The sequence below is a fragment of the Leuresthes tenuis genome, unplaced genomic scaffold, assembly GCF_036924035.1.
Source record: "Leuresthes tenuis unplaced genomic scaffold, fLeuTen1.0.hap1 SCAF_9, whole genome shotgun sequence".
Classification (NCBI taxonomy): Eukaryota; Metazoa; Chordata; class Actinopteri; order Atheriniformes; family Atherinopsidae; genus Leuresthes; species Leuresthes tenuis.
The window spans coordinates 393,354-676,614 of record NW_027325363.1 but is presented as its reverse complement, the minus strand read 5'-3'; the positions used below and the strand labels follow the sequence as shown (position 1 = coordinate 676,614).

The window sequence follows — 283,261 nt, the reverse complement described above, 5'->3', positions numbered from 1 at the left end:
TCAGCTTCGGGGGGTCAGGATAGTTTTCCTGGGGGAGGAAACTTCAGGTGTTTGTGTAACTGGTTCCATTTGTTTCAGATGATCGACCCAAAAACCATCTCAACCCAAATTAAACCCAAATAACATTTCTGTAATGTTCACAGACAGCTCTGAAGTCGGAGTGTCCCTGAACACACCACATTACGATCAATGGCAGAATTTGTCTGTGAAAGAAAATCTGTGTAAAACTGATTGATGATGATTTGTAAACTGATCATTGGGGATGAGATGTATTGATTAGGATAAAAACCATTAAAAAGTCCCTGCTGTGGTCCTTTAATGATGTCATCAGGAGACCTGAGGAGATGAAGAGAGAAACTCATGAACTTTAAAGTCGGGTGTCGTTGGAGGAAAGCTGTGCAGCTCTGAAACAAACCAGGAAGTTCTTCTCTGTGCTGTTTGCAGGATAAAGAAGAAACTTACACACGACTTTAGTTCTACCTTCATTCCAATTGTGTTTAATTCTGACAGAGCCAGAAGGAAACTTGTGTATTTCTCTTCATCTTTAATAAAAGGACATTTGTGGCTTTTTGTGTATTTTCTGTGTTCTGCTGCTGCAGTTTTTGATGTTTTGCTCATAAACTGTTTGATTTATCAGCTCAGAAACCTCCTTCATGCATTCAGCTCTTAAACAACAGACGGGGGGGAAACTGATCGCTGCCCTGCTGCAGGTTTGGATTCGCACCAGCAACCTTCCTGCTGCCAGCGGCGTTTTTAACTCAACAGGAAGCAGAAATGCACAGTTTTGGGTAATCTCAGGTTTATTGGAGTCCAGCTGCGTCTTCCAGCTGTAACTGAGTGATTAAACTGCTGAAAACGATGCTATGCTAACAGCTAATACGTTAACACCGGCGCCACACATGGCGTGGAAGTAGTTCCCAGCCAAATGAACCGTAAAAAGGCCTCATTTCAGCATTAATTCCCCTTTCTCTGGAGTCAGAGTGCAAGTCAGAGACATTAAAGCTCACCTCTTATGATAATAACTCAGTGTTTTTCAGCAGTTGCATGTTTCTGATCTTGGGTTAGAGTTTAACCTTCAGGTTCTCTCTTTTAAAGTCATATAAACCGTAGATTAATCGTTTTATGGTCAGGATCAGAGGCATCAGGCAGCGTCTGACCACCAAACAGCCCTGAAACAGCCCTTTAACGGACCTTCTCACACCTAATGTCAGCGTCACTGACTTTTAAACTAAAGACTTTACAAAGGTCACGTCCCAGAAAGAAGGTTTGTGTTGCATCCAGTCAGAAAGGATTCAAACTGGATCCAGTTGCATGAAGCACCTGAAGTTAAGATTTTCCCAACTTAGTAAAGTAAGTGGTCTAATTTTATTTCTATAGCACCTTTAAAGAAACATTTTACAAAGTGCTTCACAACAAAGTCAAAGAACATAGAAACAAGAGTTTAAAAGATGCCAGAGTTCCAGTTATTTATACCTGATGGAATACATGCAGGAAGAGGAGTTTCCAGAGTTTCCCTGAGTTTCTGCCTCATCGCCATGGTTACCGTCGCCATGGTTACCGTCAGCCATGGTTACCGTCAGCCACGGCTGCCCTGCTTCCTGTGTGGAAGTGACCACAGCGCACGTGTTGGTTGAAAACGCAGAATCTCTCCTGAGATTCCTCCTGGTTTCATTCTGACCCTGAAAAACTGTTTCTAGCTTTGGAAACCGTGTGATATGGAGTAGAATCTGCCTTAAGACGGTTCGTATGCTCTGAGAAACACGTGGAGTCTGGTCTGTAACCCGTGGGCCGATTCCTGCTCATCAGCTCAAAGGTCTCTGTTTGGAGCTGCTTCATAAAGATCTTTGAGCAGCACCAAGTCACGTCTGTGCTTTTCCAGCCGGGGAAACCTTCAGAGACATCATTCTCTCTGCTCTGGGCCTGAAAACCCTCCAAAGGCCGTTCCTGATGTCTTTGGTTCGGGCGCCGTAGATGACGGGGTTAACGGTGGCTGGGAGCAGAATGTACAGGACGCCCATGAAGGTGTTGATGTCCGTGGGGATGGGGATGCTCAGGTTGTGAGAGAGGAAGGTGACGCTGCCCACCAGGTAGAAGCACATGATCACCATCAGGTGAGTGCTGCAGGTGTGAAGCGCCTTCAGCCGCTCCTCGCTGGCGGCGGCTGACCGCAGCACCACGCTCAGGATCTTCATGTAGGAGAAGAAGATGATGGGTATGTCCGCTCCCACAAAGCAGATGATCACAGCCAGGCCCGCGGCGCGGTTCTTCTCCGTGCTGTCGCACGCCAGGCTGACCAGCGCCATGTGGTCACAGTAAGCGTGTCCGATGATGTTGGAGCTGCAGAAGCGCAGAGAACCTGCCAACGCCACCAGTGTGGCCATGATGGAGCCGCTGCGCAGCAGCGTGAAGAGCAGCAGCTTCAGCAGCACGGAGCAGCCCATGATGTCGCTGTAGCGCAGCGGCTGGCAGATGGCCACGTAGCGGTCCAGCGCCATCGCCAGCAGCAGCGTGGACTCCACCGAGGACAGGAAGTGAGTGAAGAACATCTGGATCAAGCAGCCCGCCAACGAGATGCGGTTCCAGTCGAGCAGCAGGCCCAGCAGCATGTTGGGGAGGATGGCGGTCACCACGAGGACGTCCACGACGCAGAGCATGCAGATGAGAAGGTACATGGGGCTGTGCAGACGCTCCACGCTGCGGATCACCAGCACCAGCACCGAGTTCCCCAGCAGCGCCAGCAGGTAGGCGGCGGAGAGCGGCAGCGCCAGCAGCCGGCGGTGCTGCTGCAGCTCGGGGAAGCCTCTGAACACGAAGCTGCTGTGGGAGAAGTTCCTGCCGGGAGGAGCCTCCGCCATGGCCCCGCCTGGAGAGGAAAACGCCTCGAACAAAAACCGTTTCTGGGCCCCGAGCAAAAGGTTCACTTTCCAGGCGACTCGCTGCAAAAAAAGACCAATATCTGATCAATACTTTAAGCCTTCAGGTTCAGGAACTGGTGACAAACTGCAGCAGATTCAACTTGTTTCTATTCTTTAAATACAAAGAAGTCGGACTCTGAAGATCTTTTTGTTTCCGTTAAATCAAGGTTCAAACTGATCTAAATCCTGTTGAGTTTCTTTAAAATGATCTGTGCACTGGAGCTCAGTGACTGTGTTGTTCGAATCATTTCATTAACTTTTTAACTTTCATATGAAAACATTCAGTGAAGACACAATCTGACAGAAACAGAAACATCATAATAATCATCACATCATGTGTTTCAGTCTAATTTAAATAGTCCTAATATTACTATAAATAACATTTTTACTAGTTTGACAAACTTTCATGATGATCTGTTCCAGTTGTTGTTCGAATCATTTCATTAACTTTTACATGTCTTTAGAAAATCTTTATTGAAGAGTTTTTCCTTTATGAAAACTTTTTAATTCCACATTTGGTAATTAAATAGTTTCAATTAATTTAAATAGTCCTAATATTACTATAAATAACAGAATATTTTTACTAGTTTGACAAACTTTCACAATGATTTAATGTTGAGGGAATAAATGAACAGGTTCTATTCAGCCTTCCAGGTGCTTTTTGTGCTGAGAAAACAGGTTTTTGTGGTTTTTCTTACTGAATATTAAACTTTTATGGCATCAAAACGTAAAAACATCCAATAATACACGATGAGTTATTTTGAAAGTAGAGTAAGAAAAGCTTGAATCCACAAACACTCGCCTTCTGTGGTTTAATAACTGATACTAACTGATACTAACTGATAATAACTGATAATAACTGATAATAACTGATAATAACTGATACTAACTGATACTAACTGATACTAACTGATCATAACTGATAATAACTGATAATAACTGATAATAAAAGTCATCTGTTCTGATCAGATCTGAATCACTTGTTGTTGTGGAACGATGTTTATTCCTTTCATTCCATCGTTGGTTTATTCTGCCTTTTACAGCCTGAAAGGATCCTGAACTGTTCCACAGACTGTGGTTAATCACCAGGTAGCTGCCGGTAAACTAAGCAACGACTCCACAGATATTTGAACCCTCACAGGTGGAACTTGTTCCTGCAGCGAGTCGCAGGAGAAACCAGTGAAGCAGAGACTGTTTTACAGCAGTTCCACACAGAAAGGTTTCTGCTGATGGAGCTGAAATCTCCTGACAGCACTGAATACATCCACAATTCAGCTAAATCAGAAGAGTTTCTGCTCAGAAACACAGCACCACACACTTCTGCTGGGTCAGGACGAGTTTCTGCGGATTGTTTTTCTTGAACTCTGACAGATATGAAAATGTGAGTTAAATTAAATCCTGAGTTCCCTGCAGGGATCACTAATAAACTGAGATTTAAATCCTGAGGTCAGGTGAGAGTTCAGTTAATAATCAGGAGTCACAGTTTCTATCCCCCTAAAAACTTCAGTTCAGATTTAGACTGATTAAAAACAATCTTTTAAAGGAAAAGAGAACGTTCTTACCTGCAGCCGCCTGTTTCCATCGTCTGCTCAACAGGAAAAGCTGCGTTTTACACATCTTATAGCCGATGTCCAGATGTCCCACAGGACCAGTGACCTCAAACGCAGCAGCACTGTGATTGGCTCACAGATGTTTAACAACAGATTCTTCAGAATTAAATCATCATTTGTTCAGTTCGTATTGTTTTATCTTTCCTTCTCTTTCTAAATGTTCTGCATCTGTGAATCTGAGTATCTGAGCTTTGATTATCTGTTATTTTAATAAAAGGTTAATCGTCGTCACCAAAAATACAAAAATCAGTTTGACAGTGAATTTTTGGGGTTTTCACTGTTTTTTTTACATTTTATTTGTAAATATGTGATTTTGGACATTTTTTAAAAACAATAAAAACAATCTGATAGTTTTATAGTAAGTAAATCTCTGAGGCCGAACCAGTTCATTTTCCTGTAAATATATCTAATGAATGCTTGTTGGACACTTTCCATCCCATTTGTTACCGTGGCAACAGACTCCTTAATGGAGCAAAGAAACAGTAAATCAGATGATGGAAGGAGTTCCCTCTGAGGTCTAAACTCTGAAATCTAATTTGTCTGCTGCTCGTTTGTTGTCATCTTTCCTGAAGCTAATTGGCCCCGAGGTCACAGTTCAGTTTCCTCTGAGACGAATGTTCATTATCGGGTCTGCTTAATGAGTCTTTTCTGTCAGACTGTCGGGACTCTAAGAACTGCTGCTGTAATGAGATTTCTGTTCTGCTCTCTAAATGAACACCGAACAGCTTCCCTGAAACCTTAAAACCACACAGAAACCTGACAGAAACCTGACAGAAGAGAGCTGTAAGGTTTCTTTATTAGCTTCAATCAGCTGGAGGCTTTTCAGAGGAAGTACTCTGAGATGTTCCTGGTTTTATTACGCAGGTGAAAGAAGGCTCAGATCTGCTCTCCCACAGCAACAGAAGTCCTAAAAGCACGATGCTGCTCTTCTTCAACAGTAAACTTTCCCGACCAATCCCCCTAAAGTTGGACACTTTCCCTGGTCCCCGATCTTAAAAAGGGGAACCTCCATGTCAGGCTGCTGCTTTACAGATGTTTTCCACGACCTCCAAGCAACATTTAAGAGGAACGTCCAAAGCCTTCAGCATCGAGGAGCAAATCTGGTCCATTTCTGGTCCATCTCTGGTCCATCTCTGGTCCATTTCTGGTCCGTCTCTGGTCCATCTCTGGTCCATCTCTGGTCCATCTCTGGTCCATTTCTGGTCCGTCTCTGGTCCATCTCTGGTCCATCTCTGGTCCATCTCTGGTCCATTTCTGGTCCGTCTCTGGTCCATCTCTGGTCCATCTCTGGTCCATCTCTGGTCCATCTCTGGTTCCCTGCCATCATTTGGGCTTCCAGGTCTGTCCAGCATTCTTCGCAGCCAACAGATCCAACTTATTATCAGATGATAATCAGTTCTGCCCCCCCCCCCGTCACATGGCTGTAGGTCTAAAATGATACAACCACAAACTGAATCCTCTACCTTTGGCCCAAGATGACCTGGTACACTTATGAACCACTTCATGCTTGAACATGCAACCCATTGTCCTGTCTTCCTCACCAGAACACCTCCCAGGACTCCAAGAAGACCGGGCAGTCTGAGCTGCTGTTTGCTGCTGAAGGCGCAAACCAAAGCCCACAGTGAGGCAACCAGCCAGAACTCCAACACAGAGGCACTCAGCCGGGGCGGAGTATCACCACACCCGCCAGACACCTCTGAGGGTGAGTCCAGCTGCTCTCCAGGAGTTTGGTTCCAGAGGCCATGCTGTGGGTGGAGTAATGGCCGCTGAATCACTCCACTTCACCCACCAGCTCAGGCTCTTTCCCAATCAGCAGAATGGACTTCCACAGCCTCAGAGCCAGTTTGCAACCCTGGAAATCAGCACGCACAGGCCTCCATTTCCACCCACCGCCCAGCTCACACTGCACCTAGCCTCAAAGGTCCTCCCTGTAGTGGTTAAGCAGACATGAGAGTGGCCCCCTGTGGCTCCTCTGGGCCAAGGCCGGGGCCAGCCGGGACCACCTGGGGCCCAGCGACAAGGCGGTGCCCCATGATCCCGTTTCCTTGAAAGGTGACATTAATTATCTGCTGCAGCTCTGTCCAGACTCTGAGTCGCTCTTAGGGCCGTCCACACGAGTCCACACCCAAAACGCTGTCCTTTTTAAAAAAGTCTCCGTAAACACAGAAATATCCGCCTCCACACGGATTCTCTGACCCAAAGCGCTGTAGTACACATGCCAGGCCTGCGTGTGGCGCTGTGACGCCGCCACACCAATACACTAAAACCGGAAGAGAAGCCATGGAGCATCTTTATCATCTTTATCATGTCTGTGTATAAAGGTATAAAGGTAGCCTGTAGTTGTTGTTCTGACCAATAAAGTTTGGAAAAATACAAGTACAAAGGACTAAAGTTTTATTCTTTATATGTCTGTGGTTATGACGCGGCTGAGGTTAATGGTTAGAGAGGCGGGGCTTATACGTTTCTGAAAAAATCCGCATTCTCGGTCCATGCGACTCCGGGCTATCCGGCGTTTTAGGATTCTCTCACTCTGGCTGAAACGATGACAACAACGGTCTCGTGTGGACGGGACTTAGTCTGATCCCACCCGAAGACCTTGATGCCCCCAACAGCTCTCAGGATCACGGGGGTAATCAGACCCGTCTAACCAGGGGCACCGAAAGCGTTGTGAGCGGCCAGCTGCCGTTCATTTTCAATGTGAGCTTCAAGAGCTTCAAGAGCTTCATGAGTTGAGAAAGGCTCAACTTTATGCAAATGAGCAGTGATGCGACGCGACGACAGCCAATTAGGGCCGATCTGGATTCCGAAGGTGGAAAAAAGCGGAAAAAAGCGGAAAAGGGCAGAGCGCAAACACAAAGAAACACAAAGAAACACAAAGAAACACAAAGAAACACAAAGAAACACAAAGAAGGCCCAGAGTACGCTCCGTGGTGAAAGAGGGAACCGATGCATGGATGGATTATTATCTGCTAGTTGCTATACATATAAGCCCCGCCCCTTTGGACGCTTCCGGCGGCAGAAGAAGTAGAAGCGGCGGGTTGGTGTGGGCCCCGGTAACGCTGTCATGGTTTAGGTTTTAATGTTCTTGTCTTCAGGCTCTTGTTAGTTTGACCTGTCGCCTGTTTTCCTACACATCATCACCTCTTCCCCAGCATTTAGTTTCCAGGTTCAGTCTTTGCAGAACTTTAGTTAAGTCTGTTTATGCCTCAGAGTCACAGTTAATCTTAGTCTTGTCTTTTCTCACAGTGCCACAGTCTTGTTAGGTTGCTATAGTTACGTGCATCGGATATCCGGCCCTCTGTTTTTGTTTGTTTTGGAACAAAGCTTTTTGATTTTGGAGGTCCTTCAGCACCGTTCCTGACAAACACACGATGTGTAGCTTGAATATGAACGTCTTTATTAGTTTAAAGCTTAGCTTCATTCCTCCTTAAAGTAGATCCTTAATGACTTCTGTCTTTACCAAAGTTAAGGAATCAGCAGCAGCAAAGCAACACCTCAGATTGTTTCTTACATTCACGAGACTGCCCCCAGTGGCAGAGAAACAGCTGTAAGAAGTTGGGATTTACAGATAATTACCTGCAGATCTTTGCCTTATTTATGATAATTAAATGGAAACTATCAGAAGTGTTTTCAGGTAATCGTTATTCCCTCTGTTTGACTTAATGTAATATAACCAATCAGAAGGGAACAGGTTCTTCTCCCTTTGGACTGCTGGTACTACATGGAAAGTACTGCAAATGTTTCCAGGTAATCATTGTAAATCCTGATGTTTGGTTAAATGTAATATTACTATGAACTGATATAAAAGAAAGTACTTAATCAATCAATTATCAGGCATTATTACCTTAAAATGAAGCAGGTATTTTATCACATTGCAGCCCTGTTTTATGGTTATTGCACAGAAGCTACAACATGTTTCCTGGTTGTATCAATAAAAATACCTTAATATACCTTATTAATTACCAGTTTTTACTTCTTTCATGTCATGTTGAAGGCAGGTTGGTTCTAACTTAATACTGTGGAAACATCATATTTCTTTATTGTTACCTCCTCACATTTATCTTACTATATTCTCATTTTCCTTTTCAGAATCATGTGTCACCCTTTTGTTTTTATTGCTCTTGGTTTCAGATCCTTTATTACGATGGCATTTATCACCATGATGTTATTACCTGGTTATTACCTGGTTATTACCTGGTTATTACCCGGTTATTACCTGGTTATTACCTGGCTATTACTTTGGTAATTAAATGATCAAATGACATATTATTACTTCTTTGTAAACAATCTGTTAGCAGATCATCACCATTTTATTATTGCACTTTGTTTGAAAATGTGCCACTACGCATGAGGAAGGTCCAGAAGCATCGAGAGGAATATAAAGAGGAGAAAATAAGCTTTGAACAGCTGTTAGGGTTAGGGTTACAGAATGGGTGAAAGGCTTCACTGAGCTGCTCACCATCCTGTGGAAAACCTGTTGTGCTCAAACATTCACATTAAACAGATCAACAGTCGAACCTGACGAGTCGTCCCAGGGGAGGTCTCCAGATGTGATGACGGCACACAGCTGTTTATTAGGGTTAGGGTCAGAAAGGGTTGGGGTCAGAAAGGGTTGGGGTCAGAAAGGGTTGGGGTCAGAAAGGGTTGGGGTCAGAAAGGGTTAGGGTCAGAAAGGGTTAGGGTCAGAAAGGGTTGGGGTCAGAAAGGGTTAGGGTCAGAAAGGGTTAGGGTCAGAAAGGGTTGGGGTCAGAAAGGGTTAGGGTCAGAAAGGGTTAAGGTCAGAAAGGATTAGGGTCAGAAAGGGTTAGGGTCAGAAAGGATTAGGGTCAGAAAGGATTAGGGTCAGAAAGGGTTAGGGTCAGAAAGGGTTAGGGTCAGAAAGGATTAGGGTCAGAAAGGATTAGGGTCAGAAAGGGTTAGGGTCAGAAAGGATTAGGGTCAGAAAGGATTAGGGTCAGAAAGGGTTAGGGTCAGAAAGGGTTAAGGTCAGAAAGGGTTGGGGTCAGAAAGGGTTAGGGTCAGAAAGGGTTGGGGTCAGAAAGGGTTAAGGTCAGAAAGGGTTGGGGTCAGAAAGGGTTAGGGTCAGAAAGGGTTAGGGTCAGAAAGGGTTAGGGTCAGAAAGGATTAGGGTCAGAAAGGGTTGGGGTCAGAAAGGGTTGGGGTCAGAAAGGGTTAGGGTCAGAAAGGATTAGGGTCAGAAAGAGTTAGGGTCAGAAAGGGTTAGGGTCAGAAAGGGTTAGGGTCAGAAAGGGTTAGGGTCAGAAAGGGTTGGGGTCAGAAAGGATTAGGGTCAGAAAGGTTTAGGGTCAGAAAGGATTAGGGTCAGAAAGGGTTAGGGTCAGAAAGGATTAGGGTCAGAAAGGGTTAGGGTCAGAAAGGATTAGGGTCAGAAAGGATTAGGGTCAGAAAGGGTTAGGGTCAGAAAGGGTTAGGGTCAGAAAGGATTAGGGTCAGAAAGGATTAGGGTCAGAAAGGGTTAGGGTCAGAAAGGGTTAGGGTCAGAAAGGGTTAGGGTCAGAAAGGGTTAGGGTCAGAAAGGGTTAAGGTCAGAAAGGGTTAGGGTCAGAAAGGGTTAGGGTCAGAAAGGATTAGGGTCAGAAAGGTTTAGGGTCAGAAAGGGTTAGGGTCAGAAAGGGTTAGGGTCATAAAGGATTAGGGTCATAAAGGATTAGGGTCAGAAAGGGTTAGGGTCAGAAAGGGTTAGGGTCAGAAAGGATTAGGGTCAGGGTCAGAAAAGGTTAGGGTCAGAAAGGGTTAGGGTCAGAAAGGATTAGGGTCAGAAAGGGTTAGGGTCAGAAAGGGTTAAGGTCAGAAAGGTTTAGGGTCAGAAAGGGTTAGGGTCAGAAAGGGTTAGGGTCAGAAAGGGTTAGGGTCAGAAAGGATTAGGGTCAGAAAGGGTTAGGGTCAGAAAGGGTTAGGGTCAGAAAGGATTAGGGTCAGAAAGGGTTAGGGTCAGAAAGGGTTAGGGTCAGAAAGGATTAGGGTCAGAAAGGGTTAGGGTCAGAAAGGGTTAGGGTCAGAAAGGATTAGGGTCAGAAAGGGTTAGGGTCAGAAAGGGTTAGGGTCATAAAGGATTAGGGTCATAAAGGATTAGGGTCAGAAAGGGTTAGGGTCAGAAAGGGTTAGGGTCAGGGTCAGAAAAGGTTAGGGTCAGAAAGGGTTAGGGTCAGAAAGGATTAGGGTCAGAAAGGGTTAGGGTCAGAAAGGGTTAGGGTCAGAAAGGGTTAGGGTCAGAAAGGATTAGGGTCAGGGTCAGAAAAGGTTAGGGTCAGAAAGGGTTAGGGTCAGAGAAGGATTAGGGTCAGAAAGGGTTAGGGTCAGAAAGGGTTAGGGTCAGAAAGGATTAGGGTCAGAAAGGGTTAGGGTCAGAAAGGGTTAGGGTCAGAAAGGATTAGGGTCAGAAAGGGTTAGGGTCAGAAAGGGTTAGGGTCATAAAGGATTAGGGTCATAAAGGATTAGGGTCAGAAAGGGTTAGGGTCAGAAAGGGTTAGGGTCAGGGTCAGAAAAGGTTAGGGTCAGAAAGGGTTAGGGTCAGAAAGGATTAGGGTCAGAAAGGATTAGGGTCAGAAAGGATTAGGGTCAGAAAGGTCATCGTACCGAACAGGTTTTAAAACAACCGATGAAACCACAGACTTTCACACGTGATGATCGGTGGATATTTGCAGAATCGTTCTGCTGATTCCACACAGCCCGGTTTCTGCTTCACATCCTTCATAAATATGTTCAAGCGAAACTGTTTAAATTATGAATCCTTTTCAGCTCAAACTACAGCTTTTTCATGGGGTTGATTCACAGTTTGGACCAGGCTGAAAGCATCTTCAGGATGCGCTGCCTTATCTCAGTGGTTCTGACGCCGTAGATGATCGGGTTGAAGCAGCTGGGAACGAACAGGTAAACGATGCTGACAAAAACCCGGCTGGTTGCTGAACTGGTCCTGATCCGATATGACAGGAAAGCTGTGAGTACGAAGGTCAGACTGACCACCAGCACCATGATGTGGGTGACGCAGGTGTGAAGAGCTTTGGCCCCGGATTTACCTGAATGCAGCACGGAGTGGAATATGACCACGTAGGAGGCGGCGATGAGGAGGAAGTCGAGCACAGTGACGAAGAACACTGTCATCAAGCCCACCAGACTGTTGATGGCGGTGCTTCCACAGGCCTGCTCCACCAGGGCCATGTGCTCACAGAGGCAGTGGTTGATCTCGTTCCTGAAGCAGTAGGACAGCGAGCCGGCCAGACCCACCACCAGCGACACCATGACCACGTTTCTGATCAGAAGTGGGAGGGCAAACTTCAGGAATCTCAGAGAAGACATGTTCTCGTGGTAGTGGAGTGGCAAGCAGATGGCAAAGTATCGGTCCAGGGCCATCCAGAGCAGCAGCGTGGACTGACAAGTTCCTAAGAAGTGAATAAAATACATCTGAACCAGGCAGCCACTCAGAGAGATCCCACTCCAGTCCAACAGGAGGCTCAGCAGCATGCTGGGAGCAAAGCAGAGCGGGAGGCTCAGGTCGATGCAGGCCATGCAGGCGATGAGGAGGCACATGGGCGAGTGGAGGTTCCTATGGGAGACGATGACATACAGCAGCAGGGAGTTCGTAATCAGCGACACAGCGAACATGAGCAGAAGCAGGATGACGACGACGGGCCTCAGGGCTCCCATCTCACTGAAGCCAGAGAGGACGAAGTACTGATGTGAGGAGATGTTGTTCTTCAGTGGCTCCATTCTCACCTCCTCCTGAACCGGAGCAGCCCGATGGAAACAAGCAAAAGAAAGGAGTGATCAGTTCAGGGTGGCTGAAAATCATCTCATCCAGTCAGTATTCATGTAAGTAAGGGAGAGCAGATGGGTAGAAACCCACAGTTCCTGAAGAAGGCAAAGAAATACAAATGCTGTCGATGTTCTGAGGCTTTAATTTAATTCACTTTCTGTGAGATCATAGAGAGAGAATATCTTTGGGATCATAGAGAGAGAATATCTTTGGGATCATAGAGAGAGAATATCTTTGGGATCATAGAGAGAGAATATCTTTGGGATCATAGAGAATATCTTTGGGATCATATGTCCCCATCACTCCCCACAGCGTAGATTCTGTAGGCGTTCGCTGAGGAAATGATGTGAAAAGAAAAAAAAAGCATCAGTAACACAGTGTTGGTGACCTCACACCTCAAGGAAGTTTCATATCAGGCAAACTTGCATTTTTATACCCAGTTAATCCAGCTCTGGATTCGCCGAGAGGCAAGATACGCCTGGACCAGTCCAACAATTAACTGTCCACATTCAGTTTAGAGACAGTTAACCTCACAGCATGTTTCTGGGTGGATGGAGGAAGCCGGAGAACCCGGAGAACCCGGAGAGAACCTGGAGAGAACCCACGCATACACAGGGAGAACATGCAGCCTCCACACAGACAGAACCAGCTGGGAATAGAACCAGGAACCCCCTGCTGAGCAGCACCCTGCAGCCCGGCAGCCAAAGTTAACAGGAATATATAAAACACACGACACATCTGTTGGAGGTGGAATTCTCCTGTTTACATGTAAACCAAAGAGTCCAATAAAAAACAACAATATGCACCTTTTAAACATTCATTTTCCAAAGATTTTATTACTTTAATACATTTTATCGCTCTGGGCCTCCTGCCTTTGAACAGGTTCAGCTCCTAATGCTGACAGAAGGATCTCTGACTGCACTGAAGCTGCTTTGAATCAATGTATCTGATAAATGAATAAATATCAATTCAAATGAAACGATCTGTCCTTTTCCAGCTTTCAGATCGAAACCTTCGCTGTTTGTCAAGTGAAGAGTGAGATTTACGATGTTTCAGTGCGTCTGATTCAGTCATTAAAGCTTAAAATGAAGAGAAATGGAACATGAATCTGAAAAGAAAAGATTTAAAAAATGATGCCAAACAACTTCTGCTGTTTTCATATTTAAATGAAGAACCAGAAGTGACAGAAACTGATTAAAGAGGAAGTTTAGATCATAATGTAGCTTCAACATTTAGTGATATTACACACTTAATATTTCATACAGGGAAAGCCCACAAAGAGCAGAAGAGGCAGAGATGGAAATGCTGCAGAACACAAGAAATCAAACATTAAATCATATGCAGAGGAACAAAGGAGCTGTTCCCAGATCAGGGTGTAAGAAATGAAACAAAGTCAGAGCTGAGCCAGTTGGTTAAAGTCGAACATGGAGCCGTTCACCTGTTGCTGTCTGCAGTTTGTTACTGAATGTGTCGGCAGCTTGAAGATGTCTTCTCCATCTGTAAATGTCAACCACTGACTCAGCCCTTTAATGGTCTCTGTCTGACGCTGCCATTGGCTGAAAGGTTCAGGAATACATCCAGACATGTCTGTGCAGACACTCCCACAAACAAGAGAAGAAGAAACTGCTCTGATTCCTACACCGACTTTAATCTATTTCACACCTTATGAACCTGAGATATTTCATATTTAGTCTCATCAGCATTGCTTCTCCCAACGCTTAAAGACGTTCTGACTCTGAGGGACCAAGTGATGAAGAGTTTCAGCTGTTATATTGTCCCATTCTGTCTTAAAGGGACAGTTTGGGCTTTTTGAGCTGGGTTTGTGTGACGTACTAATGAGTAGTTAGAAGCTAACCTGCAGCAGGCAGCGGTCGGAGCGTTGCTGTTTGGGGAAGCAGGGAGGAACTCTGCAGCTGCCATGCTAACAGCTGCTATGCTAACAGCTGCCAAGCTAACAGCTGCCATGCTAACAGCTTCCAAGCTAACAGCTGCCAAGCTAACAGCTGCCAAACTAACAGCTGCCAAGCTAACAGCTGGCGAGCTAACAGCTGCCATGCTAACAGCTTCCAAGCTAACAGCTGCCAAGCTAACAGCTGCCAAACTAACAGCTGCCAAGCTAACAGCTGCCATGCTAACAGCTTCCAAGCTAACAGCTGCCATGCTAACAGCTTCCAAGCTAACAGCTGCCAAGCTAACAGCTGCCGAGCTAACAGCTGCCGAGCTAACAGCTGCCGAGCTAACAGCTGCCGAGCTAACAGCTGAAAAGTTTTTGAGAAAGTTGTATTTAACCAGCTCAATGACTTTCTGAATGAAAGTGGAAGTCTTGATAACTTTCAGTCAGGCTTCTGATGTCATCACAGCACTGAAACAGCTCTGATCAAAGTGTTAAACGACATCAGGTTGAATACTGATTCTGGTTACGTTTCAGTCCTGGTTCTGTTGGATCTCAGCGCTGCGTTTGATACCGTAGATCACAGAATCCTGTAGATCACAGAATCCTGTTGCACAGGCTGGAAAACTGGGCTGGACTTTCTGGAGCGGTCCTTAACTGGTTCAGGTCCTATTTAGAAGGCTGGAGTTATTTTGTTACAATTGGCAGCTATGAATCTGAGCGAGTGGCCAGGGGTCAATCCTTGGACCTCTTCTGTTTGTTTTGTATATGCTCCCTTTGGGTCAGATATTGCAGAACTTTAACATCAATTATCACAGTTATGCAGACGATACACAGCTTTATGTGTCTCTTTATGTGTCGACTGCAGCCCAGCAGATATACTGTGTCAGTGTCTGGAGGAAATAAACTCCTGGATGAGAGAGAATTTTCTACAATTAAATAATTATAAAACTGAGATCATTCTGTTTGGTAGCAGAGAGAAGAGAGTCAGCATTGGTAAATACCTTGAGACTCGGGCCTTACAATCACTGACCAAGTTAACCTTGGAGTGTTGATAGACTCAGATCTGACTTTCAGCTTTTTACCAACTCAGAAACATCAACAGAATTAAAGGTTTTCTCTCCAGGAGACTCCATTACTGTAATGGTCTTTTAACTGGACTCCCCAAACAGAGAATTAAACATCTGCAGCTCATCCAGAACGCTGCTGCTAGAGTTTTAACCAGGACTCAGAGATCTGAACACATCACATCAGCTTTAAAGTCTTTACTCTGGCTTCCAGTCAGTCACAGAATATATTTTAAAAGCCTGCTGATGGTTTATAAATCCCAGAATCTGTGATATGTTCAGAGAATATAAACCCAGCAGAGCTCTTAGATCCAAGGACTCAGATCAGCTGGTCCAGTCCAGAGTCCAGACTAAACCTGGAGAAGCAGCATTTAGCTGCTATGCTGCAAACAAGTGGAAAAAACTGCCAGAGATAGGGTTAGGGTTTGGTGACAGTTTAATCTCTGGGTTAGGGTTAATCTAACCCTAACCCAGAGATTAAACTGTCACCAAATGTTTTTAAATCCAGGTTAAAAACAGTTCTTTTCTCATGTGTCTATGCATGAAATCTGCAGGATATCTGTTAACTTATCCAGACTGTTGCTTGTTTTTATTCATTTTAATTATCTTATTTCTTTCTCTTTATATTCTTTTACATATTTTAATGCTTTGTTCGCTCCCTTCTTCTTCTTCTTCTTCTGCTTTTATTTCATGTAAAGCACTTTGAATGGTTTTGTGCATGAAACCTGGCCTGATATGAGGCTTAATGTGACATTTGGTGGCTCAGGGTGTAGTTCATGGAGGAGTAATGCTGCTGTATAACCTGCTGTAACAGGTGGTGCCCGAGCACCGGCTCATTCATGCTTTCCAGCCTCCATCCTGCAGTAAAAAGCCATGAAGCCTGTAAAAGGTGGAGCTCATGTGGAACAGAAAGTATCTAAAGGTTAATATACGCTGCACAGTATCTGGAGTCCATCTGCAGATCAGCTTTGAAAGGTTGGATCACTGAAAAACTGCCAAAGTGGAGCCTTCAGGAGATGAACCGGTTAAAAAAAAGCCCGAAGAGGACTCTGAATGTGCTCATGGATCAGGTAAGGCTCCGTGTCTCCGGTGCTTTATCATGACTCGGCCTGAGAGCCAGAGTCAGAGCCACCTCTGAGCATCTAAAACGTTCTCTTTCATGGCTTCTGGCCTGTTTCCCAGAGGAAACGTCCCTGAAACACAGCGTTTTAAGTCTGAGGCGCGGTTCGGACAAACATCTTCAGCATCTGTTCTCTGATCTCAGAGGTTCTGACGCCATAGATGATCGGGTTGAAGCAGCTCGGGAACAGCAGGTACATGGTGCTGACGAACACCCGAACGGCTGCAGGGAGACTGTTTTTGACCCGATACGACAGGAAAGCGATGAGCGCCACCGTCAGGCTGAGCGTGATGACGATGATGTGCGTGACGCAGGTGTGAAGAGCTCTGGTGCCGGACCGGCCGGACCTCAGCACGCAGCTGAAGATCACCACATAAGAGGCAGCGATAACCAAGAAGTCGAAAACAGGGATGAAGAAGACGGCAGCCAGCCCTGCCAGGTTGTTGATGGCGGTGCTTCCGCAGGCCAGCTCCACCAGCGCCATGTGCTCGCAGAAGCAGTGGTTTATCACGCCGCTGCAGAACGACAGACTTCCTGCCAGACCCACAAACAGCGTGATTATGAGCACGTTTCTGACCACCAGGGGGATGATAAACTTCAGGAATCTCTGCGGCGCCATGCGTTCATGGTAGTAAAGAGGCGTGCAGATGGCAAAGTAGCGGTCCAGAGCCATCCATACCAGCAGTGTTGACTGGAAAGTGCCAAAAAAGTGAATAAAGTGCATCTGAACAAGACAACCAATCAGGGAGATCCCCCTCCAGTCAAACAGGAAACTCAGCAGCATGTTTGGGACGAAGAACACCGGCAGACACAGGTCAACGCAGGCCATGCTGGCGATCAGGACGCTCATCGGCTGATGGAGGCTTCTCCGTGAAACCACAACATACAGCAGCAGGGAGTTGGCCAGCAGGGCCACGGCAAACATGAGGAAGAACGGGACGAAGACCACGGGTCTCAGCTCTCCGAGCTCAGCGAAGCCGTTGAGGATGAAGTGTTTGTGTGAAGAGACGTTCTCCATCCTGTCCTCCTCCTAAAAACTGCACAGTTTTAACTCAGGCAGCCTGAAATCAGAGAGGGTGAAGTCAGCGTTTCCACTCATTCACAGACTGCTACACACCAGCGAAATATCACCTTAACTCCAGAACTTTCTGCGTCTGTTTCCACATGAAGAAGAACCACCAGAAGAAAAGACGAATCTGAAAAACGTCGTTACAGATACAGAAAAAGCATTCAGGCAGATCAGTGAGCACCTATAAATCCCAGCAGCAGCAGTCAGGAGCTGCAGAACAAAGCTGTTCCAGCTGAGTCTGCATGCAAGAAAACCATGAATACACTGTAACTCTGAGGAAAACTGTGTGCAAAAGGCTGTGATCAGAAATTAAAACGACTTCTCAAGGTTTCCGTAGAATAAAAGCAAGAGTGAGGACAACGGAAGATAAATATTCATTACGTCATAATTAAGTAGGATTTTACATGCATTCACCTCCTGATTGGGCCAACAAGTGATGAGGTGACGTCTGTCTGGAGTTTGGACAAATTCTGAAAATGTTCATCAGAAAGAAAACCCTGAAACTTTAAACCAAACAAGTGAAGAACGCAAAACATTTTCAGCAAAAGGCAAACACAGAACTGTGAGTTAACCGTTAAAAACCTGCTGAAGAGGAAACAAAACTCAGCTCAATCAAAGATTCTCATCAACACAGAGATGGAAACATGCAGAAGTTCAGCAGGAAGAGTCACAGCTGAGCAGAAAGCTGCATGCTGGGAAACTTCAGCCGATCTGTCCCTGATGAACCTCTGACTCACACCTTTATACTCTGCCTGATCCTGCCATTGGCTGAAAACCTCTCAGAGCAACACAATGACTGGATTATTATGACTGTATCTCAGTTTGTTTCCATTGACTGCACACTGGCCTCCTCCGACCTGGGACTGCTGTTAGTGTGTTTGTCCATTATCCCTTTAAAGGTTAAAGTTCTGACGCTGGTCTATAAAGCTCTGAGTGGACCAAAATGCATCAGTGACCTCCTGACCCAGTATGAACCTCCCAGACCCCTCAGGTCTATGTGTTTAATCTGTGTTTGGGTGGTCCTAAAAGATACTCTGTGGTCCTAAAAGATACTCTGTGGTCCTAAAAGATACTCTGTGGTCCTAAAATATACTCTGTGGGCCTAAAACATACTCTGTGGTCCTAAAAGATACTCTGTGGTCCTAAAAGATACTCTGTGGTCCTAAAATATACTCTGTGGTCCTTAAAGATACTCTGTGGTCCTTAAAGATACTCTGTGGTCCTTAAAGATACTCTGTGGGCCTAAAAGATACTCTGTGGTCCTTAAAGATACTCTGTGGTCCTAAAACATACTCTGTGGTCCTAAAGGATACTCTGTGGTCCTTAAAGATACTCTGTGGTCCTTAAAGATACTCTGTGGGCCTAAAAGATACTCTGTGGTCCTTAAAGATACTCTGTGGGCCTAAAAGATACTCTGTGGGCCTAAAAGATACTCTGTGGTCCTAAAAGATACTCTGTGGGCCTAAAAGATACTCTGTGGGCCTTAAAGATACTCTGTGGGCCTAAAAGATGCTCTGTGGCCCTAAAAGATACTCTGTGGGCCTAAAAGATACTCTGTGGGCCTAAAAGATACTCTGTGGTCCTAAAAGATACTCTGTGGCCCTTAAAGATACTCTGTGGTCCTAAAAGATACTCTGTGGGCCTAAAAGATACTCTGTGGGCCTAAAAGATACTCTGTGGCCCTAAAAGATACTCTGTGGCCCTAAAAGACACTCTGTGGCCCTAAAAGATACTCTGTGGTCCCTAAAGATACTCTGTGGTCCTTAAACATACTCTGTGGCCCTAAAACATACTCTGTGGTCCTAAAACATACTCTGTGGTCTTAAAACATACTCTGTGGTCTTAAAAGATACTCTGTGGTCCTTAAAGATACTCTGTGGTCCTTAAAGATACTCTGTGGGCCTAAAAGATACTCTGTGGCCCTAAAAGATACTCTGTGGCCCTAAAAGATACTCTGTTGTCCTTAAAGATACTCTGTGGTCCTTAAAGATACTCTGTGGTCCTTAAAGATACTCTGTGGTCCTTAAAGATACTCTGTGGTCCTAAAAGATACTCTGTGGTCCTTAAAGATACTCTGTGGTCCTTAAAGATACTCTGTGGTCCTTAAAGATACTCTGTGGTCCTTAAAGATATTCTGTGGTCCTTAAAGATACTCTGTGGTCCTAAAAGATACTCTGTGGCCCTAAAAGATACTCTGTGGTCCTTAAAGATACTCTGTGGCCCTAAAAGATACTCTGTGGTCCTTAAAGATACTCTGTGGTCCTAAAAGATACTCTGTGGTCCTTAAAGATACTCTGTGGGCCTAAAACATACTCTGTGGTCCTTAAAGATACTCTGTGGTCCTTAAAGATACTCTGTGGCCCTAAAACATACTCTGTGGTCCTAAAACATACTCTGTGGTCCTAAAAGATACTCTGTGGGCCTAAAAGGTACTCTGTGGCCCTAAAAGGTACTCTGTGGCCCTAAAAGATACTCTGTGGTCCTAAAAGATACTCTGTGGGCCTAAAAGATACTCTGTGGTCCTTAAAGATACTCTGTGGTCCTAAAATATACTCTGTGGTCCTTAAAGATACTCTGTGGCCCTAAAACATACTCTGTGGTCCTAAAACATACTCTGTGGTCCTAAAAGATACTCTGTGGGCCTAAAAGGTACTCTGTGGCCCTAAAAGGTACTCTGTGGCCCTAAAAGATACTCTGTGGTCCTAAAAAATACTCTGTGGTCCTTAAAGATACTCTGTGGGCCTAAAAGATACTCTGTGGCCCTAAAAGATACTCTGTGGTCCTTAAAGATACTCTGTTGTCCTTAAAGATACTCTGTGGTCCTTAAAGATACTCTGTGGTCCTTAAAGATACTCTGTGGTCCTTAAAGATATTCTGTGGTCCTTAAAGATACTCTGTGGTCCTTAAAGATACTCTGTGGTCCTAAAAGATACTCTGTGGTCCTAAAAGATACTCTGTGGCCCTAAAACATACTCTGTGGTCCTAAAACATACTCTGTGGTCCTAAAAGATACTCTGTGGGCCTAAAAGGTACTCTGTGGCCCTAAAAGGTACTCTGTGGCCCTAAAAGATACTCTGTGGTCCTAAAAGATACTCTGTGGTCCTTAAAGATACTCTGTGGGCCTAAAACATACTCTGTGGTCCTAAAACATACTCTGTGGTCCTAAAAGATACTCTGTGGCCCTAAAAGATACTCTGTGGTCCTTAAAGATACTCTGTGGTCCTAAAAGATACTCTGTGGTCCTTAAAGATACTCTGTGGGCCTAAAACATACTCTGTGGTCCTTAAAGATACTCTGTGGTCCTTAAAGATACTCTGTGGCCCTAAAACATACTCTGTGGTCCTAAAACATACTCTGTGGTCCTAAAAGATACTCTGTGGTCCTAAAAGATACTCTGTGGGCCTAAAAGGTACTCTGTGGCCCTAAAAGGTACTCTGTAGCCCTAAAAGATACTCTGTGGTCCTAGAAGATACTCTGTGGGCCTAAAAGATACTCTGTGGTCCTTAAAGATACTCTGTGGGCCTAAAAGATACTCTGTGGCCCTAAAAGATACTCTGTGGTCCTTAAAGATACTCTGTTGTCCTTAAAGATACTCTGTGGTCCTTAAAGATACTCTGTGGTCCTTAAAGATACTCTGTGGTCCTTAAAGATATTCTGTGGTCCTTAAAGATACTCTGTGGTCCTTAAAGATACTCTGTGGTCCTAAAAGATACTCTGTGGCCCTAAAAGATACTCTGTGGTCCTTAAAGATACTCTGTGGCCCTAAAAGATACTCTGTGGTCCTTAAAGATACTCTGTGGTCCTAAAAGATACTCTGTGGTCCTTAAACATACTCTGTTGTCCTTAAAGATACTCTGTGGTCCTAAAAGATACTCTGTGGTCCTAAAAGATACTCTGTGGCCCTAAAAGATACTCTGTGGTCCTTAAAGATACTCTGTGGCCCTAAAAGATACTCTGTGGTCCTTAAAGATACTATGTGGTCCTAAAAGATACTCTGTGGTCCTTAAACATACTCTGTGGTCCTTAAAGATATTCTGTGGTCCTTAAAGATACTCTGTGGTCCTTAAAGATACTCTGTGGCCCTAAAAGATACTCTGTGGCCCTAAAAGATACTCTGTGGTCCTTAAAGATACTCTGTGGCCCTAAAAGATACTCTGTGGTCCTTAAAGATACTCTGTGGGCCTAAAAGATACTCTGTGGCCCTAAAAGATACTCTGTGGTCCTTAAAGATACTCTGTTGTCCTTAAAGATACTCTGTGGTCCTTAAAGATACTCTGTGGTCCTTAAAGATACTCTGTGGTCCTTAAAGATACTCTGTGGTCCTAAAAGATACTCTGTGGGCCTAAAAGATACTCTGTGGCCCTAAAAGATACTCTGTGGTCCTTAAAGATACTCTGTTGTCCTTAAAGATACTCTGTGGTCCTTAAAGATACTCTGTGGTCCTTAAAGATACTCTGTGGCCCTAAAAGATACTCTGTGGTCCTTAAAGATACTCTGTTGTCCTTAAAGATACTCTGTGGTCCTTAAAGATACTCTGTGGTCCTTAAAGATACTCTGTGGTCCTTAAAGATACTCTGTGGTCCTTAAAGATACTCTGTGGTCCTAAAAGATACTCTGTGGTCCTTAAAGATACTCTGTGGTCCTAAAAGATACTCTGTGGTCCTTAAACATACTCTGTGGTCCTTAAAGATATTCTGTGGTCCTTAAAGATACTCTGTGGTCCTTAAAGATACTCTGTGGCCCTAAAAGATACTCTGTGGCCCTAAAAGATACTCTGTGGTCCTTAAAGATACTCTGTGGCCCTAAAAGATACTCTGTGGTCCTTAAAGATACTCTGTGGGCCTAAAAGATACTCTGTGGCCCTAAAAGATACTCTGTGGTCCTTAAAGATACTCTGTTGTCCTTAAAGATACTCTGTGGTCCTTAAAGATACTCTGTTGTCCTTAAAGATACTCTGTGGTCCTTAAAGATACTCTGTGGCCCTAAAAGATACTCTGTGGTCCTTAAAGATACTCTGTGGTCCTAAAAGATACTCTGTGGCCCTAAAAGATACTCTGTGGTCCTTAAAGATACTCTGTGGTCCTTAAAGATACTCTGTGGTCCTAAAATATACTCTGTGGTCCTTAAACATACTCTGTGGTCCTTAAAGATATTCTGTGGTCCTTAAAGATACTCTGTGGTCCTTAAAGATACTCTGTGGTCCTTAAAGATACCCTGTGGCCCTAAAAGATACTCTGTGGTCCTTAAAGATACTCTGTGGTCCTAAAAGATACTCTGTGGTCCTTAAACATACTCTATGCACCTTTCCTGCCGCTGTCCCAGCCAAAAACTGTGGGCAAAACTAAGAAACAGCTGCAGCTGTGTGGTTATGTCACTGATATAAAAGATTTGATTGTTCAAGGGGGAGAAGCTTTGAAGATTAGAAACAGGCAGAGGTTTCACAGTGAGTTTGAAGAAGAGGATTAGCCCAACAACAACACCGTGATCGGTCATAAAGTGCAGAAAGATGGCTGTAAAACAGAATCACCGTGGGCCAGTTACACATTTCTTACTTATTGCTTTATTTTAGCTGCTTTTATTCTCCTTTGTTTGGTTTCTGCTTGTGACCAAAGCTGAGGGCTGAATTTAGAATAAATCAGCTGCTTTTCCTTCCAACTCACCTCTTAACCATGACTAAGCAGCACAGTATCAGTGCAGACATGCCCTAAAACGCCTGTTAATCCCCCCCCATCCTGCCCCAACTCCTGAGCAGGAGCCCGAGATGATTTCACTCTTTTCTGACCCTCATTTAAAGGTGTTGCTTCTCATCCCACCCGCTTTAAACTGAGCTGCAAACATTTCAGAGGCTGCAGGAACACAACCATCTGACCGCTGTTTTACACTCAGCTGGACTTTAACTGCCTTGAATTGGACTGTATCTGAGAGGATGTCTGCTGTGATTTGGCGCTTTATGAATAAACTGAACTGAATTGAACTGAATTAAGGCCCGACTGTGTGGAGATGTCTGTGACTCCCTTCTTTGGCAGTCATTTAGCAGCTACAGCACCTTAAAACGTGTCTAATGTTGCCTCTTGGAGTGGTTCCAGGGTCACAGTGGAGGGCAGCGGTGTGATTGCATCATGTTTACTGTGTCGGCTCACGCTAATGAGCCCTGGTGGAGCTCCTCTCTGTATCAGCCTCATCATCTGCAGCACAACACGGACCTCAGAGGATGTCTGTGTGGACGCTCGGCACTAACAGGCCAATTAGGGAACTCTGCAGCTCAGGGCCGAAGGGAGGAGGCTCCGCTGGCCTCATGCTAACCGCTGGACTTTGTGTTTACGCTCCGGTGAAGCATCCAGAGGGAGAAGAAGGATGAGTTCACTGCAACAGTTTGGCAAGACAAACAAACTTTAATCAAGCTCAGAAGATTAATGTGAAAAACTAAAGAGCAAAGTTCATAAAGAAAGCCCAAAATGTCCTGTTCATCCCTGTAAATCCTCCGTAACCTTGATGAAGGTCACAAAGAGGCTTTTCAGTTTACTGAATTCAGATGATAAAATCTTAGCTTTCTGCCATGAAAGTCTTTTATTCCCCCCTCTCAGCACCTGGTGATGGAACTTATATTGTATATAATATCTGTCTGTAAAGCCCTCTCTATGATGACTGTTTTACAGCTGAGCAGCAGGTTTCCGGCTCTTACTATATAATGATAATCTGTTAAAGGCCGGCAGCTGCTCAGTATCTCAGCTGTTCCTGAGTAAAGTTCGACTCATATGTAAAAATCTCTGGTGGAACTAACCATGAACACAGCTGGTTAATCTCCACAGCTCCACCATAAAGGACCGATGTGCAGAACCACAGCATCTGAACCGTGTTTCTGTGAAGAAACGTAGAAACAAAGCTTGTGGAGAATATCTGAAAGTGTTGATTAACCGATGATGATGAAAGATTTATTTCACAGCTTAGATGTTAAATTCCAGGTCGAAATGTTTCTCACACGAGTAAAACTGCTGAAATTTAAAAGCAAACTCAGTGAAAAAGTTTGGACCTGAAGGTGTGACCCGAAATCTGCTAAAAACTGTTGTTTCTCAACCTCTGAGGGGACAAAAAGCAGCATGAAAAACACCTGAACTTTCACCTTATAAACCATCCTACTCAGTGTCCCCAGTAGGAGGCAGTGTGGCGCTCTGCTTCTCCTCTGGGACGGTTGACTTCGATCAGCCGCAACAGTCTGTGATATAAGGCGGGTCCCCTTTTTCCACCAAAACACCTGCACCCCCCACTGGAGCCTGGAGGTCTGCTGGACTTCCTGCCACCACACCGTGAGCCGCAGATTTCTCTGGAAGTTGTGAGACGGACCTTTGTTGAATTTGTTTGCTCAGAACATCGTATAAATGCTGAGTCAACACTCTGAACTCATTGTTTTCTTCCTCGTTACACTTCTTATGAAGGAGTTTTTCCTGATTAGCAGCATTGTTTTGGCAGACTGCTCGCATCAAACTGACATTAAAACTATGCTTTTATCAAAGGCTGGAGACAAGCGGGGGGGGGGGGGGGGGGGGGTAAAAACAAACAAATAAAAGAAAAGCACTAAACAATAACAATGATGCCTGTGCCTGGGGGGGCTGGGACACGCCACAGTATGGGTGGGTTGGTGCAGTTCCTGAGCTGGTTGCTCTGGGTCCTCCGATGTGTCCGCAGGCGGTTGCTTTTTTTTTAGGGTGTTGGGGCGTGCGGTGGGGGGGTGCTTTTCCCCTGTTGGGGGGGCCTGATTGGTGGTGGGTCTCAGGCCCGGGGCTGCTGTGACTGGTGTGACTGCGTGGTTTGTTTGTTTGTTTGTTTGTTTGTTTGTTTTTTGTTGTTGTTTGTTTGTTTTTTGTAGAGGTCCTCCGGGGCGGGGTGGGTAACTTCTGGGGGTACAGGGGCTCCCTGAATACGCTGCAGGCCCCGAGCCTGGTGGACATCAGGCCCTCCTGCCCTGGGTTGGCTCCCAGGTAGCGGGGGTGCCTATTGCAGCCAGTCCCTGGCTGCCCTCTCCCCCTATATATCCCCAGACCCCCCCCCCCTTCTGGCTCCTGTACACAGCACACACTCACACATGAAGGGTTCGGTGGGGTGTAGTGGATGGGGCCACGGAGGTGGTCCCCTTGGCTGCACTCTGCAGTTCCCCCTGTTTTAATTACACCTTAGACATCACTACTTATCAAACACACACATTAGGTCTTGGGGGGTGGTTGCACTGAGTGGCATCTGGTGGGCGGGGCTCTTTGGGTCTGTAGGCTGCCCACAGGGGATTGTTGCCCCCCCCTGGTGTGCGCCACACCCCAGAGTTGGGGGAGGGAGGACATGTGTGGATGTATGGGTAAGTGTGTGACTGGGCCTGGGCTGTCATCTGGCCTGCTTGTGCTGCTCCAGATGGGGGGGGGGGGGGGGGCTCTCCCCGCTGCTCGCAACTTCCATGTAATGTTTCCATGTAATGATCATGAATCTGTCCCACTAAAGCAATGGATGGACGGTCATTCCTGGCAGTTTTTGTCATTACGACATCTGTGACTTTATTTTTGTCAAGACAGCGTCTCACAAAATATCATCAAGGAAAACCAGCTTTATTAACCAGTTCCTGGCTTTATAAAGCAGTTCCTGGCTTTATAAAGCAGTTCCTGGCTTTATAAACCAGTTCCTGGCTTTATTAACCAGTTCCTGGCTTTATAAAACCAGTTCCTGGCTTTATAAACCAGTTCCTGGCTTTATAAACCAGTTCCTGGCTTTAGAAACCAGTTCCTGGCTTTATAAAACAGTTCCTGGCTTTATAAACCAGTTCCTGGCTTTATAAACCAGTTCCTGGCTTTAGAAACCAGTTCCTGGCTTTATAAACCAGTTCCTGGCTTTATAAAACAGTTCCTGGCTTTATAAACCAGTTCCTGGCTTTATAAAACCAGTTCCTGGCTTTATAAACCAGTTCCTGGCTTTATTAACCAGTTCCTGGCTTTATAAACCGATTCCTGGCTTTATAAACCAGTTCCTGGCTTTATAAAACAGTTCCTGGCTTTATAAACCAGTTCCTGGCTTTAGAAACCAGTTCCTGGCTTTAGAAACCAGTTCCTGGCTTTATAAACCGGTTCCTGGCTTTATAAACCAGTTCCTGGCTTTATAAACCGGTTCCTGGCTTTATAATGAAATCTACATTATGAAAAGGCAGAAACCCAAAGGGTCCCTGACTATCTGAGGATCAGTTTCACATGTGAAAGTGACTTTAATCATAGAACAGAGGACACAGTTTGTGTTTATTACACAGATATAACTGCACAACTAACAGAATCAAACTGAGAAAACTCCTTTCTGTGCTTCATCCTTTTGATCCTCTTCATTGATTAAGCTTTAAAAATGATGCCAGACCTTCTGTTTTCAGCAGACTTTTACATAAAGTGCGTATTTTAGACATGTTCAGTCCGTAAAGCAGCGGGTTAAAGAGCGGCTGGCAGGTCAGATAATACACCGATAGAACAATGCGCAGCACGCTGGGAACGCTGCTCAAATCGAACCTGCTCTGTAATATTTCAAAGCAGCAACCGAAGGAGAAGTTGAGCAGAGAAGCCAGGTGAGGAGTGCAGGTTCTGACAGCTTTCTGTCGGGTCTGTTTGGATCCACAGTAGCACACTTTGAGGATCCTCGTGTAACTGTAAACGATCAGAACTGCAGGAAAAATCACTAAAATGCACATGATGATAAGCCCGTAGATGTTGATGACGGTGAAATCCGAGCAGGCCAGCTTCACGATGGAGTAGTTGTCACAGAAAACTCTGTTAATGATGTTTCCACACAGCTGCAAAGCCGCAGTCATCGATACCAGCACCACGATAGCAAGAAAAGGGTAAAACCACATGATGAAAACCAGCCTGGCAGTCTTCCCAGAAGTCATCAGAGTGTTATACTGAAGAGGAAAGCAGATGGCCAGATATCTGTCATAAGACATGATGGATAGATTACTGAGCTGCACACTTGCATAAGAATACAAACAGAAGACCTGCAGGAAGCAGAGAGGAGCAGAAACAGTGTGAAGGTCAGAGAGGATCTGAATCAGCAGGAATGGAAACAGCCCTGAACTACCATACAGCTCATTTACAAACAGGCTGCACAGAAACAGGTACATAGGTTCATGGAGGCTCCGGTTCACACTGATAACCACGATGAGCACAACGTTAGCACAGATGATGAAGACGTATAAGAACATGACAACAAAGAAAAGTAAATATCTGAAGCCTCTGGTGTCAAAGTAAGCAGCGAGTGTGAAATATGCAGCCGTGGTGTCATTCAGCATTATTCTGAGTCGCTTCAGGTCAGCTCACAAAGGACTGTCTGTGGGAATGACCTGAAACAGCAGCTGTAAGGAACAAAGTGTTGATTATTATTATCGTACAAATGCAGCAAAGCTCCAGCTGAACGTCTTTATAGCAACAGCTGACTCTGCTGGAGGTGAATCATTTCCTCCCAGCCACAGTGCAGCTCTGCCTCTTTTAAGCTCCTCACAGAAGGAATATGATGCAATCATCACAGGACTGACCGAGTCTTTCCTGGTTCCACTGTCTCCTGCAGTAAACTGACATCAGAAAGACATGAATATGCAAGTCAGCGTGAAATACAAACGTTTACTGTGACTATTCAAAGTCAGTTTATACTTAGAAACACTCAGATCTGCAAGGTGCCGTCATGAAAAGAGGTTTCTGGGCTTATCATAAAGGACAACAAACAGATGGAAGAACACGTGATGAGTTTAAGCCTTTATGAGCCTGCGATAAATCTAATAAAGGAGAGACTTGTGAAATGCAGGAACAGATGCATGAGAGCCTGAAATAAGGTTTAGGGGCTGAAAACTGCGTGAAAGGGAAGACAAAAGGCAAGAAGAGAGGGATGAGATTCTGTGGCAAGAATGATGAGCCTGCAGAAGGCTTAAAGGAATAGAAAGGAAGATAAGGAAGATAAGATGAGCGACACAAGGCATAAACAGGAAGAAAATAGGCTGCCATAAGGCTTCAGGGGCCAAAGGGAAGAAAAGTGAGAGGAGTCAGAGGTTAATGAGCGCCATCGGGTCGGATTAAAGGCTGAATTACAATAAAACTGAGTTATTCAGCTCATGTAACAAGCTTAATCTGACTATAAACGGGTCGGATTAAGACCCCGAGATAACTCGATCCAAACGTGCACTGAACGTGCACGTAGGCGACAGCGGATCGGATCGAGCGTTCTGAGCATGCTCCAGATTTTTTCACCCGGAAGGAGACGATATTCCTGTTGTTGTCAGAAAGAAAGAAACAAGGCGATGGAGAACGTTGTGCATCTCTGTTCCATAACCAGCTCATCACAGATGGAGAGGGACGCAGCTTCATCTCGCTCTGCGTTCGCCATCTTTCTGAATGCCTGAGTTTGTTGCTGTTGGCGGTGAAGACGTCAACAGGAAGTGGCTCTATTAGCGATAGCTGAAATGGGGACAGCGCCACCTATGGTACCGGGGTATGACCTGCTTTGGGCCAGTGATTCCATTCATTCAGCGCCATATATCCAAGGATAATTACCCTCAGATAAGGACCCAACTGTAGCTATAATCCAGTTAATCTCATCATGTGGACCCACTGACTGAGAGCCTGAGGTTAGGCTTGAAGTTATCAAAGGCTTTAGGAAAGATTGAGGAGCCTGCAGAAGGGTCTGCTGATAAGTTTTGGGTATCAGTTTATGGTTGTCTCCTGCAGCCTCCTGTGTTAGCTTGGCGCTGTACGCTAAGTTGTCTCCTGCAGCCTCCCGTGTTAGCTTGGCGCTGTACGCTAAGTTGTCTCCTGTAGCCTCCCGTGTTAGCTTGGCACTGTACACTAAGTTGTCTCCTGCAGCCTCCCGTGTTAGCTTGGTGCTGTACGCTAAGTTGTCTCCTGCAGCCTCCCGTGTTAGCTTGGCGCTGTACGCTAAGTTGCCTCCTGTAGCCTCCCGTGTTAGCTTGGCGCTGTACGCTAAGTTGTCTCCTGCAGCCTCCTGTGTTAGCTTGGCGCTGTACGCTAAGTTGTCTCCTGCAGCCTCCCGTGTTAGCTTGGCGCTGTACACTAAGTTGTCTCCTGCAGCCTCCTGTGTTAGCTTGGTGCTGTACACTAAGTTGTCTCCTGCAGCCTCCCGTGTTAGCTTGGCGCTGTACGCTAAGTTGTCTCCTGCAGCCTCCCGTGTTAGCTTGGCGCTGTACGCTAAGTTGTCTCCTGCAGCCTCCCGTGTTAGCTTGGCGTTGTACGCTAAGTTGTCTCCTGCAGCCTCCCGTGTTAGCTTGGCGCTGTACGCTAAGTTGTCTCCTGTAGCCTCCCGTGTTAGCTTGGCGCTGTACGCTAAGTTGTCTCCTGCCGCCTCCCGTGTTAGCTTGGCGCTGTACACTAAGTTGTCTCCTGCAGCCTCCCGTGTTAGCTTGGCGCTGTACGCTAAGTTGTCTCCTGCCGCCTCCCGTGTTAGCTTGGCGCTGTACGCTAAGTTGTCTCCTGCAGCCTCCCGTGTTAGCTTGGCGCTGTACACTAAGTGTTCTCCTGCAGCCTCCCGTGTTAGCTTGGCGCTGTACACTAAGTTGTCTCCTGCAGCCTCCCGTGTTAGCTTGGTGCTGTACACTAAGTGTTCTCCTGCAGCCTCCTGTGTTAGCTTGGCGCTGTACACTAAGTTGTCTCCTGCAGCCTCCCGTGTTAGCTTGGCGCTGTACACTAAGTTGTCTCCTGCAGCCTCCCGTGTTAGCTTGGCGCTGTGCGCTAAGTTGTCTCCTGCAGCCTCCCGTGTTAGCTTGGCGCTGTACACTAAGTTGTCTCCTGCAGCCTCCCGTGTTAGCTTGGCGCTGTACGCTAAGTTGTCTCCTGCAGCCTCCCGTGTTAGCTTGGCGCTGTACACTAAGTTGTCTCCTGCAGCCTCCCGTGTTAGCTTGGCGCTGTACGCTAAGTTGTCTCCTGCAGCCTCCCGTGTTAGCTTGGCGCTGTACACTAAGTTGTCTCCTGCAGCCTCCCGTGTTAGCTTGGCGCTGTACGCTAAGTTGTCTCCTGCAGCCTCCCGTGTTAGCTTGGCGCTGTACGCTAAGTTGTCTCCTGCAGCCTCCCGTGTTAGCTTGGCGCTGTACACTAAGTTGTCTCCTGCAGCCTCCCGTGTTAGCTTGGCGCTGTACACTAAGTTGTCTCCTGCAGCCTCCCGTGTTAGCTTGGCGCTGTACGCTAAGTGTTCTCCTGCAGCCTCCCGTGTTAGCTTGGCACTGTACACTAAGTTGTCTCCTGCAGCCTCCCGTGTTAGCTTGGCGCTGTTCGCTAAGTTGTCTCCTGCAGCCTCCCGTGTTAGCTTGGCGCTGTACACTAAGTTGTCTCCTGCAGCCTCCCGTGTTAGCTTGGCGCTGTACGCTAAGTGTTCTCCTGCAGCCTCCCGTGTTAGCTTGGCGCTGTACACTAAGTGTTCTCCTGCAGCCTCCCGTGTTAGCTTGGCGCTGTACACTAAGTTGTCTCCTGCAGCCTCCCGTGTTAGCTTGGCGCTGTACACTAAGTTGTCTCCTGCAGCCTCCCGTGTTAGCTTGGCGCTGTACACTAAGTGTTCTCCTGCAGCCTCCCGTGTTAGCTTGGCGCTGTTCAGGGAAGACCTCTCCTTCTTGAATTTGGATTTTAAAAAATGGCCTTCATTCATTTTTAGTAGGGCCGGGACTCAATTAAAAAAAAATTATCCAATTAATTAGAGGCTTTGTAATTAATCTAAATTAATCGCATTTTTAATCGCATATAAATATCTGACCTGAAAACAGTTTTTTTAACATATATTTTAGTATACCACAGAATAATGACTGAATACATGAGCTTAAGCAATAAAAAACATAGTTTATTTTTTTCACGGTGGTACTTAACCAATAGTGCTGTTATGCTTCCATCCATCCTCTGTTTAAAAAAAAAAAAAGAATGCCTTTAAAGGACGAGACAGACAGCTGAGAGAGGGAATGACGCGCAGGGAAAGACCGTCTGATGCAGGAGTCGAACCGGCAGCCTCTGCGCACGGGGCGCCTGCACGGCCCACATCTGCGGGGCTGTTTTCATAAATGATCTCCATCCACAGGGCCAAACAAAGCGCTCTCATCAGCTTCTTCTTCATGTTTGACTTTTGTTCCCTGTGGTTTGTTGGTGTCTGAAGTCAGTGGCGGCGCCAGAATATTTTTTCTGGTTCAACTGCGGTGCGGCTCAAATCCATCCATCCATCCATTTTCTATACCGTCGATCCGTTAATCGGGTAGCGGGTGGGCTGGAGCCTATCCCGCGGCTCAAATCATTTCCATGATTTGAATGTGAATATATATTCAATAAAATAACACCCTCCCACAGCTAGAAACACACAGAGAGAGAGACTGTGTGCTTCATAGTTCATTTGTCCAAAAGCCACAAAGTCCACCACACAACAGCCAAGAGTGAAACCACAGCCCGGACCAATTAAGTATGTTAGTCTGGCAACAAGACCGCAACAGGAACAGCACGAAGCCGGCAGCACGCGACAATCCGCCGGGTTTTGTGCCGAGCACTCAAAGCGCGCTCACATGAGCCATGTGAGTGACAGCTGTCATCGCAGCTGCCTGATGTGGAGGCGCTGTTGGACTCATTGGTTTGATCAGAGCCCCCCCCCCATTCCTGCGACCCGGGGGGTTGGACGGGTCTGTCATTGATAATATTATTAGTGTCACTTGTTGCTCTGCTCAGACTGATGTGAGACGTGCTTTTTTTCCTGCCGTTTCCATAGCGATAGCTGCGTGCCAGAGAAATTTATGACACTTTTTTTTCAGTGTGAGATCTTGTTGAAAAGACTTGCAGCCCAGGTTTTATGGTTACCTTGTGGTTACCAGGGCAACACAAGCCCTGCCCTGGCGCCGCCCATGGCTGAAGTCATGAACGTTAGTTGGTGCTCCAGTATAATCGGTGTGCCTGAAACACATCCAGTGAGAAAGATTCCGCGGTGCAAAAATAAGTGCGATTAAAATGGTTCATTTTTTAACGCATGTGTGTAATTAATTAATCTTAATTAACGCGTTAAAGTCCCGGCCCTAATTTTTAGGTGACAATTTCTGTCTCTCGGCCTAACACACTATAACCAACTTTCCTTTTCTCATCATCCTCAGTGAAGAACTCTAATATTATTATAACACAGAGCCTGCACGACTCGGTCAAACCACAGCAAGCTTACAGCAGAGATTCTTCAGAGAGAGCTCGAGTTGCAGAGGGAGTAACATTTCAAACATTCTAAACAAATCACACAAGAACAGTTCTGTTAACCAGAACTGGACTCACAGACTTAAACATCCCACTCTGAATAGGTTTTCCTTGTCACGTGAAGCTTGCACTTGGTGGCGCCCGAACCCTGACAACATGTGGACAACATGTCCGCCATTGTTGTTTTCTTTGGGTACGGATGCCATTTTGTGACGTTGCAGACCAAATGGTCATGACAGACATTTTGTGACTTCACCGATCACATAGTCATTGTCTCCATTTTGTTTTGTGGTACTTCACTCTTCTCCAACACACAAACACACGTGCACACGTGCACACGTGCACACAGATAGTCTGTCTTTAGTGTCGAAATGAGAATCTATAGAAGATGTGCAGCACTTGTGGACATAAAATAACTGACTGGAAAGATACGACAGCATCTGACCGTTTCGTGCACATCTGTTGTTTCAACGTTTTTCTGCCACATTGTGACAATCGAAGCTCCGACATTAATGCATTTTAAGGGAGACAGTTCAAAACAAAGTGGCCATATTCTGGATATCTTCAGTAAAATATGAACACAGTGGAAATATTTTCCGATGGAAAAAAAGGCAACTTGTTTCAGGACTTTATGTTCAGAATCAGGCTCTTACATATATTCCGGATCTTGGACATGTTCAGACCATACATCACAGGATTAAAAAGAGGCTGAACCGTGAAGAAATATAAGGACAGAAAAATGCGCAACACCTTCGGTACATGACTCATGTTAAATCTGCTCTGTGATATTTCAAAGCTGCCAGCAAAGGAAAAGTTCAAGACCGAAGCCAGGTGAGGCGTGCAGGTGCTGACTGCTTTCTGTCGGGTCTGTTTGGATCCTGAGAAACATACAAGAAAAATCTTAATGTAAGTGTAAAGAATTAAGAATAAAGCAACAATGATTGTGCCAAAAGTAGCAATGAGCCCATATGCATTGATTAGAGTTGTGTCAGAGCATGCCAGCTTAACCACAGAGTGCATATCACAGTAAACTTTGTTAATCTGGTTCCCACAAAGCTGCAAAGGTGTAATCAGAGATAAAGAGACAACCAAACCCAAAAGAGGATATATCCACGTCACAGAGATGAGAACGGCAATCTTTTTAGGTGTCATACGTGAGTTGTACTGCAGAGGATAACAGATGGCAAGATATCTGTCATAAGACATGACAGCTAGGTTCAAAAACTCTACGGCTCCGTAAGAATGGACAATAAAAAGCTGCAGGAAGCAGAGAGGAGCAGAAACAGTGTGAAGGTCAGAGAGGATCTGAATCAGCAGGAATGGAAACAGCCCTGAACTACCATACAGTTCATTTACAAACAGGCTGCACAGAAACAGGTACATAGGTTCATGGAGGCTCCGGTTCACACTGATAACCACGATGAGCACAACGTTAGAACCAACTATCAGAAGATATAACGACAGGATGAATATGAAATAAAAGTACTTCAAAAGTCCAGCATCAAAGTAAGCACCAAGTGTGAAATATGGAGCCTGTGAGGTGTTCATCATGATGAATAATTCTACACATCAGACAAAGAATTAGTTCATGTTCTGTGGAACAAAGTTGTTGCATTCTGCTGCTTTAAATCTGCCTTTTTGAGCCACCTCCTGCTGAAAGATAAAACAAACCCCCCACTGAGAGGACCATCCATGTTTCAGACCTGCTGTCCTGCTCCAGTCTCTGCCAACTGAAACACTTCAACTTCCTCAGCAACTTTTAACTTTCAGCAGACGCTGACGGCAGCTGCTGAGTTTCCTCATTATGAAAGTTCCCACCGGTGTTTCTGTTTTCCACCATCTCTGACCCCCCCACTGAACACTTCTGTCCCTTTAGTCCACCCACTTTTGTGTCAGCTTTGTTTTCCTGCTGATCATCACAGACCTTTAATCCCAATAACATGTTCAAGTCTCTGTAACAGAATGCTGTGATCGATCGTATCAAATGCAGCTCTGAGATCCAACAGGACAAGAAACAAGTCCGCTATCAGAGGCTAAGAGGAGATCATTGGGAACTTTCACCAGTGCTGTTTCTGTGCTATGATGCACTCTGAATCCTGACTGAAACTCTTCAAACAGATATTTGTTGTGTAAATTATTGTGATAAACTCACAAAAAGCTACAAAAAAATCAGTTAATTTCCTATAGACTGGTTCAAGGTGAATAAACAAGGCGGCAAAGTGTCACCAAAGGTATAAGTTATGTTGCCAGAGGTTGAAAAGCATCCAGTGGAGGAAAATGGAAGGAGCTGTTCTTCAGGAATATCTTTATATTAAGTGATGAACGAGATTGGCATCAACTTTTCATCAACAACAATGATCAAACTTGTGAATAAACAATAATAATTACAGTTTAAAAGGAAGACACAAGGAAAGGCCGAAAAAGCTATGAGGGTGAACAAGAGACCGTTAAGATAAAGGAAGAGAAGACTCATAAGAGGAGAGAATATACTGTCACGTCTTTGGGTTTTGTTGTATTTTTGTTTCTTGATTTCTTTTCTGGCTGAGGCTAAGAGGTAAAGATAAAATATGTCTGCGATAAGGCCAAGAACACTGCAATAAGGCTAAGATAAGGCTGCAATAAGCCTGAGAGGAGAGAAGCAGCCTGGATTTAAGGCTGAGAGGAGAGAAGCAGCCTGCAATAAGGCTAAGATAAGGCTGCAATAAGCCTGAGAGGAGAGAGGCAGCCTGGATTAAGGCTGAGAGGAGAGAGGCAGCCTGAAATAAGGCTGAGAGGAGAGAAGCAGCCTGGATTTAAGGCTAAGATAAGGCTGCAATAAGCCTGAGAGGAGAGAGGCAGCCTGCAATAAGGCTAAGATAAGGCTGCAATAAGCCTGAGAGGAGAGAGGCAGCCTGCAATAAGGCTAAGATAAGGCTGCAATAAGCCTGAGAGGAGAGAAGCAGCCTGGATTAAGGCTGAGAGGAGAGAAGCAGCCTGGATTTAAGGCTGAGAGGAGAGAAGCAGCCTGGATTAAGGCTGAGAGGAGAGAGGCAGCCTGAAATAAGCCTGAGAGGAGAGAAGCAGCCTGCAATAAGGCTAAGATAAGGCTGCAATAAGCCTGAGAGGAGAGAGGCAGCCTGCAATAAGGCTAAGATAAGGCTGCAATAAGCCTGAGAGGAGAGAAGCAGCCTGGATTTAAGGCTGAGAGGAGAGAAGCAGCCTGGATTAAGGCTGAGAGGAGAGAGGCAGCCTGAAATAAGCCTGAGAGGAGAGAAGCAGCCTGCAATAAGGCTTAGATAAGGCTGCAATAAGCCTGAGAGGAGAGAGGCAGCCTGCAATAAGGCTAAGATAAGGCTGCAATAAGCCTGAGAGGAGAGAAGCAGCCTGGATTAAGGCTGAGAGGAGAGAAGCAGCCTGGAATAAGCCTGAGAGGAGAGAGGAACACTGCAATAAGGCTAAGATAAGGCTGCAATAAGCCTGAGAGGAGAGAAGCAGCCTTTTAAATTATGTCAATTTAAAAGGCGTAGATCACCATCTCACATCCTGGATTGTAGATTAACCAACTGACCACCGTATGTGAGGACAAAGGACTGTCCATTAATCTTTTAATCATTAATCTTCTCTCTGATAGAAACAATTTTACTGATAAAGAATCTCATGAAATCATCACTGCTGAGAGTTAAAGGAATACATGGCTCAACAGAGCTTGGACTCTTTGTCAAGGTGAGAGTACAGAAACATCTGAGTACGTGACACACATGGACAGAGTATGTGGCCACAAATTACACCAAACAGCTTCGTGTCACTCTGTGGCGCAATGGTAGCGCGTCTGACTCCAAAGCAGAAGGTTGGGAGTTCAAATCAGATTGGCTCCTTGATTATTTCCTGAGACCCGCAGCTAAAAAAATATTACTGTAATCTGATTACTTTTTAAAAGATTACTGTAATCTGATTACTTTAAAAAAAGATTACTGTAATCTGATTACTTTGAGAAAGATTACTGTAATCTGATTACTTTTAAAAAAATTACTGTAATCTGATTACTTTAAAAAAAAGAGTATTGTAATCTGATTACTTTAATAAGATTACTGTAATCTGATTACTTTTAAAAAGAGTATTGTAATCTGATTACTTTAATAAGATTACTGTAATCTGATTACTTTTAAAAATATTACTGTAATCTGATTACTTTTTTAAGATTACTGTAATATGATTATTTTAATAAGATTACTGTAATCTGATTACTTCCTGCATGAAAATGTTTCATATTTTCAACGTTATTTTTAACACTGGGATTTCTGTTGTGTTAAAATGTAGTTGGAATTTTTCCTTACTGACCGAGTTAAGAAGTGTCAGCTAAGATTTATCTGTGAGCCAGATACAGTCATGAGAAGAGCTGCATCTGGCAGGCCAACGCCTGGATTAGGATATGGAAACATCTGAGTACATGACACACATGGACAGAGTATGTGGCCACAAATTAGACTTGTTGAGCTTTTTTCAGTAGTTATTTCTAAGTCATCACTGATATGTTTTCAGCCCAGTAACTCCGCTGGGTTTCCTGACAACAGTCGCTGCGTTGGCCGGGAATCGAACTCCGGTCAACTGCTTGGAAGGCAGCTAAGCTCACCACTATACCACCAACGCTGTGGTGCAACACATCTGGCCCATCTGGAGTGAGTCCGAAAGCCAAGTGCTTCATGGTCAGCTGCGGTCACATCATACTTCACACCAGAGGTCCACCAAACAGCTTCGTGTGACTCTGTGGCGCAATGGTAGCGTGTCTGACTCCAGATCAGAAGGTTGGGAGTTCAAATCAGATTGGCTCCTTGATTATTTCCTGAGACCCGCAGCTGATTCTGTGACGCAGTGGTTCAATAACACTTCCTTGTATGGAAACACACTTCTGTGTGTGAGAAGTTTTGTAGCTAAGCAGGAAGATGTTGCATGGGTGGCTGCGCTAAATATTCTTTCAGCAGATGTTCATCAGCAGACAGATGTTAACCTACGCAACATCAGCCACTATCAAGTGTTTCATAGACTTATTACAGTAATAAGGTGAGAGTGATCAGATTACAGTAATCTGATTACTTTAAAAATATTACTGTAATCTGATTAATTTAAAAAGATTACTGTAATCTGATTACTTAAAAAATTACTGTAATCTGATTACTTTTTAAAATTACTGTAATCTGATTACTTTAAACAAGAATACTGTAATCTGATTACTTTAAAAATATTACTGTAATCTGATTACTTTTAGAAAGATTACTGTAATCTGATTACTTTTCAAAAATATTACTGTAATCTGATTACTTTTAAAAAGAGTACTGTAATCTGATTACTTTAATAAGATTACTGTAATCTGATTACTTTAAAAAATATTACTGTAATCTGATTACTTTTTAAAATATTACTGTAATCTGATTACTTTTTTAAGATTACTGTAATATGATTATTTTAATAAGATTACTGTAATCTGATTACTTTTTAAAAGATTACTGTAATCTCATTACTTTAAGAATATTACTGTAATCTGATTACTTTAAAAAAGATTACTGTAATCTGATTACTTTAAAAATATTACTGTAATCTGATTACTCTTTAAGATTACTGTAATCTGATTACTATAAAAAAGAATACTGTAATCTGATTACTTAAAAAATTACTGTAATCTGATTACTTTTAGAAAGATTACTGTAATCTGATTACTTTAATAAGATTACTGTAATCTGATTACTATAAAAAAGAATACTGTAATCTGATTACTTAAAAAATTACTGTAATCTGATTACTTTTAGAAAGATTACTGTAATCTGATTACTTTTTAAAAATTACTGTAATCTGATTACTTTTAAAAAGAGTACTGTAATCTGATTACTTTAATAAGATTACTGTAATCTGATTACTTCAAAAAAGAGTATTGTAATCTGATTACTTTAATAAGATTACTGTAATCTGATTACTTTTTAAAATATTACTGTAATCTGATTACTTTTTTAAGATTACTGTAATCTGATTATTTTAATAAGATTACTGTAATCTGATTACTTCCTGCATGAAAATGTTTCATATTTTCAACGTTATTTTTAACACTGGGATTTCTGTTGTGTTAAAATGTAGTTGGAATTTTTCCTTACTGACCGAGTTAAGAAGTGTCAGCTAAGATTTATCTGCGAGCCAGATACAGTCATGAGAAGAGCTGCATCTGGCAGGCCAACGCCTGGATTAGGATATGGAAACATCTGAGTACATGACACACATGGACAGAGTATGCGGCCACAAATTAGACTTGTTGAGCTTTTTTCAGTAGTTGTTTCTAAGTCATCACTGATATGTTTTCAGCCCAGTAACTCTGCTGGGTGTCCTCACAACAGTTGCTGCGTTGGCCGGGAATCGAACTCCGGTCAACTGCTTGGAAGGCAGCTAAGCTCACCACTATACCACCAACGCTGTGGTGCAACACATCTGGCCCATCTGGAGTGAGACCGAAAGCCAAGTGCTTCAGGGTCAGCTGCGGTCACATCATACTTCACACCAGAGGTCCACCAAACAGCTTCGTGTGACTCTGTGGCGCAATGGTAGCGTGTCTGACTCCAGATCAGAAGGTTGGGAGTTCAAATCAGATTGGCTCCTTGATTATTTCCTGAGACCCGCAGCTGATTCTGTGACGCAATGGCAGTGGTTCAATAACACTTCTTTGTAGGGAAACACACTTCTGTGTGAGAGAAGTTTTGTGGCTAAGCAGGAAGATGTTGCATGGGTGGCTGCGCTAAATATTCTTTCACCAGATGTTCATCAGCAGACAGATGTTAACCTACGCAACAACAGCCACTATCAAGTGTTTCATAGACTGTTTCACAGACTTATTACAGTAATAAGGTGAGAGTGATCAGATTACAGTAAACTGATTACTTTAAGAATATTACTGTAATCTGATTACTTTAAAAATATTACTGTAATCTGATTATTTAAAAATATCACTGTAATCTGATTACTTTAAAAAATATTACTGTAATCTGATTACTTTTAAAAGATTACTGTAATCTGATTACTTTAAAAATATTACTGTAATCTGATTACTTTTTAAGATTACTGTAATCTGATTACTCTAAAAAAGAATACTGTAATCTGATTACTTTAAAAATGACTGTAATCTGATTACTTTTTCTAAGATTACTGTAATCTCATTACTTTAAGAATATTACTGTAATCTGATTACTTTTAAAAAGACTACTGTAATCTGATTACTTTTTAAGATTACTGTAATCTGATTAATTAAAAAAATTACTGTAATCTGATTACTTTTAGAAAGATTACTGTAATCTGATTACTTTTTTTAAAAAATTACTGTAATCTGATTACTTTTAGAAAGATTACTGTAATCTGATTACTTTTAAAAAGAGTACTGTAATCTGATTACTTTAATAAGATTACTGTAATCTGATTACTTATAAAAAGAGTATTGTAATCTGATTACTTGAATAAGATTACTGTAATCTGATTACTTCCTGCATGAAAATGTTTCATATTTTCAACGTTATTTTTAACACTGGGATTTCTGTTGTGTTTAAATGTAGTTGGAATTTTTCCTTACTGACCGAGTTAAGAAGTGTCAGCTAAGATTTATCTGCGAGCCGGATACAGTCATGAGAAGAGCTGCATCTGGCAGGCCAACGCCTGGATTAGGATATGGAAACATCTGAGTACATGACACACATGGACAGAGTATGTGGCCACAAATTAGACCTGTTGAGCTTTTTTCAGTAGTTATTTCTAAGTCATCACTGATATGTTTTCAGCCCAGTAACTCCGCTGGGTTTCCTGACAACAGTCGCTGCGTTGGCCGGGAATCGAACTCCGGTCAACTGCTTGGAAGGCAGCTATGCCCACCACTATACCACCAACGCTGTGGTGCAACACATCTGGCCCATCTGGAGTGAGACCGACAGCTAAGTGCTTCAGGGTCAGCTGCGGTCACATCATACTTCACACCAGAGGTCCACCAAACAGCTTCGTGTGACTCTGTGGCGCAATGGTAGCGCGTCTGACTCCAGATCAGAAGGTGGGGAGTTCAAATCAGATTGGCTCCTTGATTATTTCCTGAGACCTGCAGCTGATTCTGTGACGCAGTGGTTCAATAACACTTCTTTGTATGGAAACACACTTCTGTGTGAGAGAAGTTTTGTGGCTAAGCAGGAAGATGTTGCATGGGTGGCTGCGCTAAATATTCTTTCACCAGATGTTCATCAGCAGACAGATGTTAACCTACGCAACATCAGCCACTATCAAGTGTTTCATAGACTGTTTCACAGACTTATTACAGTAATAAGGTGAGAGTGATCAGATTACAGTAAACTGATTACTTTAAGAATATTACTGTAATCTGATTACTTTAAAAATATTACTGTAATCTGATTATTTAAAAATATCACTGTAATCTGATTACTTTAAAAAATATTACTGTAATCTGATTACTTTTAAAAGATTACTGTAATCTGATTACTTTAAAAATATTACTGTAATCTGATTACTTTTTAAGATTACTGTAATCTGATTACTCTAAAAAAGAATACTGTAATCTGATTACTTTAAAAATGACTGTAATCTGATTACTTTTTCTAAGATTACTGTAATCTCATTACTTTAAGAATATTACTGTAATCTGATTACTTTTAAAAAGATTACTGTAATCTGATTACTTTTTAAGATTACTGTAATCTGATTAATTAAAAAAATTACTGTAATCTGATTACTTTTAGAAAGATTACTGTAATCTGATTACTTTTTTAAAAAATTACTGTAATCTGATTACTTTTAAAAAGAGTACTGTAATCTGATTACTTTAATAAGATTACTGTAATCTGATTACTTATAAAAAGAGTATTGTAATCTGATTACTTGAATAAGATTACTGTAATCTGATTACTTCCTGCATGAAAATGTTTCATATTTTCAACGTTATTTTTAACACTGGGATTTCTGTTGTGTTTAAATGTAGTTGGAATTTTTCCTTACTGACCGAGTTAAGAAGTGTCAGCTAAGATTTATCTGCGAGCCAGATACAGTCATGAGAAGAGCTGCATCTGGCAGGCCAACGCCTGGATTAGGATATGGAAACATCTGAGTACATGACACACATGGACAGAGTATGTGGCCACAAATTAGACTTGTTGAGCTTTTTTCAGTAGTTATTTCTAAGTCATCACTGATATGTTTTCAGCCCAGTAACTCTGCTGGGTTTCCTAACAACAGTCGCTGCGTTGGCCGGGAATCGAACTCCGGTCAACTGCTTGGAAGGCAGCTAAGCTCACCACTATACCACCAACGCTGTGGTGCAACACATCTGGCCCATCTGGAGTGAGACCGACAGCTAAGTGCTTCAGGGTCAGCTGCGGTCACATCATACTTCACACCAGAGGTCCACCGGACAGCTTCGTGTGACTCTGTGGCGCAATGGTAGCGCGTCTGACTCCAGATCAGAAGGTTGGGAGTTCAAATCAGATTGGCTCCTTGATTAATTCCTGAGACCCGCAGCTGATTCTGTGACGCAGTGGTTCAATAACACTTCTTTGTATGGAAACACACTTCTGTGTGAGAGAATTTTTGTGGCTAAGCAGGAAGATGTTGCATGGGTGGCTGCGCTAAATATTCTTTCACCAGATGTTCATCAGCAGACAGATGTTAACCTACGCAACATCAGCCACTATCAAGTGTTTCATAGACTTATTACAGTAATAAGGTGAGAGTGATCAGATTACAGTAATCTGATTACTTTAAAATATTACTGTAATCTGATTACTTTAAAAATATTACTGTAATCTGATTACTTTTAAAAAGATTACTGTAATCTGATTACTTTAAAAATATTACTGTAATCTGATTACTTTAAAAATATTACTGTAATCTGATTACTTTTAGAAAGAGTACTGTAATCTGATTACTTTTAAAATATTACTGTAATCTGATTACTTTTAAAAAGAATACTGTAATCTGATTACTTTTAAAAATATTACTGTAATCTGATTACTTTAATAAGATTACTGTAATCTGATTACTTTTAAAAATATTACTGTAATCTGATTACTTTTTTAAGATTACTGTAATATGATTACTTTTTAAGATTACTCTAATCTGATTACTTTAATAAGATTACTGTAATCTGATTACTTCCTGCATGAAAAGGTTTCATATTTTCAACGTTATTTTTAACACTGGGATTTCTGTTGTGTTTAAATGTAGTTGGAATTTTTCCTTACTGACCGAGTTAAGAAGTGTCAGCTAAGATTTATCTGCGAGCCAGATACAGTCATGAGAAGAGCTGCATCTGGCAGGCCAACGCCTGGATTAGGATATGGAAACATCTGAATAAATGACACACATTGACAGAGTATGTGGCCACAAATTAGACCTGTTGAGCTTTTTTCAGTAGTTATTTCTAAGTCATCACTGATATGTTTTCAGCCCAGTAACTCTGCTGGGTTTCCTGACAACAGTCGCTGCGTTGGCCGGGAATCGAACTCCGGTCAACTGCTTGGAAGGCAGCTAAGCTCACCACTATACCACCAACGCTGTGGTGCAACACATCTGGCCCATCTGGAGTGAGACCGAAAGCCAAGTGCTTCAGGGTCAGCTGCGGTCACATCATACTTCACACCAGAGGTCCACCAAACAGCTTCGTGTGACTCTGTGGCGCAATGGTAGCGCGTCTGACTCCAGATCAGAAGGTGGGGAGTTCAAATCAGATTGGCTCCTTGATTATTTCCTGAGACCCGCAGCTGATTCTGTGACGCAGTTGTTCAGTAATACTTCTTTGTATGGAAACACATTTCTGTGTGAGAGAAGTTTTGTAGCTAAGCAGGAAGATGTTGCATGGGTGGCTGCGCTAAATATTCTTTCACCAGATGTTCATCAGCAGACAGATGTTAACCTACGCAACAACAGCCACTATCAAGTGTTTCATAGACTGTTTCACAGACTTATTACAGTAATAAGGTGAGAGTGATCAGATTACAGTAAACTGATTACTTTAAGAATATTACTGTAATCTGATTACTTTAAAAATATTATTGTAATCTGATTACTTTAAAAATATCACTGTAATCTGATTACTTTAAAAAATATTACTGTAATCTGATTACTTTTAAAAGATTACTGTAATCTGATTACTTTAAAAATATTACTGTAATCTGATTACTTTAAAAATATCACTGTAATCTGATTACTTTAATAAGATTACTGTAATCTGATTACTTTTTAAAATATTACTGTAATCTGATTACTTTTTTAAGATTACTGTAATCTGATTATTTTAATAAGATTACTGTAATCTGATTACTTCCTGCATGAAAATGTTTCATATTTTCAACGTTATTTTTAACACTGGGATTTCTGTTGTGTTTAAATGTAGTTGGAATTTTTCCTTACTGACCGAGTTAAGAAGTGTCAGCTAAGATTTATCTGCGAGCCAGATACAGTCATGAGAAGAGCTGCATCTGGCAGGCCAACGCCTGGATTAGGATATGGAAACATCTGAGTACATGACACACATGGACAGAGTATGCGGCCACAAATTAGACTTGTTGAGCTTTTTTCAGTAGTTGTTTCTAAGTCATCACTGATATGTTTTCAGCCCAGTAACTCTGCTGGGTGTCCTCACAACAGTTGCTGCGTTGGCCGGGAATCGAACTCCGGTCAACTGCTTGGAAGGCAGCTAAGCTCACCACTATACCACCAACGCTGTGGTGCAACACATCTGGCCCATCTGGAGTGAGACCGAAAGCCAAGTGCTTCAGGGTCAGCTGCGGTCACATCATACTTCACACCAGAGGTCCACCAAACAGCTTCGTGTGACTCTGTGGCGCAATGGTAGCGTGTCTGACTCCAGATCAGAAGGTTGGGAGTTCAAATCAGATTGGCTCCTTGATTATTTCCTGAGACCCGCAGCTGATTCTGTGACGCAGTGGTTCAATAACACTTCTTTGTAGGGAAACACACTTCTGTGTGAGAGAAGTTTTGTGGCTAAGCAGGAAGATGTTGCATGGGTGGCTGCGCTAAATATTCTTTCACCAGATGTTCATCAGCAGACAGATGTTAACCTACGCAACAACAGCCACTATCAAGTGTTTCATAGACTGTTTCACAGACTTATTACAGTAATAAGGTGAGAGTGATCAGATTACAGTAAACTGATTACTTTAAGAATATTACTGTAATCTGATTACTTTAAAAATATTACTGTAATCTGATTATTTAAAAATATCACTGTAATCTGATTACTTTAAAAAATATTACTGTAATCTGATTACTTTTAAAAGATTACTGTAATCTGATTACTTTAAAAATATTACTGTAATCTGATTACTTTTTAAGATTACTGTAATCTGATTACTCTAAAAAAGAATACTGTAATCTGATTACTTTAAAAATGACTGTAATCTGATTACTTTTTCTAAGATTACTGTAATCTCATTACTTTAAGAATATTACTGTAATCTGATTACTTTTAAAAAGACTACTGTAATCTGATTACTTTTTAAGATTACTGTAATCTGATTAATTAAAAAAATTACTGTAATCTGATTACTTTTAGAAAGATTACTGTAATCTGATTACTTTTTTTAAAAAATTACTGTAATCTGATTACTTTTAGAAAGATTACTGTAATCTGATTACTTTTAAAAAGAGTACTGTAATCTGATTACTTTAATAAGATTACTGTAATCTGATTACTTATAAAAAGAGTATTGTAATCTGATTACTTGAATAAGATTACTGTAATCTGATTACTTCCTGCATGAAAATGTTTCATATTTTCAACGTTATTTTTAACACTGGGATTTCTGTTGTGTTTAAATGTAGTTGGAATTTTTCCTTACTGACCGAGTTAAGAAGTGTCAGCTAAGATTTATCTGCGAGCCGGATACAGTCATGAGAAGAGCTGCATCTGGCAGGCCAACGCCTGGATTAGGATATGGAAACATCTGAGTACATGACACACATGGACAGAGTATGTGGCCACAAATTAGACCTGTTGAGCTTTTTTCAGTAGTTATTTCTAAGTCATCACTGATATGTTTTCAGCCCAGTAACTCCGCTGGGTTTCCTGACAACAGTCGCTGCGTTGGCCGGGAATCGAACTCCGGTCAACTGCTTGGAAGGCAGCTATGCCCACCACTATACCACCAACGCTGTGGTGCAACACATCTGGCCCATCTGGAGTGAGACCGACAGCTAAGTGCTTCAGGGTCAGCTGCGGTCACATCATACTTCACACCAGAGGTCCACCAAACAGCTTCGTGTGACTCTGTGGCGCAATGGTAGCGCGTCTGACTCCAGATCAGAAGGTGGGGAGTTCAAATCAGATTGGCTCCTTGATTATTTCCTGAGACCTGCAGCTGATTCTGTGACGCAGTGGTTCAATAACACTTCTTTGTATGGAAACACACTTCTGTGTGAGAGAAGTTTTGTGGCTAAGCAGGAAGATGTTGCATGGGTGGCTGCGCTAAATATTCTTTCACCAGATGTTCATCAGCAGACAGATGTTAACCTACGCAACATCAGCCACTATCAAGTGTTTCATAGACTGTTTCACAGACTTATTACAGTAATAAGGTGAGAGTGATCAGATTACAGTAAACTGATTACTTTAAGAATATTACTGTAATCTGATTACTTTAAAAATATTACTGTAATCTGATTATTTAAAAATATCACTGTAATCTGATTACTTTAAAAAATATTACTGTAATCTGATTACTTTTAAAAGATTACTGTAATCTGATTACTTTAAAAATATTACTGTAATCTGATTACTTTTTAAGATTACTGTAATCTGATTACTCTAAAAAAGAATACTGTAATCTGATTACTTTAAAAATGACTGTAATCTGATTACTTTTTCTAAGATTACTGTAATCTCATTACTTTAAGAATATTACTGTAATCTGATTACTTTTAAAAAGATTACTGTAATCTGATTACTTTTTAAGATTACTGTAATCTGATTAATTAAAAAAATTACTGTAATCTGATTACTTTTAGAAAGATTACTGTAATCTGATTACTTTTTTAAAAAATTACTGTAATCTGATTACTTTTAAAAAGAGTACTGTAATCTGATTACTTTAATAAGATTACTGTAATCTGATTACTTATAAAAAGAGTATTGTAATCTGATTACTTGAATAAGATTACTGTAATCTGATTACTTCCTGCATGAAAATGTTTCATATTTTCAACGTTATTTTTAACACTGGGATTTCTGTTGTGTTTAAATGTAGTTGGAATTTTTCCTTACTGACCGAGTTAAGAAGTGTCAGCTAAGATTTATCTGCGAGCCAGATACAGTCATGAGAAGAGCTGCATCTGGCAGGCCAACGCCTGGATTAGGATATGGAAACATCTGAGTACATGACACACATGGACAGAGTATGTGGCCACAAATTAGACTTGTTGAGCTTTTTTCAGTAGTTATTTCTAAGTCATCACTGATATGTTTTCAGCCCAGTAACTCTGCTGGGTTTCCTAACAACAGTCGCTGCGTTGGCCGGGAATCGAACTCCGGTCAACTGCTTGGAAGGCAGCTAAGCTCACCACTATACCACCAACGCTGTGGTGCAACACATCTGGCCCATCTGGAGTGAGACCGACAGCTAAGTGCTTCAGGGTCAGCTGCGGTCACATCATACTTCACACCAGAGGTCCACCGGACAGCTTCGTGTGACTCTGTGGCGCAATGGTAGCGCGTCTGACTCCAGATCAGAAGGTTGGGAGTTCAAATCAGATTGGCTCCTTGATTAATTCCTGAGACCCGCAGCTGATTCTGTGACGCAGTGGTTCAATAACACTTCTTTGTATGGAAACACACTTCTGTGTGAGAGAATTTTTGTGGCTAAGCAGGAAGATGTTGCATGGGTGGCTGCGCTAAATATTCTTTCACCAGATGTTCATCAGCAGACAGATGTTAACCTACGCAACATCAGCCACTATCAAGTGTTTCATAGACTTATTACAGTAATAAGGTGAGAGTGATCAGATTACAGTAATCTGATTACTTTAAAATATTACTGTAATCTGATTACTTTAAAAATATTACTGTAATCTGATTACTTTAAAAAAGATTACTGTAATCTGATTACTTTAAAAATATTACTGTAATCTGATTACTTTAAAAATATTACTGTAATCTGATTACTTTTAGAAAGAGTACTGTAATCTGATTACTTTTAAAATATTACTGTAATCTGATTACTTTTAAAAAGAATACTGTAATCTGATTACTTTTAAAAATATTACTGTAATCTGATTACTTTAATAAGATTACTGTAATCTGATTACTTTTAAAAATATTACTGTAATCTGATTACTTTTTTAAGATTACTGTAATATGATTACTTTTTAAGATTACTCTAATCTGATTACTTTAATAAGATTACTGTAATCTGATTACTTCCTGCATGAAAAGGTTTCATATTTTCAACGTTATTTTTAACACTGGGATTTCTGTTGTGTTTAAATGTAGTTGGAATTTTTCCTTACTGACCGAGTTAAGAAGTGTCAGCTAAGATTTATCTGCGAGCCAGATACAGTCATGAGAAGAGCTGCATCTGGCAGGCCAACGCCTGGATTAGGATATGGAAACATCTGAATAAATGACACACATTGACAGAGTATGTGGCCACAAATTAGACCTGTTGAGCTTTTTTCAGTAGTTATTTCTAAGTCATCACTGATATGTTTTCAGCCCAGTAACTCTGCTGGGTTTCCTGACAACAGTCGCTGCGTTGGCCGGGAATCGAACTCCGGTCAACTGCTTGGAAGGCAGCTAAGCTCACCACTATACCACCAACGCTGTGGTGCAACACATCTGGCCCATCTGGAGTGAGACCGAAAGCCAAGTGCTTCAGGGTCAGCTGCGGTCACATCATACTTCACACCAGAGGTCCACCAAACAGCTTCGTGTGACTCTGTGGCGCAATGGTAGCGCGTCTGACTCCAGATCAGAAGGTGGGGAGTTCAAATCAGATTGGCTCCTTGATTATTTCCTGAGACCCGCAGCTGATTCTGTGACGCAGTTGTTCAGTAATACTTCTTTGTATGGAAACACATTTCTGTGTGAGAGAAGTTTTGTAGCTAAGCAGGAAGATGTTGCATGGGTGGCTGCGCTAAATATTCTTTCACCAGATGTTCATCAGCAGACAGATGTTAACCTACGCAACAACAGCCACTATCAAGTGTTTCATAGACTGTTTCACAGACTTATTACAGTAATAAGGTGAGAGTGATCAGATTACAGTAAACTGATTACTTTAAGAATATTACTGTAATCTGATTACTTTAAAAATATTATTGTAATCTGATTACTTTAAAAATATCACTGTAATCTGATTACTTTAAAAAATATTACTGTAATCTGATTACTTTTAAAAGATTACTGTAATCTGATTACTTTAAAAATATTACTGTAATCTGATTACTTTAAAAATATCACTGTAATCTGATTACTTTTAAAAGATTACTGTAATCTGATTACTTTTAAAAGATTACTGTAATCTGATTACTTTTTCTAAGATTACTGTAATCTCATTACTTTAAGAATATTACTGTAATCTGATTACTTTTAAAAAGATTACTGTAATCTGATTACTTTTTAAGATTACTGTAATCTGATTAATTTAAAAAATTACTGTAATCTGATTACTTTTAGAAAGATTACTGTAATCTGATTACTTTTTTAAAAATTACTGTAATCTGATTACTTTTAAAAAGAGTACTGTAATCTGATTACTTTAATAAGATTACTGTAATCTGATTACTTATAAAAAGAGTATTGTAATCTGATTACTCTAAAAATATTACTGTAATCTGATTACTTTAAAAATATTACTGTAATCTGATTACTTTTAAAAAGATTACTGTAATCTGATTACTTTTAAAAAGATTACTGTAATCTGATTACTTTAAAAATATTACTGTAATCTGATTACTTTTAGAAAGAGTACTGTAATCTGATTACTTTTAAAATATTACTGTAATCTGATTACTTTTAAAAAGAGTACTGTAATCTGATTACTTTAAAAAATATTACTGTAATCTGATTACTTTAATAAGATTACTGTAATCTGATTACTTTTAAAAATATTACTGTAATCTTTAATATCTTTTTTAAGATTACTGTAATATGATTACTTTTAGAAAGAGTACTGTAATCTGATTACTTTTAAAATATTACTGTAATCTGATTACTTTTAAAAAGAGTACTGTAATCTGATTACTTTTAAAAATATTACTGTAATCTGATTACTTTAATAAGATTACTGTAATCTGATTACTTTTTAAAATATTACTGTAATCTGATTACTTTTTTAAGATTACTGTAATATGATTACTTTTTAAGATTACTCTAATCTGATTACTTTAATAAGATTACTGTAATCTGATTACTTCCTGCATGAAAGGGTTTCATATTTTCAACGTTATTTTTAACACTGGGATTTCTGTTGTGTTTAAATGTAGTTGGAATTTTTCCTTACTGACCGAGTTAAGAAGTGTCAGCTAAGATTTATCTGCGAGCCAGATACAGTCATGAGAAGAGCTGCATCTGGCAGGCCAACGCCTGGATTAGGATATGGAAACATCTGAATAAATGACACACATTGACAGAGTATGTGGCCACAAATTAGACCTGTTGAGCTTTTTTCAGTAGTTATTTCTAAGTCATCACTGATATGTTTTCAGCCCAGTAACTCTGCTGGGTTTCCTGACAACAGTCGCTGCGTTGGCCGGGAATCGAACTCCGGTCAACTGCTTGGAAGGCAGCTAAGCTCACCACTATACCACCAACGCTGTGGTGCAACACATCTGGCCCATCTGGAGTGAGACCGAAAGCCAAGTGCTTCAGGGTCAGCTGCGGTCACATCATACTTCACACCAGAGGTCCACCAAACAGCTTAGTGTGACTCTGTGGCGCAATGGTAGCGCGTCTGACTCCAGATCAGAAGGTGGGGAGTTCAAATCAGATTGGCTCCTTGATTATTTCCTGAGACCCGCAGCTGATTCTGTGACGCAGTGGTTCAATAATACTTCTTTGTATGGAAACACATTTCTGTGTGAGAGAAGTTTTGTAGCTAAGCAGGAAGATGTTGCATGGGTGGCTGCGCTAAATATTCTTTCACCAGATGTTCATCAGCAGACAGATGTTAACCTACGCAACAACAGCCACTATCAAGTGTTTCATAGACTGTTTCACAGACTTATTACAGTAATAAGGTGAGAGTGATCAGATTACAGTAAACTGATTACTTTAAGAATATTACTGTAATCTGATTACTTTAAAAATATTACTGTAATCTGATTACTTTAAAAATATCACTGTAATCTGATTACTTTAAAAAATATTACTGTAATCTGATTACTTTTAAAAGATTACTGTAATCTGATTACTTTAAAAATATTACTGTAATCTGATTACTTTAAAATATTACTGTAATCTGATTACTTTTTAAGATTACTGTAATCTGATTACTTTAAAAAAGAATACTGTAATCTGATTACTTTAAAAATTACTGTAATCTGATTACTTTTTCTAAGATTACTGTAATCTCATTACTTTAAGAATATTACTGTAATCTGATTACTTTTTAAGATATTACTGTAATCTGATTAATTAAAAAAATTACTGTAATCTGATTACTTTTAGAAAGATTACTGTAATCTGATTACTTTTTTAAAAAATTACTGTAATCTGATTACTTTTAAAAAGAGTACTGTAATCTGATTACTTTAATAAGATTACTGTAATCTGATTACTTATAAAAAGAGTATTGTAATCTGATTACTTGAATAAGATTACTGTAATCTGATTACTTCCTGCATGAAAATGTTTCATATTTTCAACGTTATTTTTAACACTGGGATTTCTGTTGTGTTTAAATGTAGTTGGAATTTTTCCTTACTGACCGAGTTAAGAAGTGTCAGCTAAGATTTATCTGCGAGCCGGATACAGTCATGAGAAGAGCTGCATCTGGCAGGCCAACGCCTGGATTAGGATATGGAAACATCTGAGTACATGACACACATGGACAGAGTATGTGGCCACAAATTAGACTTGTTGAGCTTTTTTCAGTAGTTGTTTCTAAGTCATCACTGATATGTTTTCAGCCCAGTAACTCCGCTGGGCTTCCTGACAACAGTCGCTGCGTTGGCCGGGAATCGAACTCTGGTCAACTGCTTGGAAGGCAGCTAAGCTCACCACTATACCACCAACGCTGTGGTGCACCACATCTGGCCCATCTGGAGTGAGTCCGAAAGCCAAGTGCTTCATGGTCAGCTGCGGTCACATCATACTTCACACCAGAGGTCCACCAAACAGCTTCGTGTGACTCTGTGGCGCAATGGTAGCGTGTCTGACTCCAGATCAGAAGGTTGGGAGTTCAAATCAGATTGGCTCCTTGATTATTTCCTGAGACCTGCAGCTGATTCTGTGACGCAGTGGTTCAATAACACTTCTTTGTAGGGAAACACACTTCTGTGTGTGAGAAGTTTTGTAGCTAAGCAGGAAGATGTTGCATGGGTGGCTGCGCTAAATATTCTTTCAGCAGATGTTCATCAGCAGACAGATGTTAACCTACGCAACAACAGCCACTATCAAGTGTTTCATAGACTGTTTCACAGACTTATTAAAGTAATAAGGTGAGAGTGATCAGATTACAGTAATGTGATTACTTCAAAAAAGATTACTGTAATCTGATTACTTAAAAAAATATTACTGTAATCTGATTACTTTTTAAAAGATTACTGTAATCTCATTACTTTAAGAATATTACTGTAATCTGATTACTTTTAAAAGATTACTGTAATCTGATTACTTTAAAAATATTACTGTAATCTGATTACTTTTTAAGATTACTGTAATCTGATTACTCTAAAAAAGAATACTGTAATCTGATTACTTTAAAAATGACTGTAATCTGATTACTTTTTCTAAGATTACTGTAATCTCATTACTTTAAGAATATTACTGTAATCTGATTACTTTTAAAAAGATTACTGTAATCTGATTACTTTTTAAGATTACTGTAATCTGATTAATTAAAAAAATTACTGTAATCTGATTACTTTTAGAAAGATTACTGTAATCTGATTACTTTTTTTAAAAAATTACTGTAATCTGATTACTTTTAGAAAGATTACTGTAATCTGATTACTTTTAAAAAGAGTACTGTAATCTGATTACTTTAATAAGATTACTGTAATCTGATTACTTATAAAAAGAGTATTGTAATCTGATTACTTGAATAAGATTACTGTAATCTGATTACTTCCTGCATGAAAATGTTTCATATTTTCAACGTTATTTTTAACACTGGGATTTCTGTTGTGTTTAAATGTAGTTGGAATTTTTCCTTACTGACCGAGTTAAGAAGTGTCAGCTAAGATTTATCTGCGAGCCGGATACAGTCATGAGAAGAGCTGCATCTGGCAGGCCAACGCCTGGATTAGGATATGGAAACATCTGAGTACATGACACACATGGACAGAGTATGTGGCCACAAATTAGACCTGTTGAGCTTTTTTCAGTAGTTATTTCTAAGTCATCACTGATATGTTTTCAGCCCAGTAACTCCGCTGGGTTTCCTGACAACAGTCGCTGCGTTGGCCGGGAATCGAACTCCGGTCAACTGCTTGGAAGGCAGCTATGCCCACCACTATACCACCAACGCTGTGGTGCAACACATCTGGCCCATCTGGAGTGAGTCCGACAGCTAAGTGCTTCAGGGTCAGCTGCGGTCACATCATACTTCACACCAGAGGTCCACCAAACAGCTTCGTGTGACTCTGTGGCGCAATGGTAGCGCGTCTGACTCCAGATCAGAAGGTTGGGAGTTCAAATCAGATTGGCTCCTTGATTATTTCCTGAGACCCGCAGCTGATTCTGTGACGCAGTGGTTCAATAACACTTCTTTGTATGGAAACACACTTCTGTGTGAGAGAAGTTTTATGGCTAAGCAGGAAGATGTTGCATGGGTGGCTGCGCTAAATATTCTTTCACCAGATGTTCATCAGCAGACAGATGTTAACCTACGCAACATCAGCCACTATCAAGTGTTTCATAGACTGTTTCACAGACTTATTACAGTAATAAGGTGAGAGTGATCAGATTACAGTAAACTGATTACTTTAAGAATATTACTGTAATCTGATTACTTTTAAAAAGATTACTGTAATCTGATTACTTTAAAAAGATTACTGTAATCTGATTACTTTAAAAATATTACTGTAATCTGATTACTTTTTAAGATTACTGTAATCTGATTACTTTTAGAAAGATTACTGTAATCTGATTACTTTTTAAAATATTACTGTAATCTGATTACTTTTAAAAATATTACTGTAATCTGATTACTTTTAGAAAGATTTCTGTAATCTGATTACTTTAAAAAATATTACTGTAATCTGATTACTTTTAAAAAGAGTACTGTAATCTGATTACTTTAATAAGATTACTGTAATCTGATTACTTTTAAAAAGAGTATTGTAATCTGATTACTTTAATAAGATTACTGTAATCTGATTACTTTTTAAAATATTACTGTAATCTGATTACTTTTTTAAGATTACTGTAATATGATTATTTTAATAAGATTACTGTAATCTGATTACTTCCTGCATGAAAATGTTTCATATTTTCAACGTTATTTTTAACACTGGGATTTCTGTTGTGTTAAAATGTAGTTGGAATTTTTCCTTACTGACCGAGTTAAGAAGTGTCAGCTAAGATTTATCTGCGAGCCAGATACAGTCATGAGAAGAGCTGCATCTGGCAGGCCAACGCCTGGATTAGGATATGGAAACATCTGAATAAATGACACACATTGACAGAGTATGTGGCCACAAATTAGACCTGTTGAGCTTTTTTCAGTAGTTATTTCTAAGTCATCACTGATATGTTTTCAGCCCAGTAACTCTGCTGGGTTTCCTGACAACAGTCGCTGCGTTGGCCGGGAATCGAACTCCGGTCAACTGCTTGGAAGGCAGCTAAGCTCACCACTATACCACCAACGCTGTGGTGCAACACATCTGGCCCATCTGGAGTGAGACCGAAAGCCAAGTGCTTCAGGGTCAGCTGCGGTCACATCATACTTCACACCAGAGGTCCGCCAAACAGCTTCGTGTGACTCTGTGGCGCAATGGTAGCGCGTCTGACTGCAGATCAGAAGGTTGGGAGTTCAAATCAGATTGGCGCCTTGATTATTTCCTGAGACCTGCAGCTGATTCTGTGACGCAGTGGTTCAATAATACTTCCTTGTATGGAAACACACTTCTGTGTGTGAGAAGTTTTGTAGCTAAGCAGGAAGATGTTGCATGGGTGGCTGCGCTAAATATTCTTTCACCAGATGTTCATCAGCAGACAGATGTTAACCTACGCAACAACAGCCACTATCAAGTGTTTCATAGACTGTTTCACAGACTTATTACAGTAATAAGGTGAGAGTGATCAGATTACAGTAATCTGATTACTTTAAGAATATTACTGTAATCTGATTACTTTAAAAAGATTACTGTAATCTGATTACTTTTAAAAAGATTACTGTAATCTGATTACTTTAAAAATATTACTGTAATCTGATTACTTTTGAGATTACTGTAATCTGATTACTTTAAAAAAGAATACTGTAATCTGATTACTTTAAAAAAATTACTGTAATCTGATTACTTTAAAAAATATTACTGTAATCTGATTACTTTAAAAATATTACTCTAATCTGATTACCTTTTAAAATATTACTGTAATCTGATTACTTTAAAAAGATTACTGTAATCTGATTACTTTTTAAGATTACTGTAATCTGATTACAGCCTGGAATAAGACTGAGAGGAGAGAGGCAGCCTGCGATAAGGCCAAGAAGAGAAAGAGCCCTCTGTCTTTTGTGTGTGTTATGTCAATTTAAAAGGCGTAGATCACCATCTCACATTCTGGATTATAGATTAACCAATTTAACTGGAGCACTGGGGCTCCACAGGGAACAGTCTTGGCTCCCTTCCTGGTCACTCTGTACAATCTAGACTTCAGACACTGTACTGCACACTGTCACCTTCAAAAGTCCATTAATCTTTTAATCATTAATATTCTCTCTGATAGAAACAATTTTACTGATAAAGAATCTCATGAAATCATCACTGCTGAGAGTTCAAGGAATTCATGGCTCAACAGAGCTCGGACTCTTTGTCAGCCTGGCTGCAGCGCTGAAGAGAAACCTGGGAAAGTTCTTATTCTCTTCTATCATTGATATTCATTTTCATTGTCATCAAAGTTTTAAAAACCCGAACATGCATGTATTAGTGTTTTCCTGTTTTACTCTTTAGTCTCGAACTTTCACTCAAGACTTTTTTCTACAAACTTTTCACTCGAGAGTCGCAGTGAATGAAAGGACAGGATTGGTGGAATCCTCGAGGCAGTGAGGGCTCATGGGAGTAAGAGAACATCATCCACCGTTCGCATTTCAACTGTTTGTTTGTTTTTCAAGTGCATTTCAAGATTCCTGAGCTAATTTGTCAAAGGTTCAGTTTGGATATCCACAGACTGAAGTCCCTGCATGTGTTTGTGGGCCTTTGGTTTTCCCTCGGCCCGTTCTGATGATACTCAGTTTCTGTTCCAGTGGGCGGCTCGAGTCAAAAAGCAGACATTGGTTCATGTGAACGTTCCAGGTAAACCTCAGAGTTGAGACCCCCCTCCTCCTTAATGTGCTCAGTCAGTTAAAAAAGGCAGCAGCTCGTCTCTTGCTTCCTCTCAGGTGAACTTCATCTCATTTCACGGATTTTGACCTGTTTTTGTCCAGAAAGGTAAAGAAAAGTTGTTGGACAGATAGTTAACGTAGTTTAACCCCGAATGTCACAGCTGCAGAACAGAAAGACTGACAACAAACGTTGGTTCTGATTTTAATATGTAATTACATCACAGGAAGTTTCCTCTGCAGCAACAATACTGTTAAAAAAACTTTAACATTTAGAAAATTGTTACATTTTCACTCAAAAGTGATCAAATGCTTAAATTCTTGCATTTGCTCCACAAATAAAAGATTTCATATTTACATCTGAGCGAATCTGATTATTGGATTTTTGGTTCTGATTATTTTTACTGTCAGAATTTTTCAATTCTGAGTTTTCATTTGTGACTGAATGTGGAAGTGAACTCACCCAAGCACAGCAACAGAACACAAAGAACCATAAAGAACCATAAAGAACCATAAAGAACCATAAAGAACCATGAAGAACCATGAAGAACAAATGATGAACGTCGGTGAAACATGACCCTAACCCCCAGAACCACAGAACCCCAGAACCCCAGAGACAGTGGAGTCCTGAGTTTATGGAACCGATATGTGAGGAATTACATTTTAAATCGTGTTCCTCTCTGTGGTAACAACCCAAACCAGTTCATCATGTGACTCAATGAGATTGTTCCCAAAGGTGGATCAGAACCAACTGTCTGTTGTCCATCTGCAGACCAGGAAGTATCTGAGAATGAAACTCAGATTGGTGTGTTTTACGCTTCCAAACAGACAGAAAACTGGCTTTGCTGACACCTGCTGGACTGACTGCGTTTCACAGGAAACTGGAATTAATGTTAATTAATGTAATAATTAATTGATATTAATGTTCCATTTACTGAAAGTAGATAAATATGCAAATGATTGTCTTGTAATGCCTTAAATTAAGATTGTGGAAGTCTGGAATCAGCATCTGCTCCACATTTAAACAGGATTTCCACAGACTGAGACATGGTCAGTAATTATATTTATATTATTATTATAATATATTATATTTCAGTTCACATTAATCATTTGGCCGAAAGCTTTAAAAGTCAGAGAGAAATCGAATCGTCCTGCAGGAAACTTCTGTCCAAGTGGAAGTTGACTGTACAGTAAAGGAGTTTCACACGTTTAAGCATCAGCCTCCTGCTTTGTGCTTCTCCTTCACATCATCATTTATTCATCATTCATGTCAGGCTGAGCAGCAGAGTATCGAATATCTCCGTCTTCATGTCAAAATCTTCTTCTGCAGGAAATCTTTCCATGAATTACGAATCTTGGACATTTGCAGTCCATACACGATTGGATTTAACAGCGGTTGGAGTATCAGAAAATACAAAGACAAAGTGAGTCTCAGCACACGGGACCAGCTGCTCAGATCAAATCTACTCTGAAGGATTTCAAATAAGCATCCAAAAGAGAAATTTACCAGAGAAATGAGGTGAGGCGTGCAGGTGCTGACCGCTTTCTGTCGGGTCTGTTTGGATCCAGAGAAGCAAATTTTCAGAATCCTCATGTAAGAGAAAATAATCGCCATCATAGGGAAAATCACAGAAAAGAACAGACCAATGAGTCCAAAAATGTTGTTCACCTGAGCGTCAGAACAGGCCAACTTAATTATCAAGTAGCTCTGACAGTACAAGCTGTCCATGCTGTTCCCACACAGCGTCAGACGGATGTTCAGGTTTAAAGTGATGATGCATCGGATGAAACAGTAGAACCACGACAAAACAATGAGGACAGTCACCTTGTTCGGTGTCATGCGTGAGTTGTACTGCAGAGGATGACAGATGGCCACATATCTGTCATAAGACATGACGGCTAAACTCGTAAATTCTATATTTCCATAAGTATAAATACAGAAAACCTGCAGGAAGCAGAGAGGAGCAGAAACAGTGTGAAGGTCAGAGAGGATCTGAATCAGCAGGAATGGAAACAGCCCTGAACTACCATACAGTTCATTTACAAACAGGCTGCACAGAAACAGGTACATAGGCTCATGGAGGCTCCGGTTCACACTGATAACCACGATGAGCACAACGTTGGAAACAATGATGCTGCCATACAACAGCAGAGTCACCACAAAGTAAAAGTATCTCAGAGCTCCCACATTTACGTAAGCTTCAAGGATAAAGTACGACAAAGCGGATAAAGTTGAATTTAACATGATTTCTTCTGTATTAGTTAACATTTGCTTAGATAATAATTACTGAGCTTCAGTCTGACACGTTTATGTTTCTCTGGCTTAAAAAGAAGAAAGTTACCTTTTGCTCATGAGAACATTAATGTTTCATCATGATGAGCTCAGAGCTTCTGTGATTTCCAGCTCATCTATAGACTCATTTAAGACCAAAGAGGCCCTGAGAGAGACACCCTCCTTATTCCCAGTGATGACGCCTGTTTACCATCAGCTGAATGATGGAGAAACACATTTCATGCTATAATACAGCTGGGAAACTGACCCTTTTAGCACTTTTTAATTCCTGGAATAACCCAGCAGACCATCATGTTTCTGCTCATTGGTCCCACAGATGATGCTTTCTCTCTTCAAAAGAAACATTTAATATGACGTAACGCCGTAACAGTCGATGTGTCGTGGTGAGAGAACTGTTCTGGTAGCAAGACAGTGAGCATGTCGGTTCTGATCCACAGGATACAGCTGAGCCGACCCAGATGAAAAACAGGGTTCTGGAACCAGAAGAGTGGGTGAGAGTTTCCCTGCGCCTTCGAATGAGGGAAAGGGCTCTGACTGAGGGTCATTTAGGCTGCCAGTCGGAGCCTGAGTCATGATGTTGGACTTTTGAAAGATTTGTTCATTAACCCTCTAAGCGCCAACGCAGCGACTGTTGTCAGGAAACCCAGCGGAGTAACTGGGCTGAAAACATATCAGTGATGACTTAGAAATAACTACTGAAAAAAGCTCAACAAGTCTAATTAAAGTAATCAGATTACAGTAATCTTAAAAAGTAATCATATTACGGTAATCTTAAAAAAGTAATCAGATTACAGTAATCTTAAAAAGTAATCATATTACGGTAATCTTAAAAAAGTAATCAGATTACAGTAATATTTTAAAAAGTAATCAGATTACAGTAATATTTTTAAAGTAATCAGATTACAGTAATATTTTAAAGTAATCAGATTACAGTAATATTTTTTAAAGTAATCAGATTACAGTAATATTTTTAAAGTAATCACATTACAGTAATATTTTTAAAGTAATCACATTACAGTAATCTTAAAAAGTTACCATATTACAGTATGAGTCATGATGTTGGACTTTTGACAGATTTGTTCATTAACCCTCTAAGCACCAACGCAGCGACTGTTGTCAGGAAACCCAGCGGAGTTACTGGGTTGAAAACATATCAGTGATGACTTAGAAATAACTACTGAAAAAAGCTCAACAGGTCTAATTTGTGGCCACATACTCTGTCCATGTGTGTCACGTACTCAGATGTTTCCATATCCTAATCCAGGCGTTGGCCTGCCAGATGCAGCTCTTCTCATGACTGTATCTGGCTCGCAGATAAATCTTAGCTGACACTTCTTAACTCGGTCAGTAAGGAAAAATTCCAACTACATTTTAACCCTCTAAGCACCATGGTCGACTGAAGTCGACAAGATGGCGCCTTGAATAAAACGTCTCATTGTGGCAAAAATAACGTCATATTTTGTTCCTACTCTCCACTTCTGGTTGGCAGACATGTCTCACTTCACCTCTGACGCAAAAAACGTCATCCTTCAATGTAATTTTTTTGAGCTACAGCAAGTTGAATCAATGTGAGTTCTTCACCGAGCGAGTATTCATTGAGATACAGCAGCAGAGCGATATAAGCAGCATTAGCGAGTATTTTTTCCAATAATCGCACAATGTCCACTAAAAAGTTTACCTGCAAAGAAGCACTGGGTCTTCTATTCGATAATCCTTATTCTGAAGGGGAAAATCTACCTTCAGAAGATGACGGTCAGCTGTTAGCTGGTCCCGGGGCTCGTGGCCTAACCCTAACACTTGGACAAAGTGTTTCCCTGCACCAAACACCAACTTCAGATCCTTTGCCCACTAATGTTGGTGGTGAGGAAAATGTTTCAGGGGTCGAAGTTTGGAGTTAGTACTGGTGGGAACGAGGCTGGGAGTAATTGCGTGTTCTGTGTTTTTATGGAGCTCGCCAAGTGAACGCTGTGCTTTCTGACACGGTGCCTTCACAAAGTGTCCGCGATCGCAAAGCCAGTAGCTTGACAAATCTGATGGACATGTCAGACGTGGCCGAAGTGTCAGTGGGAGAGCTGTGGGGAAAACGTAGCGGCGCAGTTCATGCAGACGCAGCCATGCTGTCTGTTCCCTGACCGGAGCGCGTTGGCGCACTTGGTGGAGGACAGGAGCGCATTTAGAGGCAGACCCTAACCCACAGAGCAAAGTCAGCCAACATGCGTCTCACTAAGCCAGGTTATGGACATGCAGGCTTTGAGTATTTGACTGATGAGGTGGGGTACCAAAATTAGATAAATTCATTTGATGAAACAGTTGGATATCAGGGGGACAGAGAACTATCCGATGCTGATTCGACCCAAGATTTTTCGTCACTTTTTCTCAATGATGATTTCTGGAATTTATTGACTGTAGAAACAACTCGTTATGCCCATCAGTTTTTAGCCTCCCATGAAATCAAGCCACATTCAAGATTTCACCAGTGGTCTGATGTAACTGTCAGTGAAATCGAAAAAACGCATCAGGACAAAAGACACTACCAGTGGGTACAGATGAATAAATACACCTGTGTGTGTTGATGATTATAATTCATTCATGGGGTGCGTTGACACTGCAGATCAAAGAATGAAGACCTAACTCTTTCCCCACAGATCAAGAAAGTGGAATTTTCCATGCTATTCTTAGCATAAGTTTGGTGAATGCTCACATAATTTACTGAAGCTGTATTCCAGCTCCTCATAGGTTCCTGAAGGTCTTTGTGCACGACGTGGTAACTGGTTCACTGGAAGGCTACTCCAGGAAAGAGCCATAAAGGGAGGAAGAAGTCATCGGGGGAAATGCCAGAGACTCACAGAAAGTCACTTTCTGTATAAGGCTGATGACCACCTAGATTGTGTCGTATATGTTCTGATCGAACAGACAAAATACAGGTGTAGGCAGTGTGGGGGGGTCTTTGTGTGGTACCATGCAATGAAAGGTATCACACCATAAAAAACTACAAACAGTGTCACCTGGATGGATAGGCATGGGCCTCTGTTGACCTCTGCAGGCAAACGGGAGGTTATCGCTCATGTGCATTTTTTCAGCTATTTACTAGAAATAATTCACAGAGTTGGTTTACTCTTTGCTATTTCCCTGAACATTTTGCATTGTCTAGCACATTGAATATAGAATATTGAATATAGCACAGACATTCATAGGGACATATTTGGGGAAAAAGGCTGTATTTCATCATTGAAACATGAAAATTTCATAAAAAATTCTATAATCCAAGATGGCCGCCACGCCATGACGTCATAATATGCAAATTAGGTGTGTCAATTTGCTTCCTCCATAAACTTTGGGTCATCCTTAACATTTTTCTAATTTACAGAAACTCTCTATCTCCTATCAGTTTTAAGATATAGCCTTTTGAAATTTATTTGTCAAAATCAAGGATTTTCAAAAAAACCTCGCCTAAAGGGTTAAAAGAAACAGAAAAACAACCAACTAAAACTGGAAAAACACACAAAAACATTCTCTGAACTGACCCTTCCCTCAGCAGACAACCACCAACCAAAGCTAACCAAGTTAGCTGTGTTCAGTCTGAATTAGCACATTATGGAGAGATGGTTTGTCAGTTAAGCTTTGGTTACACTTTAACTCTTGAGTCTATAATATGTTCCTTAGTGATATATCTGCTTATGATCACCTTTTAAGTCACTTCATATAACCTGATACAAAATGTGCAGAATGATCTCAGCTAAGCAGGAGCAGGACTAAGATGTCGGGAAAGAGGAGAAATGGTAACATTTGATGTCCCTAAAGCCTGATCCAGCATCTGAAAAGGCCTCAGCCTTCCTTGAGAATCCAGAATCCACCGGACTCTCAGCTGGAGGACAGTCCCCTGAACTTCTTTTTGATTTAACTCCAGATTTAACTCCTCTCCAGCAGACGCTCACTGATGATGACGTCCTCTCCTCTTTCTATCCAAAGCAGTAATGTCACATCAGAGTTGGGCCCCATCTGAATGACTCGCCCCACGCCTTCGTTTAGCATGTCAGCGGCTAACAGTACCAGAGGCCCCTGAGCTCCGGCTGAAGCTGAAACCCTCAGGCTAATCTCAGTCTTAATGCATTTATCTACACACACTTTGTTTTAATTCACCACATTAACATTTATTACGACACGTTCTTAATCTTCTGTTAATAACAAACTATGACGCAGTATTTTTCTGCTGATATATAAACTTAAAACAGAGCACATCTCTGTATATTTTCCTGATCTTTGACATTTGCAGGCCATACATGATGGGATTAAGAAGCGGTTGAATGATGAGGAAATACAGGGAGAGAATAAGCTTCAGCTCAGCGGGGACGCCGGTCATATCAAATCTGCTCTGAAGTATTTCAAAGCAGCAGCCAAAGGAAAAGTTCATGAGAGACACGAGGTGAGGCGAGCAGGTGCTGACGGCTCGCCGTCTCATCTGCCGGGAACCGACAGAACAAACTCGCAGGATTTTCATGTAGGAGAAAATTATTGGCAGCAGAGGAGCAACAACAGAGAGAAAAATGCCAAAAATACCATAAATATTGTTTACCTGAGTGTCGGAACAGGCTAGTTTAACGATTCCATAGTTCTGGCAATACAAGCTGTTTAAGACGCTTCCACGGGATGTTTAAGGTGTATCGAGGTGTTTAAGGGGTATCGGGGTGTTTAAGGTGTATCGGGATGTTTAAGGTGTATCGAGGTGTTTAAGGGGTATCGAGGTGTTTAAGGTGTATCGAGGTGTTTAAGGTTTATCGGGGTGTTTAAGGGGTATCGGATGTTTAAGGGGTATCGGGGTGTTTAAGGGGTATCGAGGTGTTTAAGGGGTATCGAGGTGTTTAAGGGGTATCGGGGTGTTTAAGGTGTATCGGGGTGTTTAAGGTGTATCGGGATGTTTAAGGGGTATCGGATGTTTAAGGGGTATCGGGGTGTTTAAGGGGTATCGAGGTGTTTAAGGGGTATCGAGGTGTTTAAGGGGTATCGGGGTGTTTAAGGTGTATCGGGATGTTTAAGGTGTATCGAGGTGTTTAAGGGGTATCGGGGTGTTTAAGGTGTATCGGGATGTTTAAGGTGTATCGAGGTGTTTAAGGGGTATCGAGGTGTTTAAGGTGTATCGAGGTGTTTAAGGTTTATCGGGGTGTTTAAGGGGTATCGGGATGTTTAAGGGGTATCGGATGTTTAAGGGGTATCGGGGTGTTTAAGGGGTATCGAGGTGTTTAAGGGGTATCGAGGTGTTTAAGGGGTATCGGGGTGTTTAAGGTGTATCGGGGTGTTTAAGGTGTATCGGGATGTTTAAGGTGTATCGAGGTGTTTAAGGGGTATCGGGGTGTTTAAGGGGTATCGGGGTGTTTAAGGGGTATCGGAGTGTTTAAGGGGTATCGGGGTGTTTAAGGGGTATCGAGGTGTTTAAGGTTTATCGGGGTGTTTAAGGGGTATCGGGATGTTTAAGGGGTATCGGATGTTTAAGGGGTATCGGGGTGTTTAAGGTGTATCGAGGTGTTTAAGGTTTATCGGGGTGTTTAAGGGGTATCGGGATGTTTAAGGGGTATCGGATGTTTAAGGGGTATCGGGGTGTTTAAGAGGTATCGGAGTGTTTAAGGGGTATCGGATGTTTAAGGGGTATCGAGGTGTTTAAGGGGTATCGGGGTGTTTAAGGTGTATCGGGATGTTTAAGGGGTATCGGATGTTTAAGGGGTATCGGGGTGTTTAAGGGGTATCGGGGTGTTTAAGGGGTATCGGGATGTTTAAGGGGTATCGGATGTTTAAGGGGTATCGAGGTGTTTAAGGGGTATCGGGGTGTTTAAGGTGTATCGGGATGTTTAAGGGGTATCGGATGTTTAAGGGGTATCGGGGTGTTTAAGGGGTATCGGAGTGTTTAAGGGGTATCGGCGTGTTTAAGGGGTATCGGAGTGTTTAAGGGGTATCGGGGTGTTTGAGGTGTATCGGAGTGTTTAAGGGGTATCGGGGTGTTTAAGGGGTATCGGAGTGTTTAAGGGGTATCGGGGTGTTTAAGGGGTATCGGAGTGTTTAAGGGGTATCGGAGTGTTTAAGGGGTATCGGCGTGTTTAAGGGGTATCGGAGTGTTTAAGGGGTATCGGGGTGTTTGAGGTGTATCGGAGTGTTTAAGGGGTATCGGGGTGTTTAAGGGGTATCGGGGTGTTTGAGGTGTATCGAGGTGTATCAGTAGCTCCAGGCCTCCCTCCCTGTGCAGCATACAGTCTCAGGGTTTTCTTGGTTAGAATGGTTATTGAGTGGTTATTTTACTCGTGGGGTATCTGACGATAGGCCTGCATGTTGATGGCTTGGTTTGTTCTTCAGCAGCTGATGTTAAGCTCCTCTGCTGTTACTCCCAGTACCCTTTTGGCCGGTCACATGTATTAAGTTATCTGCCTCATCTTATCTGCTATGATCAGAGAGATTATTGGCCAGTATATGCTGGTTATCTTCTGTTTGTGCCGATCTGAATTTGCAGGGTTGTTGACACTAAAACCGGCAGCATGGAAGGTGTTGAAATGCTGCCCTATATTATCCACTTTGCAGACAGCTGTGGTCTGAGAGCAAATCAAGCAGCTGGGTTTCGCATTTGTATGATCCGGCAAAATAAAACAAACAAATCCGTCCGATCTGCCTTGAACAACTTTCATGGTCGACTTTGTGCTTTTTCCTGCTGACTATTATGTTTACTGGAAAGAAAAGTGAAAATCAGACTTACTGGTAGATACACATGGAGATGAAGGCGGCTGGCAGAGCAGACAGCAGGCAGGACATCTATGCACGCTTTAGGGCGTAGGTTAGAGGTCAAGTGTATGATGGGTGGTGAGGGTTATACATAAGTCAGTGTGGAAGAGTTCACGCCTTTCTGTAGATGGATTTTCAGGGGCCAAACATTTGGGGCTCCCTGATTTACAGACTGTTGGTTCATTTCAAAGAGTTACTGACATTTGAAGGTTCTACAGATTCAGTAAAGGTGAGAGCTTTTGTGCGTAACTGACACAATAATAACTTAAATAAACTTCACACAGGAGCATTGTATTGTACAAAACTGTCCCAAAAGAAGCAATTACCAGTTTTTAAGGTTTTAAATTCTATGTCAGGAGGCTGGAGATGTTTAACAGAGTAAAAATGGTTTTAGATCAAATCCTGCTCAGCTGTGCTGGTATCTGAACCTACATCGGATAATATGGGCAAAGGCTTATGGGTAATCCTCAGTCATGTTTCTAAGAATCCCTCTTTTATTTTCAGCTGTTTAGTTAGTTTTATATTTAGGAAAACACTTCCTAAAATCCTCTTACAAATTTCCAAAATACTAAAACCTGGTGGAGATGTGAAAGAAAATCTTTCAGGAATATAAAGATTTTAGTTCAGTTTCTGTCTGCATTTCACCAGAATCCTGTGTTGAGAAACCAGAACAGATGATGCTGTTTTTAGGCTTTTGAGAGGAATCAATCTGTCCCAAAAAATAATGATCGTAAAACGGAGTCTCATGAATGAAAGCCGGGTTTGGTTCTTATAAATGGACCTCGGAGTCGGCTGCTGGACCGGATCTGGGTCAAACATGGAAGAAGTGCGATGCTCTGTTTCTGCATCCCGAGTTGGTGAACGGCTTCAGGTCGATGGCGAGCTGAGGATGGGATAAAGATCCAACAGCTGCTTTCAGTCATAGATGTTTGAGATCAGAGAAGAAGAAATAACTTTTTATCGCTGTACTGTAACTCCAGAGATATGATAAAAGATAAAAGTGTTTCCAAACTTCAGTTAATTTCTCATCTAATTCTAATGACTCATACAACTGAAGTTTGTTGTGGGTCCGACTCACCTGTGGGTCCGACTCACCTGTGGGTCCGACTCACCTGTGGGTCCGACTCACCTGTGGGTCCGACTCTCCGTTTCGCCCCTCCTGAGGCGTGTTGCTGCAGCGCGGTCTGAGGGGAGGTCATTAGCGTCCTCGGCCCTCTGTGGACCGCCGGACGCCTGCTGCGCCTGATTGGTCTCTCTGGGTCAGAGGAGATGAAACTGTGGCTACAGCTGAAGACGCCTCAGGGACAAACATGTTGACTCGCTGTGGTGACCTCTGACCTCAGGGACTTCAGTAATGAGCTGCGGTGATGCAACTTCAGCTGCCATCAGAAGTGCAAACAAAGTCTATCTGAGAAAAGTTTCATCATTTATTCTGACTTCAGACACATAATCAACAACTTTTCCAGAAAAGCTGAGAAGCTTAAACAAAAAATGCTCTCATTATTGATCCTGAAGAAATCAAGAAGGAATCAGAAACTTTCTAGATTCTGACGAGAACATTTCCACTCAGAATATAAAGCATTAAATAAGTTCTGGTAAATATCTAATTTCTTTCTAAGCGAGCGAAGGAACTGCTGAGAACTTCCAAAGAAAAGTTGTGACGTGAAGACTCCAACAGTCCAATGAAAGCACCAGAATAAAGCCGGACTGAGGATGAATTCTGGTGAGTCTGGGAAACTGAGAATAAATAAATATATGAATATATGAGTAAAGTAGAAACTGAACTAAGATCAGAACTGAGGCAGAACCAGACTGAGACTACATCAGATAAATGTAAAACTAAAGAGGAAAACCATGAAAGAGAAATAAATCAGCATCATCAGCTGATTCGATACATTTATTCTTCTGTTTTATTTGTGTTGTTCTTGTTCCTGTCGGACCTCAGCTGAGAGGAAACATCTGAAACTTAAACAGTTCTGCTTCTTCACATTTTTTAAGAGTTAAACATCTGAGAAGCTGACCCTGACCCTGATTCTGACCCTGATCCTGATCCTGATCCTGATTCTGACCCTGATCCTGATCCTGATTCTGACCCTGATCCTGATCCTGATCCTGATCCTGATCCTGATCCTGATCCTGATCCTGATCCTGACCCTGATTCTGACCCTGATCCTGACCCTGATTCTGACCCTGACCCTGATCCTGATCCTGACCCTGATTCTGATCCTGATCCTGATCCGATGATCCTGATCCGATGATCCTGATCCTGATCCTGATCCTGATCCTGACCCTGACCCTGACGCTGATCCTGATCCTGATCCGATGATCCTGATCCTGATCCTGACCCTGACCCTGACCCTGATCCTGATCCTGATTCTGACCCTGACCCTGATCCTGATCCTGATCCTGACCCTGATCCTGATCCTGATCCTGATCCTGATCCTGATCCTGACCCTGATCCTGATCCTGATCCTGATCCTGATCCTGATCCTGATTCTGATCCTGATCCTGATCCTGATCCTGATCATGATCCTGATCCTGATCCTGATCCTGACCCTGATCCTGACCCTGATCCTGATTCTGACCCTTATGCCCTGATCCTCTGAAGCTCACTTCTGGAATAACACTAACTCTGTACGGAGGACTCAATCTCCCAAAATCCAAAATAAATAAAAACAAAAGATTTATTTTTGGCTAAATAAAGTTCATATGATGATAAATGATACTAAAATTAAATAAAACATTAAATGATGCAAAAATGATCATATAAAATGTGAAAAAGAGATTCTTCTGCTTTAATTTGAACTTAATTATCATATATTTATATTTTCTGTATTTATTTCTGTTTTGTTTTTCTTTACACTTTACTGATCTATTTATTCCCTCCTATATTTTTATTTTGTTCTTTATTTGTAGATTTATTTACTTCTCTGTTATTTAACCTCAGCATTTTCTCCCTTTATTAATTTCCATGTTTTATGAGGTTTTTTTTTGTTTCATTTTACTCACTTTTATCATCATATAAACTTACTTCTTCGGCCATCTACACATTTTTTAACTTATTATGGCAGTTTGAGTCTCCCGTACAGTTGAGTTGAACCTCAGGGAGCGAAGAACCAAAGATCAGCACCAACAGCCGCTGTGAGGCCCAAACAGGAAGGCTGAGTGTGGATGAGGTATCAGCTCTGCTGGATGATGTCAGAATGATTTCAGATTCATCCCATCTGAAGCTGAAACTCTTCCAGATCACATCGGTGTGTGTTGGTTTTCTCTGTTTCCTAACCCTAACTCTTTTGGTAACCCTTCATTCCACCAAACTGGTCCACCACAGGATATTGCCGATTCCAAAGCTGCCTTTGTCTCAGCAACAGGTTGGCCATTTTGGTCCAGGTCGGCCATTTTGGTCCAGTTCGGCCATTTTGGTCCAGGTCGGCCATTTTGGTCCAGTTCGGCCATTTTGGTCCAGGTCGGCCATTTTGGTCCAGTTCCACCGCCATCTTGAACAAAGGCAACCCTTTGTTTCCAAACAACAAAGGCACAGCAGTGACAGTAACCATAGGTTACCCCTAACCCACGCGGTTTTAAACAGAAACTGAACAGAACAAAACCGACTTCAGGGAAAGATAGAAGATAAAACCTTTTTAATCACCTAATCACCAAAACATTGGACACTGGTCTAAACCCTAGATTTGATCACCCAGGGGGCCCCCATAAATGAGAACATATGGTGATAAGCAGCTGAAACGCTCGCAGACCTTGTGGTACACCACTGATGAATTAGTCCTGAAACTGTGTAAAGAAACGAGCTTAGCTACCTGATAGTGTGGAAGACTAACAGTGTTAGAAAACCTTAAACCTAGGACCACAATATAGAGTAACAAAGCTATGAAGAGGGATAAATCACTTACAGAACGATCAGTTTTATATGTTCATAGTGTTCTTTATGGTACTTTTGCTCTGTTCTACATCTTTATGGTACAGGATGGTTCCGGGAGGACAAAAATGCCTTCAAACTACGGGTCTTCTACAGTATAATGTGAATAAAGGTAATGTTTGACTGAATAAAGGATAAAAACCATAATAAAATCACTCTGTGACTGGGAACACTAGAGGATCAACTGGGTCATTACAGCATACAGCAGCAAGAATCTGTACAATGACTTACTCAGCTTTTTATTATCTTACCCACCATAAGTGAACAACTCTGTACCCTAGGGTTAGGGTTAGGGTAGGTTTGAGAGTTTTTACTCAGTGGTCTCCCTCCTACGCAACCAGCTGGTTACCATGGAGTTTGGTGTAGAAACCAAGGGGGTGCACGCTCAACTCGTGATCTGGCTGGGAGCTGCTGCGTGTAGTGCCATGGAGTAACTCAGGAGACCCTGGGAAACTCCGTGCAATTTGAGCTGTGTAGCAATGCGGGTGCAACAGACTCAGGGTCCTTATGGTGTGTGTTATGTGCTGCTAGGGGGGGGGGGAGTAGAGAGAGAGCGAGAGGATGGGTTATGTTTTTGAGTTGTGGTGTGCTGCGGGTGCGATAGGAAATTGAATTTCCCTTGAGGTGAGTGGTGCAAGTGTTTGAGTGTGTCCTGTATGCAGTGGGCTCGAAGCCCTTGGTTTGTGTATGTGGAGGAAGTGGGGGGGTTAGAGGAGGAGAGAGAGGATGGACAGAAAAGAGTTAGGCAGTGTAAAATAAATAATTCTGGGAGACTTAGGTGTTAGGGCTGTAGTCCTGTGACCTTAGGGTAAGGGTAGATGGCAGGGGAGGGCATAGAGATGCCCAAATGATCAATTTTAGGATCAAAAAGGTTTATTTTTGGGAAAATTATGAAACTTATGAAAATTAATTTTCCCGTGGTGGTGCCATGGGAAGGACTTATGGTTAGGGCTATGGTCCTGTGACCTTAGGGTAAGGGTAAATGGGAGGGGAAGGGCATACAAGTGGGGAGTCGATGGTTAAATTTGGGGTAAGAAATAATCAATATGAGGGAAGTTAATAATCTAGAGCAGAGTTGATTTGTCAAACATTTTTTATTAATGTCATGTTGATAACAATGGGTGAATTTCAAAAAGTTATACATACAGAGTGTAGAATATCATGAGAAACTTAGTATCAGAGATACTAATAAGCAAATATGGAATATCATACAAAGTGTAGTATAAGATGCAGAAGATATATAATGTCCCACACAGGATAATACAAAAACATCAAGCGTCCCTTGAAGAATCTTGAGCTCCCCTCCAGTCCTGTGGTTTGTTTTGGTTTCTGGGCAATATTTGTCTTCCAAGTTGTGTTTGTTTCTTTCGGGTGTTCCTGGTTGCGTTTGTTCCTGTGGTGTTTGGGATGTTTCTTCTAGGCTTCCATCCTTATATTCATTCCATCTGGGAATTTGCATTGCATGCGGTGGATCCATTTGTGTTCCTGTTTTCTCCTCTCTGTTTGTGTCCATGTGGGGTTGTGCTGTATGGGTTTGGCCCTTAGGTTTTCGATCCCATGTTGTTGGAAGTGTTGTACGATGGGTGTTTCTGATTTCCTGTTTTTTCGGATGTTGTGTTTGTGTGCATGTAGACGGGTGGTCAGGGAGTTCCCTGTTTCGCCTATGTATTGTTTCCGGCAGATGGTACACCAGATCAGATAGATCGCGTTTTTAGTTCCGTGTGTGATGTTGGGTTGAATTGGCCATCTCTTGTTGGTTCTGGTGCTTCTGACGGGGGTTAGGGGTTAGGGTGAATAAAGGTAATGTTTGACTGAATAAAGGATAAAAACCATAATAAAATCACTCTGTGACTGGGAACACTAGAGGATCAACTGGGTCATTACAGCATACAGAAGAAAGAATCTGTACAATGACTTACTCAGCTTTTTATTATCTTACCCACCATAAGTGAACAACTCTGTACCCTAGGGTTAGGGTTAGGGTTAACTAACAGAATAGGGTTAACCCTAACTTACATTCTGTGGCCTGTGGATGAATAAAGTATTTTTCTATTCTGTTAGGAATCTGAGCAGTTATTAAATCACCTGATTTATCCGGAGCAAACGGTATTAATCATTAACGGGTATATAGCCCAGCTCAAATTAGACTCTTTACAGCATAGCAACCATTTCAGGGGACACTCTGACCTTATGGGGACGTTACATTAATTATGGTCCCAGGTTTCACATAATTTTGCGTAGTCATATATTTCAGTATTTTCTACAATTGGGGATTATGCTCTATGAACATTAATAGCACTATACTATTACTTCATTTGCTCCACAGGTTGTAATAATCTTCCGAGTCAGCATGAATTTTCCCTGATATCACTATTTAAGCAGGTTCATTTTGGGCCACTTTTCGAGTATGAAGCTCTCTGAACAACCTGGGAACCTCTCTTAATATCTAGAATACACTCCCTGATTACTGCCAGTGTAATTTTAGTTTGGATAATTGACTTTTACAAGATAATTATGACTTTTTACACTCATGGATCAACCGAGTTAGAGCAGTGAGAAGCCAAACATTTCTTTATGTGAATTCACAGCCCAACACTTTTTGGATAACGAGGCTCTAATTTAACAATTAGGAAAGCCTTGATAATGGTGAATTGGTTTTCTGTCTGTAAATTACCTTTGAATACATCATTTAATCCCAAACAGAAACACCTCTTCCCTTATGCCAAAACTTAAGGTCACAGGACCATAGCCCTAACCAGAAGTGTCCCCCCCCCCCCCCCCCCCCCCCCAATCACCACTGGAAAAATGTATTTGAATAATTCCAATAATTTTTCACCCTTTCACCCTTCTGAAGTCCTGTTTTGGATGAAGATCACTTCACTGACAGCCAGCAGAGGGAGTAAAAGTTACTAAAATAACACCTGCTGGTGAACAGCTCCACCTGCTGGTAAACAGCGCCACCTGCTGGTAAACAGCTCCACCTGCTGGTAAACAGCGCCACCTGCTGGTAAACAGCTCCACCTGCTGGTAACAGCGCCACCTGCTGGTAAACAGCGCCACCTGCTGGTAAACAGCGCCACCTGCTGGTAAACAGCTCCACCTGCTGGTAAATAGCGCCACCTGCTGGTAAACAGCGCCACCTGCTGGTAAACAGCTCCACCTGCTGGTAAACAGCTCCACCTGCTAGTAAACAGCTCCACCTGCTGGTAAATAGCGCCACCTGCTGGTAAACAGCTCCACCTGCTGGTAAACAGCTCCACCTGCTGGTAAACAGCTCCACCTGCTAGTAAACAGCTCCACCTGCTGGTAAACAGCTCCACCTGGGGGTAAACAGCTCCACCTGCTAGTAAACAGCTCCATCTGCTGGTAAACAGCTCCACCTGCTGGTAAACAGCGCCACCTGCTAGTAAACAGCTCCACCTGCTGGTAACAGCGCCACCTGCTGGTAAACAGCGCCACCTGCTGGTAAACAGCGCCACCTGCTGGTAAACAGCTCCACCTGCTGGTAAACAGCTCCACCTGCTGGTAAATAGCGCCACCTGCTGGTAAACAGCGCCACCTGCTGGTAAACAGCTCCACCTGCTGGTAAACAGCGCCACCTACTGGTAAATAGCTCCACCTGCTGGTAAACAGCGCCACCTGCTGGTAAACAGCGCCACCTGCTGGTAAACAGCTCCACCTGCTGGTAAACAGCTCCACCTGGGGGTAAACAGCGCCACCTGCTGGTAAACAGCGCCACCTGCTGGTAAACAGCGCCACCTGCTGGTAAACAGCGCCACCTGCTGGTAAACAGCGCCACCTGGGGGTAAACAGCGCCACCTGCTGGTAAACAGCGCCACCTGCTGGTAAACAGCGCCACCTGCTGGTAAACAGCGCCACCTGGGGGTCACCGGTACACACCTAACCTTCTTGTCTTCTGACAGCAGCCGAGCCTCCTGTGAATCCATGTTTCCTTCAGTCAGTTTTCAGCCTCTGTGACCAATCAGAGCCTCAGCTCTACTGGAGCTAACTCATTTCAAATCTTTCAGATCTCAAATCGTCACGTTTCTCTGTCTGAGTTGATGACTCGGGTGATGAAGAACGCAAAGAGAAAGAAATAAAGACAGGAGGGATGAGCAGCATCTGTCAGATCATCCTTTCATGTTAAAACATTACTGACTGCTGGTTTATCTGAGATTAGGCTGATTTTTTAAATGAAAAAGAGAATCCTTCTATTGGATGTAAAGTTCATACAAACACCAGTGAAAGACGAGTCATTGACATGATTTACAGACTTTTAAACATCAAATCTGTATTTTATGGGGACTTTCAGTGTCACTGGAGACACTAAATGCAGGAAAATGAGCATCAATCACCCGAGTTAAGAGGTTTGACCTGTAAAGGACCCATAAAGAAGATACTGAACACAGGACAGAGGAAGTGAACTGTTTTTATTCATGAACAGAGTCTGTGGGTCACCTTTAAACTCATCAATAATTCACTAAAGTAGTCCTGAGACAGTTTTCCTGCAGACTTTCAGGTTGTGGCACAAAGAAACTTTCAGGAACCAGGAGACCAGCTCCAGATCCTTTGAAACCTGAATGAGACAAAACCAGATCTACGTCTACAGGCATCACATCTCTTCTTCGTGTGTTTATGAACAGCGAGCCAAAGCAGCGTCAGTGTTCCCATGGAGACAGACAACATGGCTGCATGCTAACTTTGGCCTAAAAGCAGTGCGACTCCTCCTCCTGCTCTACCTCTCGGAGCTGATCTTGTACCGGAGGACGAAGTAAGCAATGAGCCTCAGAGAGAAGAAGAAGATGGCGAGGATGATGAAGTCCAGGTAGAGTTTGGCGTCCAGCATGTCCAGTTCCTTCAGGATGGCCTCCGACTTCTGGAAGTGACACGTTTCATCTTTGTCGCAGTGCAGGTCCTCTCGGTCCAGGCCGTAGATGGACAGGATGACGCCCTCAAACCCGTATCTGAAACACAGCAGCAGCTCATCTCAGACTGCCTGAGCAGCAGCGCCCCCTGCTGCATCGGATCTGACTAATATGTGCAGCGCCCCCACCTGACATAAGAGATGTAGGACATCCACTGCAGGTACCAGGGGATGGTGTCAAAGCTGACAAAGAACCCAGAGAACAACAGAACCGGGATCGCCGTCACCGGACCCACAAACGTGGCCACCTGTGGGATGAAACACACCTGAGACTCGTCTGCATCACCTGTGAGCTGATGCAGGTGAGGAGGGAGTACCGACCTGGAGCGAGGTGGAGGCGGCGCCGATCAGCAGACCCAAACTCTGAGCCACCAGAGAGGTCAGAACCCCCAGAGACAGGAAGAGGAAGAAGCGCCCGGCGTCTGGAGGCTGCGCCGTCATCCAGTACACGATGCTGCAGTACACCACCGGGAACACCACCTGGACCGGGGACAAATAACCACACGCCTGCTCTGAAGCTCTAAAGATCACAAACTGATCTGGGAACAGTTCTCAGAGTCTCTGGATGCTCAGGAGGAACAAACCAGATCAAAGGTCTCAGATGTATTTAAGACCTTAAAGCTGAGCATTAACACATTAAGTCGTGATGCGTTCATGTCTTTTTGTCCCGTAATGAGTCCTGGCTGATACCTCAGTTATCAGCCTGGCTGATATCTGACAGAACCAGAACCATCAGAACCAACTGGACTGTTGGACCCAAACAGAACTATCTGTGGAGTTTAGGGACATGAAGGCAAGAAAAGATTGTCTCAAGATGGAAAATAACAAGACTGAACAACATGTTTGACCTGAGGCTGGAATCAAATGTTTACTCCCAGATTCCAGCAGCCTGGCTGATATCAAACAGAACCAGAACCAACTGGACTGTTGGACCCAAACAGAACTAACTGTGAAGAAGGTGGCCAAGAGGCAGCATGTAAACAGCAGGGGACAGAGAACTGAACCCTGTGGGACACCACAGGTCATCTTTAATTATTCTTGTCTTTAACTGTGTTACTCAGACAGAACCAAAGGTAATTACACCTCCTCTACAACTGTGGTGTACCGCAGGGCTCTATTCTAGGTCTCATTTTATTCTTACATTTCTTACATTCTGATTTATTACATTTGAGTGGAGGACAGAAGAAGTGTCGGGCCTAACACACTGAGAGCTCTGATTGTTACCTGGAAGGGGACATCGGCCATGGTCTTAGCCAGGTAATACGCCTTCAGGCTGTACCAGTAGTTCAGATGTTCCCTGAGAAAAACCGCCATCTCCAGAGGAACTGAACACAAAGGAAGAAGTCATCTCTGATCTCAGCTCTGAGCTCAGATGAGCTCGCTGAATCACATGATCAGCAGGTGACTCACAGGTGAGCACGGTGGGCATCAGAGCAGCGAACATGAGGAACAACATGGAGAAGAACAGGAAGCCTGAGTTACTCAGAACCTTCTTCGCCTCGTTGCCGATGCCCAGGTACAACAGACCAATCAGAACGCCGATCCCGATGTGAGATGAGATCCTCAGGTGAGTCAGGACCTGTTCGACCAATCACAGCGTTACTCACTCCAACGCTGCCAGGCAGTTACAGTCCTACAGATTATTTCCTGGAAATTTCCTCATCGTTGCCTGAAACTCAGCTGCTGTTTACTATGAGTTACAGAATGTTTCTGTTAATTATTTCGGGACATTAATGTTTAAGATTTTTTTTTTTCATTTATTAAACGCCTGCTAACCGCCCTGCAGCACGTAATCATCTCAAAGGGGAAGGGTTGACACCTTGTTTAGGTTCTACAAACATATTTTTCTCTGCAGTCATTCACCAGTCTTTAGCTAACTTTGGCTTTAGCTAACTTTAGCTTTAGCTAACTTTAGCTAACTCTGCTGGAACATTAGCCTCAGATATAGTTTATCCACTGGGCTCTTATATCCTCTGAGGCTGCTGCTGGATGGAAGATGCATGCTCCTCAGTGCAGCTGACAGCAGAACATTTCCACCAGAAGCTGGCTTCATCCGTCCAGCAGGGTGGAGGTGAGTGGGCGGGGCTTAGCAGAGGAGGCGGAGCCAACTTAAGGAGTGACTTTAGAAATGAAGGGGAACTAAATAAATACCAGGGTTGTGTTTTTGGGGACCAAAACACCTGCTGGGGACTTCAGACGCCCTGATATATGCTCCCAGGATAAGGAAGAAGGGATTTTTACACAATATGGAAGCTGTAATCTGAAGGACTATTGAATGTTGTGCTGTAACACTGATCTGTGAGGAGGAAGACCCTGATGCACCTCCTAAAACAGAGCAATAGGGGAGCTAAACCGTAGAGTCAGTGGAAACAGATGTTCTCCTTTAATAACAGCAGCAGAACTGCTTTCAGTGAACTCTGAGGAAGTTTTCTGGAAAAAACAGGTCATCAAACTGAGAGATGAGTTTTTCACCGAGTCTCTGAGGATGCTGAGGAAGGTCCTTCTGAACAGGATGCAGAACTGAGTCATACAGCTGGCTGAGAAACTGTGGCAGCCTTCAGACGGAGAGTTCTCCTGACGACCAGAGACAAAACTCATCATCCGAGTTTTTTCAGGTCAGAAATGCTTTTATTACATTCAAATCATCATCAGAACCGTAACCACCATCATCTCATTCTGTCTTCTTCTATTTTTCTGTGTTGTTCTAAAGTTTAAAACCAGACGTTTAATCTTTCCTGTAACCAACAACCATCAGAGAAAAGGTGAGAAATAAATAAATGTCTGATTATCTTTAACTGCTGTTTGTTGCTTCTCCTCTTCGGGTGCGTTTGTTTTCTACCTCCTCTGTGCGCTGCCACAGGAGCGGGTGGAGCTTAGTGTCTCCGTTCAGCTCCGTCTGATCCTCCTTCTCACACTTCCTGTCCTGAACCGCCTTCACCAGCCTCACCATCTGGTCCCCGTACTCCCCGGACGCCACCTCCATGACTGCAGAACAGAAGTTTTTGGTTTCACTGGGTGTCGCCTCTGACCCGGAGCTCGGTTCTGAGCAGCATGTCAGAACTGGGTTTTATCCCCTTCAGAATATCACCAGAATACAACAGTTTCTCTCCCAAAGCGATGCAGACACACTATTGCATGCTTTTATTTCCCCCTGTGATGCTCTCCCCCCACAGCTGCTGCAGAACTCGGCTGGTTCTGGTTCTGACCCACATATAACAGCAGCTCTGCGCCGGCTTCCTGTCGGTTTCAGGAGGTTTTAAGGCTGTTTCTTAAAGGTTTCAGTCCTGCCTGTTGATCAGAGCTGCTTTTATATTCTGAGCCTGTCAGAACCTTCAGGTTCTTCTGGGTCAGAACTCAATCCCCCGCTGAGACGGCTTCCTGTTACCGTGGCTAGAGTGATTAGAGACAGACGGTGAGGCGTGGGGCTTACCGAAGTCGGCGGGGTTGTGGTAGGTGGGGCAGTTGAGTCCGAGTTCTCGCAGGTACGGAACCAGACTGGACACCCTCCCTCTGTAGATGCACTGACCCTGACTGAGAACGTACAGCTGGAACACACACACACAAACCTGCGTCGGAGCGCCTCTTTGATTCATCCTGACACTCATTTCAGGTGCTTTTGGACCTTCCTTTGAACAGCTTTTATTCTGAAGGTCACAGGGACAGCAGCTGGCCCGGTGTTACGGTGCCTGTTGCCCCCTCTCTGCTGTCCTCTCATTAGGTTTGAACTGGACTGTTAGCATCTGCTTTGTGCTTAACGACACGTTCTTTACTCTTGGTTCATTTCCTGAAAACATGATTATTTTGCTATGAATTACAGGAACATCCTGTTTGGTTCTCATAAATGAAGGAACTTTCTCATTCCATCAGCACCAATCTGCTGGTTTCTCTGCTGCTCATGTTCAGGAGGAAAGTTTGCGGTGAATCTGCTGGGAACTCATCGGCTGCAGTTTGGCTGCAGGAAGTCGGCAGGTCGCAGAGCTTGAATCAGATGTGAACTTTGTGAGTTTGTTGGGCTCGGCTCACCTTGTCGAAGAGCTCGAAGAGTTTGGCGCTGGGTTGGTGGATGGTGCAGATGACGGTCCGCCCTCCTTGAGCGAGAGCTTTGAGCAGAGACACCACCTGGAAGCAGGACGAGCTGTCCAGGCCGCTGCACACAGACACACAACGTCACACAGAAGATGCTCAGACCAGAGAACCAGCATCCGAGCTCAGAGGACTTCAGGACTTCTGTGGGCCAAAGTCCAAAAGCAAACAGTGTGGCTGCAGCAGCAGCTGCATGGATAAACTCTGTGAGAGCGTCTGAGAGCAGTCAGTCGGTCCTGTGCTGCTGGGTTTCAGGTGGAAACTCCAAGCTGGATCTAACTGACTGTTAGCAGCATTCATATGGGCTCATTTTCCAGATCAAGAGCTATGATCTTATCACTTTCCTGCCCTATAAATATCCAAATCCTCAGTTGGTTCCCTCTGGTCACTCTGACTCATGTGATCAAATCGCTGTGACTGAGTTTTACAGGCCAGAGTCAGAGAGCTTTTGAATCAATAATGAGTTTGATGAAGGGACATCGGACCTGGAGCTGTGAGGAACCTCTGACATCACACATGTGCACAATTCATCTCAAATTCAATAATATCAGTCGTGTGTGAATTTTCATGGATAACCAAGATACCAAGGGGAGCTTTATTCATTTATCATATCACAAAACTGACCTCAGTAATCACAATATAAATATTTCCCCGTATGTTGTGGCCCAGAGAGAAACAAACTGATAGATAGATAGATAGATAGATAGATAGATAGATAGATAGATAGATAGATAGATAGATAGATAGATAGATAGATAGATAGATAGATAGATAGATAGATAGATAGATAGATAGATAGATAGATAGATAGATAGATAGATAGATAGATAGATAGATAGATAGAAAAAAAGAAAGAAAGAAAGAAAGTTCATCCATTTAAATGAAGAAAACCGTCCATAAAACTTCCAGGACAAGAGGACTGAATCCTTTCAGCTGGATGTCACTGAGGTCAGGAAGAGGTAACCCACATTATCTGACCTCCGACACCATCAGATTAAACCTTCAGTGAACAGATTAAAGCGGTGAGGAATGGACTTCTGCAGCAGAACCAGAACTTGAATCTAAACCCAGTTTCACAGCTACATAAAGGTTTTTCTCACCTCGTGGGCTCATCGAAGAACATGACCGGAGGATTATTGACGAGCTCCAGAGCGATGGCCAGCCGCTTTCTCTGACCCCCCGACAGGTGGGACGTCCTGGTTTTAGCACAGTCCAGCAAACCTAGAGCCGTCAGGATCTCTAGGACCTGATGGAGGAGAAACCAGAACCTGACCTGCAGCTCAGACTCTGAGATCGGGAACAGGACCGAGAACCAGTGAGGGGTCAGAACTCACCATCTCCCTGCGAGCCTCCACCTTCTCCTGCAGCTTCAGGTTGGCTGAAACCTGCAGAAACACCGAGACTCAGAACTCACTGATACAACAGCCCGGTAGAGACCAGATGTTCTAAATGTGGGGATGGTACCGACATGTCCTCACCAAATGTTCAGCCCCTGCTGAGCTTCGGCTGGCTGTAAGTTTGATGAAAAACATAAAGGATGCTCAGCTGCCCTGTCTGACCCGCTCTGATCATAAAGGGATCAGCGGGTCACTGACCACCTGAGCACTACAGTCACCTGGAAAAGTATTCAAACACATTCTTCTTTCTGGCAACCTGGAATTAACGTGGACTTTTGGAGGTTTTTATCATACCAACCACTTTAAAGGTGGAGGATTTACACTGACTCTGATTTACACTTTGACTATGATTTACACTGACTCTGATTTACACTTTGACTATGATTTACACTGACTCTGCTTTACACCATGACTCTGATTTACACTTTGACTATGATTTACACTGACTCTGATTTACACTGACTCTGATTTACACTGACTCTGATTTACACTGACTCTGATTTACACTGACTCTGATTTACACTTTGACTATGATTTACACTGACTCTGATTTACACTGTCTCTGCTTTACACTGACTCTGATTTACACCATGACTCTGATTTACACTTTGACTATGATTTACACTGACTCTGATTTACACCATGACTCTGATTTACACCATGACTCTGATTTACACCATGACTCTGATTTACACTTTGACTCTGATTTACACCATGACTCTGATTTACACCATGACTCTGATTTACACTGACTCTGATTTAGACCATGACTCTGATTTACACCATGACTCTGATTTACACCATGACTCTGATTTACAATGACTCTGATTTAGACCATGACTCTGATTTACACCATGACTCTGATTTACACTTTGACTCTGATTTACACTGACTCTGATTTAGACCATGACTCTGATTTACACCATGACTCTGATTTACACTTTGACTCTGATTTACACTGTCTCTGCTTTACACTGACTCTGATTTACACTTTGACTCTGATTTACACTGACTCTGATTTACACTGACTCTGATTTACACCCTGACTCTGATTTACACTTTGACTCTGATTTGCACTGACTCTGATTTACACTGACTCTGATTTACACAATGATTCTGATTTACACCATAACTCTGATTTACACTTTGACTCTTTACACTTTGACTCTGATTTACACCATGACTCTGATTTACACTTTGACTCTTTACACCATGACTCTGATTTACACCATGACTCTGATTTACACTTTGACTCTGATTTAGACCATGACTCTGATTTACACTTTGACTCTGATTTACACTGACTCTGATTTACACTTTGACTCTGATTTACACAATGATTCTGATTTACACTGACTCTGATTTACACCATGACTCTGATTTACACCATGACTCTGATTTACACCATGACTCTGATTTACACTTTGACTCTTTACACCATGACTCTGCTTTACACCATGACTCTGATTTACACCATGACTCTGATTTACACTTTGACTCTGATTTACACCATGACTCTGATTTACACTTTGACTCTGATTTAGACCATGACTCTGATTTACACTTTGACTCTGATTTACACTTTGACTCTTTACACCATGACTCTGATTTACACCATGACTCTGATTTACACTTTGACTCTGATTTAGACCATGACTCTGATTTACACTTTGACTCTGATTTACACTGACTCTGATTTACACTTTGACTCTGATTTAGACCATGACTCTGATTTACACTTTGACTCTGATTTACACTGACTCTGATTTACACTTTGACTCTGATTTACACAATGATTCTGATTTACACTGACTCTGATTTACACCATGACTCTGATTTACACCATGACTCTGATTTACACTTTGACTCTTTACACCATGACTCTGCTTTACACCATGACTCTGATTTACACCATGACTCTGATTTACACTTTGACTCTGATTTACACCATGACTCTGATTTACACTTTGACTCTTTACACCATGACTCTGATTTACACTTTGACTCTTTACACCATGACTCTGATTTACACTTTGACTCTGATTTACACCATGACTCTGATTTACACTGACTCTGATTTACACTGACTCTGATTTACACTTTGACTATGATTTACACTGACTCTGATTTACACTGACTCTGATTTACACTTTGACTATGATTTACACTGACTCTGATTTACACCATGACTCTGATTTACACCATGACTCTGATTTACACCATGACTCTGATTTACACTTTGACTCTGATTTACACCATGACTCTGATTTACACCATGACTCTGATTTACACTGACTCTGATTTAGACCATGACTCTGATTTACACCATGACTCTGATTTACACCATGACTCTGATTTACAATGACTCTGATTTAGACCATGACTCTGATTTACACCATGACTCTGATTTACACTTTGACTCTGATTTACACTGACTTTGATTTACACTGACTCTGATTTACACTTTGACTCTGATTTACACTGACTCTGATTTAGACCATGACTCTGATTTACACTTTGACTCTGATTTACACTGACTCTGATTTACACTTTGACTCTGATTTACACAATGATTCTGATTTACACTGACTCTGATTTACACCATGACTCTGATTTACACCATGACTCTGATTTACACCATGACTCTGATTTACACTTTGACTCTTTACACCATGACTCTGCTTTACACCATGACTCTGATTTACACCATGACTCTGATTTACACTTTGACTCTGATTTACACCATGACTCTGATTTACACTTTGACTCTGATTTAGACCATGACTCTGATTTACACTTTGACTCTGATTTACACTTTGACTCTTTACACCATGACTCTGATTTACACCATGACTCTGATTTACACTTTGACTCTGATTTAGACCATGACTCTGATTTACACTTTGACTCTGATTTACACTGACTCTGATTTACACTTTGACTCTGATTTAGACCATGACTCTGATTTACACTTTGACTCTGATTTACACTGACTCTGATTTACACTTTGACTCTGATTTACACAATGATTCTGATTTACACTGACTCTGATTTACACCATGACTCTGATTTACACCATGACTCTGATTTACACTTTGACTCTTTACACCATGACTCTGCTTTACACCATGACTCTGATTTACACCATGACTCTGATTTACACTTTGACTCTGATTTACACCATGACTCTGATTTACACTTTGACTCTTTACACCATGACTCTGATTTACACTTTGACTCTTTACACCATGACTCTGATTTACACTTTGACTCTGATTTACACCATGACTCTGATTTACACTGACTCTGATTTACACTGACTCTGATTTACACTTTGACTATGATTTACACTGACTCTGATTTACACTGACTCTGATTTACACTTTGACTATGATTTACACTGACTCTGATTTACACCATGACTCTGATTTACACCATGACTCTGATTTACACCATGACTCTGATTTACACTTTGACTCTGATTTACACCATGACTCTGATTTACACCATGACTCTGATTTACACTGACTCTGATTTAGACCATGACTCTGATTTACACCATGACTCTGATTTACACCATGACTCTGATTTACAATGACTCTGATTTAGACCATGACTCTGATTTACACCATGACTCTGATTTACACTTTGACTCTGATTTACACTGACTTTGATTTACACTGACTCTGATTTACACTTTGACTCTGATTTACACTGACTCTGATTTAGACCATGACTCTGATTTTCACCATGACTCTGATTTACACTTTGACTCTGATTTACACTGTCTCTGCTTTACACTGACTCTGATTTACACTTTGACTCTGATTTACACTGACTCTGATTTACACTGACTCTGATTTACACCCTGACTCTGATTTACACTTTGACTCTGATTTGCACTGACTCTGATTTACACTGACTCTGATTTACACAATGATTCTGATTTACACTGACTCTGATTTACACCATAACTCTGATTTACACTTTGACTCTGATTTACACTTTGACTCTGATTTACACCATGACTCTGATTTACACTTTGACTCTTTACACCATGACTCTGATTTACACCATGACTCTGATTTACACTTTGACTCTGATTTAGACCATGACTCTGATTTACACTTTGACTCTGATTTACACTGACTCTGATTTACACTTTGACTCTGATTTACACAATGATTCTGATTTACACTGACTCTGATTTACACCATGACTCTGATTTACACCATGACTCTGATTTAAACTTTGACTCTTATTTACACCACGACTCTGATTTACACTTTGACTCTGATTTACACTTTGACTCTTTACACCATGACTCTGATTTACACCATGACTCTGATTTACACCATGACTCTGATTTACACCATGACTCTGATTTACACTTTGACTCTTTACACCATGACTCTGATTTACACTTTGACTCTTTACACCATGACTCTGATTTACACCATGACTCTGATTTACACCATGACTCTGATTTACACCATGACTCTGATTTACACTTTGACTCTTTACACCATGACTCTGATTTACACTTTGACTCTGATTTACACCATGACTCTGATTTACACTTTGACTCTTTACACCATGACTCTGATTTACACTTTGACTCTTTACACCATGACTCTGATTTACACTTTGACTCTGATTTACACCATGACTCTGATTTACACTGACTCTGATTTACACTGACTCTGATTTACACTTTGACTATGATTTACACTGACTCTGATTTACACTGACTCTGATTTACACTGACTCTGATTTACACTTTGACTATGATTTACACTGACTCTGATTTACACCATGGCTCTGATTTACACCATGACTCTGATTTACACTTTGACTCTGATTTACACCATGACTCTGATTTACACCATGACTCTGATTTACACTGACTCTGATTTAGACCATGACTCTGATTTACACCATGACTCTGATTTACACCATGACTCTGATTTACAATGACTCTGATTTAGACCATGACTCTGATTTACACCATGACTCTGATTTACACTTTGACTCTGATTTACACTGACTTTGATTTACACTGACTCTGATTTACACTTTGACTCTGATTTACACTGACTCTGATTTAGACCATGACTCTGATTTACACCATGACTCTGATTTACACTTTGACTCTGATTTACACTCTCTCTGCTTTACACTGACTCTGATTTACACTTTGACTCTGATTTACACTGACTCTGATTTACACTGACTCTGATTTACACCCTGACTCTGATTTACACTTTGACTCTGATTTGCACTGACTCTGATTTACACTGACTCTGATTTACACAATGATTCTGATTTACACTGACTCTGATTTACACCATAACTCTGATTTACACTTTGACTCTTTACACTTTGACTCTGATTTACACTTTGACTCTGATTTACACCATGACTCTGATTTACACTTTGACTCTTTACACCATGACTCTGACTTACACCATGACTCTGATTTACACTTTGACTCTGATTTAGACCATGACTCTGATTTACACTTTGACTCTGATTTACACTGACTCTGATTTACACTTTGACTCTGATTTACACAATGATTCTGATTTACACTGACTCTGATTTACACCATGACTCTGATTTACACCATGACTCTGATTTAAACTTTGACTCTTATTTACACCACGACTCTGATTTACACTTTGACTCTGATTTACACTTTGACTCTGATTTACACTTTGACTCTTTACACCATGACTCTGATTTACACCATGACTCTGATTTACACCATGACTCTGATTTACACTTTGACTCTTTACACCATGACTCTGATTTACACCATGACTCTGATTTACACCATGACTCTGCTTTACACCATGACTCTGATTTACACCATGACTCTGATTTACACTTTGACTCTGATTTACACTTTGACTCTGATTTACACCATGACTCTGATTTACACTTTGACTCTTTACACCATGACTCTGATTTACACTTTGACTCTTTACACCATGACTCTGATTTACACCATGACTCTGATTTACACCATGACTCTGATTTACACTTTGACTCTTTACACCATGACTCTGATTTACACCATGACTCTGATTTACACTTTGACTCTGATTTGCACTGACTCTGATTTACACTGACTCTGATTTACACAATGATTCTGATTTACACTGACTCTGATTTACACCATAACTCTGATTTACACTTTGACTATGATTTACACTGACTCTGATTTACACTTTGACTATGATTTACACTGACTCTGATTTACACTGACTCTGATTTACACTGACTCTGATTTACACTGACTCTGATTTACACTTTGACTATGATTTACACTGACTCTGATTTACACTGTCTCTGCTTTACACTGACTCTGATTTACACCATGACTCTGATTTACACTTTGACTATGATTTACACTGACTCTGATTTACACCATGACTCTGATTTACACCATGACTCTGATTTACACCATGACTCTGATTTACACTTTGACTCTGATTTACACCATGACTCTGATTTACACCATGACTCTGATTTACACTGACTCTGATTTAGACCATGACTCTGATTTACACCATGACTCTGATTTACACCATGACTCTGATTTACAATGACTCTGATTTAGACCATGACTCTGATTTACACCATGACTCTGATTTACACTTTGACTCTGATTTACACTGACTCTGATTTAGACCATGACTCTGATTTACACCATGACTCTGATTTACACTTTGACTCTGATTTACACTGTCTCTGCTTTACACTGACTCTGATTTACACTTTGACTCTGATTTACACTGACTCTGATTTACACTGACTCTGATTTACACCCTGACTCTGATTTACACTTTGACTCTGATTTGCACTGACTCTGATTTACACTGACTCTGATTTACACAATGATTCTGATTTACACCATAACTCTGATTTACACTTTGACTCTTTACACTTTGACTCTGATTTACACCATGACTCTGATTTACACTTTGACTCTTTACACCATGACTCTGATTTACACCATGACTCTGATTTACACTTTGACTCTGATTTAGACCATGACTCTGATTTACACTTTGACTCTGATTTACACTGACTCTGATTTACACTTTGACTCTGATTTACACAATGATTCTGATTTACACTGACTCTGATTTACACCATGACTCTGATTTACACCATGACTCTGATTTACACCATGACTCTGATTTACACTTTGACTCTTTACACCATGACTCTGCTTTACACCATGACTCTGATTTACACCATGACTCTGATTTACACTTTGACTCTGATTTACACCATGACTCTGATTTACACTTTGACTCTGATTTAGACCATGACTCTGATTTACACTTTGACTCTGATTTACACTTTGACTCTTTACACCATGACTCTGATTTACACCATGACTCTGATTTACACTTTGACTCTGATTTAGACCATGACTCTGATTTACACTTTGACTCTGATTTACACTGACTCTGATTTACACTTTGACTCTGATTTAGACCATGACTCTGATTTACACTTTGACTCTGATTTACACTGACTCTGATTTACACTTTGACTCTGATTTACACAATGATTCTGATTTACACTGACTCTGATTTACACCATGACTCTGATTTACACCATGACTCTGATTTACACTTTGACTCTTTACACCATGACTCTGCTTTACACCATGACTCTGATTTACACCATGACTCTGATTTACACTTTGACTCTGATTTACACCATGACTCTGATTTACACTTTGACTCTTTACACCATGACTCTGATTTACACTTTGACTCTTTACACCATGACTCTGATTTACACTTTGACTCTGATTTACACCATGACTCTGATTTACACTGACTCTGATTTACACTGACTCTGATTTACACTTTGACTATGATTTACACTGACTCTGATTTACACTGACTCTGATTTACACTTTGACTATGATTTACACTGACTCTGATTTACACCATGACTCTGATTTACACCATGACTCTGATTTACACCATGACTCTGATTTACACTTTGACTCTGATTTACACCATGACTCTGATTTACACCATGACTCTGATTTACACTGACTCTGATTTAGACCATGACTCTGATTTACACCATGACTCTGATTTACACCATGACTCTGATTTACAATGACTCTGATTTAGACCATGACTCTGATTTACACCATGACTCTGATTTACACTTTGACTCTGATTTACACTGACTTTGATTTACACTGACTCTGATTTACACTTTGACTCTGATTTACACTGACTCTGATTTAGACCATGACTCTGATTTTCACCATGACTCTGATTTACACTTTGACTCTGATTTACACTGTCTCTGCTTTACACTGACTCTGATTTACACTTTGACTCTGATTTACACTGACTCTGATTTACACTGACTCTGATTTACACCCTGACTCTGATTTACACTTTGACTCTGATTTGCACTGACTCTGATTTACACTGACTCTGATTTACACAATGATTCTGATTTACACTGACTCTGATTTACACCATAACTCTGATTTACACTTTGACTCTGATTTACACTTTGACTCTGATTTACACCATGACTCTGATTTACACTTTGACTCTTTACACCATGACTCTGATTTACACCATGACTCTGATTTACACTTTGACTCTGATTTAGACCATGACTCTGATTTACACTTTGACTCTGATTTACACTGACTCTGATTTACACTTTGACTCTGATTTACACAATGATTCTGATTTACACTGACTCTGATTTACACCATGACTCTGATTTACACCATGACTCTGATTTAAACTTTGACTCTTATTTACACCACGACTCTGATTTACACTTTGACTCTGATTTACACTTTGACTCTTTACACCATGACTCTGATTTACACCATGACTCTGATTTACACCATGACTCTGATTTACACCATGACTCTGATTTACACTTTGACTCTTTACACCATGACTCTGATTTACACTTTGACTCTGATTTACACCATGACTCTGATTTACACTTTGACTCTTTACACCATGACTCTGATTTACACTTTGACTCTTTACACCATGACTCTGATTTACACTTTGACTCTGATTTACACCATGACTCTGATTTACACTGACTCTGATTTACACTGACTCTGATTTACACTTTGACTATGATTTACACTGACTCTGATTTACACTGACTCTGATTTACACTGACTCTGATTTACACTTTGACTATGATTTACACTGACTCTGATTTACACCATGGCTCTGATTTACACCATGACTCTGATTTACACTTTGACTCTGATTTACACCATGACTCTGATTTACACCATGACTCTGATTTACACTGACTCTGATTTAGACCATGACTCTGATTTACACCATGACTCTGATTTACACCATGACTCTGATTTACAATGACTCTGATTTAGACCATGACTCTGATTTACACCATGACTCTGATTTACACTTTGACTCTGATTTACACTGACTTTGATTTACACTGACTCTGATTTACACTTTGACTCTGATTTACACTGACTCTGATTTAGACCATGACTCTGATTTACACCATGACTCTGATTTACACTTTGACTCTGATTTACACTCTCTCTGCTTTACACTGACTCTGATTTACACTTTGACTCTGATTTACACTGACTCTGATTTACACTGACTCTGATTTACACCCTGACTCTGATTTACACTTTGACTCTGATTTGCACTGACTCTGATTTACACTGACTCTGATTTACACAATGATTCTGATTTACACTGACTCTGATTTACACCATAACTCTGATTTACACTTTGACTCTTTACACTTTGACTCTGATTTACACTTTGACTCTGATTTACACCATGACTCTGATTTACACTTTGACTCTTTACACCATGACTCTGACTTACACCATGACTCTGATTTACACTTTGACTCTGATTTAGACCATGACTCTGATTTACACTTTGACTCTGATTTACACTGACTCTGATTTACACTTTGACTCTGATTTACACAATGATTCTGATTTACACTGACTCTGATTTACACCATGACTCTGATTTACACCATGACTCTGATTTAAACTTTGACTCTTATTTACACCACGACTCTGATTTACACTTTGACTCTGATTTACACTTTGACTCTGATTTACACTTTGACTCTTTACACCATGACTCTGATTTACACCATGACTCTGATTTACACCATGACTCTGATTTACACTTTGACTCTTTACACCATGACTCTGATTTACACCATGACTCTGATTTACACCATGACTCTGCTTTACACCATGACTCTGATTTACACCATGACTCTGATTTACACTTTGACTCTGATTTACACTTTGACTCTGATTTACACCATGACTCTGATTTACACTTTGACTCTTTACACCATGACTCTGATTTACACTTTGACTCTTTACACCATGACTCTGATTTACACCATGACTCTGATTTACACTTTGACTCTTTACACCATGACTCTGATTTACACCATGACTCTGATTTACACTTTGACTCTGATTTGCACTGACTCTGATTTACACTGACTCTGATTTACACAATGATTCTGATTTACACTGACTCTGATTTACACCATAACTCTGATTTACACTTTGACTCTTTACACTTTGACTCTGATTTACACCATGACTCTGATTTACACTTTGACTCTTTACACCATGACTCTGATTTACACCATGACTCTGATTTACACCATGACTCTGATTTACACTTTGACTCTTTACACCATGACTCTGACTTACACCATGACTCTGATTTACACTTTGACTCTGATTTAGACCATGACTCTGATTTACACTTTGACTCTGATTTACACTGACTCTGATTTACACTTTGACTCTGATTTACACAATGATTCTGATTTACACTGACTCTGATTTACACCATGACTCTGATTTACACCATGACTCTGATTTAAACTTTGACTCTTATTTACACCACGACTCTGATTTACACTTTGACTCTGATTTACACTTTGACTCTGATTTACACTTTGACTCTTTACACCATGACTCTGATTTACACCATGACTCTGATTTACACCATGACTCTGATTTACACTTTGACTCTTTACACCATGACTCTGATTTACACCATGACTCTGATTTACACCATGACTCTGCTTTACACCATGACTCTGATTTACACCATGACTCTGATTTACACTTTGACTCTGATTTACACTTTGACTCTGATTTACACCATGACTCTGATTTACACTTTGACTCTTTACACCATGACTCTGATTTACACTTTGACTCTTTACACCATGACTCTGATTTACACTGACTCTGATTTACACCATGACTCTGATTTCCACCATGACTCTGATTTAAACTTAGACTCTTATTTACACTTTGACTCTTTACACTTTGACTCTGATTTACACTTTGACTCTTTACACCATGACTCTGATTTACACCATGACTCTGATTTACACCATGACTCTACTTTACACCATGACTCTGATTTACACTTTGACTCTGATTTACACTGACTCTGATTTACACCACGACTCTACTTTACACCATGACTCTGATTTACACTTTGACTCTTTACACCATGACTCTGATTTACACTTTGAGTCTTTACACCATGACTCTACTTTACACCATGACTCTGATCTGTCTGCCAGCCTCCTGTTGTGTGAACATGTCAAAGATCAGCCCATAAATGTTTGTGGCCCTGCAGGATCCTCAAAGAGCCTTAAAACAGTGCAGCAGACACTCGACTGTGGTTCAGAGCAGGGACGGATGGTATGAATGTGCCGACAGGGCTGGACCCCTCCTTATTTTAGAAAATAAACGTGACAAAAATTGATGAATTTGAATAGATTATTTTAAATTCATCTGAAACCTCGAGTAGAAACTTAGAATCCTTCTAAATGAGCTCATTTTTTACCCGCCCCCTTCATCTGCTGCTCTGTTGGGATAAATGTGCTCAGACCACAGACTTTGGGAAATGACAGTAAAGAGAAGGGGACACATGAACCAAAAGATGTTCCAGTAACACAGACGAGGTCTGCGCTGTAATGGCTTTCATACAGCTTTCCTGGCTGTGCTCTCTGCTGAGCAGGATTTCATCCAGAAACACCTGACTTCACTGAAATGATGATTAACCTCACAGAAAGGTTGTTGGTGTGACCAGGCCCAGGCCTGATGCTTTCCCTGAGCTTTACCCGCCAGCTGTTCTTACTGTGGTTACTGGTTGTTCTGACCGGGACCCTGACTGGGACCCTGACTGGGACCCTGACTGGGACTCTGACTGGGACCCTGACTGGGACCCTGACTGGGACCCTGACTGGGACTCTGACTGGGACCCTGACTGGGACCCTGACTGGGACCCTGACTGGGACTCTGACTGGGACTCTGACTGGGACTCTGACTGGGACCCTGACTGGGACCCTGACTGGGACTCTGACTGGGACCCTGACTGGGACCCTGACTGGGACCCTGACTGGGACCCTGACTGGGACCCTGACTGGGACTCTGACTGGGACTCTGACTGGGACTCTGACTGGTTGTTCTGACTGGGACCCTGAGTTCTGGTGGATAATAATGTTGTGGTAAAAGGGAAAATAACTGAAAGCTGTTGTGTTGTGGTGCTTCTGTTGTTGAAACACTACTTTATTCAGTAGTTCTGTACCATCATGGCCTCCTGCACGGTGAGGTGAGGCAGCAGCATGTCGTCCTGCATGATGTAACAGGAAACCTTCCTGAAGGAGCGCAGGTCTCTGGGCTGGCCGTTGATCAGGATCTCTCCCTTCATCCCCGTCTCCCTGCATGAAAGCACAAAGTCAGATGGGGAAGTGTGAGGCTTCCCTGTCGGAGGCCCTGACAGACCCTGAAGTCATCTGAAAGCAGTCACTCTCAACCAGACGGACACAACCCACCTGTACCCGGCCAGGATATTCATCAGGGTGGACTTTCCGGCTCCTGAGGGCCCCATGATGGCCACCAGGTTCCCACTTGTGAATTTCCCAGAGATCCCTTTGAGCAGAGTTTTGTAACCTGAAACAGAGCAGAAACAATCAGCCTGCAGGTTCCCAGCCGCACTCACAGCAGCTCTTTGTGCTCCAGTCCACGGATCTGGTTTCAGAGCGGTTTGGAGGTTGTATTCAGAGCAGTTTCCCGTTCATCTGCACAGATTCTCACACGGCCGACCGACCGCCTCCAACACGTTGGAGCGGATCCTGCACGGCCATGGAAGGCATCTGGAAATGAATCAGTCATTTGAATGACTGTGGAGGTGCTAAACAGCTGAATTTCATGTTGTTCACCGTGGAAATGGAACAAGGAGGAGGATGGCCTGCAGTGTTTATCTGCTGATGGAGGCTGAATGCTCTTTAATGAGATTATCAGATGTAATCTGGTAGAATTGGATTTAATCCTCTGACCGATAGTAACCGCAGTGCAGTGTTGTGCTGAGACTTACATAATGAAGCTTTTTGATTTTTCAGGCTGAGTTCACACAGCACTGTCTGTAACTGAAGAACCTGAATGTTGCAGCGATACCTGATGATGTTTTAAATGATTCAACTTCATTTAGCTTCATTTAACATGCTTTACTCGACATGTTTTCACAAAGGTCAGCAGAGGTTAGAAGAGATGAACAAAACCCAGCTGCTGACATTTATTCAGGCCCAACTGTAGAAGAAAGATTTTCTGACACCATCGAGACTCTAAACTGACAAAGTCCAAACCTTCCCCCATCTTGTCTATGTTCCTCCCCCCTTGGACTCCAACATGCAGGGTCGGGGAGGCGCTCACTGTCCAACAAGCCAGTCAATGTGCTTAAAATATGACCCATGGGGTCATCTTCTGCTTGGGTTTGGGTGGTGACATCACCTGGTTACAGAGGTTAATGCCCTCAGCAGCACGGGTCACTTCTTCTTTGGTCGTAATTGAAGGTCGTTGGCATGAACGTCTCACTCTCTGATCGTCAGACCTTTGCCATACTGGGAACTCCTTTTTGAATCATATGAGCTCCTGAGACTCTGTGTTTTCAACAGTTATTATTAACAGTCTGTATTTTCTGGTTATAATATAGTGGAATTACATGAAACAACATATGGTTTGAACTTTTTCATGAATTATTATCCATGTGTCCTGAGAACAGCGCCCAACAGGAAGCAGCCGTCCCCTAATTTACTAACAAGTATCGCACAACTGGACTAAGGTACCTGGAAGAGACCCTGGAGAGTTACAGCCATGCATTTTACACCATCTGTTCAGTCTTGTTTATTCCACAGAACCATCAAAGAACTGACAGACACTCATTCTGGTTCCCTGTCTCCTGCTCAGTGTTGGGGCTGCTGTCTGCAGCATGAAGGCTCCACACCTGAGGAGTAAAGTCCCTCACAGTATGTTTAACCTGCATTCTGTCCATCAGCAGCAGTTTAACCTGCATTCTGTCCATCAGCAGCAGCAGTTTAACCTGCATTCTGTCCATCAGCAGCAGTTTAACCTGCATTCTGTCCATCAGCAGCAGTTTAACCTGCATTCTGTCCATCAGCAGCAGTTTAACCTGCATTCTGTCCATCAGCAGCAGCAGTTTAACCTGCATTCTGTCCATCAGCAGCAGTTTAACCTGCATTCTGTCCATCAGCAGCAGCAGTTTAACCTGCATTCTGTCCATCAGCAGCAGTTTAACCTGCATTCTGTCCATCAGCAGCAGTTTAACCTGCATTCTGTCCATCAGCAGCAGCAGTTTAACCTGCATTCTGTCCATCAGCAGCAGTTTAACCTGCATTCTGTCCATCAGCAGCAGTTTAACCTGCATTCTGTCCATCAGCAGCAGCAGTTTAACCTGCATTCTGTCCATCAGCAGCAGCAGTTTAACCTGCATTCTGTCCATCAGCAGCAGTTTAACCTGCATTCTGTCCATCAGCAGCAGTTTAACCTGCATTCTGTCCATCAGCAGCAGTTTAACCTGCATTCTGTCCATCAGCAGCAGTTTAACCTGCATTCTGTCCATCAGCAGCAGTTTAACCTGCATTCTGTCCATCAGCAGCAGTTTAACCTGCATTCTGTCCATCAGCAGCAGTTTAACCTGCATTCTGTCCATCAGCAGCAGTTTAACCTGCATTCTGTCCATCAGCAGCAGTTTAACCTGCATTCTGTCCATCAGCAGCAGTTTAACCTGCATTCTGTCCATCAGCAGCAGTTTAACCTGCATTCTGTCCATCAGCAGCAGCAGTTTAACCTGCATTCTGTCCATCAGCAGCAGTTTAACCTGCATTCTGTCCATCAGCAGCAGTTTAACCTGCATTCTGTCCATCAGCAGCAGTTTAACCTGCATTCTGTCAAGAGGCTCACATACAGTGAACTTAGCACAAATGCAGCTTCTCAGTAACTGAAAGTGCACGGCCTCAAAGAACAAAACGCCCAAATTTAAACTTGAGGATCAGCTGGAAAATCGGTGGTTTTCCAGCCCAAAGGTCTTTAACATTCAGAGCTGCAACAGCTCTGTGACATCCTGTTTTATCCTGCAACAGGATAAAAGCGTAAACATGCTGCTTCAAAACCAGCAGCGGAATCATGCAGGTCAGCAGATTTAAAGAAGGCTTTAATGACACCTGATCAGGTGAGGAATGTTCCCAGTGAAACTCTGCTGGTTTCATCCAGAGAACAAAGAGTTTAACTGCTGCTTCTGGGGAAACTGGATCCATCAGACTCCGACAGCCTCTTCTTACACAGTGAAAGCACTCAGAGGGAAACTCAGACAGGACTTCAGCTCAGAACCTGCTTCCAGTCCAAATGCCTCACACAGGAGCACATGAAGTGAAGGAGTGGGTTTCTGTGACGTTTCACAGATTCGTGTTAGCATGAAATCATGATGACGCAGCATCATGTACCGGCCTTCCTGTTGGTCAGAATAAAGGTGACCTGAATGCAGCTCTGCACTCTCCTTCCTTCCCTCAGTCTTTGTTTTGAGCTGAAAAGCTGAAACATGATTCATCTGTTTGATAAAGGACCAGAACAAAGCTTTTGTGATCGCTCCCTCCTCTTCTGTGGATCTGTTACTGTTAAAGTTCTGCTAATGAAACTAATAGCTGCAGCCCAGACGTGGTGTGAGTCGACACTTTTCAGCCTCATCAGGTTCTGTTCCCTCAGCTGTGGCTGACAGAGCTTCTTCTAATCTGACCTGCAGCTATTTACAGCAGGAGACACTGACTGAGATTAACAGATTACAGCCTGATAATCCAACAGGACACTCACAGCATCCACTGTCAGACAATAAGGAACTCTTGTTTTACTTTAGATTCTCAGTTATCCGGGTCATGGCAATCCCATGAATTTGAATATGTGTGTGTCGATGGAGGGGGGGTTAGCATTAGCACTGTCCCCTCACAGCAGAGGGTTCCTGGTTCTAATCCCGGCTGGTTCTTTCTGTGTCTGAGTGGGTTCTCTCCGGGTTCTCCGGGTTCCTCCTACCGTCCAGAAACATGCTGTCAGGTTAACTGGTGACTCTAAACTGTCCCGAGGAGTGAGTGTGAGCTTGGATGGTTGTTTGTCTCTGTGATGGATTGGTTACCTGTTCATGAGTACCTCTGACCCCATGGCAGCTGGGACAGGATGGATGGATGGATGGATGGATGATGGATGGATGGATGGATGATGGATGGATGGATGGATGATGGATGGATGATGGATGGATGGATGGATGATGGATGGATGATGGATGGATGATGGATGGATGGATGGATGATGGATGGATGATGGATGGATGATGGATGGATGGATGATGGATGGATGATGGATGGACGGATGGATGGATGGATGGATGGATGGAGGGATGGAGGGATGGATGATGGATGGATGATGGATGGATGATGGATGGATGATGGATGGATGATGGATGGATGGATGGATGGATGGATGGATGATGGATGGATGATGGATGGATGATGGATGGATGATGGATGGATGATGGATGGGTTTAGGTGCATCCTGTGGACTGTAAAAACTTTCTAAATTCTAAAAATAAACCTGAAACATGGTTCATTGCTTTAAAATCTCTTTGGAACTAGAAAATCTTAAATTTAGGAATTCAGATTTCATCTTTTTTTCTTTAAACAACAAACACATCAGAGCTCCACATCTTACAGACAGTAAGATCTGTTACTCGGGTCCTCAGTCTACTGGAAGCCGCCCCTAAAGCCCATAAACTGCCACAAGAGAAAAAGCAGAGATGTCAGACGGAGAGTATCTGAGAATCCAAACCCTGCACCTTAAAGGACAACAATGACGTCACGGCTTTCAATATGAGGCCTTTAGGCTCCCCAACCACCAAGGTGGACATGACACCCCCTCGTCATTCTGTTCGTGATATCTGAAATCCAGGAAATGTTTCTTCTTTGTTTCAGAGAAACGGGCCGTTCTGATTTTCATTCCTAAAGTACGTCACTCCTTAAGTTGGCTCCGCCTCCTCTGCTAAGCCCCGCCCCCTCACCTCCACCCTGCTGGACGGATGAAGCCAGCTTCTGGTGGAAATGTTCTGCTGTCAGCTGCACTGAGGAGCATGCATCTTCCATCCAGCAGCAGCCTCAGAGGATATAAGAGCCCAGTGGATAAACTATATCTGAGGCTAATGTTCCAGCAGAGTTAGCTAAAGACTGTGAATGTGCAGCAAACACTTTTCATCCCACTGTTTTAACAACTTGGTCCAGTTCAACGCTGGACTGAAGGAACTGAGCCACAAAGAGGATCAGTTCCAACTCTCAGAGCCTGAACTTCAGAGCAGGGAAATGGAAGCATCTGAGAAATAACTCCTCATGGTTTATTTACTGATTTATTTCCTCCTTTAGCAGCAGCTAACGCTAACAGCTTAGCTAATGAAATAACTCCTCATGGTTTATTTACTGATTTATTTCTTCCTTTAGCAGCAGCTAACGCTAACAGCTTAGCTAATGAAATAACTCCTCATGGTTTATTTACTGATTTATTTCTTCCTTTAGCAGCAGCTAACGCTAACAGCTTAGCTAATGAAGATGACGTACACCAACTTCTAAGGAGTTCCTGCTGTTCCTTTCTGAAAGATGAACATTATTGTTCCCACATTACTTTGTTAGCTGAAGCTTTCTAGCTGAACGGTTCCGTTCTGTAACTCAGACAACCTGCAGCTGTGTTTAAGGTGTGTTTCCAACACAACACCGGTCCTCTCCTCACTCTCGCTGTGCTAACGTTACATTATCGGCATGTTTCTGATAAAGATGGAGGTCTCCAGGTACAACTGTTTAATGAGGTTAATATATCCAACATGTTTAAACGCAGTAATTAACGGTTCACATGCATTACTACGAGTTACGCTGTGCACATCTCCGGCTTGGTCCATTACTGCTGATGAGAAAGCATTGTTTGCTAGCATCTGCTGCTAACTTACAGCTAACTGCTAACTTACAACTAACTGCTAATTTACAGCTAACTGCTAACTTATAGCTAACTGCTAATTTACAGCTAACTGCTAACTTACAGCTAACTGCTAACTTACAGCTAACTACTAATTTACAGCTAACTGCTAACTTACAGCTAACTGCTAATTTACAGCTAACTGCTAACTTACAGCTAACTGCTAATTTACAGCTAACTGCTAACTTATAGCTAACTGCTAATCTACAGCTAACTGCTAACTTACAGCTAACTGCTAACTTATAGCTAACTGCTAACTTATAGCTAACTGCTAACTCACAGCTAACTGCTAACTTATAGCTAACTGCTAATCTACAGCTAACTGCTAACTTACAGCTAACTGCTAACTTATAGCTAACTGCTAACTTATAGCTAACTGCTAACTCACAGCTAACTGCTAACTTACAGCTAACTGCTAATTTACAGCTAACTGCTGACTTACAGCTAACTGCTAACTTATAGCTAACTGCTAACTCACAGCTAACTGCTAACCTGTTTCCTATATATAGAGCTGGAGTCTTTCTGCTCTGACTGGAGCTTCATTATCTCTGTGTTGCTGCATTAAATCAGATTTCCAGCTGTTGATGACAGCTACTAACAAGGCCGTCTCAGTCCAGACTCTCTCTTTGGTGATTACATGACGGTGGAACCAGCAACCAGATGCTCTCAGAGGAGAGACTCATCTCTTCAGAGAACCCCTCCTCTAACACACCGAACTCGCTCTAACTTTGGACTTCTGGACCGGTTCTACTGGGACTCTGAACTCTGAACAGATTCAGTTCTTAATGAATCAACTCCCTCTGACTATTTAAATGTTCCTCCAACCACAGGCAGAGGAGGAGGAGTGGCAGCTATCTTCAGATCAGGGTTACTAATCAGTCCTAGACCCAAGATTAGTTTTAGCTCTTTTGAATCTCTGATTCTCAGTTTTTCCCAAAGTGGAAATCACAAAAACCTCTTGTGTTTGTTGTTGTGTATCGTCCACCTGGCCCTTATTCTGAGTTTCTGTCTGAATTCTCAGTTTTTATCCCAGTTAGTGCTGAGTACAGATAAAGTCATTGTAGTGGGTGACTTTAATATTCATGTAGATGTTGAAAATGACAGCCTAAATATTAACTTTAATTCTATATTAGACTCTATGGGATTTTCTCAAAGTGTTCACAGACCTACTCACTACCTTAATCATACCCTTGACCTTTGACCTATATCATCATCCTTTTCTTCACTGCCATGTGCTGATATGACAGAGGACGGCTACCTAAACTTTACTCCAGTAGAACTTGACTCTCTTGTTGACAGCACTACAGCTTCAATGCGTACAACACTGGACAATGTTGCCCCCCTGAAAAGGAAGGTAATCAGTCAGAAGAGGTTGGCTCCTTGGTATAATTCACAGCTGCTTTAAAGCAGACTGAAGAAAGCTGGAGAGACAGTGGCGTTCCTCTAATTTATAAAAGTCTCAATTAGTCTGGAAAGATAGTTTAATAACGTATAAGAAAGCCCTTCGTAAAGCTAGAACTGCTTATTATTCATTATTGATAGAAGAGAATAAGAACAATCCCAGGTTTGTTTTCAGCACTGCTGCCAGGCTGACAAAGAGTCCGAGCTCTGTTGAGCCATGTATTCCTTTAACTCTCAGCAGGGATGATTTCATGAGATTCTTCATCAATAAAATTGTTTCTATCAGAGAGAAGATTAATGGAATCCTTCCCATTATTATCACTGATGTATCATCAAGTAGAGCAGCTTTAGAAGTATGTTTCGAACCTGATTTGTATTTAGACAGCTTCTGTCCAGTTGATCTCTCTGAGCTAACAACAGCAATAGTCTCTTCTAAACCATCAACTCGTATTTTAGACCCAATCCCAACCAGACTGTTCAAGGAGGTTTTCCCCTTAATCAATACTTCCATATTGGATCTGATCAATTGGTTTTTGTTGACAGGATATGTTCCTCAGACTTTTAAGGTTGCAGTAATTAAACCTTTACTTAAAAAACCTACTCTTGATTCAGAAGTGTTGGCTAATTATCGACCTATATCCAATCTCCCTTTTTTGTCCAAAGTTCTTGAAAAAATAGTTTCAGCTCAACTTTGTGATCATTTACATAGAAATAATCTGTTTGGAGAGTTTCAGTCAGGATTCAGAGTGCATCATAGCACAGAAACAGCACTGGTGAAAGTTACCAATGATCTCCTCTTAGCCTCTGATAGCGGACTTGTTTCTTGTCCTGTTGGATCTCAGAGCTGCATTTGATACGATCGATCACAGCATTCTGTTACAGAGACTTGAACATGTTATTGGGATTAAAGGAACTGCATTAGGCTGGTTTAAGTCATATTTATCTGATAGATTCCAGTTTGTTCTTGTAAATGAGGAATCTTCCTCACACGTTGGAGTAAGTCATGGAGTTCCTCAGGGTTCTGTGCTTGGACCGATTCTTTTTACTTTGTACAGGCTTCTATTAGGTAACATTATCAGACAGCATGGCATAAAGTTCCATTGCTATGCTGATGATACTCAGCTGTATTTATCTATGAAACCAGATGAAACCAACAGGTTGGTCAGACTACAAGCCTGTCTTAAAGACATAAAGACCTGGATGACTCAGAACTTTCTGCTTCTAAACTCAGACAAACTGAAGTTGTTCTCTTTGGACCTAAACTGTCTAGTTATATAGTTACTCTGGATGGTATTTCCTTGGCTTCTAGTTCTACAGTGAGGAACCTTGGAGTTATTTTTGACCAGAATTTATCATTTGACGCACATATAAAACTGGTTTCTGCCTTCTTTCACCTTCGTAATAAATCAGGACCATCCTGTCTCCGGGTGATGCAGAGAAACTGCTCCATGCATCTGTTCCTTCAGGACTGAACTACTGTAATTCCTTATTATTGTTCTGTCCCACAGATTCTCTGAAAAGCCTCCAGCTGATCCAAAACCCTGCAGCCAGAGTTCTGATGAGATCTAACAGCAGAGATCATGTTTCTCCAGTTTTAGCTTCTCTTCATTGGCTCCCTGTTAAATTCAGAATAGAATTTAAGATTCTTCTCCTCACATATAAAGCTCTTAATGACCGAGCTCCATCATATCTTAAAGATCTCATTGTAAGATATTTTCCTAACAGAGCACTTCGCTCCCAAACTGCAGGTTTACTTGTTGTTCCCAGAGTTTCTAAAAGTAGAATGGGAGGTAGAGCCTTCAGTTATCAGGCCCCTCTCTTGTGGAATAAGCTGCCAGTAAATGTCCAGGAAGCAGACACCCTTTCCACTTTTAAGATTAGGCTTAAAACTTTTCTTTTCGATAAAGCTTATAGTTAGGGATGGCTCAGGTAATCCTGAAACATCCCATAGTTAAGCTGCTATAGGCTTAGACTGCTGGGGGACCTCATCTGTCACACCTTTCCTCACTTTGCTCTCTTTTTCCTCCTGTTTAATTTCAAAATTGATTTTATGTACATGTGACATTATTGTGGTTATTAACTTGTGTTTCCCTGTTCCAGCAGGTATCCTTTGAATGGCGTTATGGTGTTTTTCCCCCCTCTTTTCCCTCTTTTCTGTCTTCTCAAACCCCAGCTGGTCCAGGCGGATGGCCACCCTTCCTGGTTCTGGTTCTGCCAGAGGTTTCTTCCTGTTAAAGGGAGTCGTTCCTTTCCACAGTCCCACAGGCTCAGGACGGGAGATTGGACTGAAGACACATTTCGGTGCAATCTGTTGGTTTCCTTAGCTCTGATATTATTTTTTTTAATTAGCTCTATATGAATTAATTGGATTATGATTACAATGAATTGAATTCCAATTGGCTTGAATTGGACTATATTACTTAAGTGCCTTGAGATGACATTTGTTGTAATCTGGCGCTATATAAATAAAATTGAATTGAATTGAATTGAATGCTGACACCAGAGTTTATGACTGAACTGAAGCTTCAAAGGTCATCAGAAGTTGAAGGTAACTTGGATAAAAGCATCTAATAGACGATTAGGTCACTGGGACTCGTATAACTCACCATCTTCAGGGAAAAAACACTCAAACCCAACTAATGTTCTGGTGTCACTCGTGTGTTCATGTGTAGCTGTTTAAACCTGCAGCTGGGCCTTCAGGCGTGTCTTCCTACCTTTCCTCCTCCACCGCGGTCCCTCTCTGACTGAGTAGGAGACGTTCTTGAACTCAATGTTCACCGCCGGCCTTCGTGGTAATGAGGAGAACCTCTGAGCCTCCGTCAGGTTGTTGTCCACCTTCCTCAGGTGTCCATCCGCCCTCCTCAGGTGTCCCTGGAGCAGCGGCCTCTGCTGGGGGCCCGTCTGACGCTTGTTGACCATCTCATCCATGGAAACGCACACCATCCGAGGGTCCAGCATCAGGTCTGGGGGCCCGTTGGTATTCTGGAAGTTGGATTAGAGACTGGAGTGAGAACACTCTGATTATGACTCAACCGACTTGTTTCCAGGTTTCTTTTTGTCTCAGAGCACAGAACATTCTTAAGAGAGTCAATCATTCATCTTGCAAATGCCCCCCTGCGGGGGCCCCAGGAGCCCCAGACCTCCCCATGATCTTTCAGTCACTACAGCAGCTCGTGTTGGGCTGATGACTGTGTGACTGGTACCGATGTTCTGTCCGACCTCCACCTGTGAACCAGACAGATCCACCTGAGACAGAAACCCAACAATAATGCACCAAAGGAACAGAGCATCCCAGCTACCTGCTGCAGGTCTGTGCTCCATGAAGCCAACAGAACCACAACATCTGCACAAAGAACCACTTTCAGGGTCTGGAGCAGAATCATTATTAACAGTGAACTGATCATTTATAAATATGTTTTAAATTTGGAGCCATAAAGTAGCAAATTTTAATAGTATAAATATATAAATTAAATATTGCTTTGGTATTACTGGAACTTCTAAAATTAACATGTTAATATAAAGTAAGTGAACTTTATTTTACTGATCAAACATGGAAATGAGCTCCTACACAGCCAGTAAACTTTGAGATGTTAATAAACTCACTTTAACTCTGCTTTTCTACGCTTTAAACACTTTAATTCCACTTTTCCAGACTTTAATTCCGCTTTTCTACACTTTAATTCCGCTTTTCTACACTTTAATTCCGCTTTTCTACGCTTTAATTCTACTTTTCCACACTTTAATTCCGCTTTTCTACACTTTAAACACTTTAATTCTGATTTGCAGCACACTTGGTGGAATAAAAACGACTCTCTGAAGTATTTCTGCCACAATTTTTGTCTGTGACAGTAAAGAAAAGTCTTTCTCGGTGTAATTTCTGATCCATCTGTGGTACGGTGATAATGTTGGAGGTATTTCTAGCAGCATTGGGTATCACCTCAGCCTCTCTGCTCAGAGCTCACATTCAGACATGAAGAATCAACAGCTGGTTTTTATCCGTGCAGCTGTCCCAGAGCTGAAACTTTCTCTAATCCTGGCTGGACATCAGAGCTTTACACAGAACCTGGTGCTTGGTCATGTTTTGCAGCAGATAACCCGGCAGAGGAAGCAGGTTTTCAGCCGTCAGGACAGGAGCAGCGAGTGTGGTCAGATTAGACCGACCTGCTTCCTCATTAATCTGCTTCAGATGTCGGGCAAACGGAGCTCAGCCTGACCATCTGCTGTGAGTCAGCACCGCCTCCAGCACCAGCTCCACCCAGGTTCTGCCCAGCATCCAGCTCCTGATCGGAGGATTATTCAGGCCTCCCCCACACCTCAGGAGTTTACAATCTGAATGTGAAGCTCATCTGCTGACAGATTCCATGACCCAAAATTAAACAGAACCAGAAACAAACAACCAGCTCCTTTGGACCAGCTTGAACAAAGTTCTGGTTCTAGTTTCCCAGCTTTAAAAGCTCCACAGATCATTCTCTCATTTTCCTGCTAAATTAGATCTGAATACCACAGAAAGAGGTTGTAACTGACAGCTGAGAAACTTATCAGTCAAACTGTTCTTCTTTTGTCCTCCACTTGTCCAGTTTCCTCAAATGTTTTAAGGACACACTGCACACCATGCTGAGATATGCCAAGTTTTCAGCTAATAGCTCTTTGGGAATCACCTTGTTGCTGCAGAAATCCTATTTTCTGTCTGTCAAACTGTGTTTTCTTTGCTGTTTTTCATAGATGCAGCTAAAGAAATGGGAACAAATGATGTGTCTTTGTGACAGGCTGCTGGTAACAAAGAGCCTAAAGATCCAGTTTAAAATGGCTTCTTTCTAAGTTGTCTGTTCTGTGTCGACACAACACTGGTTCATCCCTTGAGTTAGGAGCCTTTTTTCTGCCTGAATGGGTCAAAGGTCAGAGTTAAGTGGCTGAACAAAGAAAAAACACTGAAAATGCTCAGGAACAAGGACTGAAGATGAGGGGAAAAGCTGAAAATGTCCAAAGAAAAACTGTGAAAGAGCTTCAGAAAGCTGCAGAACTGTTGATCAGGACACTTTAAAGGTTTCAGAAAGCTGCAGAACTATTGATCAGGACACTTTAAAGGTTTCAGAAAGCTGCAGAACTGTTGATCAGGACACTTTAAAGGTTACAGAAAGCTGCAGAACTGTTGATCAGGACACTTTAAAGGTTACAGAAAGCTGCAGAACTGTTGATCAGGACACTTTAAAGGTTTCAGAAAGCTGCAGAACTGTTGATCAGGACACTTTAAAGGTTACAGAAAGCTGCAGAACTATTGATCAGGACACTTTAAAGGTTACAGAAAGCTGCAGAACTGTTGATCAGGACACTTTAAAGGTTTCAGAAAGCTGCAGAACTGTTGATCAGGACACTTTAAAGGTTACAGAAAGCTGCAGAACTGTTGATCAGGACACTTTAAAGGTTACAGAAAGCTGCAGAACTGTTGATCAGGACACTTTAAAGGTTTCAGAAAGCTGCAGAACTGTTGATCAGGACACTTTAAAGGTTTCAGAAAGCTGCAGAACTGTTGATCAGGACACTTTAAAGGTTTCAGAAAGCTGCAGAACTATTGATCAGGACACTTTAAAGGTTTCAGAAAGCTGCAGAACTGTTGATCAGGACACTTTAAAGGTTTCAGAAAGCTGCAGAACTGTTGATCAGGACACTTTAAAGGTTTCAGAAAGCTGCAGAACTATTGATCAGGACACTTTAAAGGTTACAGAAAGCTGCAGAACTGTTGATCAGGACACTTTAAAGGTTTCAGAAAGCTGCAGAACTGTTGATCAGGACACTTTAAAGGTTTCAGAAAGCTGCAGAACTATTGATCAGGACACTTTAAAGGTTTCAGAAAGCTGCAGAACTGTTGATCAGGACACTTTAAAGGTTTCAGAAAGCTGCAGAACTGTTGATCAGGACACTTTAAAGGTTACAGAAAGCTGCAGAACTGTTGATCAGGACACTTTAAAGGTTTCAGAAAGCTGCAGAACTATTGATCAGGACACTTTAAAGGTTTCAGAAAGCTGCAGAACTGTAGATCAGGACACTTTAAAGGTTACAGAAAGCTGCAGAACTATTGATCAGGACACTTTAAAGGTTTCAGAAAGCTGCAGAACTGTTGATCAGGACACTTTAAAGGTTTCAGAAAGCTGCAGAACTGTTGATCAGGACACTTTAAAGGTTTCAGAAAGCTGCAGAACTATTGATCAGGACACTTTAAAGGTTTCAGAAAGCTGCAGAACTGTTGATCAGGACACTTTAAAGGTTTCAGAAAGCTGCAGAACTGTTGATCAGGACACTTTAAAGGTTTCAGAAAGCTGCAGAACTGTAGATCAGGACACTTTAAAGGTTACAGAAAGCTGCAGAACTATTGATCAGGACACTTTAAAGGTTTCAGAAAGCTGCAGAACTGTTGATCAGGACACTTTAAAGGTTTCAGAAAGCTGCAGAACTGTTGATCAGGACACTTTAAAGGTTTCAGAAAGCTGCAGAACTGTTGATCAGGACACTTTAAAGGTTCCAGGAAATTAGCAGCTCAGCCCGACCTGGTTTGCTTTAAACAGAACTTATCTGCTTCAGAAAACTCCTCCCAGTATTATTCTGAGAAAGATTTAAGAGTCAGGACCAAAGCCTGCATCTAAATGTGTCCAAAACTGTCAATAATCTTTATCAACCAGACAGTTGTTTGTTCTTTTCTGAATTATTCTGTGTATAAAACAAACTGATAACTGAGGTCTAAAAAGGCTCCATGATGGTTTAAAAACCCTCTTTTAGAGAAGAAATTTGACTTTTTCTGTTTGTAATCAAAGAAGAGAAGCAGCTCTGTGTGTGTGCACCTACCATGATGATGGAGTTGGTCACGGTGGGGTTGTGCACGGACCAGGCGGCCATCAGACAGGCCATGGCAGTAACAGTCTGAGCTCAGACCTGAGACACACAGCTGCGGAGTCCCGGCCCCGCCCCCGCGACTAGCCCCTCCCACAGCCAACATGGCCCCGCCCCCGTGACGAGCCCCTCCCACAGCCAACATGGCCCCGCCCCCGTGACGAGCCCCTCCCACAGCCAACATGGCCCCGCCCCCGTGACGAGCCCCTCCCACAGCCAACATGGCCCCGCCCCCTCTCTATAGAGGACAACCTGTTGAACATGATGACGAGCTGATTCTAAAACTCTTATTGTTGGATGGATGCAACACTTTATTTAAACTTTTTATTATTTCAGGAAGAAGAAGAAACAGTCAGTCTGATTCCAGGAGGCGAAGTTAAGTTTAAATGTGAGAATTTGGACTAAATCTGGAAAACAAACTTCATTAGAAACAGAAAATCTGTAGAAAGAGAGCAGGATGAGAGATCAGAGATGATGACATCAGTTTCAGTCAGAGGCTGCTTCAGAAGGATCTAATGGATCTAAAAGCTTCAGTCAGAACCACAGAAATGTTGGACTCGGCTGATGCTGAATAATCAGCAGGATTCTGCAGACCTGAAGTGATCTCATGTTCTCTCCAGGTTCTTCACCTCCCCACCAACAGCAGCGGAGCTCCACCTGCTGGCTGAGCTGTGCCACTGCAGCACAGACACTGAAACTGTTCCACCGGTCCGGTTCCTTCGGGCCCGGTCCGGACAGGAGGATCAGCAGCACTTTATTTACCTTTTATCTTTATTCTTCACTTCCAAACTCTGATAATGAAGTAATGTTCTTTATTATCTCCGATACCTTCCTGTAACAGGATCAGATGTTCTGGAGAACATTTATTCAACATCTGGAGTTTCAGACCCATTCAGCTCCACCCAGCACCTGTTCTGGTTCTGTTTTCCAGGACCGTCAGTGGGGTGGAGCCTCCCTGTGAGCCGGGCTCAGACACAACAAGCTGCAGAGTTCTGGTAACAACATCCGTCTTTAATAGAACTTTCTGACAGAAGCCACAGAGAAAATAAAAAAATAAAGTTGACCTTCAGTCCACTTCCTGCTGCCTGATGAAGATCAGACGGTTCTGTCCATCACTGCAGGTGGACCCGCTCGACCCCAACTTTTTACCAAATAAACCCAACAGCTGCCCTCACCGGTTCTGCTCCGGCTTAACAAAAGAAAATGTTTCTAAAGCAAGAAAAGCTGAAATGTTTCTAACAGAAAATACTGATTTGGACCGGCTCCACCCAGCCGAGTTCTGCTCCTTTAAACCAGATTGAAACAAGAAACGGGCCGGGTCAGGACAGATGACAGCGTTAAAGTCACTCCTTCTTCTCAGCTGGTTTCAGTTTGTCTCCAGAACCAGATGATTCAGCAGGTTCTGGTCCAACCCGCCAGGAACCGTTTTAAATGAAGATGTGAGCTTCACTCTGCGTAGATAAAGGTCAGGTTCTGTTTCACCGGACCTCCGGTCCACAGCAAGCAGCTGGACCAGGAAACCAACTGTTCTGTGGTCAGAACTGGACTGAAGTCTGGTTCTGGTGACTGACGGAAACACAGCTTCTTACAGTCAGGATTGTTTTATAAGATCCTCTGAACACAAGGGTGTCTGGATCACATCATTCAGAACCACCGGGTTTAATGTGGATGACCAGAACCGGGTCAGCTGTCTGAGTCCAAACTGAAACCAACAAACTGAAGGAGGACGGGACAGACGAGTCAGGGCGGGAACTGCTGGGATTATTTGGTTTTCTTGTCCGTGGCCAGCGTGTCGTGCAGCTTGGAGACGTACTTCTCAAACTGGTCCATCACCAGCGTCCCGTTCTCATCGAAGAACACCGACACCGACTTGGTGAACTCTGCGTCCCGCGAGTTCTTCGTGTTCCCGTCAGTGAAGGAAACTCTGAGGCTGTACTGATCATCAAACCTGGAGAGCATCACAAACGGATTTAATCACAACAGGCAGAGGACGGTCAATCGTTTAAACAACCGTTGTTTAGCGCTGTTTAGCGCTGTGTACCGTTGTTTAGCGCTGTTTAGCGTTGTTTAGCACTATGTACCGTTGTTTAGCGCTGTGTACCGTTGTTTAGCGCTGTTTAGCGTTGTTTAGCACTATGTACCGTTGTTTAGCGTTGTGTACCGTTGTTTAGCGTTGTTTAACGTTGTTTAGCGTTGTTTAGCGCTGTGTACCGTTGCTTAGCGCTGTGTACCGTTGCTTAGCGCTGTGTAACGTTGTTTAGTGTTGTTTAGCGCTGTGTATCGTTGTTTAGCGCTGTGTACCGTGGTTTAGCGTTGTTTAGCGCTGTGTACCGTGGTTTAGCGTTGTTTAGCGCTGTGTACCGTTGTTTAGCGCTGTGTACCGTTGTTTAGCGCTGTTTACCGTTGTTTAGTGTTGCTTAGTGTTGTTTAGCGTTGTTTAGTGTTGTTTAGCGCTGTTTAGCGTTGTGTACCGTTGTTTAGCGTTGTGTACCGTTGTTTAGCGCTGTGTACCGTTGTTTAGCGCTGTGTACCGTTGTTTAGCGCTGTGTACCGTTGTTTAGCGCTGTGTACCGTTGTTTAGCGTTGTGTACCGTTGTGTACCGTTGTTTAGCGCTGTGTACCGTTGTTTAGCGCTGTTTACCGTTGTTTAGTGTTGCTTAGCGTTGTTTAGTGTTGTTTAGCGTTGTTTAGCGCTGTGTACCGTTGTGTACCGTTGTTTAGCGCTGTGTACCGTTGTTTAGCGCTGTGTACCGTTGTTTAACGTTGTTTAGCGTTGTTTAGCGCTGTGTACCGTTGCTTAGCGCTGTGTACCGTTGCTTAGCGCTGTGTAACGTTGTTTAGTGTTGTTTAGTGCTGTGTATCGTTGTTTAGCGCTGTGTACCGTGGTTTAGCGTTGTTTAGCGCTGTGTACCGTGGTTTAGCGTTGTTTAGCGCTGTGTACCGTGGTTTAGCGTTGTTTAGCGCTGTGTACCGTTGTTTAGCGCTGTGTACCGTTGTTTAGCGCTGTTTACCGTTGTTTAGTGTTGCTTAGTGTTGTTTAGCGTTGTTTAGTGTTGTTTAGCGCTGTTTAGCGTTGTGTAGCGCTGTGTACCGTTGTTTAGCGCTGTGTACCGTTGTTTAGCGCTGTGTACCGTTGTTTAGCGTTGTGTACCGTTGTGTACCGTTGTTTAGCGCTGTGTACCGTTGTTTAGCGCTGTTTACCGTTGTTTAGTGTTGCTTAGCGTTGTTTAGCGCTGTGTACCATTGTGTACCGTTGTTTAGCGCTGTGTACCGTTGTTTAGCGCTGTGTACCGTTGTTTAGTATTGTTTAGCGTTGTTTAGTGTTGTTTAGCGCTGTTTAGCGCTGTGTACCGTTGTTTAGCGCTGTGTACCGTTGTTTAGCGCTGTGTACCGTTGTTTAGCGCTGTGTACCGTTGTTTAGCGCTGTGTACCGTTGTTTAGCGCTGTGTACCGTTGTTTAGCGTTGTGTACCGTTGTTTAGCGCTGTGTACCGTTGTTTAGCGCTGTGTACCGTTGTTTAGCGCTGTGTACCGTTGTTTAGCGCTGTTTAGCGTCGTGTACCGTTGTTTAGCGCTGTGTACCGTTGTTTAGCGCTGTGTACCGTTGTTTAGCGCTGTGTACCGTTGTTTAGCGCTGTTTAGCGCTGTGTACCGTTGTTTAGCGCTGTGTACCGTTGTTTAGCGCTGTGTACCGTTGTTTAGCGCTGTTTAGCGTCGTGTACCGTTGTTTAGCGCTGTGTACCGTTGTTTAGCGCTGTGTACCGTTGTTTAGCGCTGTGTACCGTGGTTTAGCGTTGTTTAGCGCTGTGTACCGTTGTTTAGCGCTGTGTACCGTTGTTTAGCGCTGTGTACCGTTGTTTAACGTTGTTTAGCGTTGTTTAGCGCTGTGTACCGTTGCTTAGCGCTGTGTACCGCTGCTTAGCGCTGTGTAACGTTGTTTAGTGTTGTTTAGCGCTGTGTATCGTTGTTTAGCGCTGTGTACCGTGGTTTAGCGTTGTTTAGCGCTGTGTACCGTTGTTTAGCGCTGTGTACCGTTGTTTAGCGCTGTTTACCGTTGTTTAGCGTTGTTTAGTGTTGTTTAGCGCTGTTTAGCGTTGTGTAGCGTTGTGTACCGTTGTTTAGCGTTGTGTACCGTTATTTAGCGCTGTGTACCGTTGTTTAGCGCTGTGTACCGTTGTTTAGCGCTGTGTACCGTTGTTTAGCGCTGTGTACCGTTGTTTAGCGCTGTGTACCGTTGTTTAGCGCTGTGTACCGTTGTTTAGCGCTGTGTACCGTTGTTTAGCGCTGTGTACCGTTGTTTAGCGTTGTGTACCGTTGTTTAGCGCTGTGTACCGTTGTTTAGCGCTGTGTACCGTTGTTTAGCGCTGTGTACCGTTGTTTAGCGCTGTTTAGCGTCGTGTACCGTTGTTTAGCGCTGTGTACCGTTGTTTAGCGCTGTGTACCGTTGTTTAGCGCTGTGTACCGTTGTTTAGCGCTGTTTAGCGCTGTTTAGCGCTGTGTACCGTTGTTTAGCGCTGTGTACCGTTGTTTAGCGTTGTGTACCGTTGTTTAACGCTGTTTAGCGCTGTGTACCGTTGTTTAGCGCTGTGTACCGTTGTTTAGCGTTGTGTACCGTTGTTTAGCGCTGTTTAGCGCTGTGTACCGTTGTTTAGCGCTGTGTACCGTTGTTTAGCGCTGTGTACCGTTGTTTAGCGCTGTGTACCGTTGTTTAGCGCTGTGTACCGTTGTTTAGCGCTGTTCAATGTGTGCAGCAGCAGCTGGTCGGACTCTGACCTTTTGAGGGAGGACGACAGCTGCCAGATGTGATCTGGATCCATCCCGGCCGGATCTTTCTGCAGGGACATCAGGAAGATGTTCTTCTCCTTGTAGGAAGTGTACAGAGTCAGGATGCCCATCATGATGAAGTATGTGATGAAGACGAGTTAAGGAGCACAGGACAGGTGGAACACAAACCAGTTCAAACCGGTTCAGTCAGACTGAGGCCTTCAGAGGTTTGACATGAAGACACTTTCAGAAGTTTTTAGAGTTATTTGATCTTTTCTCCAAACATTTCACGATTGTTTCTGTGCGTTCTACAAGAGAAGCCTGGTTACAGCTAACGTCTCCTCCTTTGACCTCTTAGGGAGGCGTATCCAGGTGAGATCAGACAGATTCAGGTGTTAAAGGATATGACACGACGCAGCAGGCCAGGACGGGTCTGGACTCTGGGAAGGGGTGCAGGTAGTCCCAGACCAGCGCCACCATGGCGAACAGACAGGAAACCGTGCAGATCAGCAGACGGCCGTCCACCAGCTGAAAGTTCTCCACATAGCCGTACTTCTCCAGCAGCACCTGCAGGGTTACAGACAGGTGAGGACACGCCTACAGAAGCCTGGTGGTCAGGTGGGTTCATCCACAGCTCGGACATTTTCCTCATCACACTGGTTTTGGTTTCAGCTCAGCTGGAGCTCCAACATAGACCCAGAACTGTGCTTATCAATCAATCTTTATTCTGATACCAATCGACCATCAGACAGCAGCCACAGAAACTCCACATGACCCGTTTGGACAAATCAAACCTTCTTAGCGGCGTCATCCAGAGAGTTCTTCACCGCCGCTCCGTCCCATTTATCGATCTTCACCGGCTTCTCATCGATCCTCCACTGAAACACACGGGATCAATGGATCAATACCTCACTGATTGGCTGAGCTCATTTTATCAGACAATGTTTTATCTGTAAAATCAGAGGCTGCTGGTTAAGGTGTCGTGTTAGCTGCTGTTAGTCACTGTGTTGTCTGATAACAGACAATAAAACGGGAAATAAGAGGCTTTATTAGGATTCCAGCAGCATTAAAACACAGTTTATGAAGGCAGAGCCAATGGGAGAGAAGCTAACAGGTGTTAGCACAGCTGGATGTTAGCTAGGAAGCTAATAGCTGCTGTTAGTCACTGTGTTGTCTGACAACAGACAATAAAACGGGAAATAAGAGGCTTTATTAGGATTCCAGCTGCATTAAAACACAGTTTATGAAGGCAGAGCCAATGGGAGAGAAGCTAACAGGTGTTAGCACAGCTGGATGTTAGCTAGGAAGCTAATAGCTGCTGTTAGTCACTGTGTTGTCTGACAACAGACAATAAAACGGGAAATAAGAGGCTTTATTAGGATTCCAGCTGCATTAAAACACAGTTTATGAAAGCAGAGCCAATGGGAGAGAAGCTAACAGGTGTTAGCACAGCTGGATGTTAGCACAGCTGGATGTTAGCTAGGAAGCCAATAGCTGCTGTTCTATAGTCCTGTTATCAGTATCAGGAGGAATGTTTGTCACCTTCTGACCATAACACCCAGTAATAACTCTACTAAAAGCTAGATTTGAATAATTATATTGTTTCTCTTTTAAAGTTATAATTGCAAATGTATATATTATCTGATTAATCAATGGAATTATTGATACAAAACTCTAGAATACTGCGCCACAGACAGGAATAAAGCTGCATCTCAGTGAACATCACGTTGGAGTCACACCTGAATGGATGTTTAGCCGGAAATTAAAGTTTTTTGTGATTTAAGAAGAACATCTTCTGCCATCAAGGCGCGTTCAGGGCCCACAGCTCTGTGTGGAATTCAGAGCGTTTCACAAACCCGGCGCCTCTGACTCCCTGAAGCTGCTTCCGCTCTCAGCTGAATCAGAGCGTCACAGCCTCCAGGTGGCTCAATCAGCACCTCTAAAACAAAAGTTTCTGAAGCTACTTCAGTCTGAAAGTTAGTTTAATTCATAGTTTGATGGACGCTAATTGAGATTAATCTTAAGACTCAACAGAGAGCTGAAAGTGTCCGATGCTTCAGGAACACGTCACCAGCTCAGCTGAGTGTCTGCACGTGCAAAACTAAAGCCAATCAGTTGCATTGATCACCGCCTAAAGAATGGCATCATATTCTGTCTGTTTGTAAGTGTACTGTTTGCACATCTATCACAAATGTGGTATTTTCTGAGAGGAGACGAGTGCAGCTGGAACAGCTGGAAACAGAGCCGCAGACAAAGAGCTGCATTCTGAGCTCAGATGGATTCATCCGGACAGAGAAGAGACACCGAGCTGCAACTGACTCTGAGCTTTATTTTTAGTTCTATTCAAAATAAAAGTTAATTCAATGGAATAGACTAGATTTAGCACGTTAGGATTAGCTTAGCCGCTAACACCGGATGCTCTGACGCTGATTATAAAAACTATCTTCCGTACAGAGCGCGACTGTCTGACCTCCGAGAGAAAGTACAACCAAAGACTTTTATTAAAAAACCAACTCAAACATCACGGTTTAACTCTTACTTTCTCCAGCAGCCCGCTCTTCCCGTTGCGCGCAGCAGCCATCTTCTCTTCCGCTACAAACACGGAGCCGAGACCTGGAACAACGCGATTGGCTCATCTGAAGCCACGTCCTACGTGTCATTCCGGCGCGCGTAGCCGAGGAGGAAGCGTGCGCGCTCATGTAAAAGTATAACATAAGATCATGCATACGATGAAATGACAGCGAAAATAAAGGTATGCATGTGTAATATATAAAAACAACATATAAAACAAAGATTTAATGATAAAATGGATTGAAAGTTACAAAAGTACAAGGCTGTGTTTGACCAGAGTTTCAGAGATAGTTTATTATTTATGACTGGAGGTTTTAGAGTTGCTGAAAGCCATCAGTCTGTTTTTCTCCCGCGGGGTTACCATCAGCTTCAAAGCCTTGTGAGTGTGTTCACTCTTTCAGTTCAGAGTGCAGCATCCTGGGAGCCGGTACATACCACGTTTCTGTGCTGACCCTGAACGCCGCACGTTTGGGTCATCTGCTACCCCACAGGGCGTATCCAGGAAACTTTTATTGGGGTGCCCAAGTCAGGAAGAGCCTGATGAATGGCTCATAAACTTTGATTATTTTTAACATTGCACCATAAAAACAAAAGATTGCGGTCAGAGCATCTGTGGCATTTAAGTGCACCGTCACTGTAATCTTAAAAGACTTCACAAAGAAAATGAACTTTGAAAAAAAGCTAATTGGTATTACAACATAATGTTCTTTATTTTGCAGAGAAAAAGCTTTAAACATTAGCTACACTGCAGCTAACACACAGAAAGACCAACTTCTTGTGTTGTAGCTACTGGCATCTACTGGCTGAAGAGTGGCTGTTTCTAAGGGTAACAGAGGGTGACCCACCAAACCCTCAAACCCCACTACCCCGTCCCATGTCTGCCTCTTTTGTCGTTAATTCAGAAGACACAAATTCATATTTCATGGCAATATTCACTTTGCAAAAGCTGAACAAATAAAACCTAAATGCTAGTTAGTAGCTTAGCACTAACTTAGCAAACTGGTTTGCTAACAGTCTGATAATTAGTCCGTCACAAACTGACCGCTGAGCGATTCCTTAGGGACCAGCCGAGCCGGCGTCCTTAGGGACCAGCTGAGCCGGCGTCTTTAGGGACCAGCAGAGCCGGCGTCCTTAGGGACCAGCTGAGCCGGCGTCCTTAGGGACCAGCAGAGCCGGCGTCCTTAGAGACCAGCAGAGCCGGCGTCTTTAGGGACCAGCAGAGCCGGCGTCCTTAGAGACCAGCAGAGCCGGCGTCTTTAGGGACCAGCAGAGCCGGCGTCTTTAGGGACCAGCAGAGCCGGCGTCTTTAGGGACCAGCAGAGCCGGCGTCCTTAGAGACCAGCAGAGCCGGCGTCTTTAGGGACCAGCTGAGCCGGCGTCCTTAGAGACCAGCAGAGCCGGCGTCTTTAGGGACCAGCTGAGCCGGCGTCCTTAGAGACCAGCAGAGCCGGCGTCTTTAGGGACCAGCAGAGCCGGCGTCTTTAGGGACCAGCAGAGCCGGCGTCCTTAGAGACCAGCAGAGCCGGCGTCTTTAGGGACCAGCAGAGCCGGCGTCTTTAGGGACCAGCAGAGCCGGCGTCTTTAGGGACCATCAGAGCCGGCGTCCTTAGAGACCAGCAGAGCCGGCGTCTTTAGGGACCAGCTGAGCCGGCGTCCTTAGAGACCAGCAGAGCCGGCGTCTTTAGGGACCAGCAGAGCCGGCGTCTTTAGGGACCAGCAGAGCCGGCGTCCTTAGAGACCAGCAGAGCCGGCGTCTTTAGGGACCATCAGAGCCGGCGTCTTTAGGGACCAGCAGAGCCGGCGTCTTTAGGGACCAGCAGAGCCGGCGTCTTTAGGGACCAGCTGAGCCGGCGTCCTTAGAGACCAGCAGAGCCGGCGTCTTTAGGGACCAGCAGAGCCGGCGTCTTTAGGGACCAGCAGAGCCGGCGTCTTTAGGGACCATCAGAGCCGGCGTCCTTAGGGACCAGCTGAGCCGGCGTCCTTAGGGACCAGCTGAGCCGGCGTCCTTAGGGACCAGCTGAGCCGGCGTCTTTAGGGACCAGCAGAGCCGGCGTCCTTAGGGACCAGCTGAGCCGGCGTCTTTAGGGACCAGCTGAGCCGGCGTCCTTAGGGACCAGCAGAGCCGGGGTCTTTAGGGACCAGCTGAGCCGGCGTCTTTAGGGACCAGCAGAGCCGGCGTCTTTAGGGACCAGCAGAGCCGGCGTCCTTAGGGACCAGCTGAGCCGGCGTCTTTAGGGACCAGCAGAGCCGGCGTCTTTAGGGACCAGCTGAGCCGGCGTCTTTAGGGACCAGCTGAGCCGGCGTCCTTAGGGACCAGCAGAGCCGGGGTCTTTAGGGACCAGCTGAGCCGGCGTCTTTAGGGACCAGCAGAGCCGGCGTCTTTAGGGACCAGCAGAGCCGGCGTCCTTAGGGACCAGCTGAGCCGGGGTCTTTAGGGACCAGCAGAGCCGGCGTCCTTAGGGACCAGCGGAGCCGGCGTCTTTAGGGACCAGCAGAGCCGGCGTCCTTAGGGACCAGCTGAGCCGGGGTCTTTAGGGACCAGCAGAGCCGGCGTCTTTAGGGACCAGCAGAGCCGGCGTCCTTAGGGACCACCTGAGCCGGCGTCCTTAGGGACCAGCAGAGCCGGCGTCCTTAGGGACCAGCAGAGCCGGCGTCCTTAGGGACCAGCTGAGCCGGCGTCCTTAGGGACCAGCTCAGAGGGACATGAGACATCGAACTGCCTTACCTCTCAGTAGACAGGGAGCAGCCAGACACGGCGCCTCCTACCTCAGATACCAACTGAACACAAATCAGCTCCTACAGCCTCAGTTTGACCTGAACATAGTTTCAGATTTAAAACTGGCCCTAAATCAGCTGAGCCGTCATCTCTGATTGGCAGACGCTCCCTTTGGTTCCCATTTGATAAACATGACAGCCGACCAATCAGAATAGGGGTAGCCAATGAAATGTGAGGCCCGGGAGGGTTGTCAGGTCACATGAAACATCACACAGCTACAAACCTGTTAATTCTGTCCAGGTGCGCATTTCAGGAAGTGACCTGCAATGTTTCAGCAGTTTCAGGTGGAAAACACGCTTTGTTTTGGCTAAAAGTCCATTTAAAAGTTTATTTTGAGAGTTTACTGTGAAAAAGCCAAAGCAGACGTCCATCTACCGTGAGGCAGAGCTCATTTTTCACCGACCACAGTCTGTCTGATCAAGGATTCGATCAAACCACCTAAAACTAGGTGCAGGTGTGTAAAGACAAAAGAAAGCATGACTTTTTCTAATTCTTTTACTTTTACCTCAAACATCTCTGAAAAAAAAAACACTGATTGTGATCATTGATCTTTGCTTGTTGTCTCAGTGTGAACTTTAAAGGGTTAAAGACTCTGATCATCATGTTCTTTACTACATGAACTCAGCAGAGGTGGAGATGTGGGTGGAGCTCATTAGCATATTCAGAGATCCGCCCACAGGGCAAAGAGGAAGTGGAAGAGTCAGTACCAAGTACCACCGAGTCCGGGCCTGGCAGCTGTGGGTCAGAAGCTGAAACTCATTTAATTTCCTCTTAAAACGTGGCGTACGGTGACTTACCGGGTGACTCGGCGTGCAGGTCATATGCGTTGCCATGACAACCCGCTGAACAGTCACATGGTTAAACATGAACATTCGTCTGATGCTCAGTGGAAAGAGCCTCATAAAGAAAGATCTGATGATTTTAATCATTGGCTGGAAACTGATAAATACCATAAAAACTTAATGGATCTGTGTCACAACAACCTTTAACTCGCGGGATGAGGTTCCACCTCCACACCTGAGCTTCCCTTCAGGAGAACAGAGACGGCGGATGGTCAAAAAACGCGACAAGGTTAAGAAAACTCCTTCAGAACTCAAGAAAAGACGACGATACTGAGGCAGCAAAGTTATCCTCAGGCTTTAGGAAACACCGGACCGTCCTTCCTGAGAGAAAGGAGCTCCGACGCTTCCTTAAGGATCTCCTTTAGGAAACACCGGACCGTCCTTCAGGAGAGAAAGGAGCTCCGACGCTTCCTTAAGGATCTCCTTTAGGAAACACCGGACCGTCCTTCCTGAGAGAAAGGAGCTCCGACGCTTCCTTAAGGATCTCCTTTAGGAAACACCGGACCGTCCTTCCTGAGAGAAAGGAGCTCCGACGCTTCCTTAAGGATCTCCTTTAGGAAACACCGGACCGTCCTTCAGGAGAGAAAGGAGCTCCGACGCTTCCTTAAGGATCTCCTTTAGGAAACACCGGACCGTCCTTCCTGAGAGAAAGGAGCTCCGACGCTTCCTTAAGGATCTCCTTTAGGAAACACCGGACCGTCCTTCCTGAGAGAAAGGAGCTCCGACGCTTCCTTAAGGATCTCCTTTAGGAAACACCGGACCGTCCTTCCTGAGAGAAAGGAGCTCCGACGCTTCCTTAAGGATCTCCTTTAGGAAACACCGGACCGTCCTTCCTGAGAGAAAGGAGCTCCGACGCTTCCTTAAGGATCTCCTTTAGGAAACACCGGACCGTCCTTCCTGAGAGAAAGGAGCTCCGACGCTTCCTTAAGGATCTCCTTTAGGAAACACCGGACCGTCCTTCCTGAGAGAAAGGAGCTCCGACGCTTCCTTAAGGATCTCCTTTAGGAAACACCGGACCGTCCTTCCTGAGAGAAAGGAGCTCCGACGCTTCCTTAAGGATCTCCTTTAGGAAACACCGGACCGTCCTTCATGAGAGAAAGGAGCTCCGACGCTTCCTTAAGGATCTCCTTTAGGAAACACCGGACCGTCCTTCCTGAGAGAAAGGAGCTCCGACGCTTCCTTAAGGATCTCCTTTAGGAAACACCGGACCGTCCTTCCTGAGAGAAAGGAGCTCCGACGCTTCCTTAAGGATCTCCTTTAGGAAACACCGGACCGTCCTTCCTGAGAGAAAGGAGCTCCGACGCTTCCTTAAGGATCTCCTTTAGGAAACACCGGACCGTCCTTCCTGAGAGAAAGGAGCTCCGACGCTTCCTTAAGGATCTCCTTTAGGAAACACCGGACCGTCCTTCAGGAGAGAAAGGAGCTCCGACGCTTCCTTAAGGATCTCCTTTAGGAAACACCGGACCGTCCTTTATGAGAGAAAGGAGCTCCGTGCTTCCTTAAGGATCTCCTTTAGGAAACACCGGACCGTCCTTCAGGAGAGAAAGGAGCTCCGACGCTTCCTTAAGGATCTCCTTTAGGAAACACCGGACCGTCCTTCCTGAGAGAAAGGAGCTCCGACGCTTCCTTAAGGATCTCCTTTAGGAAACACCGGACCGTCCTTCATGAGAGAAAGGAGCTCCGACGCTTCCTTAAGGATCTCCTTTAGGAAACACCGGACCTTTATGAGAGAAAGGAGCTCCGACGCTTCCTTAAGGATCTCCTTTAGGAAACACCGGACCGTCCTTCAGGAGAGAAAGGAGCTCCGACGCTTCCTTAAGGATCTCCTTTAGGAAACACCGGACCGTCCTTCCTGAGAGAAAGGAGCTCCGACGCTTCCTTAAGGATCTCCTTTAGGAAACACCGGACCGTCCTTCCTGAGAGAAAGGAGCTCCGACGCTTCCTTAAGGATCTCCTTTAGGAAACACCGGACCGTCCTTCAGGAGAGAAAGGAGCTCCGACGCTTCCTTAAGGATCTCCTTTAGGAAACACCGGACCGTCCTTCATGAGAGAAAGGAGCTCCGACGCTTCCTTAAGGATCTCCTTTAGGAAACACCGGACCGTCCTTCCTGAGAGAAAGGAGCTCCGACGCTTCCTTAAGGATCTCCTTTAGGAAACACCGGACCGTCCTTCAGGAGAGAAAGGAGCTCCGACGCTTCCTTAAGGATCTCCTTGAGGAAACACCGGACCGTCCTTCAGGAGAGAAAGGAGCTCCGACGCTTCCTTAAGGATCTCCTTTAGGAAACACCGGACCGTCCTTCATGAGAGAAAGGAGCTCCGACGCTTCCTTAAGGATCTCCTTTAGGAAACACCGGACCGTCCTTCAGGAGAGAAAGGAGCTCCGACGCTTCCTTAAGGATCTCCTTTAGGAAACACCGGACCGTCCTTTAGGAGAGAAGGGAGCTCCTATGCTTCCTCGACGAGGGTTAGGGACCTTTTTCTGTCCCACAATTCCTTGCAGCTGCAGCTTTTATAACGACTGGACTTACATCCTAACTGTGATTCAGAGCTTTTCCTGAGTCCTGAAGAAGTTTTCCTCCATCGGACTTTAACCTTGTGACGTTCTGTCTGAGCCCAAAGTTCAGAGTTCTATCTATCCGACCCGATCCTTCGACCCGATGAGGAGCAGCAGCAGAAATCGGGCCGATGAGACGGGCTTCCTGCACCTTTCATCTTTACACTGCTGAAATAAACCAGGAGGTTCTGGCTTTATGCCTCTGTACGACCCGGTTAATCTGATCTCCTTCCTGTGGGGTTCTGAACACGTTATTGGCCAACAAACAATGGTACTGATGGGTTAGACTGAAGCTCCGACCAACTGATCAGCCGGGTTTGGTACCTGGGGTACCAGGGGCTTTTGGTTAAACCGGGTCAATGATGTGCAGAAACAAATCAACACTTCTCTGGACCTGTCAATCATTTAATAGATCAAAAGTTGAAAACAACTCAAGCTGATTGGGTTCTGGTTCAGAACCGGGCTCAGTCAGGTCCGTTGGGTGTTCAGTGGAACCTGCTGAGCCCAGTTTTTGGTGCTCTGCTGGTGTTTGGAAGACGTTCGTCAGTCTGCTGTGAAACATTCGGGGACTTTGCATATTTCAGTGCTTCTTGTTGATCCGTCTGGACCTCCTCAGGCCCCGCCTCCTGCGGTTCTGCGTGGACCTCCAGGACCGCAGGAAGTACTGGTCGGGGCTGGGCCTGCGGCCGGCGCTCCGGCTCTCCAGGTCGAACTGTCTCTGCAGCTTCAGGGCGAGCGCCCGGTCCTGCTGGATCTGACCGAGGAGCCGATCCTGCGCCGCCCGGCTGCCGGGTCGGCTCCTCTTCGGTTCCGGGTCCAGATGTTTGGTCTTCTGTTTCCTCTTCTTGCCCCGCCTCGAGGTAGACTGGTTGTGGACGCCGCCACTCTGCGGGTCGTTTGGCACAAGTTTACGCTGGAAACCCGAGTTCTTGCTGTAGGGCGAGAACGACGGCCTCCGGCTGAGCGGCGCCGCCCCGCTGCAGGACTCCGGGGTGGCGCCCGCCGGCTCAGAGTCCGAACAGCCTCGCGGCGCGGTGCTGTAGCGGATCGCGGGGACCCGGATCTTTACAGAGTCTGTGGCCGGAGGCTCAAACAGCAGCCTCCTCTTGTTGGACGCCACGCCATCTCCCGCCCGCCACGGATCGCCGCCGTTGGTCCTGTGGAGCTCGCCGACCGGGCTGGTCAGCGTGGCCTTGGAGTTCAGTTTGAGGTTCTGCCGGTCCAGCTCGATCTGACGCCACTTCTGCAGGACGGCCGGGCTGGCCTCGTAGCTGGTGGCCTTCTGCAGCCCGCGGGTCAGGTTCCGGGGCGTGGACTTCACGATGGTGGGCTCCAGGAGCCGGCCGTCCGGCAGGCGTTTGGGCGGCGTGCACGGCGAGCACACGATGGGCTTGAAGTGGTTGAGCTCCTCGGAGATGCTGTCGTTGCTCTCGGGGCTGATGGAGCGTTCGGGCCGGGTCGGGGGGAGGCCCAGAGGGACGGATGAGGTCAGAACCGCCCTCCAGGTGAGCCGCCGGTCGGGGGCGGTGATGGGAGCCGAGATGGAGCGGCTGTTCTCCGAGGAGAGGAGGATCCCCGCCGCCGAGCTGTGGCTGATCCCCACCTGGCAGACAGAGAGGAACAGACGGGTCAGAACCGGGCTGCTGGCGTCGGCTCTGAGGCGCCGTGGTCACTAACGGAAACGTACCCGCTCCATGGCGGCCGCGGGCTGGACGACCACCTTCAGCTTCCCTCCTCGGTCCTCCATCGGGTCGGTGCAGCTGCGACTTCTCTGACAACCACTGAAGAAGAAACGCTCAGAGGTCAGAGGTCACGCAGTTCTGCTCGTGATGAGTTCAGGATCTGTTGGAAAGCTCACCTGCTGAACGCTGAGGAGTTCTTGGTTTTCCTGATGAAGGCTGAGATGTTTCGGATCCTGCGGCTGATCGGCTCTTCGTTCTCAGAGTCCGACAGAACTCCCTGAGAGTAAAAAGCAAAGCTCAGACGAACCAGAACGGGAAAAAGACTTTTCCAACTTTCCTGATTTCCTTTAACTGCTCCAGACCCACCAGCTCTGATCCCGACTCGTCTTTGCAGATCACAGAGTTCCTCCTCCTCGCCTCGTCTCTGTCCTCCGACGCCAGCAGCTGAAACACAGCAGCCTCAGAGTTCATTCTTCCCATAATCACTGATGTCAGTGAAGCAGCCATCAGTCTGAGGAAGCTGCTCTTCATCAGTCTGAGGAAGCTGCTCTTCATCAGCCTGAGGAAGCTGCTCTTCATCAGTCTGAGGAAGCTGCTCTTCATCAGGAAGCTGCTCTTCATCAGGAAGCTGCTCTTCATCAGTCTGAGGAAGCTGCTCTTCATCAGTCTGAGGAAGCTGCTCTTCATCAGGAAGCTGCTCTTCCTCAGTCTGAGGAAGCTGCTCTTCATCAGGAAGCTGCTCTTCATCAGATTAGGCTGCTGTACAGAACCACGGCTGGTCCTGGGTCAGGTGCACGGACTCACCTTGTGTTTCCCCATCGGACCGGACAGAACCTCCGCAGACTTTGGGATGAGAGCCGGACAGACGAAGACTTCTGAGGAGACAGGACGGCTGTTACAGTGAGTTCACATTAAACTGTTATCTGCTCTGTGTTCTTCACACAGCTCCAGACTTTATGCACTTATTATTATTATCTTATTCATCTCTGAGGAATTACCGACGACCAAAGATCACATTTGAAATGACCTAAAGGAGACAAACCCTTGCTGGGAGTGAGGAGCAACAGCAGAGCTGTGCTCAGAGCTCCTCCTCCAGCTCTACAAGTCCGGACAAGTCCTGGGAGGACCTGAGCAGAATCTGCAGAAAGACTCCCAGATAAACCCGGGCCAGTCATGTGACCCGTTTACCTGATGCTCTCATTGATCAGCTCCACAGAAGTCCAGAAGGACACTTTAACCTCAGCTCTCACTAACTAACTGCTTCAAACCTGCTAGTTTCAGTAACCAGTTGTTTTAACTGTCAGGCCTCGGGCTCCTTAAACTTTATCAAAGTTTGCTCCTGAGAAGCTGAAATATGGTGTAAAACTCTGTTTTCCTTTGGTGAAACACCCAGAAACCGGAGTTTCCCCGCTTAAAGACACCCACCTCTCCGGCTATCGCTGCTCCTCCTGCCCGCCTTGCTGCTGCACCTCTCGGGCTCGCTCCTCTTCCGAAGCCGCTCCTCGCTGCCCGAGTGTCTCCGGGCCAGACCGAGCGGACAGGCCGGGTGTCCGCAGGCCGGGTTCTCGCCGGGCTGGAGCTCCTCGCAGGCTGCGCACTTCTTCGCGTCGTTTTCCGGCGGGCTGGAGCCTGACCGCAGCCGGACTCCGGGCCCGGACACCGGCCGGGACGTGTCGGCGGCAACGCTGGCCGGACTGCCAGGGTGTTCGGCGGACCCTGCGGTCGCCATCTTCCTCTCTCCGGTCCGCTCTCACAACAAACCCCGCCCTGCCGCCGCCGAAACAGCGCGAGCGCAGAGTGGACGCGCGTGCAGCCCGCCAACCACGGAGCTGGAACGCGGCGGCGCGAGCCTGAGGTCTGACCTTCAAAGTAAAACACTGGCTCCAACTCAGGTTGTTTATCACAGAAACCAGAGTGGGAGAGGTCAGTGAAGAAGAAATACTCCATCAGAAAAGGTGAAGAATAAGAAATAAACTGAAAAAATATTCAAATATAAAGATACCCTGAGGCTTTACAGAGAAAATTTAGAAATCTGGATGAAAATTAATCATTTAACATCCAGTTTATAATTAAAGTCTAAAAGTTTCAACTATGATCATGAGTTTCAGTCAGAACCGATTTTCTTCTTTATTTGTATATTTTACTGGCAGAAACAGGGTTTCATGGATGCAATATTCAATTAAATACTAAATTCGCTGTTAGTTGTTTCAACTTTTGAACATTTTCACACCATTTTAAAGCCTCTATCTCTGTTTATTGATCAATAAATAATAAAAATGAACAACACTGTAAAAAAAGTATTACGTGACTCACTCCTCCAGCACGATTGGTTAGATTTGCTTACATAAAACAACTTTCTGTATGGAAAAAAGCCATTTGTGTCACATTTATTACAGTTTAGTTTTAATCAAATATATTGTATCCACTGTTTAAGAACAAAGAAATAATCCCAGAGCTTAACGTTTCTTTGTGTATATGGCTTTCCGTCCCAGTGTAAATATATTAACCGTAAAAACACGAAATCAGTGATATTTGGAATAGATAAATGATTTATTATGAAAGGCTTGTTCACTTCCGGTTGGGCTGCAGCGCAGCGCTGCGTCAACCGGAAGTCAACATGGATTTCACATCAGAAGAAGAATGGAGACGCGGTTCCAGCGGGTGGAGGAGGATTCCTGAGCTCGTGCGGTCCTTTTAGGCAGGTAACGACCCTGAAATGAAATAAACTAAAAGACGAAGCCGCGACACACCGGAAGTGACTTTAATCTGCTTCTGTCCGGTTTCTGTCAGCGTGTCACGGAGGTCAAACGGCTGCTCAATGACACGCTGGGGACTGCAACACCTTTGAAAGGCTTTTAGAAGTTTATATTCAGTGAAACCAGAAAGCCGAATTCTCTGTGAGCAACAGCTGTTTGCGGCGGACAGATGTTTGTTCAGATTATAGTAACTGGATTTGTGTGATACTGTAAAAACTCTAAAAACAGGAAGATTCTCAGGCAGGTTCTGCAAAGTCTTCTCTGAGTTAAAAGTAGATTTCAGGTTTGTTGTGGATTTACATGAGATGTAATAATCTCCTCCGGAAGTGGGGCTGAAAGTTTTATCTGAGTTCAGGTGTTACTGACAACAAAATTTACTTTATGACTGTTGTGCTGCTCCTCTCTACAGGCTACACTGCGCCTGTCATCCAGCGGCGAAACACGAGCAATTCACCGGGAAGAAAACCAACTCAGCTCTATCGAAATGTCTTCTGTCAATCTGACCGTGTTTCTTTTAACTATAAGTCAATTGATGACGATACGGAGGAGAATTAGAACTCATCAAATGTTAGCCTACTTTTTACTGCCTTTTTAATTAGAGAAATATAATTTTACTCCATTATATGGGTTGTGAGTTTTCTAAATATCTTCCGAAGGACGCCGACTTTCACCAAACTGTTCTCGGTGAGCAGATGAACGTATTTCATGCCAGAAATAAGGTTTAAAAACACCGGAGTTCCCTTTTAAGGTGAATGAAGGAAAACGTAGAAATCGTAGAAAACAACTTTCAGACAGAACAGCTCCAACAACGCTGCACAATACTGGACAGATGACAGTATTTAACTTTAATATGTTCAGATCACCAGGATCAGGACCCTGGATGCTGACATGTTGAGCAGCTTTAACCCTCCCAGATGTGTTCATGGAGGGACTTTCAGGGAAAGCTCTTTTAAATCATGATTTAGTGTCTTGTGTTCTGAATGTTTCTCAGAACAACACCAATGTGACTGATGTTTTTCCTGAGTTCTCATCTGTCTTCACTGGCCTCCATGTTTTTCTGTCTCAGCTTTGGATGCCGGGGGGCCGGCCCCTGGTGGAGGTGGTCCGTCTGGGCCTGATTTCCTATCAGGATGCTCTACGGCTGCAGCAGCTCTACGTGACCCGGCACCGGTCGGGTCCGGCCCACGCTCTGCTGCTGTGCCAGCACCCGCCGGTCTACACCACCGGGATCCGCCACACGCCGTACCCCGCCCACCTGCTGGGCCAGCTGCGCCTGCTGGGGGCCGATGTTCACCGCACCAACCGAGGCGGGCTCATCACCTTCCATGGGCCGGGTCAGCTGGTCTGCTACCCGGTGCTGAACCTGGGCAGCTTCAGGAAGGTGAGCAGGCGGCAGCGGTGTGCTGTGGGGGACCTGAACGTGTTTTAAAGCGAGCTCTGTGCCCTCAGAGCGTTCGTTGGTATGTGGATCAGCTGGAGAAGACCGTCATCGCGCTCTGCGGCCGGTTCGGTGTCGAAGCTTCAACGTCTCCTCACACGGGAGTTTGGGTCGGAGACAACAAGATCTGTGCCATCGGTACGTAAACTGAGTCTGACGTTGGTGTGTCAGAAACCAGCTGAAGGAAGCAGAAGGAACGTTAACACCTGCTGTGTGCAGCCTGCGTTTGTCTCCTTTTGGTTGGTTTTGCATCTCTGGGGCAGTTTTGTGGAGGTTTTGTCTCTTCATGCGTTCGTCTGAATGACCTGAAATATCTCAAACGTTCAGTTTAAAGTTTCACATTTAGGGCTGAAACCTTTCCTCAAGTAACTGGATTACATAGAAAGATATTCACAAACTCTGAGTGAAGTCAGAGTCAGACTGTCAGAGCACGGAGGGAATGAGCTGCAGCGGCGCGTCGATGACATCATCCCAGTGACAAGTGTGTAGAAAGCCCTCAATAAGCCCCCCCGATAGCCGCCAATAACAACAACACAGCAGCTATGAGCTAACAGAGCTATAGCACACGTTCATTCATTCATTCTTCTTAAAGTATTGGTGAAATAAAGACAGATAATGCTTTAACAGATAACGTTAGCATTTTAATGGAAATCAGTCGGCTTGTTAGCTGAGAAGGAAGCTAGCAGAGAACAGAAGGAAGCTAGCATAGAACAGAGGGAAGCTAGCATAGAACAGAAGGGAGCTAGCAGAGAACAGAAGGAAGCTAGCAGAGAACTGAAGGAAGCTAGCAGAGAACAGAAGGAAGCTAGCGGAGAACAGAGGGAAGCTAGCAGAGAACAGAAGGAAGCTAGCAGAGAACAGAAGGAAGCTAGCATAGAACAGAGGGAAGCTAGCAGAGAACAGAAGGAAGCTAGCAGAGAACAGAAGGAAGCTAGCAGAGAACAAACAAATGTCCGCTTACTGGAGAAGCTAAATAATCTTTTGTTGGAGCCTTTGTCATAAAACATAGAACACTCCAGTTCATTAGCGTTGTATTATATAAGGCCAGCTCATAATGCTAATGAAAGAAACCAATCAAACATTCAGTTCTAACGGAGACCTCCAGCAGAACCAGGAATGGTGGCCGATGCTTCAGACTATCTGTGATTATTCATGTTAAATAATGTGTTGTTGCCAGGAATCCACTGTGGGCGTTACGTCACGTCTCACGGTTTGGCTCTGAACTGCAACACCGACCTGTCGTGGTTCAGCCACATCGTCCCGTGTGGGATCGAAGGTAAAGGTGTGACGTCGCTGACCTGTGAGCTGCAGACGGACGTCGGCGTGGAGGAGGCCATCCCACACCTGCTGGCCGCCTTCAGAGAGCAGTTCAGCTGTGAGCTGATCGAAGGAGCAGCGCCTGAACCTGACGGGGGCGGCGGCCTGGTGTGAGGGGACTTTACGCTGTTGGACTGTTTATCCAGTTACTCAATAATCAAACTGTACTAAAACCATCAATAACTCCATGGTGTCTGTTTTCCTTTTGTTGAGACAGTCTGAAGTTGGAGCTCAGCTCCAACATCTGTAACACTTTGGTGTTTCTGTAAATAAAGATTTCGCAGATATGAAAGTGTTCCATCCATTCAAAGCAGTTTTATTTATAAAGTGCCAAATCACAACAAATGTCTTCTCAGCATGTTCAGAGATACAGTCCAAGCCAATTAGAATCAAATTCATTGTAATTATAATCATCCATCAAACCCAATTCATTACAGTCCAAATATGTCTCATTCATACAGAGGCAGTTTAAAACTCTATTCTGGCCCTGAGTTCATCAGCTTGTGTTCCAGAGGCTGGTGAGTAGGATGCTGGGCAGGTGGATGGTGTGCTCTGGGTCTCAGTCTGTTCCTGACGCCGCTCGTTCCCCTCGGAGCCTCCTCCGTGGCCTGCAGCCATCGCTGTGGTTCCTTAGGACCCGGCGGGCCGGGTCCGGGTGTAAGACGAGTAAATACAATGAAACGCGTGGAGCAGGTGAGACAGCAGCCAACCTCACCGGCGCCATCTTGTTGCAACCTGAAGCTCTCTGTGTGGCAGTGGAGCTGAAGAAGAAGAAGCCAAACACACTGGAGAGGGTTGTCAGTGTTGTCCATTATGTTGAGCAGCTTTTATGTTATGTTTATGCATTTAGCAGCTTTTATCCAAAGGGACTTACAAATAAAGATATAACAGCTATAAAAAGCTAACAATAAGCTCCATAGAAGGAACCCAGGAGACCGACTCTGTCAGAGGGGACAGAGCAGAGATAGGGTGCAGGCATAGAAGGAAGAGCAGAAAGATAAAGAGCAGAGATAGATGGATGGATGGATGATGGATGGATGGATGATGGATGGATGATGGATGGATAGATGATGGATGGATGGATGGATGGATGGATGATGGATGATAGATAGATAGATAGATAGATGGATGGAAACACCATTCTTCTTTGAACAGTGAACTCCGGAGCACACAATCAGTCTTATCTATCAGTTTGTTACTTAAACATTAAATTTTTTGTTTTAAATGTGTTTTTATTGTTATTTTCAAGTCTGTATTTTATCAGAAAACTATAAAAGGTCGTAAATCATCCTGTATTTAGTCCAATGACTCAATGTTTGATCAGACCAGTAAAGCTGACCAATCATAAAGAACTAAGCTTTGTTTTAAAAAATTGTCTCAAAGTCCCCAGTTGGGCAGAATTGTACCGGAAGCGACGCATATCGTTGATTATAAAGTTTTCCGGTGGATGAGGATCTAAAGCTTTTATTCGGTCTTTTTAAGAAAACAACATGAAAATGAAAATGAAAAAGAAAAGAAAACATTAACAAATAAAACACAAGTTTTGTTGTTCCGGGTTGTTAGATAGATGTGAGGTCTTCTTTAAACCTTTAATTTGACCGTAAGCTTGTGTTGCGGGTCTTCTTTATGTTTGTGAACTGTAGTGGAAAATATTTCGGTTTGATGAAACTTCTCACATTGTAAACAAAGAGGAATATTCCGGGTTAGCTCTCAGTTATCCGGCTGCTGTCGGCCCGGTGCACACCGTGTAGCTGTGGCTAATATTAGCCTCGGCGTGAGGAGGTGAGGGCGGACAGTTAGTCAGCCATAACACCCGGACGGTGCGTGTCTGATGTCCGTCAGCCGGCCGGCTGAAAGCGGCGAACAAACACCGCATCCCCGCAGCCGTTAGCTCTTCTCTGATGGCCGACTGCTAGCTAACCTGGTCCCGTCTGTCAGCATGGAAGATAACGGAGGAAACGGGGACCTGAACGCCAACATGAGGTGGCAGAGCAGCGGGGACCCGCAGCTGGACAAGGCGGTGCAACAGTGGTTAACCTGGGACAAGGTGAGTGTTCAGACCCGCTGTGCTGCAGCAACAGCCCCAAAATATGGGTGGCCGTTATCCCAGACTTCCCTGAAAAAACAAGCATTTTAACGCATTTTAGACACATTTGAGCAAAGACGCAATAAAAACGGGATTCTGAGGTTATTTTTATTGTAAATGAGGTCTTTCCGATAAATCGGCAAATAAATTGCTTAATAAATCAGCACTTGTTTTGCCATTCAACTGTCTCTATGAACTGATTCAATCGTGTGATCACAGTTTGCTGCCTTTTGTCTGTCTGTTTGAAACGTGTAGGATTATAAAAGAAAAGATTATTTTTAATCCCGAACTGCTGATCTGTGGGCCGAATGTTTCCCCAAATCGGGTCAGGTCAGGAAACCGATAAAACTGCTCAAGTGAGCATAGATGTGCCGGTTTGTACATGAGAGATCTGACACAGCTGGAGCGTCTCTGGACTCGGTGAGTGTGTTCTGGCCGCAGTGCGCAGCTGCTGGCCGGCTGACAGGAGTCCGGCAGCCGGTGGCTTTCCAGGCGATTCACAACAACAATGAGGGTTATCAGGTGATTTAACATTCAGAACAACAATGAGGGTTATCAGCTGATTTAACATTCAGAACAACAATGAGGGTTATCAGCTGATTTAACATTCACAACAACAATGAGGGTTATCAGCTGATTTAACATTCAGAACAACAACGAGGGTTATCAGCTGATTTAACAGCAGCTGATGCAGCTGGTTGAGTCAGTGTGTTTGTTTGTCATCCTCAAGATAACCAGTTGCAGTTATACCCTGCTGTTAACTCGCCACCCTGCTGTTAACTCGCCACCCTGCTGTTAACTCGCCACCCTGCTGTTAACTCATTATCCTGCTGTTAACTCACCACCCTGCTGTTAACTCATTATCCTGCTGTTAACTCACAACCCTGCTGTTAACTCATTATCCTGCTGTTAACTCGCCACCCTGCTGTTAACTCGCCACCCTGCTGTTAACTCATTATCCTGCTGTTAACTCACCACCCTGCTGTTAACTCACCACCCTGCTGTTAACTCATTATCCTGCTGTTAACTCGCCACCCTGCTGTTAACTCGCCACCCTGCTGTTAACTCATTATCCTGCTGTTAACTCACCACCCTGCTGTTAACTCACCACCCTGCTGTTAACTCATTATCCTGCTGTTAACTCGCCACCCTGCTGTTAACTCACCACCCTGCTATTAACTCGCCACCCTGCTGTTAACTCACCACCCTGCTGTTAACTCATTATCCTGCTGTTAACTCGCCACCCTGCTGTTAACTCTCCACCCTGCTGTTAACTCGCCACCCTGCTGTTAACTCGCCACCCTGCTGTTAACTCATTATCCTGCTGTTAACTCACCACCCTGCTGTTAACTCGCCACCCTGCTGTTAACTCATTATCCTGCTGTTAACTCGCCACCCTGCTGTTAACTCGCCACCCTACTGTTAACTCGCCACCCTACTGTTAACTCGCCACCCTACTGTTAACTCGCCACCCTGCTTTTAACTCACCACCCTGCTGTTAACTAATTATCCTGCTGTTAACTCGCCACCCTGCTGTTAACTCGCCATCCTGCTGTTAACTCTCCACCCTGCTGTTAACTCACCACCCTGCTGTTAACTCACCACCCTGCTGTTAACTCATTATCCTGCTGTTAACACCACCCTGCTGTTAACTCATTATCCTGCTGTTAACACCACCCTGCTGTTAACTCATTATCCTGCTGTTAACTCGCCACCCTGCTCTTAACTCGCCACCCTGCTCTTAACTCGCCACCCTGCTCTTAACTCGCCACCCTGCTGTTAACTCATTATCCTGCTGTTAACTCGCCACCCTGCTGTTAACTCGCCACCCTGCTGTTAACTCGCCACCCTGCTGTTAACTCATTATCCTGCTGTTAACTCACCACCCTGCTGTTAACTAATTATCCTGCTGTTAACTCACCACCCTGCTGTTAACTAATTATCCTGCTGTTAATTATCCTGCTGTTAACTCATTATCCTGCTGTTAACTCACCACCCTGCTGTTAACTCACCACCCTGCTGTTAACTCTCCACCCTGCTGTTAACTCATTATCCTGCTGTTAACTCGCCACCCTGCTGTTAACTCGCCAGCCTGCTGTTAACTCGCCACCCTGCTGTTAACTCGCCACCCTGCTGTTAACTCGCCACCCTGCTGTTAACTCGCCACCCTGCTGTTAACTCATTATCCTGCTGTTAACTCATTATCCTGCTGTTAACTCGCCACCCTCCTGTTAACTCGCCGCCCTGCTGTTAACTCATTATCCTGCTGTTAACTCATTATCCTGCTGTTAACTCGCCACCCTCCTGTTAACTCGCCACCCTGCTGTTAACTCGCCACCCTGCTGTTAACTCATTATCCTGCTGTTAACTCGCCACCCTGCTGTTAACTCGCCACCCTGCTGTTAACTCGCCGCCCTGCTGTTAACTCGCCACCCTACTGTTAACTCACCACCCTACTGTTAACTCGCCACCCTGCTGTTAACTCGCCACCCTGCTTTTAACTCGCCACCCTGCTGTTAACTCGCCACCCTGCTGTTAACTCGCCACCCTGCTGTTAACTCGCCACCCTGCTGTTAACTCGCCACCCTGCTGTTAACTCATTATCCTGCTGTTAACTCATTATCCTGCTGTTAACTCGCCACCCTGCTGTTAACTCGCCACCCTGCTGTTAACTCGCCACCCTGCTGTTAACTCGCCACCCTGCTGTTAACTCGCCACCCTACTGTTAACTCGCCACCCTGCTGTTAACTCGCCACCCTGCTTTTAACTCGCCACCCTGCTGTTAACTCGCCACCCTGCTGTTAACTCGCCACCCTGCTGTTAACTCGCCACCCTGCTGTTAACTCATTATCCTGCTGTTAACTCGCCACCCTGCTGTTAACTCGCCACCCTGCTGTTAACTCGCCACCCTGCTGTTAACTCGCCACCCTGCTGTTAACTCGCCACCCTACTGTTAACTCGCCACCCTGCTTTTAACTCACCACCCTGCTGTTAACTAATTATCCTGCTGTTAACTCGACACCCTGCTGTTAACTCATTATCCTGCTGTTAGCTCATTATTCTGCTGTTAACTCATTATCCTGCTGTTAACTCATTATCCTGCTGTTAACTCATTATCCTGCTGTTAACTCGCCACCCTGCTTTTAACTCACCACCCTGCTGTTAACTAATTATCCTGCTGTTAACTCGCCACCCTGCTGTTAACTCGCCACCCTGCTGTTAACTCTCCACCCTGCTGTTAACTCTCCACCCTGCTGTTAACTCGCCACCCTGCTGTTAACTCTCCACCCTGCTGTTAACTCTCCACCCTGCTGTTAACTCGCCACCCTGCTGTTAACTCGCCACCCTGCTGTTAACTCGCCACCCTGCTGTTAACTCGCCACCCTGCTGTTAACTAATTATCCTGCTGTTAACTCGCCACCCTGCTGTTAACTCGCCACCCTGCTGTTAACTCGCCACCCTGCTGTTAACTCGACACCCTGCTGTTAACTCGACACCCTGCTGTTAACTCGCCACCCTGCTGTTAACTCATTATCCTGCTGTTAACTCGCCACCCTGCTGTTAACTCGCCACCCTGCTGTTAACTCTCCACCCTGCTGTTAACTCTCCACCCTGCTGTTAACTCTCCACCCTGCTGTTAACTCTCCACCCTGCTGTTAACTCTCCACCCTGCTGTTAACTAATTATCCTGCTGTTAACTCACCACCCTGCTGTTAACTCGCCACCCTGCTGTTAACTCTCCACCCTGCTGTTAACTCTCCACCCTGCTGTTAACTCTCCACCCTGCTGTTAACTCGCCACCCTGCTGTTAACTAATTATCCTGCTGTTAACTTGCCACCCTGGTGTTAACTCGCCACCCTGCTGTTAACTCGCCACCCTGCTGTTAACTCGCCACCCTGCTGTTAACTCGCCACCCTGCTGTTAACTCTCCACCCTGCTGTTAACTCTCCACCCTGCTGTTAACTCGCCACCCTGCTGTTAACTAATTATCCTGCTGTTAACTCGCCACCCTGCTGTTAACTCGCCACCCTGCTGTTAACTCGCCACCCTGCTGTTAACTCGCCACCCTGCTGTTAACTCGCCACCCTGCTGTTAACTCGCCACCCTGCTGTTAACTCGCCACCCTGCTGTTAACTCGCCACCCTGCTGTTAACTCGCCACCCTGCTGTTAACTCTCCACCCTGCTTTTAACTCTCCACCCTGCTTTTAACTCTCCACCCTGCTTTTAACTCTCCACCCTGCTTTTAACTCGCCACCCTGCTTTTAACTCGCCACCCTGCTTTTAACTCGCCACCCTGCTTTTAACTCGCCACCCTGCTTTTAACTCGCCACTCTGCTGTTAACTCGCCACCCTGCTGTTAACTCGCCACCCTGCTGTTAACTCATTATCCTGCTGTTAACTCATTATCCTGCTGTTAACTCGCCACCCTGCTGTTAACTCGCCACCCTGCTGTTAACTCATTATCCTGCTGTTAACTCATTATCCTGCTGTTAACTCGCCACCCTGCTGTTAACTCGCCACCCTGCTCTTAACTCGCCACCCTGCTGTTAACTCTCCACCCTGCTGTTAACTCTCCACCCTGCTGTTAACTCGCCACCCTGCTGTTAACTCACCACCCTGCTGTTAACTAATTATCCTGCTGTTAACTCGCCACCCTGCTGTTAACTCGCCACCCTGCTGTTAACTCTCCACCCTGCTGTTAACTCTCCACCCTGCTGTTAACTCTCCACCCTGCTGTTAACTCGCCACCCTGCTGTTAACTAATTATCCTGCTGTTAACTCGCCACCCTGGTGTTAACTCGCCACCCTGGTGTTAACTCGCCACCCTGCTGTTAACTCGCCACCCTGCTGTTAACTCTCCACCCTGCTGTTAACTCTCCACCCTGCTGTTAACTCGCCACCCTGCTGTTAACTAATTATCCTGCTGTTAACTCGCCACCCTGCTGTTAACTCGCCACCCTGCTGTTAACTCGCCACCCTGCTGTTAACTCGCCACCCTGCTGTTAACTCTCCACCCTGCTGTTAACTCTCCACCCTGCTGTTAACTCTCCACCCTGCTGTTAACTCGCCACCCTGCTGTTAACTCGCCACCCTGCTGTTAACTCGCCACCCTGCTGTTAACTCGCCACCCTGCTGTTAACTCTCCACCCTGCTTTTAACTCTCCACCCTGCTTTTAACTCTCCACCCTGCTTTTAACTCTCCACCCTGCTTTTAACTCTCCACCCTGCTTTTAACTCTCCACCCTGCTTTTAACTCTCCACCCTGCTTTTAACTCTCCACCCTGCTTTTAACTCTCCACCCTGCTTTTAACTCTCCACCCTGCTTTTAACTCGCCACCCTGCTTTTAACTCGCCACCCTGCTTTTAACTCGCCACTCTGCTGTTAACTCGCCACCCTGCTGTTAACTCGCCACCCTGCTGTTAACTCATTATCCTGCTGTTAACTCACGACCCTTCTGTTAACTCACCACCCTGCTGTTAACTCATTATCCATTTGTTAACTCACCACCCTGCTGTTAACTCATTATCCTGCTGTTAACTCTTTATCCTGCTGTTAACTCGCCACCCTGCTGTTAACTCGCCACCCTGCTGTTAACTCGCCACCGTGCTGTTAACTCGCCACCCTGCTGTTAACTCGCCACCCTGCTGTTAACTCGCCACCCTGCTGTTAACTCGCCACCCTGCTGTTAACTCACCACCCTGCTGTTAACTCATTATCCTGCTGTTAACTATATAATGTGAAAAGTATTTGCGTGTATTAGGGATCAGTACCTGGTGTAACCTGATGGTGATTAGAATTATTAGCTCTGAAAGTGTTAAAAGATCAATAAATTCCAGGTAAACGTTCAGGCACCATATCATGTGTCTATGGTGACATCATGTAAACAAAATCAGTAAACCTGAAGAAACCTGTGAGGAGTAGTTATTGATTAAGGAGCCATCTGATTAATCAGGACCTCATGAGACTCTCAGCTGTGGATGGAAACATTTAATTTGTTCCCAGCAGTGAAATCTACTGCAAAAACATCTGGAATCAAGGTTCCTGCTGACCAACTCAACCTGAACCAGTCTGGGTGTTGGACTGAAAAGTCTGAGAACCTCTCAGCTTCTCAGTTTGTTTTTCACACAGTTCTGCTGTCAGAATGAGGCATCTTATTGTTCTCATCAGTGATAGACAGAGAAAGAACTGTCAACGCCACACAGAGTAACTCCCACTTTGACCTGAAGGTGTCAGCGTTGCATCACTGTTCCACACCTGAACTCGGACTCAGTGACACAGCAGTTTGTTCTGCAACACCTGGAGCTGAGGACAGCTTCTTCTTCTGTGTTGGAGGTTCTGAGGACAGCTTCTTCTTCTATGGTGGAGGTTCTGATGACATCATCTCTGCAGGTGGAGATGCAGCTCAAAATGACGAAGAAGAGGAGTCCGTTTCTGTGCCCTTCATCGGATCCTTTAAAGCAGAACCAGAGCATGTTCTGCTTCACTCCTGAGGTGCACCACAAGGCTCAGTATGAGGACCTCTGCTTGTTCTGATTCTACATGAGTTACAGTAAATATCAGCTTCTGTGCAGATGAGACTGATTCATGCTCCATCCTGCCAGCAGACTCTGATCATCACACTTTAAACAAGTTAAAGCAGCTGCTGCAGACAGAGAAGGACGAGGAGCCCGACCTGCTCTGACAGAATCAGAACCACTTCAGCTGCTCATTCTTCCATTCGTACAGTTCCATCTGAAACAGGAAGTGAACAAACATTGATCCAGTGTCCACAGGGGGGCGCTGCTGCCGTTAGAGACAGAATGAGGCTGAATAAAAAGGATGGGGCTTTTATTCCTGGTGCAGTTATTTACAGACCCTGCTGCCCTCAGAGCTGTGTGGGCTGGAAAGGTCGCGGCTGCCATGGACCTCCCTGACCTCGTCTGTAAATGTCAGAGCCCGGAAAAGATCCACACATGTTCTCATTTCTATCTTTATCCTCTGGGCAAAGACACCTGGAGAATAAAATTTATAGGCATCAGTTGAGGATGTTTCTCCTTTTACGAAGCAGGTACTTCTAATTAAAGTCATTTCCATGTTTGAACATTAGATCTGAGACATGAGGGAATGATTCCTTTCTGAGCCTCTAAGTCTGTGATGTTCAGAACCTTTAAAGAGAGGAACAATATGAAGGTAAAATAAACTCCTTATCTGGAGATTTCAGGGCAAAGTGCTGTGAAAGTCCTCAGATTTGATCTGTGACGGTTCTGTGTGGCTCAGTGACCTTCAGTGGTACAGAACAACCTCTCCCTCTGTTCTGTAGAACCAGTGGACCCGGGCCCAGGTGGACTCCCTGGTGGCAGCGGGTCGTCTGGATGACCTGAGGTCCAGACTCTGCAGCCGGCTGAGCTTCGGTACGGCTGGACTCAGAGCGCCAATGGGAGCTGGATTCAACCGGATCAATGACCTCACCGTCATCCAGTCCACGCAGGTAGGGACCGGTTTATAACCCAGAACCGTTCGGTCTACGCAGGTAGGGACCGGTTTATACTTCAGTACCATCCGGTCCAGACCAGATGTTAACATTACTCAGAGGCTTTCTAAAGTGAAACAATCATTTAAATGTTTATTTAATGAGTTTGAACCTTCATTTATAGATAGTCCACAGAAGTGATTCTCAGAGTCTTCACTGACAGAACCAACAGAACCAAATATAGAACCTGAAGCAGCAGCACTCAGTAAAAGCTGTTCTGGAGCCAAATAAAGACAGAAAGTTTATAGAATCTACAGCAACAGCTTCTGGAGCTTCTCCAAGCAGCAGGTTACCTGCTGACAGGTGAGGGTGTCAGGATTGGGTATAAAAGCAGCTTCCACCAAAGGTTCAGCCTCTCCAACAAGGATGGGTCGTGGCTCACCGCTTTGTGCCAAACTCCATCAGAGAATCATCAATAAGTTCTGCATGGATCATTCATGTGATTTCCCTCTCCATGTGTGCAACACAAAGACCGGTGAAGGCTGGAGTCTGACACGCTGCCTCCCTCTGCTCTCAGGGTCTGTACTCCCACCTGTGCAGGTATTTTGCAGACCTCAGCAGCAGAGGAGTGGTTGTTGGATACGACACCAGAGGACAGGAGGAGAGCGGCTGCAGCAGCCAGAGGTAACTCACCACCAACACACGACACTTTATCAACCCAGGGCAGAACCCAGGGAAGAACCCAGGGAAGAACCCAGGGCAGAACCCAGGGAAGAACCAAGGGAAGAACCCAGGGCAGAACCCAGGGCAGAACCCAGTGCAGGACCCAGGGCAGGACCCAGGGCAGGACCCAGGGCAGAACCCAGGGCAGAACCCAGGGCAGAACCCAGGGAAGAACCCAGGGCAGAACCCAGGGCAGAACCCAGTGCAGAACCCAAGGAAGAACCCAGGGCAGAACCCAGGGCAGGACCCAGGGCAGAACTCACCACCAACACACGACACTTTATCAACCCAGGGCAGAACCCAGGGCAGGACCCAGGGCAGGACCCAGGGAAGAACCCAGGGCAGAACCCAGGGAAGAACCAAGGGCAGGACCCAGGGCAGAACCCAGGGAAGAACCCAGGGAAGAACCAAGGGCAGGACCCAGGGCAGAACCCAGGGCAGAACCCAGTGCAGGACCCAGGAAAGAACCAAGGGCAGGACCCAGGGCAGAACCCAGGGAAGAACCCAGGGCAGAACCCAGGGCAGAACCCAGTGCAGGACCCAGGGCAGAACCCAGGGCAGAACCCAGGGCAGAACCCAGGGAAGAACCCAGGGCAGAACCCAGGGCAGAACCCAAGGCAGGACCCAGTGCAGAACCCAGTGCAGAACCCAGGGCAGAACCCAGGGCAGAACCCAGTGCAGGACCCAGGGCAGAACCCAGGGCAGAACCCAGGGCAGAACCCAAGGCAGGACCCAGTGCAGAACCCAGGGCAGAACCCAGTGCAGAACCCAGGGCAGAACCCAGGGCAGAACCCAGGGCAGAACCCAGGGCAGGACCCAGGGCAGAACCCAGGGCAGAACCCAAGGCAGGACCCAGTGCAGAACCCAGTGCAGAACCCAGGGCAGAACCCAGGGCAGAACCCAGGGCAGAACCCAGGGAAGAACCCAGGGCAGAACCCAGTGCAGAACCCAGTGCAGAACCCAGGGCAGAACCCAGGGCAGAACCCAGGGCAGAACCCAGGGCAGAACCCAGGGAAGAACCCAGGGCAGAACTCACCACCAACACACGACACTTTATCAACCCAGGGCAGAACCCAGTGCAGAACCCAGGGCAGAACCCAGGGCAGAACCCAGTGCAGGACCCAGGGCAGGACCCAGGGCAGAACCCAGGGCAGAACCCAGGGCAGAACCCAGGGCAGAACCCAGGGCAGAACCCAGGGCAGGACCCAGGGCAGGACCCAGTGCAGAACTCACCACCAACACACGACACTTTATCAACCCAGGGAAGAACCCAGGGCAGATCCCAGGGCAGAACCCAGGGAAGAACCAAGTGCAGAACCCAGGGCAGAACTCACCACCAACACACGACACTTTATCAACCCAGGGAAGAACCCAGGGCAGAACCCAGGGCAGAACCCAGGGCAGGACCCAGGGCAGAACCCAGTTCTAGATAATTCTGGAATAGAGATTAACGTTAGCTGATGCCGTAATATTTTTGATGTCTGTAACTATCTTTACAAACTGACATAAAGGCCGGAGCTGAACTTATACTCACTAACTGAAGGTCATCCTCCCAGTTTTACTAGATACTTCAAAGAAGATTCCACAACAGTTTATATGAACTCATCACAAACAAAAGATAGTTTGCTCAATAATAACAAAATGGGTTTAGAAAGAACTAGAAATTGTTTGCATACGAGCAATCAGGAATAATCCATGGGGATACTTCCATGATTAATGAGGGATTACACTGGTGTGGGTCAAAATCTAACCAACTTTGTACAAATGTGTAACAGCTGTTAGACGTGGGGTTCCCCAGGGTTCGGTGTTAGGACTCCTGCTGTTTATTAATGAAAACTTACTGTGCTGTGAAAACAAAGTGAAAAATTAAGGAAATAAACTAAACAATCGTTTTCATTCAATAAAGTAAAACTGAACTTAACTAAAATTATAATCTTTGGAAATCACTCAACATCCACCAATAGGAAACTTATGATAAATAATAAAGTATCTGAAATTAAATTCCTTGGTGTAGGGATAATCCAAAATAAGTGTATTCAAAATAAAAATATCTCATAAACCAAGAAATCTTAAACAGTCTGAATGGTTCCTTTATACTTCCAGATATGAAACAAAAAAACTCAAATTTAAGGGCTTTAAACAGCTTAAAACAGCCCAAATTATGTCCAGACTTTGCCCCCAATATTCAGAATTGGTTCCAAATAAGATGAAAACATCCTGAACTGAGAGAAAACTGCATAATACAGCATCAGTTGAAGGAGTTCACTTTGATAATTACACTGAGGAGCATTAAAGTTTAACATTTTGTGACTTCATCATGAGACGGCTGCATGAGTCGTTGTGTTTAACCGGTCGCTGCAGGTCGCCCTCCTTCGCCTCGTTTCTCTGTTTGGTTTGAGGAGGATTCAGTTAGTGCCACCAGGTGTCACTGCCTTCTCCACACAGGAAGTGATGCTACAGAACTGGTACCAAAGTGTTGCTGAATGTGGGAACACCTGCCGGGTGACAGGAAGTTTCCGTTTGTTGTCGCGTGTTTCAGGCTGGCGAAGCTGACGGCTGCCGTGATGCTCAGCAGAGACGTTCCCGTCCACCTCTTCTCCACCTTCGTCCCGACGCCGTACGTGGTAAGGAAACAGTAACTGATGGACTTTAATGTTCCTGTAGCTCAGTTCTTATTCAACGTCCTTCAGTCATTCGCTCTCACGGTCGGGGTTATTCACAGCAAAGTGCTGCACAGCTGGAGTTAGGCCCAAACACACAGAATCACAGCAGAACCAGGAGAGACTGTTTCAGCTCCTCTGGGGGCAGAGAAGGTTTCACCTCGGTAATAACTCACTGATAAGCACTAGTTTTATCCATTTCTCAGCACATCATGACAGTAAGGAGCAGAATGACTGTGAGAGGCTCTGAAGAGGTTAAAGTTCACCATCACCTGCTCAGCAGAGGGTTGGTGGACGTGTCAGACTGTGACATCACACAGTGCATGATGTGTTTGTTTGTTGTCCAGCCTTACGCTGTGAGGAAACTGGGAGCAGCAGCTGGAGTGATGATCACCGCCTCACACAATCCTAAAGAGGACAACGGATACAAGGTGAGACCAACACCTTCTTCAGGTGTTTCCTCCGACTTATACTTTGAAACCTCTCAGGTGTCCTCATCTCCACCAACAAAACTGAAACCTGCTGGTCACCTGTCTCCCTCCGCAGGTTTACTGGTGTAACGGCGCCCAGATTGCGGCGCCTCATGACAAAGAGATCTTACGTCATATAGAGGAGCAGCTGGAGCCCTGGAGCGCCTACTGCTGGGAGGAGGAGCTGGTGGACCACAGCTCCCTGAGGACCGACCCCCTGACCCAGATCAACAGCTGCTACATGGAGGAGCTCACCTCGCTCTGCTTCCACAGGTACGCCCCCACCTGACTCAGGTAGGCAGGAGAGGAACCTTTTTGTATCTCAGAGGCTGAATGGATGAGGAGTAATATAGAGTGATGAAGGTGTGATAAAGAGTGATTAAAGGTGTGATGAAGAGTGATTAAAGGTGTGATGAAGAGTGATTAAAGGTGTGATGAAGAGTGATTAAAGGTGTGATGAAGAGTGATTAAAGGTGTGATGAAGAGTGATTAAAGGTGTGATGAAGAGTGATTAAAGGTGTGATGAAGAGAGATTAAAGGTGTGATGAAGAGTGATAAAGGAGTGATGAAGAGTGATGAATGTGTGACAAAGAGTGATAAGGGAGTGATGGTGTGATGAAGAGTGATTAAAGGTGTGATGAAGAGTGATTAAAGGTGTGATGAAGAGTGATTAAAGGTGTGATGAAGAGTGATTAAAGGTGTGATGAAGAGTGATTAAAGGTGTGATGAAGGTGTGATAAAGAGTGATTAAAGGTGTGATGAAGGTGTGATAAAGAGTGATTAAAGGTGTGATGAAGAGTGATTAAAGGTGTGATGAAGAGTGATTAAAGGTGTGATGAATAGTGATTAAAGGTGTGATGAAGGTGTGATTAAAGGTGTGATGAAGAGTGATTAAAGGTGTGATGAAGGTGTGATAAAGAGTGATAAGGGAGTGATTAAAGGTGTGATGAAGAGAGATTAAAGGTGTGATGAAGAGTGATAAAGGAGTGATGAAGAGTGATGAATGTGTAACAAAGAGTGATAAGGGAGTGATGGTGTGATGAAGAGTGATTAAAGGTGTGATGAGGAGTGATAAAGGAGTGATGAAGAGTGATAAAGACTGATAAAGGAGTGATGAAGAGTGATTGAAGGTGTGATAAAGGAGTGATTAAAGATGTGATGAAGACTGATAAAGGAGTGATGAAGGGTGATGAATGTGTGACAAAGAGTGATAAGGGAGTGATGGTGTGATGAAGAGTGATTAAAGGTGTGATGAAGAGTGATAAAGGAGTGATGAAGAGTGATTGAAGGTGTGATAAAGGAGTGATAAAGGAGTGATGAAGAGTGATTGAAGGTGTGATGAAGAGTGATAAAGGAGTGATGAAGAGTGATTAAAGGTGTGATGAAGAGTGATTAAAGGTGTGATGAAGGTGTGATAAAGAGTGATAAGGGAGTGATTAAAGGTGTGATGAAGAGAGATTAAAGGTGTGATGAAGAGTGATAAAGGAGTGATGAAGAGTGATGAATGTGTGACAAAGAGTGATAAGGGAGTGATGGTGTGATGAAGAGTGATTAAAGGTGTGATGAAGAGTGATTAAAGGTGTGATGAAGAGTGATTAAAGGTGTGATGAAGGTGTGATAAAGAGTGATTAAAGGTGTGATGAAGGTGTGATAAAGAGTGATTAAAGGTGTGATGAAGAGTGATTAAAGGTGTGATGAAGAGTGATTAAAGGTGTGATGAAGGTGTGATTAAAGGTGTGATGAAGAGTGATTAAAGGTGTGATGAAGGTGTGATAAAGAGTGATAAGGGAGTGATTAAAGGTGTGATGAAGAGAGATTAAAGGTGTGATGAAGAGTGATAAAGGAGTGATGAAGAGTGATGAATGTGTAACAAAGAATGATAAGGGAGTGATGGTGTGATGAAGAGTGATTAAAGGTGTGATGAGGAGTGATAAAGGAGTGATGAAGAGTGATAAAGACTGATAAAGGAGTGATGAAGAGTGATTGAAGGTGTGATAAAGGAGTGATTAAAGATGTGATGAAGACTGATAAAGGAGTGATGAAGGGTGATGAATGTGTGACAAAGAGTGATAAGGGAGTGATGGTGTGATGAAGAGTGATTAAAGGTGTGATGAAGAGTGATACAGGAGTGATGAAGAGTGATTGAAGGTGTGATAAAGGAGTGATAAAGGAGTGATGAAGAGTGATTGAAGGTGTGATAAAGGAGTGATTAAAGATGTGATGAAGACTGATAAAGGAGTGATGAAGAGTGATTAAAGGTGTGATGAAGAGTGATTAAAGGTGTGATGAAAAGTGATAAGGGAGTGATTAAAGGTGTGATGAAGAGTGATAAAGGAGTGATGAATGTGTGACAAAGAGTGATGAAGAGTGATTAAAGGTGTGATGAGGAGTGATAAAGGAGTGATGAAGAGTGATAAAGGAGTGATGAAGAGTGATTGAAGGTGTGATACAGGTGTGACAAAGAGTGATGAAGGTGTGATAAAGGTGTGATAAAGAGTGATGAAGATGTGATAAAGACTGATAAAGGAGTGATGAAGAGTGATTGAAGGTGTGATAAAGGAGTGATTAAAGATGTGACAAAGACTGATAAAGGAGTGATGAAGGGTGATTAAAGGTGTGATTAAGGTGTGATACAGAGTGATGAAGATGTGATAAAGGTGTGACAAAGAGTGATGAAGGTGTGATAAAGGTGTGACAAAGAGTGATGAAGGTGTGATAAAGGTGTGACAAAGAGTGATGAAGGTGTGATAAAGGTGTGACAAAGAGTGATGAAGGTGTGATAAAGGTGTGATAAAGAGTGATGAAGATGTGATAAAGAGTGATAAAGGTGTGATGTGTTTCTCAGGGATCTGAACAGCAGCTGTCCTTTAAAGTTCATCCACTCGTCCTTCCATGGAGTTGGACACACCTTTGTCCAGCAGGCCTTCCAGGTGTTCGGCTTAGCTCCACCCATCCCTGTCCCCGAGCAGAAGGACCCCGACCCCAACTTTTCCTCTGTGCGCTGCCCCAACCCAGAGGAGGGAGAGTCTGTCCTGGTAGAATGAAGCCATATTTCAAATTCTGTGGGGTTTTGTTGTGAAGCTTTAAGTGATTTTCTTTTTTCTCTGTGTTCCAGGAGCTCTCTCTTCTTCTGGCAGAGCGTGAAAATGCTCCAATTGTTCTGGCAACGGATCCTGATGCCGACCGTTTGGCAGTTGCAGAGAAATCTGATGGGTGCGTTTGCTCAAAGGCACTTCAGAGCACAGATTAGCAGAGAGCTGAATAATATAAACATTCCAGGTGTATTTACCTGTGTTTACTTCTGTTGGGGGTGCATTTACCCACGTTTGCTGGTGTTGGGGGTGCATTTACCCACGTTTGCTGGTGTTGGGGGTGTATTTACCCACGTTTACTGGTGTTGGGGGTGTATTTACCCACGTTTACTGGTGTTGGGGGTGTATTTACCCACGTTTTCTGGTGTTGGGGATGTATTTACCTGCGTTTGCCAGTGTTGGGGGTGTATTTACCCACGTTTACTGGTGTTGGGGGTGTATTTACCCACGTTTACTGGTTTTGGGGGTGCATTTACCCACGTTTGCTGGTGTTGGGGATGTATTTACCTGCGTTTGCCAGTGTTGGGGGTGTATTTACCCACGTTTTCTGGTGTTGGGGGTGTATTTACCCACGTTTGCTGGTGTTGGGGGTGCATTTACCCACGTTTGCTAGTGTTGGGGGTGAATTTACCCACGTTTGCCAGTGTTGGGGGTGTATTTACCCACGTTTGCTGGTGTTGGGGGTGCATTTACCCACGTTTGCTAGTGTTGGGGGTGCATTTACCCACGTTTGCTAGTGTTGGGGGTGAATTTACCCACGTTTGCTAGTGTTGGGGGTGTATTTACCCATGTTTACTGGTGTTGGGGGTGTATTTACCCATGTTTACTGGTGTTGGGGGTGTATTTACCCATGTTTACTGGTGTTGGGGGTGTATTTACCCACGTTTTACTGGTGTTGGGGGTGTATTTACCCGCGTTTACTGGTGTTGGGGTGTATTTACCCACGTTTGCTGGTGTTGGGGGTGTATTTACCCGCGTTTCCTGGTGTTGGGGTGTATTTACCCATGTTTACTGGTGTTGGGGTGTATTTACCCACGTTTACTGGTGTTGGGGGTGTATTTACCCGCGTTTACTGGTGTTGGGGGTGCATTTACCCGCGTTTACTGGTGTTGGGGTGTATTTACCCACGTTTGCTGGTGTTGGGGGTGTATTTACCCACGTTTGCCAGTGTTGGAGTGTATTTACCCACGTTTGCTGTTTTTGGGGGTGTATTTACCCGCGTTTACTTGTGTTGGGGGTGTATTTACCCGCGTTTGCCTGTGTTGGGGGTGTATTTACCCACGTTTGCTGTTGTTGGGGGTGTATTTACCCACTTTTGCTGTTGTTGGGGGTGTATTTACCCACGTTTACTGGTGTTGGGGGTGTATTTACCCACGTTTGCCAGTGTTGGGGGTGTATTTACCCGCGTTTACTGGTGTTGGGGGTGTATTTACCCGCGTTTGCTGTTGTTGGGGGTGTATTTACCCACGTTTACTGGTGTTGGGGGTGTATTTACCCACGTTAGCTGTTGTTGGGGGTGTATTTACCCACGTTTACTGGTGTTGGGGGTGTATTTACCCGCGTTTACTGGTGTTGGGGTGTATTTACCCGCGTTTACTGGTGTTGGGGGTGTATTTACCCGCGTTTACTGGTGTTGGGGGTGTATTTACCCGCGTTTGCTGGTGTTGGGGGTGTATTTACCCACGTTTGCCAGTGTTGGAGTGTATTTACCCACGTTTGCTGTTTTTGGGGGTGTATTTACCCGCGTTTACTGGTGTTGGGGGTGTATTTACCCGCGTTTGCCTGTGTTGGGGGTGTATTTACCCGCGTTTGCCTGTGTTGGGGGTGTATTTACCCACGTTTACTGGTGTTGGGGGTGTATTTACCCGCGTTTACTGGTGTTGGGGGTGTATTTACCCGCGTTTACTGGTGTTGGGGTGTATTTACCCGCGTTTGCTGTTGTTGGGGGTGTATTTACCCACGTTTACTGGTGTTGGGGGTGTATTTACCCACGTTTGCTGTTGTTGGGGGTGTATTTACCCACGTTTACTGGTGTTGGGGGTGTATTTACCCGCGTTTACTGGTGTTGGGGTGTATTTACCCGCGTTTACTGGTGTTGGGGGTGTATTTACCCGCGTTTACTGGTGTTGGGGGTGTATTTACCCGCGTTTGCTGGTGTTGGGGGTGTATTTACCCACGTTTGCCAGTGTTGGAGTGTATTTACCCACGTTTGCTGTTTTTGGGGGTGTATTTACCCGCGTTTACTGGTGTTGGGGGTGTATTTACCCGCGTTTGCCTGTGTTGGGGGTGTATTTACCCGCGTTTGCCTGTGTTGGGGGTGTATTTACCCACGTTTGCTGTTGTTGGGGGTGTATTTACCCACGTTTGCCTGTGTTGGGGGTGTATTTAACCGCGGTTGCTGGTGTTGGGGTGTATTTCCCCTTCTTTGCTGGTGTCTGAGTGTATTTACCTGTGTTTGCTGGTGTTGGGGGTGTATTTACCCACGTTTGCTGGTGTTGGGGTGTATTTACCCGCGTTTACTGGTGTTGCAGGTGTATTTACCCACGTTTGCTGGTGTTGGGGTGTATTTACCCGCGTTTGCTGGTGTTGGGGGTGTATTTACCCACGTTTGCTGGTGTTGGGGGTGTATTTACCCACGTTTACTGGTGTTCGGGGTGTATTTACCCACGTTTGCTGTTGTTGGGGTGTATTTACCCACGTTTGCTGGTGTTGGGGTGTATTTACCCGCGTTTGCTGGTGTTGGGGGTGTATTTACCCGCATTTGCTGGTGTTGGGGGTGTATTTACCCACGTTTACTGGTGTTGGGGGTGTATTTACCCACGTTTACTGGTGTTGGGGTGTATTTACCCACGTTTACTGGTGTTGGGGGTGTATTTACCCACGTTTGCTGGTGTTGGGGGTGTATTTACCCACGTTTGCTGGTGTTGGGGGTGTATTTACCCACGTTTACTGGTGTTGGGGTGTATTTACCCACGTTTACTGGTGTTGGGGGTGTATTTACCCACGTTTGCTGGTGTTGGGGGTGTATTTACCCGCGTTTGCTGGTGTTGGGGGTGTATTTACCCACATTTGCTGGTGTTGGGGGTGTATTTACCCACGTTTACTGGTGTTCGGTGTGTATTTACCCACGTTTACTGGTGTTGGGGGTGTATTTACCCACGTTTGCTGGTGTTCGGGGTGTATTTACCCACGTTTGCTGGTGTTGGGGGTGCATTTACCCACGTTTACTGGTGTTGGGGGTGCATTTACCCACGTTTACTGGTGTTGGGGGTGCATTTACCCACGTTTACTGGTGTTGGGGGTGCATTTACCCACGTTTACTGGTGTTGGGGGTGCATTTACCCACGTTTACTGGTGTTCGGGGTGCATTTACCCACGTTTACTGGTGTTGAGGGTGTATTTACCCACGTTTGCTAGTGTTTGGGGTGTATTTACCCACGTTTACTGGTGTTGAGGGTGTATTTACCCACGTTTGCTAGTGTTGGGGGTGTATTTACCCGCGTTTGCTGGTGTTGAGGTTTACAGATGTTGGGGGTGTATTTCCCCTTCTTTGCCGGTGTTTGAGTGTATTTCCCCTTCTTTGCTGGTGTCTGAGTGTATTTACCTGTGTTTGCTGTTGTTGCAGGTCTCGTTGGAAGGTGTTCACAGGTAATGAGGTTGCAGCTCTGCTGGGTTGGTGGATGTTCTTTAACTGGAAGGAGAATCATCCGGGTCCAGCAGACACTCAGAAAGTGTACATGTTGGCCACCACGGTATCATCTAAGATCCTGCAGGCGATGGCTCGGATAGAGGGTTTCCACTTCGAGGTAAGTCGGGTCCAGTCAGTCAGAATCTGATGATTTCACTGAGTTTCTCCCTTTCAGTGGTTCTGTGTGCCATAGAGCTTTCAAACTTCCACAAACACAGCCAGCTGAAAACCTGTTGTGATGATGATGAACTGCTGCCCCTCTGCTCAACAGGAAACTCTTCCTGGCTTCAAATGGATCGGAAACAGAATCCACGAACTCTCCAAAACGGGAAACAGGGTCATCTTTGCCTTTGAGGAATCGATTGGTAACATGTATAACTTACTGCTTCATGTTTTCAGAAAGTTTCAGAGGTCAGGACTCTAACACACAACGTTCAGGGTCAGAGGTTAGAGTCAACCTCAGGGGATCTATTCACATTTAGTCTGATTCCAGCAAAGTTTATTTGACTTTTTCTGGAGCTGAAGCTGTCGAACTGACAGCGGAGCGCAGTGAACCCGTCTGAAACGCCCGTCTGTCCTCAGGTTTCCTGTGTGGCAGCCTGGTCCCGGAGAAAGACGGCGTGAGCGCAGCAGTGGTCGTGGCAGAAATGGCCGCATACCTCCACAACCAGAAGCTGAGTCTGAACCAGCAGCTGCACAACATCTACCAGACGTAAGCTGCTTCACATCCTCACACGACCAGATGCTCAGGAGACAAACATGAAATGATTCCTGGCGTCAGGTCAGAGACTCCATCAGGTTAAAATCAGTCACACAGTCGGTGGATTCAGTCACTTCATCCTGTTGTTGGGCTGTTTTACCAGCAGAGGGCAGCAAACACTCAGTTCTGTCTGTTTAAATCCTGTTTAAATCCTGTTTAAATCCTGTTTGAAATGTTTCTTCATGGGTGAACATCAGCTACAGTTTATTCCAACAGTTCATGGTTTAGATCTATTCAATTTAATCATAAAACACCAGAAAGATGCTAAACACTGGTGCAGTTCAGTCAGATTCATTCAGAATCATCATGAAAAGCGAACACGGGCCACAGTGGAGAGCTTATCTTGGTTCCACAGATGCTGTGAAAACAGCACATGGCTCCCAGAGGCCCGGAACAATCTCTGATCAGATCGAACGGGAAAAGTTCTGCAGAATTCCCCCTTTTAGGTCCAAAAGTAGCTCACAGGTATTTGAACGAGTTGAACTCCGGGACTATGGAGCACTGAAGCTGCCATAAATAAACACAAACGTATAACTAGCCGAGTATTTAACTTTATATGATGATAAATTTGACTAAAATGAAATAAAAGATAAATTAATTCAATAATGTGAAAGAAATAAATTATTCTGATCCATTTTAAACTGAATTCATTTCATCTTCTGCTATGGTCGCTGTTTTTTTTGTTGCTTTTTCTCACTTTTTTTACATTTTTAAAGTGATTTAAAAGATATTTAACTTATTTATTTTTTGTACATTCTGCAAACAGGAGAAAAATAGGGAAGAAATAAATATATTCCAGTGAAAATAGAAATAAAGTAAATAAACAGCAACACAAACTTAAATAAATAGTTTATTACTGCAGGCGGCTTCAGTCCAAGCTGTGGTTGGTTTATGTTGGCTAGTTTCAGGAAGTATCTGCGTCCGTTTGTCCCGGCGCCGGATGATGTGGTCGTTTGTCTGCAGGTACGGTTATCACGTGTCCAAAACCTCCTACGTCATCTGTAACGACCCCCCCACCATCCAGAAGATCTTCAGCCGCATCAGAAACTTTGAGGGGGACGGGTCGTACCCGAGGACGTGCGGCGGCGTGCGGATTGTCCACGTCAGAGACGTGACCACGGGGTACGACAGCAGCCAGCCGGACCTCAGAGCGGTAGGATTTAAACGCTGTTTATTTTACGATTGAAACGACTCATCAGATGTGATGATGTCATGTGATAGATGACCTAAATGAACATTTATCAACGTTTTATGATTATGTTTCGTTGATTTTCTCTGATTCTGAGACGCAAACTGCGTCTCTGAGTGAATCTCACCTGTGCCTGCTCACCTGTGTCTGCTCACCTGTGTCTGCTCACCTGTGCCTGCTCACCTGTGTCTGCTCACCTGTGTCTGCTCACCTGTGCCTGCTCACCTGTGCCTGCTCACCTGTGTCTGCTCACCTGTGTCCGCTCACCTGTGCCTGCTCACCTGTGTCTGCTCACCTGTGTCTGCTCACCTGTGTCTGCTCACCTGTGTCTGCTCACCTGTGTCTGCTCACCTGTGTCTGCTCACCTGTGTCTCACCTGTGTCTGCTCACCTGTGCCTGCTCACCTGTGTCTGCTCACCTGTGTCTGCTCACCTGTGTCTGCTCACCTGTGTCTCACCTGTGTCTGCTCACCTGTGTCTGCTCACCTGTGTCTGCTCACCTGTGTCTCACCTGTGTCTGCTCACCTGTATCTGCTCACCTGTATCTGCTCACCTGTGTCTGCTCACCTGTGTCTGCTCACCTGTATCTGCTCACCTGTGTCTGCTCACCTGTGCCTGCTCACCTGTGTCTGCTCACCTGTGCCTGCTCACCTGTGTCTGCTCACCTGTGCCTGCTCACCTGTGTCTGCTCACCTGTGTCTGCTCACCTGTGTCTGCTCACCTGTGTCTGCTCACCTGTGTCTCACCTGTGTCTGCTCACCTGTGTCTCACTTGTGTCTGCTCACCTGTGTCTGCTCACCTGTGCCTGCTCACCTGTGCCTGCTCACCTGTGCCTGCTCACCTGTGTCTGCTCACCTGTGCCTGCTCACCTGTGTCTGCTCACCTGTGTCTCACCTGTGTCTGCTCACCTGTATCTGCTCACCTGTGTCTGCTCACCTGTGCCTGCTCACCTGTGTCTGCTCACCTGTGCCTGCTCACCTGTGTCTGCTCACCTGTGTCTGCTCACCTGTGTCTGCTCACCTGTGTCTGCTCACCTGTGTCTCACCTGTGTCTCACCTGTGTCTGCTCACCTGTGCAGGTGCTGCCCGTGTCCAGGAGCAGTCACATGATCACCTTCACGCTGCAGAACGGCGTCGTGGCCACGCTGCGAACGAGCGGCACCGAACCAAAGATCAAATTTTACACCGAGTTCTGCGCCAAGCCCGGGAAAAGGTCAGCTGGTGGCGCCTCATTTCCAGATTTCCCAGGTGTCCCTTCTGTGTGACATCATGGCGTGTGGGTGGAGCTTCTCTGATTTCTCTGTCTGTCTGCAGCGACGTGTCCGGGCTGGAGGAGGAGCTCCGGAAGGTCACCAACGCTCTGCTGGATGAGTTCCTGGAGCCCGAGAAGAACAACCTGACCTGCCGCACTGCGTAGCCCCGCCCACTCCCGCCTGTTCCCTGATGACATCACAACCTGTCGTGTCCGCAGACCAATCACAGCAAAGGATAGTTGATCAGTTCTAAGCTGTGTTAATATTGATCACCGTGCAGCAGGTTCTGTCCTGTGATTGGTTGTCATTGACGACAAAACAGCAGGAACTCCTCACAGATTGATATAAAGCAGTGATTAAATTATTGATAAGTTTTGTTTACAGAATGATCAGCTGATTAATTGATGAGAGGTTTGAGTTAAGAATGAAAAAGATTTTCAAATTGAGTTTTTCTTAATTAACTATGAATGTAGTATTTGTGGTTGGAACATTTCCGACTCGTCGCTAAAGTATTGATCCAACAGTTGATGGACAGAAAGAAAAAAACAGCTGAATGTGTTTGTGGTGCGTTAAAGACAGTTTGTACTTTGAAATTAAGTCGATTTTTTTTATTTTTTTTTATTCAGAGGTTAGTAAAGATCTTATTTTTCTTTGGAAGTGAACTCATTCTGAAATATTTCTGCTGCTTCGGCCAAAAATGTTTGTTTTCTTTCATTAAACCTGAAACAATAATTCCAGTTTGTGACAAAAACTTTCAAGAAAATCTAAGCAAACGTCTGCGGTGAAGCTCCTGAACGAGGCTCTCTGATTGGCTGATGGAACCACCAATAGTGTGAGCCTTCCGAACGAGGCTCTCTGATTGGCTGATGGAACCACCAATAGTGTGAGCCGTCCGAACGAGGCTCTCTGATTGGCTGATGGAACCACCAATAGTGTGAGTCAAATCGTCAATCTCGATTCTGAAAGAAAAATGAATATTTTCTGTTTGCCGCTGCTGAAATTCGAGTGATTTTCTGGGTTTAAATGCTTTGGTGATAGTTCTCTCTTCAAGTTAAAGAGTTTATTTATTTTAAAAGCAGAAACAGTTATTAGCTGCAGCTGAAGGTCGAATGTTTCAAATTCATATTTTGATCCGTTTCCACGCTTTTGTGTTTGATGAACTTCCTGAAAGTGAAAACAAGCGAATGTTCCTTTAACCGAAGAGAAGAAGCTCTTCTTCTGTCTTTGTTTGGATATTTATCTGAGTGTCACATTGAAGTTATTTATTTTTATACCTGCTGAGATGTTCATGTGAGGAGCTGCTGTTTCTGTTGCTTCCACTTTGTGCTTCACCTCATTCAAAGCTGCAGCTCATGCTGACCTCTGACAGAAAATAAAGTCACATTAAAGTTTCCTTTGAGCCACAACAACATGTTTGAAGTCTCCAAACATTTGTTCTGCAGAAACACTTGAACGCAGCGTTTGACTCAGCGGTTCTCTTTAGTTCTGAGGGTGAACCTGAGGCAGATTCGGGTCCGGATCTGCTGCAGGTTCATGCCGTAGATGATGGGGTTGATGAAGGGCGGCACCACGAGGAACTCTGCAGCGAGCGCGTTCTGCACCACGTCGATGGAGCTGCCACCGTAGCGAGAGAACAAGGTGTCGAACAGCAGCGAGGCGGTGAAGGTCAGCAGCGTGACCAGGTGCGGCAGACAGGTCTGAACAAACTTCCTGCGGCCGGAGTGAGAGCGAAGCGCCGTTTGGACCAGGTGGGCGTAGGAGAACAGAATGAGTCCAGTCTGCGAAACGTGAAAGCACAAGATCAGGAATCCATACGTGCTGTTGGCTGCCGTGTCAGAGCAGGACAGCTTCACCACCTCCCAGTTGGTGCAGAAGAGCTTGGGCACGTGGCGCCCACAGATGGGCAGCCTGGCGAGCAGGATGGCGCCCGCTGTGGTCTCCATCAGTGAGACGCACCAGGTGAGCAGCAGCAGCTGCGCCACCCTCTGCACGCTGATCAGCGCTCTGTAGCGCAGCGGCTGGCAGACGGCCACGTAGCGGTCGAACGCCATGACGGTCAGAGTGCTGAACTCGCAGAAGATGTAACTGTAGGTGGCGAACATCTGAGTCAGACAGCCGGCATACGTGATGACGTGCGCGTCAGCAAGAAGGTCGTGAAGCAGCTTGGGGAAGAAACACGACGCCCCGCAGATCCCGTTAAAACACAGGTTGCACAGGAAGATGTAGATGGGCTGGTGGAGCGTCTTCTCCAGGCAGATGGTGACGATAAGCGTCAGGTTCACAAAGATGGTGCCGAGGTACGCCGTCAGCGCCAGGGAGAAGTAGATCCGACGGTTTGTCAGCGAGTCGTTCAGACCCTGGAGCTGGAACACGACCTGCGAGTTGTTCTCCATCAAGTCAGAGAGCGGTGATGACCTCATTTCAGTTCAGTTTATCAGGACTTACAGCAGCTAAAGTAACCTCAGCGAAGAGAAAAGCAAATGAAATGAAATCACTTCAACACAGTCACAGATAGTATGAGGCTGTGAGAGCACAGAAAGAGACAAATAAGGCTTCACCTTCACCTGCTGTAGGCTGAGAGGAGAGGACAGATGTTCAAGCTAACAGAAAACCTTTAAAAGTGATTCAGTCTGTGAGAGAAACAGCAAAAACCCTCAGAGAGAAGCAGTCAGAGGATGTTTGGATGTCCTGTTGGAGAAACCTTCGATATAACGGTGTGTCCATCAGAGCTGCTGTTTATCTGCACAGAAACACAAGGTGATGCTTTCTTCTTCTGTGGTTCAACATGTTTCATTCGAGATCAGCTGACAAACACAACAAGACAACTTCAGTTCTCTGAATTATCTGAAATTCAGAGGAAAAAACATGTTTCCTGCAGGTTTTCAGGTGGTAAAACAGGAAAAGTGTCTTTAAACATTGAAGCTTTCAGCTCACACCAAAGAACAGGAGGAAAGGATAAAGATGTTCAGCGGGTTTCAGCCTGAAAACATCAGAGCAGTCACTTAAAACTGGACACGATCCCCAGCAGAAGCCTTCATCATCACTGCTGCTGGAAGGAAACTCGCCTTCTTCAGCTCAGGGATTCAGGAGCAGCAGCAACTCTCTGACTGAACCGCAGCTCAACTCTGATTTGGACCAAATGCACAAAAATCTGTGGAAATTTAACAACACAATAAAAGTAAAAGTGAAGCGTAATGAAAATGGAGCTCATACTGTGAGCTGCTGCAGACACTCAGAGCTGCAGCTCTTATTCACCTGAAGACGCAGGTAGACTGATGTCATCATGAAGCAGGCTGAGGCCACGCCCCCTTCTTCATGAACTCATCATGCACTTTCTGTAGCTGCGGCACCCAGCAGGGTTCTGTCCATCTCAGGGCCGTACACACTCACTCTCTGAATTTAGAACCATGTTTCTGGACTAAACCCAGAACCAGAACCTTCCTGCTGTGAGGAGACGGAGCTAAGTTAACCAAATAAATTATTTGATGGAAAACAATTTAAGAGTTGATCTGAAGTCCAGTTTTCATAGAATCTAAAAAAGTCGGCCCGAAGTCACTGATATTCAGTGCAGACAGAAGATCTAGTCGAGCTCCTTACAGTCACAACAACCTGACTCGGATATTAAATGAATGCTCTGTTCATTGAGCTCCTCTGGCTGCCCTTAGCATCAGATCCAAGTCCCTGATGTTAGCTACAAAGAGCTTAATGGAGCGGCTCCATCTACTTGAATGCTCTTGCAAAGGCTTCTGTCCCAACTGGGTCCCTCCGTTGGTCCCAGGATTGTCGTCTAGCAGCTCCTACACCACGCCTAAGACAATCCAAACTCTGTTCATGTGTCGTCCCACGATGGTGGAATGACCTACCGAGCGCTACCAGAACAGGGGCGTCCCTGTCTATCTTCAAGAAGCTCCTGACAACCCAGCTCTTCAGAGAGCATCTCCTGCCCATCTATAAATGCTCTCCATCTCTACACTGTCACCTCTGACAGAGCCTTTCATTGTTAGCTTTGATGTTAGCTGCAAAGTTTTATCCTTATTTGTAAGTTGCTTCGGATAAAATCATCTGCTAAATGCATAAACCTCCATCTCACCAAGTCATTGAGTCATTTACAGTTACTCCTGCTGGTTGGATCATGCTCAATAATTCCTGAACTCTTCACTTTGAATTCTATTAAATGCATTATGCTTTACGTCTGTGTCACTGTCTCTGAGTCCATCGTACTCAGCTGTTAACAGAAAACTCAATGCTAAAAACATGCAAAGAACAAAGTTAGCAGCAGCTCACTGATGGTACAAAGAAACAAAACCCCATACTGGAGAGTGAGCATGAGTGTGCAGGCTTCTCCACCGTCTGAAATCTGATTTGGGACCTGTGATAAAAGTCTTTGCACAGTCTGACCTTTCTAAGGTTCTTTAACTTCTTACTGAACATCAGAAGTTCTGAAGTTTCTGCACTAACTTTGCTCTCAGCTGAACTCTCTGTAAAACCCTCAGAGGCTGCTGATGCAAAGCTGGATCTGTGTATATCAGAGGTCATCAACATGTTTGTCCCTGAGCTGTCTTCACATCAGCCACAGTTTCCTCTAATTCCCTCAGCGGCACATTAAGGTCGGAGCTGTTAACCAGAGAGACCAATCAGCACGAGCTGAGCTCAGCTGTGGTTTGGCTGCTTCACAGAGGGCATCACACACACCTCAGGGTCATGGACACACACACACCTGAGTGTTTGTCCATGTTTTCCAGAAATGATGACACCAACAGCAAACCTTACACAAACTTTGAAGTATTTCAGTTGCATTTAATGTGATTAATCTGACTCTTTGTCATCACTTTAAAGTTACCAGTCCACAGCGGTTCTAAGACAGCTGTCCATAAACTAATGAAACACTCGGAAAAGTCCCAAATCTGCTGATAAGCTCTGAGCTTCTATCTGAGACTGTAAAACTCCAAAGATTGGATCAGTGGAAGGGACATAAACCAAAGTAACCAAAGTGTTGACCAACAAGATTCCTGCTGGTCTGCTCAGTGCACAACAAGAGCCAAGAAGGTGCTAAACCTTTGTAACTTCATCCAAAACGGCACGAAGGATGGATGAAGGGAGGGATGGATGGATGAAAGGATCGATGGGTGGATGGATGACAGGATGAAAGGATTGATGGGTGGAGGGATGAAGGGATGAAGGGATTGATGGGTGGAGGGATGAAGGGATGAAGGGATTGATGGGTGGATGGATGAAGGGATGAAGGGATTGATGGGTGGATGGATGAAGGGATGAAGGGATTGATGGGTGGATGGATGAAGGGATGAAAGGATTGATGGGTGGAGGGATGAAGGGATGAAAGGATCGATGGGTGGATGGATGAAAGGATTGATGGGTGGAGGGATGAAGGGATGAAGAGATTGATAGGTGGAGGGATGACAGGATGAAAGGATTGATGGGTGGAGGGATGAAAGGATGAAAGGATTGATGGGTGGAGGGATGATGGGTGGAGGGATGACGGGATGAAAGAATTGATGGGTGGAGGGGTGAAGGGATGAAAGGATTGATGGGTGGAGGGATGATGGGATGAAAGGATTGATGGGTGGAGGGATGACAGGATGTAAGAATTGATGGGTGGAGGGGTGAAGGGATAAAAGGATTGATGGGTGGAGGGATGACGGGATGTAAGAATTGATGGGTGGAGGGGTGAAGGGATGAAAGGATTGATGGGTGGAGGGATGATGGGATGAAAGGATTGATGGGTGGAGGGATGACAGGATTGATGGGTGGAGGGATGAAGGGATGAAAGGATTGATGGGTGGAGGGATGAAGGGATGAAAGGATTGATGGGTGGAGGGATGAAGGGATGAAAGGATTGATGGGTGGAGGGATGAAAGGATTGATGGGTGGAGGGGTGAAGGGATTGATGGGTGGAGGGATGAAGGGATGAAAGGATTGATGGGTGGAGGGATGAAAGGATTGATGGGTGGAGGGGTGAAGGGAGTTTGTATAAGGTGAGATGGATGAAACGAGATTAATGAAAAAGGTTTTCTACGATCCTATCCACCCTGGTAGTTTTGGGGGAGTAGAGAGGTTGCGTAAAGCTGTACAGGACGAAACGGGTAAGAAAAAGTGCAAGACTTCTTATCAGAGCAAGATGCATATACTCTACATAAACCTGCAAGAATACATTTTCAGAGAAACAGAGTTTTTGTCACCAGCCCCTTAAAACAATTCCAAGCAGATCTCTGCGACATGCAGGCCTTGGCTGAGTACAATGACGGGTATAATTATCTGTTAACCGTCATTGATGTGTTTTCAAAAAAGGCTTGAAGGCTATGAAGAGAAAAGCAGCCGCAGAGGTGGTAAAGGCTTTTGAATCCGTTTTTAGAGAAAGCGAAACCCCTAAAAAACGTCAAACTGATGCGGGGAAAGAATTTTTTAACAAAAAATTTAAGGCATTATTAGAGAACCACAGAGCATTTTGCTACGCCGAGCGAGGTAAAGGCATCTAAGATTGAGAGGTTTAACCGCACGTTAAAAACCAGGATGTGGAGATATTTTACTGCTAATAACACACGTCGATACCTCGACGTCCTGCAGTATCTCTCTGATTGTGTTCAGGGACGGCTACATTCTCCTGATTCAAGCCCCCAATCGGTGGAGGTGTATCTCTCTGATTCTGTTCAGGGACGGCTACATTCTCCTGATTCAAGCCCCCAATCGGTGGAGGTGTATCTCTCTGATTCTGTTCAGGGACGGCTACATTCTCCTGATTCAAGCCCCCAATCGGTGGAGGTGTATCTCTCTGATTCTGTTCAGGGACGGCTACATTCTCCTGATTCAAGCCCCCAATCGGTGGAGGTGTATCTCTCTGATTCTGTTCAGGGACGGCTACATTCTCCTGATTCAAGCCACCAATCGGTGGAGGTGTATCTCTCTGATTCTGTTCAGGGACGGCTACATTCTCCTGATTCAAGCCCCCAATCGGTGGAGGTGTATCTCTCTGATTCTGTTCAGGGACGGCTACATTCTCCTGATCCTGATTCAAGCCCCCAATCGGTGGAGGTGTATCTCTCTGATTCTGTTCAGGGACGGATACATTCTCCTGATTCAAGCCCCCAATCGGTGGAGGTGTATCTCTCTGATTCTGTTCAGGGACGGCTACATTCGCCTGATTCAAGCCCCCAATCGGTGGAGGTGTATCTCTCTGATTCTGTTCAGGGACGGCTACATTCTGATTCAAGCCCCCAATCGGTGGAGATGTATCTCTCTGATTCTGTTCAGGGACGGCTACATTCTCCTGATTCAAGCCCCCAATCGGTGGAGGTGTATCTCTCTGATTCTGTTCAGGGACGGCTACATTCTGATTCAAGCCACCAATCGGTGGAGATGTATCTCTCTGATTCTGTTCAGGGACGGCTACATTCTCCTGATTCAAGCCCCCAATCGGTGGAGGTGTATCTCTCTGATTCTGTTCAGGGACGGCTACATTCTCCTGATTCAAGCCCCCAATCGGTGGAGGTGTATCTCCCTGATTGTGTTCAGGGACGGCTACATTCTCCTGATTCAAGCCCCCAATCGGTGGAGGTGTATCTCTCTGATTCTGTTCAGGGACGGCTACATTCTCCTGATTCAAGCCCCCAATCGGTGGAGGTGTATCTCTCTGATTCTGTTCAGGGACGGCTACATTCTGATTCAAGCCCCCAATCGGTGGAGATGTATCTCTCTGATTGTGTTCAGGGACAGCTACATTCTCCTGATTCAAGCCCCCAATCGGTGGAGGTGTATCTCTCTTATTCTGTTCAGGGACGGCTACATTCTCCTGATTCAAGGCCCCAGTCGGTGGAGGTGTATCTCTCTGATTGTGTTCAGGGACGGCTACATTCTCCCGATTCAAGGCCCCAATCGGTGGAGGTGTATCTCTCTGATTGTGTTCAGGGACGGCTACATTCTCCTGATTCAAGCCCCCAATCGGTGGAGGTGTATCTCTCTGATTCTGTTCAGGGACGGCTACATTCTCCTGATTCAAGCCCCCAATCGGTGGAGGTGTATCTCTCTGATTCTGTTCAGGGACGGCTACATTCTCCTGATTCAAGCCACCAATCGGTGGAGGTGTATCTCTCTGATTCTGTTCAGGGACGGCTACATTCTCCTGATTCAAGCCACCAATCGGTGGAGGTGTATCTCTCTGATTCTGTTCAGGGACGGCTACATTCTCCTGATCCTGATTCAAGCCCCCAATCGGTGGAGGTGTATCTCTCTGATTCTGTTCAGGGACGGATAAATTCTCCTGATTCAAGCCACCAATCGGTGGAGGTGTATCTCTCTGATTCTGTTCAGGGACGGCTACATTCTCCTGATTCAAGCCCCCAATCGGTGGAGGTGTATCTCTCTGATTCTGTTCAGGGACGGCTACATTCTCCTGATTCAAGCCCCTACCATGCTGCCGAGTTTGTTCTGCTGCAGCTGGAGAAGGTAAAGAAATAAGATTTGGTGAGACAGCATCTGAAGTTTGAGAAGCACTATTTGCTGAGGATGTATCTAGTGATGTGACACAAGGAGCTGGATTTGGTGAGACAATATTCGGTGACTCATTTTGCAAACTCAGGGCGGGTGGCGGAGGCCCGTTTAAATTCAGGATTGATGATTCTAATTCGTGTAACGCATCAATTTCATCATTTTCATCTTCTTCAATATTCATAGGAGATGACTGATAATCGACATTAAGGAGCGCATACTCCAGCGGTGTAAAGTAATTCCACACATGAACCGGTATGGGAATGTTTTCCAAATTTCCCACAGCCTCGGATATCACAGCCGGCACATCTCTGCCTGCTTGATTATCCATCTTTACACAGAATTGAGAATGGCTAAGAGGGGTTAAGATATCTACTTATATATATATACACACATTTACTTTACTTCGAAATCACCTTCAAGTCACGGTTAATTTTCTGTATAAGAATCTCGCTACTTCTCATGAATGCCCGAGCTCTTGATTTTTCACATCGGATGATAGCGTTTCTTTTCCTCCACAGACGAGGGTCGGGCCGAATTGTAGGACTTATCCGTTCTATCGACAGGTCGGCCTCGGTGGATGAAGGAGAAATAACCATAAAAGTATTATACGAAGCGTGCACATGACGTCATCGTGCAAATACGTCAGACCTTAGCAGAACCTATAAACAGGATCGTTAGGCAGGGGGATTAACGATTCCACGGAACTACTGGGAGCCCATCGATTCCCATCCTTAACTATGTACAGAATATTGCACTAGTTTAGTTAGAAGGTAGCTAGTTGGTTGATGCGGTGCCTCTGAAATGTTAGCCTTTTGACCCGGGACGTTAGCTTGAATTTCAGGTGCTCAGCTCCTCTCAAGACACTCCCAGTACTGGCTGCCATGTTCTGCTCTAAAGTACACCAGGCCCTTTGAATTGATATTGTTTAATGCCTCATGGTCTTTAGTATTGCTTTGTCTCAGCTGAACCATTGGAAATAAATTCAGTTTGAATTACTTAGCGCCAAATCACAACAAATCAAAGATACAGTCCAATTCCAACTGTTTATAATCCAATCCCTAGTCATCCAATCATAATCCAGTGAAATCGTATCAATTAAATTCCAAATGAGTTTAGTTCATACAATGTAAATTGAAAAGATAAAGTTCCCTAGCCAAGGAAACCAACAGACCACATCAAAAATCCCCCCATCGAAAGTATGCACAAGGCGAGAGTCGAGAAGAAAGCACGCTTTCAACAGGAAGAAATCTCCAGCGGAACCAGAACCAGGAAGGATGTGCTTTTGGTTATCCAGGATCTTTCATTACACTCTTCTGCACCTCTTAACTGACTGTTGTAGCTTTAAGCCTTCATCTTCCTCATCTGCACTGCAGCACTATGACATTCCTGACCTCAGACCCAGGTGTCTCCAGGTTTATTAAAGGCAACTCATTGGTTTCTGTGATAAGGGAGGACTGGAAAAAGCATAAAACTTCTCCAAGCAGAACTTGTGGTGGTCCTTTGTCAGTGAGTAGAGTGAGTTGGGGGTTTAAGGACGTCAGACGGCCTCAGTAGCTGCTGCGTTTTCCTTTTCTTGATGTTAGACTGTTGAGGTTGCTGCTTCTGCGGGTTGTTGTAGATTGTTGCTGTGGCAGACTGGAGGCGTCGTTTTATTAGCTTTCACAAAAAGTTACGCCAATCTGACATAAGGTACAAATGTAACACTGGATTCTCCTCTGGAGCAGAACCATCTGATATGTCGGGTTAGTAAAGTATAGTTAAGGTTTGAATTAGCATCACTAAAGATGGTTTTCTGTCGTTTGGTGAAGATTTCCAAAGAAACTGGAATACAGTAGAGTACAGTGTTGAGGGGGCTGGTTACACAGGTGAGTCCATAAAATATGAAAGTCATTGTAAGGCCAAAGACGAAGTCTTCTGCTGTCTCTGTTCTGCTGATTCACAGAAACTGTCCCTGTGGGATTAATGCAGTTGCTTGTACTGTATTATCTGTATATTGTGTTGTATAAGGTCGGTCTGCTGCTGTGGGCGTCTCTGTGTTGACTCTTTAAGAGAAGAAGCAGCAGGTCTCTGCTCAGTTAGGATGATTCACAGTCTCAGTTACTGCTACTGTTTGACGTATTTGTTTCATTTAAGTACTTAATGATTTTCTTTCATGTAAAAACACTCATCAATCCGGATGTAAATATATGCTGTTTGGGTTGTTGAAGGTTTGTCTCTATAATTTGCTGGAAAAGTTTGATATTTTTTTCAATTATATGTTGAAATGTACATTTATTGGTGACTGATCAATGCATTTAACAGCTTTATGATTTCTTTACAAGTTAAGATAAGGATGAAAATTAATTCTACACAAGTTTTATATTTCACATTAAGTGCTTACTTTAACATAGATTTGTTCACATACTTAATCTTCTTTATCATCATGTCTTTGTATCTTATAATAGTTGGTTCTAATGTTATGCTCATCGTGGTTATCAGTGTGAACCGGAGCCTCCATGAACCTATGTACCTGTTTCTGTGCAGCCTGTTTGTAAATGAACTGTATGGTAGTTCAGGGCTGTTTCCATTCCTGCTGATTCAGATCTTCTCTGACGTTCACACTGTTTCTGCTCCTCTCTGTTTCCTGCAGATCTTCTGTATTTATACTTATGGAAGTGTTGAATTTACGAATTTAGCTGTCATGTCTTATGACAGATATCTTGCCATCTGTTATCCTCTGCAGTACAACATCTTAATGACATCTAACAAGGTAGTTTTTCTTATCTGTATCATATGGTTAAGTTCTACTTTATTCATTAGTGTCACATTATCTTTAAGTGCCTCTCTGCAGCTGTGTGGGAACATCATTAATAAAGTGTACTGTGACAACCACTCCATCATAAAACTGGCCTGTTATGACACCAAAGTTAATGATATCTATGAGTATGTTGCTGGTTCTTTCACTATCTGTGTTCCAGTGTTTGTAATTCTCTTCACTTATGTTCAGATCCTTAAAGTCTGTTTTTCTGGATCCAAACAGACGAGACAGAAAGCTGTCAGTACCTGCACACCTCACCTGGCTTCTCTGCTCAACTTCTCTTTTGGAGTTTGCTTTGAAGTATTACAGAGTAGATTTAACATGAACAGTGTTCCAAACATGTTCAGAATATTTTTGTCCTTGTATTTTCTTACTTGTCAGCCACTCTTTAACCCTGTTCTGTACGGACTGAACATGTCCAAAATACGTCAGTTGTGTAAAAGTCTACTTCTGAGCTTTGCTGGGAAATGTGGAGTTCAGCATGAGGGAAAACAGATAATGAATTAAATGTATGCCTTTGACTTCACTCGTGTCAGTAATGATTTCTACAGATAATAATAATAAATTTTGCAAGTGAAACAAAACTTTTACTAAACTTCAGAGAGAGTGGAGTGTGAAACAAGAATTTAGGATTTGAAATTCAAAAGCTTCTGCTGTGCCCGAATTATTTCAAACTGCACTGACTTTCACTGATGAAAAGAAATGATGACAATGTGTGAACCTGTTCCAAGATCCATACAGAGTTCATCGTTTGGATATAAAAGGATGTATTTTAACAAACAAAATTAAATTAATACAAGAAAAAACTCCTTTGCTTTCATTCACTGCACATGAATCCAAGATAGTATGTTTTTTGTTCAAATACACACTGGTAAAGTCTTGGATAACTCAGGCATTATGCACCCCCTAATCTTTGGTAAAAATACAAACTTCCTCTGTGATTAATACAGAGGAACATTGTTAAAACAATGTTTGGCAGAACTTTCTTGGAGGCATCTTGAGTTCCTGGATGTCAATTTGATGGTTACCGTAGCTACCACTAGAGGTCACAAATTCTTCAAACACAAATATATAATACAAGTTATTTTATACTTTTGTTTTCTGTGCTGAAGATTTTTTTTGCAATGTGTACAAGCCTGAAGCTGCAAAACAAGACTTTGCTACTGAAATTAACAACTTACATCAGAATGATTTACTTTCCTCTACTGAACTGTTTATATTTAAAAAAATATACAAAAATTGAAACTTAGAGAAAAAAATTAGAGTTAAAATGTACTGAGAATTTAAATAGAAGAACCTTTTATCCTGTCTGAATGATAGATTATGAAAATAAAATGTTTAATCACTTTATGGATTCTTAAAAAGGCAATTAGATCTAAGAAAAAAAAAATATGATAATGTATAACCCAAACTCAGAAATAGCTGGAATGCTGAAGTGTAAAAACTGAATGCAGTGAAAATACAAACTTCCTCTGTGATTAATACAGAGGAACATTGTTAAAACAATGTTTGGCAGAAATATAAGTGATAGTCAATATCTTATAAACAATATTTAATTCGCAATAGAGCATAAAACACAATAAATATTAAAAGAGAGAAATCTCTAAAAGCTGGGACAGGTCCATGTTGTCCCTTGTGCAGCATGGAAAACATAACAGGGCACCCACATGGAGCCAGGCCTGGGGTCGGGGGCTGAGCTGTGACTCCTGGGGCTCGGCCTGGCTTAGCCCCAGTAAGCAACCGGATGAGTGGGAGCCTTTGCATCCCAAATCTTGGCATCACAAACTCTTGGGGCATGAAACATAACCTCTCTGGTGGGGAAAGAGCCTGAGATGGTGTGTGAGGTGGAGCAATACCAGCTGGATCTGGTTGGGATCTCCTCAGAGTGTGGGCTCTGAATCCAAAGTCGTGGAGATTCTTTAATAATTTGTAGTTGCCCAGACAGAGAGGCCTTTCTCCCTTCTCCCCAGAGAACGAGAGGGTTGCTGTGGCTGCACATCGCAGGAGGGAAGGTCCTGACTGTGGATTGTGAGTATGCACTAAACAGCAGCTCAGCTTACCAAGCCTTCTTGGAGCCTCTGGCTGGTGTACTAGAGGGGTTCTACCAAGGGGTTCCATTGTTCTCCTGGGGGACTTCAATGCTCATGTGGGCAACGACCGAGTGAGCTGGAGGTCCCATACCTCCTGTCTACCGGGGGAGGTATAGGACATGAAATCTAATTGGGCTATGCTCAGGACTTCCATTGCAGATGCAGCTTCCAGGAGCTGTGGCCCAAAGGTTTTCTGTGCCTATTACATTGGCAAATGTAGGACCCACTCTTAGACAATGAAGCCGAAGAGAGAGGCCTTTCAGGCTCTTTTAGGGGGGTTACGCGGGGGGTGGGGGGCATTTGAAACAGCTGAAATATACAGAGTGGTCGAAAGGGGCTGCAGCATTGGAGATTGTGAAAATTTAAACCTAGGCATAGGATGGATTAAGCAAGGCTATGGAGAAGGACTTTTGGTTGGCCTCAAGCATGTTCTGGCAAACCATTTAATAACTCAGAAAGGGAAAGCAGGGCCTGTCCCAGGTTGTGCTTGACCTGGATGAAGAACTACTGAATCAAAATACATAAACATTTCAAGACTCCATTGCCTTTGAGAATCATTGTATACTGCCAGAGTGACATGTATCTCTGTTGAATCTTTGGATAAAACTCTCCCAAGAAGCTGCAAAAACTAATCCAGACATTTTCTGTTGACCCCGATGGGATTTTGACAGCCCTGGCAGCAGAGATTGGTCGTGAAAGCTTGACAGGTGGGGTGCTTTCTCCTAACCATTTCAAAGCAGCAGATGTTTGATAGAGCTGAACGGTGTGACAGCTTTGGGGGTGCCCTAAAATAAAAATCATAGAGGAAAAGCCTTGGCTCATCTTCATAACCTCTTATATCCCTTATATCCCTTTGTGCTCTCAACAATTTCCCTGAACAATTTCATCAGCCCACCAAGGGAGTGTTTGAATTTTGACAATAATTGGGCAAACAGCAGATTGTGAAACATTAATTGTGACGCAGGAGGCTATCACATCTTGGATGATGTGAGTACACTGTATATTTTGCAACTCACACTCATATCCTAGGTGAGCAGGTAGCGTAAGGGGATCTTGCCTAAGCAGCGCTGCAAGAGGTAGTACAATTCCTGCACGGCGTCAGGATGCGACCCCGGAAATCTTACCATTACACTATCCATCCATCTATTATCTTTCACTAATCTGAGTTTGGGTCACATTGGCAACAAGTTCAGAAGAGAAAAACAGACATCCCTCTCCCCAGCAACACCCTCCAGCTACTCTTGGGGGGTCCCAAGGCGTTTCCAGACCAAGGGACATACAATCCCTCCAGCATGTTCTGGGTCTTACCCGGGGCCTCCTCCTAGTTGGAAATACCCAACAAACCTGCAAAGGGACTATACCAGGAGGCATCCTAACCAGAGGAACCACCTCAGCTGACTCCTTTCTATGTGGAGGAGCAGCGGCTCTCATCAGAGCCCATCCGGATGGTGGAGCTCCTCCCCCCGGATGGTGGAGCTCCTCCCCCAGATGGTGGAGCTCCTCCCCCTATCTCTAAGTCTGAGCCCCGCCCCCCTCTGAAGGAAACTCAGTTCAGCCGCTTGTATCCACGACCTCATTCTTTGGGTCAGAACCCAGATCTGTGAGCACAGGTGAGGGTTGGAATCTTTGTTCCAACCCTCACCTGAAGCAGAAACCTGAAAGCTTCTCCTTCCGGCTCAGCTCCCTCTTCACCAAACGGACCGGAGCAGCGCCCTCAGACTGCTGACGAAGCCCCGATCCGTCTGTCCATCTCTGACTCCAACTCACCATCACTGAGAACCAGGTCCAGAGATGCTGAAACTCCTCCAGCTGAAGCCGGAGGGAGTACTTTACCTTTTTGGATTGGGAAGAACTGACTTTCATCCCGACTGCTTCATGCTCAGCTGTGGACCGCTTCAGAGCAGCTGAATGCCATGGCTTGAAGAAGCCAAGAGAACCACATCATCTGCAAAAAAGCAGAGATGCAACCCTGAGGTTTGTCCATTATCCATGGTTCATGTGTGTTTCAGATGTGCCACCTTCACGTGGATCCACCTCTTGTGGAGTGAGATTTTGAAGTTGGGTACAGTGTGAGCTGGGAGGCAGGCAAAAACAGCCTGGGTGTGCTGATTCCCAGTTGCAAACGGCCTCTTGGGACATGGATCGTTATACTACCTCACGTCATACTTACAAACCTGCTGAGTGCCTACATTTTGGAGTTTCCTCCCGCGACTTAAGGTCATAAAAGGTTCTGACTGTTGTTTGTGCACTAAACAGCAGCTCAGATTACTCAACCTACCTGGAGTCTCTGGATTCTGTCTTGGAGGTGGTGCCACCTGGGGATTCCATTGTTCTCCTGGGGGATTTCAATGCCCATGTTGGCAATGATGGAGTGACCTGAAGATGCGTGATTGAAAGGAATGGCTTTCCTGATCTGAATCCGAGTGGTCTTTTGTTTATGTGCTGGTCATGGCTAGTCCATTACAAACACCATATTCGTTTTTTCCGTTTCCGTCACGTTTTTCGGCGCGCTACTCGTCCCGCAGCGAAGGTCCGACTAAAATAAAAAACACATGGCTGCGTGCGCGCCGGTGGGGAGAGGTGTGCTTGTATTTTTCTCTCTCATTACTCGACCGGAATAGCGGATAAATGGGAAAAAGCGGGCAAATTGTCAATGGGAAAATGAATGGAGAAGAGAAGAGAAGAGCCCCAAACTGCCTCCCCTTGGAGGCCTCTGAACTCAGCCATACAGCTTCACACACACATCATTCAAAGTTTGTGTGTGACAGGAAAGACTCAGCTTTAACTGTGGTAAAGGGCTTGTCAATAGCTTATACAGCTTTGACACAACGGCAGTTTACGTTTTATGGAGCCAGAGGACCTCGTCTCATGAGCCGCACACTCTAATCCTCACTCTAAAAATCTTTTAAAACAAATTTCTCGAACAAATTCCTCTCACGTCCAAAATATCTGCCTGATCTGGATAAATTATACATCAAAACGTAGGTATTTTAGTTGTCTTTCACCCAATGTGACTGTCATTGAGCTGGGCCTCACAGATTTCTCACAAATCCCCTCTGAGCGAAGAGATGGAACATTCCATCCCATTATAAAACGGCCGAGCCCTGAAATCAGTCGGAAAAATCATTTTAAAACTGCCATAATAAAGGAGCCACGGGGGGTAGAAGAACAAAAATTACACCGCTGGCTTCCCCCGTCCCTTCTGGCGCTCACGGTGAAAGAATTATTCGGATCCGACTTCTACTTTTCAGCGACCGTTTGTTCCAGACTTGCCTCAATATGAAAAACCCATGATTGTAAGGGGACAAAGTGAGGTGCAGATTTGGCAGTTGGCAGTCACAGCTGTTGCCCATAGCAACTAATGCTGACCACACCCAAGATTGCTGCCCTGTTCTATCACAGCTGATGAGGGCAGAGCCAAGATGGCGGATGAGGGCAGAATAAACATAGCAGGAGGGCAGGAGCAGGAGGGCAGGAGGAGGGCAGGAGGAGGGCAGGAGCAGGAGGGCAGCAGGAGGGCAGGAGCAGGGCAGGAGCAGGAGGAGGGCAGGAACAAGCCAGGAGGGCAGCATTAGGGCAGCAGGAGGGCAGCAGGAAGAGGGCAGGGCAGGAGCAGGAGGGCAGGAGCAGGGCAGCAGGAGGGCAGCATTAGGGCAGGAGCAAGCCAGGAGGGCAGCATTAGGGCAGCAGGAGGGCAGGAGGAGGGCAGGAGCAGAGCAGGAGGGCAGGAGGAGGGCAGGAGCAGGAGGGCAGGAGGAGGGCAGGAACAGGATGGCAGGAGGAGGGCAGGAGCAGGAGGGCAGGAGCAAGCCAGGAGGGCAGCATTAGGGCAGCAGGAGGGCAGCATAAGGGCAGGAGCAGGGCAGAAGGGCAGCATTAGGGCAGCAGGAGAAGGGCAGGAGCAGGAGGACAGCAGGAGCAAGGCAGGAGTAGAAGGGCAGCAGAAGAGCAGGGCAGGAGCAGAAGAGCAGAAGGGCAGCAGAAGGGCAGCATTAGGGCAGCATTAGGGAAGCATAAGGGCAGCAGCAGGAGGGCAGCAGCAGGGCAGCCAACATGGTTAAACAGCTTCATGCCAGCTGCTCGTGAGACAAATGCGCGCGATAGCCCGCACTAACTCATAAATTTCCATTAATCTGAACAGATTAACAGGTTCATGGCAGCTGCTGACGAGACAAATGCGCGCGATAGCGCGCACAAACTCATGTTTCCATTACTTTCAACACATCAGTTGTGATAATAGGTTCATGCCAGCCGCTGACTCATATGTTTTCCATTATTCTGAACAGATCAACTGGGCCTTATATGTCGAAAGCAGGCAGATTTCACCAGAACATGCCACAATCTCATATTTAACACTGGATTTGAAGTATCTGGCAACTAGCAGCTCTCTCAGTCTCTCTGTGTCTGAGAAGACAGGCAGAAGACGGGCAACAGCTTGGCACCCATCAAAATTTCTTCAGAAATTTTCTAGTGTTTAACTTTATAGTTGTGTCATCAAACCTGTGGCCGTATGTCCTTGACACTTTGGTGAAGAGAGAGGCAGAGCTCTCAGCTGTTCACCACCTGGTGGTGAGTAGGATTTGTTGCTGGGGAAGACTGCTGGACAGACCTGGTAACCTCAACCAGGTAGTGAGGGTGAACTGGGAACATCTGGTGGAGGGATAATGGAAGAATTCTCCTCATCTACCAGGGGAGGCTAGAAATGGACCACGTTAAGGACCTCCACTGCGGATGTGGCTTTCAGTAGCTGGGGCCTCAAGGTTGTCCATGCCCACTGTTGCAGTAATTGGAGGACCCACTGGGGGATGCCAGCATTTGAAAGAAGCTGCCAAAATTCTATTTTATAATTATTCATTTTGTTAACAATAATTCATCTTGAAAAACTAATTTCCCTGAGGGGATTAATAGAGTATCATTCATTCATTCTCACTATTATCATCATCGTTTTTTTTCTTTTTCTAAACTTACAAGTTTACATTATGACCAAAACCAACTGTACACTCATGTCAGTGATTACATCACCATGTTGTCCTTTCTTAGTTTGTTTGTTACTTTGTCACCATTTAATTTTTGTCTTCTTATTTTGTTGTTGTTCTGTTGTACGTAAAATATGAAAATACAGAAAAGTGTTTTTACATATTATTATATATTTTTACGATGGAAATGCATCCCGATGCTCTGCAAGAAACTTACAGAATAACAGGAAGTGGAAAAATACTAATACTGAGGTCAGTAAAAGGTACAAATATGACTTAAAGTATTGCAATATAAAGATGTGACATTCATCACTTGGGTAACTGTTAACTGCAGATGGACTGGACTCAACATATAGCTGATAGCCTGTTAAAGTCTATATTTAATGTTCTACATTTTATTTTGAATCACTTTAAATCATTTGAAGTGCTTTACAAGAATAAAAACTTTCTAAATTGAATCTATTTGAATTGAAACATCAAAGCAATTATTTTCTTATATAATTTAAAGACCAAGTTTATTTCACTCAAATCTCTGTGTTTTTATCATGATTCAATAAGAACAAATCAACATGTGAAAGAAAGCAGACTTTTACACCTGCTGCGTATTTTGGACATATTTAGGCCATACAGTGCAGGACTAAAAAGTGGTTGACATGTTAAAAAGTACAAAGAAAGAAGTATTTGCAATATTGTTGGAACTCTGCTCATATCAAACCTGCTCTGTGACACTTCAAAACAAACTCCAAAAGAGAAGTTGAGCAGAGACGCCAGGTGAGGAGTGCAGGTACTGACAGCTTTCTGTCGAGTCTGTTTGGATCCAGAAAAACACACTTTGAGGATCCTGATGTATGTGTAAAGAATTGAAAGGACTGGACCAAAAACAATGATAGCTGTCATAATAAGTCCATAGATATTATTGACTGTAGTGTCAGCACAGGCCAGTTTAACAATAGAGTAGTTGTCACAACATACTTTGTTAATGACGTTTCCACAAAGCTGCAAAGAGAAACTCAGTGATATTAAAATCATAATCAGAAGTAAGGCAGGAAACCAGGCTACTGCAGTAAGAATGTTAACCCTCTGAAATGTCATTATTGTGTTATACTGCAGAGGATAACAGATGGCAAGATATCTGTCATAAGACATGACGGCCAAGATGGAAAATTCTATGGACCCATAGCTGTGGATACAGAAGATCTGCAGGAAACAGAGAGGAGCAGAAACAGTGTGAACGTCAGAGAGGATCTGAATCAGCAGGAATGGAAACAGCCCTGAACTACCATACAGTTCATTTACAAACAGGCTGCACAGAAACAGGTACATAGGTTCATGGAGGCTCCGGTTCACACTGATAACCACGATGAGCAGAATGTTAGAACCAACTATTATAAGATACCAACACATGATGATAAAGAAGAATAAGTATTTCAACTGATTGGTATCAAAATAAGCACCGAGAGTGAAATATGAAACCTGAGTAGAGTTTATCATTATCTCATGTTGCTCCTTCACTGAATCACAAGAACTGTCTTAGAAATTCATATAACATTTACATCCGACTTTTGCTGTTAAAATCAGAGTAACCAGGAGAGAAACTGCAATTTATGGTGTGTGAAGACAGAGAGTTCCTGTGAACTGAGCAGGTAGTCTGCCTCTGCTTCTTTTAAACCTTCCAGTTTCCTCCCACAGCACCAGGCTGATGCCATCATCAAAGGGACAGTTACCGTTAACGGTTGATCCTGAAATAAAAACAAACTTTGCAGAACAAACTCTATTGATGGAAATTGATGATACACATGATACACACTTAACTCGCTTGAACTTTTGACTTAATTTTGGAAAAACAATGCAACAATGGGAACCCTGAGATCCCCACACATTAAGTTCCCTAATGGACAGTTTCACCCATCTTTCCCTGTTTACACTGCCGAAATAAAAACGGTGTTAATTCATCACTCACATACCGGAATAGATCTGTCAGGATTCTGTCATGGACACCGCTGAGCTCCAGGAGTTTATTGGCCTGGTCGGTGCCCTTCGTGCCTGCCAGAGGAAGGGCACAAGCCCCTTCCGACAGATGAGGGCGTCCGCCGAACTTTTAGACTTTTTTGAGGACCTTTCCGTTTTGGCCTCAGTGGCGGAAAAGGGTTAGCCGAGCAGCCAAAGAGGAGGTATTTGGGCGGAGGTCTGCACGGGCCGCCACCGCCGTGCCTGGCATGGACTCGACCGAGGTCTCGGTCGGACCCCATAAGACTCATACCTGTTCTTTTACCTGCCCCGTTTCTGCTCCTGTGACGCTTTCCTCTCAGCCTGCCTTCACGTCCAAGCTGAGCGCTGCCATGCTACAGCCTGCTGACTCCGCCGGCCCTCTTCGAGCTGGTCTTTCCGCCGGGGTCCTCCTCGTCCGAGCCTGTTGCCACGACCGTAGTTCCTGTTGCCACGACCGTAGTTCCTGTTAACACGACCGTAGTTCCTGTTGCCACGACCGTAGTTCCTGTTAACACGACCATAGTTCCTGTTAACACGACCATAGTTCCTGTTAACACGACCATAGTTCCTGTTAACACGACCATAGTTCCTGTTGCCACGACCAAAGTTCCTGTTGCCACGACCGTAGTTCCTGTTAACACGACCATAGTTCCTGTTAACACGACCATAGTTCCTGTTAACACGACCATAGTTCCTGTTGCCACGACCATAGTTCCTGTTGCCACGACCGTAGTTCCTGTTAACACGACCATAGTTCCTGTTAACACGACCATAGTTCCTGTTAACACGACCATAGTTCCTGTGAACACGACCATAGTTCCTGTTAACACGACCAAAGTTCCTGTTGCCACGACCGTAGTTCCTGTTAACATGACCTTAGTTCCTGTTAACGCGACCGTAGTTCCTGTTAACACGACCGTAGTTCCTGTTGCCACGACCATAGTTCCTGTTAACACAACCATAGTTCCTGTTGCCACGACCGTAGTTCCTGTTAACACGACCGTAGTTCCTGTTGCCACGACCGTAGTTCCTGTTAACATGACCTTAGTTCCTGTTAACGCGACCATAGTTCCTGTTAACACGACCATAGTTCCTGTTAACACGACCATAGTTCCTGTTAACACGACCATAGTTCCTGTTGCCACGACCATAGTTCCTGTTAACACGACCGTAGTTCCTGTTGCCACGACCATAGTTCCTGTTAACACGACCGTAGTTCCTGTTGCCACGACCATAGTTCCTGTTAACACGACCGTAGTTCCTGTTGCCACTACCGTAGTTCCTGTTGCCACGACCATAGTTCCTGTTGCCACGACCATAGTTCCTGTTAACACGACCATAGTTCCTGTTGCCACGACCGTAGTTCCTGTTGCCACGACCATAGTTCCTGTTAACACGACCGTAGTTCCTGTTAACACGACCATAGTTCCTGTTAACACGACCATAGTTCCTGTTAACACGACCATAGTTCCTGTTAACACGACCATAGTTCCTGTTAACACTACCATGCCTGCTCCGGCGGTCAGAGTCCCGACCACCCACCCCAATTCAGGGACGTCTGGAAGATATTCCTCTCGGAGGGGGCTGTGGGCGTCGCCGGGGGTGGGCCGGGTGGGCACAGTTTCGTCCTCGCCCACGCCTATGGAAGCCCAGGTAGGCTCATCGTTTTCCTCCTCGCCCTCGGCCACGGAGGCCCAAGGGGGCGCAGCCTTGTCCTCGACCTCGAACACGGAGGCCCAAGGGGGCGCAGCCTTGTCCTCGCCCTCGGCCACGGAGGCCCAAGGGGTGCAGCCTTGTCCTCGACCTCGGCCACGGAGGCCCAAGGGGGCGCAGCCTTGTCCTCGCCCTCGGCCATGGAGGCCCAAGGGGGCGCAGCCTTGTCCTCGACCTCGGCCACGGAGGCCCAAGGGGGCGCAGCCTTGTCCTCGCCCTCGGCCATGGAGGCCCAAGGGGGCGCAGCCTTGTCCTCGCCCTCGACCACGGAGGCCCAAGGGGGCGCAGCCTTGTCCTCGACCTCGGCCACGGAGGCCCAAGGGGGCACAGCCTTGTCCTCACCATCAATAGTGGGAGTCCGGGTGGACCCACGCCCATACTCTCTGCTGCCAGGGTGCACCTGGACTGTTACTGAAAGAATTTAACCGCGCATCGCTGCCCTGAAGGGATGTCCGGGCCGCCGGATATCCGGCTGTCCGCCTGACAAGGCTCGGCGCTTTTAAGGGTTGTTAGGTTTAGGTTTAGGTTTTATTTCATGTATTGTCTTGTCACTTCCTGTTTTATTTTGAAATATTGACTTCTCTTCTCATTTCAGATAACTTGCCCTTCCTCCAGTGTCCAGTGTCTGGTTGTTTTTCCTGAATCCCGAAGAGTTATACAGTCTTATGGCCAGGGGGACAAAAGACTTTTTGATTCTCTTTGTGGAGCAGCTCAGAGACAGCAGTTCATCACAGAGACAGACGAGACATACAACTATGGGCACTCAAACTGAGTCCTACAGTCAATTAACAACCACTTAGCCTAACATGCATATTTTGGGATGGTGAAGGAAACTGGAGTACTCAGGGAGAACCCAGGCATGCACAGGGAGAACCAAGGAATACACAAGGAGAACCCAGGAATACACAGGGAGAACCCAGGGATGCACAGGGAGAACCCAGGCATACACAGGGAGAACCCAGGAATGCACAGGGAGAACCCAGGCATGCACAGGGAGAATCCAGGCATGCACAGGGAGAATCCAGGCGTGCATGTATGCACAGGGAGAATCCAGGCGTGCATGTATGCACAGGGAGAACCCAGGAATGCACAGGGAGAACCCAGGAATACACAGGTAGAACCCAGGCATACACAGGGAAAACCCAGGAATACACAGGGAGAACCCAGGCGTGCATGTATGCACAGGGAGAACCCAGGAATGCACAGGGAGAACCCAGGAATGCACAGGGAGAACCCAGGAATACACAGGTAGAACCCAGGCATACACAGGGAAAACCCAGGAATACACAGGGAGAATCCAGGCGTGCATGTATGCACAGGGAGAACCCAGGAATGCACAGGGAGAACCCAGGAATACACAGGTAGAACCCAGGCATACACAGGGAAAACCCAGGAATACACAGGGAGAACCCAGGCATGCATGTATGCACAGGGAGATCCCAGGCATACACAGGGAGAACCCAGGCATGCACAGGGAGAACCCAGGAATAGACAGGGAGAACCCAGGCATGCACAGGGAAAACCCAGGAATGCACAGGTAGAACCCAGGAATACACAGGGAGAACCCAGGAATGCACAGGGAGAACCCAGGAATGCACAGGTAGAACCCAGGAATACACAGGGAGAACCCAGGAATGCACAGGGAGGACCCAGGAATGCACAGGGAGAACCCAGGAATACACAGGGAGAACCCAGGAATGCACAGGGAGAACCCAGGCATGCACAGGGAGGACCCAGGAATACACAGGGAGAACCCAGGAATGCACAGGGAGAACCCAGGCATGCACAGGGAGAACCCAGGAATGCACAGGGAGAACCCAGGAATACACAGGGAGAACCCAGGAATGCACAGGGAGAACCCAGGCATGCACACAGGGAGAACCCAGGAATACACAAGAAGAACCCAGGCATGCACAGGGAGAACCCAGGAATGCACAGGGAGGACCCAGGAATACACAGGGAGGACCCAGGAATACACAGGGAGAACCCAGACATGCACAGGGAGAACCCAGACATGCACAGGGAGAACCCAGGAATACACAGGTAGAACCCAGGAATACACAGGGAGAACCCAGGAATGCACAGGGAGAACCCAGGAATGCACAGGGAGAACCCAGGCATGCACAGGGAGAATCCAGGCATGCACAGGGAGAACCCAGGAATACACAGGTAGAACCCAGGAATACACAGGGAGAACCCAGGAATACACAGGGAGAACCCAGGAATGCACAGGGAGAACCCAGGCATGCACAGGGAGAACCCAGGAATGCACAGGGAGAACCCAGGCATGCACAGGGAGAATCCAGGCATGCACAGGGAGAACCCAGGAATACACAGGTAGAACCCAGGAATAAACAGGGAGAACCCAGGCATGCACAGGGAGAATCCAGGCATGCACAGGGAGAACCCAGGAATGCACAGGGAGAACCCAGGCATGCACAGGGAGAATCCAGACATGCACAGGGAGAACCCAGGAATACACAGGTAGAACCCAGGAATACACAGGGAGAACCCAGGAATACAAAGGGAGAACCCAGGCATGCACAGGGAGGACCCAGGAATACACAGGGAGAACCCAGGCATGCACAGGGAGAACCCAGGAATGCACAGGGAGAACCCAGGCATGCACAGGGAGAATCCAGGCATGCACAGGGAGAACCCAGGAATACACAGGGAGAACCCAGGAATGCACAGGGAGAACCCAGGAATACACAGGGAGAACCCAGGAATACACAGGTAGAACCCAAGAATACACAGGGAGAACCCAGGAATACAAAGGGAGAACCCAGGCATGCACAGGGAGGACCCAGGAATACACAGGGAGAACCCAGGAATACACAGGTAGAACCCAAGAATACACAGGGAGAACCCAAGAATACACAGGGAGAACCCAGGCATGCACAGGGAGAACCCAGGCATGCACAGGGAGGACCCAGGAATGCACAGGTAGAACCCAGGAACAAGAACTTTGACACAACGTGTTTGCAGGAAGAATGGAACAAAATAACAGCTGAAAGTCTTCATCACTTGGTATCTTCAGAACGTTTTTACGTGTTGGGAGAAGGAAACATTACAAAGTGGGAAAATATTTACAACTGATATTTAAAAACTGATGGATTATCATTTTCAAAGGATTTAAGTTAATGAGACAAAACATGACATGTCTTAAATTTATACTGTCTGGAATGAAAAGAAAGTGACCAAAGTTACAGAGGATAAAGCATCATAGCAGAGCAGCGTTCATTGACTTCGGCTGAGGCAGGGGACAAGATGAGGATAAAGAGGATAACAAACAAAAGGGTCTGAAATCAGAAAGGGGCCTGAAAACCATTGGAGCTTACTTTGAGTTATCGTTGGAGAGTAGAAGGGACAAAACTGCTGCAGCATTAACTCCAGAGTTTGTTGAGGATGTTAAAAACATGCAAAGAACAAAGTTAGCAGCAGCTCACTGATGGTACAAAGAAACAAAACCCCATACTGGAGAGTGAGCATGAGTGTGCAGGCTTCTCCACCGTCTGAAATCTGATTTGGGACCTGTGATAAAAGTCTTTGCACAGTCTGACCTTTCTAAGGTTCTTTAACTTCTTACTGAACATCAGAAGTTCTGAAGTTTCTGCACTAACTTTGCTCTCAGCTGAACTCTCTGTAAAACCCTCAGAGGCTGCTGATGCAAAGCTGGATCTGTGTATATCAGAGGTCATCAACATGTTTGTCCCTGAGCTGTCTTCACATCAGCCACAGTTTCCTCTAATTCCCTCAGCGGCACATTAAGGTCGGAGCTGTTAACCAGAGAGACCAATCAGCACGAGCTGAGCTCAGCTGTGGTTTGGCTGCTTCACAGAGGGCATCACACACACCTCAGGGTCATGGACACACACACACCTGAGTGTTTGTCCATGTTTTCCAGAAATGATGACACCAACAGCAAACCTTACACAAACTTTGAAGTATTTCAGTTGCATTTAATGTGATTAATCTGACTCTTTGTCATCACTTTAAAGTTACCAGTCCACAGCGGTTCTAAGACAGCTGTCCATAAACTAATGAAACACTCGGAAAAGTCCCAAATCTGCTGATAAGCTCTGAGCTTCTATCTGAGACTGTAAAACTCCAAAGATTGGATCAGTGGAAGGGACATAAACCAAAGTAACCACAAGTGTTGACCAACAAGATTCCTGCTGGTCTGCTCAGTGCACAACAAGAGCCAAGAAGGTGCTAAACCTTTGTAACTTCATCCAAAACGGCACGATGGATGGATGGATGAAGGGAGGGATGGATGAAAGGCAGGATGAAGGGAAGGCTGGAAGGAGGGAAGTAGGGATGGATGAAGGAATAGATGAAGGGATGAATGGATGGATGAAGGGAGGCAGCGGTCCTTAACTGGTTCAGATCCTATTTAGAAGGCCGGAGTTATTTTGTTACAATTAGCAACTATGAATCTGAGCGGGTGGCCATGACTTGTGGAGTCCACCAGGGGTCAATTCTTTTACCTCTTCTGTTTGGTAGTTGGTAGTTCAGCCGTGTGTATGAGAAAAAGATTCATTGAAGTCATAGACTTCTGAATATTTATGTCTGAATCAGCCACAACAAACCAGTTAGTTCCAGGTTCTGTTGTAAACATGCACTTATATCCAAAAGTAAATGTCTGCAACCCAATAATCCAAAAGAGTTCAGATGTTGTCTGAAGTGAAAATAAAAACAAGAAATCAATTACAAGTGTCATAAACCACAGTTTTATTCACAATAGAACTTAGAAGACATCAAATTGTAATGGATTGTGATTGATGGCAGAACCCTTAAACGGGGACAGAGACACTGACATGCTGAGATGGTGATTCTCCTGGACATGGAACGGAAAGGGCTGCCGAAAGGTAAAGATGAGTCTCTAGGCAAGAATGTCATTAGGTCCAAGTGAGAGAATGGATTGTACTGTCTGGGAAGGGTTATTCCTGCTGAATTTGGGTAAACAACTTTTCAGCAGTGTTGGCGGTGAGACGACTCAATTGCTGACTGATGAGAAAACGAGCAAACTGCGCTGTTTCAGACTTGAAGTAACGCAAACCAAGAGCGATCCAGGATTGTCGTCTAGCAGCTCCTACACCACGCCTAAGACAATCCAAACTCTGTTCATGTGTCGTCCCACGATGGTGGAATGACCTACCGAGCGCTACCAGAACAGGGGCGTCCCTGTCTATCTTCAAGAAGCTCCTGAAAACCCAGCTCTTCAGAGAGCATCTCCTATCCCAGCACTTACCTTGTACTTCCCTACCCCCTCTATCTCTGCACTTTATCTTTATAATATATAAACATAAACATGAAAGGTCTGGACTGCAGGCAGATCAGTCCAGCAGCTGGACTCTTCTACTACAGAGCCATGCTGTTGGAATAGATGCAGGATGCGGTTTAACTTTGTCCTGCTGAAATATGCAAGGCCTTCCCTGAAGAGGACGTTGTCCAGATGTGAGCAGATGTTGCTCTAAAGCGTCTGCTCCCAACCTCCCCAGTTTTCACATGTGGCTTCTTCTTTGCCTGATGGAGCTTTAACCTGCATCTGTGGGTTGAGCTGTGTTCACAGACAATGATTTCTGGAAGTGTTCCTGAGCCCATGCTGTGATTTCCAGGACAGAATCAGGTCTGTTTTTAATGCATGATGTCTGCAGAACCTCTGAATCTTTAATGATGTCATACCTCACTGGTCGGTCCTTCAAAGTATCCTGGCTTGGTCACACTTCTGCAGCGCACCACCTCACCACAGGGGTCCCCCAAGGTTCAGTACTGGGACCTCTTCTCTTTGCCATATACACCAACTCACTGGGACAGATCATCCGATCTCATGGCTTCTCATACCGATGTTATGCTGATGATACCCAGCTCTATCTGTCATTCCCACCTGATAACCACACGGTCTCAGCACGAATCTCAGACCGTCTCTCTGACACATCAACATGGATGAAAGCCCATCACCTCCAACTTAACCTCCCAAAAACTGAACTGCTGGTCTTCCCAGCCAAACCAACCATACACCACAGCATCTGCATCCAAACTGAATCCCTATCTCTGGCTCCATCAAAGGTTGCTAGAAACTTGGGTGTCATGATTGATGACCAACTAACCTTCAAAGATCACGTTACCTCGGTTGCTCGTTCGTGCCACTTTGCATTACTAAACATAAGAAAGATCAGACCATACCTAACCCAACATGCCCCCCAGCTGCTGCTGCAGGCCATGGTCATCTCCCACCTTCACTACTGCAACGCTCTCCTAACTGGTTTCCTAACTGGTCTCCTAACTGCTCTCCTAACTGGTCTCCTAACTGGTCTCCTAACTGCTCTCCTAACTGGTCTCCTAACTGGTTTCCTAACTGCTCTCCTAACTGCTCTCCTAACTGCTCTCCTAACTGGTTTCCTAACTGGTTTCCTAACTGCTCTCCTAACTGGTTTCCTAACTGGTTTCCTAACTGGTTTCCTAACTGGTTTCCTAACTGCTCTCCTAACTGGTTTCCTAACTGGTTTCCTAACTGGTTTCCTAACTGGTTTCCTAACTGCTCTCCTAACTGGTTTCCTAACTGGTTTCATAACTGGTTTCCTAACTGCTCTCCTAACTGGTTTCCTAACTGGTTTCCTAACTGGTCTCCTAACTGGTCTCCAGCCTGTGAAACTTCATTGAACTCCTCTGGCTGCCCTTAGCCGCCCACATCAGATCCAAGTCCCTGATGTTAGCTACAAAGAGCTTAATGGAACGGCTCCCATCTACTTGAATGCTCTTGCAAAGGCTTCTGTCCCAACTGGGTCCCTCCGTTGGTCCCAGGATTGTCGTCTAGCAGCTCCTACACCACGCCTAAGACAATCCAAACTCTGTTCATGTGTCGTCCCACGATGGTGGAATGATACCCTGTACTTCCATCTATAAATGCTCTCTATCTCTCCTCTGTCACCTCTGACAGAGCCTGACTGGTGGTTTTCCTTCCATGAAGCTTATTGTTAGCTTTGATGTTAGCTGTAATGTTCCTTATTTGTAAGTCGCTTTGGATAAAAGCTAAACGCAGACACATAAACATAATTGAATGCTTCTTCTGTTTTGTATATGGCTGCTTAAAGCATTCTTGCATTTGTGTCCTCTTTCACCACCTTTCCTAATCTACAGAGAAGATGTTGTTCTCCTTCAGTCAGGTCACCTAAAAAAAACAGCAGTTCAGACTTTTGTGCTGCTCTGGGAGTAAACCAAGGTTTCCAACAACAAACTGGCGTCAGCCCTGAAGATCCACTCAGTCAGAGAAGGTATAATACTGTCCCTATGCTGCAGCAGCCAGCAGTAAGAAGCAACTCCAACTATCACAGTTTCTCTCAGTGAAGGTGAGCTCTGAGTAATCTGTCAGTAAACAACAGAAATGTCTCGTTCCTTAAAAAGTTTTTTCAGATGAAATAGCAGATAATTAAGAAGTAAGTGTGATTATTTTCCCTTTTTTGTCTTTTAAGTAAGAGAAACATGTTGAATTCAACATCCTCACCTTTTTCATACTTCATTCTTGGAGCTTATATGGATGTTGGAAGAATGAAATACTTGTACTTTATAATAACTGCAGTTCTGTACATTACAATTATTGTTTCCAACACGCTGCTCATCGTGGTTATCAGTGTGAACCGGAGCCTCCATGAACCTATGTACCTGTTTCTGTGCAGCCTGTTTGTAAATGAACTGTATGGTAGTTCAGGGCTGTTTCCATTCCTGCTGATTCAGATCCTCTCTGACGTTCACACTGTTTCTGCTCCTCTCTGCTTCCTGCAGATCTTCTGTTTGTATTCTTATGTGAAAGTAGAATTTTGTAATTTAGCCATCATGTCTTATGACAGATACGTTGCCATCTGTCATCCTCTGCAGTATCACACGATAATGACTCATTATAAGGTGCTTATTCTCATCGTTGGGATCTGGTTGTACTCTTCTGTGTCCTTTTTAACTGCTTTAATGTTAAACATCCGTCTGAGACTTTGCGGAAACATCTTAAACAGCACGTTCTGTCGTAATTACCTCGTTGTTAAGTTGGCGTGTTCAGACACCAAAGTGAACAACATTTATGGACTTTTTGGTACCATGCTCACTGTCATAGTCCCTCTGCTTCCCATCTTATTTTCTTACACAAAGATCCTGAAAGTTTGTTCTTCTGGTTCCAGACAGACGAGACAGAAAGCTGCCAGCACCTGCACACTTCATCTTGCTTCGCTCCTTAACTTTTCCTTTGGGTGCTTGTTTGAAATACTTCAGAGTAGATTTGATATGAGCAATGTTCCCAGCGTGCTGCAAATCATGATGTCTTTGTACTTTGTGTTCCTTCAGCCTCTTCTGAATCCTCTCATGTATGGAATGCAAACATCCAAAATCAGAAATTCATGTAAAGATGTATTTAATAGGAAGAAGCTGACGGATAACACCAAGCCCGTGTGAAGCAAAATGTCACTAAACTTCTTAGTAGTATTATTTTAAGTGATGTAGATCTTTTTAAGGACACACGAGTCCACAGACGAACAATAAGGACTGACGGGTTAAACTGACAGAAAGAGGCATCAGTCTGGACCTGCTCAGTGTTTTCTGTGTTGTATGAGGACAGTTTCATGCATTTCATGTAATTTAATTCCCTGAAACTCCTTCAACTGATTGGAAAGACTGCAGCCGGGGTACTGATGGAGCCATCGTGAGGGAGTCTGCCTCTCTGCAGCACAAACATCTTAAATAAAATTCTACTTCCCAGTTCTGGGACCAGAATCAAAGGCAGAGCTTTTAGTTTTCTGGTTCCTCTTTCTTCTGGTTCCTACTTGTGTTAATATTCTTACTTTGTCGTATATTTTTGACACTTATGCCCCTATTTTGATTTTTGAAATAATTGTTTTTAATATTTTAGGGCATTTTATAAAATCTCTCTTAACCCTGTTTAATTATCCGTTGTTGTCTTTAAATGTTTGTCCTTTGGTTGTAAAGTACTTCAGATTGTACTTATCCATGAAACATATGGTAAATAAATCAAATATATTAAATGAGTAACTTGTTCAGTTCTGGTTCTTTGTGGTCGCACAAACCACAAGATACAGTCCAATTAATTTTAATCCAATCAAATCCAAATTAGTCCAGTTCATAGCAGTCCTGAGCCCCCCGCCCCCCCCCCCCCCCCCCCCCCCCCCCGCCATCACTCCCATTTTTACAGTAAATACATAACTTATAATTATGGGTGCCACATGCCAAAGGGGCACACATATTACTATTGTGAATACTTCTTATTTTTCCGTTTCCGTCACGTTTTTCGGCGCGCTACTCGTCCCACAGCGAAGGTCCGACTAAAATAAAAAACACATGGCTGCGTGCGCGCCGATGGGCAGAAGTGTGCTATTACTTTTCTCATTACTCATTACTCGAAAGGAATAGCGGATAAATGGGAAAAAGCGGGCAAATTGTCAATGGGAAAATGAATGGAGAAGGCCTAAAAGATTGGAGGCCTCGTAACTCAGCCATACAGCATCACACACACATCATTCAAAGTTTGTGTGTGACAGGAAAGACTCAGCTTTAACTGTGGTAAAGGGCTTGTCAATAGCTTATACAGCTTTGACACAACGGCAGTTTACGTTTTAGGTGTCCAGAGGAGGTCGTCTCATGTCAGTTACACTGTAACTGTCACTCTAAAAATCTTTAAAAGAACATTTCTTGAACAAATGCCTCTCACGTCCAAAATATCTGCCTGATCTGGATAAATTATACATCAAAACGTAGGTATTTTAGTTCTCTTTCACCCAATGTGACTGTCATTGAGCTGGGCCTCACAGATTTCTCACAAATCACCTCTGAGCGCAGAGAGGGAACATTAAATCCCATTATAAAACGGGCGAGGCCTGAAATCAGTCGGAAAAATAATTTTAAAACTGCCATAATAAAGGAGCCACGGGTGATAGAAGAATAAAAATGACACCGCTGGCTTCCCCCGTCCCTTCTGGCGCTCACGGTGAAAGAATTATTCGGATCCAACTTCTACTTTTCGAACAGCGAAAGTCTGTTCCAGACTTATGCCTCAATATGAAAACCCCATGATTTTAAGGGGACAAAGTGAGGTGCAGATTTGACAGTTGACAGTTGGCAGTTACAGCTGTTGCCCATAGCAACTAATGCTGACCACACCCAAGATGGCTGCCCTGTTCTATCACAGCTGATGAAGCCAGAGCCAAGATGGCTGATGAGGGCAGAGTAAACATAGCAGCAGAAGGGCATCAGCAGAAGAGCAGGAACAGGGCAGCAGAAGGGCAGCAGAAGGGCAGCAGAAGGGCAGGAGCAGGGCAGCAGCAGGGCAGCAGAAGGGCAGCAGAAGGGCAGGAGCAGGGCAGCAGAAGGGCAGCAGCAGGGCAGCAAAAGGGCAGCAGAAGGGCAGGAGCAGCGCAGCAGAAGGGCAGCAGCAGGGCATTAGAAGGGCAGCAGAAGGGCAGCAGCAGGGAAGCAGAAGGGCAGCAGAAGGGCAGTAGGAGGCTAGCAGCAGGGCAGCAGAAGGGTAGTAGCAGGGCAGCAGAAGGGCAGGAGCAGCGCAGCAGAAGGGCAGCAGCAGGGCAGCAGAAGGGCAGCAGCAGGGCAGCAGAAGGGCAGCAGCAGGGCAGCAGGAGGGCAGCAGCAGGGCAGCAGAAGGGCAGGAGCAGGGCAGCAGAAGGGCAGCAGCACAGCAGCAGAAGGGCAGCAGAAGGGCATTAGAAGGGCAGCAGCAGGACAGCAGCAGGGAAGCAGAAGGGCAGTAGGAGGCTAGCAGCAGGGCAGCAGAAGGGCAGCAGCAGCAGGGCAGCAGCAGGGCATTAGAAGGGCAGGAGCAGCGCAGCAGAAGGGCAGCAGCAGGGCAGCAGAAGGGCAGCAGCAGGGCAGCAGAAGGGCAGCAGCAGGGCAGCAGGAGGGCAGCAGCAGGGCAGCAGAAGGGCAGGAGCAGGGCAGCAGAAGGGCAGCAGCACGGCAGCAGAAGGGCAGCGGCAGGGCAGCAGAAGGGCAGCAGCACGGCAGCAGAAGGGCAGCAGAAGGGCAGCAGCAGGGCAGCAGAAGGGCAGGAGCAGGGCAGCAGAAGGGCAGCAGCAGGGCAGCAGGAGGGCAGCAGCAGGGCAGCAGAAGGGCAGGAGCAGGGCAGCAGAAGGGCAGCAGCACGGCAGCAGAAGGGCAGCGGCAGGGCAGCAGAAGGGCAGCAGCACGGCAGCAGAAGGGCAGCAGAAGGGCAGCAGCAGGGCAGCAGCAGGGCAGCAGAAGGGCAGGAGCAGGGCAGCAGCAGCAGGGCAGCCAACATGGTTAAACAGCTTCATGCCAGCTGCTCATGAGACAAATGCGCGCGATAGCGCGCACTAACTCATATGTTTCCATTACTCTCAACACATCAGTTGTGATAACAGCTTCATGGCAGCCCCTGACGACACAAATGCGCTCATTCACTCATATGTTTTCCATTATTCTGAACAGATCAACTGTGCCTTATGTGTCTAAAGCAGGCAGATTTCATCAGAGCAAGCCTCATATTTCAGACTGGATTATGATCATATAATGGTTGACCTTCAATTTGACCTTCAACTCTCAGCACATTAACTCATATATCTCTGTGTGGACGGGCAGCAGCTTTGCACCCATCAAAATTTCTTCAGAAATTTTCTAGTTATGATTTCTAGATATATGATATTATTTCACCATAAGAAGAAACAAGTGAGCTATAAATCAAGACTCAGGAATCTCATTACTTTTTGTGAATCTACAAAAGTTGCCAGACTCGCCACAGGTTGCACAATAACAACACAGCTAACTAGCTGTGTAGCCTCCAAGCTAGCTGAGATGCTAAAATTCTGAGTTCTTTCCACCCCTCTGGGGTCCGTTCCTGTGGCCTGTAATTTAATATTACAGACAGTGAATATGATAAATGTGATAATATTGTACATGCTGTCTCTTATCCAAGAGCAAGATCGTGTGCTTTTAATCATTTGTGAAACTTATTAGCATGACATATCTGCTCATTTTATAACGAATTTACATTAATAATATAGAATTATATAGATATGGAAATATAGATCCATCCATCCATCCATTTTCTATACCGTCAATCCGTCGATCGGGTAGCGGGTGGAGCCTATCCCAGCAGTCATTCTGTTCCTAACTTTTATGGACAGACTTTCTAGGCGAAGCCAGTGCGTTGAGGGTGTCCGATTTGGCGACCTCAGAATCGGGTCTCTGCTTTTTGCGGATGATGTGGTTCTGTTAGCGCCGTCGGGCCGTGACCTTCAGCTCTCACTGGAGTGATTCGCAGCCGAGTGTGAAGCGGCTGAGATGAGAATCAACGCCTCCAAATCCGAGACTATTGTTCTCAGCAGGAAGAGGGTGGAACGCTCTCTCCGGGTCGGGAATGAGATCCTTCCCCAAGTGGAGGAGTTCAAGTATCTCGGGGTCTTGTTCACGAGTGAGGGACGAATGGAGCGTGAGATTGACGGGCGCTGCCGCCGAGGTCATCCTGCCACAGCCGTCCGCTGCCGCCATTCCTGGTGCCACATCCACGCCTGATTCGGCCGTCCTGCCGGTTTCCTCCACACTTGATCCGGGCGTCCTGCCGGCCGTTCCTCCACATCTACGCCGGCCGTCCTGCTGGGTTCCTCGCCCACGACCAAGCCTGCTCCGGTGGTCGGAGTCCCACCCACTCACCCCATTTTGTGATCGTCTGGCAGCCATTCCTTGAGGAGGGGGCTATGGGCGTTGCCGGGGGTGGGCTGGGTAGGCAAAGCCTTGACCTTGCCGCCTATGGAAGCCCAGGTGGGCTCATCACCGTCCAGGCCCATGGAGGCTCGGGCGGACTCACCGCTGCTTGTCGCCAGTGGGGACCCTGGTGGTCCCGCGGCGGACTCCACCTCGGCTCGCTGCCCTGAAGGGGCGGCCGGGTCACCGGAGATCGGGCCGTCCGGTGGACGGGACCCGGCTTTAGGTCCTTCAGAGCCCCTCCCTCGTTGGATGTCTGGGAGCCATCCTTGAGGGGGGGGGACTCTGTCGCAGTTTGTCATGTCACAGTTTATGTTTAATCATGTTATGTTCTAGTCCTGTTTGTCCTGCCACCTCGGTTCACTCACATCACCTGGCTCATTGTTCACAGCTGCACCTCATTCACTGATCACCACAGTATTTAGCTTCCTGGTTTCCTTTCAGTCACTGCAGAATCCTCACTGTCCCTTCATGCCACGCCACAGAAAGATAAGTTTGGTTCCTGCCTCATAGCCTTGTTAATGTAGCCATAGCCATAGTATTTATTCATAGTCTTGTTTTTCCATAGCCTTGTTTTGTTTAGTGTTTTTCATGTTTAAGTATTTTTGATGATCCGGCCTTTTGTTCGCGCTCCCTGATTTGAATAAACCTTTGATTTTTTTAAAAGAGCTGCATCTGGGTCCTACATCTCCATCGTTCCTGACACATAAGAACTCAAGAACTAACACAATGATTCAATTTTAATCAAATCTAATCATATGTCTCTCGAATTGATCATGATAAAACTAATGAAATATAAAATTAGATAAAATATTCAACGTAAGAAATATGAACTCTGTATGGGTCTTGGAACAGGTTCACACATTGTCATCATTTCTTTTCATCAGTGAAAGTCAGTGCAGTTTGAAATAATTCGGGCACAGCAGAAGCTTTTGAATTTCAAATCCTAAGTTCTTGTTTCACATTCACACTCCACTCTCTCTGAAGTTTAGTAAAAGTTTCTTTTCACTTGCTAAATATATTATTATTATCTGTAGAAATCATTACTGACACGAGTGAAGTCAAAGGCATACATTTAATTCATTATCTGTTTTCCCTCATGCTGAACTCCACATTTCCCAGCAAAGCTCAGAAGTAGACTTTTACACAACTGACGTATTTTGGACATGTTCAGTCCGTACAGAACAGGGTTAAAGAGTGGCTGACAAGTAAGAAAATACAAGGACAAAAATATTCTGAACATGTTTGGAACACTGTTCATGTTAAATCTACTCTGTAATACTTCAAAGCAAACTCCAAAAGAGAAGTTGAGCAGAGAAGCCAGGTGAGGTGTGCAGGTACTGACAGCTTTCTGTCTCGTCTGTTTGGATCCAGAAAAACAGACTTTAAGGATCTGAACATAAGTGAAGAGAATTACAAACACTGGAACACAGACTGTGAGAAAAGCAGCAACAAACTCGTAGATATCATTAACTTTGGTGTCATAACAGGCCAGTTTTATGATGGAGTGGTTGCCACAGTACACTTTATTAATGATGTTCCCACACAGCTGCAGAGAGGCACTTAAAGATAATGTGACACTAATGAATAAAGTAGAACTTAACCATATGATACAGATAAGAAAAACTACCTTGTTAGATGTCATTAAGATGTTGTACTGCAGAGGATAACAGATGGCAAGATATCTGTCATAAGACATGACAGCTAAATTGAAAAATTCAACACTTCCATAAGTATAAATACAGAAGATCTGCAGGAAGCAGAGAGGAGCAGAAACAGTGTGAACGTCAGAGAGGATCTGAATCAGCAGGAATGGAAACAGCCCTGAACTACCATACAGTTCATTTACAAACAGGCTGCACAGAAACAGGTACATAGGTTCATGGAGGCTCCGGTTCACACTGATAACCACGATGAGCAGAACGTTAGAACCAACTATTATAAGATACCAACACATGATGATAAAGAAGAATAAGTATGTGAACAAATCTATTTTAACGTAAGCACTTAATGTGAAATATAAAACTTGTGTAGAATTACTTTTCATCCTTATCTTAACTTGTAAAGAAATCATAAAGCTGTTAAATGCATTGATCAGTCACCAATAAATGTACATTTCAACATATAATTGAAAAAAATATCAAACTTTTCCAGCAGATTATAGAGACAAACCTTCAACAACCCAAACAGCATATATTTACATCCGGATTGATGAGTGTTTTTACATGAAAGACAATGATTAAGTACTTAAATGAAACAAATACGTCAAACAGAAGCAGTAACTGAGACTGTGAATCATCCTAACTGAGCAGAGACCTGCTGCTTCTTCTCTTAAAGAGTCAACACAGAGACGCCCACAGCAGCAGACCGACCTTATACAACACAATATACAGATAATACAGTACAAGCAACTGCAATAATCCCACAGGGACAGTTTCTATGAATCAGCAGAACAGAGACAGCAGAAGACTTCGTCTTTGGCCTTACAATGACTTTCATATTTTATGGACTCACCTGTGTAACCACCCCCCTCAACAGTTTTGTGTTATATTCTCGTTTGTTTGGTAGTAACTGAAAATGTTTTGGGGTTTTTTCGGTTATTTTGTGGACTTCAGTTACTATGGTAAGAGTCTCCCCCATGAGCTGTCACCTTATCGTGGTGGGGGAGCCTGCGTGCCCCAATGAGTCTGGGAGCTATGTTGCCCGGGGCTTTAAGCCCCTGGTAGGGTCACCCAAGGCAAACAGATCCTAGATGAGGGACCAGACAAAGAACAGCTCAAAAGACTCCTTATGATGGAAAATAAATTTGGACCTCGTCATCCCTTGCCCGGATGTGGGACACCGGGGCCTCCCCCCAGAGCCAGGCCCGGGGGGAGGCCCTGGTGTCCGGGCCTGTGCCCATGGGGCTCGGTCGGGCATAGCCCGAAAACATGACGTGGGTCCCCCTTCCGACGGGCTCACCACCCGTGGGTAGGGGCCAAGGGGGTAGGGTGCCTTGTGAGATGGGTAGCAGCTGAAGGTGGAGGCCTTGGCGGTCTGATCCTCAGCTACTGAAGCTAGCTCTTGGGACGTGGAATGTTACCTCTCTGTTGGGGAAGGAGCCGGAGCTGGTGCGCAAGGCTGAGCGGTGCCGGCTAGATATAGTCGGACTCACCTCGACGCACGACTTGGGCTCTGGAACCAGTCCTCTTGAGAGGGGTTGGACTCTCTTCCACTCTGGAGTTGCCCGTGGTGAGAGGCGCACAGCAGGTGTGGGCATACTTATTGCCCCCCGGCTGTGTGCCAGTACATTGGGGTTTACCCCAGTGAACGAGAGGGTAGCCTCCCTCCGCCTTCGGGTGGGGGGACGGGTCCTGACTGTTGTTTGTGCCTATGTGCGAAACAGCAGTTCAGAGTACCCACCCTTTCTGGAGTCCCTGGGGGAGGCACTAGAGAATGCTCCTACCGGAGACTCCCTCGTTCTGCTTCAATATTCACGTGGGCAATGACAGTGAGACCTGGAGGGGTGTGATTGGGAGGAACGCCCCCCCCAATCTGAATCAGAGTGGTGTTATGTTGTTGGACTTCTGTGCCAGTCATGGACTGTCCATAACGAACACCATGTTCAGGCATAAGGGTGTCCATATGTGCACTTGGCACCAGGACACCCTTGGCCGCAGTTCGATTATCGACTTTGTGGTTTTATCATCGGACTTGCGGCCGTATGTCCTGGACACTCGGGTGAAGAGAGGGGCGGAGCTGTCAACTGATCACCACCTGGTGGTGAGTTGGCTCCGCTGGTGGGGGAGGATGCCGATCAGACCTTTGCAGTTTGGGACTGCAAACGTATTGTGAGGGTCTGCTGGGAGCGTTTGTCAGAATCCCCCATCAGAAGGAGCTTTAACTCCCACCTCCGGCAGAGCGTCAACCATATCCCGGGGGAGGTGGGGGACATTGAGTCCGAATGGGCCATGTTCCGTGACTCCATTGCCGAGGCAGCTGATCGGAGTTGTGGCCGTAAGGTGGTCGGTGCCTGTCGTGGCGGCAACTCCCGAACCTGCTGGTGGACACCAGTGATGAGGGAAGCCGTCAAGCTGACTCACAGTCAACACTGTTTACAGTGGGGACGGGGCTTTGCTGACCTCAACTACGGATGTTGTGAGTCGTGGGGGGAATACTTCGAGGAACTCCTAAATCCTACCAACACGTGCTCGGAGGAGGCAGAGTCGGAGAGCTCGGAGACGGGGCCGAGGTGGTCAAAAAGCTCCTCGGTGGCAAGGCCCCGGGTGTGGATGAGGTCCGTCCTGAATTTCTCAAGGCTCTGGGTGTTGTAGGGTTGTCCTGGCTGAGAAGCCTCTGCAGCATCGCGTGGACATCGGGGACAGTGCCTCTGGACTGACAGATCGGGGTGGTGGTCCCCCTCTTTAAAAAGGGGGACCAGAGGGTGTGTTCCAACTACAGGGGTATCACACTCCTCAGCCTCCCTGGTAAGGTCTATTCGGGGGTACTGGAGATCCATCGGATAGTCGAGCCTCGGATTCAGGAGGTGCAGTGTGGCTTTCGTCCTGGCCGTGGAACAGTGGACTAGCTCTATACCCTCACCAGTGAAAGTGAAATGCAAAGCGTCGGATGCAGTGGTGTAAAGCTGCCGCCACTGGACTCTAAAACAGTGGAGACGCGTTCTCTGAAGTGACCAATCACGCTTCCCCATCTGACAATCTGATGGAGGAGTCTGGGTTTGGCGGTTGCCAGGGGAACGGTACTTGTCTGACTGCATTGTGCTGAGTGTAAAGTTTGGTGGAGGGGGGATTATGGTGTGGGGCTGTTCTTCAGGAGCTGGGCTTGGCCCCTTAGTTCCAGTGAAAGGAACTCTGAATGCTTCAGCATACCAAGAGATTTTGGACCGTTTCATGCTCCCAACTTTGTGGAAACAGTTTGATGATGGACCCTTCCGGTTCCAACAGGACTGTGCACCAGTGCACAAAGCAAGGTCCATAAAGACATTGATGAGCCATTTTGGTGTGGAGGAACGTGACTGGCCTGCACAGAGTCCTGACCTCAACCCGATAGAACACCTTTGGGATGAATTTGAGCAGAGACTGAGAGCCTTCTGTCCGACATCAGTGTCTGACCTCACACATGAGCTTCTGGAAGAATGGTCATAGCAGATGATGGTATGGTAAGGAAGGCCCCGGGCCAGACGGCATCAGCCTGCTTCAGCTAAACCCCAACAAGACGGAGGAGATGATCGTAAACTTCACGAGGAAAGCATCTCACTTCACACCGGTAAATATCCAGGGATCGGACATAGAGGTGGTGGAGAGCTACAGATTCCTGGTGTTCACCTAAACAACAAACTGGACTGGACTGACAGCACCAAGAAGGGCCAGAGTCTCCTCCACCTGCTGAGGAGACTGAGGTCCTTCAGAGTGAGCAGGGCTCTCCTCAGGACCTGACTCTGAGGTGGCCTCAGCCATCTTCTACGCTGTGGTCTGCTGGAGGGGGGGCAGCATGGACAGGAGCAGGCTCAACAGACTGATTAGAAGAGCGAGCTCTGTCCTGGACTGTCCTCTGGACTCCATAGAGGAAGTGGGTGAGAGGAGGATGTTAGCTGATGTCCATCATGGACAACACCTCCCACCCCCAACAGGACACTGTGGGGTCCCTGAACAGCTCCCTGAGCAGCTCCTTCAGCTGCAGACTGTTACACCCACAGTGGAAGAAGGAGAGGTTCCTCAGGTCCTTCATCCCAGCTGCTGTCAGGCTCTACAACACCTGATAATGATGTAGTTTCCTGTTCATGTCTCAACTACTACTCACCATGGCTGTATTTTTATTTATTCTGTATTTATATTTCTAATATTTCTAATATCTATATTTCCACTGCGATGTACTGGCGACCTGTCCAGGGTGTACCCCGCCTTTCGCCCGATGACTGCTGGGATAGGCTCCACCCGCTACCCGATCGACGGATTGACGGTATAGAAAATGGATGGATGGATGGATCTATATTTCCACTTTCTTTTCTGCTGATGTAAGTAAATTTCCACGTGTTGGGTGAATAAAGATAAAGTATCCATCTATCCAGTAGTCGAGTTGTAAAAAAAGTTCAGGGAGGGGATAGTCATTTTTTTCACCAAAAAAAAAAAAAGGTGGTGGTGGTGGTGGGGGGGGGGGGTTATTAATGTAAATTCGTTATAAAATGAGCAGACATGTCATGCTAATAGTTTCACAAATTATTAAAAGCACACGATCTTGCTCTTGGGTAAGAGACAGCATGTACAATATTATCACATTTATCATATTCACTGTCTGTAATATTAAATTACAGGCCACAGGAACGGACCCCAGAGGGGTGGAAAGAACTCAGAATTTTAGCATCTCAGCTAGCTTGGAGGCTACACAGCTAGTTATTGTTGTTATCGTGCAACCTGTGGCGAGTCTGGCAACTTTTGTAGATTCACAAAAAGTAATGAGATTCCTGAGTCTTGATTTATAGCTCACCTGTTTCTTCTTATGGTGAAATAATATCATATAATTATAAGTTATGTATTTACTGTAAAAATGGGAGTGATGGGGGGGGGGGCTCAGGACTGCTATGAACTGGACTAATTTGGATTTGATTGGATTAAAATTAATTGGACTGTATCTTGTGGTTTGTGCGACCACAAAGAACCAGGACTGAACAAGTTACTCATTTAATATATTTGATTTATTTACCATATGTTGCATGGATAAGTACAATCTGAAATACTTTACAACCAAAGGACAAACATTTAAAGACAACAACGGAAAATTAAACAGGGTTAAGAGAGATTTTATAAAATGCCCAAAAAATTTAAAAACAATTATTTAAAAAATCAAAATAGAGGCATAAGTGTCAAAAATATACAACAAAGTAAGAATATTAATACAAGTAGGAACCAGAAGAAAGAGGAACCAGAAAACTAAAAGCTCTGCCTTTGATTCTGGTCCCAGAACTGGGAAGTAGAATTTTATTTAAGATGTTTGTGCTGCAGAGAGGCAGACTCCCTCACGATGGCTCCATCAGTACCCCGGCTGCAGTCTTTCCAATCAGTTGAAGGAGTTTCAGGGAATTAAATTACATGAAATGTATGAAACTGTCCTCATACAACACAGAAAACACTGAGCAGGTCCAGACTGATGCCTCTTTCTGTCAGTTTAACCAATCAGTCCTTATTGTTCGTCTGTGGACTCGTGTGTCCTCAAAAAGGCATCTACATCACTTAAAATAATACTACTAAGAAGTTTAGTGACATTTTGCTTCACACGGGCTCGGTGTTATCCGTCAGCTTCTTCCTATAAAATACATCTTTACATGAATTTCTGATTTTGGATGTTTGCATTCCATACATGAGAGGATTCAGAAGAGGCTGAAGGAACACAAAGTACAAAGACATCATGATTTGCAGCACGCTGGGAACATTGCTCATATCAAATCTACTCTGAAGTATTTCAAACAAGCACCCAAAGGAAAAGTTAAGGAGCGAAGCAAGATGAAGTGTGCAGGTGCTGGCAGCTTTCTGTCTCGTCTGTCTGGAACCAGAAGAACAAACTTTCAGGATCTTTGTGTAAGAAAATAAGATGGGAAGCAGAGGGACTATGACAGTGAGCATGGTACCAAAAAGTCCATAAATGTTGTTCACTTTGGTGTCTGAACACGCCAACTTAACAACGAGGTAATTACGACAGGCCGTGCTGTTTAAGACGTTTCCGCAAAGTCTCAGACGGATGTTTAACATTAAAGCAGTTAAAAAGGACACAGAAGAGTACAACCAAATCCCAACGATGAGAATAAGCACCTTATAATGAGTCATTATCGTGTGATACTGCAGAGGATGACAGATGGCAACGTATCTGTCATAAGACATGATGGCTAAATTACAAAATTCTACTTTCACATAAGAATACAAACAGAAGATCTGCAGGAAGCAGAGAGGAGCAGAAACAGTGTGAACGTCAGAGAGGATCTGAATCAGCAGGAATGGAAACAGCCCTGAACTACCATACAGTTCATTTACAAACAGGCTGCACAGAAACAGGTACATAGGTTCATGGAGGCTCCGGTTCACACTGATAACCACGATGAGCAGCGTGTTGGAAACAATAATTGTAATGTACAGAACTGCAGTTATTATAAAGTACAAGTATTTCATTCTTCCAACATCCATATAAGCTCCAAGAATGAAGTATGAAAAAGGTGAGGATGTTGAATTCAACATGTTTCTCTTACTTAAAAGACAAAAAAGGGAAAATAATCACACTTACTTCTTAATTATCTGCTTTTTCATCTGAAAAAACTTTTTAAGGAACGAGACATTTCTGTTGTTTACTGACAGATTACTCAGAGCTCACCTTCACTGAGAGAAACTGTGATAGTTGGAGTTGCTTCTTACTGCTGGCTGCTGCAGCATAGGGACAGTATTATACCTTCTCTGACTGAGTGGATCTTCAGGGCTGACGCCAGTTTGTTGTTGGAAACCTTGGTTTACTCCCAGAGCAGCACAAAAGTCTGAACTGCTGTTTTTTTAGGTGACCTGACTGAGGGAGAACAACATCTTCTCTGTAGATTAGGAAAGGTGGTGAAAGAGGACACAAATGCAAGAATGCTTTAAGCAGCCATATACAAAACAGAAGAAGACTTGAACAAGCATTCAATTATGTTTAAGCGACATACAAATAAGGAACATTACAGCTAACATCAAAGCTAACAATAAGCTTCATGGAAGGAAAACCACCAGTCAGGCTCTGTCAGAGGTGACAGAGCAGAGATAGAGAGCATTTATAGATGGAAGTACAGGGTATCATTCCACCATCGTGGGACGACACATGAACAGAGTTTGGATTGTCTTAGGCGTGGTGTAGGAGCTGCTAGACGACAATCCTGGGACCAACGGAGGGACCCAGTTGGGACATAAGCCTTTGCAAGAGCATTCAAGTAGATGGGAGCCGTTCCATTAAGCTCTTTGTAGCTAACATCAGGGACTTGAATCTGATGCAGGCGGCTAAGGGCAGCCAGAGGAGTTCAATGAAGTTTCACAGGCTGGAGACCAGTTAGGAGACCAGTTAGGAAACCAGTTAGGAAACCAGTTAGGAGAGCAGTTAGGAAACCAGTTAGGAAACCAGTTAGGAAACCAGTTAGGAAACCAGTTAGGAGAGCAGTTAGGAAACCAGTTAGGAAACCAGTTAGGAGAGCAGTTAGGAAACCAGTTAGGAAACCAGTTAGGAGAGCAGTTAGGAAACCAGTTAGGAAACCAGTTAGGAAACCAGTTAGGAGAGCAGTTAGGAAACCAGTTAGGAAACCAGTTAGGAAACCAGTTAGGAAACCAGTTAGGAGAGCAGTTAGGAAACCAGTTAGGAAACCAGTTAGGAGAGCAGTTAGGAGAGCAGTTAGGAGACCAGTTAGGAAACCAGTTAGGAGACCAGTTAGGAGAGCAGTTAGGAGACCAGTTAGGAGAGCAGTTAGGAGAGCAGTTAGGAGAGCAGTTAGGAGACCAGTTAGGAGACCAGTTAGGAGAGCGTTGCAGGAGTCAAGGTGGGAGATGACCATGGCCTGCACCAGGAGCTGGGGGGCATGTTGGGTTAGGTATGGTCTGATCTTTCTTATGTTTAGTAATGCAAAGCGGCACGAACAAGCAACCGAGATAATGTGTTCTTTGAAGGTTAGTTGGTCATCAATCATGACACCCAAGTTTCAGCCTTTGATGGAGCCAGAAATAGGGATTCAGTTTGGATGCAGATGCTGTGGTGTCTGGTTGGTTTAGCTGGGAAGACCAGCAGTTCAGTTTTTGGGAGGTTAAGTTGGAGGTGATGGGCTTTCATCCATGTTGATATGTCAGAGAGACAGTCTGAGATTCAGCTGAGACCGTGCGGTCGTCAGGTGGGAATGACAGATAGAGCTGGGTATCATCAGCATAACATCGGTATGAGAAGCCAAGTGATGGATGATCTGTCCCAGTGAGGTGGTGTATATGGCAAAGAGAAGAGGTCCCAGTACTGAACCTTGGGGGACCCCTGTGGTGAGGTGGTGCGCTGCAGAAGTGTGACCAAGCCAGGATACTTTGAAGGACCGACCAGTGAGGTATGACATCATTAAAGATTCAGAGGTTCTGCAGACATCATGCATTAAAAACAGACCTGATTCTGTCCTGGAAATCACAGCATGGGCTCAGGAACACTTCCAGAAATCATTGTCTGTGAACACAGCTCAACCCACAGATGCAGGTTAAAGCTCCATCAGGCAAAGAAGAAGCCACATGTGAAAACTGGGGAGGTTGGGAGCAGACGCTTTAGAGCAACATCTGCTCACATCTGGACAACGTCCTCTTCAGGGAAGGCCTTGCATATTTCAGCAGGACAAAGTTAAACCGCATCCTGCATCTCTTCCAACAGCATGGCTCTGTAGTAGAAGAGTCCAGCTGCTGGACTGATCTGCCTGCAGTCCAGACCTTTCATGTTTATGTTTATATATTATAAAGATAAAGTGCAGAGATAGAGGGGGTAGGGAAGTACAAGGTAAGTGCTGGGATAGGAGATGCTCTCTGAAGAGCTGGGTTTTCAGGAGCTTCTTGAAGATAGACAGGGACGCCCCTGTTCTGGTAGCGCTCGGTAGGTCATTCCACCATCGTGGGACGACACATGAACAGAGTTTGGATTGTCTTAGGCGTGGTGTAGGAGCTGCTAGACGACAATCCTGGGACCAACGGAGGGACCCAGTTGGGACAGAAGCCTTTGCAGGAGCATTCAAGTAGATGGAGCCGTTCCATTAAGCTCTTTGTAGCTAACATCAGGGACTTGAGTCTGATGCAGGCGGCTAAGGGAAGCCAGAGGAGCTCAATGAACAGAGGGGGGGCGTGTTCTTTTAGGCTGATCCAAGACCAGACGCACCGCCGCGTTCTGGACCATCTGCAGAGGTTTCACAGGCTGGAGACCAGTTAGGAAACCAGTTAGGAAACCAGTTAGGAGACCAGTTAGGAGACCAGTTAGGAAACCAGTTAGGAAACCAGTTAGGAGACCAGTTAGGAAACCAGTTAGGAGACCAGTTAGGAAACCAGTTAGGAAACCAATTAGGAAACCAGTTAGGAGAGCAGTTAGGAAACCAGTTAGGAAACCAATTAGGAAACCAGTTAGGAAACCAGTTAGGAGAGCAGTTAGGAAACCAGTTAGGAAACCAGTTAGGAAACCAGTTAGGAGAGCAGTTAGGAAACCAGTTAGGAAACCAATTAGGAAACCAGTTAGGAAACCAGTTAGGAGAGCAGTTAGGAAACCAGTTAGGAAACCAGTTAGGAGAGCAGTTAGGAAACCAGTTAGGAAACCAGTTAGGAGAGCAGTTAGGAAACCAGTTAGGAAACCAGTTAGGAAACCAGTTAGGAAACCAGTTAGGAAACCAGTTAGGAGAGCAGTTAGGAAACCAGTTAGGAAACCAGTTAGGAGAGCAGTTAGGAGAGCAGTTAGGAGACCAGTTAGGAAACCAGTTAGGAGAGCAGTTAGGAAACCAGTTAGGAAACCAGTTAGGAAACCAGTTAGGAGAGCAGTTAGGAGACCAGTTAGGAAACCAGTTAGGAGAGCAGTTAGGAAACCAGTTAGGAAACCAGTTAGGAAACCAGTTAGGAGAGCAGTTAGGAAACCAGTTAGGAAACCAGTTAGGAAACCAGTTAGGAAACCAGTTAGGAGAGCAGTTAGGAGACCAGTTAGGAGACCAGTTAGGAAACCAGTTAGGAGACCAGTTAGGAGAGCAGTTAGGAGAGCAGTTAGGAGAGCGTTGCAGTAGTTAAGGTGGGAGATGACCATGGCCTGCACCAGGAGCTGGGGGGCATGTTGGGTTAGGTATGGTCTGATCTTTCTTATGTTTAGTAATGCAAAGCGGCACGAACAAGCAACCGAGGTAAAGTGTTCTTTGAAGGTTAGTTGGTCATCAATCATGACACCCAAGTTTCTAGCAACCTTTGATGGAGCAAGAGATCGGGATTCAGTTTGGATGCAGATGCTGTGGTGTATGGTTGGTTTGGCTGGGAAGACCAGCAGTTCAGTTTTTGGGAGGTTAAGTTGGAGGTGATGGGCTTTCATCCATGTTGATGTGTCAGAGAGACAGTCTGAGATTCAGCTGAGACCGTGTGGTCGTCAGGTGGGAATGACAGATAGAGCTGGGTATCATCAGCATAACATCGGTATGAGAAGCCAAGTGATGGATGATCTGTCCCAGTGAGGTGGTGTATATGGCAAAGAGAAGAGGTCCCAGTACTGAACCTTGGGGGACCCCTGTGGTGAGGTGGTGCGCTGCAGAAGTGTGACCAAGCCAGGATACTTTGAAGGACCGACCAGTGAGGTATGACATCATTCAAGATTCAGAGGTTCTGCAGACATCATGCATTAAAAACAGACCTGATTCTGTCCTGGAAATCACAGCATGGGCTCAGGAACACTTCCAGAAATCATTGTCTGTGAACACAGCTCAACCCACAGATGCAGGTTAAAGCTCCATCAGGCAAAGAAGAAGCCACATGTGAAAACTGGGGAGGTTGGGAGCAGACGCTTTAGAGCAACATCTGCTCACATCTGGACAACGTCCTCTTCAGGGAAGGCCTTGCATATTTCAGCAGGACAAAGTTAAACCGCATCCTGCATCTATTCCAACAGCATGGCTCTGTAGTAGAAGAGTCCAGCTGCTGGACTGATCTGCCTGCAGTCCAGACCTTTCATGTTTATGTTTATATATTATAAAGATAAAGTGCAGAGATAGAGGGGGTAGGGAAGTACAAGGTAAGTGCTGGGATAGGAGATGCTCTCTGAAGAGCTGGGTTTTCAGGAGCTTCTTGAAGATAGACAGGGACGCCCCTGTTCTGGTAGCGCTCGGTAGGTCATTCCACCATCGTGGGACGACACATGAACAGAGTTTGGATTGTCTTAGGCGTGGTGTAGGAGCTGCTAGACGACAATCCTGGATCGCTCTTGGTTTGCGTTACTTCAAGTCTGAAACAGCGCAGTTTGCTCGTTTTCTCATCAGTCAGCAATTGAGTCGTCTCACCGCCACACTGCTGAAAAGTTGTTTACCCAAATTCAGCAGGAATAACCCTTCCCAGACAGTACAATCCATTCTCTCACTTGGACCTAATGACATTCTTACCTAGAGACTCATCTTTACCTTTCGGCAGCCCTTTCCGTTCCATGTCCAGGAGAATCACCATCTCAGCATGTCAGTGTCTCTGTCCCCGTTTAAGGGTTCTGCCATCAATCACAATCCATTACAATTTGATGTCTTCTAAGTTCTATTGTGAATAAAACTGTGGTTTATGACACTTGTAAATGATTTCTTGTTTTTATTTTCACTTCAGACAACATCTGAACTCTTTTGGATTATTGGGTTGCAGACATTTACTTTTGGATATAAGTGCATGTTTACAACAGAACCTGGAACTAACTGGTTTGTTGTGGCTGATTCAGACATAAATATTCAGAAGTCTATGACTTCAATGAATCTTTTTCTCATACACACGGCTGAACTACCAACTACCAAACAGAAGAGGTACAAGAATTGACCCCTGGGGGACTCCACAAGTCATGGCCACTCGCTCAGATTCATAGTTGCTAATTGTAACAAAATAACTCCGGCCTTCTAAATAGGATCTGAACCAGTTAAGGACCGCTGCCTCCCTTCATCCATCCATTCATCCCTTCATCTATTCCTTCATCCATCCCTACTTCCCTCCTTCCAGCCTTCCCTTCATCCTGCCTTTCATCCATCCCTCCCTTCATCCATCCATCCTTCGTGCCGTTTTGGATGAAGTTACAAAGGTTTAGCACCTTCTTGGCTCTTGTTGTGCACTGAGCAGACCAGCAGGAATCTTGTTGGTCAACACTTGTGGTTACTTTGGTTTATGTCCCTTCCACTGATCCAATCTTTGGAGATTTACAGTCTCAGATAGAAGCTCAGAGCTTATCAGCAGATTTGGGACTTTTCCGAGTGTTTCATTAGTTTATGGACAGCTGTCTTAGAACCGCTGTGGACTGGTAACTTTAAAGTGATGACAAAGAGTCAGATTAATCACATTAAATGCAACTGAAATACTTCAAAGTTTGTGTAAGGTTTGCTGTTGGTGTCATCATTTCTGGAAAACATGGACAAACACTCAGGTGTGTGTGTGTCCATGACCCTGAGGTGTGTGTGATGCCCTCTGTGAAGCAGCCAAACCACAGCTGAGCTCAGCTCGTGCTGATTGGTCTCTCTGGTTAACAGCTCCAACCTTAATGTGCCGCTGAGGGAATTAGAGGAAACTGTGGCTGATGTGAAGACAGCTCAGGGACAAACATGTTGATGACCTCTGATATACACAGATCCAGCTTTGCATCAGCAGCCTCTGAGGGTTTTACAGAGAGTTCAGCTGAGAGCAAAGTTAGTGCAGAAACTTCAGAACTTCTGATGTTCAGTAAGAAGTTAAAGAACCTTAGAAAGGTCAGACTGTGCAAAGACTTTTATCACAGGTCCTAAATCAGATTTCAGACGGTGGAGAAGCCTCCACACTCATGCTCACTCTCCAGTATGGGGTTTTGTTTCTTTGTACCATCAGTGAGCTGCTGCTAACTTTGTTCTTTGCATGTTTTTAACATCCTCAACAAACTCTGGAGTTAATGCTGCAGCAGTTTTGTCCCTTCTACTCTCCAACGATAACTCAAAGTAAGCTCCAATGGTTTTCAGGCCCCTTTCTGATTTCAGACCCTTTTGTTTGTTATCCTCTTCATCCTCATCTTGTCCCCTGCCTCAGCCGAAGTCAATGAACGCTGCTCTGCTATGATGCTTTATCCTCTGTAACTTTGGTCACTTTCTTTTCATTCCAGACAGTATAAATTTAAGACATGTCATGTTTTGTCTCATTAACTTAAATCCTTTGAAAATGATAATCCATCAGTTTTTAAATATCAGTTGTAAATATTTTCCCACTTTGTAATGTTTCCTTCTCCCAACACGTAAAAACGTTCTGAAGATACCAAGTGATGAAGACTTTCAGCTGTTATTTTGTTCCATTCTTCCTGCAAACACGTTTCAAAGTTCTTATTCCTGGGTTCTCCCTGTGCATTCCTGGGTTTTCCCTGGGCATGCCTGGGTTCTCCCTGGGCATGCCTGGGTTCTCCCTGGGCATGCCTGGGTTCTCCCTGGGCATGCCTGGGTTCTCCCTGGGCATGCCTGGGTTCTCCCTGGGCATTCCTGGGTTCTCCCTGTGTATTCCTGGGTTCTCCCTGTGAATTCCTGGGTTCTCCCTGTGAATTCCTGGGTTCTCCCTGGGCATTCCTGGGTTCACCCTGGGCATTCCTGGGTTCTCCCTGTGTATTCCTGGGTTCTCCCTGTGAATTCCTGGGTTCTCCCTGGGCATTCCTGGGTTCTCCCTGTGTATTCCTGGGTTCTCCCTGTGAATTCCTGGGTTCTCCCTGTGTATTCCTGGGTTCTCCCTGTGTATTCCTGGGTTCTCCCTGGGCATGCCTGGGTTCTCCCTGGGCATTCCTGGGTTCTCCCTGTGCATTCCTCTGTTCTCCCTGTGTATTCCTGGGTTCTCCCTGTGTATTCCTGGGTTCTCCCTGTGCATGCCTGGGTTCTCCCTCTGCATGCCTGGGTTCTACCTGTGTATTCCTGGGTTCTCCCTGGGCATGCCTGGGTTCTCCCTGGGCATTCCTGGGTTCTCCCTGTGCATGCCTGGGTTCTCCCTGGGCATGCCTGGGTTCTCCCTGGGCATTCCTGGGTTCTCCCTGTGCATTCCTCTGTTCTCCCTGTGTATTCCTGGGTTCTCCCTGTGTATTCCTGGGTTCTCCCTGTGCATGCCTGGGTTCTCCCTCTGCATGCCTGGGTTCTACCTGTGTATTCCTGGGTTCTCTCTGTGTATTCCTGGGTTCTCCCTGTGCATTCCTCTGTTCTCCCTGTGTATTCCTGGATTCTCCCTGTGCATGCCTGGGTTCTCCCTGTGCATTCCTCTGTTCTCCCTGTGTATTCCTGGGTTCTCCCTGTGTATTCCTGGGTTCTCCCTGTGCATGCCTGGGTTCTCCCTCTGCATGCCTGGGTTCTACCTGTGTATTCCTGGGTTCTCTCTGTGTATTCCTGGGTTCTCCCTGTGCATTCCTCTGTTCTCCCTGTGTATTCCTGGATTCTCCCTGTGCATGCCTGGGTTCTCCCTGTGCATTCCTCTGTTCTCCCTGTGTAATCCTGGGTTCTCCCTGTGTATTCCTGGGTTCTCCCTGTGCATGCCTGGATTCTCCCTGTGCATGACTGGGTTCTCCCTGTGTATTCCTGGGTTCTCCCTGTGTATTCCTGGGTTCTCCCTGTGTATTCCTGGGTTCTCCCTGTGCATTCCTGGGTTCTCCCTGTGCATTCCTGGGTTCTCCCTGTGCATTCCTCTGTTCTCCCTGTGTATTCCTGGGTTCTCCCTGTGTATTCCTGGGTTCTCCCTGTGCATGCCTGGATTCTCCCTGTGCATGACTGGGTTCTCCCTGTGTATTCCTGGGTTCTCCCTGTGCATGCCTGGGTTCTCCCTGTGTATTCCTGGGTTCTCCCTGTGTATTCCTGGGTTCTCCCTGTGTATTCCTGGGTTCTCCCTGTGCATTCCTGGGTTCTCCCTGTGTATTCCTGGGTTCTCCCTGTGTATTCCTGGGTTCTCCCTGTGTATTCCTGGGTTCTCCCTGTGCATTCCCGGGTTCTCCCTGTGCATTCCTGGGTTCTCCCTGTGCATTTCTGGGTTCTCCCTGTGTATTCCTGGGTTCTCCCTGTGTATTCCTGGGTTCTCCCTGTGCATGCCTGGGTTCTCCTTGAGTATTCCTGGGTTCTCCCTGTGCATGCCTGGGTTCTCCCTGAGTACTCCAGTTTCCTTCACCATCCCAAAATATGCATGTTAGGCTAAGTGGTTGTTAATTGACTGTAGGACTCAGTTTGAGTGCCCATAGTTGTATGTCTCGTCTGTCTCTGTGTTGAACTGCTGTCCTTGAGCTGCTCCACAAAGAGAATCAAAAAGTCTTTTGTCCCCCTGGCCATAAGACTAACTCTTAACTCTTCACTGGGTGGCCAGGGATCATGATAATGATTAAATCCATATTACATGCATATCTCTTTTTTTGTTTGCTGTTGATACTAAACTGCCTTTGCACATCTGTGTAGTTGCTGAATACTTTGAATTTCCCTCAGGATTAATAAACTGTCTGTCTAAACAGGTGACCTGGGCGTGGGTCCGCCTGGACTCCCACTATTGATGGTGCGCTCACCTGAGTTTCTGCAGGTGACGGTGAGGACAAGGCTGCGCCCCCTTGGGCCTCCGTATTCGAGGTCGAGGACAAGGCTGCGCCCCCTTGGGCCTCCGTATTCGAGGTCGAGGACAAGGCTGCGCCCCCTTGGGCCTCCGTGTTTGAGGGCGAGGACAAGGCTGCGCCCCCTTGGGCCTCCGTGGCCGAGGTCGAGGACAAGGCTGCGCCCCCTTGGGCATCCGTGGCAGAGGGCGAGGACAAGGCTGCGCCCCCATGGGCCTCCGTGGCCGAGGGCGAGGACAAGGCTGCGCCCCCTTGGGCCTCCGTGGCCGAGGTCGAGGACAAGGCTGCGCCCCCTTGGGCATCCGTGGCCGAGGTCGAGGACAAGGCTGCGCCCCCTTGGGCCTCCGTGGCAGAGGGCGAGGACAAGGCTGCGCCCCCATGGGCCTCCGTGGCAGAGGGCGAGGACAAGGCTGCGACCCCTTGGGCTGCCCACCCCCGGCGACGCCCACAGCCCCCTCCGAGAGGAATATCTTCCAGACATCCCTGAATTGGGGTGGGTGGGTGGGACTCTGACCGCTGGAGCAGGTATGGTCGTGATAACAGGAACTATGGTCGTGTTAACAGGAACTATGGTCGTGTTAACAGGAACTATGGTCGTGTTAACAGGAACTATGGTCGTGTTAACAGGAACTATGGTCGTGGCAACAGGAACTATGGTCGTGTTAACAGGAACTATGGTCGTGTTAACAGGAACTACGGTCGTGTTAACAGGAACTACGGTCGTGTTAACAGGAACTATGGTCGTGTTAACAGGAACTATGGTCGTGGCAACAGGAACTACGGTCGTGTTAACAGGAACTACGGTCGTGGCAACAGGCTCGGACGAGGAGGACCCCGGCGGAAAGACCAGCTCGAAGAGGGCCGGCGGAGTCAGCAGGCTGTAGCATGGCAGCGCTCAGCTTGGACGTGAAGGCAGGCTGAGAGGAAAGCGTCACAGGAGCAGAAACGGGGCAGGTAAAAGAACAGGTATGAGTCTCAGGGGGCCCGACCGAGACCTCGGTCGAGTCCATGCCAGGCACGGCGGTGGCGGCCCGTGCAGACCTCCGCCAAAATACCTCCTCTTTGGCTGCTCGGCTAACCCTTTTGGTCTCGCTCAGGATCGGCACCAATTCCGTCACTGAGGCCAAAACTGAAAGGTCCTCAAAAAAGTCTAAAAGTTCGGCGGACGCCCTCATCTGTCGGAAGGGGCTTGTGCCCTTCCTCTGGCAGGCACGAAGGGCACCGACCAGGCCAATAAACTCCTGGAGCTCAGCGGTGTCCATGACAGAATCCTGACAGATCTATTCCGGTATGTGAGTGATAAATTAACACCGTTTTTATTTCAGCAGTGTAAACAGGGAAAGATGGGTGAAACTGTCCATTAGGGAACTTAATGTGTGGGGATCTCAGGGTTCCCATTGTTGCATTGTTTTTCCAAAATTAAGTCAAAAGTTCAAGCGAGTTAAGCGTGTATCATGTGTATCATCAATTTCCATCAATAGAGTTTGTTCTGCAAAGTTTGTTTTTATTTCAGGATCAACCGTTAACGGTAACTGTCCCTTTGATGATGGCATCAGCCTGGTGCTGTGGGAGGAAACTGGAAGGTTTAAAAGAAGCAGAGGCAGACTACCTGCTCAGTTCACAGGAACTCTCTGTCTTCACACACCATAAATTGCAGTTTCTCTCCTGGTTACTCTGATTTGAACAGCAAAAGTCGGATGTAAATGTTATATGAATTTCTAAGACAGTTCTTGTGATTCAGTGAAGGAGCAACATGAGATAATGATAAACTCTACTCAGGTTTCATATTTCACTCTTGGTGCTTATTTCGATACCAATCAGTTGAAATACTTATTCTTCTTTATCATCATGTGTTGGTATCTTATAATAGTTGGTTCTAACGTTCTGCTCATCGTGGTTATCAGTGTGAACCGGAGCCTCCATGAACCTATGTACCTGTTTCTGTGCAGCCTGTTTGTAAATGAACTGTATGGTAGTTCAGGGCTGTTTCCATTCCTGCTGATTCAGATCCTCTCTGACGTTCACACTGTTTCTGCTCCTCTCTGCTTCCTGCAGATCTTCTGTATCTACAGCTATGTGTCCATAGAATTTTCCATCTTGGCCGTCATGTCTTATGACAGATATCTTGCCATCTGTTATCCTCTGCAGTATAACACAATAATGACATTTCAGAGGGTTAACATTCTTACTGCAGTAGCCTGGTTACCTGCCTTACTTCTGATTATGATTTTAACATCACTGAGTTTCTCTTTGCAGCTTTGTGGAAGCGTCATTAACAAAGTATATTGTGACAACTACTCTATTGTTAAACTGGCCTGTGCTGACACTACAGTCAATAATATCTATGGACTTATTATGACAGCTATCATTGTTTTTGGTCCAGTCCTTTCAATTCTTTACACATACATCAGGATCCTCAAAGTGTGTTTTTCTGGATCCAAACAGACTCGACAGAAAGCTGTCAGTACCTGCACTCCTCACCTGGCGTCTCTGCTCAACTTCTCTTTTGGAGTTTGTTTTGAAGTGTCACAGAGCAGGTTTGATATGAGCAAAGTTCCAACAATATTGCAAATACTTCTTTCTTTGTACTTTTTAACATGTCAACCACTTTTTAGTCCTGCACTGTATGGCCTAAATATGTCCAAAATACGCAGCAGGTGTAAAAGTCTGCTTTCTTTCAAATGTTGATTTGTTCTTATTGAATCATGATAAAAACACAGAGATTTGAGTGAAATAAACTTGGTCTTTAAATTATATAAGAAAATAATTGCTTTGATGTTTCAATTCAAATAGATTCAATTTAGAAAGTTTTTATTCTTGTAAAGCACTTCAAATGATTTAAAGTGATTCAAAATAAAATGTAGAACATTAAATATAGACTTTAACAGGCTATCAGCTATATGTTGAGTCCAGTCCATCTGCAGTTAACAGTTACCCAAGTGATGAATGTCACATCTTTATATTGCAATACTTTAAGTCATATTTGTACCTTTTACTGACCTCAGTATTAGTATTTTTCCACTTCCTGTTATTCTGTAAGTTTCTTGCAGAGCATCGGGATGCATTTCCATCGTAAAAATATATAATAATATGTAAAAACACTGCAATTAGACTCATAACATCATTTGATTTCCTTTTCTGTATTTTCATATTTTACGTACAACAGAACGACAACAAAATAAGAAGACAAAAATTAAATGGTGACAAAGTAACAAACAAACTAAGAAAGGACAACATGGTGATGTAATCACTGACATGAGTGTACAGTTGGTTTTGGTCATAATGTAAACTTGTAAGTTTAGAAAAAGAAAAAAACGATGATGATAATAGTGAGAATGAATGAATGATACTCTATTAATCCCCTCAGGGAAATTAGTTTTTCAAGATGAATTATTGTTAACAAAATGAATAATTATAAAATAGAATTTTGGCAGCTTCTTTCAATTGCTGGCATCCCCCAGTGGGTCCTCCAATTACTGCAACAGTGGGCATGGACAACCTTGAGGCCCCAGCTACTGAAAGCCACATCCGCAGTGGAGGTCCTTAACGTGGTCCATTTGGAGTCCAAATCTCCAGCCTCCCCTGGTAGATGAGGAGAATTCTTCCATTATCCCTCCACCAGATGTTCCCAGTTCACCCTCACTACCTGGTTGAGGTTACCAGGTCTGTCCAGCCGTCTTCCCCAGCAACAAATCCTACTCACCACCAGGTGGTGAACAGCTGAGAGCTCTGCCTCTCTCTTCACCAAAGTGTCAAGGACATACGGCCACAGGTTTGATGACACAACTATAAAGTTAAACACTAGAAAATTTCTGAAGAAATTTTGATGGGTGCCAAGCTGTTGCCCGTCTTCTGCCTGTCTTCTCAGACACAGAGAGACTGAGAGAGCTGCTAGTTGCCAGATACTTCAAATCCAGTGTTAAATATGAGATTGTGGCTTGTTCTGGTGAAATCTGCCTGCTTTCGACACATAAGGCCCAGTTGATCTGTTCAGAATAATGGAAAACATATGAGTCAGCGGCTGGCATGAACCTATTATCACAACTGATGTGTTGAAAGTAATGGAAACATGAGTTTCACCTCGTCAGCAGCTGGCATGAACGTGTTAATCTGTTCAGATTAATGGAAATTTATGAGTTAGTGCGCGCTAACTGTCTCACGAGCAGCTGGCATGAAGCTGTTTAACCATGTTGGCTGCCCTGCTGCTGCCCTTCTGCTGCCCTTCTGCTCCTGCCCTCCTGCTGCCCTAATGCTATCCTCCTGCCCTCCTGCTCCTGCCCTCCTCCTGCCCTCCTGCTCCTGCCCTCCTGCTCCATCCCTCCTGCTCCTGCCCTGCTCCTGCCCTCCTGCTGCCCTAATGCTGCCCTAATGCTGCCCTCCTGCCCTGCTCCTGCCCTAATGCTGCCCTCCTGGCTTGCTCCTGCCCTCCTCCTGCCCTCCTGCTCCTGCCCTCCTCCTGCCCTCCTCCTCCTGCCCTCCTGCTCCATCCATCCTGCTCCTGCCCTGCTCCTGCCCTCCTGCTCCTGCCCTCCTGCTCTTGCCCTCCTGCTGCCCTCCTGCTATGTTTACTCTGCCTTCATCCACCATCTTGGCTCTGCCCTCATCAGCTGTGATTGAACAGGGCAGCAATCTTGGGTGTGGTCAGCATTAGTTGCTATGGGCAACAGCTGTGACTGCCAACTGCCAACTGCCAAATCTGCACCTCACTTTGTCCCCTTAAAATCATGGGGTTTTTCATATTGAGGCAAGTCTGGAACAAACGGTCTCTGTTCGAAAAGTAGAAGTCGTATCCGAATAATTCTTTCACCGTGAGCGCCAGAAGGGACGGGGGAAGCCAGCGGTGTAATTTTTATTCTTCTATCCCCCGTGGCTCCTTTATTATGGCAGTTTTAAAATGATTTTTCCGACTGATTTCAGGGCTCGGCCGTTTTATAATGGGATGGAATGTTTCATCTCTTCGCTCAGAGGGGATTTGTGAGAAATCTGTGAGGCCAAGCTCAATGACAGTCACATTGGGTGAAAGACAACTAAAATACCTACGTTTTGATGTATAATTTATCCAGATCAGGCAGATATTTTGGAGGTGAGAGGAATTTGTTCGAGAAATTTGTTTTAAAAGATTTTTAGAGTGAGGATTAGAGTGTGCGCCTCATGAGACGAGGTCCTCTGGCTCCATAAAACGTAAACTGCCGTTGTGTCAAAGCTGTATAAGCTATTAACAAGCCCTTTACCACAGTTAAAGCTGAGTCTTTCCTGTCACACACAAACTTTGAATGATGTGTGTGTGACGCTGTATGGCTGAGTTATGAGGCCTCCAAGGGGAGGCAGTTTGGGGCTCTTCTCTTCTCTTCTCCATTAATTTTCCCATTGACAATTTGCCCGCTTTTTCCCCTTTATCCGCTATTCCGGTCGAGTAATGAGAGAAAAGTAATAGCACACTTCTGCCCATCGGCGCGCACGCAGCCATGTGTTTTTTATTTTAGTCGGACCTTCGCTGCGGGACGAGTAGCGCGCCGAAAAACGTGACGGAAACGGAAAAAACGAATATGGTGTTTGTAATGGACTAGCCATGACCAGCACATAAACAAAAGACCACTCGGATTCAGATCAGGAAAGCCATTCCTTTCAATCACGCACCTTCAGGTCACTCCATCATTGCCAACATGGGCATTGAAATCCCCCAGGAGAACAATGGAATCCCCAGGTGGCACCACCTCCAAGACACAATCCAGAGACTCCAGGTAGATTGAGTAATCTGAGTTGCTGTTTAGTGCACAAACAACAGTCAGAACCTTTTATGACCTTAAGTCGCGGGAGGAAACTCCAAAATGTAGGCACTCAGCAGGTTTGTAAGTATGACGTGAGGTAGTATAACCATCCATGTCCCAAGAGACAGTTTGCAACTGGGAATCAGCACACCCAGGCTGTTTTTGCCTGCCTCCCAGCTCACACTGTACCCAACTTCAAAATCTCACTCCACAAGGGGTGGATCCACGTGAAGGTGGCACATCTGAAACACACATGAACCATGGATAATGGACAAACCTCAGGGTTGCATCTCTGCTTTTTTGCAGATGATGCGGTTCTGTTGGCTTCTTCAAGCCATGGCATTCAGCTGCTCTGGAGCGGTCCACAGCTGAGCATGAAGCAGTCGGGATGAAAGTAGAGTACTCCCTCCGGGTCGGGATGAGTCTCTGCCTCAGCTGGAGTAGTTTCATCATCTCTGGACCTGGTTCTCAGTGATGGTGAGTTGGATCAGAGATGGACCGACGGATCGGGGCTTCGTCAGCAGTAATGAGGCCGCTGCTCCGGTCCGTTTGTTGAAGAGGGAGCTGAGCCGGAAGGAGAAGCTTTCAGGTTCCTGCTCCATCTTTGTTCCAAACCTCACCTGTGCTCACAGATCTGGGTTCTGACCCAAAGAAGGAGGTCCTGGATACAAGCGGCTGAAATGAGTTTCCTTCAGAGGGGGCTGGGCTCAGCCTTAGAGATAGGGGGAGGAGCTCCACCATCCGGGGGGAGGAGCTCCACCATCCGGAGGGAGGAGCTCCACCATCCAGAGGGGCTCTGATTAGAGCCGCTGCTCCTCCACATAGAAAGGAGTCAGCTGAGGTGGTTCCTCTGGTTAGGATGCCTCCTGGTATAGTCCCTTTGCAGGTTTGTTGGGTATTTCCAACTAGGAGGAGGCCCCGGGTAAGACCCAGAACATGCTGGAGGGATTGTATGTCCCTTCTGGTCTGGAAAGCCTTGGGACCCCCCAAGAGTAGCTGGAGGGTGTTGCTGGGGAGAGGGATGTCTGTTTTTCTCTTCTGAACTTGTTGCCAATGTGACCCAAACTCAGATTAGTGGAATATAATAGATGGATGGATAGTGTAATGGTAAGATTTCCAGGGTCGCATCCTGACGCCGTGCAGGACTAGTACTACCTCTTGCAGCGGTGCTTAGGCAAGATCCCCTTACGCTACCTGCTCACCTGGGATATGAGTGTGAGTTGCAAAATATACAGTGTACTCACATCATCCGAGATGTGACAGCCTCCTGCGTCACAATTAATGTTTCAAAATCTGCTGTTGGCCCAATTATTGTCCAAATTCAAACACTCTGTGCTCTCAACAATTTCCCTGAACAATTTCATCAGCCCACCAAGGGATATAAGGGATATAAGAGGCTATGAAGATGAGCCAAGGCTTTTCCTCTATGATTTTTATTTTAGGGCACCTCCAAAGCTGTCACACCGTTCAGCTACATCAAACATCTGCTGCTTTGAAATGGTTAGGAGAAAGCACCCCACCTGTCAAGCTTTCACGACCAATCTCTGCTGCCAGGGCTGTCAAAATCCCATCGGGGTCAACAGAAAATGTCTGGATTAGTTTTTGCAGCTTCTTGGGAGAGTTTTATCCAAAGATTCAACAGAGATACATGTCACTCTGGCAGTATACAATGATTCTCAAAGGCAATGGAGTCTTGGAATGTTTATGTATTTTGATTCTTCATCCAGGTCAAGCACAACCTGGGACAGGCCCTGCTTTCCCTTTCTGAGTTATTAAATGGTTTGCCAGAACATGCTTGAGGCCAACCAAAAGTCCTTCCCCATAGCCTTGCTTAATCCATCCTATGCCTAGGTTTAAATTTTCACAATCTCCAATGCTGCAGCCCCTTCCGACCACTCTGTATATTTCAGCTGTTTCAAATGCCCCCCACCCCCCGCGTAACCCCCCTAAAAGAGCCTGAAAGGCCTCTCTCTTCGGCTTCATTGTCTAAGAGTGGGTCCTACATTTGCCAATGTAATAGGCACAGAAAACCTTTGGGCCACAGCTCCTGGAAGCTGCATCTGCAATGGAAGTCCTGAGCATAGCCCAATTAGATTTCATGTCCTATACCTCCCCCGGTAGACAGGAGGTATGGGACCTCCAGCTCACTCGGTCGTTGCCCACATGAGCATTGAAGTCCCCCAGGAGAACAATGGAACCCCTTGGTAGAACCCCCCTAGTACACCAGCCAGAGGCTCCAAGAAGGCTTGGTAAGCTGAGCTGCTGTTTAGTGCATACTCACAATCCACAGTCAGGACCTTCCCTCCTGCGATGGGCAGTCACAGCAACCCTCTCGTTCTCTGGGGAGAAGGGAGAAAGGCCTCTCTGTCTGGGCAACTACAAATTATTAAAGAATCTCCACCAGTTTGGATTCAGAGCCCACACTCTGAGGAGATCCCAACCAGATCCAGATCCTGGTATTGCTCCACCTCACACACCATCTCAGGCTCTTTCCCCACCAGAGAGGTGATGTTTCATGCCCCAAGAGTTTGTGATGCCAAGATTTGGGATGCAAAGGCTCCCACTCATCCGGTTGCTTACTGGGGCTAAGCCGGGCCGAGCCCCAGGAGTCACAGCTCAGCCCCCGACCCCAGGCCTGGCTCCATGTGGGTGCCCTGTTATGTTTTCCATGCTGCACAAGGGACAACATGGACCTGTCCCAGCTTTTAGAGATTTCTCTCTTTTAATATTTATTGTGTTTTATGCTCTATTGCGAATTAAATATTGTTTATAACATATTGACTATCACTGCATTCAGTTTCTATTTACACTTCAGCATTCCAGCTATTTCTGAGTTTGGGTTATACATTATCATATTTTTTTTTTCTTAGATCTAATTGCCTTTTTAAGAATCAATATAGTGATTAAACATTTTATTTTCATAATTTATCATTCAGACAGGATAAAAGGTTCTTCTATTTAAATTCTCAGTACATTTTAACTCTAATTTTTTTCTCTAAGTTTCAATTTTTGTATATTTTTTTAAATATAAACAGTTCAGTAGAGGAAAGTAAATCATTCTGATGTAAGTTGTTAATTTCAGTAGCAAAGTCTTGTTTTGCAGCTTCAGGCTTGTACACATTGCAAAAAAAATCTTCAGCACAGAAAACAAAAGTATAAAATAACTTGTATTATATATTTGTGTTTGAAGAATTTGTGACCTCTAGTGGTAGCTACGGTAACCATCAAATTGACATCCAGGAACTCAAGATGCCTCCAAGAAAGTTCTGCCAAACATTGTTTTAACAATGTTCCTCTGTATTAATCACAGAGGAAGTTTGTATTTTTACCAAAGATTAGGGGGTGCATAATGCCTGAGTTATCCAAGACTTTACCAGTGTGTATTTGAACAAAAAACATACTATCTTGGATTCATGTACTCTGCAGTGAATCAAAGCAAATGAGTTTTTTCTTGTATTAATTTAATTTTGTTTGTTAAAATACAGATCCTTTTATATCCAAACGATGAACTCTGTATGGGTCTTGGAACAGGTTCACACATTGTCATCATTTCTTTTCATCAGTGAAAGTCAGTGCAGTTTGAAATAATTCGGGCACAGCAGAAGCTTTTGAATTTCAAATCCTAAGTTCTTGTTTCACACTCCACTCTCTCTGAAGTTTAGTAAAAGTTTCTTTTCACTTGCAAAATTTATTATTATTATCTGTAGAAATCATTACTGACACGAGTGAAGTCAAAGGCATACATTTAATTCATTATCTGTTTTCCCTCATGCTGAACTCCACATTTCCCAGCAAAGCTCAGAAGTAGACTTTTACACAACTGACGTATTTTGGACATGTTCAGTCCGTACAGAACAGGGTTAAAGAGTGGCTGACAAGTAAGAAAATACAAGGACAAAAATATTCTGAACATGTTTGGAACACTGTTCATGTTAAATCTACTCTGTAATACTTCAAAGCAAACTCCAAAAGAGAAGTTGAGCAGAGAAGCCAGGTGAGGTGTGCAGGTACTGACAGCTTTCTGTCTCGTCTGTTTGGATCCAGAAAAACAGACTTTAAGGATCTGAACATAAGTGAAGAGAATTACAAACACTGGAACACAGACTGTGAGAAAAGCAGCAACAAACTCGTAGATATCATTAACTTTGGTGTCATAACAGGCCAGTTTTATGATGGAGTGGTTGTCACAGTACACTTTATTAATGATGTTCCCACACAGCTGCAGAGAGGCACCCAAGAATGTTGTTACACAAATGAAAAAAAGAGGACTTAACCATATGATACAGATAAGAAAAACTACATTGTTAGATGTCATTAAGATGTTGTACTGCAGAGGATAACAGATGGCAAGATATCTGTCATAAGACATGACGGCTAAATTCGTAAATTCTATATTTCCATAAGTATAAATACAGAAGATCTGCAGGAAACAGAGAGGAGCAGAAACAGTGTGAACGTCAGAGAGGATCTGAATCAGCAGGAATGGAAACAGCCCTGAACTACCATACAGTTCATTTACAAACAGGCTGCACAGAAACAGGTACATAGGTTCATGGAGGCTCCTGTTCACACTGATAACCACGATGAGCAGAACGTTAGAACCAACTATTATAAGATACAAAGACATGATGATAAAGAAGATTAAGTATGTGAACACATCTATGTTAAAGTAAGCACTTAATGTGAAATATAAAACTTGTGTAGAATTAACTTTCATCCTTATCTTGTAAAGAAATCATAAAGCTGTTAAATGCATTGATCAGTCACCAATAAATGTACATTTCAACATATAATTGAAAAGTAAAACTTGTTTTCAGCAGATTATAGAGACAAACCTTCAACAACCCAAACAGCATATATTTACATCAAAGAAAATCATAATCAAATCGTTAAATGAAACAAATACGTCAAACAGAAGCAGTAACTGAGACTGTGAATCATCCTAACTGAGTAGAGACCTGCTGCTTCTTCTCTTAAAGAGTCAACACAGAGACGTTGTGACGTATGAGTCTGCTGCTGTGGGCGTCTCTGTGTTGACTCTTTAATTTCACAATAAACCCTAACCCTAACCCACCTGCTCCCTTTTTCTTATGCCCTCCCCTCCCCTTCCATTTACCCTCACCCTAAGGTCACAGGACCATAGCCCTAACCATAAGTCCTTCCCCTGGCCCCACCACAGGAAAATTTATTTTCATAATTTTCCCAAAAATGAACTTTTTTGCCCTAAATTTGACTACCAGCTTGCCATCTCTTATGCCCTCCCCTTCCATTTACCCTAACCCTAAGGTCACAGGACCATAGCCCTAACACCTAAGTCTCCCAGAACCATTTCTTTTACACTTCCTCCTACACTTCCCACTTCCTCCACATACACAAACCAAGGGTCTTGAACCCACTGCATACAGCCCACACCTGCACCACCTGATCAAATCCAAGGTTTAGTCCAGTGTCCAATGTTTTGGTGATTAGGTGATAAAAAAGTTGTATCTTCTAGCTCGCCCTGAAGTTGGTTTTGTTCTGTTAGGGTTTCTGTTTAAAACCGCGTGGGAGGCACTGTAGTGTCTCTGTGGTTTGGAAACAAAGGGTTTTCCCTGTTCAAGATGGTGGCACAAAATGGCCGACCTGGACCAAAAATGGCCGCCTGTTGTCCTGAGACAAAGGGCTGGTTTTTCAGCAGAAAGGTTGCAATATCCTGTGGCGGACCTGTTTTTGTACCATACCATACAACAAAGAGATAGACCTTTTTACAGTCGTTTTGAGTAACTTCTAAACCCCCCTTGATAAGATGCTGCTCCATTTATAAACGTGCATTTCCGAGTGCAACACTTCAAGGTTTGGTGTGGTTGTGTACTTATCAGTTTGGTGGAGTGACTTGGTTTGTCTGTCCGGTTTGCAAAGTCTTGTTTTGCAGCTTCAGGCTTGTACACATTGCAAAAAAAATCAGAAAAAATTGTACAAAATAACTTGTATTATAGGGTGTATAAAACTTGTAGAGATAGGGTGAGAAGCTCAGTCATCCGGGAGGGGCTCGGAGTAGAACCGCTGCTCCTCCGCATTGAGAGGAGTCAGATGAGGTGGCTCGGGCATCTGGTTAGGATGCCTCCTGGGCGCCTCCCTGGGGAGGTGTTCCGGGCACGTCCCACTGGGAGGAGACCCAGGACACACAGGAGAGATTATGTCTCTCGGCTGGCCTGGGAACGCCTCGGGGTCCCCCCGGAAGAGCTGGAAGAAGTGGCCGGGGACAGAGAGGTCTGGGTTTCTCTGCTCAAGCTGCTGCCCCCGCGACCCGACCCCCGGATAAGCGGCAGATGATGGATGGATGGATGGAACTTGTATTATATATATTTGTGTTTGAAGAATTTGTGACCTCTAGTGGTAGCTACGGTAACCATCAAATTGACATCCAGGAACTCAAGATGCCTCCAAGAAAGTTCTGCCAAACATTGTTTTAACAACGTTCCTCTGTATTAATCACAGAGGAAGTTTGTATTTTTACCAAAGATTAGGGGGTGCATAATGCCAGAGTTATCCAAGACTTTACCAGTGTGTATTTGAACAAAAAACATACTATCTTGGATTCATGTACTCTGCAGTGAATCAAAGCAAAGGAGTTTTTTTTGTATTCATTTAATTTTGTGTTATTTTTATGTGTTATAATTAATTAAACCTAACCCACCATGCAGCACAAACAACTGTATTAATCCCTCAGAAACAGTCTCTGTGGAGTCGAATAACCAAGCAACAGATGACTGGACTCAAAGTCATTCTTTATAATGATTATCACAGTCGGTAGGACTGGTAACCGTCAAGGTTACGATCTACCTTCTCTCACCCGAAGGTGGACAGGCTACAGCCACCCATGACCCTCAATAATATAAAGCATGTCGGAAAAGTTAACGAATGAATCAGCAAGTACATCCTTAAGTGTAGTTTATGGGCATCATGTGTTGGCTGGTTCATTACAAACGATGTAATAGTAAACAAAGTTCATGGTTTAAAATATACTTCATATTGAGTGTCTTGCTTGCTCATTCAAGCAAAGAAACTATTACAGAGACTTGAACATGTTATTGGGATTAAAGGAACTGCATTAGGCTGGTTTAAGTCATATTTATCTGATAGATTCCAGTTTGTTCTTGTAAATGAAGAATCTTCCTCACACACCAGAGTAAGTCATGGAGTTCCTCAGGGTTCTGTGCTTGGACCGATTCTTTTTACTTTATACATGCTTCCATTAGGTAACATTATCAGACAGCAGGGAATAAATTTCCATTGTTATGCTGATGATACTCAGCTGTACTTATCTATGAAACCAGATGAAACCAACAGGTTGGTCAGACTACAAGCCTGTCTTAAAGACATAAAGACCTGGATGACTCAGAACTGCTGTCTGCTGAACTAACAGCAGAGATCCTGTTTCTCCAGTTTTAGCTTCTCTTCATTGGCTCCCTGTTAAATTCAGAATAGAATCTAAGATTCTTCTCCTCACATATAAAGCTCTTAATGACCGAGCTCCATCACATCTTAAAGGTCTCACAGTTGGATATTTCCCCAACAGAGCACTTTGCTCTCAGGCTGCAGGTTTCCTTGTGGTTCCCAGAGTTTCTAAAAGCAGAATGGGAGGCAGAGTCTTCAGTTATCAGGCCCCTAAAAGCAGAATGGGAGGCAGAGCCTTCAGTTATCAGGCCCCTAAAAGCAGAATGGGAGGCAGAGCCTTCAGTTATCAGGCCCCTAAAAGCAGAATGGGAGGCAGAGCCTTCAGTTATCAGGCCCCTAAAAGCAGAATGGGAGGCAGAGCCTTCAGTTATCAGGCCCCTAAAAGCAGAATGGGAGGCAGAGCCTTCAGTTATCAGGCCCCTAAAAGCAGAATGGGAGGCAGAGCCTTCAGTTATCAGGCCCCTAAAAGCAGAATGGGAGGCAGAGCCTTCAGTTATCAGGCCCCTAAAAGCAGAATGGGAGGCAGAGCCTTCAGTTATCAGGCCCCTAAAAGCAGAATGGGAGGCAGAGCCTTCAGTTATCAGGCCCCTAAAAGCAGAATGGGAGACAGAGCCTTCAGTTATCAGGCCCCTAAAAGCAGAATGGGAGGCAGAGCCTTCAGTTATCAGGCCCCTAAAAGCAGAATGGGAGGCAGAGCCTTCAGTTATCAGGCCCCTAAAAGCAGAATGGGAGGCAGAGCCTTCAGTTATCAGGCCCCTAAAAGCAGAATGGGAGGCAGAGCCTTCAGTTATCAGGCCCCTAAAAGCAGAATGGGAGGCAGAGCCTTCAGTTATCAGGCCCCTAAAAGCAGAATGGGAGGCAGAGCCTTCAGTTATCAGGCCCCTAAAAGCAGAATGGGAGGCAGAGCCTTCAGTTATCAGGCCCCTAAAAGCAGAATGGGAGGCAGAGCCGTCAGTTATCAGGCCCCTAAAAGCAGAATGGGAGGCAGAGCCTTCAGTTATCAGGCCCCTAAAAGCAGAATGGGAGGCAGAGCCTTCAGTTATCAGGCCCCTAAAAGCAGAATGGGAGGCAGAGCCTTCAGTTATCAGGCCCCTAAAAGCAGAATGGGAGGCAGAGCCTTCAGTTATCAGGCCCCTAAAAGCAGAATGGGAGGCAGAGCCTTCAGTTATCAGGCCCCTAAAAGCAGAATGGGAGGCAGAGCCTTCAGTTATCAGGCCCCTCTCTGTGGAACCAGCTGCCAGTTTGGGGTGTGATGTTGATTTCTGAGTCTGAGCAGGTTCCCCAGAAGGTTTAGCTGAGGTCTGTTTGGCTCCTGCTTTCACACCTGTTCGACATTACAACTCATCAGGACTGCCTCTTAAGGAGCAGCAGGACCAGCCAATCTTCACCAGATTATCTCACTCTCCTCCATGGTTATCCCCGCTCCTGGTCTGTTTCAACCAGATCCTGAAAGACAATTCATTGTGGAAGTGGACACCTCTGACTCAGAGGTAGGGGCTAAATACCCTTTTATTGTACGGACAGATCTCAAAAACCTTTCATACCTTCAAAATGCCAGGAGACTCAAATACCGGCAGGCCCGTTGGTCCCTATTTTTTGTTTGGTTCTCTTTCACTATCACCTACCCGACAGTTTGCCTCCCAGGAGGATTCCACAGAACCGTACATATCCCAATCCTGCTCTCAGAGGCGTTACGTGGGAGATTGATGATCGGATTCAGCGCGGCTTCAGACCCTGATCCGGGAACTGGTCATCCTGATCGCCGCTTTGTCCCGGCCTCTGCCCGCTCCGCCCTCATCCATTGGGCCCATACGTCCCGTTTCACCTACCACCCAATCACACAGTAGCACCATTGCAACCATATTTCTGGTGGCTTTCTTTAGAGTCCGACGTCCGTTTGTCACCTCGAGCTTCCTTCCACGGGGAGCCAGCAGCTTCCCTGGGTCTAGTATGCACACAACTCCCTCACATCATCTGGACTGTCCCCATTCGAAGCTTCACTTGGGTATCACCCTACTTGATTCCCAGAAACAGAAAAGGAATGGGACTCTCTCCCTGTAAAACTCATTCAAGGAAAACAACTTTGGACAATAACCCCTCAGATAACCATATTAACCTTTTCTAAACCTCTCCTCTCAGCAACCTCCATAGAAATGGATCATCTTCTGTTCCCCTGAGTATCCTCACCTAGGTTCAGTCTTCAGTACAGAAAAGGCCCTTTCACTCCCTGCACACCGACTCTATGCCAAAGACCATTCTCAGGTCACACCCCTGGAAAGCCTTACAATAAACCTCTTTTACCATAAACCTGCATTATTTTTACGTTGTGGCTCATTTGAGCTGTGACAAGATCAGGCTGAAACTTTCCTTTCTGATAAAGCTGATAAAGGTGACCCTGAAACATCCCATAGTTCTGCTGCTATAGGCCCAGCCTGCTGGGGAAATGTCACAGTCTATGTTCTGTCACAGTTTGTTCTTCAGATCACAGTTTATGTTTTAATTGTCTTGTGTTTTCAGGTTATGTTCTTGTCTTGTTTTTGTCACGGTTCACTCACTAAGTTTGTTTAATCATAGCCTCATCATCCCCGGTGCCACAGTCTTGTTTTTCATAGTCATGTCATTTATTCACAGTCTTGTTTTATTTTCAGAGTATTTTTGATCCGGCTCTGCCTTTGCTCCCTGTTTTTGTGGAATAAACCCTTTTTGTGAAGATGAAGAACTGCATCTGGGTCCTACCTCACCACCGATCCCTGACAGAAAGCTCCCATGATGCACCTCTCCTCTCTCTGTTTTTAGTATTGTTTTTTGCTGCTGAACTGACTCTAAAATTACTTAGTTTAGTTTAGCAGAATAATTGACAAAACAGTCCCCTCAAAAATGAAAATGAATAGTATCTTGAGTGTATTCAGTAGCGTTTCTTGCACACATTAGTAGTAAAACATTAATATATCATTTGTTCCTGTGTATGAATACAAATGGGCTTAGTATATATAGTTGAAAAAAACATAAATTCAACTGTCTCTGCATTATGAAGCCCAAATGTCTCTACTGCAGGAACAGTTTATATAGTTATATTATAGATACAGTTTATGTATAAAACAGTTTAGAGGCTGTTTACTGTCACGGTTTATGTTTGGACTCTCTTGTTTTCAGGTTATTTGTTATTCTCCCCACATCATGTAGTTTCCAGGTTACCATCAGTCACTTCACTTCCCCGCCTTGTTCACATATGCTAAGTCTGGTTTTTGCCCCATAGTCACAGCCCAAGTTAAACCAGCTTTCTGCTCCATAGTCTTTGTGTTTTTTTATATCCGGCTCAGCTGCGTTTTGTGTTGCGCTTTGCTTTTGGTTTTGATTTGGAAGTCTGGATCTTCCCTTCTCTCCTGATATTTACACACATCTCAAACAATTATCTATAGTCATCTTAAATTTCAAAACTACCACATGAACTTTATGACAAACAAAAACTTCTACTCCTACAATTCTCATTCAAATAGTTTAATTGTTTTACTTTTCATTTAAAAACAAACATTTAAAGGGGAGTTAACAGCCAACTGCACCTGGTTGATCAACTCTGAAATGACAAATCAGTTGTATTTTATTGCATTATCTCATCCATATTGTTATTGATCATTGCATTTATTTGCTTTTTTCATGACTGGAGGATTTTTTATGAGCGGTTTTCCCCTTAAGAATTGATAGATTATCTATCTATCTATGCAGAAACCTGTAAACAGTTTGAAAACATTCATTTCTCCTGTCCTGTAAACAGTTTGTATGCAGCTCTTTCCATCAGAAAATTAAATGCATTTATTTTTAGTCACTTCCAGGTAAAACAGTCTGAGAACCACAATATCATTGTTTCTGAAGGGTAGAGATGACGTTTCGGGACACAGTCTTGATTTTTCAGGCATGCATAGTTTAACATGCATGAGCTTTTCCATCTGAAGCTTTTTCTTCACAACAGACGTTTACATGCATCACGTATTTTGTTCATTTTCAGCCCGTACAGCACTGGATTAAACAGCGGCTGGCATGTCAGGAAGTACAGAGACAAAAAAATGCCCAGCAGGGCAGGAACTCTGCTTGAATCAAATCTGCTCTGTAATATTTGAAAAGAGCAGCCAAACCAAAAGTTCAAGATAGAAGCCAGGTGAGGTGTGCAGGTCCGTAAGGCTTTCTGTCTGGTCTGTTTGGATCCAGAAAAACAGATGATGAGAATCTTTGTGTAGGTGTAAAGAATCAGAATGAGAGGACCGATGAAAGAGATGAAAGTGTAAACAAGTCCATAAATGTTATTAACACTGATGTCAGAGCAGCTCAGTTTAACAATAGAGTAGTTGCCACAGTACACTCTGTCAATAATGTTCCCACAGAGCTTTAAAGATGCACTGAGTGCTATTAGAACTACGATCGCAAGAAAAGGCAAAAACCATGTGAGAGCAATTAGCATGGCAACCTTTTCAGATGTCATCAGAGTGTTGTACAGCAGAGGATAACAGATGGCAAGATATCTGTCATAAGACATGACGGCTAGGTTAAAAATTTCAACACTTACATAAGTATAAACACAGAAGATCTGCAGGAAGCAGAGAGGAGCAGAAACAGTGTGAAGGTCAGAGAGGATCTGAATCAGCAGGAATGGAAACAGCCCTGAACTACCATACAGTTCATTTACAAACAGGCTGCACAGAAACATGTTCATAGGTTCATGGAGGCTCCGGTTCACACTGATAACCACGATGAGCAGAACGTTAGAACTGATGATAAGAATATATAAAGAGAGAATGATCATAAAATACAAGTATCTGAAAAGACCAACATCAAAGTAAGCACTTAGTGTGAAATATGAAACCTGTGTGGAGTTGATCATGATGCTCCCAGTTCTGTTAACTGTTAGATTTCTAAATGTTCAGTGAAGTTCTGCCTCTACTTCTTTTATCCTCTAAAGTCAGCTGACTCTGGCCGTATTATCAGAGGAACCGCTGCCTAAGTGATGCCTGAAAGAAAGATAAACAACTGGATCTGGGAGCGTTTTTTTTTTTAATCCATTTCAATGACTTGTGACGCAACAAAATAAGAAAAGTGCCAAGAGGGATGCATACTTTTGTCATCCACAGTAATCTTTATGTCTTATGGTACTCATTGTGGGTTTGTCTGTGTGGTCTTCTTCCTTTTTAGATGGCCCACCGCTTTTCTGTTAGCATTGTTTGTGAAGTACAGCATGAGCCACAGTTTGTATCTGGAGTTCACAAGTGGACACTCTTTCATTGGCTGTAGGGCAGTCGAATGGTGGCTGAAGCAGCCTGGAACTGCTTGTTGGGTTGGCTGAAGCAGCCTCGAACTGCTTCTTGGGTTGGCTGAAGCAGCCTCGAACTGCTTGTTGGGTTGGCTGAAGCAGCCTGGAACTGCTTGTTGGGTTGGATGAAGCAGCCTCGAACTGCTTCTTGGGTTGGCTGAAGCAGCCTCGAACTGCTTGTTGGGTTGGCTGAAGCAGCCTCGAACTGCTTGTTGGGTTGGCTGAAGCAGCTTCGAACTGCTTGTTGGGTTGGCTGAAGCAGCCTCGAACTGCTTCTTGGGTTGGATGAAGCAGCCTCGAACTGCTTCTTGGGTTGGCTGAAGCAGCCTCGAACTGCTTGTTGGGTTGGCTGAAGCAGCCTGGAACTGCTTGTTGGGTTGGTTGAAGCAGCCTCGAACTGCTTGTTGGGTTGGCTGAAGCAGCCTCGAACTGCTTCTTGGGTTGGCTGAAGCAGCCTCGAACTGCTTGTTGGGTTGGCTGAAGCAGCCTCGAACTGCTTCTTGGGTTGGATGAAGCAGCCTCGAACTGCTTGTTGGGTTGGATGAAGCAGCCTCGAACTGCTTCTTGGGTTGGATGAAGCAGCCTGGAACTGCTTGTTGGGTTGGCTGAAGCAGCCTCGAACTGCTTGTTGGGTTGGCTGAAGCAGCCTCGAACTGCTTCTTGGGTTGGCTGAAGCAGCCTGGAACTGCTTCTTGGGTTGGATGTAGCAGCCTCGAACTGCTTCTTGGGTTGGCTGAAGCAGCCTCGAACTGCTTGTTGGGTTGGATGAAGCAGCCTCGAACTGCTTCTTGGGTTGGCTGAAGCAGCCTCGAACTGCTTCTTGGGTTGGCTGAAGCAGCCTCGAACTGCTTGTTGGGTTGGCTGAAGCAGCCTCGAACTGCTTGTTGGGTTGGCTGAAGCAGCCTGGAACTGCTTCTTGGGTTGGCTGAAGCAGCTTCGAACTGCTTGTTGGGTTGGCTGAAGCAGCTTCGAACTGCTTGTTGGGTTGGCTGAAGCAGCCTCGAACTGCTTGTTGGGTTGGATGAAGCAGCCTCGAACTGCTTCTTGGGTTGGCTGAAGCAGCCTCGAACTGCTTGTTGGGTTGGCTGAAGCAGCCTCGAACTGCTTGTTGGGTTGGCTGAAGCAGCCTCGAACTGCTTGTTGGGTTGGCTGAAGCAGCCTCGAACTGCTTCTTGGGTTGGCTGAAGCAGCCTCGAACTGCTTGTTGGGTTGGCTGAAGCAGCCTCGAACTGCTTCTCGGGTTGGCTGAAGCAGCCTCGAACTGCTTGTTGGGTTGGCTGAAGCAGCCTCGAACTGCTTGTTGGGTTGGCTGAAGCAGCCTCGAACTGCTTGTTGGGTTGGCTGAAGCAGCCTGGAACTGCTTCTTGGGTTGGATGAAGCAGCCTCGAACTGCTTGTTGGGTTGGCTGAAGCAGCTTCGAACTGCTTGTTGGGTTGGCTGAAGCAGCCTCGAACTGCTTCTTGGGTTGGATGAAGCAGCCTCGAACTGCTTGTTGGGTTGGCTGAAGCAGCTTCGAACTGCTTGTTGGGTTGGCTGAAGCAGCCTCGAACTGCTTCTTGGGTTGGATGAAGCAGCCTGGAACTGCTTGTTGGGTTGGCTGAAGCAGCCTCGAACTGCTTGTTGGGTTGGATGAAGCAGCCTGGAACTGCTTCTTGGGTTGGCTGAAGCAGCCTCGAACTGCTTCTTGGGTTGGCTGAAGCAGCCTCGAACTGCTTCTTGGGTTGGCTGAAGCAGCCTCGAACTGCTTCTTGGGTTGGCTGAAGCAGCCTCGAACTGCTTGTTGGGTTGGATGAAGCAGCCTCGAACTGCTTCTTGGGTTGGCTGAAGCAGCTGAACTGCTTCTTGGGTTGGATGAAGCAGCCTCGAACTGCTTCTTGGGTTGGCTGAAGCAGCCTGGAACTGCTTGTTGGGTTGGATGAAGCAGCCTCGAACTGCTTCTTGGGTTGGCTGAAGCAGCCTGGAACTGCTTGTTGGGTTGGATGAAGCAGCTGAACTGCTTCTTGGGTTGGATGAAGCAGCCTCGAACTGCTTCTTGGGTTGGCTGAAGCAGCCTGGAACTGCTTCTTGGGTTGGCTGAAGCAGCCTCGAACTGCTTGTTGGGTTGGATGAAGCAGCCTCGAACTGCTTCTTGGGTTGGCTGAAGCAGCCTCGAACTGCTTCTTGGGTTGGCTGAAGCAGCCTCGAACTGCTTCTTGGGTTGGCTGAAGCAGCTGAACTGCTTCTTGGGTTGGCTGAAGCAGCCTCGAACTGCTTCTTGGGTTGGCTGAAGCAGCCTGGAACTGCTTCTTGGGTTGGCTGAAGCAGCCTCGAACTGCTTCTTGGGTTGGCTGAAGCAGCCTCGAACTGCTTGTTGGGTTGGATGAAGCAGCTGAACTGCTTGTTGGGTTGGATGAAGCAGCCTCGAACTGCTTCTTGGGTTGGCTGAAGCAGCCTCGAACTGCTTCTTGGGTTGGCTGAAGCAGCTGAACTGCTTCTTGGGTTGGCTGAAGCAGCCTCGAACTGCTTGTTGGGTTGGATGAAGCAGCCTCGAACTGCTTCTTGGGTTGGCTGAAGCAGCTGAACTGCTTCTTGGGTTGGCTGAAGCAGCCTCGACAACAGGCTGATTACAACCGATTACAACCACACATTCACAGAATGGTCAAATTATCACATATGTGGCCTTTTTTGATCGTACACAGGGCAAAATTATCATACAAATACGATAAATATTGTACACGTAACCTGGCAACACTGCATCCCGATCCCGCAGTGTTTCTTTTAGCCGCCCGGAGCACAGTTCATACCGGCCGCGAGATTTGAGTTGTGTCACGTGGGACCCGGCGGGACCCAATCCCAATGCAGCGCTCCAGTTTCCGGTGTCCAAGGGCAACACCACAGTGCTAACGGTCGTGGACCGTTTCTCCAAGTTGACGCACTTCATCGCTCTACACAAGTTGCCCTCAGCTGAGATCATGATGACTCACGTTTTTGGTATCCACGGGTTCCCGAGGGACATTGGGTCAGACCGGGGGCCCCAGTTCGTCTCACGGTTCTGGAGGGAGTTTTCCAGGCTCATCGGGGCAACCGCGAGCCTGAAGTTCAGGTACCACCCCGAAGCCAACGGCCAGACCGAGCGCCTGAACCAACAACTGGAAACTGTCCTCCGATGTCTGGTGTCCCAGAACCTGGCTTCATGGAGCTCCCACCTGGTTTGGGTTGAGTATGCCCACAACACTTTGCCTACCTCGGCTACTGGTCTGTCCCCCTTTGAATGCGTGCATGGTTAGCAACCTCCTTCGTTTCCTGCCCCAGAGAACGAGGCCACGGTTCCCTCTGCTCACCTGATCTGGGTCAGGCAAGGGGACCGGGTCAAGAGAGCCGCCGACCGGATGAAACGGCCTGCCCCTGAATACCAGGTGGGCCCCGCTTTATTGGGCCATTGCCAATCTCTAAGGTTATCAGTCCCACAGCCATCCACCCCCATCTACCAAGGTCCCTCCGAGTTCACCCCACCTTCCACATCTCCCAAATTAAACCCACCAAAGTCAGCTCTATGATCTCTCAGCAGAAGCCACTGCCGCCTCTGGAGGCCGACAGCATTCACAAAAAGAACAATCCCAAACATCATATACATATTCAGCAGTATCAGCTCAACATGCATTATATATTCATATATAAATGTGAACATAAATAGAAACTAATGATATATACAAAGTTTCTAATTGAATAAACTATAAATACCTTCAGATATAACATTAATCAGTGCATTAATGTCTGAAAAGGGGTTTATTCATAGCCCTTCTCCCTCTAATTGCCCTTATAGTAACCTTCCTGTTTGATTTCTATGCTTTTATCCAAAATTCACGATAAAAAAATCAATTTAAAAACATTTTAAAAATATATAAATTAATACATATGTACATATATAGATACACATACACGTTCCAAACTGTATTCAAACCCATATAACAACACTCCCACAGCAGGTCCTTGCAGAGACCCCCCGAACCCCCAATCACCCCTCTGCCAGGCCCCCCCACCAATCCCAGCCCCACAGAGACCCCCCCGAACCCCCAATCACCCCTCTGCCAGCCCCCCACCAATCCCAGCCCCACAGTACCAGGAGGAGGACGAAGACCCCCCCGAACCAGCCCGGGAGTGGAGTGCACCACACCAACACAGGTACCCGACCCCCCCGCCTGTAACCAAGAAGCGATAAAGTGCAGAAGCTTGTCAACAGAAGTGATTAATTCATGGTGTAACTTTTAAAAGGTAAAGATTTTCGTTTCTGTGTGTCCATCGGACCGGAAATGAAAACCTCGGCTCCACCCCTGACTTGCAGAGGTTAAAGAGCTCAGCCAGCCTCACAGCCTGCATCACTGATGTTGGATCATCTGACAGTGAGTTAAACATGCGGACACTTTGTAGTTTTGAGCTTTGAGAAAAGAGCTTTCACAGCGTCTCCTCTTTCTGAGCAGCGGTAATGACTGTAAAGGGGATCATGATCAACTCCACACGGGTCTCATATTTCACCCTTGCTGCTTACTTTGATACTGGTCCTTTGAAGCATTTATTCTTTCTTGTTGTTCTGACTCTTTATATTCTGATCATCAGTTCTAACGTTCTGCTCATCGTGGTTATCAGTGTGAACCGCAGCCTCCATGAACCTATGTACCTGTTTCTGTGCAGCCTGTTTGTAAATGAGCTGTATGGTAGTTCAGGGCTGTTTCCACTCCTGCTGATTCAGATCCTCTCTGACCTTCACACTGTTTCTGCTCCTCTCTGCTTCCTGCAGGTCTTCTGTTTGTACTCGTACGGAGGTGTAGAGCTTTTCACCCTGGCCATCATGTCTTATGACAGATATCTTGCCATCTGTTATCCCCTGCAGTACAACCTGTATATGACATCCAATAAGATTGCTGTGCTGACTGCTGTTTTATGGCTCTACCCTTTCCTTTCTAACGTCTTCCTTGTGTGTGGACTGACCGTCCCTTTACAGCTGTGTGGGAACATCATTAACAAAGTGTACTGTGACAACTTCTACATCACCAGACTGGCCTGCTCCGACACCACAGTCAATAACGTCACTGGACTCGTTCACATGTTTACAGTCATCCTGGGTCTGATTCTTCTGATCATTTACACTTACATCAGAATCCTGAAAGCGTGTTTTTCTGGGTCCAAACAAACCCGACAGAAGGTTTTCAGCACCTGCACCCCACACCTGGCTTCTCTGCTCAACTTCTCCTTCGGGGCCTTTTTTGAAATCGTGCAGAGCCGGTTTAACTTGAGCCGGCTACCGAACATGCTGCGCATCTTCCTGTCCTTGTACTGGCTCACCTGTCAGCCGCTCGTCAATCCGCTGCTTTACGGACTGAAAATGTCCAAAATAAGAGACGCGTGTAGAAATCTGCTTTTTGGGAGGAAGATCCACCTCTAATCTAACCGTCATATGAGATGATTTTCTCTGAGTCCCTGAAACTTCTGTCCTTCTGTTCGTTTACCTGTGCTTTGAAGTCTAAACTCAGCTGTAATGTCCCACATATGCTTTGAAATATTTGTATTTCTGTGCTTAAACTCTTGTTTTCCTCAGATGTGTGAGACACTCAGAGGTGGAACAGGGGGGATCATTTTCAGAAATGACCAGAATGTGTCTGTAACTGTTTTCAACAATCTGCAGTTTAATTCAGTTTAATGATGCAGCATCAGTGGAAGGATAAAGGCACTTTTAGTCAGGGAACTCTGCAGTTCTGTTGCTAATAATGTTCTGCTCACAGTAAAACATGAAAGCACAATTAAATGATTATTCACGAAGAAATCAAGGGAAAGGTCCCAAAGACACTTCTGTACCGTCTCGCCTGTACATTTGAAATAAAACTTCTGTACCCTGAGTGATAAAAACATTCTTTAATATCCTGGTAGAGAAATGGAAGCAGCTGTCAGACACAGAGTGGATTTAAATCCACCAGTTAACCCGACACACATGTTCAGATGTGTAGAAGGAGGCTGCAGTTCCCAGAGAAAACCCCCAGGGTGAACAGTTTCCAAACACAAAGAGCTCAGATAATGGGCTCCTGTCACAAAGTGAAAACCTCCACAATATACCATAAGAATATATAATAAGAATATAGAATAAGAATATATAATAAGAATATAGAATATAATAGAATATGATAGAAAAAAAACATGTACTGCACATAGTTTATAATATATACACATATTTTCCAAAATGTTCCAGTACGCCAGCAGTTCTGCTGCAGCTTTGATTCAGCAGTAGAAATAAACCATTTTCCTCTGTACTTTGCACTGCACACAACCTGGCTGGGATGATATTATTCACTCTAACTGTGAGTTAGTACACCTGAAAGGCTGTAAGGGAAGCAAGCTGCTGTGAGGAAGATAAAGGTTCCTGTGTCTCCTGCTCGCTGTGAATTCTTTGGCCCTTAAGTCACAAGACAGCAGTTACACTGCCATGAGGGGCTGATGCAGAGGCATAAATCAGCCATATCTTGCCATGGCAGACAGGGTCTAACAGCCCAGAGAGCCCAGCTCTCAGGGTCATGGAGACACTCAAACCCCTCCACCACGTCAAAGTGGCAATTCTATGGAGGGGCTGGTCATCTAAGAGTGATTCTAAGGCCTCGATGGAGGGGCTCGCCAGGGCACCCCCTTGGGAACACTATGTTTGAGCATAAGGCGGTTCATCAGTGCACCTGGTACCAGGCCACCTTAGGCCAAAGGTCAACGAACATCTCTGCAATCAAATCATCAGACCGTTTGTTTTGGACACTGAAGAGAGGGGAAGAGCTGATCACCACCTGGTAATGAGCTGGATGCCTTCGTGGGAAAGATTACGGGACAGAGCTCAAACTGGTAGTTTGGGTGAACTCAGAACTTATGGTGGAGGCATCTGTCTGGGGAGGTTAGGGACATGGAATCTTAATGACCCATTGACCTCCATTGCAGATTTGTCTTCCATGGCCTGAAGGCTGTCAGCACCTGCTGTGGAGGTAACCAGAGGACGCCAATGGTGAGGGAAGCCATGAAAATGAAGAAGAAGGCCTTTCAGCTTGGTTGTCCCAGTGTTGACCTGAAGCAGCCGACAGGTACCGACTGACAGGTACCGACAGGGACCGACAGGTACCGACCAACAGGTACCGACAGGGACCGACCGACAGGTACCGACCGACAGGGACCGACCGACAGGTACCGACAGGGACCGACAGGTACCGACAGGGACCGACCGACAGGTACCAACCGACAGGTACCGACTGACAGGGACCGACAGGGACCGACAGGGACCGACCGACAGGGACCGACAGGGACCGACCGACAGGTACCGACCGACAGGGACCGACAGGGACCGACAGGTACCGACAGGTACCGACCGACAGGGACCGACAGGCTGCAGCGTTGGCAGTTGCTGAAGCTAAAACTTGGGTGTGGGTGTGTCAGGACTTTGTCTATTAAAAACTTTTTCAAGTTTTCTCAAAGTTGTCTGGCATTACAGAACAAACATAAACAGCCGTTACCACAGCAACAGCTGAGCATGCCCCCCGGTCCTGCTGCAGAGGGCTAATTGGCCTGTTGGTGTCCAAGTGTCCACATAGACTGCGTCCTCTGGGTCTGGCAGAGCCAGAACCTCCACTGGGACTCATTACTGCGAGATGGCTGGAAACATGATGCAATCACCCAGCTGCCCTCTCACTGTGACCCTGGAACCACACAACTCCACGTTTAACACATTAAAAACACATTAAAATCCATCCAACTATAACATTTTAATCAAACAATAACATAATGTTTGTCATTCAGATACTAAACACATAACACAAAGTAAATCATTGGGTCACTCTGACCAAAACCCAACTTTTAAAATCATGTCATGTTAGTTCCAATGAAATCGTACAAAATCAGATGATTAACTGCATTCAATGTTTCCTTGAATATGTAAAGTTAAATAAAGTTTCTTCAGTTTGACGCAACACAAATCTTTATATGAAGGTCTAAAGCAGCTGAAACCAGTCGGTGTGGACTTCAGGTTTCATACTGTTGGTTTCAGAGATGGATGGTGGTAAAAACGCGTCAGCCGACATCTTTCAGATGAAACTCTTCAAGGCTTTTTTTCTCCAAACAGCTAAGAGCATGCTGGCTCTAGTGATGATGCTACACATCGATTAGCTGGAGCTGAGGCAGGAGTGGAGCTCTTCTCTTCTGGACTGGAGGATTCACACTGAAGACTGGACTCCTAGGTGTGGAGAACCCTGCTGCAGCCACAACCGAGTGCTGTTAGCATTTAGCTGAGAGTTGCTAGCAAGGCTGCAGACTCTCAGGGTCTGTTTGAATAGTTAAAGGAATTACTTTATATTTTCTTTAGGCCTCATGGAAACCATCACAGGGTTCAGGAAAGATGGAGGAAAACTGAGCTGTGATGTGGGTCTGCAGCTCTGAAACCACAGATTTGAGAAGACAGAAAAGAGGGGGAAAAACTCCAAAACACCATTCAAAAGATGCCTGTTGGAACCAATACGATGCAAATGTTTGAGATAGTTTTCGCCAACAATCTTATCTGTATTTATCTTATTTGTAAGTAGAACGACGCCACACTGGAGGGTTAGGGTTAGGGCACTGGAGGGTTAGGGTTAGGGTTGGGGCACTGGAGGGTTAGGGCACTGGAGGGTTCGGGTTAGGGTTGGGGCACTGGAGGGTTAGGGTTAGGGCACTGGAGGGTTAGGGCACTGGAGAGTTCGGGTTAGGGCACTGGAGGGTTAGGGTTAGGGCACTGGAGGGTTCGGGTTAGGGTTGGGACACTGGAGGGTTAGGGTTAGGGCACTGGAGGGTTCGGGTTAGGGTTGGGGCACTGGAGGGTTAGGGCACTGGAGGGTTCGGGTTAGGGTTGGGGCACTGGAGGGTTAGGGTTAGGGCACTGGAGGGATCGGGTTAGGGTTAGGGCACTGGAGGGTTGGGGCACTGGAGGTTTAGGGTTAGGGCACTGGAGGGTTCGGGTTAGGGTTAGGGCACTGGAGGGTTCGGGTTAGGGTTGGGGCACTGGAGGGTTAGGGTTAGGGCACTGGAGGGTTCGGGTTGGGGCACTGGAGGGTTAGGGTTAGGGTTGGGGCACTGGAGGGTTAGGGTTAGGGCACTGGAGGGTTAGGGTTAGGGCACTGGAGGGTTCGGGTTAGGGTTGGGGCACTGGAGGGTTAGGGTTAGGGCACTGGAGGCAGCCTGCTGCAGCAGCTCAGCACATACTGTATCTTTCATTTTGTCTTCTTTAGATCTTTAATTACCTTTTTTTATGGAAAACTAATACTTCTGAGCTGGTGTGGATGCTGTGCTGCTGGAGTAATTTCTGCTGGTAACTCTGGTAATGCGTTTAACATCTGTTATGATGAATAACCATGGCAACCAGAAAGTTGTTAACCTGTTGGAGCAAAGTCTACTTTAAAACAGAAGGATCCCAGCACCTGGTCCCGCTCAGAATACAGCTTTTTTCACCACTCTCATATTTCTGGGAAAAATGGATGGACTGTGATTTGCTGTAACGCGTTGGTGGTATAGTGGTTAGCATAGCTGCCTTCCAAGCAGTTGACCCGGGTTCGATTCCCGGCCAACGCAAACATTTTTAGTCCTGTTTCGTAAATTTGGTTTGACATTAGATCAGTTACCTCTTGCTATCTGTCTTCAGCTTTTTAATGGCCTCTATCCAAGCCGTAAAACCTGATAATTAAAGTTTAAAGTAAATCTGACCATCCATCCACAGATGAAGAAATATCTCAAAACAAGTTATGTCTATTCTAAACCGTTCAATAAGATTTAAAGGCATAAAGGTAAAGGTAAAAGGTAATTGTTTTCGTCTTTAAAAGGTGAAAAATATTCTGACCTTACTGCTGTTTGACACTGTCGCTGACTGTCCACTGGGGGGCGCTGCTCACTTCTGTTTTAAAGCATCACAGCAAGCTGCAAATGTGAGTTACAAATGTTCAAAACATCGTTGTTGTCATAAACACTCTGAATTTAATAAAATAGGAGAGTTGAGCAGAAAGTACTGTCCTGATTGCAGTTTTCATTGAAGTTATTCGAATTTGTAATTTACTCCGGTTTTGGTTTGATTTTCTACTCTGCGCTACTCCCGTCGGGAGAGGGCAGCAGAACACTTGAATAGCCACCACAGAAGAAGTAGCAGAGCGGAAGCGGAAGTGTCAGACCCGAAAGTCTTTCTGAATGTTTTCTTTTGTGACTGAACTGCTCCCCGCGGGCTCTTTTTCGTGATTTTTCCCGCGGTTTGCTTTCACCTTCCGTGGAGTTTTCCTCACCGGGACTCACCGCCGCCTCACTCCGCCAGCTGCGTCCTCCAGGAGCCGCGGTGCGCTGACATCATGGCGGCCGCAGGCGGCGCGGCTGCTCCGCATGTAGGAGACGTTGAAGAGGACGCATCACAGCTGCAGTTTCCGAAAGGTGGGAAAAGCTGAACTTTGTACTCAGAGCGGGACCAGGTGCTGGGATCCTTTGGTGTTTTTCTAGCAAACTTGCCTGTGATAGCTTTGCTCTGACCATCCACTCAGGGGACGGATTTCATTGAACAAATGTTATAATTTAGGTTGTAGTTGGTGCTTCTGGTTTGGCCAGCAGAGAAGGCCTTACAGACCCTGAGGACCACCGCTGGTGAATGCAACAGACAGCAGTAACCTGGCTGTGGTTTTACTACTGTTAGCTTTAGCTAACCTGAATATTTACGATCCTCTGAGCCTTGACGTAACTTACCTGCTGTCTTTTAACTACTTAAAAACTTTTCTTTCATCCCTTCAAACTCTTTCTCCTTCCTCCGTTTTCTGTTTTTTATTTCTAATCAGTCACGTGCCTCTGTTATTGATCATATTATATTATTTACTCATTTTCTTTGGCTTTCTGAAAGAGTTTAATTTGATTCTGGTGATTTTCACAAAAGTAAAAGAGCCGTTGTTTTTATTCTAAAGGAAACCAGAAGGATGGAATTTGTGCTTTCATTTTATAAACAGGAAGTGAAACCATAGTAACTCTGTTTTAAATGAATTGCTCCGATGTGAGAAGAAGATGAAGCAGAACCGGAGTCTGTTCGGTCCTGAGCCGAATGTGTTCTGTCTGCTGTTAAAGACGTTTCAAAGGATTCTGGTTCCTTTGTGTTTGGACTCTTCTTTGATTCAGTCCAGTTGTGAGTCCAGAAGACGGTTCTGAGCTGTGAGAGGTCGGGTGGGTTGGCTGATGCGGGTCGGTCCGGGCCGAGTTAACCCGTCCTGTGGTTCTGCAGAGTTCGAGAACGCGGAGACGCTGCTGAACTCGGAGGTCCACATGCTGCTGGAACACCGGAAGCAGCAGAACGAGAGCGCCGAGGACGAGCAGGAGCTGTCCGAAGTCTTCATGAAGACGCTCAACTACACGGCCCGGTTCAGCCGCTTCAAGAACCGCGAGACCATCACCGCCGTGCGCAGGTGCGTCCCACCGCTCGGTTCTGGTTCTGACCGTCCTGTCTCTGGTTCTGACCCGTTCTGTTTCTGGTTCTGACCCGTTCTGTTTCTGGTTCTGACCCGTTCTGTCTCTGGTTCTGACCCGTTCTGTCTCTGGTTCTGGTTCTGACCCGTTCTGTCTCTGGTTCTGACCCGTTCTGTCTCTGTTTCTGGTTCTGACCCGTCCTGTCTCTGGTTCTGACCCGTTCTGTTTCTGGTTCTGACCCGTTCTGTTTCTGGTTCTGACCCGTTCTGTTTCTGGTTCTGACCCGTTCTGTCTCTGTTTCTGGTTCTGACCCGTCCTGTCTCTGGTTCTGACCCGTTCTGTTTCTGGTTCTGACCCGTTCTGTTTCTGGTTCTGACCCGTTCTGTTTCTGGTTCTGACCCGTCCTGTCTCTGTTTCTGGTTCTGACCGGTCCTGTCTCTGTTTCTGGTTCTGTTTCTGACCCGTCCTGTCTCTCTCTGGTTCTGACCCGTCCTGGTTCTGTTTCTGACCCGTCCTGTCTCTCTCTGGTTCTGACCCGTCCTGTCTCTGTTTCTGTTTCTGACCCGTCCTGTCTCTCTCTGGTTCTGACCTGTCCTGGTTCTGGTTCTGACCCGTTCTGTCTCTGGTTCTGGTTCTGACCCGTTCTGGTTCTGACCCGTTCTGTCTCTGTTTCTGGTTCTGACCCGTCCTGGTTCTGTTTCTGACCCGCCCTGTCTCTGGTTCTGGTTCTGACCCGTCCTGTTTCTGTGTCTGGTTCTGACTCGTCCTGTCTCTCTCTGGTTCTGACCCGACCTGGTTCTGACCCGTTCTGTCTACCCTTCCAGTCTCCTCCTGCAGAAGAAGCTCCATAAGTTCGAACTGGCCAGTTTGGCCAATCTGTGCCCAGAAGCTGCAGAAGAGGCCAAAGCCCTGATCCCCAGGTGAGTCCGACCCACTTAACTCCAGAACCGGTCCAGAACTCAGAGCTCAGAGCTGCTGTTTAAAACCGGACCCAAACTCAGAATCAGGGCCAGTTGGACGATACCCAACAACAACAAAGAGGTTTCTGTGATTTCCACAAAAACTGAGAATCAGAGGAGCTGAAACTAAACCGGGTCCAGGACCTGATCTGAAGAAAGCTGCCACTCCATGTTCTGTTTCCAGTGATTCTGGTTTATTGATTTATTGATTGATTAGTTTGTTTATTGATTTGTTTGTTGTGTGAATAAAGTTTTGTTGAATAAAGTTGTTGAATAAAGTTTTGTTGAATAAAGTTGTTGAATAAAGTTTTGTTGAATAAAGTTGTTGAATAAAGTTTTGTTGAATAAAGTTGTTGAATAAAGTTGTGTGAATAAAGTTGTGTTGAATAAAGTTGTTGAATAAAGTTGTTGAATAAAGTTTTGTTGAATCTGTTTCCAGTCTCGAGGGTCGCTTTGAGGACGAGGAGCTGCAGCAGATCCTCGACGACATCCAGACCAAGAGAAGCTTCCAGTACTGAGACCAGAACCAGCAGCCGGACCTCAGACCTGCAGCGGCCCGCCTGGACCCTGATGGGTTCATTGATTACCGATCAATCTGATTATTTCTTCTGTTGTCCCAATAAAATCTGATTTGTCTTTTTACTTCTTGTTTGTTGGTCTGTTTTTAAAGATCAGAGAACCTGATCACTGATCAATCACCTGATCACTGATCCATCACTGATCAATCACCTGATCACTGATCCATCACTGATCACTGATCCATCACTGATCACTGATCAATCACCTGATCACTGATCCATCACTGATCACTGATCCATCACTGATCACTGATCAATCACCTGATCACTGATCCATCACTGATCACTGATCAATCACCTGATCACTGATCCATCACTGATCCATCACTGATCACTGATCAATCACCTGATCACTGATCCATCACTGATCACTGATCCATCACCTGATCACTGATCAATCACCTGAACACTGATCCATCACCTGATCACTGATCAATCACCTGATCACTGATCCATCACTGATCACTGATCCATCACTGATCACTGATCAATCACCTGATCACTGATCCATCACTGATCACTGATCCATCACTGATCACTGATCAATCACCTGATCACTGATCCATCACTGATCACTGATCCATCACTGATCAATCACCTGATCACTGATCCATCACTGATCACTGATCAATCACCTGATCACTGATCCATCACTGATCACTGATCAATCACCTGATCACTGATCCATCACTGATCACTGATCCATCACTGATCAATCACCTGATCACTGATCCATCACTGATCCATCACTGATCACTGATCAATCACCTGATCACTGATCCATCACTGATCCATCACCTGATCACAGATTGATCACCTGATCACTGATCAATCACCTGAACACTGATCCATCACTGATCCATCACTGATCACTGATCAATCACTGATCACTGATCCATCACTGATCACTGATCAATCACCTGATCACTGATCACTGATCCATCACTGATCACTGATCACTGATCCATCACTGATCACTGATCCATCACCTGATCACTGATCAATCACCTGAACACTGATCCATCACCTGATCACTGATCAATCACCTGATCACTGATCCATCACTGATCCATCACTGATCACTGATCAATCACTGATCACTGATCCATCACTGATCACTGATCAATCACCTGATCACTGATCAATCACCTGATCACTGATCCATCACCTGATCACTGATCAATCACCTGATCACTGATCCATCACCTGATCACTGATCAATCACCTGATCACTGATCCATCACTGATCCATCACTGATCACTGATCCATCACTGATCACTGATCCATCACTGATCACTGATCAATCACCTAAGCCCAGTTTGATCTCATGTACTTGAAGCTTTGGTTCTGATAAACTTTTGGTTCTGATAAACGGCCCGGTTCCAGCTGGGGGAACCAGGTCACAGGTTGACGCAGTACGCCGCCGCAGCCTTTGGATCATCCAGGTCCGGCAGCGCCTCAGGCAGAACCCCGGCGCTGGTCCTCGCCATCCGGACCGTGTTCCGGCTGAACAGCGCCATCTCGTACTCCATCAGCTGCCTCCAGAACCCTGCGTTGGGTCGGATGAACGGCCGCCGCTCCAGAACCAGTTCATGAGCCTGACGGAGGCTGAGACCTTCACACCTGCGACACACAGACCAGAACCGTGAAGGAAACCAGAACCGGGCCCTCAGCTGGACCGGCAGTGAACTGTTACCTCATCAGGTGCGCCATGGTCAGAGCGGCGGATCGGCTCCGGCCGGCAGTGGACCAGAGTGGCCCCCGACTGGTTCTGCCGGATCCGCTCAGACACGGATTCAAAGTAGTCTCCCAGGGGGGCGTGGGGCTGATCCTGGACCGGGACCGGGAGGACCTGCAGGCCGTGGAGCGGCGGGTAGGAGACCTGCAGCCCACTGGCGTTAACCACGAGCGTGACGTTCCTGCTGCTCAGCACGCCACGGTTCAGAGCCGAGTCCAGATCGCTGAGGTACAGCCCGGCAGAGACCTGAGAGACCCGCATGGCGAGCTGCAGGATCCAGAACCAATGGGTCAGAACTGAGCTGATCAGCTGATCTGTGAACTCTAATTAATTCATCATCTGTGAGCAAAATGCAGCTGAAAGAGTTTAAAGTCCAAAGGAGAAGCAGCAGAAACTGTTTAAGAGAACATTTCTGTCAGATTCCATGACTACAAATCATTTAATGAAATAAGGAAGACCTTTAAAGGCGGTCCGTGCAGCTCTAAACCTTTGGGCGCCCCTGCCTTTTACCTGGGGGAGCCCCGCAAACACCTGGGAGTGTCGGCAGTGTGACGTCACGGTGACGGGGAGCCACGCCCCTCCATTCAGGGTTTCCCTTTAAATTCCACAGTTCGGCGGTTCGAGTCCCGTCAAAAGTGTCAAAAGTTAACTTTTTGCTTTCATACAGCAATAAATAAATTGAACGGATAGTTATAGACACAAAATCTCCTTTTCCCCCTTTTCCCTCCAGTCTGATACTGAACTGAGACATGTTCGGATGTGTCACGGGTTCGTGAGTCATCGACACTTTAAATACACCCAGTTTCACTTCTGCCTTCAATCCAACTGACGAATTGGACCGGATCTGAAGGTTCCTGGTGCAGGTAAGTTCTGTTCTGGCGCTCCTTAAACTCACCTGACACCTGACAGGTGAGTTTAGGTGATGTTGAAGCATTTAAAGCTTTAACACCGTCTGAAAACTTCAATGCGACATGATCTCGCGGTTTATTCCGAGACTAAATGTATCCACGCGGATTTGAACCAAACTTCATACAAAATTACTCTTTGTATCATTATATATTTCAGCGGTTCGGTCCAGTCCTGAGCCTTTCTGTTCCATCGCAACAGAAACCTGATCTTTTTCGGTCCCTCTTTACATTGTTTGCACCGTCAGCAGAAGGTTCCAGGTTCAACTCCAGGTTATCTGGTGCCTCTAAATGTCTCCTGTGGCCCTGTGATGGACCACCTGTCCAGGTGTCCGCCGCCTGTGGCCCGATGACCCGCGACCCGACCGGCGGATTAAGCGGGTATAGAAAATGGATGTTTAGATCCCGGACAGGAGCAACGGGAAGCGCGTAAAGACCAAAATCTTCGGTTTAATCAGTGAACTGCGGACATGAGATTGATGCCGAATACACGATCAGGTCTTTATAGTCTGATTTAAATCAAACCCAAGTCCAGAAAACTGCTGCGTTCACCAATGAACCGTGACACGAGTTTGCGGTGAACCGTGAACGGAGTCTGGTGGACGTTTCCTCACCTGTTTGATCCGGAACTGAAAGCACAACAAAACGGTCTTGTTTACATTAACACTGTGACGTAACCGGAAGTGTTTAATAGTTATTTTTAACCTTTGATGACACCAGTTTAACATTTTTCAGAACCAGCAGGTGGTTTCACCCAAAAAACATCAAAGTTTCCTCAGAAATGTTCTGGTTTGATATTTTTTTCTGTCTCTTCTGTCTGAACCAGTTCTTCTTCTGGTCCCTGTTTCAACGTGGACTTCCTTAAAATGCGTAACCAGACCGGTCCCCCTCAGGAACCGGTCCCCCCACAGGTCCGGTACCACCCCTCCATCCAGGCCCCAGTAGGTGGAGTTTCAGCCAGATCCACCCAAACCCAGAAGACTGGACACCCCCCTCAGACTGGGACCGGGCCCAGAAAGGTCCAGCAGAACCAGGACGCCACTGATCCTTCAGTGAGACCAGAACCTGAACCAGCTGCTGAGGGTCCAGATGGTCTTCATGAACCTGTAAACAGAGCTCCTCCCAGCCCTGAGCAGGACTTGGGGGCCCACCTGGACAGGTGTGCGGTGGAGCAGGTGGAGGTTCTGACCCGCGGACAGAGACAGAACCCGGACTGGTTCGCCTGGAGGAAGAACCGGATCACGGCCTCCATGGCTCACTGCATCGCCCGCAGCCGCTTCGTTAACGGCCAGCGAACAGCTCCGCCCACCTCCTATCTGGCTGCAGTCACAGGTAGGCCACGCCCCCTGGAGGTCCTCTAGTGTTAATGATCGATGATGTCATCAATCGATCAAAAACAAGCTTTACTTCAACCTTTAAAGGTTTGTTTGTTTGATCTGCGTCAAACACATTGATCTGATTATTGATCTGTTGGTTATTGATCTGATTATTGATCTGTTGGTTATTGATCTGTTGGTTATTGATCTGATTATTGATCTGTTGGTTATTGATCTGTTGATTATTGATCTGATTATTGATCTGATTATTGATCTGTTGATTATTGATCTGATTATTGATGTTTATTGACAGAAAATCAAATAATAATCGATAAATTGATTGAGGAAGAAAATGATCGGTTTCAGCCTGTAAGCCAGAACTAAACCAGATGATCCACAAGTTTAAACCGCAGGTCAGGGACAGGGTCCAGAACCGCTGGACCAGAACCGCTGGACCAGAACCGGAGCCCAGTATTGATTAAAACACCTGACTGACTCCACAGGTGAGAGGCCCAGAGTCCAGACCAGAGCCATGAGCTGGGGGGTCCAGATGGAAGCCGAAGCTGTTCGCAGGTACCAGGTATGTTTCATCGCCCAGAACCTGAACAGAACTTCAGATGTACAGAACCCCCCCCGTTCAGACTTAAACCTTCATGTATTTCTTCTTTTCTTTTTACTTTTTATTGGTTTTATTGTTACTCTGAAGCCGTTTGTGACAGATTGGAATAAGTTTCCCTTCCTGATGTCGCCCTTCAGGAGCTGAAGTCGGCGGCGTTGGGCCGGCGGGTAACGGTCCAGGACTGCGGCCTGTTCATCGACGCCCGGCGGCCCTGGTTGGGTGCCAGTCCTGACGGCATCGTGACGGACAGCCGGACGGGCCAATGGCTGCTCTGCCTGGAGGTGAAGTGTCCCTACAAGCACCGCCACGGCCGGGTGGAGGACGCCTGCCGGCAGGACCCGGCCTTCTGCCTGCAGCTGCAGGGCGAGGAGCCCGGAAAGGTAAAAACCCAGCTGCACCCTTCAGTTGGTTCTGGACGGGAGCCCGGAAAGGTAAAAACCCAGCTGCACCCTTCAGTTGGTTCTGGACGGGAGCCCGGAAAGGTAAAAACCCAGCTGCACCCTTCAGTTGGTTCTGGACGGGAGCCCGGAAAGGTAAAAACCCAGCTGCACCCTTCAGTTGGTTCTGGACGGGAGCCCGGAAAGGTAAAAACCCAGCTGCACCCTTCAGTTGGTTCTGGACGGGAGCCCGGAAAGGTAAAAACCCAGCTGCACCCTTCAGTTGGTTCTGGACGCCTCCTGACGCCTCCTCTGCCTCCTTCCAGCCTCCGGTTTACCGCCTGAAGGCGTCTCACAGCTACTTCACACAGATCCAGTGTCAGCTGGCTGTAACGGGCCTGAAGCGGGCCGACCTCGTCGTCTTCACCCTGCAGGAGACCGCCGTGGTCCCGGTGACCTTTGACCCCGAGCTGTGGGAGGACGTCGTGTCAAAACTGGAGGTGTTTTACCGGGACGCCGTCCTGCCGCACATCAGGAAGAAGACGCAGCTGGAAGGAGCGGCGAGCTGGACTCCAGAACTGTAGAGGCTCAGAAAGGTCCGACTGACATCCAGAACCATCTGGAGCCGGTCCAGGGGAAAGGTTCTGAATCAGGACTGTTACACCTGTGTGTGTGTGGGGGGTGTTCTGTGTTCTTTAGGTCCAGCGGGTTTCTAACTGTGTGAGAAAGAGCTTCTTCTTCTGCTGTTTGATGATGTCACAGACGCTAACCAATGGGAGAGCGGCTCAGAATTTAAAATGGTGATAACAGTAATCGGTGAACGTCAGTTCGAGGTTGTTTGAACGGTTCAGACCCAAAAAACTTGAGTTTAAATTCAAACTAACGTCACACTGTTGACCAGAATTGATCATTTGTTGTAATCTGGCGCTTTATAAATAAAACTGAATTGAAACTTTCAAAATTTCTGCTTTTAACATTCTTCAGCCAATCAGAGTCATCTCGCACCGACAGACCCAACGAAACGCGTCCAATCAGCTGTAAGCACACCAGAAGCTCCTTCCTGTGACATCACACAGGCTGACTGGCGAGCAGCGAGCGCATCACGGCGAGCGCATCACGGCGAGCGCACCACGGCGTGCGCATCACGGCGTGCGCATCACGGCGTGCGCCTCACGGCGAGCGCCTCACGGCGTGCGCATCACGGCGAGCGCATCACGGCGTGCGCACCACGGCGAGCGCATCACGGCGAGCGCACCACGGCGTGCGCATCACGGCGAGCGCCTCACGGCGTGCGCATCACGGCGAGCGCATCACGGCGAGCGCATCACGGCGAGCGCATCACGGCGAGCGCATCACGGCGAGCGCACCACGACGTGCGCATCACGGCGAGCGCATCATGGCGAGCGCATCACGGCGAGCGCATCACGGCGTGCGCATCACGGCGTGCGCATCACGGCGAGCGCATCACGGCGTGCGCATCACGGCGAGCGCATCACGGCGTGCGCATCACGGCGAGCGCATCACGGCGAGCGCATCACGGCGTGCGCATCACGGCGAGCGCATCACGGCGAGCGCATCACGGCGAGCGCATCACGGCGTGCGCATCACGGCGTGCGCATCACGGCGAGCGCATCACGGCGTGCGCATCACGGCGAGCGCATCACGGCGTGCGCATCACGGCGAGCGCATCACGGCGTGCGCATCACGGCGTGCGCATCACGGCGTGCGCACCACGGCGAGCGCATCACGGCGTGCGAAACGCTCAGACTGAGGAAGAGAACAGAACACATGATCTGACGTTTTTATTTAGTCTCTGGATTAAATTCATGTTTACTTGACAGTCTGGTCCTTTACATCTGAGTCATGAAACAAAACTCGTTCATGACGCCTCCTCCTCCACCAGAGGTCGCTGTGACCTCACCAGGTGACTCCAAGCAGCCAATCGTCTGGCAGCAGATCACCTGAGCAGCAGGTGAGTCAGTTCAGAGAAGAAAACGTCCTCCAGCGTGCTCCGACGGCCGATTGGCTGCTGTTACACACGTCTTCATGGGGTGGGTGGCGTTTATGTAGATGGGTGTGGTCAGTCAGCAGTGGGCGGGGCTCACAGGTAACCCTCCTTCTTGAACTGTTCGTGCAGGATGTCTCGGTACTCGTCGAAGCCGCCATCGACCCGTTGAACTTTCCCGCTCTCGCACACCCACAGCTCCCTGCACACCAACCGGATCAGCCGCTCGTCGTGGGACACCAGGATGACTCCACCCTGAAACGTGTGACATCACACAGGTGAGCAGACACACCCGAGACAGGCCCCGCCCTCTCAAACAGGAACAGGACGTTCACACTCACTTTGAACTTATTCAGCGCTTTGGCCAGCGCTATTCAGCGCTTTGGCCAGCGCCTCGATGGTCTCCATGTCCAGGTGGTTGGTCGGTTCGTCCAGGATGTAGAAGTTTGGGCTGAAAGACAACGACGGCATCTTCATCACCATCATCATCATCTTCATCATCATCACCATCATCATCTTCATCATCATCACCATCATCATCTTCATCACCATCATCATCTTCATCTTCATCTTCACCACCACCACCACCATCATCATCATCATCATCTTCATCATCTTCATCATCATCACCACCATCATCATCATCACCACCACCACCATCATCATCACCACCACCATCTTCATCATCACCATCACCACCATCATCTTCATCACCACCACCACCATCATCATCAACATCATCTTCATCATCATCTTCACCACCACCATCACCACCATCATCATTTTCACCATAATCTTCATCTTCATCACCATCATCTTCACCATCATCTTCATCACCATCATCTTCATCACCATCTCCACCATCACCATAATCTTCATCACCATCACCACCACCATCATCATCATCACCACCACCTTCATCACCATCATCTTCACCACCTTCACCTTCATCATCCTCTTCCTCTAACAGCTGATCAGCTCTGACTCACCATGGCATGGTCATCTGTGCGAACGCCACCCGGCTCTTCTGCCCCCCCGACAGACTGGCCACCGGCCTCATGGCGAGCTCCCCGGTGATGCCGTAACCTCCCAGCTGGTGGCGGTACTCCTCCTCATTCCGACCTGCGACACAAACACAGCAGCCAATCACAGCTTAACGTGGAGCCGCCGCCGCCGCTGACGCTAGTTGTTGTCGTTGCTATGGTTACCGGGGAACTTGTTGAGCAGCAGCTCCACGGAGCAGACGTTCAGGTCCAGCTGGTCCACGTGATGCTGGCTGAAGTAACCGATCTTCAAGTTCCTGACGGAAAACAAAGCTTCAGCTTCAGAACTTCTCAGTCAGTGTCTTTGGACGAGTGTTGCCAAGGAAACCGGGGTTAAAGTTCAAACCGTTGCTCCGGGCAACAACAACACAAAGTGAAAGTTCCCTAAAGGAGGTCAACACTGATGAAAGGTTCCTAGATCAAACTCAGACGTTTGGAACCTGAACCCTGGCCACAGATCTGGGTTCTGACCCAAAGAATCGAACTGTAAAGGTTCAGGTTCCCTCAGAACAACATGTGATGCACGCTCTGATTGGTCAGCTCCTACCTGTGAGCCTGTCTGACTCCGCTGACTGGCGTCAACTCGCCCATCAGCAGTTTGAGGACCGTGGTTTTACCGGCGCCATTCTCACCGACCTGCCAGGAAAACACAAAGCCAGGCTGCATCATTCATTGATTGGACTCGGCTGCTGGATGCACGTTGGCAGATTTCCTGACGGTGGCGAGACGTACGATGCAGATCCGGGAGTCCAGGTCAGCTGACAGGTTGAGTCCGAGGAACAGAGGCTGTTCAGGAGTGTAGTAGAACTTCACTTCATCCAGCTGCAGGATGGGAGGAGACAGCTTCTCAAAGTTATCTGGAAACCTGCAGAAACACACCGATCAATACATGGATTACCTGCATCTGATCCATCCTCAGCACCTGAACCGGGTTTCCCTCAGAACCGGAGATCTTACCTTAAAGTGACCTCAGTTTCCTTCTCCAGGGGTTTCAGCTCAGGTCTGAAGGACGGAAACAGGAGCAGGATAACATATAAATAACTCAGAATACAGAATACACCCGACGTGCACGTAGAATACACCCCACGTGCACGTAGAAAACACCCCACGTGCACTCAGAATACACCCCAACGTGCACGTAGAATACACCCCACGTGCACGTAGAATACACCCCACGTGCACGTAGAATACACCCCACGTGCACGTAGAAAACACCCCACGTGCACTCAGAACCCCCCCACGTGCACGTAGAAAACACCCCACGTGCACTCAGAATACACCCCACGTGCACGCAGAATACACCCCACGTGCACGCAGAATACACCCCACGTGCACGCAGAATACACCCCACGTGCACGCAGAATACACCCCACGTGCACGCAGAATACACCCCACGTGCACGCAGAATACACCCCACGTGCACGCAGAATCCACCCCACGTGCACGCAGAATACACCCGACGTGCACGTAGAATACACCCCACGTGCACTCAGAAAACACCCAACGTGCACGTAGAATACACCCCACCGTGCACTCAGAATCCACCCCACGTGCACGCAGAATCCACCCCACGTGCACGCAGAATACACCCCACGTGCACGCAGAATACACCCCACGTGCACGCAGAATACACCCCACGTGCACGCAGAATACACCCCACGTGCACTCAGAATACACCCCGACGTGCACGTAGAATACACCCCACGTGCACTCAGAATACACCCCACGTGCACGCAGAATACACCCCACGTGCACTCAGAATACACCCCGACGTGCACGTAGAATACACCCCACGTGCACGCAGAATCCACCCCACGTGCACGCAGAATACACCCCACGTGCACGCAGAATACACCCCACGTGCACGCAGAATCCACCCCACGTGCACGCAGAATCCACCCCACGTGCACGCAGAATACACCCGACGTGCACGTAGAATACACCCCACGTGCACTCAGAAAACACCCAACGTGCACGTAGAATACACCCCACCGTGCACTCAGAATCCACCCCACGTGCACGCAGAATACACCCCACGTGCACGCAGAATACACCCCACGTGCACGCAGAATACACCCCACGTGCACGCAGAATCCACCCCACGTGCACGCAGAATACACCCCACGTGCACGCAGAATACACCCCACGTGCACGCAGAATACACCCCACGTGCACTCAGAATACACCCCGACGTGCACGTAGAATACACCCCACGTGCACTCAGAATACACCCCACGTGCACGCAGAATACACCCCACGTGCACTCAGAATACACCCCGACGTGCACGTAGAATACACCCCACGTGCACGCAGAATCCACCCCACGTGCACGCAGAATACACCCCACGTGCACTCAGAATACACCCCACGTGCACGCAGAATACACCCCACGTGCACGCAGAATACACCCCACGTGCACTCAGAATACACCCCGACGTGCACTCAGAATACACCCCACGTGCACGCAGAATACACCCCACGTGCACGCAGAATACACCCCACGTGCACGCAGAATACACCCCACGTGCACGCAGAATACACCCCACGTGCACGCAGAATACACCCCACGTGCACGTAGAAAACACCCCGACGTGCACGTAGAATACACCCCACGTGCACGTAGAATACACCCCACGTGCACTCAGAATCCACCCCACGTGCACTCAGAATACACCCCACGTGCACGCAGAATACACCCCACGTGCACGCAGAATACACCCCACGTGCACGTAGAATACACCCCACGTGCACGCAGAATACACCCCACGTGCACGCAGAATCCACCCCACGTGCACGCAGAATACCCCCCACGTGCACTCAGAATACACCCCACGTGCACGCAGAATACACCCCACGTGCACGTAGAATACACCCCACGTGCACGCAGAATACACCCCACGTGCACGCAGAATCCACCCCACGTGCACGCAGAATACCCCCCACGTGCACTCAGAATACACCCCACGTGCACTCAGAATACACCCCACGTGCACTCAGAATACACCCCACGTGCACTCAGAATACACCCCACGTGCACTCAGAATACACCCCACGTGCACTCAGAATACACCCCACGTGCACTCAGAATACACCCCACGTGCACTCAGAATCCACCCCACGTGCACTCAGAATCCACCCCACGTGCACGCAGAATCCACCCCACGTGCACGCAGAATCCACCCCACGTGCACTCAGAATACACCCCACGTGCACTCAGAATACACCCCACGTGCACTCAGAATCCACCCCACGTGCACTCAGAATACACCCCACGTGCACTCAGAATACACCCCACGTGCACTCAGAATCCACCCCACGTGCACTCAGAATACACCCCACGTGCACTCAGAATACACCCCACGTGCACGCAGAATACACCCCACGTGCACTCAGAATACACCCCACGTGCACTCAGAATACACCCCACGTGCACTCAGAATACACCCCACGTGCACTCAGAATACACCCCACGTGCACTCAGAATCCCCCCACGTGCACTCAGAATACACCCCGACGTGCACTCAGAATACAGAAAACACCCCACGTGCACTCAGAATCCCCCCACGTGCACGCAGAACCCCCCCACGTGCACGCAGAACCCCCCCACGTGCACGCAGAACCCCCCGACACATCAGCGCAGCACTCACAGCTTCTCCAGCAGCTTCAGTTTACTCTGGACCTGAGCGGCTCTGTTGGCGTTGTACCGAAACCTGTCGATGAAAACCTGAAAGACAAACTCATCAGATGTTAGTCAGACCAACCCCAGCGTTTAGCCAGTACCACGCTCCACCATCACATTCAGCTTCTGAAGAAGAAACATCTTCAGTCCCACCCTGGACCCAGTTGTCCTGCAGCCCCGCCCACAGGCCCCGCCCACTTTGAATAGTTAATGAGACACAGGTACCTGTATGTGTTGCCTGTACTGCAGCTGGGCCTCGTACTCTCTCTGCTGGTTCTTCAGTCGGTCTTCCTTGGTTTTCACAAAGTTTTCGTAGTCGCCACGGTAACTGTCGAGCCTCTGGGAGTGCAGGTGGATGATGTCGGTTACCACGGCGTTCAAGAAGTTTCTGTCGTGGGAGACGACCAAGATGGTGGACTGCCACGTCTGAGGGGGGAGGGATTATTCAGCGGTGTTAGCTCAAGGCTAACCATGCCCATTGTTTCCAATGGGGAACGCTAACGCTATGATGAGGCTCAGACCTGCAGGTAGTTCTCCAGCCACAGAATGGCTCTGACGTCCAACATGTTGGTCGGCTCTGGAACCAGAGACAGACGTCACAATACTGCCACAGAACTACTACAGCATTAAAGGCCGATTGGAGGAGATTCTGACTCACCGTCCAACAGCAGCAGGTCCGGGCTGAAAACAACAAACAGTGACATCATCAGTCTGCATTCACACTGAAACGAGGCAGTGAGGCCGACGGCTCAAACTCACCGGGCGAACAGGGCTCTGGCCAGCGCCAACCGCATCCTCCACCCTCCTGAGAACTCTCTGAGCACAGAAAACACACCTGTCTGCATGCAGCTCAGTAAGCAGGTGAACGTGTGCGTGTGGTGGACAGGTGACTCACTTGGTTGCCTGCTGCTGCATCTTTGAAGAGAATCCGAGACCAGCCAAGATGACGGAGGCTCTGATTGGATGAAAGGAGAAGGAACTCTTAACATTCATCTGGGTATCAAACCACAACCAACGGATCTGCAGATCAGCCATCTAAAAACAGTGTGTTGTCATGGTTACCGTGCTGGGGCTTTGTCGGCTTCGATCTCCTCCAGTTTGGCGTAAATCTCTGACAGTCGAACGCTCTCCATCCCATCGGCGCTGAAACAACAACCGCCAGGAACAGGCTGAGAACCAAACATCCATCCAAAGGCAGAAATCTCACTCGTAAAGATATTATGGTTAAAGATACGCTTTGTTGTTAGTTATGTATGAGTTCAGACTGGGAAACAACATCTTAATGTTCTCCTGCTGTCTTTTGGTTCTCATAACACTGTGTAGCAAGAAAAAGAAAAAGCCTGTCTGAACTCGTCTTCCCATCACATTAAATGGCGTAATGTCTTTTCCCATAACTTTGTGTGGCCAGCAGACATAAATAATATAAATATAAATAGCACCATTTTGTTAGCAGACAACTCTGAGCAGCTTCCTGACAGGTTGTGCGGACTTGTCTCTTTCTTGCAAGAAATAAATGTTTTGTGTTAATCGTCTCCAGCGACTCTGAGCCTGATTTTGAGAGAATTTTTCTAACATATTGGTCCTTCGAGCCGGATCCTAAAGTCCTTTCCACCTCCCAGGATCGGAGCTGAAACCGTGGATCCAGGACTCCTAACTGAAGTTAGTTTCTGATAGAGGCCGGCTGCCACTGGCTGGAGGAAAGGTGACAGAATCGATTTTTGAATCAGTGGACAGACTCGCTGGATTCAGCATTAATGTGCCGTCGCCCGTTCAGTATTAGCTGGACGGTCCTGAGCCTTTCAGGCCTTGTGCTTTCTGACCTCCTGGAGCACCTGACCCTTTCAGGCCTTGTGCTTTCTGACCTCCCGGAGCACCTGACCCTTTCAGGCCTTGTGCTTTCTGACCTCCTGGAGCACCTGACCTGTTCAGGGCAGCTGAGATGTGGTGGGAGCAGCTTGCCTCTGAACCCTGCTTCTGTATTTTAATGCTTGTAACTATGTTGTTGACCTTTTGTTGTTGTAAATTTATTCATCTTTTCTTTAAACCATCTGCTCGTAACAACAAGCTTTAACATTTTTCCTCCTACTTTTCACTCTTAAGGTGAAAGATCACACGAAAACATGTGTGATAAACATCTGGCCACGCCCTCAGAGCAGGTGTTTGGGTACTGAACGCTGACAGCTGATTGGACCAACCCACCCCCAGGTGTGCCCTCATTGGTCCGTGCAGGTACTGTGGTGCAGCGGCGCCGGTTTCTTACGTTCCATTGGCAATGCGAGCGTTCAGCCGCTTCTCCTCGTCCAGCAGCTCCTCGCGCTGCGTGTCGCTCTGCAGGACGCTCTGCAGCGCCATCGTCTCGTCCCCCGCCACTTCCTGTTCCACGTGCAGGATGGAGATGTGCGCCGGCACGCGGAGGTTCCGACTCGCCAGCATCTTCAACATCGTAGTCTTCCCCAGTCCATTTCGGCCAATCAGACCGTACCGCCGCCCGGACGCCAGAGACAGCTCCGCCCCCTGCAGCAGACACCTGAACGCACATCAACACGAGATGAGCTCTGATTCGCTGAGACCCCTGCTGACTCACCTGGCCACATGTTCTCACCTCTCCCCGAAGGAAACGTCAAAGTTCTCGATGCGGATGTCGTAGCTGCGGTTCTTCCCTGATTGGTCAACTCGGCTGTCCTTTTTGTTGCTCGCCTGACTGGCCGACGCCTCTTCCAGGACTCTGCAGCAAATCACAGGAGGACAGGTGAGGACAGGTGAGGACAGGTGAGGGGAGGACAGGTGAGGACAGGTGAGGAGAGGACAGGTGAGGAGAGGACAGGTGAGGAGAGGACAGGTGAGGAGAGGACAGGTGAGGGGAGGACAGGTGAGGACAGGTGAGGGGAGGACAGGTGAGGAGAGGACAGGTGAGGACAGGTGAGGGGAGGACAGGTGAGGACAGGTGAGGACAGGTGAGGTGAGGGGAGGACAGGACAGGTGAGGGGAGGACAGGACAGGTGAGGGGAGGACAAGTGAGGGGAGGACAGGTGAGGACAGGTGAGGGGAGGAGAGGTGAGGTGAGGTGAGGGGAGGACAGGACAGGTGAGGGGAGGACAGGACAGGTGAGGGGAGGACAGGACAGGTGAGGGGAGGACAGGACAGGTGAGGGGAGGACAGGACAGGTGAGGGGAGGACAGGACAGGTGAGGAGAGGTGAGGGGAGGGGAGGACAGGTGAGGACAGGTGAGGACAGGTGAGGACAGGTGAGGACAGGTGAGGACAGGTGAGGGGAGGAGAGGAGAGGTGAGGTGAGGACAGGTGAGGACAGGTGAGGACAGGTGAGGACAGGTGAGGGACTCACAGTGGACTGGAGGATTTCTGCGAGTCCTTCTCGTTCCTGCGCTCATGTTTGGCTTTCAGTTTGGCTTCAGCTTTCTCCAACTTTTTGGCATCGACCGTCTGAGCAGAAACAGAAAAGTTAACCCAAGTTCCCCAAAGCTGAACTGGTTTGAAAGTGTTTAAGGTGAGACTGACTGTGTTCTGAGGACGCTTCATCATCCAGATGCCCTGAACGTCGGTGGCTGCTGAAACTGAGGAGAAACATCGTCAGATTTATGTCGAGTCCTCAGAACTTTTACATTTCAGGTCCTAAAACAGCAGGTCCAATAGAACCGTGACACAGAACTGACAGGAGTCCTGGGTCTGAACCCTGTGGGACACCACCTGCAGCTTCAGAGGACCCAAACCCAGAAATAACGAGGCTCTGGTGCTTTCTTCTTGTGGTTCAGAAATGTTCTGGTTGTTTCTGGCTTCTTACCGGAGTCCACAGAGATCTGAGAGAGCTGGACCGGAGCGTCCAACAGAACCTGCCTCTGAGAGCTGTTATGGTTGTTCCTGGAGGACACAAACGTTACCCCATCAATCAATGCTGCCGACAGAACCAGAACCAACTAGTACTGCAGAACCCAGGAAGGTGTCCTCACAGCTGCAGCGTGTTGAACATCTGGAAGCAGATCTCTCTGATGTCCTCCTCATTCTTGCTGTCAGCAGAAACTTCCTGGAGGACGCCACCGATGGCGTCGAACACTTCCTCGCCATCCTCAAAGTCTGCACCGCCGCTGTCCAACACACCTGGAACAAAAACACACCTTCATTGGCAGCTGAACTCCTGTCCAGGCCTCAGACCCAGAACCTCCAGAACCTCCCCCCACAGAGGAAGAGGCTCCTCGTTTCCTAATCCCCACATTCTTGATTGCTTTACTCTCATGAGAATCTGTTTGCTGAAGTCAAAAGAATCACGTGACAGCACCTGGCACACACGTGCTGAATCTGGCAGCTGATCTTCTATCAATAACTTTAATTTCAGTAAAAGTGGCCTTTTCCCTTCAGCTCTCAGCTTCCTGTAAAGTATCCTCTGTGGTACTTTCAGTGCTGTGACTTCAGCCGGTCTAACCCGCACCAGTGCCGCTCATATCCACACCGGATGTACAGGGAGCCGGTTAGCCGAGCGGCTACAGAGCTGCGGCCGCCCGGTTAACAGGCGGACTAAAGGCCGCTGTTAGCGGCTGCGAGGGGCCGGCGGCGGCGGCGGCTCTGCCCCCGCCCCTTCCCCTGGAGCTCAGCAGCTCGGAACCCCGCCGGCAGCAGCTCCCTCCCCGGCCTCTGACCTGTAATGTAGTCGAAAAGCTCCGTGTCGATCTCAGGAAACTCGCTCTTCAAGATATCCACGTACGTCGCCATGATACCCGGCCCTGGACACGACCGCAACGCGCATGCGTCAACATGCGACAGCACTGAGGATTGTGGGACACGGAGTTTGGGGTTTTGATGACGTCAGACCCTGAGCGCCTACAAAAATGTTCACGTAATGAAGTTTGCCAAATGGAGGGAAGTTTGGTGTGAACAAAGTTAAACTAATTTATTTAAAATACGTTGAAAGTATTTTATATGTTGTGTAGTCCTGGATGTGCCCTGCCTCTCCCCAATGACAGCTGGCTCCAGCCCCTCTGCGGTTGGATTAAGCAGGTATAGATAGATTGTCTCACAATGAACTGGATTGAATTGGACTGTATTTTTGGAGTGTTTCTAAAATCTGCACCAACCAACATGTGTATGCACCAGATTTTCTTCTAAAACATGTTCAGTTATGAACTCTTCACCATCAGACTCTGATTATGTTGCTGTGTAGAGTTCTTATGACACAACCTGATACGTAGAGATGATGACAGAGTGAAACAAACCCAGCAGACAGACTGTTCACCTGCTGCTGTCTGACAGACAGAGGAATGAGCTGCCTGCAGCTGACTCTGGATCAGCTTCTGTCCTCTGATTGGTCGGTCATGACAGCAGTGTAACATGTTATCTTACTGCAGTATTATTGTTGTATTGAGGCTTCACAACACTTATACCGTTAAGTTTGGCCTGAACATGTTTGGATCTCTTTGGATTTGTGGATTTTTGTTTGAGTTATTTCTCTGAGCCCTTTCCTGCTCATTTCCACCCTGCAGGTTGAAATGACCTCCTGTTGGTTCTGTGCTGCAGCGGAGCTGAAGAAGCCTCTGGCTGACGGATGTGTTGTCCATCATGTTGGAATAACATGGCACTACACAATATAATCGCAGTACTGGAACATATTATCCTGCAGTTATACTGTAATGCTGTTGTTAGTATCATATTGCAGTATCAGTGCTGTATTTTTCAGCATTACTGGGCGTTTTCTCAGTACTAGCAGGGGTAATTTGGGCTGTATTTTAAGTAATATTACTGAATAACACTGTTGTAAACAGTATAATTGAAGTATTGTTGTATGGAAGTAATATATGAGTAATAAAGATATCGTAGTTATGATGTAGTATTAGGACGGAGTGTTAAAATGCTAAACTGATCTTAGATGTTTTGGTCTGTTGAGCTGTCCACTGATGTGTCTTGAGAGCCCCGCAGTGCGCATGCGCTGCTCTGGACTTAGGGTGGGAGCTAGCTGTTAGCCTGTAAGCTAACAGCCGGAGTGTGTAATGGCGGCCTCGGTATTGCTGGGGTCTGCGGACAGCACCGGACTCAACTTCACGGTCGGAGGCGGCGGCAGCACCGGGAATGTTTTAATCGGGAACTCTAACGGACTAGGACCGGCCGGCCCGGCATCCTGGAACCGTTCTTTGGACCGGGCGCTGGAAGAAGCCTCGGTCACCGGGTGCCTGAACCTCAGCGGCAGGAAGCTGAAGGAGTTTCCCCGGAGCGCCGCCAACCACGACCTGACGGACACCACCAGGGCCGGTAAGTGAGCCTCGCAGCCCGGCACAGAACACGGGGGACGGGATGATGTCTGCCGGGCCGCTGAATGTAAACTTGGAGGCGGTTTTAATGGACTTTTCGGCGGGGAAACTTAGAATCCAACTTTCTGGCTCCGCAGAGGATGGATGGAAAACCGTCAGGGCCGGTGTTATGACGAGAAATGTAACCCCGTAAAATGAGTCCCTGTCGGGAGTTTATTCGGTGTTATTGTGGTGAAAGTCTGGCAGCTGGCATCACAAACACATCATTTTCACTACCCTGAAACACATTTAAGTTGAACACAGTCGAAGTTTCAGAAAGATGCCCGATGCAGGAGCTCAGAGTGACGTCCGGTAACTTTACGTTGTTAGCAGGTTTTATTTAACCCTGAAACAGCGAGGGGGGAGCTGTGATATTTACCGAGTGTCAGCGTGTTAAGCTCAGGTAGAGTCCCCAGGTAAAGGCGTTGGTGGCTCCGTATTTTTAAGCTACAGTTTGTGACAGTACACTGGTGCAGACGGTTAGCATGCTAACGCTAAAGCATCGTCTGAGGGCTGTGAAATGTAAACATGGCGGGGTGAGCTGGACCAGAACTCAGCCGGACAGGAGCGTGGTGCGGGTGTCAGTCTCACCCCCCCGCGGTGATACCGACAGGAAAGGTGAGCACACACCTGTCCGTCTTTGTTTTGTTTTTAACGTCTGCGACGCCTGATCTGATAATGAGGCAGGAGTAAAGCTGCTCCGCCCACCCGCCGGCGCGCCGTCCAGGAGGGGAAAACAAACGCAGCCACGAGTCTGAAAACAAACCGATCGGAAGCTGCCGATCGATTAATCAGTTTGAAATGGTTTTCAGGCACTGAAAACACGCTAAGTTTGATCATTCACAGCTTTTCTGGCTTTGAAAATAATTGCTGTGGTTGCTGACACTGAAATACGTCATTTTTTTACTCCAAAGTAATGAATTATTTCTGTTAATCTGGTTTATTCCTTTAAACTCAGTAAAATGGGCTGATAGCCAGGTGTTGGGAGATGTTCCTGCTTCCAGAGTGTGTTTGTGTTCATATGAAAGAGCAAACAACAGGAAGTGGCTCTGCAGATGTGCAGGGTTTGAATCCAGCTGCTCAGGCCACTTCTTGTGATGATGATGATGAAGGAGCCTCACAGGCGACAGGAAGTGGACGTCACCGTGGTGATGTGTGCTTCCTGCTGGCCAGGTGCTGCACAGCTGCACTCTGAGCAGAAAACAGCTGGAACTACATCAAGAGGAAACGTGACCGGGCATGTCGACACATTTTCTGGATAAATTCCACTTTTTCCCACAGTTTCTTGTTAAATAAAATGAGTTTTCTCTTTAACGCCCTCTGACCTTCTGTAGCTCAGGCCGAGTCTCTGCTGCTGTTGGAACTGGGCTGGTTCCAGATGCTAAAGACCGCCACAAACATCGTTTTAGATGGGTCCTATGACAGAAAGGCCCCGGTGGGAGGAGCTTACAGATTAAATTTATACGGTGGGAGAGCCGGGTTTATCCACAGGATGAACACTTTGGACCCGGGTATGTGCTGCCAAGCAGGAAGTGTTTACAGGAAGTTGGACACCTGTACAGGTGATCCCAGAGAGCTGGGGGGGGGATTTACTCTGCTGTAACGGGCCTCAGGTCCAGCAGAAGCAGCTGAACCCGGGTCTGATGCAACGTTCCACGGTCTGTGGTCCAGAAGCTGTTCAACGGTCTGTGGTCCAGAAGCTGTTTAACGGTCTGTGGTCCAGAAGCTGTTTAACGGTCTGTGGTCCAGAAGCTGTTTAACGGTCTGTGGTCCAGAAGCTGTTTAACGGTCTGTGGTCCAGAAGCTGTTCAACGGTCTGTGGTCCAGAAGCTGTTCGACGGTCTGTGGTCCAGAAGCCGTTTAACGGTCTGTGGTCCAGAAGCTGTTCGACGGTCTGTGGTCCAGAAGCTGTTCGACGGTCTGTGGTCCAGAAGCTGTTTATCGGTCTGTGGTCCAGAAGCTGTTCGACGGTCTGTGGTCCAGAAGCTGTTCAACGGTCTGTGGTCCAGAAGCTGTTTAACGGTCTGTGGTCCAGAAGCTGTTCGACGGTCTGTGGTCCAGAAGCTGTTTAACGGTCTGTGGTCCAGAAGCTGTTCAACGGTCTGTGGTCCAGAAGCTGTTTAACGGTCTGTGGTCCAGAAGCTGTTCAACGGTCTGTGGTCCAGAAGCTGTTTAACGGTCTGTGGTCCAGAAGCTGTTCAACGGTCTGTGGTCCAGAAGCTGTTCGACGGTCTGTGGTCCAGAAGCTGTTAAACGGTCTGTGGTCCAGAAGCTGTTTAACGGTCTGTGGTCCAGAAGCTGTTTATCGGTCTGTGGTCCAGAAGCTGTTTAACGGTCTGTGGTCCAGAAGCTGTTCAACGGTCTGTGGTCCAGAAGCTGTTTAACGGTCTGTGGTCCAGAAGCTGTTTATCGGTCTGTGGTCCAGAAGCTGTTTAACGGTCTGTGGTCCAGAAGCTGTTTAACGGTCTGTGGTCCAGAAGCTGTTTAACGGTCTGTGGTCCAGAAGCTGTTCAACGGTCTGTGGTCCAGAAGCTGTTTATCGGTCTGTGGTCCAGAAGCTGTTCAACGGTCTGTGGTCCAGAAGCCGTTCAACGGTCTGTGGTCCAGAAGCTGTTTAACGGTCTGTGGTCCAGAAGCTGTTAAACGGTCTGTGGTCCAGAAGCTGTTCAACGGTCTGTGGTCCAGAAGCCGTTCAACGGTCTTTGGTCCAGAAGCTGTTCAACGGTCTGTGGTCCAGAAGCCGTTCAACGGTCTGTGGTCCAGAAGCTGTTTATCGGTCTGTGGTCCAGAAGCTGTTCAACGGTCTGTGGTCCAGAAGCTGTTTAACGGTCTGTGGTCCAGAAGCTGTTCAACGGTCTGTGGTCCAGAAGCTGTTAAACGGTCTGTGGTCCAGAAGCTGTTCAACGGTCTGTGGTCCAGAAGCTGTTCGACGGTCTGTGGTCCAGAAGCTGTTTAACGGTCTGTGGTCCAGAAGCTGTTAAACGGTCTGTGGTCCAGAAGCTGTTAAACGGTCTGTGGTCCAGAAGCTGTTCAACGGTCTGTGGTCCAGAAGCTGTTAAACGGTCTGTGGTCCAGAAGCTGTTCAACGGTCTGTGGTCCAGAAGCTGTTCAACGGTCTGTGGTCCAGAAGCCGTTCAACGGTCTTTGGTCCAGAAGCTGTTCAACGGTCTGTGGTCCAGAAGCTGTTCAACGGTCTGTGGTCCAGAAGCTGTTTAACGGTCTGTGGTCCAGAAGCTGTTCAACGGTCTGTGGTCCAGAAGCTGTTCAACGGTCTGTGGTCCAGAAGCTGTTTAACGGTCTGTGGTCCAGAAGCTGTTAAACGGTCTGTGGTCCAGAAGCTGTTTAACGGTCTGTGGTCCAGAAGCTGTTCAACGGTCTGTGGTCCAGAAGCTGTTCAACGGTCTGTGGTCCAGAAGCTGTTTAACGGTCTGTGGTCCAGAAGCTGTTTAACGGTCTGTGGTCCAGAAGCTGTTTAACGGTCTGTGGTCCAGAAGCTGTTCAACGGTCTGTGGTCCAGAAGCTGTTCGACGGTCTGTGGTCCAGAAGCTGTTCAACGGTCTGTGGTCCAGAAGCTGTTTAACGGTCTGTGGTCCAGAAGCTGTTTAACGGTCTGTGGTCCAGAAGCCGTTTAACGGTCTGTGGTCCAGAAGCCGTTCAACGGTCTGTGGTCCAGAAGCCGTTTAACGGTCTGTGGTCCAGAAGCCGTTCAACGGTCTGTGGTCCAGAAGCCGTTTATCGGTCTTTGGTCCAGAAGCTGTTTGACGGTCTGTGGTCCAGAAGCTGTTCGACGGTCTGTGGTCCAGAAGCTGTTCAACGGTCTTTGGTCCAGAAGCTGTTTATCGGTCTTTGGTCCAGAAGCTGTTCAACGGTCTGTGGTCCAGAAGCTGTTTAACGGTCTTTGGTCCAGAAGCTGTTTAACGGTCTGTGGTCCAGAAGCTGTTCAACGGTCTTTGGTCCAGAAGCTGTTTATCGGTCTGTGGTCCAGAAGCCGTTCGACGGTCTGTGGTCCAGAAGCTGTTAAACGGTCTGTGGTCCAGAAGCTGTTTTGACGGTCTGTGGTCCAGAAGCTGTTCGACGGTCTGTGGTCCAGAAGCTGTTAAACGGTCTGTGGTCCAGAAGCTGTTTAACGGTCTGTGGTCCAGAAGCTGTTCGACGGTCTGTGGTCCAGAAGCTGTTCAACGGTCTGTGGTCCAGAAGCTGTTCAACGGTCTGTGGTCCAGAAGCTGTTTAACGGTCTGTGGTCCAGAAGCTGTTCGATGGTCTGTGGTCCAGAAGCTGTTCGACGGTCTGTGGTCCAGAAGCTGTTCAACGGTCTGTGGTCCAGAAGCTGTTCAACGGTCTGTGGTCCAGAAGCTGTTCAACGGTCTGTGGTCCAGAAGCTGTTTAACGGTCTGTGGTCCAGAAGCCGTTTAACGGTCTGTGGTCCAGAAGCTGTTCAACGGTCTGTGGTCCAGAAGCTGTTCAACGGTCTGTGGTCCAGAAGCTGTTCAACGGTCTGTGGTCCAGAAGCTGTTACACGGTCTGTGGTCCAGAAGCTGTTTTGACGGTCTGTGGTCCAGAAGCTGTTCGACGGTCTGTGGTCCAGAAGCTGTTAAACGGTCTGTGGTCCAGAAGCTGTTTAACGGTCTGTGGTCCAGAAGCTGTTCGACGGTCTGTGGTCCAGAAGCTGTTCAACGGTCTGTGGTCCAGAAGCTGTTTAACGGTCTGTGGTCCAGAAGCTGTTCGATGGTCTGTGGTCCAGAAGCTGTTCGACGGTCTGTGGTCCAGAAGCTGTTCAACGGTCTGTGGTCCAGAAGCTGTTCAACGGTCTGTGGTCCAGAAGCTGTTCAACGGTCTGTGGTCCAGAAGCTGTTTAACGGTCTGTGGTCCAGAAGCCGTTTAACGGTCTGTGGTCCAGAAGCTGTTCAACGGTCTGTGGTCCAGAAGCTGTTCAACGGTCTGTGGTCCAGAAGCCGTTTAACGGTCTGTGGTCCAGAAGCTGTTCAACGGTCTGTGGTCCAGAAGCTGTTTAACGGTCTGTGGTCCAGAAGCTGTTTAACGGTCTGTGGTCCAGAAGCTGTTTAACGGTCTGTGGTCCAGAAGCCGTTCAACGGTCTGTGGTCCAGAAGCTGTTCAACGGTCTGTGGTCCAGAAGCTGTTCATCGGTCTGTGGTCCAGAAGCTGTTCAACGGTCTGTGGTCCAGAAGCTGTTTAACGGTCTGTGGTCCAGAAGCTGTTTAACGGTCTGTGGTCCAGAAGCTGTTTAACGGTCTGTGGTCCAGAAGCCGTTCAACGGTCTGTGGTCCAGAAGCTGTTTAACGGTCTGTGGTCCAGAAGCTGTTTAACGGTCTGTGGTCCAGAAGCTGTTTAACGGTCTGTGGTCCAGAAGCTGTTTAACGGTCTGTGGTCCAGAAGCTGTTCAACGGTCTGTGGTCCAGAAGCTGTTCAACGGTCTGTGGTCCAGAAGCTGTTCAACGGTCTGTGGTCCAGAAGCTGTTTAACGGTCTGTGGTCCAGAAGCTGTTCAACGGTCTGTGGTCCAGAAGCTGTTTAACGGTCTGTGGTCCAGAAGCTGTTCAACGGTCTGTGGTCCAGAAGCCGTTAAACGGTCTGTGGTCCAGAAGCTGTTCGACGGTCTGTGGTCCAGAAGCTGTTCAACGGTCTGTGGTCCAGAAGCTGTTCAACGGTCTGTGGTCCAGAAGCCGTTTATCGGTCTGTGGTCCAGAAGCCGTTCAACGGTCTGTGGTCCAGAAGCTGTTCAACGGTCTGTGGTCCAGAAGCTGTTCAACGGTCTGTGGTCCAGAAGCTGTTCAACGGTCTTTGGTCCAGAAGCTGTTTATCGGTCTGTGGTCCAGAAGCCGTTCAACGGTCTGTGGTCCAGAAGCTGTTTAACGGTCTGTGGTCCAGAAGCCGTTCAACGGTCTGTGGTCCAGAAGCCGTTTAACGGTCTGTGGTCCAGAAGCTGTTCAACGGTCTGTGGTCCAGAAGCTGTTCAACGGTCTGTGGTCCAGAAGCTGTTCGACGGTCTGTGGTCCAGAAGCTGTTTAACGGTCTGTGGTCCAGAAGCTGTTTAACGGTCTGTGGTCCAGAAGCTGTTCAACGGTCTGTGGTCCAGAAGCTGTTAAACGGTCTGTGGTCCAGAAGCTGTTCGACGGTCTGTGGTCCAGAAGCTGTTAAACGGTCTGTGGTCCAGAAGCTGTTTAACGGTCTGTGGTCCAGAAGCTGTTCAACGGTCTGTGGTCCAGAAGCTGTTTAACGGTCTGTGGTCCAGAAGCTGTTTAACGGTCTGTGGTCCAGAAGCTGTTCAACGGTCTGTGGTCCAGAAGCTGTTCAACGGTCTGTGGTCCAGAAGCTGTTCGACGGTCTGTGGTCCAGAAGCTGTTTAACGGTCTGTGGTCCAGAAGCTGTTTAACGGTCTGTGGTCCAGAAGCTGTTCAACGGTCTGTGGTCCAGAAGCTGTTAAACGGTCTGTGGTCCAGAAGCTGTTCGACGGTCTGTGGTCCAGAAGCTGTTAAACGGTCTGTGGTCCAGAAGCTGTTTAACGGTCTGTGGTCCAGAAGCTGTTCAACGGTCTGTGGTCCAGAAGCTGTTTAACGGTCTGTGGTCCAGAAGCTGTTTAACGGTCTGTGGTCCAGAAGCTGTTTAACGGTCTGTGGTCCAGAAGCCGTTCAACGGTCTGTGGTCCAGAAGCTGTTTAACGGTCTGTGGTCCAGAAGCTGTTTAACGGTCTGTGGTCCAGAAGCTGTTTAACGGTCTGTGGTCCAGAAGCTGTTTAACGGTCTGTGGTCCAGAAGCTGTTCAACGGTCTGTGGTCCAGAAGCTGTTCAACGGTCTGTGGTCCAGAAGCTGTTCAACGGTCTTTGGTCCAGAAGCTGTTTATCGGTCTGTGGTCCAGAAGCCGTTCAACGGTCTGTGGTCCAGAAGCTGTTTAACGGTCTGTGGTCCAGAAGCCGTTCAACGGTCTGTGGTCCAGAAGCTGTTTAACGGTCTGTGGTCCAGAAGCTGTTCAACGGTCTGTGGTCCAGAAGCTGTTCAACGGTCTGTGGTCCAGAAGCTGTTCAACGGTCTGTGGTCCAGAAGCTGTTCAACGGTCTGTGGTCCAGAAGCTGTTCGACGGTCTGTGGTCCAGAAGCTGTTTAACGGTCTGTGGTCCAGAAGCTGTTTAACGGTCTGTGGTCCAGAAGCTGTTCAACGGTCTGTGGTCCAGAAGCTGTTAAACGGTCTGTGGTCCAGAAGCTGTTCGACGGTCTGTGGTCCAGAAGCTGTTAAACGGTCTGTGGTCCAGAAGCTGTTTAACGGTCTGTGGTCCAGAAGCTGTTCAACGGTCTGTGGTCCAGAAGCTGTTTAACGGTCTGTGGTCCAGAAGCTGTTTAACGGTCTGTGGTCCAGAAGCTGTTTAACGGTCTGTGGTCCAGAAGCCGTTCAACGGTCTGTGGTCCAGAAGCCGTTTAACGGTCTGTGGTCCAGAAGCTGTTTAACGGTCTGTGGTCCAGAAGCTGTTTAACGGTCTGTGGTCCAGAAGCTGTTTATCGGTCTGTGGTCCAGAAGCTGTTCGACGGTCTGTGGTCCAGAAGCTGTTCGACGGTCTGTGGTCCAGAAGCCGTTCCACGGTCTGTGGTCCAGAAGCTGTTCGACGGTCTGTGGTCCAGAAGCTGTTTAACGGTCTGTGGTCCAGAAGCTGTTCAACGGTCTGTGGTCCAGAAGCTGTTTATCGGTCTGTGGTCCAGAAGCTGTTCAACGGTCTGTGGTCCAGAAGCTGTTTAACGGTCTGTGGTCCAGAAGCTGTTTAACGGTCTGTGGTCCAGAAGGTGTTCAACGGTCTGTGGTCCAGAAGCTGTTTAACGGTCTGTGGTCCAGAAGGTGTTCAACGGTCTGTGGTCCAGAAGCTGTTTAACGGTCTGTGGTCCAGAAGCTGTTCGACGGTCTGTGGTCCAGAAGCTGTTTAACGGTCTGTGGTCCAGAAGCTGTTCGACGGTCTGTGGTCCAGAAGCTGTTTAACGGTCTGTGGTCCAGAAGCTGTTTAACGGTCTGTGGTCCAGAAGCTGTTTAACGGTCTGTGGTCCAGAAGCCGTTCGACGGTCTGTGGTCCAGAAGCCGTTCAACGGTCTGTGGTCCAGAAGCTGTTTAACGGTCTGTGGTCCAGAAGCTGTTTAACGGTCTGTGGTCCAGAAGCTGTTTAACGGTCTGTGGTCCAGAAGCTGTTTAACGGTCTGTGGTCCAGAAGGTGTTCAACGGTCTGTGGTCCAGAAGCTGTTTAACGGTCTGTGGTCCAGAAGGTGTTCAACGGTCTGTGGTCCAGAAGCTGTTTAACGGTCTGTGGTCCAGAAGCTGTTCGACGGTCTGTGGTCCAGAAGCTGTTTAACGGTCTGTGGTCCAGAAGCTGTTCGACGGTCTGTGGTCCAGAAGCTGTTTAACGGTCTGTGGTCCAGAAGCTGTTTAACGGTCTGTGGTCCAGAAGCTGTTCAACGGTCTTTGGTCCAGAAGCCGTTCAACGGTCTGTGGTCCAGAAGCTGTTCGACGGTCTGTGTTGGACCATCGGTAAAGTTCCTGACAGACGGAGTGTTTGAGCTGCTGTCATGAAGCTGACAGCAGGGTCAGAACCCACACCTTGACCGTCAGATTTTACACGTCATCATCTCAAAAAACAGTTTGTGATCGGGACCCGATCACAATGATTGATATCTGTTTTATCAGTTTTATTCAGTACTCATTATGTTGTTTCTTCTTCTGTGGTTATGTTGCATGTGCTGGTTCTACAGAGCCTGAAACATGTTTCTGTCTCCAGAACATTTCTGTTCAGTGTCTGTAATCAAACATCTGTAATCCAACATCTGTAATCCAACATCTGTGATCCAACATCTGTAATCCAACATCTGTAATCCAACATCTGTGATCCAACATCTGTAATCCAACATCTGTAATCCAACATCTGTGATCCAACATCTGTGTGCAGATCTGTCCCGTAACCGCCTGTCGGAGCTGCCTCTGGAGGTTTGTCTCTTCGTGTCTCTGGAGAGTCTCAACCTGTACCAGAACTGCCTGAGGTCTCTGCCCGATGGCCTCCAGAACCTGCAGGCCCTCACCTACCTGAACCTCAGGTAACACCCACACCTGCCCACTACCTCAGAGGAGCCAGGATGCTCTGATAGCGCCCTGTTCCATCACCACAGCGGGCTGCTCCGAGCTCAAACTGCTCTGAGCTCTGAGCTCAAACTGCTCTGAGCTCTGAGCTCAAACTGCTCTGAGCTCTGAGCTCAAACTGCTCTGAGCTCTGAGCTCAAACTGCTCTGAGCTCTGAGCTCAAACTGCTCCGAGCTCAAACTGCTCTGAGCTCTGAGCTCAAACTGCTCTGAGCTCTGAGCTCAAACTGCTCTGAGCTCTGAGCTGTAAACGCCTCTCAGCTCGCTGTTTGACCCGTTTCTGCGTCACACTGCACTCGCCTCCCTGCTGAAACATGTTGTACTTCCTGTCCATCTGCTTCCTGCTCTGTGGGAACACCTGACACTCACCTGTCCGTCTGTCCTCCTCAGCCGGAACCAGCTGTCAGTCCTCCCGCCGGTCGTCTGCAGCCTCCCCCTGAAGGTTTTGATCGCCTGCAACAACAAGCTGGTGGCTCTGCCAGAAGAACTGGGCCAGCTGAGACACCTCACCGAGCTGGTTAGTCTGCTCTCACACACCTGGATTATTGCTGCTCACACACACACACACCTGGATTATTGCTGCTCACACACACACACACCTGGATTATTGCTGCTCTCACACACCTGGATTATTGCTGCTCAGTCACTAACCACCTGCCTGTGGCTGCCCCCGCAGGACGTGAGCTGTAATGAGATCCAGATGCTACCATCTCAGGTGGGTCAGCTGGAGGCTCTGAGAGACCTGAACATCAGGAGGAACCACCTGGTCCGATTGCCTCCAGGTAACACACATGCTGTGAGGTCCGGTAAGCTCACCTGGATGTGGTCTGAACCGTAAAGGGGGGGGGTCAGGTCTGCCAACCAGACCACACCTGTTTCCATGACAACGAGCTGCACAGACCAAAGAAGAGAAGCTGAGAAGTCTGAGCTAAATATTTCAGTTCAATGAAACTTTATTAATCCCTGAAAGCAAATCATATCCCTGCAGGATTAATTATTATTAAAGATCAGCTGTTACAGAATAAAATCTAAACCAGCTGAAGTGCAGCAGAGAGGAAGGTAGGAACCTTCAGAGGTCTCCGTCAGTGGTTGGGCTGTTGTTTCTGTTGCTTAGCAACAACTCAGCTGATGATGTCACACAGCAGGTAACTCAGGTGAACTCTCAGCAGACAACATGGACAGAAACTCACAGCCAGCAGTTCAACATCTGGGCTGCAGAGACGCTCCAGGATTCCACCATCTGTTGTTAACCAGCTCTGTGATCCTCCTCCTTTACTGTTAGCGCTCTGTCTGCAGTCTCTGTCTGCCCGGATAGTCTTAAAGCTGAGCAGAGAGCTGTTAGAGTTGTTCCTGCAGCCAGGTCCAGGATTCCACCATCTGTTGTTAACCAGCTCTGTGATCCTCCTCCTTTACTGTTAGCGCTCTGTCTGCAGTCTCTGTCTGCCCGGATAGTCTTAAAGCTGAGCAGAGAGCTGTTAGAGTTGTTCCTGCAGCCAGGTCCAGGATTCCACCATCTGTTGTTAACCAGCTCTGTGATCCTCCTCCTTTACTGTTAGCGCTCTGTCTGCAGTCTCTGTCTGCCCGGATAGTCTTAAAGCTGAGCAGAGAGCTAACATAAAACATAAAAGGTGGTAAGTTGGGGTTTAAAGGTTTATTAATGTAACAAAGAAAAGACAAACCAGACGAATCGGTAGCTGCAACTCAATGAATTATAAAAGCTTAAAAAGCATTTTCCTTCGTATTTTAGAAACTAAACCACTGAGAAAAGAAACCTCTCTCAGCTAAACAAAGAGAAGCGCCTCGAAACCTAAACTATGAGCAACAAAAGTGTTGAACGATCATTAAAATCATTTTTAGCCGCTGACACAGGTCCAGGTTCTTTGCATCATTTAACAGAACCATGAGGCACAGAAAGCCTTTATAGGACCCCTTGCATCAGCTGCCAGTCCAGAGAAGGTTAAAATGCTGGTGACATCATCACCTCCTGACCCTCTCTGTTTCTCTGCTCTCAGAGCTGGCCGAACTTCCTCTGGTGCGCCTCGACTTCTCCTGCAACAAAGTGACCTCCATCCCCGTCTGCTACCGCCGCCTCATGCAGCTGCAGACCATCGTCCTCGACAACAACCCGCTGCAGACCCCGCCTGCACAGGTACGCAGGAAGTGACATCATGGCGTCCTGCGGCGCTCTTTGAGTTTAACTGTCTGCTGTCTGATCTGCAGATCTGCATCAAAGGGAAGGTCCACATCTTTAAATACCTGAACCTGGAGGCCAGTAAGACGACCCCGGACCTGCCCGAGTTCGACAGGCGACCCCTGACCTCCTGGTCTGACACATGCACACGCTCACATGCACACGCCTACCCTGTGCTGCCTGTTACTGACTGTCCGTCCTTCTGTCCTCAGCGTTGACGAGCTGTACCCCGGCCGCCCGTACGGAGCGCTCGACTCCGGCTTCAACAGCGTGGACAGCGGGGACAAGAGATGGTTGGGAAACGAGGTCAGACGCACTCACACACACACACACATGCACTGTGCACGTGATGAACCGCAGATATAACCAACCTCAGATCCTTAAAGCCTGAACCTGCTGCTGAGTTAAACAGCTGCTCCTCACTGAGCTCCATCATGAAGCTTCCTGTCTGTCCAGCAGACCTCAGAGGAGCTGTCGGAGCTGCCGCTCAGAGCGAATGACATCAGCAGAGACCAGCGGCGAGCAGGAGGACCTCTGCTGCCCAACGGAACATGTGAGGCTCTCTCTGCTCTGCTGTAGATGAAGAATGATGTGTCAGCTCTTCATCACCCTCCTGTCTGTGCATCCAGATGTGGAGATGGAGCAGATAGACTTCATCGACAGCTGTGTGGAGGAGGAGGAGGAGGGCAAGAGTCGAGGAGGAGGAGACCGGAGCAGCCTCAGCTCTCAGTTCATGGCGTACATCGAGAGACGCATCACCCGAGAGGTACAAGCTCCGCCCACAAGAGGGCCGGATTAGTTCCTGACTAACTTTAGGTTAAAGTTTGGTGATTAACTTCTGTGATTAATCGTGATGAAGCTTGAGTGATTTTAGCTTCTGTGATTAATCGTGATGAAGCTTGAGTGATTTTAGCTTCTGTGATTAATCGTGATGAAGCTTGAGTGATTTTAGCTTCTGTGATTAATGTTTCCTGAACTGAAGTAAAAAAGCTGAGATGAGTCGTGTGACCGTTAAGGTTTGAAGTTAATTCATAAAAACACTCTGTTCTCAGGGTTCTCCTGTGAAAAACAGTTTGTCCAGGACCGAGGACACAAAGAGACAAAACAGGTACAAACAGGAACCGGCTCAGGCTGCATTTATACCTGTGTGACCTCACTTCCTGTCTAACTTCCTGTCCCTCCCCCTGTGCCGCAGGAGTGTGGTCGATGGTGTCACAGCGCCCTCCGGCTCCCACAGCCAGGTAACTCCTCCCACCTGTCGGACTGATAATCTCTGTGAGTGTTGCCTTCGGACTGACCGTCTGCCTCTTCGTCCTCAGAGAGGAGGTGTGGAGAGGATGAGGAGGGAGGCGCAGCTCGCCGCTCTGCGGTATGATGAGGAGAGACAGAAGAACCGTTCTCTGCAGCGGGACGGCGTCACCAGCTACGCAAAGGTACGCCACTTTACCCAGCTCCACGCCACTTTCACCTGCGACACGCCACTTTACCCAGCTCCACGCCACTTTCACCTGCGACACGCCACTTTATCCAGCTCCACGCCACTTTCACCTGCGACACGCTACTTTATCCAGCTCCACGCCACTTTCACCTGTAACACGCCACTTTACCCAGCTCCACGCCACTTTCACCTGCGACACGCCACTTTATCCAGCTCCACGCCACTTTCACCTGCGACACGCCACTTTATCCAGCTCCACGCCACTTTCACCTGTAACACGCCACTTTATCCAGCTCCACCTCACTTTCACCTGTAACACGCCACTTTACCCAGCTCCACGCCACTTTCACCTGTAACACGCCACTTTACCCAGCTCCACGCCACTTTCACCTGCGACACGCCACTTTCACCTGCGACACGCCACTTTATCCAGCTCCACGCCACTTTCACCTGCGACACGCCACTTTCACCTGCGACACGCCACTTTATCCAGCTCCACGCCACTTTCACCTGCGACACGCCACTTTCACCTGCGACACGCCACTTTATCCAGCTCCACGCCACTTTCACCTGCGACACGCCACTTTATCCAGCTCCACGCCACTTTCACCTGCGACACGCCACTTTATCCAGCTCCACGCCACTTTAACCTGCGACACGCCACTTTATCCAGCTCCACGCCACTTTCACCTGCGACACGCCACTTTCACCTGCGACACGCCACTTTACCCAGCTCCACGCCACTTTCACCTGCGACACGCCACTTTACCCAGCTCCACGCCACTTTCACCTGCGACACGCCACTTTATCCAGCTCCACGCCACTTTCACCTGCGACACGCCACTTTACCCAGCTCCACGCCACTTTCACCTGTAACACGCCACTTTACCCAGCTCCACGCCACTTTCACCTGTAACACGCCACTTTACCCAGCTCCACGCCACTTTCACCTGTAACACGCCACTTTACCCAGCTCCACGCCACTTTCACCTGCGACACGCCACTTTACCCAGCTCCACGCCACTTTCACCTGCGACACGCCACTTTACCCAGCTCCACGCCACTTTCACCTGCGACACGCCACTTTACCCAGCTCCACGCCACTTTCACCTGCGACACGCCACTTTATCCAGCTCCACGCCACTTTCACCTGCGACACGCCACTTTACCCAGCTCCACGCCACTTTCACCTGTAACACGCCACTTTACCCAGCTCCACGCCACTTTCACCTGCGACACGCCACTTTACCCAGCTCCACGCCACTTTCACCTGTAACACGCCACTTTACCCAGCTCCACGCCACTTTCACCTGCGACACGCCACTTTACCCAGCTCCACGCCACTTTCACCTGTAACACGCCACTTTACCCAGCTCCACGCCACTTTCACCTGCGACACGCCACTTTACCCAGCTCCACGCCACTTTATCCAGCTCCACGCCACTTTATCCAGCTCCACGCCACTTTCACCTGCGACACGCCACTTTACCCAGTGATATGCAACTTTTACCCAGTGACATGCGACTTTTACCCAGTGACACGCAACTTTTACCCAGTGACATGCAACTTTTACCCAGTGACATGCAACTTTCACCTGCGACACGCCACTTTCACCTGCGACACGCCACTTTATCCAGCTCCACGCCACTTTCACCTGCGACACGCCACTTTATCCAGCTCCACGCCACTTTATCCAGCTCCACGCCACTTTCACCTGCGACACGCCACTTTACCCAGTGATATGCAACTTTTACCCAGTGACATGCGACTTTTACCCAGTGACACGCAACTTTTACCCAGTGACATGCAACTTTTACCCAGTGACATGCAACTTTCACCTGCGACACGCCACTTTCACCTGCGACACGCCACTTTATCCAGCTCCACGCCACTTTCACCTGCGACACGCCACTTTATCCAGCTCCACGCCACTTTATCCAGCTCCACGCCACTTTCACCTGCGACACGCCACTTTATCCAGCTCCACGCCACTTTCACCTGCGACACGCCACTTTCACCTGCGACATGCCACTTTACCCAGCTCCACGCCACTTTCACCTGCGACACGCCACTTTACCCAGCTCCACGCCACTTTCACCTGCGACACGCCACTTTACCCAGTGATATGCAACTTTTACCCAGTGACATGCGACTTTTACCCAGTGACACGCAACTTTTACCCAGTGACATGCAACTTTTACCCAGTGACATGCAACTTTCACCTGCGACACGCCACTTTCACCTGCGACACGCCACTTTATCCAGCTCCACGCCACTTTCACCTGCGACACGCCACTTTATCCAGCTCCACGCCACTTTATCCAGCTCCACGCCACTTTCACCTGCGACACGCCACTTTATCCAGCTCCACGCCACTTTCACCTGCGACACGCCACTTTCACCTGCGACATGCCACTTTACCCAGCTCCACGCCACTTTCACCTGCGACACGCCACTTTACCCAGCTCCACGCCACTTTCACCTGCGACACGCCACTTTATCCAGCTCCACGCCACTTTCACCTGCGACACGCCACTTTACCCAGCTCCACGCCACTTTCACCTGCGACACGCCACTTTACCCAGCTCCACGCCACTTTCACCTGCGACACGCCACTTTATCCAGCTCCACGCCACTTTCACCTGTAACACGCCACTTTACCCAGCTCCACGCCACTTTCACCTGCGACACGCCACTTTACCCAGCTCCACGCCACTTTCACCTGTAACACGCCACTTTACCCAGCTCCACGCCACTTTCACCTGCGACACGCCACTTTCACCTGCGACACGCCACTTTCACCTGCGACACGCCACTTTCACCTGCGACACGCCACTTTACCCAGCTCCACGCCACTTTCACCTGCGACACGCCACTTTCACCTGCGACACGCCACTTTCACCTGCGACACGCCACTTTACCCAGCTCCACGCCACTTTCACCTGTAACACGCCACTTTACCCAGCTCCACGCCACTTTCACCTGCGACACGCCACTTTACCCAGCTCCACGCCACTTTCACCTGTAACACGCCACTTTACCCAGCTCCACGCCACTTTCACCTGCGACACGCCACTTTATCCAGCTCCACGCCACTTTATCCAGCTCCACGCCACTTTCACCTGCGACACGCCACTTTACCCAGTGATATGCAACTTTTACCCAGTGACATGCGACTTTTACCCAGTGACATGCAACTTTCACCTGCGACACGCCACTTTCACCTGCGACACGCCACTTTATCCAGCTCCACGCCACTTTCACCTGCGACACGCCACTTTATCCAGCTCCACGCCACTTTATCCAGCTCCACGCCACTTTCACCTGCGACACGCCACTTTATCCAGCTCCACGCCACTTTCACCTGCGACACGCCACTTTCACCTGCGACATGCCACTTTACCCAGCTCCACGCCACTTTCACCTGCGACACGCCACTTTATCCAGCTCCACGCCACTTTCACCTGCGACACGCCACTTTACCCAGCTCCACGCCACTTTCACCTGCGACACGCCACTTTACCCAGCTCCACGCCACTTTCACCTGCGACACGCCACTTTATCCAGCTCCACGCCACTTTCACCTGTAACACGCCACTTTACCCAGCTCCACGCCACTTTCACCTGCGACACGCCACTTTACCCAGCTCCACGCCACTTTCACCTGTAACACGCCACTTTACCCAGCTCCACGCCACTTTCACCTGCGACACGCCACTTTCACCTGCGACACGCCACTTTACCCAGCTCCACGCCACTTTCACCTGCGACACGCCACTTTACCCAGCTCCACGCCACTTTCACCTGCGACACGCCACTTTATCCAGCTCCACGCCACTTTCACCTGCGACACGCCACTTTACCCAGCTCCACGCCACTTTCACCTGCGACACGCCACTTTACCCAGCTCCACGCCACTTTCACCTGCGACACGCCACTTTATCCAGCTCCACGCCACTTTCACCTGTAACACGCCACTTTACCCAGCTCCACGCCACTTTCACCTGCGACACGCCACTTTACCCAGCTCCACGCCACTTTCACCTGTAACACGCCACTTTACCCAGCTCCACGCCACTTTCACCTGCGACACGCCACTTTCACCTGCGACACGCCACTTTCACCTGCGACACGCCACTTTACCCAGCTCCACGCCACTTTCACCTGTAACACGCCACTTTACCCAGCTCCACGCCACTTTCACCTGCGACACGCCACTTTCACCTGCGACACGCCACTTTCACCTGTAACACGCCACTTTACCCAGCTCCACGCCACTTTCACCTGCGACACGCCACTTTCACCTGCGACACGCCACTTTATCCAGCTCCACGCCACTTTCACCTGCGACACGCCACTTTACCCAGTGATATGCAACTTTTACCCAGTGACATGCGACTTTTACCCAGTGACACGCAACTTTTACCCAGTGACATGCAACTTTTACCCAGTGACATGCAACTTTCACCTGCGACACGCCACTTTCACCTGCGACATGCCACTTTACCCAGCTCCACGCCACTTTCACCTGCGACACGCCACTTTATCCAGCTCCACGCCACTTTCACCTGCGACACGCCACTTTATCCAGCTCCACGCCACTTTCACCTGCGACACGCCACTTTACCCAGCTCCACGCCACTTTCACCTGCGACACGCCACTTTACCCAGCTCCACGCCACTTTCACCTGCGACACGCCACTTTATCCAGCTCCACGCCACTTTCACCTGTAACACGCCACTTTACCCAGCTCCACGCCACTTTCACCTGCGACACGCCACTTTACCCAGCTCCACGCCACTTTCACCTGTAACACGCCACTTTACCCAGCTCCACGCCACTTTCACCTGCGACACGCCACTTTCACCTGCGACACGCCACTTTCACCTGCGACACGCCACTTTACCCAGCTCCACGCCACTTTCACCTGTAACATGCCACTTTACCCAGCTCCACGCCACTTTCACCTGCGACACGCCACTTTACCCAGCTCCACGCCACTTTCACCTGCGACACGCCACTTTCACCTGTAACACGCCACTTTACCCAGCTCCACGCCACTTTCACCTGCGACACGCCACTTTCACCTGCGACACGCCACTTTATCCAGCTCCACGCCACTTTCACCTGCGACACGCCACTTTAACCAGTGACATGCGACTTTTACCCAGTGACACGCAACTTTTACCCAGTGACATGCAACTTTTACCCAGTGACATGCAACTTTTACCCAGTGACATGCCATTTTAATTAAAAAACCTGCCACTTTTACCCAGTGACATGCGACTTTTACCCAGTGACACGCAACTTTTACCCAGTGACACGCAACTTTTACCCAGTGACATGCCATTTTAATTAAAAAACCTGCCACTTTTACCCAGTGACATGCGACTTTTACCCAGTGACATGCGACTTTTACCCAGTGACATGCGACTTTTACCCAGTGACACGCAACTTTTACCCAGTGACACGCAACTTTTACCCAGTGACATGCCATTTTAATTAAAAACCTGACACTTTTAGCAGTGACATGCAACTTTTACCCAGTGACATGCAACTTTTACCCAGTGACATGCAACTTTCATCCTACCCACATTTAACCAGTCCTGCACCATTTTAACTTGTCCCATCCCAGTTTAACCAGTTCACCTGTTTGTACCAGAAGGTGGACCTTGTATCTCCTCTCTTGTTGTGTTAGTTCAGGTTTGCCAGCTGGTTAAACAGGTGCAGTTCCCTTTCTGACCTCTTCCTATTGTTGTGTTTTAGCACAAAGCTGCTCAGAGTCCAACAAAGTCCTGTCCTGATTCTGAGGTGAGACTTTATCTGTTGTTGGTCTGTTCGCTGCCCTCTGGGCGTCGTCATCTGACACCTGTTATCAAAATGGTCGTCAGCCTGAAAAAGACACTAATGTTGTGGAGCTGTTTTTAGAATTTAATTTCATGTTCTTTCAGAAATAAACGCCCTCATCATCTCAGAGCTTGCAAATTCCTCCCAGTCTTGAATTTGGTCTCATGCAGCCATCGGTGTTGTAGCCCCGCCCCCATGTATAGACCACGCCCCCACCATTTCTCCTTCATGTTATAGCTGTGTGTCTTTGTTTATGTTTGTGTCTGTGGTGTTTGTGTGTTCAGAACATCTACCCCTCCAGACGCTCCACCCACACAGATGACTCCGCCCTTTTTATGGTAAGGGCTGGCCACTCCCCCAAAAATCTACTAACTGATTTACAGAACAAAGGCTCATGGGAAATGGTCAGATTTATGTTTGATCAGCAGAAACCGTACGCTGTAGATAACGATTATACTGACTTTATTCATTTAGCAGGTGCCACTCACCTGTGGTGCAGTCACATGAGGTGGTAATGAACAGGTGGCGTTCAGCCTGTCACTCAGAACCTGCAGTCCGTCTAACAGCCACCAGGGGGCGACTGCTGCTACTCATGAAGAGTTTTTTTGAGGAAATGACTCCTCACCTCACATAGTTATGACATAAGTTTAAGATTTATTGTCATGCACATATAAATACATCCCATCCAGGTGGCACCTGTTGAACACGCACGGGGTCATAGAGACAGGTGCCTTACACTGGGGCAGCCATTCACATCGCCCGGGGAGCATGGGGGTACGGTGCCTTGCTCAAGGGCAGCTGACTCCACCAGAGTCCTGCTCAAGTTATTGCGACGTATCAAACGTTTTTGATGACTTTTCATAAATCTGACAGTCACAGGCAGCATGTGACCTCACGGCCTCCTCCCTGCAGTGTGAACACACCTGTCACTCATCATCAACCTGTCCTCTGTTGCCGAAGCCCCGCCCACCTGTCCTCCTTCACCCTTTTCCTGTCAGTTCTGATGATCCAGTTCCATTAACCTGTTAGTTTCTTCTGCATCTTCTCAAAGATTGTTGTTGTTTTCACCCTCTGTTATAAGTCAGTTGCCATGGAAACATTACAGATAATTTAGATATATACTAAGTGTTGGAGAGAACCAGGAGAAGAACCTGCGAGAAACACAAATGGTTCTGGTTCTGAGCCCACAGCTGCACCCATCTGAGGATGATCCAGAGATGAGCTTCTTCTTCTTGTTTCTTCTTCACTGCTGTGTGGTTCTGCTCCACTCTGTGGGTCGTGGGTTCTGCAGTTTGAGTCGGACTCGGACACCACAAGGCTTGATCCAGCTCAGGTTACTCCAGCTTCTCTGGTGTTGGCTGAAGCTTTCTGTCTCTCAGGGGTCGGACCAAGTTTTGGAATCAGCTTTAAAAACTTTCTGGAAGAGAAATCAGAGTTATTTTCTCAGAGAATTCATGTAAAAGACCTGATTATGATGTCAGCTGATCATGATCTCAGCTGATTATGATGTCAGCTGATTATGATCTCAGCTGATCATGATCTCATCTGATCATGATGTCAGCTGATCATGATCTCAGCTGATCATGATGTCAGCTGATCATGATGTCAGCTGATCATGATGTCAGCTGATCATGATGTCAGCTGATTATGATGTCAGCTGATCATGATGTCAGCTGATTATGATGTCAGCTGATCATGATGTCAGCTGATCATGATCTCAGCTGATCATGATCTCAGCTGATCATGATGTCAGCTGATCATGATGTCAGCTGATCATGATGTCAGCTGATCATGATCTCAGCTGATCATGATGTCAGCTGATCATGATGTCAGCTGATCATGATGTCAGCTGATTATGATCTCAAGTGATTATGATGTCAGCTGATTATGATGTCAGCTGATTATGATGTCAGCTGATTATGATCTCAAGTGATTATGATGTCAGCTGATCATGATCTCAGCTGATTATGATCTCAGCTGATCATGATCTCAGCTGATAAGTCTGATTTGTGATGTCACACGTGATGTAAAATGGTTCTTCTTCACACCTCATGATGGTTTTAGACTCACATCAGGCGGGTCTCAGGTGCTGAGTCTGATCGTCACATTGAGATCAGTATGAAACTTGAAACTGGGCGGAGTTTCCTCTTGCAGGTGTGTAACTGTGTGTTCTCTCAGCAGGGGGAGGACAGAGCCGCTCTGTCTCCAACAGGTAAGCAAAGCTCCGTGACTCTGACATCATCAGTCCGATCACCTTCACCTGCCTTTGACTCGGTGTTTTCTGATTTCTTTCAGCCAATCAGTCGCCTTCGTACCCCAGCTCAGGGGGCGTGGCCTCCTGTCGGACAGCCAGCGTGAGGCCGGAGAGCTTCCTGTATCGCCTCGGACAGAGAGAGGAGAAAAGGAAAGGTGTGTAGTCCGTATTTGTTACCAGCCAATAGGAGCTGAGAGCAGCTTCACCTGTCAGGTGTGTGACTGCTGATGCTCTCCCTCTCTATCTACCAGGGGACGCCGCTGCTGCCTCCACACCTGCTCAGAGCCAGCAGGAGGCACCTGCTCCACCCCCTCTGGTTGGAGAAGATGCAGAGCTGGTGGAGCAGCTCAGAAAGGTGCTGTTTCCCACCTGTCCCACACCTGTCCCACACCTGTTTCACACCTGTCCCACACCTGTTTCACAACTGTCCCACACCTGTTTCACACCTGTCCCACACCTGTTTCACAACTGTCCCACACCTGTTTCACAACTGTCCCACACCTGTTTCACACCTGTTTCACACTTGTCCCACACCTGTTTCACACCTGCTCCACCCCCTCTGGTTGGAGAAGATGCAGAGCTGGTGGAGCAGCTCAGAAAGGTACTGTCCCACACCTGTTTCACACCTGTCCCACACCTGTTTCACACCTGTCCCACACCTGTTTCACTCCTGTCCCACACCTGTTTCACACCTGTCCCACACCTGTCCCACACCTGTTTCACAACTGTCCCACACCTGTTTCACACCTGTCCCACACCTGTTTCACAGCTGTTTCACACTTGTTTCACACTTGTTTCACACCTGTCCCACACCTGTTTCACACCTGTTTCACACCTGTCCCACACCTGTCCCACACCTGTTTCACACCTGTACCACACCTGTCTCACACTTGTTTCACACTTGTTTCACACCTGTCCCACACCTGTCCCACACCTGTTTCACACCTGTCCCACACCTGTTTCACACCTGTCCCACACTTGTTTCACACTTGTTTCACACCTGTCCCACACCTGTCCCACACTTGTTTCACACCTGTTTCACACCTGTCCCACACCTGTCCCACACCTGTTTCACACCTGTCCCACACCTGTTTCACACCTGTCCCACACTTGTTTCACACCTGTTTCACACCTGTTTCACACCTGTCCCACACCTGTTTCACACCTGTCCCACACCTGTTTCACACCTGTCCCACACTTGTTTCACACCTGTTTCACACCTGTTTCACACCTGTCCCACACCTGTCCCACACCTATCCCACACCTGTTTCACACCTGTCCCACACCTGTTTCACACCTGTCCCACACCTGTTTCACACTTGTTTCACACCTGTTTCACACTTGTTTCACACCTGTTTCACACTTGTTTCACACCTGTCCCACACCTGTTTCACACCTGTCCCACACCTGTCCCACACCTGTTTCACACCTGTTTCACACCTGTTTCACACCTGTTTCACACCTGTCCCACACTTGTTTCACACTTGTTTCACACCTGTCCCACACCTGTCCCACACCTGTCCCACACCTGTTTCACACCTGTCCCACACCTGTTTCACACTTGTTTCACACCTGTTTCACACTTGTTTCACACCTGTTTCACACTTGTTTCACACCTGTCCCACACCTGTTTCACACCTGTTTCACACCTGTCCCACACCTGTTTCACACCTGTTTCACACCTGTCCCACACCTGTCCCACACCTGTTTCACACCTGTCCCACACTTGTTTCACACCTGTTTCACACCTGTCCCACACCTGTTTCACACCTGTTTCACACTTGTTTCACACCTGTCCCACACCTGTCCCACACCTGTTTCACACCTGTTTCACACTTGTTTCACACTTGTCCCACACCTGTTTCACACCTGTTTCACACTTGTTTCACACCTGTCCCACACCTGTTTCACACTTGTTTCACACCTTTTTCACACTTGTTTCACACCTGTCCCACACCTGTTTCACACTTGTTTCACACCTGTCCCACACCTGTTTCACACTTGTTTCACACCTGTCCCACACCTGTTTCACACTTGTTTCACACCTTTTTCACACTTGTTTCACACCTGTCCCACACCTGTTTCACACTTGTTTCACACCTGTCCCACACCTGCTCAGAGCCAGTAGGAGGCACCTGCTCCACCCCCTCTGGTTGGAGAAGATGCAGAGCTGGTGGAGCAGCTCAGAAAGGTGCTGTTTCACACCTGTCCCACACCTGTCTCACACTTGTTTCACACTTGTTTCACACCTGTCCCACACCTGTTTCACACCTGTCCCACACCTGTCCCACACCTGTTTCACACCTGTCCCACACCTGTTTCACACCTGTTTCACACTTGTTTCACACCTGTTTCACACTTGTTTCACACCTGTCCCACACCTGTTTCACACCTGTTTCACACCTGTTTCACACCTGTCCCACACCTGTTTCACACCTGTTTCACACCTGTCCCACACCTGTCCCACACCTGTTTCACACCTGTCCCACACTTGTTTCACACCTGTTTCACACCTGTCCCACACCTGTTTCACACTTGTTTCACACTTGTTTCACACCTGTCCCACACCTGTCCCACACCTGTTTCACACCTGTTTCACACCTTTTTCACACTTGTTTCACACCTGTCCCACACCTGTTTCACACTTGTTTCACACCTGTCCCACACCTGCTCAGAGCCAGCAGGAGGCACCTGCTCCACCCCCTCTGGTTGGAGAAGATGCAGAGCTGGTGGAGCAGCTCAGAAAGGTGCTGTTTCACACCTGTCCCACACCTGTCTCACACTTGTTTCACACTTGTTTCACACCTGTCCCACACCTGTTTCACACCTGTCCCACACCTGTCCCACACTTGTTTCACACTTGTCCCACACCTGTTTCACACCTGTTTCACACTTGTTTCACACCTGTCCCACACCTGTTTCACACTTGTTTCACACCTTTTTCACACTTGTTTCACACCTGTCCCACACCTGTTTCACACTTGTTTCACACCTGTCCCACACTTGTTTCACACCTGTTTCACACTTGTTTCACACCTGTTTCACACTTGTTTCACACCTGTTTCACACCTGTTTCACACTTGTTTCACACCTGTTTCACACCTGTTTCACACTTGTCCCACACTTGTTTCACACTTGTCCCACACTTGTTTCACACTTGTTTCACACCTTTTTCACACTTGTTTCACACCTGTCCCACACCTGTTTCACACTTGTTTCACACCTGTCCCACACTTGTTTCACACCTGTTTCACACTTGTTTCACACCTGTTTCACACTTGTCCCACACCTGTTTCACACCTGTTTCACACTTGTTTCACACCTGTCCCACACCTGTTTCACACTTGTTTCACACCTTTTTCACACTTGTTTCACACCTGTCCCACACCTGTTTCACACTTGTTTCACACCTGTCCCACACTTGTTTCACACCTGTTTCACACTTGTTTCACACCTGTTTCACACTTGTTTCACACCTGTTTCACACCTTTTTCACACTTGTTTCACACCTGTCCCACACCTGTTTCACACTTGTTTCACACCTGTCCCACACTTGTTTCACACCTGTTTCACACTTGTTTCACACCTGTTTCACACTTGTTTCACACCTGTTTCACACCTGTTTCACACCTGTTTCACACCTGTTTCACACTTGTTTCACACCTGTTTCACACCTTTTTCACACTTGTTTCACACCTGTCCCACACCTGTTTCACACTTGTTTCACACCTGTCCCACACTTGTTTCACACCTGTTTCACACTTGTTTCACACCTGTTTCACACTTGTTTCACACCTGTCCCACACCTGTTTCACACCTGTCCCACACCTGTTTCACACCTGTTTCACACTTGTTTCACACTTGTCCCACACCTGTCCCACACCTGTCCCACACCTGTCCCACACCTGATATCGGCTCAGTGTCAGTGTTCCTTTGTTTCTGCAGAATATTGAGGGTCGTCTAAAGGTGTCGTTGCCGAGCGACCTGGGAGCAGCTCTGACAGACGGGGTGGTGCTGTGTCACCTGGCCAATCATGTGAGACCGCGGTCCGTCCCCAGCATCCATGTCCCCTCCCCCGCTGTGGTGAGTCCCTCCCAGCCAACCATCTGTGGTTCCCCTAGCTGTCAGACTGTAGAGCTAATGCTGATTCTCCTTCTGTCTGACTCCGCAGCCTAAACTCACCATGGCCAAATGTCGGCGGAACGTAGAGAACTTCTTGGAGGCGTGCCGCAGGATTGGGGTTCCACAGGTAACACACACCTGAGTGATGGGCTGTTAATGACTGATGAATTAGCCTGAATCCATCAGGACATGGCAGCTCCTCTAACTCACAGAAGAACTCATCAGTGTTCAGGTGACAGTTACAGATATATAGCTGAGGGGCATGAAGAGGAGCTCAGGAGATCTGATGGATTCAGTGTGAATGATTTAAAGCTTCTGAAACTGATGATGAAGCCTCTTCTTCTTCTCCTCGACTAACAGCCTTGTTTCCTCTCCTCCATCTTTCATCATTCTGTTTCTCCTTCCGTCCATCTCACCCACACACTCAGGACCACCTCTGTTCGGTGGGGGAAGTTCTGGAGGGAACAGGAGGCGGGATTTATAGGACAGTGGGCGTGTTGCTGTCCATGGCCCCGCCTCCAACCAGCCCCTCCCCTCAGGTCCGGTTGGCCGGCTTCGTGCTCTTTTACCTGTCCATCATGTCGGTGCTGTGTGCGATCTACGTTCACCTCACGTCTGACAGCAAACCAACCAGCCCTAAACCTTTAATCTAACCCAGAGACGGGACTCTGGGGTCACTCCTCCTGCAACAGAATCCAGAACTTTGACTCGACTCGTGTTTGTGCAACGATTTAAATACGTCTGCCGTGTTCATTGTTCTGGATGTAAATCCAACAGAAGCAAAGCGAGTTGTTTGATCCTCACAGGCTTCCTTCTGCTTCCTCTGAGCCCCCATTCCCTCCGTCGGGCTGTTGAAACGGACTTATTATATCTCATATCTATTAAACATATTTCTACTCTTTCTATCAGTTTGGTCCACTGGTCTGGCTGGTTTTGCACCAGTTTCCTGCACTGGGCACACATTTGGCACAATTTCAAATGACTTTGAGTCAGAAAATGAGCTGAGTCGGTCCTGACCGGAACTGGTTTGTGGGACCTTGTTCAGATGGAGCCTTGCTGGGTCGACTGGGGCTTGTTGGTCCAGACTCTGGACTTTCCAGCCATTGGGAAGCCATGTTGTGACCATACGGTGTACTGTAGGGATGTAAAACAGTGAACTGTTCGACCCAGTGTGCACGGGACAAAACACCCTTACGGGCCGCGGGTTTTCGGTTTTATTCATTTTGAGCTGATGCTTTCGAGGCCACAGCGTGTGCCTGTCCCTGTTAATGTCCAATCACTGGCTGCTGAGACGGCCGGCTTATGGTCGGTGGGATCCAGTGGGGGCTGGTCTGTAGTCTGGAGTCTCAGAGTCTCTCAGCGGGGTAATGTTTGTTAGTCAGACTGATTTACACTGAGAGCACCGCTGCGACCCCAGGATGCTGTAATAGTAATTTGTTTGTAAGTCAGAGATCCTTCGAGCCACAGAGGATCCATCAGCTGACACTGAAACATGACAATCACCCCCTGAAGCTGTTACCTGCCGCTGAAGCCCCGCCCCTGTGCCTTATGTTTGGCTGCCTGTCTGAGTGTGTTTTTTACTCTTTGTAAAGTGGTTCAGAGCCACTTGTTCTGACCCGTCAGAGTTCTGTTCTTCGCTGACATCTTCCTCCGTGGGATGCCAGCAGTTACTGAGCGTTTCCATCGCTGAGTAGCTTCACATCGAGATAAGTTACCTGTCAGGTAACCACAACCCAGCAGGAGGCAGTTCACCGGTTCTTCATAGTTTCCACTCGTCTGTAGGGGCTGAGGATGCTGGTTCTGCTGGTTCTGCTGGTTCTGCTGGTTCTGCTCAGAACAGAACATTTTATATTTATATTTGATCCGCTGAGGTCTTTTGGTTCTGCCTTAAAGTCCAATTGAATGAGGAGTTGGTGCCATCCTGAGCTCAGAAGAACAGCCGGTCGTCCTTTTTTCAGTTTTCATTGTTTTAAACCAGAAAAACAGATTATGTCTGGAAACGTGACTTTCTTCTGAGACGTTTTATTATCTACAGCGTGAAGATATCTGACCGTGTGCCTCGGCCTCCTTTTGGAGAATATTTCCCTCTGAGCTTGTTGAATAAAGTTGATCAAAGCATCTCAGCTCACTTTGTCTCTCTGTAGCATCACTGGTCCAGCTGCTGAAAACCAGATCAGCAGAACCAAACTGCTGTCTGGTCCTGACTGTATTCAGAGTTTTCAGAACCACCGGATCCTCTGTTCACACACTGGACCGGACCGGCCTGATCCTGACGATTAGCATGTGGTCAGACTCTGGTTTCATTGGTCCGGCTCTGCTTCTACTGGCTCCAACACTGTTAAACTCCTGAGAAAAAAGGAGGCTGGAGTCGATTTCAGGTTCAATCTGGTCTCATGAAAAGGAAAACTTATTGGTGTGTTATTCCACGCTTTTTCATATTTTTGCATTTTACGCTTCGTATTTGGAGGAAATTATGCCTGAAAACGGACTGAAAACGGACTTTATACGTATTTGGCAGATGCTTTGATCCAAAGCGACTTACAGTCTTGCCTAAGGAGGTCGAACCTTTAATGCAGGGGATTTGAACCCAGGTCCCACACAGAAGGTGGCAATCGTACCATATCCAGTGTGACGTGTGAACAACGGGCAGAAAACCTAAAAGTCGCGTAAACGAAGGGCTGAAAGGTTAAAATGGCGTGGTTCCGTGCCATTTCTACACATTTCCATAGAAAAACGAACTGAAATGGAGTAACTGAAAGCAGCTGATGCCTCTGGTCGTGCTGCACTGCAACTCCCATCAGCCCCTGGGCCTTTTTCTGATTGGATGTCACCAGGATATTGATTTATTTGACAGTTTTTGTGCCTCCTTTGTGCCTCACCTTTCCTCACCTCCATCAGTTTCCTTTGGTTTCCGCTGCTGTTTTCCCCCTGTGTTGCCATGGTTACGGTTATTTTGTTCGTTACTTTAATTTGCCATCCTTTGACCCACCTTTCTGTTGTCCCCCCCCCCCGCACGCCCCTCGCTGTGTTTCTTCTTCTGTGGTGTCTGTCTGTGCAGAGTCAGTTGTGTCTTCCTCTTCACATCCTGGAGGAGCGGGGCCTCCCCCAGGTGGCCCGAACCGTCAGCGCGCTGCTCCAGCTGGCCCCGCCCCGACAGTCTGTCGCCACGACGACAGCTGCACCTGCTGGACCCTCTGTCACCATTTAGACTCAGTCGGCCAATCACAGCTCACTGTGCTTCACGGCCTGAGTGATGTCACCAGGAAGCCCGAATGTAAACATCTGTTTATAAATCAAACAGCAGGAGGACAGGCTTCACTGTTACCACGGTTACCGTCTCTGTGCCCCTGCTGGTGCACGGGAAGCTGTGTTGAGTACGGAAGCCCACATCTGCCAAAACGAGCAAAATAAAGCCTGATTCAGTTGAATCTCATTAGAGATGATTCTACTTTGAATACTTTAAGAATCTAAAACCTAGATTTCATATTTTTATTTAAACTTTTGTTTTACAGAAAAGTTTAAATCACAGAAAACATTTTATTTAGTGGCAGAACTGACAGAATAAAGTAAAAGTAGACCCAAAGTTACAGGATTCTTTATAGATTTCTGTGTTTTCTGAAAGTGGCAGAAATGGGCTTCCGTACCAACCTGTGACAGGTGAGTCCTGTTGTCTGGGTGTGACCCCACAGAACCGCTGTTAGAACCTGTGGTTCTGATGGAGACGTGATCAGAGCTGAGCAGAAACGGGTCACATGACCTCATCCGGAAACAGAAAAGATGGTTTTATTTCTCAGGTGTGAAACTTTCTCCATTTTTCACACAAAACTTTTCATCTTTCATTTGAGATTCAGGGAATATTGATGGTAATTTTTACTGTTTTCTGACATCATTACAAACCATAAGTAAAGAATAAAGTATTTTTAGTAGGATGCAGTAATATTTACCTTCTTTATTTGTAACTTTTTCTCTTTAAGATGAACAGATATTTGACTTATTGACCCGTTGGAGGCATTTAAAGCTGCAGCTGCTGCTAACTCAGCATCTTTGCTGCAGGTCGGGATGATATTTAAGATGAATTCATCTTTTCTGATGTGAACAAACTGCCAGAAAGAAAGAAAAATGCTTCTTTCAGATATCTTCACACCTGAGAAACTGAAACCAAGTCAGATAAGTTTCAAACTTGGATGTTTTTGCACATATTGATGGTTTTGAATATTAAAACAATTTCCTTCCTTTTTCCTAAAAGATGGTTTGTTCATATTTATTTTTTCTTCTTCATCTCCAGGATGTAAAAATCCTCTGAGATCAGAATAGAACAATAAAAAAAACGTTTTACGGGAAGAAAGTTAATGTATTTATATTTGACAGCTGATGACAGCATCGTGTTAATTAAACTTATCTGACTTATTTTCTCTAGTTTGTAAATAAATTATTTGCCGATTTTACTGACATTTTTATCATTTTAAGCTTTATTTATTCTTGGCAAAGCGAGTGTTAAACACAAATAATTCAAATCTACTTGATTCAAAGATAGAATATTTAAAAACAGCTTTAAATCTCAATAGAAACGTGTATTCTTATCAAAGCACTAAATCAGAATATTTATACCAATACCTAATAACATGATTTTAAATTAAGCTATTGTTGCTAATCGCTAACAGCAACTAACAGGCTAATGAGCAGCAGTTGGTTTTTTTTCTTTTTTTCACAGACTCCAAAGTAGCTGAAAAATGTAGCTAATATTAATTAGCTAAAAATTATGCTAACTGTGATTGCAGCTGAGAAGTTAGCATGAAGGTAACATTAGTATAGAATAAAACTTTCCTTTCTTTAAGCTAACATTACAGGCCTGAGAATCTTTACATTTAAAACTATAACAGTTTCCTCAGATCAGTTTTGTTGACATGCTGCCTTTTTTCTGTGGTAATTACAGTCAGAGGAGGATCAGCGCTGCATCACTGCGTTCTTACACACAGCAAGTTAGCATCGTGAAATCAGCAGAGTGGCAGTTTTAAGATGCTAGCTTACCTTTAAACGGGCTCATTTCGCCTCGGTTTCTACCCACCTTAGCAGCTCAGAGGTGAATCTGCGGTGCATAAACTCTGATGCCACGCCGCCTCTTTTCTTTCACACATCATCAGTGACGATCATCTTAGCTTCTGGCTTGAACGATGTGTGTAAAAAGGAAATAATATGAAAATGCTCATTTATAGTGTGAGAGAAAATTAGGTGCAGTTTGCTACAAATGCTGAAGTGTTAAGAAAATGATTTAAGCTAATGTAGCTAGCTGTAAGCATGAGCAGATATCTATGAAAAACCGGTGAAGCTAACTGTTTGTGTAATGTTTATGCTAACTGCCAGCATCCAGTATTAGCATACATTAAATGAAAGCAGTTAGCTTTAATGTAACATTTAGAACTGATTGAGTTGGAGTTGGTTTACAGATTAAATAACTGTTATGATGGTAAACATAAGTTATGTTTGGTTAGCTAATGTAGCTCAAAGCTAGTGATATCAAACACTAATGTAGCTGTTCTGGTTTGACTGTTTCAGCCTCACAAAGCTAAATGTTAATAATAGTAAACACAAACTTTGTTTACAAGGTGTTGATCATACTTCAGATGTGGTATTTTCTTATTTCTCTATTTAAGTGTTGAAGTCATTAGTTAGCTAGTTAGCTTCTTTGATCTTTACCAACAGTGGAGCAGGAGTTTCCTCGTGTCCTCTTTTTAGAATCGGACTCAGGTTACCGTCCTGGTTTCTAAAAGTAAAATAACCCAAAACCACGATGGTGCAAAGATCCAGTAAAACCAGGATTTAGCTTTTCCAGGGATTATAGTTGTTTTTAATGTTGTTTATGCATCATCAGTACATCTGAAACGGGCTAAATTAGTTCCTGTCTAAGGCGCCTTACTTAAACTTTCCTCTGATTGGCCGGCCTTTGGGCGCCTCACAGGATAAACAGTAAGCCCATAAAAACTGTCGGTACCGGAGTGATGGGATCATTCTGACTTTGAGCTCATTAGAAGACGTTCAGCTCTGTTTTCAGCGTCTCCATCAGATCCAACTCGTGTTTGGAGCCATCTCAGAGGGATGGTCCTGGTTTCTGGGTCCAACAGACAGGCGGGTGTAGCTCTCTGTGTACAGTCGTGTTTTTTATTTTGTTCACTTGTTCCTTGTGGCTCTGATGGAGGCTTCAGGCGG

General features: G+C 46.0%; 25 protein-coding genes, 1 non-coding gene and 1 pseudogene across 26 annotated transcripts; 10 read left to right on the top strand and 17 right to left on the bottom strand.

Moving 5' to 3' along the window:
* Nucleotides 1-1,859: 1,859 nt before the first annotated feature.
* or55e1 (odorant receptor, family 55, subfamily E, member 1) lies at nucleotides 1,860-2,855 on the bottom strand. The gene has a single exon (XM_072391660.1). The coding sequence runs from the start codon at nucleotides 2,853-2,855 to the stop codon at nucleotides 1,860-1,862; it is 996 nt and encodes a 331-aa protein (XP_072247761.1).
* An 8,459-nt stretch (nucleotides 2,856-11,314) lies between these two features.
* Nucleotides 11,315-12,253, bottom strand: LOC140314517 (olfactory receptor 52K1-like). The gene has a single exon (XM_072392741.1). It carries the CDS (start codon nucleotides 12,251-12,253, stop codon nucleotides 11,315-11,317), a length of 939 nt encoding a protein of 312 aa, XP_072248842.1.
* Nucleotides 12,254-16,465: 4,212 nt separating this feature from the next.
* LOC140314516 (olfactory receptor 52K1-like) lies at nucleotides 16,466-17,395 on the bottom strand. The gene has a single exon (XM_072392740.1). The coding sequence runs from the start codon at nucleotides 17,393-17,395 to the stop codon at nucleotides 16,466-16,468; it is 930 nt and encodes a 309-aa protein (XP_072248841.1).
* Nucleotides 17,396-26,792: 9,397 nt separating this feature from the next.
* On the bottom strand, nucleotides 26,793-27,746 carry LOC140314515 (olfactory receptor 11A1-like). The gene has a single exon (XM_072392739.1). The coding sequence runs from the start codon at nucleotides 27,744-27,746 to the stop codon at nucleotides 26,793-26,795; it is 954 nt and encodes a 317-aa protein (XP_072248840.1).
* A 5,530-nt stretch (nucleotides 27,747-33,276) lies between these two features.
* LOC140314499 (olfactory receptor 4B13-like) lies at nucleotides 33,277-34,206 on the bottom strand. The gene has a single exon (XM_072392722.1). The coding sequence runs from the start codon at nucleotides 34,204-34,206 to the stop codon at nucleotides 33,277-33,279; it is 930 nt and encodes a 309-aa protein (XP_072248823.1).
* A 23,469-nt stretch (nucleotides 34,207-57,675) lies between these two features.
* On the bottom strand, nucleotides 57,676-58,614 carry LOC140314497 (olfactory receptor 10A6-like). The gene has a single exon (XM_072392721.1). The coding sequence runs from the start codon at nucleotides 58,612-58,614 to the stop codon at nucleotides 57,676-57,678; it is 939 nt and encodes a 312-aa protein (XP_072248822.1).
* Nucleotides 58,615-73,826: 15,212 nt separating this feature from the next.
* abcg1 (ATP-binding cassette, sub-family G (WHITE), member 1) lies at nucleotides 73,827-106,499 on the bottom strand. The gene is made up of 15 exons (XM_072391837.1): nucleotides 106,437-106,499; nucleotides 102,314-102,581; nucleotides 92,681-92,798; nucleotides 92,434-92,566; nucleotides 79,697-79,747; nucleotides 79,463-79,608; nucleotides 78,303-78,426; nucleotides 77,710-77,824; nucleotides 77,119-77,264; nucleotides 76,752-76,853; nucleotides 75,690-75,858; nucleotides 75,504-75,604; nucleotides 74,601-74,759; nucleotides 74,409-74,527; nucleotides 73,827-74,319 (listed from the first exon to the last, which is right to left on the bottom strand). Exons 1-15 carry the CDS (start codon nucleotides 106,497-106,499, stop codon nucleotides 74,091-74,093), a joined length of 2,043 nt encoding a protein of 680 aa, XP_072247938.1. The 3' UTR covers nucleotides 73,827-74,090.
* Nucleotides 106,500-107,468: 969 nt separating this feature from the next.
* On the bottom strand, nucleotides 107,469-113,894 carry spcs2 (signal peptidase complex subunit 2). The gene is made up of 5 exons (XM_072391831.1): nucleotides 113,784-113,894; nucleotides 112,039-112,122; nucleotides 111,652-111,811; nucleotides 111,254-111,389; nucleotides 107,469-108,429 (listed from the first exon to the last, which is right to left on the bottom strand). Exons 1-5 carry the CDS (start codon nucleotides 113,823-113,825, stop codon nucleotides 108,243-108,245), a joined length of 609 nt encoding a protein of 202 aa, XP_072247932.1. The 5' UTR covers nucleotides 113,826-113,894; the 3' UTR covers nucleotides 107,469-108,242.
* A 6,485-nt stretch (nucleotides 113,895-120,379) lies between these two features.
* On the bottom strand, nucleotides 120,380-123,480 carry rnf169 (ring finger protein 169). Its single transcript, XM_072391817.1, has 6 exons — nucleotides 123,095-123,480; nucleotides 122,474-122,544; nucleotides 122,036-122,113; nucleotides 121,846-121,946; nucleotides 121,675-121,768; nucleotides 120,380-121,590 (listed from the first exon to the last, which is right to left on the bottom strand). Exons 1-6 carry the CDS (start codon nucleotides 123,396-123,398, stop codon nucleotides 120,568-120,570), a joined length of 1,671 nt encoding a protein of 556 aa, XP_072247918.1. The 5' UTR covers nucleotides 123,399-123,480; the 3' UTR covers nucleotides 120,380-120,567.
* A 793-nt stretch (nucleotides 123,481-124,273) lies between these two features.
* Nucleotides 124,274-127,359, top strand: lipt2 (lipoyl(octanoyl) transferase 2). Its single transcript, XM_072391829.1, has 4 exons — nucleotides 124,274-124,371; nucleotides 125,492-125,806; nucleotides 125,875-126,001; nucleotides 127,041-127,359. The coding sequence occupies exons 2-4, from the start codon at nucleotides 125,498-125,500 to the stop codon at nucleotides 127,292-127,294; spliced, it is 690 nt and encodes a 229-aa protein (XP_072247930.1). The 5' UTR covers nucleotides 124,274-124,371; nucleotides 125,492-125,497; the 3' UTR covers nucleotides 127,295-127,359.
* A 1,278-nt stretch (nucleotides 127,360-128,637) lies between these two features.
* On the top strand, nucleotides 128,638-151,950 carry pgm2l1 (phosphoglucomutase 2-like 1). The gene is made up of 14 exons (XM_072391814.1): nucleotides 128,638-129,227; nucleotides 136,570-136,737; nucleotides 137,297-137,403; nucleotides 139,982-140,066; nucleotides 140,450-140,533; nucleotides 140,649-140,845; nucleotides 143,418-143,607; nucleotides 143,688-143,785; nucleotides 147,290-147,470; nucleotides 147,624-147,717; nucleotides 147,935-148,064; nucleotides 149,076-149,265; nucleotides 150,379-150,512; nucleotides 150,614-151,950. Exons 1-14 carry the CDS (start codon nucleotides 129,120-129,122, stop codon nucleotides 150,714-150,716), a joined length of 1,869 nt encoding a protein of 622 aa, XP_072247915.1. The 5' UTR covers nucleotides 128,638-129,119; the 3' UTR covers nucleotides 150,717-151,950.
* Nucleotides 151,951-152,018: 68 nt separating this feature from the next.
* Nucleotides 152,019-152,945, bottom strand: LOC140314494 (olfactory receptor-like protein DTMT). Its single transcript, XM_072392716.1, has one exon. It carries the CDS (start codon nucleotides 152,943-152,945, stop codon nucleotides 152,019-152,021), a length of 927 nt encoding a protein of 308 aa, XP_072248817.1.
* Nucleotides 152,946-161,386: 8,441 nt separating this feature from the next.
* LOC140314493 (olfactory receptor 11A1-like) lies at nucleotides 161,387-162,358 on the top strand. Its single transcript, XM_072392715.1, has one exon. The coding sequence runs from the start codon at nucleotides 161,387-161,389 to the stop codon at nucleotides 162,356-162,358; it is 972 nt and encodes a 323-aa protein (XP_072248816.1).
* Nucleotides 162,359-169,481: 7,123 nt separating this feature from the next.
* Nucleotides 169,482-170,408, bottom strand: LOC140314487 (putative olfactory receptor 1F12P). Its single transcript, XM_072392707.1, has one exon. It carries the CDS (start codon nucleotides 170,406-170,408, stop codon nucleotides 169,482-169,484), a length of 927 nt encoding a protein of 308 aa, XP_072248808.1.
* A 9,696-nt stretch (nucleotides 170,409-180,104) lies between these two features.
* On the top strand, nucleotides 180,105-181,061 carry LOC140314486 (olfactory receptor 56A4-like). Its single transcript, XM_072392706.1, has one exon. It carries the CDS (start codon nucleotides 180,105-180,107, stop codon nucleotides 181,059-181,061), a length of 957 nt encoding a protein of 318 aa, XP_072248807.1.
* A 5,365-nt stretch (nucleotides 181,062-186,426) lies between these two features.
* Nucleotides 186,427-187,398, bottom strand: LOC140314483 (olfactory receptor 10A6-like). Its single transcript, XM_072392704.1, has one exon. It carries the CDS (start codon nucleotides 187,396-187,398, stop codon nucleotides 186,427-186,429), a length of 972 nt encoding a protein of 323 aa, XP_072248805.1.
* A 5,218-nt stretch (nucleotides 187,399-192,616) lies between these two features.
* On the bottom strand, nucleotides 192,617-193,573 carry LOC140314481 (olfactory receptor 10A6-like). The gene has a single exon (XM_072392702.1). The coding sequence runs from the start codon at nucleotides 193,571-193,573 to the stop codon at nucleotides 192,617-192,619; it is 957 nt and encodes a 318-aa protein (XP_072248803.1).
* Nucleotides 193,574-204,389: 10,816 nt separating this feature from the next.
* Nucleotides 204,390-205,316, top strand: LOC140314480 (putative olfactory receptor 1F12P). The gene has a single exon (XM_072392701.1). The coding sequence runs from the start codon at nucleotides 204,390-204,392 to the stop codon at nucleotides 205,314-205,316; it is 927 nt and encodes a 308-aa protein (XP_072248802.1).
* Nucleotides 205,317-212,141: 6,825 nt separating this feature from the next.
* LOC140314477 (olfactory receptor 10A3-like) lies at nucleotides 212,142-213,113 on the bottom strand. The gene has a single exon (XM_072392698.1). It carries the CDS (start codon nucleotides 213,111-213,113, stop codon nucleotides 212,142-212,144), a length of 972 nt encoding a protein of 323 aa, XP_072248799.1.
* Nucleotides 213,114-219,791: 6,678 nt separating this feature from the next.
* Nucleotides 219,792-220,706, bottom strand: LOC140313848 (olfactory receptor 11A1-like). The gene has a single exon (XM_072391826.1). It carries the CDS (start codon nucleotides 220,704-220,706, stop codon nucleotides 219,792-219,794), a length of 915 nt encoding a protein of 304 aa, XP_072247927.1.
* A 4,906-nt stretch (nucleotides 220,707-225,612) lies between these two features.
* On the top strand, nucleotides 225,613-226,551 carry LOC140314473 (olfactory receptor 4B13-like). Its single transcript, XM_072392682.1, has one exon. It carries the CDS (start codon nucleotides 225,613-225,615, stop codon nucleotides 226,549-226,551), a length of 939 nt encoding a protein of 312 aa, XP_072248783.1.
* A 4,103-nt stretch (nucleotides 226,552-230,654) lies between these two features.
* On the top strand, nucleotides 230,655-230,726 carry trnag-ucc (transfer RNA glycine (anticodon UCC)). The gene has a single exon. It is a non-coding gene; the product is annotated as a tRNA-Gly (tRNA).
* A 582-nt stretch (nucleotides 230,727-231,308) lies between these two features.
* On the top strand, nucleotides 231,309-234,178 carry polr2d (RNA polymerase II subunit D). The gene is made up of 4 exons (XM_072391832.1): nucleotides 231,309-231,566; nucleotides 232,396-232,576; nucleotides 233,402-233,497; nucleotides 233,976-234,178. Exons 1-4 carry the CDS (start codon nucleotides 231,488-231,490, stop codon nucleotides 234,052-234,054), a joined length of 435 nt encoding a protein of 144 aa, XP_072247933.1. The 5' UTR covers nucleotides 231,309-231,487; the 3' UTR covers nucleotides 234,055-234,178.
* A 1,256-nt stretch (nucleotides 234,179-235,434) lies between these two features.
* Nucleotides 235,435-236,172, bottom strand: LOC140313855 (dual specificity protein phosphatase 14-like; annotated as a pseudogene).
* A 278-nt stretch (nucleotides 236,173-236,450) lies between these two features.
* Nucleotides 236,451-240,025, top strand: LOC140313847 (uncharacterized). Its single transcript, XM_072391825.1, has 5 exons — nucleotides 236,451-236,716; nucleotides 237,585-238,090; nucleotides 238,578-238,654; nucleotides 238,831-239,073; nucleotides 239,397-240,025. The coding sequence occupies exons 2-5, from the start codon at nucleotides 237,625-237,627 to the stop codon at nucleotides 239,652-239,654; spliced, it is 1,044 nt and encodes a 347-aa protein (XP_072247926.1). The 5' UTR covers nucleotides 236,451-236,716; nucleotides 237,585-237,624; the 3' UTR covers nucleotides 239,655-240,025.
* Nucleotides 240,026-240,857: 832 nt separating this feature from the next.
* Nucleotides 240,858-250,554, bottom strand: abcf3 (ATP-binding cassette, sub-family F (GCN20), member 3). Its single transcript, XM_072391836.1, has 21 exons — nucleotides 250,446-250,554; nucleotides 249,762-249,909; nucleotides 249,596-249,672; nucleotides 249,313-249,368; nucleotides 249,140-249,237; nucleotides 248,400-248,522; nucleotides 248,058-248,324; nucleotides 246,860-246,940; nucleotides 246,693-246,752; nucleotides 246,557-246,613; nucleotides 246,456-246,478; nucleotides 246,319-246,374; nucleotides 246,023-246,223; nucleotides 245,766-245,842; nucleotides 243,076-243,120; nucleotides 242,851-242,983; nucleotides 242,666-242,754; nucleotides 242,284-242,375; nucleotides 242,065-242,197; nucleotides 241,446-241,526; nucleotides 240,858-241,337 (listed from the first exon to the last, which is right to left on the bottom strand). Exons 1-21 carry the CDS (start codon nucleotides 250,516-250,518, stop codon nucleotides 241,172-241,174), a joined length of 2,136 nt encoding a protein of 711 aa, XP_072247937.1. The 5' UTR covers nucleotides 250,519-250,554; the 3' UTR covers nucleotides 240,858-241,171.
* A 1,190-nt stretch (nucleotides 250,555-251,744) lies between these two features.
* lrch3 (leucine-rich repeats and calponin homology (CH) domain containing 3) lies at nucleotides 251,745-280,100 on the top strand. Its single transcript, XM_072391816.1, has 20 exons — nucleotides 251,745-252,048; nucleotides 261,018-261,162; nucleotides 261,595-261,721; nucleotides 261,881-261,986; nucleotides 263,217-263,353; nucleotides 263,425-263,528; nucleotides 263,608-263,701; nucleotides 263,855-263,948; nucleotides 264,025-264,161; nucleotides 264,448-264,503; nucleotides 264,591-264,636; nucleotides 264,715-264,828; nucleotides 270,601-270,645; nucleotides 270,966-271,019; nucleotides 272,860-272,893; nucleotides 272,977-273,090; nucleotides 273,187-273,290; nucleotides 276,881-277,018; nucleotides 277,107-277,184; nucleotides 277,486-280,100. The coding sequence occupies exons 1-20, from the start codon at nucleotides 251,790-251,792 to the stop codon at nucleotides 277,708-277,710; spliced, it is 2,211 nt and encodes a 736-aa protein (XP_072247917.1). The 5' UTR covers nucleotides 251,745-251,789; the 3' UTR covers nucleotides 277,711-280,100.
* The last annotated feature ends 3,161 nt before the right edge of the window (nucleotides 280,101-283,261 follow it).

Bases quoted from the DNA above. Each gene is read 5' to 3' on its own strand.
- or55e1 (XM_072391660.1), bottom strand. From the start codon at position 2,855: ATGGCGGAGGCTCCTCCCGGCAGGAACTTCTCCCACAGCAGCTTCGTG.
- LOC140314517 (XM_072392741.1), bottom strand. From the start codon at position 12,253: ATGGAGCCACTGAAGAACAACATCTCCTCACATCAGTACTTCGTCCTC.
- LOC140314516 (XM_072392740.1), bottom strand. From the start codon at position 17,395: ATGGAGAACGTCTCTTCACACAAACACTTCATCCTCAACGGCTTCGCT.
- LOC140314515 (XM_072392739.1), bottom strand. From the start codon at position 27,746: ATGCTGAATGACACCACGGCTGCATATTTCACACTCGCTGCTTACTTT.
- LOC140314499 (XM_072392722.1), bottom strand. From the start codon at position 34,206: ATGATGAACACCTCACAGGCTCCATATTTCACACTTGGTGCTTACTTT.
- LOC140314497 (XM_072392721.1), bottom strand. From the start codon at position 58,614: ATGTTAAATTCAACTTTATCCGCTTTGTCGTACTTTATCCTTGAAGCT.
- abcg1 (XM_072391837.1), bottom strand. From the start codon at position 106,499: ATGGCCTGTCTGATGGCCGCCTGGTCCGTGCACAACCCCACCGTGACC. The intron at 102,582-106,436 runs GTAGGTGCACAC...TCCAACTTCCAG, and splicing joins TGACCAACTCCATCATCATG to AATACCAACGGGCCCCCAGA. The intron at 75,859-76,751 runs GTGAAAAACTCA...TTGGTCGAACAG, and splicing joins TCAGCATCCTCAGAGACTCG to GTCCTGACTCACCTGAGGAT.
- spcs2 (XM_072391831.1), bottom strand. From the start codon at position 113,825: ATGGCTGCTGCGCGCAACGGGAAGAGCGGGCTGCTGGAGAAA. The intron at 111,812-112,038 runs GTTTGATTTGTC...GTAACCCTGCAG, and splicing joins TGGATGACGCCGCTAAGAAG to GTGCTGCTGGAGAAGTACGG. The intron at 108,430-111,253 runs GTCAGAGTCCGA...GATGCTCTCCAG, and splicing joins CTGTCGTCCTCCCTCAAAAG to GTTTGATGATCAGTACAGCC.
- rnf169 (XM_072391817.1), bottom strand. From the start codon at position 123,398: ATGGCGACCGCAGGGTCCGCCGAACACCCTGGCAGTCCGGCCAGCGTT. The intron at 122,114-122,473 runs GTGAGTCCGTGC...GCTGTGTTTCAG, and splicing joins GTCCGATGGGGAAACACAAG to CTGCTGGCGTCGGAGGACAG. The intron at 121,769-121,845 runs GTGAGCTTTCCA...TTTCTTCTTCAG, and splicing joins AACTCCTCAGCGTTCAGCAG to TGGTTGTCAGAGAAGTCGCA.
- lipt2 (XM_072391829.1), top strand. From the start codon at position 125,498: ATGCCGGGGGGCCGGCCCCTGGTGGAGGTGGTCCGTCTGGGCCTGATT. The intron at 125,807-125,874 runs GTGAGCAGGCGG...CTGTGCCCTCAG, and splicing joins ACCTGGGCAGCTTCAGGAAG to AGCGTTCGTTGGTATGTGGA. The intron at 126,002-127,040 runs GTACGTAAACTG...TGTTGTTGCCAG, and splicing joins CAACAAGATCTGTGCCATCG to GAATCCACTGTGGGCGTTAC.
- pgm2l1 (XM_072391814.1), top strand. From the start codon at position 129,120: ATGGAAGATAACGGAGGAAACGGGGACCTGAACGCCAACATGAGGTGG. The intron at 147,471-147,623 runs GTAAGTCGGGTC...TCTGCTCAACAG, and splicing joins TAGAGGGTTTCCACTTCGAG to GAAACTCTTCCTGGCTTCAA. The intron at 149,266-150,378 runs GTAGGATTTAAA...TCACCTGTGCAG, and splicing joins GCCAGCCGGACCTCAGAGCG to GTGCTGCCCGTGTCCAGGAG.
- LOC140314494 (XM_072392716.1), bottom strand. From the start codon at position 152,945: ATGGAGAACAACTCGCAGGTCGTGTTCCAGCTCCAGGGTCTGAACGAC.
- LOC140314493 (XM_072392715.1), top strand. From the start codon at position 161,387: ATGAAAATTAATTCTACACAAGTTTTATATTTCACATTAAGTGCTTAC.
- LOC140314487 (XM_072392707.1), bottom strand. From the start codon at position 170,408: ATGATAAACTCTACTCAGGTTTCATATTTCACTCTCGGTGCTTATTTT.
- LOC140314486 (XM_072392706.1), top strand. From the start codon at position 180,105: ATGTTGAATTCAACATCCTCACCTTTTTCATACTTCATTCTTGGAGCT.
- LOC140314483 (XM_072392704.1), bottom strand. From the start codon at position 187,398: ATGAAAAGTAATTCTACACAAGTTTTATATTTCACATTAAGTGCTTAC.
- LOC140314481 (XM_072392702.1), bottom strand. From the start codon at position 193,573: ATGTTGAATTCAACATCCTCACCTTTTTCATACTTCATTCTTGGAGCT.
- LOC140314480 (XM_072392701.1), top strand. From the start codon at position 204,390: ATGATAAACTCTACTCAGGTTTCATATTTCACTCTTGGTGCTTATTTC.
- LOC140314477 (XM_072392698.1), bottom strand. From the start codon at position 213,113: ATGAAAGTTAATTCTACACAAGTTTTATATTTCACATTAAGTGCTTAC.
- LOC140313848 (XM_072391826.1), bottom strand. From the start codon at position 220,706: ATGATCAACTCCACACAGGTTTCATATTTCACACTAAGTGCTTACTTT.
- LOC140314473 (XM_072392682.1), top strand. From the start codon at position 225,613: ATGATCAACTCCACACGGGTCTCATATTTCACCCTTGCTGCTTACTTT.
- polr2d (XM_072391832.1), top strand. From the start codon at position 231,488: ATGGCGGCCGCAGGCGGCGCGGCTGCTCCGCATGTAGGAGACGTTGAA. The intron at 231,567-232,395 runs GTGGGAAAAGCT...GTGGTTCTGCAG, and splicing joins ACAGCTGCAGTTTCCGAAAG to AGTTCGAGAACGCGGAGACG. The intron at 233,498-233,975 runs GTGAGTCCGACC...ATCTGTTTCCAG, and splicing joins GCCAAAGCCCTGATCCCCAG to TCTCGAGGGTCGCTTTGAGG.
- LOC140313847 (XM_072391825.1), top strand. From the start codon at position 237,625: ATGCGTAACCAGACCGGTCCCCCTCAGGAACCGGTCCCCCCACAGGTC. The intron at 238,091-238,577 runs GTAGGCCACGCC...CTGACTCCACAG, and splicing joins CTATCTGGCTGCAGTCACAG to GTGAGAGGCCCAGAGTCCAG. The intron at 239,074-239,396 runs GTAAAAACCCAG...GCCTCCTTCCAG, and splicing joins AGGGCGAGGAGCCCGGAAAG to CCTCCGGTTTACCGCCTGAA.
- abcf3 (XM_072391836.1), bottom strand. From the start codon at position 250,518: ATGGCGACGTACGTGGATATCTTGAAGAGCGAGTTTCCTGAGATCGAC. The intron at 249,238-249,312 runs GTCAGTCTCACC...GTTTCTGCTCAG, and splicing joins TGAAGCGTCCTCAGAACACA to ACGGTCGATGCCAAAAAGTT. The intron at 246,614-246,692 runs GTGAGTCACCTG...TTCTGTGCTCAG, and splicing joins ATGCAGCAGCAGGCAACCAA to AGAGTTCTCAGGAGGGTGGA.
- lrch3 (XM_072391816.1), top strand. From the start codon at position 251,790: ATGGCGGCCTCGGTATTGCTGGGGTCTGCGGACAGCACCGGACTCAAC. The intron at 263,354-263,424 runs GTACGCAGGAAG...TCTGATCTGCAG, and splicing joins TGCAGACCCCGCCTGCACAG to ATCTGCATCAAAGGGAAGGT. The intron at 264,162-264,447 runs GTACAAGCTCCG...CTCTGTTCTCAG, and splicing joins AGAGACGCATCACCCGAGAG to GGTTCTCCTGTGAAAAACAG.